This window comes from Lacerta agilis, chromosome 6 (assembly GCF_009819535.1).
Source record: "Lacerta agilis isolate rLacAgi1 chromosome 6, rLacAgi1.pri, whole genome shotgun sequence".
NCBI classification, from domain to species: Eukaryota; Metazoa; Chordata; class Lepidosauria; order Squamata; family Lacertidae; genus Lacerta; species Lacerta agilis.
The window spans coordinates 75,681,091-75,941,080 of NC_046317.1; the positions used below are offsets into that span (position 1 = coordinate 75,681,091).

Consider the following 259,990-nt stretch of genomic DNA (forward strand, 5'->3'; position numbering starts at 1 on the left):
AAAGAAAGTTCTATCGGGAAATGATCACTCTCTACCCTCGTTGCCACCTTGAAGCTGGATATCTTTGGAATCAGCTCTGGGGAGATCCAAATAAAGTCAATAGTGGAGGCCCGTAGCCCAGTCCAGTAAGTAAATTCAGCTGGGTAGTCAGACTTAACTGCCCCATTTAGAAGGAATAGGTGAAGAGCCGACAAGGTTTGCCTGCATTTAAAACCAGCGTATGTAGCAACGCTATCTTTAAAATTTCTAGGTAGAAGCTCAGTAGTTATCAGAGATGTTGAGGGGTAATTGTTGAATTTATTAAAAAGGATTTGATCAGTATGTGCAAGGCGACCATTAAAGTCTCCCGCCATCACAAAGGTGGCTTCAGAGTATTGTTCAATAAGCATTTCAAGTGTCCTTTGAATTTCATTCCATCTCTGGTCGATTAGGTTTTTCTGATAAATTGGGCGTAAATATACGTTAATCACCACTATTGTTTCCTCTGTTGTATGTAACTTTATAGCTAGCATGAGTGCAGACTGAATATCTATTTTTTCGGCCTGTAGGTTAAAGGCCAGAGAAACAAAGGTGGCCAAGCCACCTTGCGGTCTACCAGGTGATAAGGGATTCCGTATTGCACTCAGGTAGAAGCCTTTGTATCCTGATAGGTAGATGTCCTCATCGGCCCATGACTCTTGGAATAGCAAAATCTGGCTGCCTTTTACGTAGTCAACGAAAGACGGGTCCATAAGCTTAGATTTAATACCGGCTACATTCCATGATACAAAGGAGAGTGTCCTCTTTTGCAAGCTAGTTGACTGTCATTTAGGGGGAAAGGTAGTGTCCTTAGGGGGCTGAGAGGACCCCGCGAAGAAATCAGTTATTTTACTTTGTAGGAGTGGCTCAAGTGGGGGCCGCACTGGCATAGAGTTCAAGGAGGGATGGACAGGCTGACGCAGCTGGACATTCCCTCTATTGGGTGGAGTTTCTAATACAGACAGGTCACACGCCTCCATGGTGTTAGGGGACGATGTGTGGAGGGCCTCCAAGTAGAGCCGTCGGTCTTTAAGGGATTGTGTAGCAGTTCTCACAGGGACGGCAGAGACGGGCCCCCTAGTAGGCCAACCAGATGAGGTTGAGATGATCTGGTTTATATGTCCTGCAGGATCTTCAATCAGCACGGTGTTAACTCTCAGCTCTGGGACCGCATCCTCCTGTGTTTGTCTCGGTATCAGAGGAGACTGTAGATCTGGAACTGCCTCTGGGGCTAAGCAGGGAGAATTCACTAATGCATCCGCTCTTTGTATGTCGGTAGAGTAGGAGGACTCCAGTTCCGGCATAGAGGAGTAGGATGGCAATGATTTATTAGGAGAGGTAGGATTTTGAGCATCCTTCTTCGGCTCGTTATCCAAGAGGGGTGAATGTAGATCTATTAATGGTGGAGATAGATGTCCAACTTGAGGTATGGAGTAAGGATCTGTTTCCTGGAGAGAGGCCCTGGCACCCAGCAAGGGTGTCGCACACTTTGGCATAGGGCTTTGAGGGATTAACTCCTCCATTTCCATAGAGCACGGTTCTGCTGAATTGGGGTGATTGATGTTCATGAACGATTTAGTATGGAGGATGTGCAAGAGCTGTTGTTTAAGTGAGTCCAGCCTACAGATTATTCCCTGTTGTTCAGTTGTTGGTAGCTCACCAAAAGAGGCGATAAGACATCTTTCCTCCGGGGGTGTCCAGTGGTTGTCCTCACAGCTATGATCCTTTGCTACTACGGTGGAAGCATGGGACATGGATTGTTGCGGGACATACGTGTCTAAGGTAGGTGGCTCAGGGTCCCGGATTGTATCTGGGATAATAGGTGAGGGTGTCTTATCGGGTGATCTATCAATTAGGAGTGGTTTTGTCTTGGAATCGGTGAAAACTCTTGTTGGTATAATGCCGCAACTTGCCAGGAATGCTTTCCGCCTGATGGAGATAGAGGGAATCCTTGAGGAATAAAAAGCGAGCATTACTTTCTGGTGCCTGCGCTGATAATTCAGTGGTAGCACTGCAATAAGGTCGACTTGTGATGACACAATGTTTAGAAGTTTGCTTAGATGCTCTTTAACACCACGCAAGGTACCCCACCGCGGAGACCCATCCCAGATAGTGAGGCATAATTTCCTTGGTTGCAGAATCAGCGATTGGTGGGACAATAGAGGATTAAGTTGAAACTTAAAGTTACCCAGTTCTTTGTTACTCGAAGGGAGGTAATGCTGTCTGCCTGGATCACCTATTGCCACAGGTTGAGCTGCCTTCGGCGGAGGGAGAACAATTTTTTGTTGAAGTTTGCAGAATTGTGAGGATAGTCCATCGAGTCTTTCAAAAATACAGTGAAGAGTTCTGATTATTAGATGGAGCTGTTCCCAACTAGTACAATCCCCCCGTTCAATTTCTGGACCTGACGCCAGGGGGGGTCCATCCCCTGTAGCTTTTCCATTTACATTTATAGTCTGTGGAGTATTCAAATCCTCCTCTGGAGTAACCACCTTGTTATCGCAGACATCTTTAAGGGGAGAAAATCTGTTTTTTATTGGCACCATGAAGGTCAGTTTACTAAAAGAGTCCTCCAATTTAGCTTGTTTAGGAGCTGGTGCTGAGACTGCTTCCTCTGGGTCTCTGCTGCGTTTACTAGTAGGCGTCATAATGAAGTGGGAGGAAAGCCAGAAGGACAAGAAAGACGAGAAAAGAGATAAAAGCCCAACTTCATAATACCGAAAACAGGGTGTGGAGATGCTGCAGAGGGGTTTTCATCAAGGCAATTTCCCTTACCCCCGATTAGCCTTTTCAGCTGGGAGTCTCAGTCGCAGTAAAACTTTGTCCAACGCCAGCAGACAAAGTGTAGCTCTTAGTAATTCACTTCTTGCCCTCTGCCACGACCATCACCAGCCTCAAGCTTGGCAGGCTGAATACAGTCAAGGCTTAAAATCAGCGTTGCAACTCCCAACATAAATTGTCTCGTCACTCCTCAGCTAAGGCAGTGGTGTTCTCCCCCTCTCTAGCAATCTTGACCGGCCGGTTGATAAGAATGACTGGGATCCAAGTCTTCCATTATTTCTGTCCTTCTTGAGGGGCCAAAGTAAGGTTGGGAGTCACGAGTTGGCATAGTTGGGACTCTGCCAAGACCAGTAAGGGACTCAGTGCCAATCCCTGGAGCTTCCTGACCCTTTCTGCTCTTCCTTCTCATTGGAATAACAGGCTTCATCCATGTCATTTCCAGGTAGGGCTGGAAGAGACCCCTGACTGAAATTCTGGAGAGTCACTGCTAGTTAGTGCAGACATTGCTAAGCTAGGTGGACCAATAGCATGATTCCTCTGTGCTTCACTTTTGCTGCCTGTTCACCTGCGCCCTGAGTAAACAAGCACTGAAAGGAACAAGGATACATACCTTGTCCTCACTCTCCAAGATGTGGTGCTTATTAGCAAACAGACAGGCAGCAACACTGGCGGTGAGAATGGGGTCCCACAGATGTTTTGACCAAGAGGACTCCCCACACACACAAAAAAAAGAAAAACACGCCTTGAACCAGTGGTGACAATAAAATATTGCGGGAGCCCAGGTAAGCCCTGCCCCGCATAATCGATCACATGATGCAGTGCGCACACCCCAACTGAATGGGAATGCCCATCAACTTTGTGGGGGCCCAGCCCCCACAAATATTGTATTGTGGGGGCCAAAGCCTGCACAGCCCCTAGGAGTTGGCTCCTATGCCTGGCATTGGATCAAAGAATGTTTGCATAGGGTTAAGGAGAGGCAGAGCTTGTTTTCTTGGGAGATGCAACAGGAGTGCTGCATGTAGGACCCCATCTTGGAGTATTTGCTGTTAACCGTAACAAAGAGCAACAGAAATGGGTCTAGCCACTGAGAAACACGACAAACTATGCTTGACGTGACAAACCATCACCACGGATTGAAAACAAGATCCTGAACTTAAGTATATGACTCAAGTCTTCACAGAGGTCTAAATGAAATGGAAAGAGCTGGGGTCAATTAATGGTTGCTAAGCAGTATCGAAGATGGGTGCAAGTCTCTGATTGAGATCATGCTTTTCCCATCCCAGCATTCACAGACAGCCTCCATCTCCGCTTTGCACCCAAATACACGCTCCCTGTGAAATCTTCTCTATTACTGTACATTTGTTCTCCTGCTGCTGAAGCTATTTTAAACCACCAATTTTAAGCTGTAGCACCCAATATGTGACAAGCAGGGCGGGTACATTTGCTGGGGAAATGCAGCATATAATTCTACTAGTTTTAGCTGGGCCTCACACAGTAGTTTGCTAAATATATTTGTTAATTCAGCCTTGCTAGGAATGTTGTGCAGAAATTTCCACTGGCAAGCCCAAGGCTGCCACCTGGTGGTTGCTAACTCCACTCCAGTCCCTTTTATTTTATTTTTAATGTACTGTACTATTCGGAATCAATGAGATTGCTGGAATAAGCCAAGGTCTCGGGCTCATTTATTGTTGAATGTTCATTTTTTTCCAGTAACCATTCTCCACTATTTAAAAGTCAAGGCTGCTCCCTCTGTTGTTGTGTTAAATGCCTTCCTTAACCAGAGTAGGAACATAACAGTTTTCGATGTAACACAATAAATGAAGGATTGGACTGTTAGGAAACATTGGAGTTTATTAAATGCCCTATTTTAAGCCAAAAACAAAATATCCCTCTTCTGTGTGCTAGATACAGAAGCCACTCTAAGGAACTTCTATGCATGCCCAAAGAAAAGCATTTCAGATGCTATGGCTTTTTAGTCTATTATGATATAGAAGAATGTTAGTTTTGTCTTTATGCCCCTTAATTTTTTTTGTGTCTGGGTCAACATGGATGATTCATTTAAGGCACTCACTCCAAAATAATGTTACTTCTGGCCTGAGATTGCTGATATTTTTCATTACATTGTAGCAAGTAATTTGGAAACAAATTACTCTGCTAATGATAATACTGATCAAACAGAAAACATTTCTAAAACAGGGAAAAATAAAAGTACATTATATACACAACCATGAATTCATTTTAACTTACAACCCACTGTAATCTATTTTCTTTTCTTTTCTTTTAAAAAAAATGTATTAAAGACTACTTAAATACTGCAAGGTTTTAAATAATGTAACAATATTTTCAGTGAACTGAGATCTACTACGTATCTGCCAGCATTATTGGCCCCATTTGAAACAAATACTTCTTAAATTTAAACCTTCTATATAAGGGAAATGTTCCGAAACAGATACTCCATTCCACATAAATAAGTATAGTTTTGTCCTTGCTTCAAAAATGCTCAGCTGTTCAAATTCTTGGAAAACAGAGCTGTGGTTGCTTCTCCTTTCATCATGTCTTTCCATTTCAGAAAGAATCCTTCATTGCTAAATCTCCCCTGTAAAATATTGTTGTATTTCCAGAATACATAATGGACCATTAGTAAAAAGTGTTAATTGCAAACCCTGAACTTTACAGTAAATTTTAAAAGGAAATTCTCGTAGAAAGTCCTATGGAATGTGCACTCTGCGGAGTAAAGTCTGGTTCATACTGGGCTGAAGTGGAAAATGGCTCCAGGAGAAATCCTTTGAACAAACCAGAGATGTGTGCTATTCACAATTTCAAAGTGCAAGTTGGTGTGTTTGTGAGGCTCTTGTTCCGAGGCCACTAGCCAACACTGTGCAGGAAACTGAATGAGAGTCCAAAACAGCATGACAGGTAGATGATGTGCTTCACTTAGATTTGCTAAGTCCACAATGTCCAGTCAGCACCACAATCAATTCCTTATCACAGGGCTTTGTCCTCCTGTGATATCCTTCCTAGTACTGGGCAGAAGTCATTCCTCAGTTTCAGAACTCCTGCAGCAACCAACCGCAAAACAGGGTAACCAGGCATGCCTATATTAAAAGGCAGGAGATGCGTGGAAAGGCAGTTTTAGTGAACCAGACTGCCTAGAAGCACAGAACCCACAACCCTCCTCTCTCTTCTGGACTCAGCACCATGGGCAAAAGGTAGGATCAGTGCTCAGGAAGCATCGCTCTCTGCTGAACGCTTCTGTGATTCCGGGACACGGGAGTTTCCTTCACTTCTATAAATCTCCATCTGCAGGGGGTTGACACAACTTGTAGATTCTGTAAAGGCATGACATAAAAAAAAGATGATGTTACAAAAGGGACGCTAATGGCCAATGGAATACAGTCGTATTTTGGAAGTTGAATGGAATCCGTTCCGGAAGTCCGTTTGACTTCCAAAACATTTGGAAACCAAAGTGCAGCTTCTGATTGGCTGCAGGAAGCTCCTGCAGCCAATCGGAAGCCACGGAACCCATGTCAGACATTTGGCTTCCATAGAACGTTTGCTAACTTCCGGGTTTGTGGCGTTCGGGAGCCAAATGTGGGATGTAAACACAGAGCAGCCAAACACAACATTGCTAGAGTGGACATGAAGGTAACTCAGTCCTCCAGGCATAACTTGCTGCTTCCTGGACTGAGTTAACTTCCTCTGACCAGAAGTAGGTGTGGTCTTACCTGGGAACAAGATCCTAGGGATCAGTCACCATTTTGTCTCCGCCTGTTCAAGATGCAACAAGGGTGTTCTCCTTGGCTCCCAGCCAGGAGAACAAAGGAAGCTACTTTTCCCTATGGAAGTAGCAACCACATGTAAATACTTTTTACTAAGCAAGCCTGCCATTCTGAGAAACGCTGTGTAACTCAGGAAGTAATGTAAGTAAACTCTTTTTATTCATTTAAGATACATTGTGTCGTGTGTAGTCTTTTAAGAGGGATAAAGGGGAAATATATACCAGGAACACATATATTATAGAGGCTTTAGCAAGCCTGTGCAAGCGCATCTGCTGTGTGTGTTTTAAAAGGGAATGAAACTCTGCTAAGTTTGGAGCTTGTTAATTCAAGCTGGGATGTGATATATAAAATGATATATCATCATCCACACTCCTAAACATTCCCACACCAAAATGTCTGAGTACCAAGGCGTTCAGGATCCAAGGTACGACTGTTTAGCAAAAGTAGTTAAAATAATTTCAAGTGATTTCCATCTAAGGGCAACAGTGACACTGCCAACACAAAGAGGAGGATGGGACTGGTGACAGGAAGAGTATGACAGGCAATCCTCTCCACTCCAGATCCCCTGGGTTTGTAAGCCATGAGTGGTGACTTTGGATAAACCATTCTTCAGCCCTCTGATGTTGTTTTGGGTAACCTTCCTTCAGCGCTTAAACATCTGTAAGTCCTAAATCTGTGTGCTTCTAACTTCTTAAAAAGCATTTTGACATAAATCATTTTAATGATCAGACTGCTTTTTAAAACACTTGCTGTGTAGCCCATAGCCAAAGCATTAGCTTATGAATTATCTTTGCTTATCAGTTGTCAGTTCCGCTATTGTAGCATCTCGCCATTCCTCAGGCAGCTGACAATGCCCTGACAGCCACAAGATAACCATCACAAATTTATTTTATACAAAATGGAGCTACCCGTTGCTATTTTTCTAGAAACAGAGGAGCCAGAACTGAAAACAAGCCCTGGAATTACCCAAAAGTACTAGGAGGAGTGTGACATGACTTGAAGAACAGCTATAAAAACCTTGCTGCAATCTGTAAAGCACAGTATACACTAGATTGGATCAGGTTTAATTGTCTATGTAATATTAAAAACAAAATAAAATAAAAAATTCCTTCCAGTAGCACCTTAGAGACCAACTAAGTTTGTTCTTGGTATGAGCTTTCGTGTGCATGCACACTTCTTCAGATACATGCACACGAAAGCTCATACCAAGAACAAACTAAGTTGGTCTCTAAGGTGCTACTGGAAGGAATTTTTTATTTTATTTTGTTTTGACTATGGCAGACAAACACGGCTACCTACCTGTAACTGGAACTATGTAATATTAGGGATGGACTAAGTTGCCACAATCCATTCCTTCCTGGTTTCTGCCATTTTCTTTTTCTTTTTTTTAAAGTATAAAGCCCTTCATTTAAGCTGCATGCATTTTGTACATATCTCTATGTAAGAAGCACATTTTTCAATGCATTCATTTGTAAAGCACACATTTTGTGTTCTTCTTAATGAAAAATACTTATTTTTTCTTTGCACTGAATCTACACAGCAAACTATGGAAGTGGAATCCAACTGGGATTTGTATTTTGATCTGCAAGCAAGTCTGGGAGTATTTGTTGGGGTTCGCCTGCTGTAAAAAGGGAAATGAATGAACGTTTCCCCTTTCCCTAATATCATAGAATCATATGTGTATATATACAAAAATTTGAAGATGCATTTCTTCAGGTAAAATCCTTGCTGTCTAGAGTCACCTACCGGGGTGCAGACTGTGGCATCTGATCCATCACCTTCAGATTTTTTGCAGAGATTTCAACTCTTGGTCCCTAAAGAAACAAAAAACATTAGGTGGTGTGTTGGCAGAACGAGCAAGAGAGAGCAACCCTGGAGAAAAACCCTGAAAGACAAATATATTACTTTTCTTTGAAAGCACTTTAGCTTCAGCTACCAGCTTTGGAAAGCACCAAGGTAGTCCATTAGTCATCTGTGTTTACTTAAGATGAAAGGATTCCCAAAGCACTCTGCAACTGCTCCAGCCCAACGCTGTAAGATTATCACAATATATATGCCGTGAGCCGCCCAGAGTGGCGGGGTATTGATTATTATTATTAGTATTGTTATTATTAAACAGAATGAAAACAAGAATATGGACACCATGCACAAGACTTTTGAGTACAAATGTGGTATGGTCTACTGCCCGTTTAAGCATAAATATTTGCAATGGGCTTATTTTTCTACTATGTCTATTTTTGGATACCATTAATATAATGTATATTATATTAATGTTGAGGCTCCAGTACTTTGGCCACCTCATGAGAAGAGAAGACTCCCTAGAAAAGACCCTGATGTTGGGCAAGATGGAGGGCACAAGGAGGTATATGTCTTTTCCAGGGAATCTTCTCTTCTCATGAGGTGGCCAAAGTATTGGAGCCTCAGCTTCAGGATCTGTCCTTCCAATGAGCATTCAGGGCTGAGGGCACAAGGAGAGGGGGACGACAGAGGATGAGATGGTTGGACAGTGTTCTCGAAGCGACTGGCATGAGTTTGGCCAAACTGCGGGAGGCAGTGGAGGATAGGCGTGCCTGGAGTGCTCTGGTCCATGGGGTCACGAAGAGTCGGACACAACTGAACAACTGACATTCTGCATGTGAAAATCTAAGGGTTTAGGACTTAAGAACAATCTACGCCCTTTGGATATACACAAAAATGCCCCGTGTGAAATATTTGCAGCTCCTGTCCCCCCCCCTTGCATTCAACCCTTCATAAAGGCTTACTTGTTTTCTCATGATGTCTGTTGCCTGCATGATGCACTTAGGCAGGAGTCCGTGACTTCGAGCCAATATAGCTGCTTGTTCCAAGGACACGCTCAGCGTACTCCTAAAAACAGAACATAAAGAATGTCACTTCTAGGAGTCGAATGCTTATTTGTATAAAGTGGCACAGGGTGCGATCCTATGGTCCCTGGGCCACAGGACTTTTGGATCTCCCTATCTGAGGGTGGATGGAAAGGTCCACTCTCAGATAGGGAGATTTGCTCCTACCTACAAACCCTCTTCTACATCCAGGACATCTCCGCTCTCCACTCTGATGTCAGATAGAACAAAAAGGAGGCATGTCACAATGGGCTGTGGATCTGCAGGTTTCAACAGCTCCCTGTTCTTCCCAAGTGTGGGATAAAAGCTATGCAAGCCCTGTAGCTGCTGCAGTTTGTTTTCAAAGGACAACCGGCTGCAAAATGCCACATATAAAAAAGCTGCACCTCATTCCCCACTGTCCCTTTGGATTGTTCCACCTGAGGTTGTTTGTTCCACCCCCCACCCACCCACCAGCAAAACCACTTTTCAAAACCGTTCTTTCATTTCGAAGGTCCTGCTTTCTCTGAGTTCCAGTTGAAAACTGCATTGGTTTATTTCTGTTTTAAATGACAAAACTTTACAGTTTATCATTACTGTTTTTAATCCTGCTTTATATTGTTTTCATGATAGTTTTTATGGTGAGCGTTTTAACGTTGCTTGCAAAACAGAAACAAAAAATGCGGAACTCCGGACAAGTGAAGCGAAAGGTAAAGTAGTGCAAACAAATAATCATGTAAGAATGCTAAAGGTACTCCATGCATTCAAGGTTCAAGCAAGCCAAAGGTGAAGGTATAAACTAATTTATTCCAGAGTCACCTCCTCTGAGAAGCAGAAAATGAACCTAAGTAACTTAGGTCCAGTGCTGAAACATGTGTCTGTAGATTGTGACTCACATGATTTCTCCATGCAAAAGCAACAAACCAGCAAACAACACAGAAAACGGGATGCTATATTCTCCCTGACTAGAGATGTAAAATTTCCATAAATTTTGAAGCTCGGAAAAAAACCTGTTTTTTTCGGGGGGGAAACGGAAATTTTCGAGAGAGAAAATGAAAAAAATGCCACATTAGCACTTCGTTTTTTCTTTTCCAGATTGAAAGTCATTCTGTTACTTTAGAAACATAAAATATAACTATGGACAATTTTAATGGGCATAAAATTATCACAACTAGCATATTAAAAATATAGTGTATCCAAACAATTATTACAAACAGAATTTACTTTTAAAATATTATTTATTTGTAACAAATGGAGCAACAATCTCCTGAGCTGTTTACTAGTTTATGTGGAACAAAAAAAACTCCACAAAACAATTTTTAAAAATCTAGAAGTAACAATTATTCATATTTCCTCTCCACAGTATTTAAAAAAACATTCTCATAAAAACAACTGAAGAAGGAAGTGGGACTAAGTTTCAATGAATGGGCATGAAATTTAATCAGAATCATTTTCTGAGCTGTAATTAAGTATATACTTTCAGGCCCTTTTTGTTGCTCTATGTTTTCTTCCAGTGCTTTGAGGCCTAACGAAGAGGAACAGAACCAATGCATACCACACGCATGCAAAAACAAAACTGAAACCTTTTTCTTTTCTGGTGACAACAGCACCTCCTTAAGGAAGAAATGTATCTTGTTCTTGCATTGGAGAGTTCAGTTTGTAACCTAGGACTTGCTTGTCCTCACAGAAATTAGAATAATCTGATACCATACATATTTTTAAGAAATAATTTATAAAATATTTGAACCCCTTATCTTAAAATATTTTATTCATCATGTTAAAATAAAACAATCCATAATCTATTTTTTATTTTTCCAATTTTTCGGGGGAAAAACAAAAAAGGCTTCAGGGAAAAAATGGGGAAAACCATGTTTTTTCCAATTATTTCTGGGCCTTCACATCTCTATCCCTGACACCCAAGTTTTATATGCAGAGGGTTTGTTTCTATTTTTGAATGAAGAAGCATTCAGTCAGGTAAATCCCCACTTGCAATGGCAGGGCCCAGGGATCTACCAGTAGGTCACTTTTAAAAAAAATGTTCATTCCAGAAAAACACAACATTTGTTCTGATTTGAAAGCTCTCACCTTTGCATTCCAGTGCCGCACATTACAATCTGGCAGGCTCCGAGGCGATAACAGAGTTCAGAGGATATAGGCAGCAGTCCAGCCCCTGCTACGTAACTACTGGAATATCCCGACTGGCTGCTTTTTGTGCTGACAAAAGATTTCATTAGTCTGCAAAGCTCATCCATTGCATTGATGGGACGGATAAGCTACAAAAGAATACAAAGGAAGAATGCATCAGAGAAGCATCTGTACCTACAGGCTCCCCTGCCCTCAGTTATACCCAATCTAAATGCTTATGCCAACAACCATTCATCAGAGCAACTTCCAAAATGAAAAGTCAAAATTGTTGTTTGCCACGGGGGATTTAAGGCCAAACTTTGCATTACACTGGCACCCCCAGAATAGTTTTCTTTTTTGTAAAAGCAACTATATCAGGGCCAGAGCATGGGGGTGAGTTGAGGGTGGTGTGTAAATCTTTCCTTGTACGACATTAGACGCTATATGTACTTTCCCTTGTTTTTTTTTTTTAAAAAAAACATTACACCCCCGGTTACATTATTAGAGACATAAGGGAGAATTTACAAGCTTAAAATGTTAAGCCTGTAAGGTGTATTTGGCATAGCTATTAGTAGCTTCAGGGGAAAATCCAGATTGGGGCTGCAGCAAAGGGTTAAGCCTCTGCCCCCAGTCCAAATCAGGCCGCCTTGTAGGTTCTTTCACAAAAAAGAAAGTTATGTGGGGAGGTCCAAACATGGCAGTCTTAATATAATTTAGTCCTTATAAATGGGTTAATGAGGACTCGGGGCAGTGTTTTACACAGGCACTGCAACAAACCTAGACTGGCAATTGAGTCTACACTCAATAGGGATCTGTGGCTACTGTTCGTTTGCCAAATTTACCTTTTACATTTTTAATGCACACTTGAAAAACTTGAATGTGTGAGGAGGTCCAGAGGACATTTGAGAAACTGCAGACTGAACTGATGGGATTCATATTAGATTTAGGGCTGCCTAAGGCAGATGACTAGCATGAGTTGGGCCAAACTGCGGGAGGCAGTGAAAGATAGGCGTGCCTGGAGTGCTCTGGTCCATGGGGTCACGAAGAGTCGGACACGATTGAACGACAACAAAGGCAGATGGACCTCCTCCAGGTGTGGCTTTTGCCGTGTGAAGTCTGCTTTCCTCTGTCAGTTCTCCTCTACTATCATATATATTTCAGGCTCTGACTCCAATGTGGATTCCTATGACCCTTCTCCATGCTCCAGGCAAGCATAATGGATCTCACGGTCCTAGTAAAAAACCAAGCAGATCCCATACTCCTGCAGCCTGCTCACCCCAACTCTACACAGAAGGATAGGGAGCCAAGAGAGACGTGGCTTTGTGACTGCCACATGGGCCAGCCAACCAGCACTGTGCACAGCCAGCTTCTCCTAGAAATAAGGAGAACTGGTTGCTCCTGACCTCAGCTCGGTTTGGAAGTTTGCACTTATTGCAGATATGCCAAGAAGTGTGGTTTCTGTACCTGATCAATCTTCACAGCTGTGGTATTGGAATCTGTAGGCAAGTTGGATCTCTCAAGGTAAAAAGTCCTGAAAATAATAAATAAGCTGTATTAGCTTGTGGTCATCTAGTTTCAAGCATTCCTATAAGACCTTTCTTCCTAAGGGGCATGGCTGAGGAACAAGTCAACGGAAGGCTAGATGTGGCCTATCAAATATGTTTCTGTGGCCTAAGGAATGGTGCCAGAATTATAAGACTCTTTACTTCCATTAAACATAGCCAGGCTCATAGTTAGAAGCTGTTACTGGCTTCTCCTACTATTTTAAAAGGGTTCATGGTGTAGGGTTTCCCCACACAAAATGTCAGGTAAACAACTATGACCCCATTCACACATTACAATCTTGGGACTAATAAATCATGTTTTATTGGCCTGAGAATGAGCTTTGCCCTCACTTTTCATTCTCCCTTCCGGCATCTGGCTTTGGATGCTGATATCCTGGCCATACAGTACTATGGCATGCCATCCAAATTCAGAAATGATGGTTTAAAGTGCTGTTTACAAACCAGCATGTGAAACCAGAATCAGTTACTAGAACATTTGCGTCCAGTCTCCAATTGCTTTCTCTCTTTCTTTTTGTACTATGTACATTGAAAGGGTTCTCTTTCTTTTATTTAATACCCAAACAAAACTTGAACTGAGAAAATCTCAATTGAAATGTATGGATTTTCTCTCAAATGAACAGTCTCAGATGGCAAGCACCCTGGGCATAGCTGTCAACTTTTTCCTTTTTTTAAGGGAAATTCCCTTATTCCAAATAGGATTCCTCGCAAGAAAAGGGAAAAGTTGACAGCTATGACCCTGGGGCAGGGACCAGGGCAGGGACCACCCACACTGATAAAATCTTAACAACAATAATAATAATGTTGAGGACGAACGCTGCCAACAAACAACATTCTTTTTATGTCACAATACCTGAGTTTGCGATAATACTGCTGCACCTTCTCAAGAGAGGTGGAATTAATTTGCTGCTGGAGCTCTTCTAGAGAGGAACCATTTGGCTGGGACTGGCCTTCCAGATTTTCAAGGGCTGTAATGATTTTCATGAAAAATATCATGTATTCATTATAAATCTCACCCGTTTCTTTATTTCTTCCGTCACCATCACTATTATACAATGTAAAAGTGCACGGCACTTCTTAGAATGCTAAGTGGTTTACAATCCTGATCTTTATTCTCCCTCACCATGGCCCCATGAGGCATGTTGTCATTACACCCATTTCACAGATGGTGTGCCAAGACTGAGAGTCCAATAACATGGAAGGCCCATGCATATGTGCAGGTTACAAAATAAGCTCAATGTGCCTGACCTTATGCTTACCCTCATCCTGTCAGCATTGTGAAACGGTTTTCTAATTTACCTGCTTCGATTAGGTTTAAGCTTCCTTAAATTTAATTACCACTGTCTCGGACTTTGCCATGCAGATTTAATAGGCTGCGAAAGAGCCAAGAGCTGGGGGCAACATTCATCTTTATCACATAAGGCTCAATTACAAGCATCATCTACCCCAATTACATTATAGTCAGTGGCTTAAAGGGAAAAAACCGAACAAACAGAATTTCACCTGCACCTTTTGTGAAGAGCACAGCATGCAGCTTGAGGCTCCCCCCGTTCTGAAACCGGGAAGGCAGTTTGGAGAAGTAGTAGCTGTCTAAGTAGAAGAAAACCTTCAAAACCTGCCTGTTGCCTTCAACATGGTAGAAGACATGGGTGTCTGGGGAAACAAAAAGACAAGTGTTGGGAGACTGAATGAGCTTTTAGAGAGAACTGTTTTTAAAAACGACCAGTCGTCACTGTGCAACAAGAGGTACTGTGGCTTAAGCTCTCCAGAAAGTTCCATCCTCTGTCTTATAACTCTTGCCTCAGCCCAGACAGGAGTTCATTCTAGAATGGGATAATTTCAAAAATTATTTGAAAAGCAGCTGTAATCTAAACACGGTAGTTGCCTTTGAGTGATTTCTGCAAATAATACATATGATATCAAAATACGATATCAAAATAGAAAGGAGAATTTTTACAAAACAGTAACGATAAATTAAAGCAAGATGTTTAATATAAATATGGAGAGGATGGGAAGTCATAGGTTTGTGTAGAAAGCACATAGTTGAAATTGTATGTATCTTTGTGATATCTTTATTGGACTGTCTGAAATGAAGATGACTACATGTTGTATATATATGGAAAATGAATAATAAAGCATTTAAAAAAAAAATCTATTGCCCCCTAATCCAACTCACATGAGAGGGGTGGAAAAAATGCCCTGTTCACGCTCTACTTCATTACTATAGCAGCAACATTATAAAACAACCAGCAACAAAACAAAGCAAAGAGTTGAATTAAATTACATTGAAAGATTAGCAACGCTCTTGCTGGGTTTCAGCCAAAATCTCAACTTTTGTAGTTTTTAGTGCAAGTCCAAGTCTTTGTGGACTAAGTCAATGGGACACACAGGGGATATGTCAGTGCACTGCAGGAAGAAGTACAAAGATATGGGGGAAATAAGGGACAAAGAGAAGGCATGAACTCACTTGCAACAAAACACTCATCCAGTTGCCTGAAATAAAAAGCAACTTTGTCCAGCTCTGACAAAGTGGCTTGAATATCTTCCAGCATGGTTCGTTCCTCTTTCTGTTTGAAAAAACAAACAAACAAACAAACAAACAAACAGGGAAAGTTAGATGGGCTGCAAATAAGAACACACAGGCCCCTTTCCCCAAGGAATCGTGAGAAGATAGATCCCCCCCCAAAAAAAACCTAAGCAACGCAAGGATCAGCTGAAGGGTGTTTTCTGCCACATGATTTTGATTAAGGCTGCATCTCACCCCATCTTTTACATTGCATAATTAATTTCCCTACATTACTGTTCTTTTAAAATGAAAAATATTCCAGCAAACAAGGAAGTACCAATCTCTATGCAAAAAAACATGATGAGTATCCTTCCAGCCATAAATTTAGCATTATTTTTCAAGATATTCCATATCTATACAGCCTAACCCTGCTTCCCTCTTCCCTCTTCCTGCTTTTGATGTGTATGTACTTCTCCCTTGCACACACATTTGATGCAAAGCAAGATACAGCTTCTCGCCAGCAGAGGACAGAAGACGCCACACAATTTGCCACCCGTCATTGCCTTTCCTGCAGTGCTCTCTATGCAGCACCAGTATTCAACCTTTTCAGCCGCAGGGCCCACCTTTTAGTACTACCTGCAACACTGGGTCCACTTTTAGTCTAACCACACATGTGCATCTATCTTACTTTTGTCCCAGAGGTGACCCAAAGCCAGATGAGACAAGTCTCCTGTACTTTTAATAGTTTCATGGAATAGGGAATTATGGAAGTATGTGATGCAGGGATTATTTTTTTTTTAAGGTTTGGAATGTAAGAACTAACCTATTCTTAATCAGACCATTCACCATCTGACTGGTGGCTCTTGTGGATTTCAAACAGAGGTCTTCCAGACTTGCCTTGAAATGTCAGGTATATTGAATCTGGGACATTCTGTATGCAAAGCACACACTCTTCCACTGATCTGCATTTGCTAAAATTCCCTCTTAACTATTAAAAGTTAACTCTGTTCTGCTTTGCAGCTGGTCATCTCTCAGACAAACCCTGGACAAATATTCTATGGAACAACCACGTGAATGAGCAACATGCAACCCGTCGACAAATTCACAGGACCCATTATATTCACATGCCCATTATATTTCTCACATCTTAGGAGCACATAAGCGAGTCGACAAAGATTTTGAACCGAAAGTTGGCCCAGGCCTCCTTCACAGTAGCGTAAGAGAACATTCCCAGGGCAGTGGGCCCATTTATGTTTAAAGGAAACGATAATATACAGCAAATAAAGGCAGTTCAAATTTCTCACAGCCTTAAAATTTATCCAGGGCAGGCAGAACAACTTGGTCAGGAGATGAGTAAGAAGAAGACTGTAAAGTTCGTTATTTTTTATTTTTTTAGCAAACTGTAGTCCTCCCTTACCACAGAGGGGGAGAGCAAAGACTGGTAGTTGAGCAACACCCCCGTGGCAGCTATCTGCTCCAACCACTTCTTGCTGGCTTCCCTGCTGCTCTCTTCATACTCCCCGTTGTTATTGTATCTGTAGTTGAGAGCACCCAGTAACTGCTCGGAGAACGTGCAAATGGCAGCCACCAGAGCCTGGCAGAAAATCGCATCTCGTCTCAGCTGCAGCTCAGTGTCTGGGAGAGAGAGGAAGAAGAAGAAGAGTTTGGATTTGATATCCCACTTTCTCACTACCCTAAGGAGTCTCAAAGCGGCTAACATTCTCCTTTCCCTTCCTCGCCCACAACAAACACTCTGTGAGTTGAGTGGGGCTGAGAGACTTCAGAGAAGTGTGACTAGCCCAAGGTCACCCAGCAGCTGCATGTGGAGGAGCGGAGACGCGAACCCGGTTCCCCAGATTACGAGACTACCGCTCTTAACCACTACACCACACTGGCTCTCAGGAGAACACACAGGAATCAGGAGTTATCATTTGCTTCATGGCATGAGCCCAATGCTCAACAGTGGTCCCATATTTCCTATTTTCTTCATGTGCACTGTGTAAGGTGCACCAATCTACATCCATGTTTCCCACAGAGGAATGCTCAGTTTCCCACAACAACAGAGAGCACATGGGAACGGAAGGACTGTTAGCCTATAAAAGGGATGTCCAGTTATCACTGACGTGATATGCAAGGATAATAACTGTTGTTCTGCCAACACCACAGCATTATCAAATTTACAGTGTTTAACATTTGTTTAACGACTTTTCCCCCTATAGCACCTAAGGGGTCATTTGCAAACAGCAGCAAATCAAGGAGCTGCTTTACCTGTACATTTCAGCAACGCCAAAAGCAGCTGGTTCTTGCCATCTAGAAAGGAAAGGAAAACATAAAACATATTTTTTTTAAGTGAGCATAATCACATTCCACTTAGCTAAGTGTTGAATCCCAGTAAGAGATGTTGGAATACAAGCAGACTCGGGAATGGCACCCCTTAGCCTAGAACAGGAGTTCCCAAACTGAGGTCCACAAGCTTCATTTAGTTGGTCTGCAGCTCGTCAGTGAAGAGCACTTATAAACTGAATTCTGTTGAATTCCATATATTCCAATTGTAATACAATAAAATGCAACGTACTAAATTAAAGAAGCAATGAAAATGCAATTAAAAATCATGCAGCATCTAGAACAGCACATTGCAATTCCTACAGCAGGCAGGAAAAAACTTTTATGTGGTCCATCAAAACTCCCAGCAATTTTCAAGTGGACTGTGAGGGTGAAAGTTTGGGGACCACTGATCTAGAAGGCCTTGCCCCTTTTTCTCAGCTATGCATGGGCTGGATATGGTTACTTAATGGGAAGAAGAATTGCTCTGCACATACTCTTTGAAATTACTTCATAAGTTTCCAGCATTCAGCAACTGCACCAAAAACAAGTTCCAGATTGGAGCCCTAACAAATCCTGGCCCCAAGAAAACAATTGTTCACATGCACAAACTAGGAAGGAGGCAAAAGTCAGACATCATGGGCAGCTCCAAGTGTGCTTAATTAAATCTAAAATACTGTAGCAAACTGTACCTACAAGCCCCACCCTCAATGTCCCTATGCATGCTGGTGGCACTTTAGATCTTTGTGCATTACAAGTTCCTGATCGTGGGGATGCTTCTAAGCATGTCCAGCTCAATGTGTGAAGTGGAGTCAGTGTGCCAGGACACTGGGCCCAGGGCATGTGTACACCCCAGACCCCTCCCCTGTTTAAGCCCTCATGTAGTTACTCTAATGTTTGAGGAGGACTTAAGAAAATTGGAGAAGTGGTGGTCTAAGTCAGCGGAGCCTATCCTTTGTCCTCCAGACATTGAACTACAACGCCCGATACCCCTGACCATTGGCCATGCAAGTTGGGTCTGATGAGACCCGGACTCCAACAACATTTGGTGGTCCAAAGGTTAAACATCCCATCATAAGTACAGTTTGCACTAATATTTTGTAATCAAACACACCTGAAGCTGCTCGGTATTCGGATTTATGCCTCTTACCTAGTTCTTGCCCACAAAGTGTTGAAGACAGGATGCTGGGGGCAAGACATGTCTGCATACCCAGCCCCCAATGACAGTTCACACCATCACACGTTCATTTGGGTGCCTCAAGGGGGTTCTAGACTCAGCAAACTCTTCAGCTTGAAGAAATCTTTGCGTTTCTTAATGAAAGCAGAGCACAACTACTCTCCTTATTCAAACTAAAGCACAGACCATTTCCATGTCAGTGAAATGGCTCAACATGGGAACTCCCCAAGTTTACTTCGCAATGCACAAAAAACAAATGTAGTCAAGGGATTATGACATTATCTGGCAGCCAGGGTGCTTGTCCAGAAATGCCCTTGCACTTCCTCTTCTGATGGAGGATTTTGCTGGGGAAATTCACATAGTCAAGTTTGAGCAGCATATTCCAATGAAAAATTAGATGGAATCTAACAAAGGAATTATTGTGAGCCTGACTTATGAGGTTTGTCAGTTTCAGATATAGAATCACAGAATTGCAGAAGTTGGAAGGGATCCCAAGGGTCATCTAGTCCAACCCCTTGCAATGCAGGAATCTCAGCTAAAGCATCCATGACAGATGGCCATCCAACCTCTGCTTAAAAACCTCCAAGGAAGGAGAGTTCACAACCTCCTGAGGGACGTCAAAAGATCTCTACTTGGATTGCTTATGGGGAACAAATCTCATCTGTTAGAAATCTCCATCTGCTAAACACAGGCCAATTATGTCTCATCAGAAACGTTTTCAGCTCATGTCAGTGCAAAGGGTGAACCCACCCAAAACTGATCCAGTCCAATGGGTAGAAACCCAGATATGCAATAAAAGTAGCCCAGATCAATCCCCGGTCCCTCTACTACCCTTTTCATAATACTAAAATAAACCAAAGAGCTTTCCCCCAGCATCCCTTTTCACAGACCTTCCACATATTTCTGTATGGTCTCCACAAGGTTCTTGATGCGGAGTGGAAGGTTCCAGGGATCTTCTTGGATGCTGATTTGAATCTTGTTCCTGCTCCGAATTGTGGTTTCTTCTTTCTGCTTAAATTCTGCAGAAGAAGAGGGACTTTAGGCCGGACAATTGAGTAATGCCAGAGTAGTTCAAAACAGCACCTGACTGCATACTGTGCTAATCCCAACCAAGACCCCTGAAAAACTGGTGAAAAATTAAACCTGCCCAAAGTGGCTGGGGAAAACCCAGTTAGATGGGTGGAGTACAAATAATAAAATTATTTTTTATTTTATTAAAATACAATATAACTGGGAGTCTGTACAGAGCAGCAAAACTAACCTGCAGTGAAGCAATGCAAACATATAGTTATATTAAAGAAGTCAAACATACAATAGGGCTGGAAACGGGATCTTATGAGGAATTAATGGCTACCACTGAGAGCAGCAGCACAGTGTCTTTTCCTTCTATCTCCCCTGTAACATGATGTGATGTCAATCACATTCCAGGTTTTCCTATCCCCACTCTCAAGAAAGGAAGAGCGAATTCACACATCAGAAAGAGGGAAGGAGGAAGAAGGGGAACAGCTGGAGATTGAGCAAGTTGCGTCTGGACCTAGCTGTAAAGTTCTGAGAAAAGCAAGATTATCCTGGGCACATGATGTTCTGGCAAGTTTACCTTGTAAACTGTGGTCCATTGGAAAATGTTTTGTTTCTTCAAAAGCCTTGCTTATTACTGGTCCTTTGAGAAGGGCATTAATAGCATCCACCTGCAAAGAAGCACATTTAGTGAGTCTTGAAAATTCTCCAAATGTTTCCAGAGGTGTTTTTGTGTTTTTTCTAGGGGACACCATGGGTGGTAACACATCCCATCAGTGCAATAATTTCTGCTTACACAGCAACGTCCCCCATGTGTGCCCCATGCCCTCCCCAAATCACAATAGCTAAATGAAGCCTCCAAGACAGAGGGAACATATTTTTGAACACCAAGTGCTGGGGGTGAACAACCAAAGACAACCGTCATGCTCTGAGGCACCCCAGATGAAGTGAAGTAGATGAGCCATGGCCTGAATGAGCAACAGAATATTTGTTGAACCCCATCACAGAGAATGTCAAGAAAAGAGCATCCAATTGCTAATCAACATTACTGGTTCCTAAGCATCTGGAAGAGCACGCACTCTGAGAGTGAAGTTCCCTGTTCTACATCATAATCGTTTGTGTCACTCACCTGGTTAAATAGATGCTCAAGGCAGCCGTGCAGTTTGTCTTGTTTGTCTGAAGGTATCCTCATGTCATTGGGGAGTTCATCACCTAATGGTGGGAACAGTAAAACTTTGGGCTTGTTTTCATGCAAATATATCCCAATGGAAAGAATGTCAGGAGCAAATGCTTATCTAGAAATTTAATATATAATGACAACAACAATATCAATTACAACTACTTTAGGCTGTAATCAACCACCTCCTTATATCTGTCTGAAGGAGTGAAAAAGAAAGGAGAACTGAAAGTGCTCTAAGAACCAAGATGAACAAGATTTTTTGAAGTTTCCCTTTCCACTTGGACATAGTGTATGACATGGGCTTTATTCATTCCATAAGTCTACAAGGAGGGTGGTTGCTATGGGAACACGAAGAAAACACAAGTAAGCAGCTAAATAATAGACTGGCATCTACTGGAGAACTGGCTTATGGTCCATACATTGTTGAACCCTTCTTTATTAATGGTCTCGTTATAAAAGCACACCATTCACTCACCTGATCCCATCTCATCACTGCCCAAATAAGAGCTGTTACTCCGTACGCTGGTGTAGGAAAGCACAGAGTCCCGGTTACTGTTGCACTCACTGGAAGAAAAATGTGTAAAAACTAAGAAATTCTTCATATGCAGAATTTCAGCTATGCATAGTTAGCACCTTTTGGGGGGTGGTACCCAAGGGCGTTCTTTCATTTCTATCCTGCCTGTCTCCAAGGGTTTAATGTGGTGTACAATAGACAATGGCCCTCCTAACTCAACACAGGATACTATCCTTTAGTGACAGCAAACTTTTGAACTCTGTCCTAGAATATTTCATCTTTCACTGATGAAGACAGATTGCAGAACTGTAGCATTACTCTTTGCTACCAGAGCTCATGTCAGTGACTAAAGATGAGGGTTAGAAGTTCAAATTCTAACCCAAATTTAGTTGATTCTTTGAGCACAGGGACTTCGTCATTGAGCTTCAACGTTCTGCTGCTTGACTCTAAAGTTCAGATTTAACTTAAAACCACACTGTTTTTTATTAGAATGCACAATGATGGAACACTGTTTTCGGTACCTGTTTTGTGACATTTCCAGGTGTATCCCTGGATGGTCACAATGACAGTCACTCAGCTATTCTGCTGAGTCCAGACTTCCCTTAAAACTACGTGCCACTGCCACTGCCACCTTCTGACTTACAGAAAGGAGTAGGATTCTGGTTTTATCATCATACTCAAGTACATCCACACAAAGCATGCCGGGTGAGATATACTTGCCATAGAATCCATCCAGACCAGAACACAGATTTAAACATAAACATACATTTTAATTAGAGAGCATAATATGCAGAACCAGCAGCAGAATTCTTAAGAGTTCTAATTTCCTGACCTAACGTAACTATCCTAAATTTTCTAACTTTTGTTAGCCATTCTTACTCTTCTTTTACATAGGAGTCAAAATGGGTCACATGCTAATGGTTGGTATGCATCAGTCAATCAATCTAAATATGACATCTGCGCAGTAAGTTCGTTTCAAAACACACCCCTCTATATTGTCCACCAAGGTGAGCAAGAAGGCATTATGAGAGTTCAAGGTCACATTCCGGCCAGGTAAAAACACTTATGGAGACCAAGACACAGAGCCACTGAGGAGTGTGGCCTGGAGAAAATCCCAAGGACCAGACAGGGAGGTCTGGAGGACCACATTTGGCCTCTGGTCCTAATGTGCCACAACGTTAACCAATCAGATGCTACTGGAGGCACCTTCTCTGAATGGGATATAATTTATGCAACACTATTTAAATGAACATTGCAATCTTTTAAATACACTCAAAACTACCCCATAAGGGAAGTCTTTTCTGCTCCCATGTTGAAAATGGGAAATGAAGGTCCAAGGAACCGCAAGCCCATGAGTTTGGTGATATCTGAATTCACATATGTGGGATTCAAGTCTTAAACTCCATACCCTGGGCTACCACAGGGGCCTTCTCTATGGAATAGACCCTTATGAGAACTTGTTAGCTCCTTGGATACAGAGACATACCCACCCAGTGTTGGACTAGGACCTGGGAAACCAGGGTTCAAATCCCCACTTGGCCATGAAGCTCAGTGGGTCCACCTTGGGCCAGTCACTGCATCTCAGCCTTTCCTAGGGTTCCTCTTAGGGTTGTCGTGGGGATTAAAAAATGATGAGCAGGAGAATAATATGACATGATATTTTTGTCTGTGTAGATCTGCAAGTTGCTGCATCTTAACAGCATAACAACACAAACAATAAATGCAATAAAGCACAGGATATCCAAGAGCTGTTTCATCTCAATCAAAATGACAAGTAGGTTGGGGGGAGGGTGAAGGAGAATGCTCCACTAGATTTCTGCTATCAATATACACGAAAGCTCATACCAAAAACAAACTTAGTTGGTCTCTAAGGTGCTACTGGAAGGAATTTTTTGTTGTTGTTGTTTTGAACATATAAGTTGTTCTCAAAGGTATCTATTTCTCTTAATTTCTGAAAGGGATATACTACACTATGTTTAGGAATGCTGGGAAGAGACAAATGGCCATGAAAGGTAAACTGATTGTCCGAATCAGATCTCGTGCAACAAACCATGACTAATGCCAGCTAAGTATCTTCTTAGCTGTGCTTTACTCATTCTTGTAAACTCCATGATATCCATTTTCTGACCAAAACCAATCAAAACACATTTGATTCCTTCTTGAATTGCTATTATGTAGGTTATGTATGCTTAATCGTCTGAGTCTAAAAGAGGTAAGACAGAACAATCTCTCTCATCTTTCATTTAAATTCTGAAACAAGTGACAGCTCCACTGGGAATCTGCCTTTGATCTCACTGTGTCATCTAGGACAGATTAGGCTCAATTATAGAACCCATTAAACAAAACCCAGCAGAGGAATAGGAGTCATATGAAAAGCTGAATAAAATTATTTCTATTGCATTAAAACAAATTCCACTGTGAGTAGGTAGGTTTTAAAAAAACAACAACCCTGCCAGCAAATGATTAGCCTACCACCCACCAACAGCTTTTCTATGGAACCAAAACTAAGGATTTAAACCATGCAAAATGTGCTTTTTACATGTTCAATGCTCGGCTCTTAGAGGAAATAAATGATGCTAATTCCTGTGACTAGGAATCTTGAAGTGCTAGAAATAGCACTTCTAATTGAATTACCATGGTCTATTTTCTTTAATGCACAGGTTGCAAAACACGCTGGGGATTTTCTACAAACATTTGACAGTTTTTGGCTACCGCTCAGTAGCTTTCTTTGTTTGGTTGTCATGTTGAGAGCTCTGCTTCACACAAAATTTCACCTCCTTTGCCAACAACACAGGAGAAATACTCAATGTACCTGGATCACTATGCTCACAACAATCCCAAGGCATGACATGTATGTGGAAATGAACACATCTAAATTACATGTTTAAGAGGAAGGGGTCCCCTGTTACTCCACCCAGATTAGGAAGTCCAGTATGGGAGGAAGAGCTACCATCCAACTAGCGCTTGAATCATTGCAGCAGGAAATACAGTTCAAATGTAGATCGTCCTGTTGGGCTTTATGCTTCCCTTTGGTACATAAACATTTTAAATATCACACAGTTTAATTTTAAAGCTTGAACGGTGTGATATTTCACTAGATGACATATATGCCATGAGAAGCAGCAGGTCACTTATGCCTTAAGACAAGATTTTCAGACACAAATATTTTGGATCCCTGTTTTCTGGAACCAACTGAAAAACAATAAAGCAGAGTGAAAGAGGAGAGCGCAAAATATGGTCTGAAGCTCAACATCAAAAAAACTAAGATCATGGCCACTGGTCCCACACCTCCTGGCAAATAGAAGGGGAAGAAATGGAGGCAGTGAGAGATTTTACTTTCTTGGGCTCCATGATCACTGCAGATGGTGACAGCAGTCATGAAATTAAAAGACGCCTGCTTCTTGGGAGGAAAGCAATGACAAACCTAGTCAGCATCTTAAAAAGCAGAGACATCACCTTGCCGACAAAGGTCCGTATAGTTAAAGCTATGGTTTTCCCAGTAGTAATGTATGGAAGTGAGAGCTGGACCATAAAGAATAATTGATGCTTTTGAATTATGGTGCTGGAGGAGACTCTTGAGAGTCCCATGGACTGCAAGAAGATCAAACCTATCCATCCTTAAAGAAATCAGCCCTGAGTGCTCACTGGAAGGGCAGATCCTGAAGTTGAGGCTCCAATACTTTGGCCACCTCATGAGAAGAGAAGACTCCCTGGAAAAGACCTTGATGTTGGGAAAGATGGGAGGGCACAAGAAGAAGGGGACGACAGAGGATGAGATGGTTGGACAGTGTTCTCGAAGCGACTGGCATGAGTTTGGCCAAACTGCGGGAGGCAGTGGAGGATAGGGGTGCCTGGCGTGCTCTGGTCCATGGGGTCACGAAGAGTCGGACACAACTGAATGACTGAACAACAACAACAAAGTGGGTGGGGAACCTGAAATTTTATTCTTTTACTGTTTTCCCCTTCTGAGTCTTCTGGGAACACAATGTTCACAGACTTGAATAGGAAAGACTTCTCTGTAACTGCAGCTACTAGAAGTGCTTCCAAGCTACCTGAAAACCTCTGTGGTTTTACAGTGCTATATTACCAAGGCAGACGGTGGGGATGGGGAGTGAGGGAACCACGTTTGAGGAACTGAAATGCACAAAGCTGTTTTTCAAACGGTCTTGACTTTCCACAGCAGTCTAATAGTAAAGTTGTTGAGTATTTGCTAGACTCATTTCCATAGTGACAGGACTAGTCATGAGATATTTGAACAATGTATAAATATGCTTCTATATTAGACTAAAAGGGTCTCTTCAAAACAGCATTGCCTACAGAATGGTTGGATGGAATTTCTGTTTTGCAGTACAGGTGCCTTAGTTCCTTATAGTTATGATCCACAAAGCACTAAATAAAGAGTATTTGAATTTTAGCTCTGGTATTGGATTGAAATCAATTGAGATGAAGAGCCAGTTCAAACTGGGTTTTTTTTACTACGATGAAATGACTCCCCCCCCCCAAAGGCATTAATTACCTCATGTTGTTGATGTGCCTGGTGAGGGAGGGAACTATTGGAGGAAAGCCTTGTGTATCTTGGCCTAAATCCATTTTGTATCCTCTGTATTGCTGGAGCCTAATTTAGCTCATTTGCTCCTTCAATCAGCAATACAGAGGAGTGGGCAACTTCCTTGCATCTTTAGATTCCTGGGTTAGAACAAGTGGACAGGGACCAAGCTATCCTTGTCAGTTTTCACCTTGGGGCAGGGGGAGGGTATATGAGTCTCATAATGCCCTCATCGAAGGGCTATGATTTAGGCAGCGAAAAAACCTCTACCTGGTTGACAGCCCCTTCGAAAACAGCATATTCTGTTCTCTCCTATCTTTCTCATGTATGATCCAGAAATTGTTTCACTTAGGACACAAAACCACAAAGTCCAAAAAAAAGCGCATTGCTTGAAATCTCTTGTGAGATCTTCCAAACAGCAGGGCTGTGGTTAATTCAGTCTACTTCCATGTGCCTCAGACTGGTGCCTGCTGATCTGAGTAATGCAAAAAAATCCTGCTGTAGATGTAATCGTTATAAAGTCCAATTAGTCTGTGTTTTCTGTGGATCGTGTGTTTGTACACATAAGACAACAAATTAACAGTTCTGCAAACAACAGCTGCAGAACCAGTCTGAAGCTAACAGGCGTCTACTCCTGAAAAACCCACAAAAGATTCCCTCTTCCCAGCTGCGATGCTTCACTGGATAAAGAGGAAAATTCTTCCCTCTGACCTCACCTGACCTGCCTGATCACTGAGGCCCTGCTGTAAGTTGATCCTGTGACTGGCATGTGCGCCATGTCAAATTGTTGTGAACTCTGGACTAGATGCACTTAAATTCATAGCGTGCAAGTAATGATTAGGGCCTGGTCCACGTCATAAGTGCTCTACTGTACATTTGGGAACAGAATCAAGTCCTAAGTATATAAGGAGCGATGATCCATTTGTTAGCAGATTTTAAGCACAGAGTGCTTTTTAAAGAGAGAAGGAATTTGTAAGATTTTAAAACATTTGGATTTTAGTTTGTTAGGGCAGAATGAGATTAGAAAGACCGTGAAGAAAAGCAACTGAATTTGTCTGGAGTGATGGAATGTCCTTCCTATGAAAAGGGACAAATTCCTCCTACCCTGCAATGCAGATGTACTAAACGGTAAGAAGGTATTGCTAGCTAGTGGGTAGCTGTTGCTCTGAACCTTCTGTATCACTGAGATCAGCATTAGTCAAAATGCAACTATTTGGGGTCACTTCAATTCCCCATTGCTTTTCCCTTCATCCTGCATCATTGCACAAAACATTTAACTTTTGTTCAAAAATCTTACAAATGGCCTCCCGTATGGTAAGTCATACTAGAATAAAATGTGGTAATGTACAAACAACCAGCAAACCAGAAGGGCAATATATGGGTTACGATTCTGCTCTATTATCAAAGTGCAAGAACCCTTTGAATAAGAATGTAAGATTGGTAGGTGTCGATATCTATAAGACAAAGGACACAATTTAAAGAAACAAAGAACACAATTTAATAAAAGTTAGCTGTGACTAATCTCCTAATTTAGCCATCATTAACATTTGCTGGAATGGATTCACAGATTGTGGCGCAACAAACATTTTTCTTGCGATGGCATAAAAGATGTGTGCCAGCCAAAAACGCATCGTCTTGCATGTGATAAGCAGAATTACAAGCATCACAAAATGTGCACAGGGGATATGATATGCCAGAGATCCTTTTGGATATGTCATGTTCTAGCAGTGGTGGACTTGGGGTTCTCAAATTTCAGTGGTGCCCTGTGCGATGCCAGAGGTGGAGCAAGGAGGGGGCGGTCCGCCCCGGGTAGTGCACTGGGGGGGTGACACTCGGGGTGCCCCCCGCGATCGGCAGCTCCAGCCAGCGGTGAAAAAAGCCGCTGAAAGGGGTGTCACCCCCCTCGCTGGCCCACCCCTCTCCATCCCCCGGTTCCACAAGCCAGCCAGCGGCAAAAAAAAAGCCGCTGAAAGGGGTGTCACCCCCCTCGCTGGCCCACCCCTCTCCATCCCCCGGTTCCACAAGCCAGCCAGCGGCAAAAAAAAGCCGCTGAAAGGGGGCTTTCCTCCTTTCAGTGGCTTTTTTGCCGCTGAGCTCCCTGAGTGGACGTCATGAGCATGGAGCGACGCCCCACCCCCGGGGGTGCCGCTTGGCTTGCCTCCCCCGGCAGCCAACCGGCTCGCTACGCCCCTGTGCGGTGCTAAAATTGGGCGCGCGCCCCTCGCCTCTCGTGCTCTGTTCTACATCATTGTTGCGGCGCCCCCTGCAGTACCAGCACCCAGTGTGGGTGAACCGGTGGGACTACCCTAAAACCGCCTCTGCTTCTAGCTTAGTGCATGTTCTCAAATGCATTCATTAACAACTAGGACCTGGAATACAATTCTGTGGCATAGTCAGAGAGAACTGCTGCTCAGATCTCTTTGGAAAGGGAAATTTCAGGAGTCGGAAAGAGGAAGAAAGGTGAATTCCCCCCTGCTCCCCAGGGATTTCCCCCAGCTGTGCCATATAGTCTGCTGGCCCCAAATTTGAGCATTTCATAGCTATATGGGGCGGGTGCAGTTCTGGAGGATGAAAAAAGGGAAATGAATCCCTTTGCTTTGCTGTAGTTCTGAAACATCCATGTATAGAGTGGGTGGTTGTGGGGAGTTTTTAGATCTCATGGCCCACATTCCTTCCACCCAACTCACAATCTCTCTTCTCAAGGATAGTTAAGACAAGCTGTCAGGGGTCCCTGGGTCACACACCTGCAACCCTAATCACCCCTCTTTCTATGACCCTTTTCATAACTTGTCAGGGGCTCAGGTAGTACAATTCTTTAGACATTTCTCTTTCTCTCAACTACCATCATCACCATGTATGCTCTTAGGATCTTGTTGCCAAGGGGCTTTCTTCTCTGTCTCTGCTCTCTCACTCTCTATAATTTTTATTTTATTTTACAAAGATACTTCTGGGAGTTCTCCAAGGATGCAAAAAACTTTATTTTGGGGTGGTTCTTTTTTCACTTCCTGACAGGTACCCAAGTCTGCTACTAGATGAAACCATCAAGCAGAAGAACATGAGCATTCTTGATATCACAAGTTTTAACAGCAGTATATGATTCATTTGATTATACATGGATGTATAATCTTCTCAGTATCCAAGTGAAATGGCTTCCGATCAGTGTGCCTCACTGAACCCACCTGTATGAGTCTCGGTAACTCATTGTATCGTGTCCTGAATCTTCCTGGTCCTCCTCAGACACTTTGAAACAAACCTTCTTCATCCCATGCTCTACTTTGTCAATATCACTCTCTTCCGAGACCAAGGATGTGGTGGGCATCTCCTCCATGGAGGGAGGCTCACATAATCCTGCTGCCGTGGGTTCAGTAATGGTGGACAAAAGCCTGCAGATGTAGAATGTATCACGGTAAGAAGAAAAACAAGCCAAGGGCTCCAGGAGTCAGAAGTGTAATCTCTGCTATAGATACATGGGGACACCTGTGGGCTGAAGCTGTGTGAACCTCCTCATGCTTTTAAAACCTTCATCGGAGACTCTGCATCACCCCTGCTCTAAGGCATGCTAAAGCTAAGCCATGTAGGGCGTTGAGAGTTATAATTCGATTCTTTCTCCCCCTGCCCCTGACTGAGCACAAAGATTTCTAAAGGCAAGACGTTAACCAACTCACTTATTTATCTGAAAGACGTATTGTTTCATTTCTTTAACTGCTACATCTAGTTTGTTGAAGAGCTGAAGGTAGGAGTCCTGTATCTCCCGATCTTCTTGCTTCAACAGAAAGGTGAGACCTCTCTCCTCCTGAGTAGTTCCTCCATTCTCTTGGCCACAGCAACCATCATATTGTCCATGTGGGTTGAGCTCCCCATTTTCTGGCGCCAAGCATCTCCATGATGGTGCAGCCATGCTGGCTATGCAGTGCTGAGTATATGAGACTGGATTTAAGCTTCCTGTTAAAACATTAAAAAATGCTCGTTACAAAAAGCACTTGTCTTTAAAGCTTCTTTTAAGAAGCAATGTCAAATTCTTTTATATGTTATTTATTGAACTGTTTTCCAAAAGGGGGAAGATATAAGTGACAGATGGGAAGAAATAAGGAATTACAAAGAATTTCCCCGCCCCAGAAAATCCTTTGTAGTCATCGTAGAGAAATCCTTTAAAAATTTACCTGAAGGTTAGAACTATGCTTAGGAAATTTATTTACTTATCTGGAATTATCAGCAGGCCAATAGTTGTACTCAAGCTTGTCAGATTCTGTAAGTACTGGGGCAAGAACAGCAACCATGACCTAGTCCTAGACCTTTGGCCTTCCTTTCCCTGTTGCCAGTATCTCAGTTGCTTCTTGTATTATCATAAATTGCCTCAAAACAACATAATGTTTTAGCACAGACACCAGTGGAAGACCACTCTTGTTCAATTGCCTACTTACAGCTGCCAAGCCTTACAGCCATAACATATTTGCATGGGGATGGATCTCTTGTTAAGTCTTTCAGGTTTCTTTCCCAGTCAATAAACCATCCCTTCTATACAGAAAAGGGGGGGGGGGAGAGAGAATTTGCTTAAGGCTGCTTGGCTGTCATTTGCAGGATGATAGCTATGCTTCTCCCCACCCACCCTATTCCCACTATTACGCCGTGCCCTGTGACAGAGTCAGATGTTCTCATAAAAACCTCAAAGGGGACCAGGCATCTTAGTAGAAGCATTCTTCTTGAATTTGGTCTTGAACAACAACTGGGCGTTGTGCTCCAATGGGTACGCAAAGCTCTTAAGAGATAGTGAGCACCTTGTTCTGGATCTAGGCCGATAATAGATGGCTTCCGTCCGATGCGAATGCTGAAAGACCTAGCCACCAAGGTAGTGTTTTTGGGATACGACACTTCCATGAGGTTGATGTGGCAGTTGGTGGGGCAGAAATCCATGCTGCTCAGAGGGTGAAGTTCCGTTGTGGCTCGTTTGAAGGGTGGGCTCACCTTGGTTTTCAACTCATCTGCAAACTAGGGAAAGAAAGAAAAATGTTTCAATTGTACTAGCACACTAACCCACAAAACTACTTGCCCCGGGGTCTATGCACTTATAAATAAATCGAACTACCTACCACAGCTGCTCTTTTTTTTTTCTTCCCTTATTTCCATCAGCACCTCCACCCACAAAAGGGGAAAAAAATTATCTCGGTGGCCCTCTTTCCAATAATTCACAGAAAATGTATTTCCTTAATAACTACATAAATCTATGTATAGTATGCTTCAAGATGTTCACAGAATCCAGGAGAGACCAGAAATGATGTAGAAAATAGCCCATGATAGCAGGTGAATACTTACATCCCATAATGTAAACTGGGGCTCTGATCCAAAAGACTGTGCATGGAGCTGTGGGTTCTGGATATGTGCTACTCATTTTTTATTTTTTAAAAAACCAGAATCCCACTAATCAGCTATTTGATGAGGATGGTAGATAGGAGCCCCTTACTCCTGCTTCCTGTCTGATCTGCAGGCATCGTATCTTGGCTTTGTAAAATGAGCTGTGTGTATCCAGTCCGAACTGTCAGATTGGAAAGCCTGCTTCTCTATGAGGAAGGCTCTTAACTAGATATGGTGCAAGTATTTCACAATCAGACAGTGACATTAGTCTGCAATCTCAATAAAACCAGAAAGCCATCTAAAAGTTTAAAACACATAATATAATGCACACCTACACCTGGCCAACCTCCTTAAAAGGGGATTTGAAATCTAAAGGCATCACTATGCTCCAGTGTCATGATGTGGTTGTGCACAATGATCTCACCTCTTGATAGCTGGAAACCCTTCTGCTGATGCTCTCCAACTTTGTGTCACAAATCTGCCGGCACTCATATTGCGGCATGGTGACCACAGCATTGCTGAGGGACATAAGCCTTCTGCAGTTCCTCACAAAGAAGCTGTCATCTGTAGCAAAGGCCTCCAAAATCTGAAGCATTAGAAAACAATTACCTTGCTTGGTTGGAACACCAGGCCACAAACCTCTAAGCAGATGAAACATTGGAAATACAACGTCAGCCAGGACAGCACAATTCCAAAGGCAAAAATGACAACTGGGCAGGCAGACATGCTTCCTGGCGTATTTCAAGGGAACACTTTGGAAAGGCAAATTGTAACGCAAGTGGTGACTCAAATTTTGTTCTTTGTTTTTGTGGAACCCTCATTCCACAAAAAGTGAGAGGGAAATTCTGCTCTTTCTGTGGCAAGTAGACAGGTTTCTAAGAATGTTTTGGAAGAGGTGGGGGTTGACCAACCATAATGTAGTAATGAGGTGTTGGAGGACAGGTTTTTCTCTGGTGTGCCCCCCCCCCACTGTTAAAAAAAAAACTTTGCCAGCTGCAATCTGCAGCAAGTGAGTCTCAACATCTCTGCAGCCAGCTGACTTTTTTTTAAGTTTCTTTAGTTTTACAGTTACATCTTCTTTCCCAGAGCCGTCTCATCCATAGAAGCCGGTGGCACGGTGCGCCAGGGCGCTGGGCGCCCCAGGGGCGCCCCCGCGAGCCCGCCGGCATACCGGGCTCCTCCTCCCCAACCCGCCCCCGCCCCCACGGGCAGGCGGGCACTCGCGTGCCGGCGGGCGGGCTGTAAGCCGCCCGCCCTCGCCTCCCAGAGCCCCAGCTGGAGCGCTGGAGCGGCGCAGGGCTTTGCGCGACCTTCCAGCACTCCAGCTGGGGCTCTGGGAGGCGAGGGCGGCCGGCTCGCGCTCCCGCGCGCAGCCGGCCGCCCGCCCAATGCAGCGCGAGCTGCCCAGCAGCGCCGCGCCGTCCAGCTGCGCGCGGAGCGCGAGCTGCGCGGGAGCGCGAGCCGGCCGCCCTCGCCTCCCATCCCGGAAGCGCTGGAAGGGCGCGCAGAGCCCCGCGCCGCTCCAGCGCCACGCCCCTCACCCCCCGCTCGCCCACCCCCCTCCCAAGGGGCGGCAAGCGCGGGAGGGAGGCGGCGGAGAGGCGGCATGGCGGGGGCGCCGGAGGGATAGCCGCGCCAGGGCGGCAGATCCCCTTAAGACGGCTCTGTTGTTTCCCATACTATACACAATACAGTGGTACCTCTGGTTGCGAACAGGATCCGTTCCAGAGCCCCGTTTGCAACATGAGCAATACATAACATGAAGCGCCGAGTCTGTGCATGTGCACGGTGCGATTTGGCGCTTCTGCGCATGCACGACGCGCCGAACCCGGAAGTAACCCGTTCCAGTACTTCCGGATTTGGCGCATCGGTAACCCGTGCCAAACACAACCCACAGCTATCGTAACCCAAGGTATGACTGTAAATCTATTTGACTTCCCACCCAGCGTTTCATGACAGTTCTTTATACATATTATTTGGCTGCATATACACTAGTTCTTCACCCAATTTTCCACACTCTCTTACCTTTTATAATGTCAACTATTGGTCACAAAGCACCCTCTAACCTGGAAGTCATATTTAAGGTCCAATAAATATCCCCCTAGGTCCTCCCACTCACTCATTGTCCATTTGTCATCTCAGTTTCTTATTTCAGATGTCATACCGGCAACCTCGGCATATTCAATTAGTTTGCATATCCATTGTTCTTTCCCTGGGATTTCACTTAATTTCCAACATCTTGCATATACAGTCATACCTCAGGTTGCAAACGCTGCGGGTTACGTTTTTCGGGTTGTGCTCGTGCTGAACCTGGAAGTACCGGAACGGGTTACTTCTGGGTTTCAGCGCTCGCGCATGCGCAGACACACTAAATTGTGCTTTGCACATGTGCAGAAGCACTGAATTGCAACCCGCGGGTACGCAGAAGTGGCGCTGCGGGTTGCGAACGCTGCGGGTTGCAAACATGCCTCCCGCACGGATTACATTTGCAACCCGAGCATCCACTGTACTATCCTTGCTGCTGGTTGTTGTGTATAAGGATAGGTTGTGGGCTTTCTTAGGCAATTCATTCCCAATTACACCTAGAAGAAATGCTTTCGTTTTCTTAGGAAAGGTACGTTTAAAGATTTTCTTTAACTCATTGTACACCATCTCCCATTAGGTTGTCTGGCATCAACAGGGGGTCCTTTTTCATTGCAACTGGATTTTAATATACTTCAATATATTTTAACACATTTCTACATACATTTGTTACTCTACTGAGATTCAGGGACAGGGAAAAGTGGATGTCTGGTTGATGCATTAAAGAATAACACTGAATGGTATAAACCTTTGCTGTGAGGTTGAAGGACCCCTTGGGCTCAATGATCTTCTCCAGAACAAAACTCCTGATCCCAGCAGTGCTGACGTATTCATACACGACACCATGTTCCAGGTGAACATTGTCCACCGTTAGGCTAATAAAAGGAGTGTCTTCTCTGATGATTAACGGGGAGTCAAAAGTCTGAAGGGCCAATTCTGCAAACCAAAGTCCAGTCATTAGAAGAGCACAGAGATAGAGACAAGAGCACGAGCTGTAGCAATGAATTCTCAGGATCCCTGAAGCAGCACAAAAGCCGTATGCATAGGAGGAGTGAGAACATGCCAGAATTAAAATGTCTTCTTGGCATTTATGAACACTGCGATCTTACTGAGTTCATTAAAAACAAAAACAAAAACCGCTCTCCATCTCATGGGTGTATCCACATGGCACAAAGGAGGACTTGACCCTCAGGGTCCCTTCCAACTCTACAACAAATTACAGTCACAGGAAGAGGGTGGGTCATGAAACTACACATCTCAGGTGTCAAAGGCCACAGTAAAGGCGTGTGTATGTATATGAAGTACAACTCCCATAATCTATGACCTCATGAAACCTGGGATTGTTGGGAGGTAGATGTTTAAAACATTTGGCAGGGACTACAATGCTATCCCTGTTATATGAACACTTATTTGAGAGTGAGTACCACTTAACTCCATGGGGCTCATTTCTGAACAGGCACGATTAGGATTACTCCACTGTCAGTCATTCAGCCAAAGCACATGCCATCACACTGCGAGTCAGCCAAGAGCACACAATGCAAATATGAATATTCAAAAGCTTTTAAAAATGTGATTATCACTGATGAACTTTAAAAGCCCCCCTCGCTTCTGCTCAGTCAACAAAATCACCGTATTTTTCGGTCCATAAGACGCTCCGGACCATAAGACGCACCAATTTTTAAAGGGGGAAAACCAGGGAAAAATATTTTTTCCTGGTTTTCCTCCTCTAAAAGGCTGGGAGGGGGAGCGAAGGAGGCAGCAGCGGTGGAGGGACTGGGAGAGGAACATGCTACGGGCCTCCCCTGCCTCTCCCACCCTGCCGACACCAGCGAAAGTGGGGCAGAGAAAGGGGAAGCCCAGTAGCGATGCTGTAGGGCTTCCTGTCCTCCCACCCCACTTTCGCTGGTGTTGGGGAGGTTTAAAGATTTAAAGACAGCTGGGGAGAAGGGGTGAACGCTCAGCCCTTCTCCCCCGCTGCCTTTAAAAAAGCGGGGATGAGCCTCTGAAGGGGCACCATGCACCCCTTCAAAAAGGCTCATCCCCGTTTTTTTTAAGGGGAGAAGGGGTGAGCGTTCACCCCTCGTCCCCAGCTCCCTTCAAAGCAAGTGGGATGAGCACAGGGTGTGGGGTGGTGGAGAAAGCAGCTGCTTCCTCCACCACCCAGCACCCAGCGCTGCTCCAAAAAGCCTGCTTTCTGCATCCTGGGTGGTGGAGGAAGCAGCTGGGATCCCGGCTGCTTTCCCCACCACCCAGCGCCCCGCGTCGATCCAAACATCCTGCTTTTTGGATCGGCGTGGGGTGCTGGGTGGTGGAGGAAGCAGCTGGGATCCCGGCTGCTTTCTCCACCACCCAGCGCCCCGCGTCGATCCAAACATCCTGCTTTTTGGATCGGCGTGGGGTGTTGGGTGGTGGAGGAAGCAGCTGGGATCCCGGCTGCTTTCTCCACTACCCAGCGCCCCGCGTCGATCCAAAAAGCCTGATTTCGGGCGCTGGGTGGTGGAGGAAGCAGCTGGGATCCCGGCTGCTTTCCCCACCGCCCACCTCCCCGCGCCGATGCAGAAAGCCTGCTTTTTGGATCGGCGCGGGGTGCTGGGTGGTGGAGGAAGCAGCTGGGATCCCGGCTGCTTTCTCCACCACCCAGCGCCCTGCGTCGATCCAAAAAGCCTGATTTCGGGCGCTGGGTGGTGGAGGAAGCAGCTGGGATCCCGGCTGCTTTCCCCACCGCCCACCTCCCCGCGCCGATGCAGAAAGCCTGCTTTTTGGATCGGCGCGGGGTGCTGGGTGGTGGAGGAAGCAGCTGGGATCCCGGCTGCTTTCCCCACCGCCCAGCTCCCCGCGCCGATGCAGAAAGCCTGATTTCGGGCACTGGGTGGTGGAGGAAGCAGCTGGGATCCCGGCTGCTTTCCCCACCGCCCAGCTCCCCGCGCCGATGCAGCTCTCAGTGCCTGAAATCAGGGTGGGGGGAGGCCGCAGGGAGCGAAGCCTTCGCTCCATAAGACGCAGCAACATTTCCCCTTCCTTTTCAGGAGGGAAAAAGTGCGTCTTATGGAGCGAAAAATACGGTACTTGAAATTCTGGCAGTGATGCTTCTGCCAATTACAAGCCAATCAAACGCAATTTTAAAAGTCTTGAAATGTCTTGGGAGAAGGGGCGACACTGACAGGTAGTACCAGACAGAACTTGTGGGGCTGATTCTCAGACCTCTTAGGATCCTATTCAGCAAACACTCAGTCTCAATTTTAAAGCACGTTTTAATTTCATTCATTATTTTGCTGAAATATGGTGCTATGCAACATCCTATTAAGATATTAATTTTATTTATATTTGCATCCCACGCTTGCTTGAAGAAACTCAAGGTCTCAACGCTATACCCAATTTTATCTTCACAATAACCCAGTGGGGAAAGATAGGCTAAGTAAAGCATACTTCCTTTCAAAGAGAAGCTACATAGGCAAAATATCAAATGGGACTCAGATGTCTTAATACTCTCATCTCTTGCCATCTTGGTCAGTCCCCATGTTACAGCTTCAGCCAAATATAGCATTGTCAGTAAATAGAATCCCACAATCCCCTTTTCTCAATAACATTCTCATTAAGAATCCCACAGTTTAGCTAGAAGTCAGTCACATCCAATTTGGGGTAACAAGTTGAGAGAAAGACTGAGCTGGCATCCTACGTGGCACAAGGGATACAAGCAATTCAGTAAAATATAAAATAAAAGCATTGCCCAGTGTGATATATGTCAACCACAAGCCAAGGCACTATGTAATTATGTTGGGTTTGTGGCTTGACATTTCAGCTGCCAAGTCAATTTCCCTATAACACTGCATCCAGGGGCTCAGTGATTTTCTCTAGCGCACAGCTAAAGAGGTCAATAAAAACAGATGTACTGTTTTGGAGACAAAGTTTGTATACTGTATATGAAACCAGTGTGAGAGACCACAAAGCAGGAGGTGCAGGAATGAAGTTCTGCACACAGGCTTCTCCTTGCGGCATCCTGAGTGATCTACCAGATTCCTCCCCCACTGACTCACACTTGTATAGCACAAAGCAGGAAACTGACACGGTCCAGGGAAATGCCCAGTCTCCAATCCCTGTAATAGGCAAGGGTTGAATGGCAACCCTTGAAGACTGTCTGTTGAAGACAAGAAAAGAACCCCTGTTCCAAATTAAACATCCATAGTGATTCAGGTATAAATTATTGTCTCTGTCATCCTGCCTCAGCAGAAAGGCACATCCACCTCCCATTCTACTGATGTATCATACAAAAATATAAAACTGCATTATAATGAACCAGATCGTTAGTCTAACTAGCCCAGTACTTTAGATGGCAGGGGCTTTTCATGGTCTCATGAAAGTCTTTTATAGAACTACTATTTGAGATCATTTCTAAGAAGGGGGGGGGGCAGGAGGCCTTTTGCATCACCAAGGTATCCCTCCCCACCTCAACCCCATCAGAAGACAGCTACGAATCACTGCTTAGATCAGTGTTTTTCAACCTTTTTTGGGCAAAGGCACACTTGTTTCATGAAAAAAATCACGAGGCACACCACCATTAGAAAATGTTAAAAAATTTAACTCTGTGCCTATAATGACTATATATAAAGTAATTCTCTTGAATAGGAATCAAATAAACAAATTTTTCCCACGGCACACCAGGCAACATCTCGCGGCACACTAGTGTGCCACGGAACAGTGGTTGAAAAACACTGGCCTAGATCATTTCCCTCATTCGCAAGGAATGTCTTACCTTCGTCTTGCTGGCTGTCATTAAGGGGATCATTTTCCTCAATTGAGAGATCTCCTTTGCAAGATTCAGAATGACTTCCATTCAGGTATGAGCTGGAAGCTGACTGCCGAGCTCTGTCCTCTTCAGCGTCTTCATGCGTTCGGTACACCCATTGATAAAAACCCTTCCAAAGAAAGCAGGGATGTTAGAGAGACATTCTCCCAAGTTTTACTGCACATTGGCTTTTGGATGGATTTACCTGGTCTGCTCCAGATGTTCTGGACAAGCATAGCCAATAATGAGATGAGTATGGCCAATGACAGATGACCAATGGGGATGATGATGAGGCAGATGATCAGGCAGAGGAGGAGAATGATAAACAGGACCAGAAAATGTGAGAAAATCTCATTTAAAATATCTGAAATCCATATATTGCTCAATCTCGGGTGACTGAACGCCACTTGTCCCTCTAAGAAGTTGGACGCCGACCGCTCGGGGGTCGCATAACTAATTAGCATGCCAGAGTCTCGTTCATTATCGGAATTAACCAGACAAATCGCTCCACCAACTAAGAACGGCCATGCATATGAAATCCATATAGTTAGAGAGAACTATATTTCATATATGAAATCCATATAGTTAGAGAGAACATCTAAACAGAGCAACCACAACCACATCCAAAATAGAGCCAGAATTACTCAAGTTCAAACGCCCGGTGGAACAGGAACAGTCTTCACAGCTCTGTGAAAGGCTTGCAATATGGGGACCACATGAACCTCAAAGGGGAGGGAGTTCCACAACCTGGGTGGTACTGCTGATAAGGCCTGGTCCCACATGACTACTGACCATGCCTCATACTGAGGCAGGATGTGAAGCAAAGCCTCAGATGATGATCTTAATAACTGAGCAGATTCATATGGGAGAAGGCAGCCCTTAAGATACTCTGGGCCAAAACTGTGTAGGGATTCTAACATGGCCTCTCTGTTAGCTTAACAGGCAGACGTAGTAGTCACAGTTTATTAGCTCCAACAGTTTGCAGCAAAAAAGGAGGCCTGGACTAACAGGAAGGGTTAAATCCCCACTCCCAACATTCCACAGTCCAGATCCACCTCACCTTCCCTCTGCAGCTATTTAAATGCCCCTCCCTCCACCCATGGCTGCTATTCAAATAACAAGTCTGGCTCATTAAGTGCATAGAGGGGCTAAATGCATTGTCTAGTTTGATCCTGACGGTACCATGATATCCCTTTTTAATATAGCGGATAGAGAGAGAGAGAGCCTTGTGATGGAGGAGAATAGTTCTTTTCCTGACTCCTCCCTCTTCTGTGAGCTCCTTTTACTGTTATAAAGCAAAAGCCCCCACTCTATTTGTGTAAACATATTTGGGGTGGGGGGGATTTTTAAGTGGTTGTTAAAATACATTTTGGCAACCTGAAAATTATCTCTCTGTTCTTCAGTCCTTCTTCCAGCCACTTCTTGCACTGTGCAATCACAATGTGCAATACTCACCGCCGTGCTTCAAATGTAACAGATTAAGCATGTACTACTTTATATTTAAAACAGCTGCACACGTCCATTTCATTTCACTGTGGATGCAAGGTGGAACAGATGTGTGTAGATGCTTCCAGCATGATGCTGCACACTAATTTCGTTTAAAACAGCAGCAGCATTGAGAAGGTACTACTGAAGGCCGGGGTACATTTTCTTTCTTTCTAATGTAGTGTTTTAACCTGGTCGTCTTTACAGTAATTCTGTGGAACTTTGACTTTACAGATGAGGAACTGAAGCAGAGAACTAGAGTGGCCCTGCAAAGATGTGCCTGAGTAGGGATTGGGACCCGTCTTCCAGATCAGAGTCCACCAGAGTCCTTTATGGGGCAGTGCGACAAGTAAAGAGGCATTGCATTACCCCCCATCACTCTGAAGAATTTCCCCTCTACTCATCAGTTCCAGTCTTCTGTCCTCAGACTACTTTTTCTTCATTTTGTGGTCCTGATGAAAACTGCCTCCCTCCAATGCTGCTGTTTGCCCCTGAGGGAAACCTGATATGGGCCATAGCAGCTGTGGGGGGATGTATTTTCATTCTGACTGTAGCATGGAAAAATAGGGGTTAAACCCCCACCACACACAAGACAAATGCCCCACCCCATGCCACAGTCCCAATCTTGAACACTTCCCCCCATGGCTTCTCTTTAAATAACAAAAGTCAGCGGCATTAAGTACATACAGGTATTTCAGATCATCTATTTTGGTCCTCAATGAATAGCGATAGGCTTGAGAGGATTGTGCAGAAAAGCCCAAATATGACATATTGTTTTTGTTGGGGTTCCCCAATGTTTGGGAAACACTGGCCTATTGGATAAATTTAGTCTACCCATATTTAGAGCCACAGCGCAGTTTTGGTTTAAGAGGGATGGGAGTGGAGTCAATTACTAAGAAATATGAAGTGCACTGGATTTCGTGAGAAGAATGTTAGCATTCAAAACCAGCTCTGCTTTTAAAACTAGGATACAACAAAAGTCAAGAGAATTTATAAGGGGGAGTGTTCAGGTCTCAGAACCAAATCTAATTTAGTACTCAGGGTTGTCCCTGCTAATTAGACAGAAGCAGCTTTTTGCCATCTGAACAGGAATATTTGAGGCTAAGATAAATCTGCAAAGTTCTGCTTTGGTGTGAATTCTAAGCACCCTCCCTGGTTGACGAGGGGATGTACTGTAAGTTCAAAGCAGATTTATTAAGCAGAACAGTGGCACAGCAGCATGATACAGTGTTTTCTTACCCTCTAAAAACATTATAAGAAAATGACTGCCTCCCCAACCAGTGTTTCTCACACCCATGCACTCACCAGATATTCCTGCTGCCTGTTCCTGTATGCCGCAAAGTGCTCCAGAACCTCAGTGTAATTTTCATTCATCATGTTATTCCCACTCACTTTCAAGACACACTGCCCTGGGTGAAGCCCCACAGCACTTGCTTCTGATCCTTAAGAGAGGTGGAAAGGAGAGGAGTTTAGAAAGCACGGCTACACAGTAAGCAATAAAATAAACAAGATATTTCTGGCCAAGTGAGTGGTGGATATGACAGATTTTCTGAAGCAACCCTAGATGGGCCATTGGCTCTCCTTATGTTCTGCTAGTGTAAGCTGTATTATACTGAGTCAGACCTCTCCAGAGTTTCAGGCAAGGAACATTTCCACCCCTAACAAAATATGTCAGGGACTGGACCTGGGACTTCTCTTTTCTACCCCTGAGCTACAGGCCTTTCCCCCCAAAGGGAGGGAGAAAGGTTAGTTCTTTTACTAATGATCCTACAATCTGTTTAGAAGGCCAATCCTATACCCATTTATCTGAAACTCAACGGGACTTTATTCTGAGTGACCATGCATCAGATTGCACACTGAACTACTTTTTGTTTTATTTACACATCATAAGACCGGTGGGAGTGGCAAGCTAGAACCAAATCTAGACCTTCCAATGTCAGTGGCTTTTTTCTGGAATAAGAAGCCTGAAGTGGAGCAACGAAAAGGCCCTGTTCTCTTATCCAGACATAGCAAACCAGGCTTCCAGTATCTATACCAGGCATACTAATAAAGAGGCTGCATATTGCCTGCTAATAGTAGGGATCGATGCTGCAGAGATTGCAGCATAGTAGGGATTTACCTCTAGGTGCCTCTGTGCCTGACAAGGCCAGCTCCAGATCTGAAGAAGCCATCAGCTAGGTTGACATCAGTGACCTTCCACCCAGCCATGAGCTTACCCAGCAAATGGGGCTTGCATTCTGTGCCTTTTAAATATGGTTGCGTATACAAGCCCTGGTAGGATTTTGTTCCACCCAGGAGCTCCCAAGTAGAGCTGATCCCTGCCCCAAATGTGACTTGCAGTTGGTGCTGGATTTGGTGTTGAATGCAAGGTTCATTTTTCGGCAAGAATCTTTGAATTCAAGCCACAGCTGCACAGCTGACTCTTTCTTTGCAGAGCTGAACTAAATTAAACTAAAGCCAATGCCACAAATAAAGGAAAAAGTATCGGAAGCAAACCCACAGTTCACTCCCAGTTCTTCCTTTGAAGTGACTGACAGGTGGACAGCCCCACCTACCTGTCACATGGCCCATGGAGGGTGGGCCAGATGAAGCTCCAGCCCACCAATCAGGTCCAGTTCCCCACATCTGATGTGAACTGTTGAATTTAGCAAAATCCACTACATAGCATCTTGTTTTAATGTACCTTGTTGACATTTGTTAAAGGCAATTAGTGTTTTATAATTAAGACACAGTTCATCGTATATGTTACTCCTGTTATCCAGGATACAGCTCATCTACCTGTATACAGCTCTCCTATTCTGTGTCCAGAGCTCACTTCACACACCCCTTTCTCACCTCTCCCCACAGCATGAACATACGGTGGTGCTGCTCCCCGAATCTGGAAGCACAGCTTTTCACTGCAATCTGGGATTTTGATAATCCTGTTAAAAATAAAAGGGATGTGGATGACAACAGTCCTGCTTGCTTACATCACTGGTATTTTGTGCACATGTGGTCATACTTCATCACTTATTAAGTAATGTCTTGGGCTTGGATTCTAAGGGGAATTCTGTGACTATAGGCAAACAAACACAACTCAGCAGTCACGCGATAGGAAAAATAAAATAAAATCTCATAAGATCACATGAGAATGAAACGGCATCCAGGAGCTCTAAAAGCTCTTTCTCCCAGAAGCAGGGATGTCACGCTGGGGAGTTTTTCATGACTAGTAAATCCATGCTACCCTTAATTCAGTATCATTTGTATGCTAAAGTTATTAACTCTGACGCATGAGGCATACAATGAACATTAACTATAAAAAGAAAGGCATGATTTATGATTTTATAATACATGGTTTAATGTGTTCGTTTGCTCTCAAGACTGCACTAGAGTGTAGAATTGTAAAATGTTTACGTTGCCTTCATTATGATAGGCATATATACATATACAGAATATTAACTGCTCAGAATCAGCTTCCAAGAGCAACCAAGGCCACGCCTGGATTTTTCTGGCGACTTACTCTTTTGCCTTGATTGCCACAAGAAGCCGAAGAGGTCTCCGAGAGCAGAAAGACTGGTTCAATAAGGTCTCCACCTCTTGAAATGGGCGCAGGAACACCAGATCCTCATTCATGGAATAAATCTTCCGCCCAACCTGCAATCCAGCCATCTGAAATGACACGCATAAGTTATAAACCACTCCACGCTTATCATTCCATGCTTTATCATTTGAGTAGCATGTGGCAGGCGGTATGTGAGATAATGGATTTACAGCTGCGTTCTGGGCAGCCCAGGAGTTCCTTGGAAGCTTATCACGTTTTCCTACAGAATGTCAGGTGTTTCATTCTGGGTGTGTTCTAGATCACACAAGGTCAACTGCAGAAGAGTACTGTGTGTGTTTTAGGCCACACAAGGTTGGCTTTTTATTTACCTCTGGTCCCCCAGATGTTGCTGAGCCACAGTTCCCATCAACCCATAAAAATATGATTTTATTAAGCCAGGCGCTGCCTATAAATGTACACCAGAACCTTTTTTTTATGAATCAGGATTCCTGAATGTTCTTTCAAAGGGTGAGAGAAAACCTAAACAAATGTGAGTAATGATCTACAGTGGTTTCTGTATTTCCTCTGCTTTTGCTACTCTTTATAAGCGAGCACAGTTATCTGGATAATGAGATGCCGGCTTTGTGCAAGAGCTATCTATCGATTGGACAAGGGCCAAAATGCTTTTGGATACAGCTCAGCGAATTATCAGACATCTGCTTGTCAATTGTTCCTTCAAAGCATAGCAGTAAACATGCCTCCCAATGGAAGAATGCTTTTGTTGTCGCTCTATCTTGATATGTTGTGGTTGTATCAATCACAAATTAGTTCCAGAATTAAAACATGCAGAGATGAAGTATTGCAACAAATACCTTCAACACAGAATTATTCTACCATATGGAGTGAGAGTGGGGGAACCTTGTTCAGTCCACATGGCAAAGGGGTGTGGAGCCAGGGGCAGAAGTGGGTGGAGTAACAGGTGCAACTCTTGCCAAAGTTAGAGGTTTCTACCCACATGCACTTATATATTGATCTGGTCAATCAAGAGACAAGAGCACTTGAGGACTGAGGATTAGGATTAGGGAGGGTGGCCAAGACAGATGTGAGGGCCAGACAGATATGCCTGGCTCCCAGGTCTGAGGTTCCCCACCCTGGATGTAGATAGATTTCAAATAGAATTAAAGCAATCTATAGCAGAGGTCACCAACATGGTGCCCATGGACACACATTTGCCCACAGTGGCCATATCTGATGCCCACAGGGCCCCCTCCCCCATTTCCCATACTGAAATTAGACATTAAGCAAGCATTCTGTTGTGACCAATAGAATAAGTTGTGCTGCATGGATGTGGTGCCTACAACAATTTCTCGTTTTTGTGCGTGTGATCATGGTCCCAAAAATGGTTGGCAGCCCTTGATCCATGGACAAATGCAAAATAAGCATTTTGCAATTCAGAAATGCGCAGAATTAGATTGTATCATTTTCTTCCCATTGAAACCGGGACTATTTCAAGTCTTGAAATTTTGTGGGGGTAATGTCTCTTGAAATGAGAGAAACAGAATTAGACTAACAAGTTGACAGTCAGGACTTCAATGTCCTATATACTGTAGCTCCACAACTAGCAGACTGCTTCAGGCAAAATTTACAAAACAGGAAAAATTTCCCGATTTGCATCATATATCTGAATTTAGGTTTTCTTAATTGAGAGCTTTGATTTTAAAAAACTTGTTTTGGTATAGAATAACATCACAGCCAAGCTTGCGGAAGTGACGGATTAGTTTGGGTTAAAGGGATATATTAGCAGCAAGAGGCCAGTTCTTACATATCCCCTATTTTCCAAAGAAAGAATCGGGACACAACATTCCTGCATTGCAGGGGGGTGGATTAGATTACCCTTGGGGGTCCCTTCCAACTTTACGATTTCATGATTCTATGACATGAGCTGCAGGGTCCAGTTGTGAGTGAGAGATGCAGGAAATAAGGGAACATTGAGCCCTATGACTCTATGCCCATCACTATGTGTGGTGCATATGAACACAGATTTGCAAACATTTGCAAGTAGGCTACTGTTTTTAACAGCAAGCATCAGATATATACAACATGGCCTATGGAACGAGTAGAATAAAAGGCTCAGCTGTGAATTGCAGTCACTCACAGTCTTGAATTTCTATCTGGACCTCAGACAACCAGGGATAATAATACCTATGTTACTGGTTTGCTGTAAAAACTACTAAGTGCTACATAAATGCTGTTATCATATTCTCTGGCACCTGAAGAACTGCAAAACATGGCCCAGAACAGTTCCAATTCAGATCCATGTAAGAGAACTTCATTTACCCATCGTGTCTGCCTGTCCAGCACAATAAGCTAGCACATTAAGAAAAAGGATTGCTTCGGTTAAGCTCTTTGTGGGTTTCCAGATAACCATGAGGCCTGCCAAAGTCCCAGTTTTTAGATTAATCACTTGCATCTGCAGAACCTGCCTGTTGTTGCCTTTGGTTATGCAGATGGGAGCAGGCTAATGTTGCTAAGCAACGGCAGCACAGGGAGACAATACTGCACCTCTGGGCCTTCTCTCTCAAAACCTTTGGAATGCAGAATGGAGGCAGATGGGATGCTTAATGCACCCCCATAAAGGAGCTGCACACACAGGTGGATACCCAGACTTCATATGCTGCTGCAGTAGAAAGAAGAGGGTCCCCAGCAGATGAACCTGTCACCATGATGTCACTCAGCAATGGACCAGCACATATGGAATCATCCGTCTGCAGGTAGGTAATTAGCTGGGGGAATGTCTTGTGCAGGGTTAATTAAGGGGCGCAAAGGGGCCCGCTAACAGGACAGGGCTGATAAAAGGGTAGTGATACACTGATACATGCCAGGAACTGGTGGCAAAATCCACCTGCAGGGAGGTAAGACCTGCTCAATTCATTATGTGTCATAGCCAATGTGGACCTGCCACTGGTGCTGCAGATAATCCAACCCAACCAGCACCTCATTACTACTCCTTTCCAAAATTGCACACACCAGGAGTAAGGAAGAGTGCCCAGCACTCCCTCAGACAAACTGATATAGTGCACAGTGTGCTAGGCTACCTCACCTCAGGACAATTGCATTAAGGGGTTGTAGACACACAGTGGCTTTCACCAGTCAATGGCCAAATGTGGTGGTCTTATAGAGCTCAGCTGCACTGAGGGACCATCCTCACGGCCTTCCAGACATTATTTAGCTCTACCTTAGGTGGAGCAGCAAGTGCTGCCCACCACCGCCGCAAACTCAGACAATATTCCTAGTACTACTGATTAAGAATTAAGATTAAGATTGGTTTCAGATCGGTAGGTAGACCAAACATAATCTACACTACTGCTCACCTGTCTCTTCTTTCCAAAGGACTCAACTCAACATATGAGTTCCTCAAACCCAAAGAACTGAGGCAGGACCCTAACTGAATATTTGCTAGAAGGTACGGTATATCCCAGGCATAGGCAAACTCGGTCCTCCAAATGTTTTGGGATACAGAGCCAGTGTGGTGTAGTGGTTAAGAGCGGTGGACTCGTAATCTGGTGAACCGGGTTCGCTTCCCTGCTCCTCCACATGCAGCTGCTGGGTGACCTTGGGCTAGTCACACTTCTTTGATGTCTCTCAGCCCCACTCACCTCACAGAGTGTTTGTTGTGGGGGAGGAAGGGAAAGGAGAATGTTAGCCCCATTGAGACTCCTTAGGGTAGTGATAAAGTGGGATATCAAATCCAAACTCCTTCTTCTTCTACAACTCCCATCATCCCTAGCTAACAGGACCAGTGGTCAAGGAAGATGGGAGTTGTAGTCCCAAAACATCTGGAGTTTGCCTATGCCTGGTATATCCTATGGATTTATACATGCTTCCTCTCCTCCTCCTCTTTTTTGGCTGCATTTACCCATTAAGATTTACTTGTGTAGCCTGATCAATTCATATCCCTCACCATCTGCTGCCCTAGACAGCTGCCTCTCTTTGCCTAATGTTAGAGCCGGCCCTGAAGTAGGTGGTTGGCCAGACGAAACACCTCAACTTAAAGGAGTTTAGAAAAGCACAGAAACAGGAAGTTTGTGACAGAGGAGAAGTCATTCCATCAGATTAGAAGCTTTTAGTTGCCAATGGATCAAGAGGTCAAGGAATTTGGGGAAATGGGGTGCATACGGTACAAATATGTGAATTCTTCCAGATTCAGAAGGGAAAAGGGTACATGTTACCCAGAACTAACTTAATGAAGCTGAACATATAGTAAATCACAGTAGACTGTTAACAGTGGCCAGATGTTTTTTCAGGAAAATAATATTTGTATAAAAGCCGATTTGTTCCTAACAAATTCAGAACTGAAGATGAGAACAAAGAGTTGGCTGATATCAATCTGAGGGCCACTTCCAATGTCACATTTTTGCTCCATGAAGAAGTACATTTGGAATAACAACACAAAACAGAACGTCACGAGTGTAAAATCTGCATGGATTTCATTCAAAAAGTCTGTAAACGCTTTTTGCAGTCAACTTCTGAGATGTTTCCTGAAAAGCCCTTGTCATTGTGAAATAAGGTTTTACATATTCACTCTTCCATAGCTTAAAAATATTATGGAATAATCTTCCTTGCATGATTAGGAAGAATCAGAGTGACACAGCAAGCAGTAAAGAGATGCTTTGAATGTGTGTTTAATTTGTGTGCCAAGGGATTGCAGAAAAACTGCAGAATGTGGTACTAGGTAAAGAATGCCAGCTTTCGTTTAAAAACAATAAAATAATTTCTAGTTCTTGAGGCTGTAAAGACATGCTTGAAAATGTGCAGCAATGCCTGATGAACTTTCAAAAGCCAGAATAATACTGAATAAAATATCCACAGTCAAAACTGGGGTTCCAGTGCCTGCCATCCCCTTCGCCAACAAAACTAGAATTATGCAGAATAATGGGGAGGGGGAACCATTTCAGAGTAAGATAAGTGATAAGTGTTTCGGATTTGCACAGTTGGGATAATTTGCACAGGTCACAGAATTTCTTATGGCACAGCATACAGATTGCCTGGGTGCTGAGTTTTAGTTTAGGGCGCTGTGGGCCTAGGACTTGCTGATCAGAAGGTCGGCGGTTCGAATCCCTGCGATGGGGTGAGCTCCTGTTGCTCAGTCCCAGCTCCTGCCAACCTAGCAGTTTGAAAGCACATCAAAAGTGCAAGTAGTTAAATAGGTACCGCTCCGGCGGGAAGGTAAACGGAGTTTCTGTGCGCTGCTCGGGTTCGCCAGAAGCGGCTTTGTCATGCTGGCCACATGACCTGGAAGCTGTACGCTGGCTCCCTCGGCCAGTAAAGCGAGATGAGCGCTGCAACCCCAGAGTCGGACACGACTGGACCTAATGGTCAGGGGTCCCTTTACCTTTTACCCTATCTATAATTAGTCCACACACATGAAACCTTATCTCTGTTCCATCACGTTTATCATGATTAAAGTGAGAGTGGCTGACTCCCAATTTGGAGACCCCAGCTGGCCTGCCAAGCAAATTTTCCTGGCCCCTCAAGACTTTGGCCGCAGCGGCAAAAAACCCACAAAAATTGAAGCAGGCGTAGCACTTGAATTATTTGATGAGTGGAGAGGGGACCATAACCACCCTCCTCAGCTGATCTGGATGGTGCCTGCACATGCGCACCCTGTGCGTATTCCATGCATTTTGGTGTGAGAGAGCGTGGGATGCCTTTGGCCACACCCACTGCTGGCAGGTGACCCCTGGAGGGTTGGCCAGTGGTGAATGTGGCCCATGGACCAACGAAGGCTAGCCATTCCAGCATTAAAGGCGAATTACTCAATTGGCTCATAATGCTTTACTATTATATTCTAATGGATTACTGAATATTGCTGTATTTTGTTTATGTTGTTTATTTTAAAGTTATGCTTTTACCTTGACTTTTTTGGTATTGGATCAGATTGTTATCAGGTGTGTGATCTTTGCTGTCTGTTTTGTTGTGTCTTCAGCCCGTAAACCAGGCATAGGCAAACTCGGCCCTACGGATGTTTTGGGACTACAACTCCCATGATCCCTAGCTAACAGGACCAGTGGTCAGGGATGATGGGAATTGTAGTCCCAAAACATCTGGAGGGCCGAGTTTGCCTATGCCTGCTGTAAACCTTCATCGTGTATAGTAATATAGGAAGGTGGTATACAAATTGAAAGTGAAATGAAATGAAATCTAAAAGCTCAGCAATAGGAATGTGGGCACTACCACATTCAGACTATTGGTTCATCTAGCTCAGTACTGACTATAAAGACTGGGGGGGGGGAGCGAGCCAAAAATGTATTTCTATTGGGCACCCTGTTCTCCTCACCCCTCCCCTCCCTGGAGAGCATCAGGCCACCAGAGGGTTTTCCAAATGGTCTGCAGCTGCTGCGCTGGCCTGGAACCATATGCCGGATAGCTTTGTAGTATCAAAAAGCAATTAAAGAGCCCAAGAATGCAATAAAAGGCATTATTGCTAGGTTTCAAATCTTCGTGAATTGAGCCGACGGCTCTCCTGTTCACCAGGATTTGGATTGGGTTCATATTTAAAGCGGTATCTTAAGGCCAAATGGGAAAGAAGGGCAAATGGACAAAGCAAGTTTTTTCTTCGAAGGTCAAGACAAAGATTCCTTTGCAAATTGTGTGCTTCTGTAGTCTCGAAACACAGAGAGATTTCCCTCCCCACCCCAACACTGAAATGTTCTATGGGCAGCTTTCCAAGGAAATGACGGGGGGATTGCGGTATCTGCTAGGCAGTGGCTTAACAAGAAGCTTGTATTCTGCTAAATCCTGGCCTAGTGTAACATTTAAATGTAGTCAGGACTGGTAATTACAAAAATAAAAATAAAATAAAATAAATTCTGCAGTGTACATTTGAAACTGTAGAGCTAGTATTTGCAAATGGCTCCAGTGTTCCAAGGATGTAACACTTCTCCCCTCTCTTGTGATCTCTAGCACACCTGTGATTCTGCACCTGTATATACTGTAAAGGTAAAGGTAAAGAGACCCCTGACCATTAGGCCCAGTCGCGGACGACTCTGGGGTTGTGGCGTTCACCTCGCTCTATAGGCTGAGGGAAACGGCATTTGTCCGCAGACAGCTTCCAGGTCATGTGGCCAGCATGACTAAGCCGCTTCTGGCGAACCAGAGCAGCGCACGGAAACGCCGTTTACCTTCCCGCAGGAGTGGTACCTATTTATCTACTTGCACTTTGACGTGCTTTTGAACTGCTAGCTTGGCAGGAGCTGGGACTGAGCAACGGGAGCTCACCCCGTCGCGGGGATTCGAACCACCGACCTTCTGATCGGCAAGCCCTAGGCTCTGTGGTTTAGACCACAGCGCCGCCCGCGTCCCGCGTATATACTGTACCTAGTATCATTTACATACTTTATGTCCCAAAATATTCAGAATCTGCCAAGCCTCAGATACTGAGTTTCAAACAAGGAATGTAAATTTAGTAACTTTCTGCAAAACAGGAACATTTGCCAAAAAGAGAGAGACAGAGCTGCATGCATGCAGAATTAGAAATATCTTTGAGTTGTTCCTGCGCATATATGCAACCATCACAATTTACACTGTGCGACTACCTCCAATATATAATGCACTATATAGACTTGTATAATAGACTATATATAATGCACTATATAGACCTGATGTTGGGAAAGATGGAGGGCACAAGGAGAAGGGGATGACAGAGGATGAGATGGTTGGACAGTGTTCTCAAAGCTACTAACATGAGTTTGGCCAAACTGCGGGAGGCAGTGGAAGACAGGAGTGGCTGGCCCATGGGGTCACAAAGAGTCCGACATGACTAAACGACTAAACAACAACAACAACAACATATAGACTTGTATATCTGCCCAATGAATGGTGACTTTTGCAAACAGTGAACATCTACCGGTACCAGCAAAATTACAAGAGTGGATTTATGAAATTACAAATGGTGGCTTATGTACATTTCCCCCTGAATACATCAGACCAATGCACTATGTGGGTGGCAAAGGCAGACAATGCTGGTCTTGAGTTAATGCTCATAAACAGGAGCCATATATTTTCTTGATCAATCTGCCCAACTTTTATGAATCCACTCTTGTCAGTAAGTAAATATCCTCTATTGTGAACATCCTGGGAAACTATAGATTGATAGCATGGCTGGCTTTGAAGGTTTCAGCTCTCCTCTTCCCATTCATTTCCATAATCCAGACCACCATGCTTTGGCAATGTGCACATAGTCCTCCTGCTTGGTGACTGTGGTGGCAGTGTTTAAAAGGCCACATTATCTGCACATGTTTGTTATAAATGTGCATCCTAGCAAAAAAAAAAAAAATAAATCACTATCACACAGATGCTCACACACATGGCTCTATCTTAGAGGTTTCATTTAAACCACCAATCTATTTCCGCAGCCACTGCTGGTGAGATTTTGAAAGTGGGGAAATTACAAGCTTTATTGACCAAAATGTACTAGCCCCTAAGTTGTGTTGCACTTTTGCTCTCTCACTTTCTCAACATGGCCCACTGTGTTGGGCTTCCCTTAATTTATTGTCCAGATCACTGTTGTGTGTTCTTGTGTTAAAGGCAGATAAAACTAGTGCTATTACACAGATGACACTAATTTCCAGTTTACATAAATGCTTTTGTCTTGAGGAATCAACTAGATGTGCCATGGGATCAGAATCTCCTGTTGTTGTTGTTGTTGTTGTTGTTGTTGTTGTTGTTGTTTTAACTTCAAAGCAGCCATGAAGGGCTGTTAATTTGGTCCTGGATAGGGGATGTTTAACCATTTCATCCTACACTGTTCTCTGGACCTAAATTCCAGCCCAAGTTATTAGCTCTGCAGGAGGAAAAAAACCATGTGCAGATGCTTGTTGTTTGATGCTGATCTGAAAACAGCTTCCCTGTGGTTAGCTTCATGTCTTGCAACACAGTATGCCGCTCTGGGCCAGAGGGGAGCCTGCTGTCTTATCACTTAATTAAATTACTCTGAAAGAATGCCATATAAAGGAACTAAACACCTAACAATGCACAAAAGCAGTTTCCTGCAACAGGAATCACAGAAGATCCTCAGTGGCCTTCTAGATGCTACTAAAATGAAATAACCTCCTGTATGTTATTTTTGGGGCATTTCTAAGCACCTTCTAATGCAGAAAAGGCGAATGTTTACAAATGTCAGGAGGTTTCACCTCTGCGTGTGACCCTCGACGAACAGACTTCACCACAATGGCTTTGTTCTTGTCTTCTATGTCGAAGCCATAGTCATCCTCTTCTGGCAAAACCTTGGAAAGGAGGAGAGAGAGGAAAAATAACTTGTGAGCTGTTTCACCAACCAATTAGTTTGGTCCTCAGCTGTGTAACTGTTGGTTGCTGTTTCAATGGCATGGTTTGCATGTCACATTAAACCATTGTTTAAAACAAACTATGGTTCAATGTGAACACACCGCTTGCTGCTGCATGCTACTGAAAAGTTCTCATTGCACTCCACTTCTGCTGGCTTTTCGTGATATCTAAACTGGATCTCATGGTTTGTTTCCTCAAAACAAACCATAAGCAGTAAGCCAAGAACAGACCTTGGACCACTTGTGGTTTGTTTGGAGAAAGCAAACAAACCATGAATCTATGTTTGGATGTCACGACAAACTAAACTCTGGTCTGTTTCCCAGTGATGCAGTACCGGGGTAGGAACAGAGCAAAGAACACTTCAACAGCACCAACACACTGAATTCTTGCATTCAACCATTGTTAGTTTTTAACAATGGTTTAATGTGGCATGTGAACTGAGCCAGTGTCTTCTTTCTTCCTGATCCTTAACATGTATTGAAAACAAAATATTGTTTGTTTGTTTCCAATTATTATCATAGTATATGTGTGTGTGTGTGTGTGTGTGTGTGTGTGTGTGTGTGTGTATGTATATCGTGGAGACCTAACACAGAAAGAAATGCCAACAGTTGTCCCTGCAACACAACATGCACTAAAATGCAGGATTGATCTATGGGCACCCAAGATTACGGACCAAACCAGATACAACAGTGGCAGATAGGTCATAGGTGCGTCACTGAAATATGGAGGTGATTAGGTCTTATTACAATAGCAAAAGCAGCACAAAGGAGAAAGATGTGAAACTTTTTGCCCTCCCGCCACTTGTCTCCCCTGAGTCCATTGCCTCAAGCACGTTGCTCCAATCCTGGCTCATTTCCAGCATTAGATTGCAGAATGGAGAATTGCATCTGGAGCAATTAACCGCAGAGAGCCTAAGGCCCAAGAGGGAGAATGGTTAGCACAGCACTCCCCCACAATCTTTTTACAGTTAACACACACACACAGAGAGAGAGAGAGATGTGCACAGACTTCACATGTGAGCAGGGTCCTGCCCCATTTAGCTTTGGCCTTCAGTCTTTTGACTTGTAAGCCAACGTGACTGCTAAGCCCAATGCAGCCCACTAGCCATGTATTGTGTCTCACCTACCTGAGCCTGGAAAAACAGGCAGGGTGCTCAAACAACCAGCAGGTTACATTTGGTTTGCCAGATCACACACAAAAAAGGTAAACGGTCAGGAAAACTTCTCATAAACATGTTGTCCCACTCTGCCCCTCTTCACTGTCCCAGTGGGGGGCAATAGTGAAGGTTCGTGGATGCAATAGCAGGGAGAGGCATTCTCTCTCTCTCTCTCTCTCTCTCTCTCTCGTCCACCAATCACTGTTGCGTGTCGAGACCCCAAAGCCGCCCTCCCAGGAATGAAATAAAAACACCAGGACACAGAATATAAGGTTAATGTGATTGGGTAAAAATTTGGCCACAACTTTATTGGTTACAGCATGTGAGCGGTATTGGCTTAGGCATTGAGTGGACCTGACTATATCTGACTCCTGCCCGCAGAGCAGGAAGTCCAGTAAGGGTAAACCACTGATAAGGGGAGCCCCGTCGATTCAGACCAACTCGAGTTCCCCTTGGGTTCCAATGGGATCGTGGCATGGCCCTAGCCCCGCCCCCATGGACCCCATGGACCAGAGCACGCCAGGCACTCCTGTCTTCTGTCCTTTAGACCCTTGAACCTCACCAGGGTATTGGGAAGTATGATGAGGTAACAGGGAGAGAAGAGGAAGACAAAGGAGTGGGATAATGTTCTCTGTTCTTTTTTGCATCTGAGTGACAGGAAAGGTAATTTTGTGTTTGGGCTGGAAGGAAATGTGGACTTTGAGAGATGCAGGAGGGTGGTGGAGATGGCAGTGGGATTCTCCACAAGCTCAAGGAAATTTTTGGCGCCTTTAAAGCTCTTTTTGATTTTGCAGTATGCTTCAGTCTCCAAATTCCACTTCCAACCTTGGCTAGGAAGAAATTCACTAACATCTCTAGTCTCAACATCTCTCATTTACATAGCTGTCAACTTTTCCCTTTTCTTGCGAGGAATCCTATTTGGAATAAGGGAATTTCCTTTAAAAAAGGGAAAAGTTGACAGCTATGCTCATTTATGTATCAACTTCCAACCAAATCCCCCTTCCCTGCCCACTCACCCCCATGCGAGGCTGCTCTTGAAAACTACCTGGAAACTTCCATTTTTTTTCAAAACGAGGCAAACTGCATGTTTTCATACGGAAAAGGCTCCCAATGTATTTCTGTATATTTTTCAAGGTGTCGCTCTTAACCTTTAAGACTGCAAGTGAAATTGAGGGTGAGGATAAGCAGGGCATTTCCAGCAGTGGCCCCCACATTATGAAACTCTCTCCATGGAGAATACTAGCAGTCCAGCTCCATAAAAATGTCAGCATGAGTGTTTCTACCCAGCAGTATCTGGGGGGTTGGACTGAATCTTAACCTGGGGTGGCTTAATTTATGGTGATTACTCTGCTTCATTTTTTTTGTAAGTTGCTTAGATTTTTTAAATTTTGTGTTAAGCTACTAAGAAGTTACATAAACAGACAAATAAACAATAAAATAGTATGTTCTTTGTTGTGTGTTTTTGTCTTATAAATTGCCTAGCAGGATTGGTTGAACCATGTTTCAGATAATAAAATTCCAATAAGAAATAAAATTTAAATTTGCAAAATTGCATCCAACCTTTACATGATCTGCTAGGTAATAAACATCACAAGAATGTTGGGTTGGGGGGGGGGGCTTGCTACAATTCCTTTTTGCAGTGCTTAGAAGATACAAAGGTCATTATGTACTTGTGGGTCAGTGCTATTAGCTCACCAGTTTCCTTTTGTTGCAGCAGTTCATTATGGCAGAAGATTAAGAAAACTAATCCTCTTTCTTGGCAAGAGTTGAAATATACAAGACAACACTCTCAGCTACCTCTGGCTCCAAACAAGCAAAACAATGCCGATTCAGGAGACGGTGAAGTTAAGGGGAGACAGCGCAGAAGAAGAAAAAAACCCTGCTTACAAAACAACACTGAGCAAGTCTGTTCTGTACAAAGAGCTCACCACTCACTGGCCTTACAAGTGGCCCAGGTTTCATCTTCCAATACAATCCACCCTTTGTGCCCATAAGTTCTGGAGCAAATTGAAACTGGATGGAGGACTCATCTGCTCCAGCTTGCCATTTTTCATTTGGAGAGGCTACAGGGGGATTGCCTGCCTGGAAAAAAGCACACTCACAACAGTGTTTTTTTCAAAGCAATGGGATGGAGAGCTGTAATTAGCTCTACAATTTGACTGGATTCATGTGGGGAAAGCCCCAGGAAACCTTGACCCTTGGGCAAGTTAAACAAAGCAAACCACTTTTAAAACTATGTCTTGGTCATTTACTGTGGCTTAAAATAGTTTCAATGAAAATAACAGTTTAACCTCTCTTCACATTTAAAAAGGAAGTTAAAAGGGAAAAGCAATTCACCACAAGGCCGAGTAACGTTGCTGTTTTTTTTATCTGGTCCTCCCCCAAGGCGTAGGGGTGTTGGGAGATGCTTATGCCCTTAAAAATAAGTTTTGTTGATTAACCATCAATCTGCTTTTCAGTGAGGATCTACCTACACATCTGTTAAGAGTCTTCTCCTTATGCACAAACTCTGTGTTAAATTGCTGTCAGGTTGTCGGGATACTTTCTAAGGCAGCTTTCCCCAGCCTGCCATGCTGGCTGGGGCTGATGGGAGTTGCAATTCAAAACATTCAGAAGGCACCAGGTAGGGAAAGATTAAGGTAAAGCACAGAAGGACTGGGGCAAGATGATGAACTCGGCTATGGAGGAAGGGCCCAGAACACTGCCATCCTGCATATTAGTTTGAAGCAGGCCAAAACACCTGGCTTGATCTCCATTGCAATGTAGTGCCGCTGCTGCAGGAGCTGTTCACTAGCCACCTCCCTTGTGAGATTGACAGTGCAACCTATTCATGTCTGCTGGAAAGTCAGCCCCACTGACTTAAATGGGACTTGCGCCCAGACGCGATGATGGCCACCACACAGATGGCTTTAAAAGCGAATTGGGCAGATTCGTGAAAGATAAAGCTCTCCGTGACTACTAGTCATGGTGGCTATATATTGCCTCCGGTACCAGATGCTGTATGCCTCTTCCTGCAAGCTACCAGAGAGCATGAAACTAAGAGCACTGATGGTGTTATGCAAGTGGGCTGCATTAGATGGTCCTTTAGTCTGATGCAGCAGGGCTCCTTCTAAGGTAAAGTCTATAGATTGCAGCTTCGGGCACCAGGCGAATGTTGCTGTTGTTGTTGTTACAGTGGAACCTTGGTTCCCGAACAGCTGAGATGCCAAACAAATCGGCTCCCAAACACAGCAAACCCAGAAGTAATTGTTCCAGTTTGCGAACATTTTTTGAAGCCGAACGTCCGCCGCGGCTTCTGATTGGCTGCAGGAAGCTGAATCAGAAGCCAAGCCTTGGTTCTCAAACCATTTCAGGAGTCGAACAGACTTTCAGAATGGATAAAGTTCGGGAACCAAGGTTCCACTGTATTTGCACATGCTTTCAAAAAAATCATTAAGAGTGAGACTCTTTAATACACTCTGTTTCTGAATTATTGTTTTTCTATTGCAGTTTTACCTTGCTGTTTTACTTCATGTTTTATGGTGGCTTATTTTTACGGTATTTTAATTTAAATGGTAGATCGTAAGTGCTTTCAATAAACACACGCATAAAAATAAACAGGGCTACTGGATACTTCATAAGTTGCCGTCTCTGTAGAAGGTCTGACTATTTGTTTCATCATGAAACTTCCCAGACCAACCCTGGAGTCTTTACATTCCAGTTTTGAAGCCATCATTTATGAACAACAAAAGAGATATCCTAACACTGGTACATTTTTAGTATCTGGAATTAGGCCTAAGATTTAATTTTCCTGAACTATGTAGAGAATTTTGTATGTTTTTCCAGCATTTCATGTTTCATGCCAATGAACAGAAACAATTGCACAAGCAAACGAAATCAAGTATTTGTTTGAAGAGTGTTTGCTTCACACTGGAACAATTTGCCTTTTGGCATCTGCACATGTCACTTGGCAGAAAACATCAGCTGTTCTTTCCAGTGTTAGGTCAGAACAGGGGATAAAAGACAAGGGGGAATAGAGAGGCAGCCGATTTCTCCTTATGCAATTTGGCATCTGTTGCAAAAAAAACCATAGTGCATTTCAAAAGCCACTTGACTAAGACAATCTATCTTGTTTAAAATTCAGAAGGAACGTAGTGATGGATAAAGGTGCAGATGATGTAATTCAGCCTTTCCCGACCTGGTACCCTCTAGATGTTTTGGACTGCAATTGCCATCAGTCCCAGCCAGCACAGCTGTGGAAAGCACCATGTTGGTGAAGGCAATGTAAGGCAGCATCCCAGCCTAGAAACCAAAGAATTCCAACTGTTCCTTCCTGTTCAGGGCCCACTGGAGAGGACACACCAGAGTGCACTTTGCCAAGAGCCTCTTCAGACGCATAGATGACCTTCAAACCAGATCTGCCACAGAGTATGCAACTCAACAGGGAGTGATGAAATTAGCACCTGATGAAATTAGCACTCTGGTGAAGCACACGTATGACGAGCACATTTTCAAATATGTTTGCCTACAAATACTTGTTTGTCACAGTCTACGTTCTAGGACACATGCTTAGCACATCCTAGATGCACACCTGAAAAGGTAATGTGTGGGGAGGCACAAAATGGAATTTGTGACCCATTTACAAAAAGCCTGGCTAAAAATAATTGGTCAGTAATTTTTCTGAATTGCTTATTTGAACAGGACTTTTTGTTCATTATTTAATTATTTTAATCTGCCCTGAGCTGCAGCTAGAAAGGCACAGTTAAAGTATTTCAAACTTCTTGCTGTTGTTGTTGTTGTTGTTGTTGTTATTATTATTATTACTGCCCTGTACTTCAGTTTGCTGGAAAGGCAGAAGACAACTCTTCTAATGGGAACAAGAGTTTTTAGTAGGAGTATTAAATAAAAAAATACAACATAGCTGACGGGTACATGACACATTACATACAGTAATCACAAAATAACTGAATATGGTATTCAGGGAAAGAATCACATTTTCCAGTGGCATTGTAGTTCTGTCTGAATACTGAAGAAAACGTGGTGTGGCATAGTGGTTAGAGCCTTGGTCAAGGACCTAGCAGAGCAGAAGAGTGGGGATTCAAATCCCCACTCAGCCATGAAGCCCACTCACTGGGTGACCTTGGGCTAGGCACCAACTCTCGATCTAACCAATCTCACACACAGCGTTGCAGAGAAGAGAATATGCACATGCAAAGAACCATGTATATAACCTTGAGTCCCTTGGAGGAAATGTAGGATATAAATGCAATAAATAATATCCTTGCAAGAAAAGAGCATGTAGTGGGAAATGAGGAAGAAAAACTGAGGAGGTGTAGGTTTGGCTTACACAGCCAACCCTTCCTGTGAGTCCTTGCGGGACCACTCATACCCTTGAGGGTGGCCCAGCTGGGGCTTGATTGCCCAGATTAGGAGCCCTAATTGGCACAGGTGGCGGCTGTAGAGACATCCAGCCCCACCTATGGTAGTTGAGGCAGGCACAATTGGTGGAGGCCAAGGTACAGTAGAGAGAGAATGATGGACCAAACACTGCTGAGGTTTCCCACGGTTGATCTGGTATGTATGTGGGTGAAAGTCTGGTCCCTTAGGGATATTTCTTGTTGTAAGAAGCTTTACTGTTGGGGGGGGGGGAGGTTGTTGCTGTTTGAGAAGGTTTTCCTATTCTGTCCAAATAAAAAAAATATTTTCCCTCATATCTTGACTACCAAAGATCATTTAAAGAACCTGCAGAGTTAATTGGCAAAACAGAGCATCAGCTGAAAAGGTTGATGCTTGTGAAACTCTTGTTCCATTTGAAGTCCCCAATGGGTCCCTGCTTCACTGCAGACCTTGAAGTACACCCTAAAGATCCATTTGTTTACAAAAGCTTTCTCTTAAATGATGATTATATTCTGTCGCAGTATATGTATTTTAATTGCATTCTTGGTGTTTTATGGTTTTAATTACATAAACCATGCATGGGTTGGGCTTTAAAAAGCAGCCAATGAATATATTTTTTTAACATATATAAATAAATCAGATCTGTAGACAATGCATAGCAAATGAGAAATATGTCTGCTGTTTCTTCAAATTGGGAGGGAAGGGTGGATGGCCATTGTGGAACTGTTCTTTTAACAACCTCCTGGTATTAAGGGACTCGGCAGTAAGTAGAAAGATACAGTACACAGACTGCAAGTTTGAAAACTCTTTCTCCCCCCTTTGCTAGCTGCAATCAGCAGTGTGGCTGGAGGGGAGAAGGCAAGGAAGCAGTGGGGAAACAAACAACACTGCAGATATGCATGTCTGCTGCAATAAGAAAAATAGAGAGCAGCAGCATACGGGCAGCTGAAGCCATCCACTGGGATACACTTATTCTCCTTAATGGACCTCTGGATCCTTTCCCATGCTTTTTCCAAGCACTCTTTACTGCTCTTCCATTTTGCTATTATCCGCAAAGAGAGTGGCACAGGCTCTGGCCCACTGTCAGGAAATAAGCTTGTTTAGACAGAAAAAGAAAAAGGTAATCAAGACTTATAAAATGATCCCGCTCAAAAGTGCAACAGAATGGAGCAAGAGCTTACAGAATCAGAATGACAGACCTGAGATACCTAGAAATACAGATGTGAATAGAAAACAAGTGGAAAGGAAGTCACTGCTTTGTGCACACATGGTTAAGAAGCACTAACACACAATCGACATCAGTTCTGTAAGTGAAAATGCCCTCACATTGTGTTCCAAAATACAGTGGTACCTCTACTTAAGTTCACCTCCGGTTACGTATCCTTCAGGAAGTGGCACCTCAGTTTGTGAATTCCTTGGGATCCGACCGGAGCTCCGGAATGGATTCTGTTCGCAACCAGAGGTACCACTGTAATCCCTTCTTAATCGTTTTCACTTAAAACTGGTTTAAGAGACATTAACGACCCAATCCCACGGAGCTGCTCATGGATCTACTTATCCATGACACACTCTAGAATGACCACTGTATGAAGTTAAGGAGTCTAACCACTCCAGATATGTTCCTGAGCACAGCCCTGTGCACCCACTATCCATGCATAAGGCCACTCCCTTGAAAGAGGAGAGAGCCTTCTCCGAAAGTAACTTGCACTGGCGGTACTGCTCCATTCAGTGTGATGTCTGCAAAGGGATACCCATGAATGAGTCATTAAACATGTGGAAAGGGAGCTTGTTCATGGGGAAAGCCCAAATGGATTGAGTGGATCACATGCAGACACCCCTTGCAGAAAGCATGGATATCAAGGGCCAGAGGCAGATGCGCATACAGTGTTGGGACAAGACTAGCAGCACTCTTCCTTGTTCATGTGACAGCCAATTCACAGATAACATATGAATCAGACAAACATGTTAACACTGAAGGGAGAGGAAACTGCAATATGTCTCTTGGCAAAGACAATGCTTCTTCCCCCAAGAGCTTCAACCTAGTCATTCACACATACACACACAGACATAATGATGGGCTTTTAAAGAAGTAGTAAGTGTATCAGAAGCCCTTCCTTACCAACAAGCTTTTAGCTAAGATGTTTTCAATCAGCTTGAAGTCATTTCGCAATGGCTTGCTCTTGGAACTTGTACCTTCCATCTCCTCATCGGCATGAAAGCGGAAATACTGAGACTCGTCTTTGAATTCGCTCTTCTCCAGAACTTGAAACCAAAAAGTGGGAAGCGGATAGATATGTCAGTACACGCAGAGAACAACAGGAATATAAAAGCAACATTGTCATTTAAAAACAATAACAAACAGGTCACCAACATCAACAGACAATCATATGTTCTTTGTTCTTACAGCTGTTGAGCCCACTAGTCTGATACTCCCAAGTTACATGGTAGGTTTTGATATATCCACTTTTCTCTTGCAACATAGATGGAATTGTTTTTGGTTTAAAGGTGACATGTTGAACTCATTTTGAAGCACATAGCTTTTTTTTGTCTCATCAATGGGAACTTTCTGAAAGGGCAACAAATGGTTGTTGTTGTTTTTAAATCACTTTGCTTTGCATATGAAAAAGGCAAACATGATTACCAGATGGATGCTAAAGAGCCATGACCCCTTCCCTCTGAATCCCATTTCTCCACTCTTAACACCTCCACAGAGTTCTCTGATAGTGCTTTCCCTATCCTGCTAGTCCCAGTAGGACAAACATGCTCTCCTCTGCAGTAGGTCTGACACACTGTCCCTGTAGATGGGCATGAGTCTAGGCCGTGTGTAGCTGACACAGAATCTGAAATATCCAAGGGAGAACACAAAACAACCACTGCTTTTCATCCATCTCTTGGAAGAACTCCAGTTAGTAAACATAGGTCCATTGTGAGGTTTCCAAAGGCCAGCCAACTCCATAGAAAGATAAGAGAATGGCCATAGAACTACATTAACTTCTCAGCTGTGTCTCTTCTCCTTCAGCAGTGTTTTGTTTTTGGTTTAACTATTTTCTTGGCTGGAATACAACTGAACCAGAGAGGTCATGTCCTAATATACTCCTTCATCTTCTGGGGCCATGCCACAGGTTGAAGCTATAACAGCTGGTGTGTGGAAGAAGTATAATAGAAATCTGTAGACAACATGCTAGACTTGTGGAAGTCAGTTGACCCATAACCTGCTAGACTTTGGCCACCATGTGTTGTTGATAATACACCACACTTGGACCAGTGTGATCAGCAGAGTATGCACAGGTCCAGCTGAACATCAGAGTTTTCTTGCTTTCCAATAGTCAGTTCCCAATCCATTCTCAGTTGATAAAACTCCTTTCCCACTCAGTTCAGACCCTTCAAGTGTCCTTATTTCTGTTTCTGATTTGATCCTGGAATGTCCCTATTTTCGTTGTAGGATATGGAACTATGCGACTTCCGAGACAAGGTAAGTAACTATACAACCTTTAGAAGACATCTGAAGGCAGCCCTGTACAGTGGTACCTCTGGTTACAAACTTAATTCGTTCTGGAGGTCCGTTCTTAACCTGAAACCGTTCTTAACCTGAGGTACCACTTTAGTTAATGGGGCCTCCCGCTGCCGGCGCGTGATTTCTGTTCTCATCCTGAGGTAAAATTCTTAACTCAAGGTACTACTACCAGGTTAGCGGTGTCTGTAACTCAAAGTGTTTGTAACCCGAGGTGTTTGTAACCTGAGGTACCACTGTATAGGGAAGTTTTGAAATGTTCAATGCTTTATTGTGTGTGTGTGTGTGTGTGTGTTTTATATATGTTGTAAGCTGCCCAGAGTGGCTGGAGCAACCCAGTGAGATGGGCAGGGTATGGATAATAATGATGTTGTTAAAATAAAATAAAAAATAAAAAAATTCATTCCAGTAGCACCTTAGAGACCAACTAAGTTTAGTATGAGCTTTCATGTGCATGCACACTTCTTCAAATACACTGAAACAGAAGTCACCAGACCTTATATATAGTGAGAGAGTGGGGAGGGGTATTACTCAGAAGGGTGGTGGGAATGGGTGATTGGCTGATAGGTGTGGAAAACCTGCTGACGATTGTTAACGACTGCAATTGGTCTTACAGGAAAAAGCAAGGGGTGAGATGGCTAAAGATAGCTTTGTCATGTATAATGAGATAAGAATCCAATGTCTTTGTTCAAACCAGGTCTCTGCATGGTTTTAAATTTGGTAATTAAGCAACTTCTCTTTCCAGTCTATTTCTGAAATTCCTTTGTAGTAAGACTGCTACTTTGAGATCTTGTATAGAATGTCCTGGGAGACTGAAGTGTTCTCCTACTGGTTTCTCTGTCTTGCCTGACTCCTGTCTTCCACTGCTTCCTGTAGTTTGGTCAGACTCATTTGGTAGCTTCAAGAACACTGTCCAACCATCTCGTCCTCTGTCTTCCCCTTCTCCTTGTGCCCTTCATCTTTCCCAACACCAGGGCATCTTCTCTTCTCATGAGGTGGCCAAAGTATTGGAGCCTCAGCTTCAGGATCTGTCCTTCCAGTGAACACTCAGGGCGGATGTCCTTAAGGTGGATAGGTTTGATCTTCTTGCAGTCCATGGGACTCTGAAGAGTCTCCTCCAGCACTATAATTCAAAAGCATCAATTATTCGGCAGTCAGCCTTCTTTATGGTCCAGCCAGTGGCCATGACCTTAGTTTTTTTTATGTTGAGCTTCAGACCATATTTTTCGCTCTCCTCTTTCACCTTCATTAAAAGGTTCTTTAATTCTGCCTCACTTTCTGCCATCAAGGTTGTGTCATCAGCATATCTGAGGTTGTTGATATTTCTTCCGGCAATCTTAATTCCAGCTTGGGATTCATCCAGTCCAGCCTTTCGCATGATGAATTCTGCATATAAGTTAAATAAGCAGGGAGACAATATACAGCCTTGTCGTACTCCTTTCCCAATTTTGAACCAAACAGTTGTTCCATATTCAGTTCTAACTGTAGCTTCTTGTCCCACATAGAGATTTCTCAGGAGACAGATGAGATGATCAGGCACTCCCATTTCTTTAAGAACTTGCCATAGTTTGCTGTGGTCAACACAGTCAAAAGCTTTTGCATAGTCAATGAAGCAGAAGTAGATGTTTTTCTGGAACTCTCTAGCTTTCTCCATAATCCAGCGCATGTTTGCAATTTGGTCTTAGGTTCTCTGCCCCTTCGAAATCCGGCTTGCATTTCTGGGAGTTCTCAGTCCACATACTGCTTAAGCCTGCCTTGTAGTTCTATTTTATTTTTGGATTTGACTGCTTCTGTGCCCCCCCCTGCTGTGATGTCACAATCCCCAATGCACCCAAAATGTGTCCTTAAGTTTTTTTTAATTGAATGTAGCCATATTTACACTTTAGCCACACCCACTTTCACACTTTGGCCACTCCCTCTTTGCTATGCAGCCCCTCTGAGGGTTTCACTTTGGCCTACAAGAAGAGCCCTGGCCCAACTCCTGGCAGGTCTATAGCCTTTATCATTCATCTATATTTATTTGCAGGCTATTTTCAGGGCACACTTTCCTGCGGCATAACTGCCCTTTGCTTATGCACAGTGATGGACAGGGAGCCAGTGAGTAGAGGCCCTCCCCTTGGTTTCTTCCAGCTGTACAATATTCTGCATGAAGCAGAAGATACCCTACCGGTTTGTGTACACCTTGCAATTTTAATATAGATGGCAAAATGGTTTGACTGTTAAAGGCTTTTGGCTCTCCTTCCATCTTACAGGCCCGGTTCGGTGGCTGTTTCATACTCTGCACTGGTGGCAACATTATGCAGTAGAAGGTTCTGCCACATTTCCTGGTTAATGAGATGATGTGAAGTCCCTGTTAATTGGCTAGGAGAAGGGGATATTGATGAATTACCATGGTGCATGAAGCCATTGTTGCAGAATCCAACGCCCAGCGCGACAGCTTCCTCCCTCGTCTGACAATCTCCCTGGTAACAAGAGAGGACAAATGTTACACCTCAGACCACTTCCTAATTCACAGAACTTCCCCCCCCCCCAGTCTGTGACCGGGTCCCAGCTCTCAAATTAGTGCAGCACTCTTTGCAAAGAAACAAAAGTAAGCAATTAAAACGGGACTCCCTTTGCCTGAATCCCATTCATTCCTATATATAGTGCCTCTTGCCTCCCACAGGAATTGGAAGCACAAAGACCAGAGCTCCGGAAAGCAGCTGATTTAACAGTATAAACACAGCACATTACCTCAATGCAGAGACCTTCTTTAACTGGCAATTGCAATAGTCTGAATTTACTGCCCATTGGCTACAGACAGTAAAACACCTCTTTAGAGTAAGAGGCAGCCAAACCCACGATGGAATGAGGGTGAAGACTCCTTATTCAGACTTCCCAAAGGTCAGTTTTAATACAATTTCTATATGACATTGTTGCCCCCCACAGAGAAAGCCACGTCTGCTTTAAAAAAGAAATAACCCATACCCCTGCCAGTCACATTATTTGAATGAATGTTAGTGTACAATATTTCCAGGAATGATGCAATGGGTGTTTCTGGCTGACCTGGAAAAGCGGACAAAAATGTTTGTTTTGGTGCCTGATTTGTGTGGGTACTCAACTGAAATAGAACCACACCGGCACAGCTCCATGTGGGAAGCAGTTGATATGAGCCTTTTCCCATTAAGTGAACTCCCCTTCCCCACTGAAAGAGATACTTCTTTGTGCTCCATTCCCTGGATATTCTTTCCCCTTCCACGGTGACAGCAAAAGCTATGTCACACAGCTAAGGAAACTTGACTCCTATCCTAACAGATATACACATATTTTGTATTGGAACAGTCAATAGCATAGCTACAACCTATCCATGAATATTTCTTGCTTAGGTCTTAAGATCTGACTGATCGCTTTATTTCAGGGGGTCACCATCATGGTGCCCACAGGCCCCAATGCCCTGCTTGCAGGCTTCCTATAGGCTACTGTGAATGTTCACTTTGTCAATAAAGAATTAAACTACCAGCTTGGGCTGGGTGTGATCAGGACAGCAACTAGTTCACACAAGAGAACCTCAATCTGACCAGTCTGAGGATCTAATGATGTCTCTTGTTGAGATAACTGTGCACCAAACCTGCCTGTTTTAGTTATTGGTAGAAACTGCTGCTGCTATAGAAACTTCTCACCTCATGAGAGGAGAGAAACATAAATTAAGTTTTGGGGCTGCTTTGCTTCCCCTTTTGTTCCGTTGAAGCACTTCCTTTTCCCTGCAACTGAGAGAAGGGGAAAGCGGCTGGGCCACAATGCAAAAAGAAACAAAACAACTTAGTAGCATCAATTCCCTTTTTTGTTTCTAGCTGCTGAAATGAAAGTACTATTTGAAAGATGAATGGACAACAGCAACTCTCTCCTTGCTGGGGAGAGGTTTGCAATGTGTGCCTGTAGCAGCTGTTATGTGTGCCTGTAGTAATGTGTGCCTGTAGTAGCTGTTAGAACCAATAGCTGCAACAAGTGCATGGAAACGTAGATATATGTAGCAGCTGCCATGCATGTAATATGTAAAAACTGACTCTAGGCTGTATTTGTCTTTATGCAATAAGACTAGTCCAGTACTGCTTTCAGCTTCAACAAACTCAGAAGCTACTGCTGACTCCTAGAGGACAAACATCACAAAATGCTGCAAGTGTCGACCAGATCTATTTCTCAATTTCCCTGTAGTACAGGCAAACCAGAGGGTATTGTCAAACATTACATGAAACTTTTTGGCATTAATATAATTTCTAGGCTTAACTTACACCCCCCCCCCAATACAAATTCCTGCCCCAGGGCTCGCTGTGAGTTAAATGGGGAAATTGTGAGTTCATAATCCACAAGGGGCCACAATGTCATTCTATCTACCCCCAAACTGTGTTTAAATCGAAAAGGAAATGGTTTTTGACACCATTCTTAAGCAAGCCTTTGGGAATCCAATCTGCTTACAAGCAACTGCACGTAAAGCCTTAGAGCAGATGACTTATCCAGCAAACTTGGCTTGCAGTCCTCATAATGCAGCTTGGACTTGGACATTATTTCTTGCAAAACAGCAACTTTCAGGTCAAAGAGGTGACTAAAAATAAAACATTGCAAATCCTCTCTGCATACTCCAGATACCATACAAAGCCTTCCCAAATGGAAAAAGAAGAGCAAAAACAAAGTTTAAGAATGGTTCAGATAACAGAATTTGAACGGCTTATGTGATGGCCTGGGAGTCAGACTCTGATGCTGAACCTGAGGGATCCCAGCCTGCACAGGATTCCCCGCCTCCAGAACCAGCTGAGCCGGGGCCAGGGCTTGAGCCTGAAGGATCCCCACCTGTGCTGGATCCCCAGGTGCAGGCATCAGCAGAGTCTGCTCTGGCTCCTGATGGGAGGGAGGACCCATTGCCTGCAGGTGCTCCACTCCCAGCCTCTTCAGAGGAAGCTGAGGCATCCCCTGGGTCCAGTAACCCACCAGCCTCTCCTGAGCTACAGAGGCTCAGGGCAGAGAGGCGAAGGGAGTTAAGTGTCTGCAGGAGGAGTGCTCGCCTCCAGGCCCGGAGGAGAGGCGAGTCTCCGGAGGATCGGGACCGCCCTAAGCATAGGGCCAGATAAAAGCCAGCCAGACCCAGCCCAAGTTGCGTGAGCAACTTAGTTGCAAGCGTGTGCTCAACCTGCAACCTTGTGCCTGAACCTGCCTTGGACCTTGACCTGCTCCCTGCCTTGCTCCCCGCCGGATTGACCTCCTTTGGACCCCTAGACCCAGGACTGGACTTGGACCTCGCTTCATGGACAAACCCTTGGGGCCAGCACAGTTTGCTCACGCCACACCCGCACTCCCCCTTCGCTGGGGTGCGTTCGGGAGGAACTAGTAGCCATGGCTGACCAGGCGGCTGCGCTAGTGGCATTGGCCCAGGAGAACCAGGCCTTGACCCACACCGTGCAGCAGCTAAGCAATGCGGTTACGGCGCTTCAGCAGCGTTTGGATGCCCTACCGGCTCCTGGGGCCGCCGCCCCAGCTCCTGGCAAGTACCCAGTGGCCCTGCCAGAGAAATTTGATGGGTCCCCAGCCAGCTTTCCCATGTTTCTCGCCCAGGCCAAGCTGTATATTCAGGGGCGAGCTCGGGATTTCCCTGACGACCGCACCAAGGTGCACTTCCTGATCAGCTTGCTGAAGGACCAGGCGGCCAAGTGGGCGTTGCCGCTGCTCCGGCAAGACTCCCCCTTGCTGACAGACTATACGGGGTTTTGCAATCATCTGGAAACCACGTTCGCCAACCCTCAGAAGGGGAGTCAAGCCAATCGGGCAATTCGGCGGTTGAAACAGGGCAAGTCCACAGTGGCCACCTACGCCACGGAATTTCGGCTGCTGGCGCAGGACTTGACCTGGAACGACTCTGCCCTGCGGGACCAGTATCTCGAGGGACTTTCAGACGAGATACTGGATCAGCTGGCCACGTTGGATCGCCCTGCCACACTGGATGCCCTCATCCAACGGAGTCTGCAGATAGACGATCGGTTGGAGGACCGTCGCCAGGCCCGGGGCCGCCGGCACTCCGGGCTCCCGGCGCCGGTGCTTCCCTGCAGTTCCGTGGCCAGAGCTGAGTCATTGGAGGAGCCGATGCAGCTCGGGGCAGCGCGGCCTCGCCTCTCCCCCTCGGAAAAGACTCGGCGTCGGGAGGGGAACCTGTGTCTCTACTGCGGTGGGAGTGGACACTACGCCCGAACCTGCCCTGAGAAACGCCAGCCACAGGGAAAACTGCCAACCCCAGTAGCCGATGGCCCAGGCTACCTGGGGACCCAAGCATCGCATGATGGGCCCTCACCAGTGGAATTGCAACACCTCATGATACCGGTGCGTCTATACCCCCCCGGTGGGCCCTGGATTCTCACCCACGCTCTGGTGGATTCGGGGGCAACCCGCTCCTATATGGACTCTGCCTTCGCCACTCAGCATCAGGTGCCGCTTCAGAACAAGCCGGAACCAGTACAGGTGGAGGCAATTGACGGACGGCTCCTACGCTCGGGCGCTGTTACTCGGGAGACCCAGCCCTTGGTCCTGTGCTACCAGCAGCACCGGGAGGTGCGAACCCTGGACATTGCCACCATGCCCCGGTTTCCCCTGGTGCTTGGGATGGACTGGCTGGAGTCACACAATGTTCAGATCGACTGGGTCAATCGGACCGTACGCTTCCCAGACCCGGGTTCCCGTGCTCAGTCCGAGTTAGTAGCAGCTGCCCCCATGGGGCAGGCTGTGTCAACGCTCCCTGCCGTGTACCAGGACTATTTAGACGTGTTCGAGGAACAGGGAGCAGACAAGCTGCCGCCTCATCGGTCGTTCGACTGCGGCATAGACCTACAGCCTGGGGCGCCCCTGCCTGTGAGCCGCCTATATTCTCTTTCGGAGCCAGAGCGTGAAGCCTTGCAGGACTTCCTTCGCAAGAACCTGGAACGTGGGTTCATTAGACCCTCTACCTCACCCACTGCCGCTCCTGTACTCTTCGTTAAGAAGAAGTGTGGGGAGCTTCGCCTCTGCCATGACTACCGGGCCCTGAATAAGATCACCATCCCAGACCGGTACCCCTTGCCCCTTATTGCAGAATTGCTGGAGCGGGTGCAGGGGGCGCAGATGTTCACCAAACTGGACCTCCGAGGGGCCTACAACTTGATTCGGATCCGTGCTGGGGACGAGTGGAAGACTGCATTCGGGACCCGGTATGGGCAGTTTGAATACCTGGTTATGCCGTTCGGATTATGCAACGCGCCCGCCGTGTTTCAACGGTACATCAACCACGTGTTCCAGGACTTGCTAGACAAATACGTGGTGGTGTACCTAGATGATATTCTGATTTATTCCCGTGACCCAGCCCGTCACGAGAGTCATGTTCGGTCCGTGTTGCAGCGCTTGCGGGAGCACCGCCTGTACGCCAAGCTCAGCAAGTGCGAGTTCCACCAGCGGTCAGTGGACTTCCTTGGACACCGACTCTCCCCTGACGGGGTGCAGATGGACCCTGGGAAGGTGGCTGCGGTTCGAGAGTGGGCAGCGCCCCGGAACCGCAAGGACTTACAGCGGTTCCTAGGGTTCGCCAACTATTACCGGACCTTCATTGCAGATTATGCTCATCGCACCACCCCATTAACCCGACTGCTGCGCCCCAAGACGCCCTTCTCCTGGGATGAGGAGGCTGAAGTGGCATTTCAGGGGTTGAAAGCCTGTTTCCAGAGGGCGCCGATTTTACAGCACCCTGATCCCTCTCGTCCCTTCGTGGTGGAGACTGATGCCTCCAGTACGGCTCTCGGTGCCATCCTGTCTCAGCAACACGGACCCGATGCGCCACTGTTACCCTGCGCTTACTACTCCCGGCAGCTCCTTCCGGCGGAGCGTAACTATACCGTGTGGGAGCGGGAACTACTGGCCATCAAGGTGGCCTTTGAGGTCTGGCGCCATCATCTGGAGGGGGCACGACACCCGGTGGAAGTGAGAACGGACCACCGGAATCTGGAGTACCTCCAGACCACCCGCAAGTTGAACCAAAGGCAGATCCGGTGGGCGCTGTTTTTCTCCCGGTTCCAGTTCCGGATCCGCTACATCCCAAGCTCCCAAAACCGGAAAGCGGATGCCCTGTCCCGGAAACCTGAGGACGTCGCAGACACTGTACAGCAGGCAGTACCGACGACTATCTTACCACCCGCCGCATTCCTGGCCACTCAGGAGGCCAAGCCGCTGCAGGCTCGGGTGCGAGAACAGCAACGGGTCGATGCTTGGGCACAGGAACGGCTCCGGGAACTGTCTGACGGGTCATGCTCTCGATATCCGGGGCTGGCCCTGCACCAGGGCCTACTGCTGCACCAGGGTCGTCTATACATCCCACCAGGACCATTGCGGGCTGAGGTTCTCCAGATGTCCCACGATGCCCCAGCAGCAGGGCACTTTGGGCGGTACCGGACCACCCATCTGGTAAGCCGGGAGTTCTGGTGGCCCCGCCTGAAGGCTGATGTGGCACGCTATGTTGCTGGTTGCGACGTCTGCCGGCGGGCCAAGGGTCCTACCGGGCGACCCCCCGGTCTGCTCCAGCCATTACCAGTCCCACCGCGTCCCTGGCACACGGTCTCGCTGGACTTTGTGGTGGACTTGCCCCCATCTCGTCACTGTACCTGCCTCCTGGTTTTCACGGACCATTTCACTAAGATGGTGCACTGTGCCCCCTGCCCGTCCATACCCACAGCTAAGGAAACGGCTCAGCTGTACTTGCAGCACATCTTCCGCCTGCATGGCCTGCCCGAGCGTGTGGTTTCTGACCGCGGCGTCCAGTTCACATCCCACTTCTGGCGAGCCCTGCACCAGACCCTTGGGACGGAGGTCTGTCTATCTTCGGCCCACCACCCGCAGACCGATGGCCAGACGGAAAGGGCAAATGCGGTGCTGGAGCAGTACCTCCGGTGTTACTGCAGCTTTCAGCAGGATGACTGGGTCGATCACTTGCCATTGGCGGAGTTCGCCTACAACAATGCAGTGAACGCCTCCACCCAGCAGACCCCGTTCCAGGCCTCCTACGGCTACCATCCACGTTTGTTCCCGGACGTGCTGCCAGCTTCCGCGGTCCCCGCAGTGACAGACTGGCTTCAGGAGCTTCAGTCCCAGCAACAATTATTGATGGAGCAACTGCGCCAGGCCAAGGACGCATACAAGGCCCAGGCTGACCGACATCGTCAGGAGGGGCCAGAACTCCATGTTGGCGATCGGGTGTGGCTCTCTACCCGTCACCTGCATCCTTCTCGGCCCTCACGAAAGCTGGATGCACGGTTTGCCGGCCCATTCACCATCACTGCGCAGGTGTCGCCGGTGGCGTTTCGCCTCCAGTTACCTCCATCGCTCAAGGTTCACCCAGTATTCCACCGGTCCCTACTTAGTCCAGTCGCCCCGCCCGACGAGTTCCACCCGGACAATCCACGACCGCAGCCAGTTTTGGTTGAGGGGGAGCCTGAGTACGAGGTGGAGCGCATTCTCGACTCACGATACCGCAGGGGGAAGCTCCAATACCTCATCGACTGGAAGGGGTATGGGCCTGAGGATCGTTCATGGGAACCAGCGGGAAACGTCCACGCACCTGCCTGCCTCCGTGATTTCCATGCAGCTTACCCCAGCAAGCCTGGTCCGGCCCCTCGGTTGAGGGGGAGGCCTGGGAGGGGGGATGGTGTGATGGCCTGGGAGTCAGACTCTGATGCTGAACCTGAGGGATCCCAGCCTGCACAGGATTCCCCGCCTCCAGAACCAGCTGAGCCGGGGCCAGGGCTTGAGCCTGAAGGATCCCCACCTGTGCTGGATCCCCAGGTGCAGGCATCAGCAGAGTCTGCTCTGGCTCCTGATGGGAGGGAGGACCCATTGCCTGCAGGTGCTCCACTCCCAGCCTCTTCAGAGGAAGCTGAGGCATCCCCTGGGTCCAGTAACCCACCAGCCTCTCCTGAGCTACAGAGGCTCAGGGCAGAGAGGCGAAGGGAGTTAAGTGTCTGCAGGAGGAGTGCTCGCCTCCAGGCCCGGAGGAGAGGCGAGTCTCCGGAGGATCGGGACCGCCCTAAGCATAGGGCCAGATAAAAGCCAGCCAGACCCAGCCCAAGTTGCGTGAGCAACTTAGTTGCAAGCGTGTGCTCAACCTGCAACCTTGTGCCTGAACCTGCCTTGGACCTTGACCTGCTCCCTGCCTTGCTCCCCGCCGGATTGACCTCCTTTGGACCCCTAGACCCAGGACTGGACTTGGACCTCGCTTCATGGACAAACCCTTGGGGCCAGCACAGCTTACATCTGAGCACAGCTGGAAGCCAGTCTGGGCCTATGGCTGGACCATTGGCAAAGGAGTTGCAGACTACATGGCAAGAGAGCATGTAACTTAGAAATCCACTTAGAAATTCTGAATATTAAGTGGCATATTAATACTTGGAATAATGTTGAATAATAAGGCCTGTATCCAATGTAGTACCTACGCCTCTTGTTCCGTTGGTGTGAGGATTTCTCCTTGTATAACAGAACTCACCACAACCACCATACAACCCCTAAATCTCTTCTGGGAGTTCTCCAAAGTAAATCTCGGAAGGGCACAGGGAGGGAAAGTTCTGTTGTGCAAGGGTAAATCCTTGCAGTAATGGAACAAGTGCAGTAGATACCATCCTAATACTTGTCTCTAAATGTTTAGCCTCAACAACAACAACAAACATTTTTTAAATTGTGTTTTTCTGATTAAAAATGTGCTGTTGTATTATTTGCAGAGTCCGTATGTCACTGATTGCTAGCTACTGGGAATGTCAACAGGACAGGGCTACTGCCTGCGTATTGTGCTGGTAGGCATGTAAGAAGCATCTTCTTCTATTGAATTATGGCAAAATGTTGCTTTCTCTCCAATGCTTGGCATACAGGACTGACACCACAATCCAAATGAGCTTGATTAGCTTGATCTGCCTGCTAAGTCAAAGGCAGGACCATATAACACAGTTGTAATATAAAGGTACTGTATGTGATCTTGTTCTGGAATAGCAATACATGACCTGCCAGGTTACTCACTTTTTATTATTAAAGATTAAGCACATTTTAGAACTTATCCGTGAGAAAATGAAAAGGGGAAGCCAGGAACATACATACATATCTTGTTTCCAATAGGAGTGGGAGGCATATATTTAAGGGGAAAGCTGACTCTACAGGCCATGTGGGAACACCAAAGTATCCAGAAGGCACAACAGCAGGAAACCCCAGGAAAGTTATGTTTCCTGCTTCTAAAAGTTACAGGACTTATTGCTACATATGCAGCATGTCCATATACATTTCTAGCCACAGCATAGGGGTCAGACACTTCTCTTTTGACTACTGAACTGTTTTTTTTTCTCCAGTATCTATGTGATGAAGTGGTTAAGAGCAGTGGACTCATAATCTGGTGAACCGGGTTTGATTCCCTGCTCCTCCACATGCAGCTGCTGGGTGACCTTGGGCAAGTCACACTTCTCTGAAGTCTCTAACCTCACTCATCTCACAGAGTGTTTGTTGTGGGGGAGGAAGGGAAAGGAGATTGTTAGCCACTTTGAGACTCCTTAGGGTAGTGATAAAGTGGGATATCAAATCCAAACTCTTCTAATTTGGGGCACACCAAATTCTTTTCAGTACCTGCTTTGAGCCAGGCCAATGGCTATACACTGTCCACCATCTACACAGTATTGAATAGCTCAGTGAGGAGAACATGAGACTCTTCTTATCAGGGTTGTGGGTTAAAGTACCACCCTGGACGAAAAGATTCCTGCATTGCAGGGGGTTGGACTAGATGACCCTTGTGGTCCCTTCCAGCTCTATGATTCCCTGAAATCCTGGAGAACTATTGTCACTAAGTGTCAACACTACTGACCAAGACTGGCCAACAGTCTGTATTGGTCCAAAAAATAGCATAACAACTAGTTATTTCTACTCTGGGACACTCACCCAATTTTACAGCCTCGAGAAATTGGAACTTGGCTGAGCCAAGAATGAGTTCTGGCCATTAATGGTCCAACTGTTAAAATTCCAAATCTTGCAGCTCAGATAGTCTATACCTGGTCAGATGTTGGCATGTTGCTACAATCCTATGCCAAATTTCTCTTTTTCTCCTCCCATATCAACAGTATGCAGTGGCTGAACGTGCTCTCTTGTGTTAGGCTGACAACATGAACTGTAATGAGGCCACTCCAATGGGTCAGCTAAGCCTCTGAATAAGAGGACATTACATAATAGTAAGTTTATGTAATATATTACAACTTCAGTTGCCAAAACGTTTAATGATATTTGATGCCCATTCTGTGCTCTTATAGAAGTTAAGCACAGAGAAGGTGCCCCTGTCATCTCACGTTACATAGCTGCTTTCAAAAGTTCTCTCAACTCTGGCTATATCTTGTACACAAAAATCAACAAGTTCATTGAGGGGGTGAATATGGACGAAAAATTATATACTCAATAAGGCAGAAAGTGTCTCTTACATGATTGCTTCTCTGGATCTTTAGATATTGATGTGGAAATGAAAACCAGACTCTTCCATTAGTAAGTGATCTCCCTGGCTGTTCGAGCCCAAATTACAAACAGAAGGAACAGTTCTTCAAAACTCTGCCAGGCAATTAAATCTAAACGAGTATAGGGCTAGCTTATTTGAAAAATGAAAACTTAAGATATTTATTTGTGCTGGATTCATACGAAGGCTTACTCAGAAGTAAGACCTACTGTGTTCACTGGTACTTACTCTAAGGTAAGTTTGCACAAGACTGCAGTTTGGGTCAAAAAGAATAGTATTTTCCATAGTTTTCAGTATCAAAAATGGCTCTATTGGAAGCAGATTTTTAATAGTTAGCTATGGCATTAGCCCACTACAGATGTGTATGGTTTATGGGGTGTTAGGGGAGGTGGGATACTTCTAGTGGGGGAGGACACCGTGCTCCTTCTAGGGTAGTTTGTCCACCTTTGGTCCCCACCCTACACTCAGCTCTCACCTGTGGCTCCTATAAGCTGTCAGAATGCGAAAGTGGCCACACCCTGAGAATGGCTTCGACTGGCCGGCTAAAACAGGTGAGGGACTTCCCCTGCATGCAAAGACAGGCTCTGGTGCATTGAATGGATGAGACCAATAATGGGTCCAACGGTCAAGAAGACTGTTTGTGCATGTGCAGCAGAGGGAAGTGAGGGGCAGATGAGGCTCGTCAACCTGGGAAGGTAGCCCACCTAGGAGAAGGAAAACTCTGATCCTAAACCTCTACTGCCTTGTGGGATATCTTCAGGAGAAAAGAAGGCTATAGAGTAAACCCTACGTAAATCCGGAGTGGAGCCCTTAAGACAGTTGGATGGCGCTTTGTAATGCCTCCTTTTGGCAACTCCTGCAGCCAAGCTGGTGCCAAGCATCTTTCTCTCCTTTCCTTTGGACCACATTAGTGAGGCTGATGCTTCGATGTAATAAAACTGTGAAAGGTGCAACAGCAGAAGCAAAACAAGCAGGAAAACACCAGCATGCAAATGCTGTCGTTACCTGAGCAATCAGCCAATCCACCAGCTTACTTGCCGGGATCACTGACTTGTAGGTCTTCAAGTGGTAGTCTCGGTCTCTACAGAAAGAAAAATGGAAAGCTCATTAACAACATGGTTGTTAGTAACATGAACAATGCCGTAACTTAGGCAGAAAGAGTAATTATAGAAAGGAAATTTCTCTATGTAATTTATAGCTCCACTAATGTGATCACCACACTGAAATTCTTGGCAGCTCCCATGGACATTCCATGCAGGGCAGGGAATCCCAGGCATTACTGGGATCCTCCCAGTGAACTCTGGCAATTCATACCAGTCTGAAATGTGTTGGTATGTATAGCATTTGTTGGTATGTATGTACATTTATTACTGTTGTTATTTATTAGCTAATAAAGAGTTTGGTTTACAGTCCTCCCTGGATACTAATTTCTACCCACCTTCCTAGTACTGAAAGCAATACTTGTTCTTGCATGTTGTTCTCTTAATGCTGTTGGAGCTGATGCATTCAAAAGAAGCCCCTAATGGTATGCCCCAAGGTCAGTAACATTTTCTCAGCTGAAGCGATTATCATTTTTTGAAGTGTGTATGAATCACTTGCCTAATGGGTGCAGTACACATGTGTGGAAGCATGAGTGTGCACACACAAACACACTCCAGCATTACTTTCCCCTGGGGTTACAGTGTCTTCAGTTAAACAGAATTCCAATTCATGAAATGCCTTTGTGCTCCAGGTGCTATTTGCATGACAATGATTTGTCACTCACAACACCACATCTGCTCCATAACTGGGGAATAAGAGGTCAACTGCAAAAAAGGGGGGAGGGTTGCAGCCTCTTCCTTTTAGTGAGCATTGCAACAAGGCTTGTTTTCCTCATCATAAGTTTGTTTTATGTGATCAGCACCATTTGGTTTAAGAAACAAACATGTAGCCCTTTTTCAAGCATGGCTAGCTATAGTGCCCATCTGAAAGCTAAAACAGGGAACCGTTATGTTTCAATACTTCAAATAAGCAGAGAACGTTTTACAAATAATGTTACACGTATGAGGAAAGAATGTTTAAACCATGTGCCAAAGTAAGAATTATTATCTAAGATTACCTCCTATGAATGTTTCACTTTGACCCAGTAGATCGTATCTCAATTCCTGGAGTTCTACCAAATGAAATGATCTGGCACTTATTCCATAAATATTATATATCAGTTGCTTTAGTTTCTGACTGAATTGGAGTACGGTTATGATAAAAGGAGGAAAACATGTCTTACCAAACATGTTTGGTGGAAGTAAGCTGAATTTCAGCAATACAAGCTGGTAACGTGTCTGAGATCTGAGTGCTTAAAAAGACTAGCAATTGGTATATGGCAGTCAGGATGCTCAATGGGAAATAAGATAGAGGCCAGTCAAGCTGTGGAGTTGCTTGGAGATTCATGGAAATAATTGGGTATGTCATAAACAGGAATCAGTTTGTTGTACAAGTATCTCACTCTGTGCTCAGAGGGTAGAAAGAAAAGAATGACTGACATAATGGCTGTGGTGTCCTAGGACAGGGATGGGGAATTCATGGTCCTCAGATGTTGTTGGACTGCAACTCCCAGCATCCCTGGCCATTAGCTGTGCTGATGAGTGTCTAACAACATCTGGAGGGCCACGGAACCAAAAGAAGTTTATTAAAACAAAACAAAAGACAAAACCTATTGGCACAGCTACTCTTGCTAAATGGAACCTAAAGCTTAAACCTGTTCCTATTAATGCAGAGGACACAGGACTAAGAGAGATGGCCTTTGCCACTAAGTGCTCATAACTTATCTTTGAAGGAGAATCCTTCAAAGCTCCACACTGCCCAGAATGGTCCAGTCCTCATGGGAAACCCCCAGGGCCGTGGGCACCTAGCTATCACTGGCAACCAGGGGTCTTGTAGACTTACAATCTACCACAACCGCCAGCTGTGGGGAGTCCAGAAGGCTCCTTGGTTTTCTGAGGCATTCCAGGCTGAGCTAGAGCAGAGGTTTGATCAAACACAGGTATGAGCCTACCATTAGATAGCTCAATTGGTAGAACATGAGACTCTTTCATCTCAGGGTCATGGGTTTGAGCCCCACGTTGGGCAAAAGATTCCTGCAATGCAGGGGGTTGGACTAGATGACCCTCATGGTCTCTTCTGACTCTACGATTCTATGTTGCAGTGGTGGTGAAAAAGGCAACATATTCCTCAGTGAACTGCACAGCTAAGGTGTAATAGACTGGTAAATCAGCTGGATTCAGACAGGTGTGGTATAATTGAGAGATTTATCATCCATGATGAATGTGATGTCACAATTAGTGCATGTCCACTGGAAGTCCCCGGAGCATCATCTAGCTACAGCCTGTGGAATCAGTTCCAGGTGTTGCAGTTTGAGGACCTGGAACTACATCCTTGCTCATTATCACTAGTGAAATCTAGGATGAAGAGATTTGCTTGATGGGTCTAGGAAGTGGCTAATTCTCAGGAATCTCGGTTTTGTCTCTCCCCCCCCCCCCGCCCCCAAGCAATTCTGATGCCCTTATGAATGTGTATATGCAACTGTGGTGGCAAAAGCCAAGGGTTTTTTGTTTTTTTGAATAAGATTCCCAGGGGTCAGAATATGACTTTGGTGTCCCATGTGGCAACTTGCCTCCAAGGATGTGAGCTACCCTGATCCGGACCTCTCAGAGTAACATGCAGAACAGCCTGGATCTCCCAAGCAGACAAGGGCTTTACTACATTTACGTAAGGGAAAGGAAGAGATTTCAACTGATGTGATGTAGGCAGCAGGCAAAATACGAAAGCATTGTGATAGTATACTTACTTTATCACCGGAGTGTAAAGACTGTGCAGGCGGCAGTAGAGCCTCACACCCTGCAGAGAGAAACGAACACAGGCTTGAAATTTCAAAACAGATATAATATTATCTAAAACACATGCGGAGGACCTTACTGCAGTGGGTCTGGGTTATTTTTCTCTCCAGGCATTTAGCGGCACCTTATTGCTGTTTATTTGCTGCACTTGTACTGATTCTTACCCGGTGACTGATGAAGCCTGTGGATTTTTGCGGTGTTTTATTAAATTACTGTTTTGACTTGTATACTTAGCGTTGAGGATCTTACGGTCAAAAGGGCAGGATAAAAATATCGTACGCAAACAAACAAACAATTAAAATGCAGCAACAGTTTGCTGACCTTTGCATACCAATCCTAAATGTAAAAATATGTACGGTTAAGTTTTGCTGACTCTATATATAAAGACACACAAACATACATACATGCAAGCACACACTTTAAAGTACCGGTAAGCTACTTTCACTCAGCTATTGACCATGAGGTTTTATATTTCTAATCTTCCACTCTAAAACATCTGATCTTATTTTAGCATACACTGTACAGAACATCTCCGTGTACAGCTACATAAAACTTGCTGCAGGTTCTTCCTGCTGACTGAGATAGTCAAATATTCATGGAGAAAGAGGGGAAAAGGAATGAATCTCTTTGGTCTCTTAAAGAGCAATCCAACCCAGAGCAATGGATTGGGCGGAAGGCTCTTTCACCCCAGTTTATCTGGTTCAGCCAGCCTTCTGCTAGATGCAAGGGCATGAGGCCTGTTGGAAGCATCCCTGCCTGTGAGGACCATCTGAAAGTCCTGAAAAGGGCATTCCAAGGGCAGGATTGAGCTGACTCAGGATCCACTAGATCCCCTGATCTCTTGTCCAGTTGCACTGGGCCCAGAATAGCGATTTGACCAATGCTTCGAAGCAGATTACGATTAAGCTCATTGTTATAACAAACTCTGGCTATGCCACAACGTCACCCCAGAAACATACCTTGGACATGATGTCTTCCAATTCGCTCCTTGGCTTGTAAGTCCCATCATCATAGCGAAACCTGTACATCACCTGCTCATTCTTGAACTGGTGCTTATCTGAAACTGAAGCAGCAGAACAATAATCCAGCAACCTCTGGAGGGCCACAAATCCCCCCAACTATGAAGTAATGTATTCTGTTCTTGGGGCAATGACTTGGAAGCAGATGAAGGCAGCAACTACTTTTCTCTTGCTTTTTCACACAGTTAAGGGGAAAACCCTGACACTGTAATACAAAAAAGATTGTCGTAGACATCAGACAAGCTTAATCCCAGTTAAGAATTGGGTTGAGATCATTTGCTCTGAAATTGAGGCAGCTGAAGGTTTGGGAACTGAGGTAGAAAAAGTATCGGTGCTTTGAAGTGCATTTTCTAACCATGTGCACACCTGAGGGATGGAAGAGGAATCCCTGCTGCATAAATGACAAGAGGATGTATGGCTTTTGCAATAGTAATAAAAAGCAAAAGAAGAAAACTACTCCGTCCTTAAAGTGGAAAACCCTGCAATCTGGTCATCCTGCAAATAAACAAGCAGGGTACCATTTCACACATTACTCTGAAGCAAGCCCTGATCTTGCCACAAAATATATACGCAGAATCCAATTATATTACAATAAGAAATGTACCTATATGGCACACAGGCTCGCTGCAGTAACTCTTTCTTTTCATATGTACTCTGAGTGGAAACAATGCAACCAACTCTAATAATAGAATTCAACAATGGCAATTCACTGTAGTCACAGTTTCAAATGCACCCTCTCAGTTAACAATGTACAGGCAATCTAAGTGCGCCCTGCCCCCATTTCGCCCTCTTCAGGGCCCAAGACCCACACGTCGGCGTTCACACATCAATTGGGTGTGCCTAAAATGGTCAACACCTGTACTGATAACTTGGGGGCCCTTCAGCTGCAGAGGGCCCTAATTCTGTGCACACAACACATACCTATGAGTCTGTTCCTGCATTGAAGTATTTAGAGTGAATACCGATTTGTAATGTGTTAATCTCACTGATGTCTAGAAAACCCCTCCCATTAGATAAAGAAAAAAAATCCCAAAGTTGAGACATTGATTGAAATATTGGTTGCTGAGGCCTGAACAACATGTGGTTGGTGCTCTTAAAATAAAAATCCATCACTACTTCTCAGTACACTACTACACCCGATACGATCTTTTGCTGCCGTGCAAAGCACTCACCATGATGAATGATGCCGTTCTCCAGCAGAGCTTGTCCCAGGTTGACCCCTTCTTCCGGTTTGCTTATCTCCCCAATTTCTATGAGCCAAGATACAAACTCGCTGTAGAGAGAAGAGGAGCAACAAATGCAATTAACTCCCTGTTCCCTTTGGCCAAGAAGATAAACGCACAAGATGTGAACTGACTAAGTGAAGCAACGCATGTCGTCAACACAAGGGTTAGTGTAGGTGTAAGTGGCTGGAGTATAGGACTAGGACCTAGGAGACCACATTCACTCACGAGTAAATAAAGCACAACCAACTGTACAATAAACTGCAACAATAATTAAGGCATTTAACACAAGATTTCCATGAGGTAAGTTGTTTTAATTTACACATTACAGGGGGAAGATGGAAACTCAACATGGGATTGCCATATTGGGTGGCATCCCCGTGTTTCTTATAAGGTGTAATTCTACCCTAATTCTGAACGAATGGCTGCAGTGCAGTGTTGTAATATGCAAACCAGGACTCAAATCTGGACAGAATACAAATGAATGCAACAGTGAATGAATGAAGGGGAGAGAGAGAGAGAGAGAGAGAGAGAGAGAGAGAGAGAGAGAGAGAATATTATTACAGAAAGAAATAAACTTGATGAATGGGACACTGTCAGTGCTCTGATGGGATGTGGCCGTTTGCCAACTTGAGCAGCAGTTATTCTACAACTGTGCAAAAATCCAGACCAAACATGAAAAGGATTTTTGAAAGGCAGAGCAATGCAGAGGAAATCTGTGTTCAATAAAAAAGCTGTAACTCTTCCCGTTTGTGTAGGTTTGTTGCTTATCAAAACCAACATCCATGCATCCAATTACACGGCCTCGGGTGCCCTATTTCAGCTTGTATTTAGGAAGAGTTGACTCATCTAAGCTGCAGGTAGTTCATTAAAAGAAGAAAAGGGAAAGTTTCAGTTGCTTCAGCTTGGGTTAGGGGAATGTAAATGAAGGGTTTTCAAAGTAGTTTCTGCACCCTTGTATGACTTAACAAAACTACATCAGACTTTATAAATTTGGCGTAACTGCACTGGAATGTGTACGTAGATGATAACCACCGCTCACCAGATTTTGAGAGCTGTTGCTCTGGAAGCTGTGAAATACTTTTAAATGCCTTTTAAAATGGTGCTGACCCCTGCTTTGCTGTTTTATTGCTTTATGCTGTTGCAAATGGGCTTGCATATAACCAGTGTTCCATTGCTAATGGCTCCCACAATCAATTTCAATACTCCATGGCAGGGAAGCACAAAACAGGAAATAAAAGTGACTTACAAGGCTAGTGTTCTAAAAGTAGAAGAGTAAACTAACAAAGGGGCTGGTTGTGAAATCAAAACATTCAAAAGCACATGATGGGAGTGACCAGCTTGCTTCAAGCCAAGCTGACTTTATGAGCAATCAAGTCTAGCTAGACTGGGGCTTTGCCTCTGAATGCTCCTCCATACAGATAAAACCCCCACACACAGAAAAGTAGCATGTCAAGATGGTAAAGCCGGAACACCTTTTTCTTACATACTAGTTCTCTATATGAAAGGTTTTGGTTTGTAAATAAAGGAGGTTCAATTAACACTCGGTGCTCCAGCAAGATTCAATGGAACAGCTCTCTGAAGCAACCCACTCCATTAAAATTAAACTTTGCTGGAGTGATGTTAAAAGGATCGGGCCAGCAGTAAGCAGGATTGCCTCCTCTCCCAATGGGAGACGAGACGATTTTGCTTAGGGCTGAGTTCAGAAGTGCAAAAAAGTTCTGAATTCAGCAGGATCACTCTCCCTTCACATTGGCTGATACGAAGAAGGAGTGATCCTGCTTAACGCTGGGTCCCCACTTTGTGCAGCACTACAAAGGCTCCCAATAACCAGCTGCTTGTATATGGAAAAGTGGTTTGGCTTATTACTGTAACTGTTCGGGGGGGGGGGGGTTATTTCAGTGTTCTATGGAAGACTTTGCAATTGTTTAAAGGATTGCCCCTAGAAATGCTCCACTGATAATCCATCCCAAGTCTGGTTACAAGCTGCCTGTCCGATGTTATTTGTGTTAGAAAAGCAAAACAAAAAAGTAAAGCTTAGCAAATGGTCCATACTGTTGTTACTACTCAAGTCTAGTAGCACTCAATTTAGGAACTTAACCTGACAGCACAACAAGGGAGGAATAGAGAGCTGATTGACACACAGCAGAGGATGCAAAATATGACACGAGAACGAACGTTTGAGTTGATCCATGAGGAAAGGTTAGTAAGGTCAAGGAAGAAAGGAGTGAGGCTGACAGTTCTGCATACACACAGAACTGTAAAACAAACTATAAAAGCACAGTTTGACATGTTTGACAAGAAACTTCTTTTATATTTTGAGTTCCAAATAGCAAAAAAAATGTGCAGCTCAAGTCTGAAGTGGAGGGAATGTCTAAGAATAGGTCAGATATGAAATGACAGGTTTGCAATAGTGCATTTTGAAGTTCATTGGCTTAGCCCTGCTGGGTGGTCAGGACCAGAATAGCAGCAGAGCTGCTATAGTTAGAAATCCACAAAGATTTTTCTTCTTTCTTTTTCATGCTTAGAAGGATTAAGAAGCTATGGCTGAAATAGCAAGTTTGCTTCAGGGGAAGCTTAAAGAACACTGATAGCTCACGATGCACATCTGCAACAAGAGTGTGGAAAGGAGCAAGCTTTGGGTCAGGGCTGTGGCAAAAATGAGCACCATACACTATGAAAGATATAAAATATCCAAAGCAATGTGATTAAAAAGCAGGGTGGACAAGCAATTCTGCCACTATGATTTGCAAAACCGATAGCAGAAACCCTGTTCCTCCCACAGTTATGAGGATACAACACTACGGAGACTTCTCTTCACATTGGTCATGTGCACACATAATGCTAAGCCAAGCCGCTGCTTAGTGCAAATGTGTGGCCTACTGGGTAGGAGACGGCAACCACTTTGTTCTTCACCAGTCCTTTTAGCTCAGTTCTGCATGTGTTATCTCAGTGGAGTCACTAGGGTGAATGAGGCAGAGGCCACCAACCTCAGTCTGCCCTCGGCCAGTGCCTGCCTGTCACCTCACTTACAACCAATCGGGGGGTGGCTCTGCCTGTCATTGGCTCTGGCTCTACCTACTGCTGAAGCTCTTTGCTTTCTGCCCTGCCCAACCAAATGGCTACCAACCACCACTGTGTAGGTTTCATGGCTAAGCTCTCACCTTCCTAACCACAAGCTGCAACCATGGTTTGTTGTTGGCTACAGCTCATGGCTAAATAGGAGAGGGCTTAGCCACAAGCCTTAAGGTTCAGCAACATGCTAAGCCAAACCATGGTTTAGCTGCTATGCTAAACTAAAAGAACCAGGGAGGAGCTGGCATGTTCATGAAGACCCAGGATGCTAACCCTGTCAATGCAGGGTTGAAAATAATCTCTCCTTCTAAGCCACAGGCCAATGTTTGAGCTGTTTCTCTGACATGTCCTTCCTTCAAGTCTGCCCATCAATCAAGCACAAGGACACAGCAACAGTATGGCCATGAAACTGTTCAGAGGAACCTAACACAGATGGGACAAATGCCCCTGAAAACAAACTTCCTGGCTGATCATTTCCGTATTAACTGGCCAAGTTGGAAATGTCCTCTGAGATTACTTCCTGTGACTCTCCGGTTCATGTGGGGCATTGAAGCATACTGGTGGTGTGAATATCTTATCCAATCTCTTCTTGTCAAACGCCTCCTTTCTGCATTCTTTTCCCCTTCCACCTCGAAAGTCTTTCCAAGGCTGAAATCTGCACTATTCAAAATTGCTTCTGAATGTCCAGGAAAAATCCTTTGTCCTACCCCATTGTTAAATTTATGCATCTGGGTTTGATATGGAGGCTACAACAATTCTAAGTGATTCCTGTAAGAGTATCTTTTAAAGCATTTTCTTCCGTGCAAAACAAAGGAAGACATTGGATTGTCAGAAACATTTCCAACCCATAATTCAAGCGTGTGTCATGCACGTAATTTCTCAATCTCCCTGCAGATTTGGATTGATGTTTGCAAGTCTTCTTCCCTTACCACCACCCCCCCCTGGAATTTGCTGCTATTGCGTAGTCCAAGGACATTAAGCAGGAATGAATGATTAATTTTAATAAACTAATTGTAATGGAGGTTAAAGACCTTTCCAATTAAATCCCATCAAAGCACATCTGATTTGGCTTCACAATACTGTCCACAGAAAACCCATGGTCCTTTCCGTTAATTGGAATGAAAGGCCCTTTTCAACCCAAAACCCACTTACTTGCCAAGAAAGCACTTGGGAACAGTGCTTAATTTTCTTCTCCTGTCTTTGATAAGGCTCACTTTCTTGTTCATCATCATGTGATACAGCTTCTCCCCTTTCTCGGCGATCATGACGTACGCATCCCTCTCCATGCCCAACTTCAGACCTGGAATACAGAAGCAGGGTCTCCCTCAAAAGCTTCTCAGATGAAAGAAAGGATTTGCTCAAAGACCAACAAGTCGTGTTCCCACCCCACCCACGCTTGCTGGAAATTAATTTAATAAATGCGGTAGGGAAAACTTGGGGAATTGCCTAATTTATTACTTCAGCTCAGAAATTGGAGGCCTCTGGATGAAATCCAAACTTATGAGGTATATGGTTTTTTCTCCCAATTGCCAACCCATGGGATGGTGGGAGAAGAAAACGGATACTGGAGAAATGGCACTTAGTGGCAGGGAGCCACTATTCCTACCCAAGGTGACCCTTCAGTGACCTTGTTGCTGACATGGGCTTCATAGGACTGGGGAGTATTGGCAGGGATGCAGGACCTCTGAGCCACGGACCTAATTAGGTCTACCAGGCCTCCCCATTTGGCCCAAGAGGCCATTTTGGCCAAGCCATGCAAACCTTGAGTACCCCTGTCATATACATTGTCAGGTGTGGGGCAAGTAAAGACTTGTCACAGCTGAAATGGGCAGATTTGACAAAACGATGACTCTAGTTTCTGGCTAAATTTATTTTGGGGCCCAATTGCCACTATCAGTTCCCTCTGCCATAATGATTACTGCTCATGGGGTTCCCCTGGACTCAGGTGTGTGGAAATGTTGTGTTGCAATGAGTCTACAGGCAGGATTCTAGATACTCAATGGGTCCTGTTTGTGGATCAGCCACAAACTGCTCAAAAGCCATTTGGGAGACCAGTTGTGACATAAGACTTTAATGAACATAAGAACTACTATTTTAATAATAATAATAATAATAATAATAATAATAATAATAATAATAATAATAATAATTTATTTGTACCCCGCCCATCTGGCTGAGTCTCCCCAGCCACTCTGGGCGGCTTCCATCAAATATTAAAATACATTTAAAACATCACAGTTTAAAAACTTCCCCAAGCTTCCCTATTTTAAAACTGCATTCGTATAAAGCTACATTACCCGTTATCTGAGGCATATTCCACATTTATAAAATGAGCAAGATGCAGCAAAATACACACACGTGTGTTATTTCTGATTAACACCCACTGCATTTTCTCTTTTACACACACAGACACATTCACAACACACCGCATGCCCCACTGCTCTGCTGCTTATCTATGTTGTAGTCACAAAGAGAACAGATTAAAAAAAATTCAGTGGTTCACCCCCAAAAAATATGCTAATCCCCTTGGAAATATATTTAGGTCAACCCTGACTGTGTCACTCAGGATGAGCATACCAAAAGCATGTTGAAGTAATTCAGAAGGTTACAGAGGTTGGATGGAATAAAGGGGAAGAGAAAAATAATCAATAGGCCAAAACCCTCTCGTTTTTAGGTTTGAAGCAAAAAAGAAAAGAGTCACCCAATGAACACCCAGGCATACTATTTTGCCTGCTTCACAAGATCTTTGACAAATGAAAACTAGAACCTAATAATTTTCACCACAGTCTATGGCACAGATTTCAAATGTTTGATGCTCTGCCTGGAGAAATAAGAATATGCAATGTTTTGCCTTGCAGAACCCTCATTTGTTTTCAAGATCCGATGCCTGGTGAAAAGATTTTGGCAGGGCAAACATCCTGGCTGATTGCCATCTTCCTCCATACCACGATGTTAGTCAAATATACTTGCTGACAAGTTCTGCCAAAGGTAATTTGCAAAGTCAGGTTGGGAGAGAAAGCAGCCTGTGTAATAGGACACATTTGTGGCTACATCATCACATTCCCCAAGTTCTGAAGTAAGCAAAAGATTACAATGCATCCCCTACTCAGCTGGTTTTAGGACAAAGCCAATCTTTCTTGCCTCAGCACTGATAACGGCTTGGTGCTGGAAGTGCATGAATCCAGATGGAGGAGCTTTTCAACAAAGGCCTGAAATATCTGCCTCTAAAATCTAACTGATTGATTGCTCTTCTCTGGCGAGTAAAAATTGCCTCCAGGAGACTACGTGAATCCCCATTGCTCTGTGGTACGCTAAACGCTTTGCATGGAGAAGGTCCAAAGTTCACTCCCTGACATCTCCAGCTAAGCGATATTAGATAAATGATATTGTTTAACTGGATTAGTGATCCAGTTAACTTATCTTGGATAGCAAGGATCAGAGAGATTTCTGTTGCCAGTCAGAGGAGACAATAAGACTAGATAGTTTGACTAACAGTGAAAAGCCTACACATGTCCACTCAGAACCAACAGAGGGTCTTATTCCAGGGAAGATGGCATAGGATTGTAGTCTAAGTGCAAGAAATCTTCATTTTCATCTACTGCCCACCCTACCGAAGGGGCTTTTCTCCTCCCTTTTTACTTTAGAAACTTACTGACCTTGAACTCTGAAAATGCCTCTTGCTTGTCTGGATGAAGAATAGAATGGGCAATATGTAGTAGGACCTACCCTACTGCACAAAGGTAAAATTTACATTCATTGTTCTGCTCACTTTTACCTCTGACATTGGTCACGGCTGGCATGTGACCCTTGCGAGGGTGCCAAGAAGAGAATGCAGTCTTGGGCTGGAGAAGATTCTTCAGCCCTGCTTCTAGAGACTGAGGACCCTTGATCTGCCTGCCTTGCAGGACTTTCTTTCTCTTAAATGCATCAAGCCAGAAATTATGAAGCATCCTTCATCCATGCTAGGGCTGCTTCCCGTACTGAAGCTGCTTTCATTGTTGTCATTGGCTAGCAACCAACTCCTCACACATGACAAGGCATATTAAAAAAGGACGTTCTTGGATTTCATGTTAACTTGCTACTCTTTAATATACGCTCCCTTGTACTGTATGTCGAACAACTATTATTATAGGTTATTCATAAAATCAAAGATTTGTAGAGATGGAAGGGGCTCTGAGGGTCATATAGTCCAACACCAGAAAACAGATTCCCCTTAGGAGTGAAACTGTCAGAAAACTTTCTTACCACACTTTGATTTATAATTTTTTAGTCTTGCCCAGAATCAGAAAGAATTCATTTGTGCCCTTTATCCAGTCCACCAGTTTCCCCTTCTGGCTCCACACATATAGTGGTCCCCACATAGCCCCAGATGCAGACATAAGGGCTAAGTTATGCCGACATTACAATTTTCATCACAACAGTGATTATTGGAAGTGGTGGGGAGCACTTCTGCCATGGCAGGGTTTTTCCACTGACACCTTAAGAATGAAAAGGGAAGGAAAAGATCCAGCAGGATGTTTATAAGATGTTTCATTTGCCAATTTTATTCAAGAACGATACAGGTTCTCTCTTCAGAAGAAAGAGAAATGACATCAATGCTTGAGAAAAGGTCTTTATTTTCCTTATGGGTTCTATTTATAAACTGGAGCCTTGCAAATCGATTTAGTAAATACAGAGCTTTAAAATACTTCGGTGCACAAAAGAAGCTGGCAATGTGACTCCTGCAACTATGCTGATGCGTGAGCAACTACAGTGCCCAAGGACTGAACTGAGAAGTCGCTCCTTCACAACTGTAAAAACTCTCTCTCTCCCTTTGCCGTTATGCATTAAGAACCTGACCCCAGACACTTGAAGAAACCATAATTGTTCCTCTCTCAGATGGATAACCCCGCAATCGCAGACACATACACAGTCGGTCTCATTATTCACACAGCACATAAAATAAACCAGTCAATAACTTACTCTCTCTCTGTTCCCTTTCCTTGATGATAGCATCCAGCCATTTCTGTTTGTCCTCTGCTGTCTTGGCCATACAGACGAACCATTTGTTTTTGGCAGTGTTGTGTATCTTCCAGCCGTTTGTCACCGTGTAACCATTGCTGTGGTAATCGGCTGCAAATACATAACAGTACAGCCAAGACTGTGAGTGGAAAGTCCTGAGCCTTCATGGAAAAGAAACTCACCTGGCATGCACACCTGGCACACAACACTGGACATTTTTCTTTATGTCACAGCCAGCAAATTGTATCTGCTGTGAAAGCTCCATCAGCATTTCTAAGCCGCTGTCTCCTGCTGGGACACTCTCGGGTGATATTAACAACAACTGAGTCAGGGACTGAAGACCACAATTGCAATGAACACTGGATTTTATCATGCTTCCAAAATGGAAACATGGCAGTGCAGGCTCTGACCTGTCACCCTCCACATGACAAGACATATCCTCAAAGTGACTCTTCAGTAAAACTACCTGCTGATCAGGAACGTTGGACTGATCCTTCTTGGGAGTTTCCATATACTCTAGCAAGCGTCCCCTCCCATCTACTGCTACAGCTAGTAAGCATTTTTAATGATGATTAAGGGCATCCAGATAGACGTGGTACCCTTCCCTCCCTCTCGATGATGAGTGAGACTTGAAGTGCAGTGCATGCTGAGGCTAAGTAGTGTTGAAACAAGATGCATGCCATGCTGTGGGGAAGGAAAGGGAGGTGTTGCTTTCTATTCACACAGCAAAAATGGTTTGCTCTAGTTTGTTTGTTTGTTTTTCAAATCCAGTGATTAACAAAGTCTTACAAAATGTTTCAAATCAGTCAACAGACTTTGCAATAGGACACACAAATGCCCTTTCCTGCACAGAGGCATCCAAAGTTATGAGCCTTGGCTAGCAAGATGAGGACATAAGGTCCATTGCCTCTTATTCCAGGAAGGGACAGAAGGTAGACTGGGATCTACTGTTGCATCTCTATGCAACTTGCAGATCACCGAAGACTTCTAATGAAAGCAACAACTACCGGTACTCCATCCCTCAAATTAGGCTGCTGAAACAAAAAACAACAACATAAATTGATTTTTGTGTGAAAGGACTTTAAGCTCCATTTTGGTATTGAATATAAATCTGAGCTGAGAGGCACCCTGTTCTTTAATTATGTCTATGTCTGCACCACGGGGGGTTGGGGACTAACAGAGATATCACAAAGCTTGAAGTCTGCCTACTCTTGTTTTATCCAATAAAGAAGGCAACTGTGCTCTCTTCTCTCTGAGAAAAGGTTCTTTGGTTCCTTACCTGTCCCATCTTCCACGTTCTCAACCTCCATGACTTCCGTGTTTATTCGGCCCCTGAAGATGTAGAGGGAGCCATTGATGGACTTGGTGCGTTTGGATGTCTTTTTCCCAGCAACTCTGCAGTAAGGAAAAGTGTTGTTAAGAAAAATGTCTGTTCACTATATAAATAGAAATGTGCTTTTTTACTATCTTTAATAGTGCCTTCTCCCGCAAATACGCATTCATTCTACTTCTTTACCATCCCTAGGGAATGTCCCATTTATCCCCAAGTTTTCAGAATCAAAAAGTGGAATAAAGATTCATTGCACATTTTAAAGATGCTTGTATGCATTTTTACTGATGTTTTAGCCTATAAACATGCCAAGCAACCTTGTTTTGCAGGTTAATTTAGTGTGGCACAAGTGAACTGATTGATTCATAATGTTGCCAGTACAACTTCAAAATAAAGGGAAGTAGCTGATACCGTATATATCTTGCTTTCAATCTAGCTGACATGTGGGACAATAGGTCTGCCCCACTAAACAAAAAAATCTGCATGCCAATTAAGTTATATTTAGCTCTTTGTGAGTATGCAACAACTCAATTAACAAATGCATCAATTCCTGCAATGAGGCATGCAGCCTCTGTTGGGCTACATGTCAATAAAAGCTGCACTCTGTTGTCAGTTTAAGCAACATGAAACTGCTTCACTTCCTAAGCTTTAGTGCTCTGAATGGAGGAACCATAGCACAGCATTAGACCGCATGTTTTGGGGCACAAAGGGGATTTGGGTTCGATCCCTGGCATCTCTGTCCAAGAACTTGGAAAGCCAATGCCAACCAGACGGCATTAGGCTACATGGACAAAGAGTCTGGTTTGGGATAAGGCAATTTCCTAAGTTTCTCCTTGCTTTGCTTGAGGGGGAAATCATTCAAGACTGACAGAGCTACTCTCTCGAAGGCAGAGGAGGTTCACCTGGTGGGGCAGAGCTGCTATGCTAGCTTCCCAGCAGGTGAGTCACTGCTGCTTAGCAAGAGGGAGAGGTGAGGGGTGTAGCAGCAGGGAGATTGATGTGGTGCAAACACAGCAGCTGAGCCAATTCAGTGGTCCTGCTGGTGTGTTTGCACTGCTCCAACTTCCCCATCACCTCACCCTGCTCCCTTCCAGTAAGCAACAGTGACTCTGCCCGTCCCCAACGAGCTGCCATATTATCACTTTTGTAATAAATTTTTGACCTTCCGGTGGTTTTGATGCAAAGACATTGCTTGGTGGCATTTAGTGTAGAGCTCATATGAGTTTTCTTCATCAAACTGCTTGTCACATTCCCCATGACTCTCAGGCCATGTAAACTGTTCTCACTTTCATCTGGCTGACAATAATTCTAACATCCCCATCTTTTGTACCAGGCAAATAGGCAAATACTTTTTTTACGTGTCTAGGCATCCCAGCATATAATGTAACTGATTTTTATTGGCGCTGCATGGTTTCTTTGGGTTTTATTGATCTGCTGCGGCTCATGCTTCAATGATTTCTCTGCCAATTTTACACTGTGCTTTATTGCATTTGTACTATTTTAGAATATACACCCCCCAGAAGATCTGAACTGAGTAGCTTGTAAGTTTAATACATTGTACCTACATTTATACAGTTTCCTAAACCTGCTCAAGTTAAGCTATTCAATGTTGTGACATTTTCTGGTGAGGCAGAAAGTATGAATAACAGGGGGAAGAATGGCGGATGTCACATGAATAGTTGCAACACAAATGTACAGCCCATCAACAGGAGAAGGCCTGATGTCATAGGGACATGCTGGTTGGGGCTGATGGGAGTTGGAAGTCCAAAACATCTGGAGGACATTGAGGAATGCTGATTTAGGCAGTAGTCCTAGATGCTACAGGGACCCAGGTGGCGCTGTGGGTTAAACCACAGAGCCTAGGCTTGCTGATCAGAAGGTCGGCAGTTCGAATCCCTGCCACGGGGTGAGCTCCCGTTGCTCGGTCCCAGCTCCTGCCCACCTAGCAGTTCGAAAGCACATCAAAGTGCAAGTAGATAAATAGGGACCGCTCCAGCGGGAAGGTAAATGGCGTTTCCGTGCGCTGCTCTGGTTCGCCAGAAGCGGCTTTGTCATGCTGGCCACATGACCCGGAAGCTGTCTGCAGACAAACGCCAGCTCCCTCGGCCTATAGAGCGAGATGAGCGCCGCAACCCCAGAGTCGGACACGACTGGACTTGATGGTCAGGGGTCCTTTACCTAGATGCTACGGGTGCTAAAAGCCTGAACTAATCACATAAGAAGAAGAGGACTCTGAGATTGAAGTGTATCTAGCCCAGAATCCTGTTTACTGTTTATGACTAAGACCATGGTTTGTTTGAAGCCGCATGGGGACCTTCCTTGTGCAACATGGGAAGGTTGAGGAGTGGTCAGGTAGAAATGGGTGCATATGGGAATGTATCTGCCCCCTGAACACTTTGAGCATGTGAATGACTGAATATGCCTACTGCTGTGGATATATGTGAAAGAGGCCTCAGAGTGGCATGTCTGAAGGATGACAGGCTGCAAGATAACTAAAAAATCAGCCTAAGTGAAAGCATAAGCTCACAGCTGCAACAGGGGAAAGCTGCATCCTATTAACATCATGTTAAAGCTTTATCTCTCAGTGCTGCATCCTATTAGGGTGTCACTTGTTCAGGCTTGCAGCTGGACAGCTACTACAAGTGGGCAGCCATTTATTTCCATTCTGGATCAGAATTTAAATAGCAGCCAGACAGATGAACCATCAAAAAATTAAAGTAGCTTTGCCATGTCTAAATATATCCTTCACTATTAGGCAACATGCTGCAGACTCTCCTAGCTTTTAATGAAAATCAGATTCCGGAGAACTGGGTAGTGCTTGCTATGGTTATTAGGGAAATATAAACACAGATTCTTCGGGGAGCTGAAAGTGTCAGAGCCGTCTTATCCGACTCCAAGCCAAACTATAGAAAAGTTGCTCACTGATGCCTGCTCTGTACAAACAAGAGCACTCTCTCAAAAGGCAACAGAACATTTTGTTTCTTAAAACTTAGTGTTCCGGGAAAACTGCCTGCAAAAAGGGAGGGGGTTTCATGAACTCAAACTACAAACAGAACCAGGAAGACTCAAAGAATAAGGGAAATAGTATAGGCAGGATCAGAAAGAAGGGTGTTAGGAGTTGAAGAATTTATTGTAAGGTGCTCATGGTTAGCAAACAGAGGGAAGGGGAAAATAAGTTCAAGATAAAGGAGGACATGAGTAGTTGAATCTGAAAACAAAGGACACACCATGGTAAAACAGAAAAGGTAGGAATACAAAAACTAATCTGGGAATTTGTCAGTATCAATCTTTGCTAACTGTGGCAAAGCTTTTGTTGGTGAAGTGGCTGTTGAAATCTCAGCTCCAAACACTTTCAAAAGATAGCAAAAGCTTATATTTATTGGAGATTTTTTTTAAGGGAAAGCAAAAAATGCATTACTTTCACAAATGATAGAGCTGTACCTCTTCATTGTTTTATGCACACTGCACCTGTTTGTGTCCCCCCCCCCCCCGCATCTGCTTTCTTTGCCTAAGGTATTCACCGGAATCCCTCTGCGTTCTTTCACGCCATGCTTGGAAAAACCTCAAAATTGTCATTGGCAATGTGCCCGGCTTCCCGGTGCTCCTGCAAAGCCACCTGCTCTGAGAAGGCCTGCAGCAGTAAACCTCACCTCCAGCACAGCGCTGACTCCGCACTGCATCGTCATTCTTATGACAAATGCCAGGGCAGCAGGCTCTGTGGTTCTGATCAGAATGTATGTCTACAGCCCTAGTTCTCAAAGTATGAGGTGGGTCTTCCTTAAGGAAGCACAACTGTTAGCTGCCCTCTCCTTTTTCATCCAGAAATAGCATAGCACAATTATGTCCTCTCTCTCTCTCTCTCTTTGTATTTCAGAAGAATCATGGAACTTAAGAAGCCGCACAGACAGGTGTGCTCACCTGGATTTCCGCTTGCAGTAAACGAGGAGGTTATCAAAGAGAAAGAAGGTTCTCTCCTGAATGTTTCCCGCTGAGATTTTTAACAAGGTGCCTTGGAGCAAGAGCTGGGTACAGATGTCTGTCAAGTTGGATCCCTTAAGCAGAAAAAAACACAGTGTCATCAATTCACCCTCTAATTGAAGTGGTAATCAACATTTCTACTTAGCACTCTTATATATGCTTATCACATTCATCTCTTGAGGGCTGCAAGGTGACATTACTGCAGTAAACCAGATGCTACATGTCCCTGTTTTATGTGGTTTCTCAGCGATCGTCAGAGCTAAGCATTCTCCCGTTTTTTAAGAAGCCAGATCAGGGTTGCCAACGCAACAGCGATGGGTGGCAGTGCACCCACCAATAAGAATATTCCTACGGGATCAGAACAGTGGTCCATTCAGTCCAGCATCCTGTTTCCACAGCACCCAACCAGATGCCTATGGGAAGCCCGTAGGTAGGACTTGCACACAAGAGCACTTCCCCCCTCCTGTGATTTCCAGCAACTGTGATTCAGAAGCATACTTCCCATTAGAATGAATCCAGAGCACGGCCACTGATTGCTATTTTGGTACCCGTGCCGAGGTCTTCAATAATTGCCCAATAAATCAGAGCTGTCAACCTTCCTTTTTTAGCATTGGGAAACGGCCATAGCTGTCAACTTTCCCTTTTTTTGCAATGGGAAACGGTGCTGGAATAAGGGAATTTCCCACAAAAAAGAAAATGGAGCTATTTTTATTATGATGATATATTTTTCTTTTTGTGTTTATTTTCTGATGTTTTTCTTGTTTTTTACTGTGTTAAGTTGTTTGTTGTTGTAAGTGTGTATTTGTAGATGTCTATTTTTCTTTTTTCTTTTTTGAAAATACAATAAATATTATTGGAAAAAAAAAGGGGGGGGGAAGTTGACAGCTATGCAATAAATGCGTTTCAGAAATTGAATGTATCTCCATTCCCCATTGAATTTTGACTGGATCCCAGACTCCCCTCACCTCCATTCTGGGCACAACAACAGTAAAGGAGAACAGTTTAGAAGCTGAGGGATGGTGCTGGCAAGCATGGGATCTGTGAATTCTGCGGTGAAGTCCATGTATACCAATGAAAGCTTTAACTTGATAGCAGTTTTAAAAAAAATCCTGCAAATTCAACAAGACCCTACTGCATCCAACTTTTGGCATGGCCCTATGGGAAAGCTGTGTGTGTGTGTGTGTGTGTGTGTGTGTGTGTGTGTTCTCTCTCTCTCTCTCCAAGGGAGGGAGTAACCTGTGAGGGTGGATATGAGCCACTATTTGCTGCACACTTAAATAGCCAGGTGTTGTACAGTATGCACACCAAATAAATTCAGACACTGCAGTACAACTGTAAACCATGCCATTTTGTATTTTGAGTTTTGTATCCCCCCCTTTCCACTTCAGAACACAGCATTCGAGGTGACTAGCCTACAAGATGAAAACAAATCATAGCAGTAAAATAATTATAAAGTTCCAACAAAAACAACAGAAGCAAAATTATGCTGCTGTTGTTGCTGTTGCTTTAAACGACAAAAGACGTTTTTGGAGGGAGCAAATAAAAAAAAATCACACTGTTGTCAGGTCAAAGGCTTGCTGAAACAAAATCAAATATTCAAAAGGTAACAGAAAACCAACAAAAAAGGAGGCAAGCTGGAGCAGAGAGTTCCACAAATGTGAAGGTCCTGATTATTATCTTTATATGTGGGCAAACTATGGCTTTTGTAAACCATAGTTTTTCAAATTTAGCTGCAGAAGCAAACTATGGTTTAACACTAACCAGGAAAGGAAAGGAAGCTTCGAATCTCCCTGCATGCGCGAGAGAAGAAGGGAGGCAGGAGCCCAGGAGCCCAAGGTTGCTCATGCATGCAACAGCAAACCATGGTTTGCTTTTTCATGCAAATGCAGTCAATAGGCATAAGTGAAAAACGGATGCAACATTTCCATGATTACTCCAAACTATTGAAATGAAAATTTTACCAGATCCAATGAAACAGTTTTATTTTTGTACATTTGCTATGCTTTCCCAAGGGCAGAAACACACAGGTAATCCTCCAAGCTGCAATGACTAACACCCAGCAAATCACCTGGCGAATACATTTCACAAGAGAGAAATGTGTTGTTTGTGTGCTTGTATGTAGGTATATTTCTTGCTCTGTGGTGTGACTGAGAGGGAGGGAGATGCTAACAGTGACTTCCTTATCTGCTGTTCAAACCAGACTAAGGAAGTGAATGAGATAATTTGACCTACTGATGTATTTCTGGGAAGAATAAAAAAGAGAACAATTTGGGGATTGTGAAACACATATTGTCAGCAGAATAGCTTCCTTTCCATTTTCACTGTACCCACATTTGCATCAGTTTCACACTTTCAGCAGCAGAATGGTAATGGGAAGACAAAGTATAGACAATTCAACAAATCTAATAAGAGTAGTAATAATAACCATCATTTATATAGAACTTTAGAGTGCTATGTGCTACATATACATCGTCTCAAAAACCCTTAGCTAAGCAATAGTAGCTCGTCTAAAACTACTTCATGACAGAAAGGAAATTTAAACTGGAAGCTTCCTAGTTCACAATTCAGCCTCAAAGCCACTGTACCACAAATACTTCCCTCTAACTCTAAATGAATGCTCTTGCTGATTTTTAAAAAAATATTTATTGCATTTATATCCCATATTCTTCTCCAAGGAGCTCAAGGTGACATACATTATTATTACCCTCCCCCCCCCTTTGATCCCCACAACAACCCTGTGAAGTAGGTTAGGCTGAGAGTCAGTGACTGGCTCAAGGTCACCCAGTGTTAGGCTTCAGAGAATCGGCTTCCTCCCCCCTTTGGCAGTAGATAAGCAGAACAAAGGAAAAGGGGTCTTCTTACCAGTTAGAAACTTTAATGATCACAGCGAGAGAACAAAGAATCCATTTCCTAGAAATGGCGGTGCTCCCAATTAAGGGTTCCACCCACTTCCTCCCACGTCACTACCACATCTTGTAACCTGAGCACGTAACCACTGTGCTCTCTGTGGCAACCTTATCAGCTCTTTTTGACCTTGGGCTGAGCAGATGAATGCTTTCCAGAGACAGTGAATCTGTTAACTCTCTTTCCCCCAGTGCTTCTTCTCCTAGCTGTACCCCATCCAGTATTTCCCAGCTTCTGCCTTCTGAACTATGTCCCTCTGCAAGCCACTGTTCCAAATCTATACTGTCCTCCTGTTCCTGGGAAGATTCAGGATCCTGATCATGAGCAGGGGGAGAGGGAGGGGAGGCTCCCACCATTCCACCTCGGTGCAGCCCTCCTTAGCACGGCCCCTGACACCCAGTGAGCTTCACAGCAGAGTGGGGATTTGGACCCTGAACTCCCAGGTCCTAGTCTGACACTCTAACCACTATACCACACTGGGTCCCAATATGTTTGCTTGTAGCAAACTGCCTATTTCCCATCCTTGTAGATCACCATTTTAATATTGACGATCAAGGGTTGTATCCAATGTTAGTTCTGCTCAGAACAGACTTGTTTAAATTAATGGACATCACTAATTGTCCATTACATTTATTTCAGTGGGCTTACTCTGAAGAGGATAAAAGCCTAAATATTAATGATTAAGGTAATGTTCAAGAGTGGCACTCTCCCAGAGAGGTTGGCTGCTGCTATCTCTGTGGTCTTTTCCACATCAATAAAAAAATTTCTGTTTTGGATTACAGCTCCTACTGGAACTGACAAGAGCTGTAGTCCAAAACATCTGGAGGGCACCAGCTTGGGGAAGGCTGTGCTAGCACCTGATCATGTTCGAAGTGAGGCAAAAGGACGAGATGATTAGAGAGAAAGCAAAGAAGTAGGAACAATTTAATTACTATGTAACTCCCAGGGCCAACACACATATCTACACATCTTTGCAACTTGTTTTGCGGACCTTTTAAAGTATTTTTAAAAGCAATCAGACTATTATGCAAACACAACATTTGGAAGGCCTTTGCCTATATATTCCTAGGTCACCTGCAGGTTACAACAATTTCAAAACTACATCGACCCAAGATAAACTCGCAAACTTAGATGTACATTTTGATGATTTTGTTTAATGGTGACAAATGCTGATTTTACCTTTTGAACTCTCCAAGTAATAGGATGAATTAGGGTGGACAGCCTTTTTTTGTAAAATAACACGAATAAACATATCAGAAACAGTTTTCGTTCCCAGAATGCGCACTGTGGGACATTTCAACCCTACAAAAATCAAGCCTGATCATGGTTTTGTTTAATAAAACACCACCTCCCATGGATGTCCTGGCAAAATGGCAACTGAGGTTTGAGACTTCCAGCCCAACTTGCCACCCACCCCCCTCAAAAGCCCCAAGTCATATCAAGTCCAGAATGGTATTACAACCGAGCCTGGAGACTTGCTGCGCTAAACATGGCCTCCGAGCTTTGTTTGCCGAGCTGGCTATCCAAAAACACACGCACAGCTGGATATCTTGGGCTGTTCAAGTGGCTCAAGTTGGATGCCAAGAACATCTTTGAAGGGGAAAATGAGCAGGCCTTAAAACAAAACAACAACGGCAATTGTGGAGTACGCCCAACAGTCTGAATATGAGGAAGTTTACATGACCTCTTGAAAGATGGCTTCAGAGGAGGAATCCTCAGCTGGCAAACATCAGGCTGGATAATTTAACTGTCAGGCCCACTGTTCTCCCGGCACCAATACATCCATGAAGTCATTTAGCAATCACAGCACCACATAGTAGAATAAAAGATGTACTCTTCTCTCCCTAAAGTCTCTACTTCCACTAACAGCCTCTGCTACAGATGTTCAACTTCCATATCCGCCAAGCGGTTGCAGAATCCCTTACTAGCTGGACTGATCAAAGAAATACTGTACTACTGATCAAATACATTTTTATTAATCATATTGTTGTTGTTGTTCAGTCGTGTCCGACTCTTCGTGACCCCATGGACCAGAGCACGCCAGGCACGCCTATCCTTCACTGCCTCCCGCAGTTTGGCCAAACTCATGTTAGTAGCTTCGAGAACACTGTCCAACCATCTCATCCTCTGTCGTCCCCTTCTCCTTGTACCCTCCATCTTCCCCAACATCAGGGTCTTTTCCAGGGAGTCTTCTTTTCTCATGAGGTGGCCAAAGTACTGGAGCCTCAACTTCAGGATCTGCCCTTCCAGTGAGCACTCAGGGCTGATTTCTTTAAGAATGGATAGGTTTGATCTTCTTGCAGTCCATGGGACTCTCAAGAGTCTCCTCCAGTACCATAATTCAAAAGCATCAATTCTTTGGCGATCAGCCTTCTTAATGGTCCAGCTCTCACTTCCATACATTACTACTGGGAAAACCATAGCTTTAACTATACGGACCTTTGTCAGCAAGGTGATGTCTTTGCTTTTTTAAATCATATTAAATATGCATAAATTTGTATATGGTTAAAGCAATCACTTTGAAGGGGGGGATATTTGTTTTTAGATGTTACATGCATAGATTATTGTAGGCTCTGTCTTAGAACGAGAGCAGAGAAGAAAAATCTGTGACCCTCGAGGTGTTGTTGGACTCTCAACAGCCCCAGACAACATGATCAAGTACCCGGTAGTTAGGAATGATGGGAGTCATTATCCAACAACACCTCGTTGTCCATCCTTGAACTAGAGAAATTTCCCCCTCGAAAGAAGAGGAGAATGCCACTTCTACGCTGGCATTTACCAATGCTTCTAAAAACCATGCAACACTTTTAAAAATCATGTCTGTTTAATTAGGGATGCATTTTCGAGCTTATAAAGAAGGCTTTTAATTGAATTTCAATTAAAGGATGCACCCCTGATTACTAGCTTCTATCTATCTATCACAAGAGGCATCTCTGCTAAATTTCCCTCTTTGTCAAGCTTATAAATAGCCAATCATTTGGTCTCCTGTGGTGAAGCATCTCTAGGCAATCAGGCAGGGAACATTCTTTTGCAAATTGCACTTGCTTATACCAGCTTTCACCATGTGCTAGCTGGGGCTGATGGGTTGTCCAAAATACCCCGAAGGCACCAGGTTGGCTGAGGTTGCCTTATGCAAACAGAACCCCAGGCCAATAGCATGCACCCCAATTTCATCCTCTTTCTGTACAAAGAATCATCTAAGTGCCTGTTCTTTACCTCTTTTAATGCTGAACCCTAGGTGATTCTGTTGACCACATAAAAAAGCTCCCCTGCATTTGAATGCAGTTGATTTTAGCAAAACACACACAACACAACACATATATATTCCAAAAATAAATGAATGTTTATGTAAAATAAAGATCATTTTAAGATTATTAAATTTAACTTTAGAATTCATTTTAGAGATAGTGTACATCGTTTTCTACAGGGATTTGGTTTGTTTGCTCTGTTTGGTGCTTGATATAAAGGTTCTGATATAATGGTTATATCATTTATATAATGGTTATACCATTATATTATATAATGGTTGATATAATGGTTTTACCTTTTTTTTTTACCTAGAATGGTTCTAAAATACATACTCAAATAGAATTAATATTTTCCATTTGATGAATAATCTTCATTTTCTACTTTTATTAGTATGTTATGAGTAGTACATTTTAGTGCAATGGTAATTGTTACCTGTCATAATTTGTATGGAATGCTGTGCTTTTAGAATTTTTATTTTTTAAAGAAAACAGCTCTCCTTAAAAACTTTCTAGTGTAATTTTTACAGCCATTTAATCTTACCATACATCACTTAAGACCAATGAGGGGGGAAATCCATACATGACATTTCAAAAAACAGAATGCACTATTTGCAAAAACCTGCCACCATGTCACGCAGTCAGAACTATGCATGTGCACTTGGGTGCAAGTCCCATAGTGTTCAATGGGATTTACTCATGCACACAAGCATGTAAAGCAGTGATGGCCAAACTTGGCCCTCCAGCTGTTTTGGGACTACAATTCCCATCATCCCTGACCACTGGTCCTGTTAGCTAGGGATGATGAGAGTTGTAGTCCCAAAACAGCTGGAGGGCCAAGTTTGGCCATCACTGATGTAAAAGATTGCAGGCTCATTGTTCCTCCAGCCATCATACCTCCCATCCTTCAATGTGAGACTGCAGCTGCTCAAGGGCTTCCAGCTTCTCCATCTGCCTCTTGGTCTCATTGATATTGGTGCACACTGCTTTCATTGCCTGTAATGCGTTCTGCACTGCCTGATAATCTGCATGTTTACTGGGTGTCCTCTTGGCGAGCTCCTAGAAGGAAAGAAGAGAGGGGAGAAAGAAATCAACTTCCAACGACACAAGATAGCCTCAGGTAATATTATGGAGATGAGAAATATAACTGTGGTGGTAAAACAACATCAAGGAATGTGCTGAAGCAAAGTTGTGTACACATTCAGGATGGGGAATCTGTAGCCCTGCATTTGCTGTTGGACTCCATCTCCCATCAGCCCCAGACAGCCCTTAGTCAGGGATGATGGGAGCTGCAATCCAACAATTCCCAGAGGACCACAGATCCCCCACTCCTGATGCTTTCAAAGGAAAATATTAGAATTGTGGAATCATAGAACTGTAGAGTTGGAAGGGACTACGAGGGTCATCTAGTCCAACCCACTGCAATGCAGGAATCTTTTGCTCAAAGTGGGGCTCAAACCCACAAACCTTAAATTAATGTCTCTTCTTGGGAGTACTGAAATGCTTACCGGTATAACCCTGGAAGTGATACCTTTAGGGCAGGGATGGGGAACCTGTAGCCTCTCAGATGTTGGACTCTCCCTTCAGCCCCAGGCAGCATGACCACCAGCAATAACTGGAGGGCCAGCACTGTGTCATGTCTTAGCCAGGGGAGTCCTCAACAGTAGAGGACCAGGAGGCCTTACATCAAGCCCTAGGTCAGGCTCCATCTGGGGGAAAGGAGCCAGGATCCTGTGACTAGGGTCCCAGAGTGAGCTCAGCCTCTGACATTAAGGCTGAATGGGTCCCAAGCCTGAGGGAAAGATGGCACCTTAAAACGCCAGGTGGAAACCCAACCAATCGGGAGAAGAAGTGTCCTACTATATGAAAGGTCTCCTTAGGAGTAAGACCTTCTTTTCAATGAGACATCTGTAGAAAAGGGAGCTGATAGGAGTCTGCGGAGGTTTGGGCACGATTCCAGCAGCTCTAGATCAAAAAGCCCAGGACTGGGCTGGAAGAGCTGCAGGAACAATGTCTATGTACCAGCTCTCTGCCCTGCTTGGTGGAAGTCCTGCCTGTGCCAAACTTGACCAAGGGTGATCATGGGCTGCTCCGATTGTGCCTCTTACATGACTCTTTGTTGTGACTCTGCTGGCTTAGACTCTGCCCTTGGATCAGCCTTGGGTACTGCTTTTGTTGCTGCACCATTTGAGTTGTTGCTGGTGGGTCCACTGTTTTCTCAGAAGCCCAGGGAGAACAGGACACTCTGCTTTAGGGCCTGCCAGTGAACACATCAGGTTCCTGCACCCTAGTCTTATTTCCCACCATTCATCCAAACTCAACTCTCAAAAACAATAGTCTTGCATCAGCTTGAAGACCGATACATTCACTATGTGTTAGTTCTCATAGACTAGAGCTCAGTTTATCAGGTGTATGAAGTGTTATCCTAAGCTGCAAGTATATATGGCCTGAGAGGTGACGTCAAACTATTGACATCAATCATGTACTGGCTGGACCACAAGTCTGGCACATGTGGCAGTGTTGGTGGCTAGTCCTGCATGTTCCCAATGGTTCTAAACACCAGAATAAGACTACAGTTTGTGTGGTTCAGACCAGAGCAGAGAAACTAGGTTAGGTTTGCTATGAAAAGCAACTCTGGAAAGACTCTGGAAACAGATGGTAATCAACAATGACCTGGGTTTGGCAAAGAGCGTAGCCCATGTCTACTTAAAATTAATCATCTTTTTCAGACCAATAACATTTTACAGCCAACCCCATTTGGATAAAAGATCCTTTCAATAAAGCCTTACTAAACTTGTTCGTTTCCTCCTGGTACATAATAGGGTGTTTAAAATGTGACATTTTTAGCCTGTCTGGAATGTTTCACATTCTTCCAATACTCCCATTTGCTTCTTATATTTAACTCTGATAGCTTTTAGCTCTGTGACCTAATGGCAAAACCGCTGCACAGCTGCCTCCTTCCACATTTCCAGAAAGGGGGCTTAAATGAAGTGAGTTTCAATGCAACTGGAAATGCAGCACCAGTTCTGTAACCAGGCTGGTGTATTTTCCGAGCATAAGTAAATAAAAGGAGAGAGAAAAGGAATCTACATTCTTTCTGAGTCAAGGTTATCAACCCCTGTCCCAAGAAACAGCTAATTCTGTCAACAAAACGCATTTTGATAACTGCATGTACAGGTTTTGCTTGTTTCGCTACTCTGATTATCACCCAGGTTAAATAAAAGCTTCTATAACAGACCTTTGTCAAGCAGATCATTAGTGTTGCTAGCAAAATGCATGTCTTTGTGATGGGCGTGAAGGTTTATTTCAGAGGTGGGGAACCTGTAACCCTCCAGGTGTTGCTGGCCAAAATTCGCATAATCAGTGACCACTAACCACAAGGGACACGGGTGGCACTGTGGTCTAAACCACTGAGCCTAAGGCTTGCCGATCAGAAGGTTGGTGGTTCGAATCCCCGGGACAGGGTGAGCACCAGTGCAAGTAGATAAATAGGTATCGCTGTGGTGGGAAGGGAAACGGCGCTTCCGTGCGCTGCTCTGGTTTCGCCAGAAGCAGCTTAGTCATGCTGGCCACATGACCCGGAAAAACTGTCTGCGGACAAACGCCGGCTCCCTCAGCCAGTAAAGCGAGATGAGCGCCACAACCCCAGAGTTGTTCGCGGCTGGACTTAACTGTCAGGGGTCCCTTTACCCTTACCTAACCACATGCTGGCTGGGGCTGACGGGAGCTGGAATCCAAAAATATCTGGAGAGCCACAGGCTCCCCCACCCTCATGTACTGTAGGTACCTTTAGGGGTGTGGACTCTGCAGAAAAGAAACATACACACACAACTGTGGTATTTCAGTAAGTGGGGACTGGACCACCCAATATTGGTGCTTAAGGCACTGAAGGCTTCAGTTGGCTCCCAGATACCATCAAAGCAAGTGGCTTACAATGAGCTCTCCTTGTCCGGATCAGGAGAAACTCTTCTTGAACATATATCACATGATTATTATTAAACCTTTGCAGGCTCAAAAACAACGACCTGGAATAGGCATGTGAAACTGCCTGAACCAATTTTTTAGGTTCTGGGAAAAAGCTGACAAAATCTTCCCGGAGTGAGATAAAGCTCCCCACCCCCAGCTTTTAAAATGCAGCTAAATTTTGCTAGCACTTAAAAAAAAGAAAACGAGCAACAGATTGCGAGGCCATGCAGGGTGAAGGCAAGCTACGACTGCCAGGGCATGGAAAAGGTATCACAATCCATCAACAGTACAGATGTGTCACACTTGGCATGTGACTATCCTGCTGCCTTAACAGCATAGATGACATATTTTGTTTGGCCTGAGTCAACATGCATCCTTCACTGGGTCCTTCTACTTCACTTGAGAAACCCGATGTTCATGCCAGTAATCCAGAAGAGCTCACGTAACCAGGTGAGCAAAGTGCTGAAAAACAATAACCCACCAACCACTGTCTATTGAGCCTCTAATTATATTCTTCCTCTTAATGCTTAAAACAGGAAAATTAAAAACCTAACGCCCTTCCCCCCCTATAAGCACATTATATTTCTGATAATGGAAATAAATAAACAACAACTACAAAATACAAACCAATTACTGCATTAGTTTTGATTAAATGTTAGGAATGCTCTCTGCTTCCTCAGTGAAAACAAAAGCACCCTCTTTTAGCATGTCTGGTCAGAATCCACTGATTCTGCAGCAATGTAATTTTTACAAAGTGAAACCTGCAGGCTCCTGGAAGCTGCAACTCCATCAGCTAGTTTCTATGATAACCATTCCAGGGGGAAATTTCACCCAGCAGCTAAAAAAATTTCAAAGTTTGCCTTACTGCTCAACCATACATTTCAAGCTGTGGTTATCAAAAGGTGTGGCGCACCACACAGGTATGGTAGGAGAGGACAATTGAAACATTTAAGCATTTCAGGATAGGATAGGATAGGATAGGATAGGATAGGATAGGATAGGATAGGATCATTCATTCATTCATTCATTCATTCATTCATTGCAGCATATGGCTAGATGTCTTTTCAAAATGAGAGCCAGAGTATTAAATGAGAGCAAGACCATCAAGACAATCCTAGTTGTGATCCAGAATTGCCATTTGAAGAGCGCAGATGGACATTTCTTGCTGCCAGCATGAATGGTTCAGCAACTCTGATTTGCAGTTTGAGTCAGGGGGTGTAGTGGACTAGCCCAGAACTCAGTTCCAGGGCAGGAACACAGAGCGACACAATGACCGGAAGCTTTGCTCAATCTCTTTGGATAGGCACACTGAAGTTTTCTGTGCGGTCACAGGGATTGCTGCAGAACTGAAGTCTGAACTTGGAGGCCCTGATCCACAACCTAAGAAAAGACCAAAAAGAAAAACACCCAAGTACATTACAAAGGCTTAATCTCTGGATCTGGTTCGAGATTAATATATTGCTTGCTGTATCACTGTTTTTGGTTTTATTATTTGTTTTCTTTGCCCGCCACGGATGATAAGACTAAGAAATGTTTATTGGCTTCCAGGAATTATTTAGATAGTTTTTCTACGTTGCTTTTTTAATTGCTTTTGTTTTTTCTGTATTGCTAAAGGCGAGTCTGTTTTGCTATTTTTTTAAGAGGTGCCCTGATAGCTTTCTGAAGTAGGATTAGGAATGTTTTAAGATTCACTGCAACACAAATGTTTAGGTTTTCCGAGGGTGAAGGTTGGAATGGCTTTGGGTTGAGAATTTTAAGGTGTCTGTGAGAACCAGGAAAGAAGAAGCCTAAGGGATGCTACTGAACTTTAGTTTTGACTCAAGGTGGTTTGAACAGGGATGCGGATTTCTGTTGGGGCTCTTAAACACGATTGTGCTGTGAGTGTGTACTTTTAATCATGGGCAATTCAATCTTGGACAGTGGTACCTTGGTTCTCAAACACCTTGGTTCCCAAACACCGAAAACCCTGAAGTAAGTGTTCTGGTTTTCAAACTTTTTTTTTGCAAGTCGAACATCCGATGCGGCTGTCAGCTTGTTTCCAGGGCGCCTGCACCAATCAGAAGATGCCCTATGGTTTTCGAACATTTCGGAAGTCAAACGGACTTCTGCAACAGATTAAGTTTGGTGCTTTTGTTTTTGCTATTTATTTTGTGTTTTTGTTTTTGAGGCATTTTTGGTTAATTTGTTTTTGCGACTGTGTGGAACCCAGTTCAGCTACTGATAGATCAATTGTGTGACTGCAGAAATGGATAAAAGCCCCCTATCCAAACAATGACTATCATCAGTGCAGGTAAGGAAAATAAATTAATCCATTTTGCATTGCTTTCTATGGGAAAGCACACCTTGGTTTTGGAATGGACTTCCAGAATGGATTGTTTGAGAACCAAGGTACCACTGTAATATGTTCAACTGTGTCTTACAAGAGCTGTTTTTAAAAAACAACAGCACTGGAAGGTGAACAGGAACTCTTTGGAAGGAAAACAGTGAGCTTGGGGTAGATTTAAGGGGCTTTGATATCCTGTGATTTTATACCTGCATCATTTGATGCAGACAATCTAAGAAATTATAGGTATGCATGCATATTTCAGATGGATTCTACCCAAATCAATTTCAGTCCTGCAAACATCCAATTTTATAGTCATGCCAAGGTCAGTATTATATAAAATGAGCAAGGAAAATGGTATGCTAGCAAAACTGGTGTGTGGTTATGAGATAGGAAGGAAAGGCAAGATGAGAAAGCAGGCAAGTGGACAGGAGTGGGTGTGTAAACATTAAGCCCAGTATGAAGAATTAAGCCCAGAGCAACAAGGTGCTAGCCCGAGGGTTTAAGATGCAACTGAAGTATGCACACACGCACATGGGTTGAAATGTACCAAGGTCCAAACTTGACCTGCACCATCCCAAGAACAGAGCAATGCTCAGGTGACATTCTTGACAGAGCAGATTCAAAGTGCAAAGAGGCCTTTTCTTGGTCATGCCAGGAGAACAGAAATGAGCACACAGCAGAATACAGAGGATGGAAAGAACAGAGCATCTTTACAAAACAACATTTTGAAACCAAACCCAGCTCTAGTATTTCCTCGAAGAAAGGATGTTGTTGTACAGAAACTGGTCTTGTTTTCGTCTCACCGCCCTGCCATCGCCCACTTCATTATCCTCCACACCAGATTAAACATCTTCGTTTGTATACTTAAAACAGGGAGCACAGCACATACTTTTGCTGATGAAAATTACCGGTACAACAATCCACATAAAAGTATTCCCTTGCTCCACCTCTTGAGTTTTCAGAACACTCCCTTCGAAGAAAGCCTGTGAGATATTTTATACAACAGAATGTTAACTCTTGACTTTTTTACTCTGCATGATGAAACACGGTTTGTTCTTGCAGAACAGATTTATGGAAAACCTAGGACTAATAGCAGGCGAGAGATTGCACCAATCAATCCCGTTTCCTGTTGTCCTCATGAGTGCAGTGGGATTTTTTAACAGCAAATTTAATGAGTCCAGCAGCAGAATGCAGATTCTGGAAATAAATCCAAGCAGGGCATAGCCAAACAAATCCTAGATAAGAGCCTGTAATTCAGTGATAAAACACTTGCTTTGCATACATAAAGTCTGAGGTTCAGTCCATGGCCTCTGCAGTTAAAGGGATATCAGGTAGCACAGGTGAGAGATGCTATTAGAGAGCCCCTGTCAAGCAAAGACAGGACTGGGCTAGATGAACAAATGGTCAAGACTCCAGATAAGGCAGCTTCAGATGTTCATAAACAAAGAGCAATGATAGCCAATGAATATGATTTGTGTTTCTTCCCATGCTTTGGATAACTTTTTTATATTTTTCTTTTGCATTGCTTCATTTACGATTTCAACAATACTGGTACGTACGTGGTGTTGTGAGCTCCTAATTATTAATGTTTCCTTGTGATATACCAGATGATGGCTTCAGCTGGAATCATGTGAAAACTATTTCTCCCCATTTTCAGACTGAATCACCAGACCCTGCCTCATAGAGACTGCTTAAATTAGCCACCCCTGCCCTAAAGATTCGCCATAGGAACAGCTATGTCCCGGGGAGCTTTGCAAGTTGGGCAGGTTCATCCAGCTTTGCCCTGACTTCTCAAAAGCCAACTGGGAAATGGTGCTGACTGGCCCAAAACCAGCTCCTGCACCCAAAGGAGCCCAGAATGCCAGCATGTCTCTAGCCTGAAGAGGTCACATTATGCTCCTCAGATGTGATGACACAGTATGATGACCCTGCTTCCCCTACACCACCACAGTCCATGTCTCCTAAAATGGGAGGCAACAAGTTTCAAATTAGGGTCCCATAATTGCTTCAAAGTAAATGCAGCCAATTTAAGCACACTAGGAAGGAAGGAAGGAAGGAAGGAAGGAAGGAAGGAAGGAAGGAAGGAAGGAAGGAAGGAAGGAGAATATATTCTGTAGACTGGCCTGCAAGCAGAGGTCTTTCCCATCATCAGCTTTCATCCATGAAGAAGGCAAGAATGAAACCTGTCAGTTTCTCCATGCAAAAAAATATTGCTCTCCCAGTTAAGCTACTTTCAACAATAAGCCAGTATTATTTTAGGCTGAAAACTGATTTTTAAGAATGAAAAAGAGGCAGGTTTTAATTTTCCTATAAGGCCGTGAGCTCACACACAGACTTCACCATAAATCTTGAGTTGGGAAATATTTTAGCACTTTAACCTCCAGCTAATTAGCACTATCCTCTTTTAACAATCCCGAAGGGGGAATAAAGGGCACCTTGTCAGATTTCCATCACACTTCTTATAGGCACTGCTTTCCATTTCAAATTTCTGACACCTACCATCATTAAGGCTTGCAAGCACCATGCTGTTTTGCATTACCTTTCAAGTGAATTTGGAGTCTGGCAGCTCAGCTCCTGCCTCCAGGTTATCCTTTCTCAGTAGCACAGGAATCTCCCAACCAAGGATGCAGCCTATAATTATCAAATGTGGTTTTCAAGTGGCTCATATTGCTGCAAGGCATGGAAACCAAAATAATACCAGCTTGAACTGTAGCCAGATACCTGCAAAATCCTGGATGCAAGGGGGGTGGGTGGGAATCACAGCAGGCATCCATAATCCCCACACCACAAAGTCATCAATCAGGTGACTCTGAGGGTGTGCTGCTGTGACCTACATATGCTGATAATGTTAGGGGGCAAGAGAACAGAGGTAAGCGCATTTAATTCCCACCCTAAGGATATGATTAACACATGATCACTGCACCACTACAACCACCAGACATCTGAGCTCATCGAAGTTGCCCTTTCTAAAGGGAAACAGTTCTTTTGGTGCTTGGGCTTCCATTTCCACTATGCATTAGCACAGTGTAGAAGAGACCAGGGTTGGATAAACAATTATGCCAGTAAACTACTGAAATCTTGGCTACATAGCAAGATGCCTTATATAGAGTTAGACTATTGCTCCATCTAGCTTAGTATCATCTACACTGACTGGCAAGGGATTTTCAGTGTTTGGGACAGAGGGCAGTCCCTCCCAACCCTACTTGGAGATGCCAGGGACTGGGACTGGGATGCAGGCAATGTAGATGCTCTACCATTGAGCTATGGCCCTTCCCCACAGTTTGTGGTTTATCTGGAGCAAAGCAGCTGTGACTTTCATTCTCTGATGCACTCTCATGCTCGTCCATATTTTGCCATGGTATGGCTTAGCACTGAACGCAAACCAGGCCTTTGTAAATTTAGGTCATCTGACCCTGAAACCCTTTAGAAAGCTGGATATGATAACTCATCAATAAGTAATGGTACTCTGCTTGTGCTCAGGAGCACTCCTTTTTATTCTCAAACAAAAACCCTGAATCCTAAACATGGAAAATAAGTTCTAAGGCTGAGACTTTGCTCAGATTAAGTCCTGAAGGGTATCTAGCCTAAAGCTGAATCCAGGTTTGGAAAATTATGGTTCTCTTGGAGGGGAGAGTTTACCTGTGATAGAACTGGTGGTGATGACCTTGGCTGAACAAACAAGGAAAATGTTGCCTGCGTATATAAAACCCTGAAAATAATCTTCTTTATTTCCTTTGCAAGATGGAGAAATCAAATCCTTTGGGATTTAATATCCCGACTCTTAGCTCTGGCCTAGTCTACACATACAGCAGAAAGTGGTAGCAGAATAGATTACGGGAGATCACATCTTTTCAGTGCTTTCCTCCACACCAAATAATTCTCTGTGAATGGAAAAGTAACATAGCTGAAACAAAACAAAATAGAAAATTCTTTTCAGTAGCACCTTAGAGACCAGCTGAGTTTGTTCTTGGTATGAGCTTTCGTGTGCATGCACACTTCTTCAGATACCTGAAGAAGATTATCTGAAGAAGTGTGCATGCACACGAAAGCTCATACCAAGAACAAACTCAGCTGGTCTCTAAGGTGCTACTGGAAAGAATTTTCGACTATGGCAGACCAGCACGGCTACCCACCTATAGCTGAAACAGTGCTGGCCTAGAATCTCTCCCCATGAGGTGGTAGATTTGGGGTCCCCACACCTGCAATCATATATATATATATATATATATATATATATATATATATATATATATATATATATATATATAATTTTAATTGAATTTTATATACATTCTTTTAAACATCCATTTATATTCATATCTTATACATATTTTTGACTTCCATCAACCACTTCTCAGGATTTTCACATTTTCTAATTTCTTATTGTATTTCCAACTTACTTTTTATCTCAACAATTAATTACTACCATCCAAAATTATTTCCATAATATTTCCTAAAGTTAACTTTACAAAACTTCTTGTAAACCTACTAGCATGATTTGTTGGTCACAATTGTCTTTCAAATATTTCTGAAACTTAGTCCAATCCTTCATGAACTCCTGGTCCCGCCGCTTTCGAATTCTTCCTGCCATCTTGTCTAATTCTGCATAGTCCATTAATTTTGTCTGCCATTCTTCCCCCACACCTGCAATCTCAAGTAACACAGGTCGCTTCCCTACCTCAGAATTCTGCAACCTAATCAGGCTCCCATCTCTGGTCAGCACTAAGAAACTCATTTTTCCCCCGTTTGCTCAACTTTGAGTTTCGACACTCCCATAAACGCAACAGAAAGCCAACTATGCAACCCAACCCAACGTGGATATATAAGGAAGCATAAACATTATAGAGGCCCTTGGAGAGGAATGTATACAAACCACATTTATCAAATCCCTATTTCCTCTGGCCTGTTGGCCCATCCTAGAGGTTTAAGAAGTCCTCCAAGTGTCACACATAATCCCAATGCAAACCCACGGGACTGACAGGCTTCAGCTTCCTTACCAACGTTCAGCCAATGTAAATACACAGAGCGGGGTTATTTCGTACTTGTTGTGAAAGCTGACACGGCATTTTAAGAAAAGCTAAATTTGTCACAGCCTGACTCCTAGACTTAGCTACGTCAGAAGAGATAGGGCAAAATCCCGACTCTAGTATTGCTACTCATTAACGTTAAGAAACATAGATTCATAGAAGTCCAGGTCTACATCCAAAAAGGCAATTTTGCACACATCTCTTGTGTGTCTTATCCCCACCTAGCAGTGACGGACCTTGGAGTCTCAAATTTCAGTGGCACCCTGTGCAATGCCAAAATTTTGTTCGCACCCCACCCCCCAAGGCTCCACTCCACTCCCATAAATCTGCCTCTGCATGCAGGACCAGTCTACTTGAGATAATACAAACTGATGCAGTATTGCTAGCTCATAAGCTTTTCACTGGTTATGCATCTGACAGCCGATACTGCTCTAACTGGTGTCAAAGGGAGCTCATTTCTTCTTAAGGTGGGTTCTTGTGCATTTATTTTTTAAAGAAAGTGCATGTAAGTTATATACGTACTCATATTTAGAAATAACAGCTTCAATTTAAATAAAAATCACATTTCACCATAGTAGAAAAGGCTGTGACCGGGTGCCCTATGTGTCTGCAGCATCTGCTATCTAGGTACTAACTTGTCAACAGAATTTTACTGCAGATTTCTCCTGATAAACACATTTTTGTATGCAGTTTTGACCCATGGACACATTTTTGCAAACAAATATTCCTTATACAAGGCAATTTTTATGTTATTTGGCCTGGAATATGGCACACTGTCCCCTCCAACATTATTTGGTTGGAGAACCGCATCACAAAGTTTGAATAAGTGCAAGATTTGAAGGACAGGTGTGTTTCTGTACACCTATTCTGTACACCTTTGGAAACCGTGAACTTGACATACTCACTTTAAAAAGAAACATTGCCCCCCCACCCCACCCTCCCCCCCATCCCACCCACCTCCTCCCCCCCTTTCTGCCTAATGTCTCAACAACCAAAATTGATCTGTAAAAATGTTACATGGAAAAATGCGAGAGACATTGTACACTTGTAAACCAAGAAAATCTCTAATAAAAAAGAAAAAAGAAAAATTTGAAATGAACTGAATTTTCCCCGCATTCCTACCACCTATACTAATTGTCCTCTTAATTTTAATAATCTGTATTGGATTTCAATGATACACATATGGTATGAGGTCACACAGAAACTGAACATAACAAGAAATACAAACACAAACAATAGCAACCTCTCCCTTCTATGTCAGAAGCCAGGTAAGCAATCATATTCATTCTTATGTGTAGTCACTGTTGCCTATTTATTACATTTCTGTGTTGTTCTTGCAGGGACCTTACAGACCTCATAAAAAAAATTAACCATACATGGAGAAACTATACTTTGAATGTCTGTCCCTAAAATAAAAATATATATCATTTTTTTATTGAAACGTTTTAAAGTACAAACCTTCGTCTCTCCTCTAAGTGGTGCAATTTAGGCTACAAAAATTATTTCTGCTGAGGGCTATGCCAACTGAGAGGGGTTTCCAGAATGGCCACTTACAGTATAACTTCCCAATCAAATCCAATTCAGAAGTAAACACCAATGAACCAAGTGAGTCCTGGTTCGAGCACAAGAAGTTACATGAAAAAACTGTCCTGTTGTGTCAGCTGACCGACTCAAATTACCCTTAAGGGCACTTTCATTTGCAATCAGATCAGAAGCTGAGTGCAAGTGCTCTGCTGCTTTGCACAAATGATGATTCCGTGCTTGGCCAATTATCCAACTACAGCTCATACACTCAGCTGCAGGCAGTGCTTCAGAAGCAGGGAAGAGGAGCAGCAGGGCCCTCCCTCCATGATGCAGATAACCTTCAGTGTGATTTGGCCCCGGGCATGGATACAGGAAAAAGGGAAGAATCACAGAAATAAGGCTCCTGTGTGATCATGCTGAGAGGAACCGCACCTCACCACTGATCATCTCTGTCCCAGAGTATAACGCATGTGAAATTTAATAAAGTAAGTTAAGATCACTCAGTAAGATCCATTGTCTGTTCCAGTGATAATGAACCTGTGGCTCTCCAGATGTTGATGAACTCCAACTCCCATCAGCCCCTGTCCTCATCACCAATGGTCAAGAATGATAGGAATTGTATTCCAGCAGCTTCTGGAAGACCTTTGGTCTTCTTGGTAACTCCAAGCAAGCATTATACAAGCACATCACAACGGACTAGTCTTCTTCCACCCAAACTTGCAAGTGTGCTAACTTTCCACAAACACAGGTCAGAACCATGTATTCAACTTACAAATCAGGACAAATGCTTTGTTTTGTGTTACCGTACCTTCAGGAGCAGTGGGTATTTGCAAATCCTCTGGATTGGAGTTAGGAGATAACCCTCAAGTGGAATGTCTGTGGTCTTTCTGCCTCCCAAAAGCATGCAGCTCTGTAACCAGAAAATAAAAAGAATGTTATCCTCAACTCAAAGTTCCTAGGGACTTCCGGTGAGTTGAGAAAATGAAGATCAGTTCAATGTACGGAAGAAAATGAAGGAACATTTTATTCATTCTTTTCCTTTCCTTAATAGACTTCAAGGAAGTCTCCCAACCAGGCACTGACCAAGCCTAAACCAGCTTGGCTTCATGGCATCATATAGCTTCACCCCAAGATCCAGGAAATAAATTCTGCATTAAGAATTTCAAATTCTACACTGTAATCCTATGCATAACTAAAATTAGATGTGACTGGGCACACACATTAAACTACACGATACCACGCTAAACCATTGTTTAGAAAGCTGGACAAGCCTCAAGTTCACATATCATGAAACTGCAAGGAGAAGTTTGGCAGCTTTTGCTTCCATTTTGGCTTACTGCCTACACTGACACTGAGGTTAATGTTACTATGGGTTTGTTTAAAACAAGCAAACTCCAAACCATGAATTCACTAATAGTGACTATGTGAGTTGCCTTTGGCATGGTTTACTATGCAAAGGTGGCATACAAATAAATGATGACGATGGCCTGTTTAAACAAACCATAGTTAGCATCTACCATAGTTTAGTGTTCAGACAAAGCACTAAACTGTAGTTAATGGAAAAGAGAAGTGAAATCTTCTGAGCTCTTCCTCAGTCAGGGCAAGGAATATGGATGCAAGCCTGAGGATTGCCTAGGACTTTTCACCTAATGCTAAATGTAAGGTTCTCAATTAGTTGCTCATGAGTAAGCAGCCAGGACTCCGCTGTTTCCTTTAAAGATTTTATTGTGCAAACTATGTACAGTGCAGAGCTAAAAAGTTCATGTCTGTATCAAGCGGTGTCAGAATCCGGGAATGGCCCCTTCTGGTTCTGACCCCAACAAAAGAGTTTCGGTATACGGAAACCCCGCCTTCCATCCTTTCTTTTCACCCCACGGCGTCTTTGGGGCGGCGGAAATTGCATTCCCCCTGTATCGCCCTCGGGACTGTGGGAGTGCTGGGTCTCTCTTACATCCCCAGAGCCTCTACTCCCTTTCCCCTGTGAAATCTCCCCTTCCTCGCTGGATGTCTCGCCACTCCTTTCGCTGCCAGAGGAGGAGCTGCTGGCAAGGTGGGACTGGGGCTCTCTGTAGCATCCGGAGAGCCCTTCCACCACCTTGCGCTGCATTGGGGACAGTTCCCTGACACTAAACTATGGTTTAAACTTTAGCATGATGCCTGCAACCCTTCTCCTCCCCTGCCTCACTCAACTTCACTCCACTCCATTGCTTTAAATACTCTTCTTCTCACCCAGTTCATTTCCAATATCAAAGGTGATGCAAAGGTGGGGTTTCCCTGGTTTCCATCACATGCTCCTTCGTATATGTGAACAGCAGAACCCACCCACTCATCCTTATAATGTGTCCCTGGAGTGGATGGGAAGGCAAAGATATCCCATCACATCCAATTAATCCCTTAATCTAAATAAATAAATAAATGGCCCTTTTAGATTCAGTGACACTCTGTTATGAACATGCATGAATAGGATCAGACTACAAGAAAGCCAAGATTCTGCGCAAACTGGTTGGATTTTTGCTAACTAGTTCAATTTGTCCTGTTGGAAGCAAACAGCAATTTAAAAACTCTCGTGCTTAATATGCAGAAGTATTGACAGCGAGTAGCATCCAATGCTAGTCATGTGCAGAGTAGACCCATTGAAATAATTCATTGCAATGGGTCTACTCTTGAGTATGAGTAACAGTGGCTATCACCCAAGATTCCTGCAAGTACGAGGCCCCTGGAATGGAGCGTAACAGCAATCACATTTTTTTCCCGCTGTTTGCACTCTATTCCATCTGGGTCAAGTTCTCCAGCTCTACTTGCCAAACCAGAGTCTCCAGAGAGACACTAAAAGCCTTGGTGAGGAAGATGAGGTTCCTGCACTGCTGTCTACTTTAGAGAGCTTGCGGTCTAAGTGGAAGGTGGAGCACCTGTTGAGTAATAGATTTCTTCTAACTCCTAATTCCCTCTATCACTCAGATCCTCCTCCTCCTCCTCTATGTGATCATCCTAGCCTTCCCCCGAAGCTCCACAGAACTTCAGAGTGATGCCAGAAGGCATGCAGGGAGTCGCTTCATAAAATTGCACTTTTTGGCAAGTACCAGAGTTTTTCAATCATGTGTCCATTTGGAATACAAAACAGGTCGCCAAACCCTCTTTTCCTGCTAGGAGTAGTGTCCGGGAGGGAATCAGTAGCACAAACTGAAATGCACCCAGACCAGATGCACATTTCAGAGCAGCCTAAACGTCCTCATGGGCACATGGCAAAGCTTCAGTTCCCAGAGTGGTTTTAACCACTCTTGAGAGCACCTAGTCCCCCATCTCTGCCACAGACTTATTCTTACTTAGTAAGTACCTGTCAAGTAAAAAATGGTGTCTCTCAAGTCCTGAGCCAGCCAGCTTTTGCCCATCTGGGGTTCTCATGAGATCTCCAGAGCATCATCTGACACAGCTGGCCAGAACTGCTTAGGAGTTTTGCACAATGAATATTTTCACTTTTCAAAGATGTTTTCACCAGACACCAATAATTAGATTTCCTCTATAGACACAGAGTCTGGCTTCGACACACACATTTTTCAGACTCTTTCAGGCTGGCAGTGCTGGCCACTACCTTCCAAAACTCTCGTTCCCATTTTCCAGGGTTCTTGTGTGAATCATAAACCATTCTTGTCCCCCTTGTTGTTTTCTCCAGTCTTGGCCTCTGAATTCAGCACAGAGTTTTCCCACATTTTCCAAGGCAGGTCTCTATTTCAGCCACTGTGAGAGCACCAGGGCCAATTCCACTCACACAAGAAACTCTTTTATTTTCTCATTTGACCTCATTAGATGGGGACATTATTATGCTGGGCAGGACTGGGGAAGGGGGGCAGGGTGAAAAATGGGGGAAGGTTGACATCACGAAATACCAGCCTTCTACATGTTCCCTACATACAAATGTCTTACAAAATCTCATTTTGGGGGCAAACAAAACAACACCACTGTCTATAAACCTTCCTGCCTAGTCTAAAGATGAGGTGACTTTGCTGAAGAGTTTTGTTTTCTGCCAGTCCAATTAGTAGATGCAGAGAACATTCTAGAATTCTGTAATGTCTGCACTCAAAATTTTCTCTCTCTCTCTCTAAAATTGAACAGAGATGCTTATGTTTGCAAATGGAACAAGAGGAACTTCTCTAGCTATGTTTTGCCAGCAGAACTTGACACGTGATAGCATCCAAGGAAGGTTCTCTGAGGCACATTAGCAGCAATCTACTACCTTCTTCTTAGGTATGCTAACTGTCTAGATATTCCAGCAATCTGGAGATAATTGTTGGGGGAAATAGACATGGGGGAAGGGGCTAATTTCTTTCATGGGCACAAATCACCCCATGTATGAGATAAAGCCAACAGGTGCAAGGTCAGCTAAACCAGTTTTACTATGGCAACGGCCCAGTGCCATCTATATAAGTGATTAAGGCATGTCAGCACATTAGCTAGACGGTGAGTCTGTCGATAAGACAGAGTGCGTGTTACAGGTAAGTCTTGGAATTGCTGGAGCAACAGAAATACTTCCAACTTGTATATACCCGGTATCTGTATCTGTATCTGCAAAGCCTACAAGCTGTATGTATCAACATCTGGAACTGTATTACTGAAGCCTGATCTTCTGCAGCAGTAAACTATTTTGGACTTAAGCTGTCTCTGTGTCGTGACTGGAACTGGGGCCAACTTCAGCTATGTGGGTATCTCACCTAAGATTCCCAACAATAATGTCATAGCAATTTACTGAAGGGAATTTTCCATCTATGCACAATACTGTCACAGACTGCACACAAGGGCCATGTAGTAGAGACCAGAAGAAGTGACACGTTTTGGCGGATCAAATTGATCAGAAATGGGAAGTAAGGTTTTTTCAGAAATAGGAACTGAAAAGAGGGTGGAGAGAAGGGATCAGTCTGTGAAACAAACAGAAGAGGATACCACAAAAGTTCTACACCAAACTTAGTAATAAATTACTAAGGCCTCAAACAGTTTAAAGACAACTGAACCAGTTAGTTTGTTTTCATTATTTATCTTCTAACTCTTAAGTAGCATACAAAGGATGCCCAGACCTAGCAAGACTCAAACATGCTTACCTTCAACAAAGCTGCTATATCAATATTTCTTTGGACCAACAGGAGCTAACCTAATGTCCTCCAGATGCTGTGGTCCACAATTCCCATCATCCTCAGCCACCATTGGTAAGGGATGATGGGAGCTGTAGCACAACAGCATCTGGAGGGCAGTACATTTGCAACCCATTTTAGATCATAGCCCTTGAACAAGTTTCAACCAATGTATGTTTTCCTCTTGGCTTGAAAGCAGATTGGGAATGGTTTTAAGTAGAACAACCACTAAAAGGGGAAAGAATGAAGAAGCCCCTTTTCTGCTGGTGGTCTACAGCAGAGTGTAGTATTGCTACAGACTGTAGTATTTATGACTGTATTTTGCTTTGTGTGTTTTTTGTGTGGACCACATAGGAGCATAAAGGTAAAAGTAAAGGGTCCAGTCACGGATGACTCTGGGGTTGCGGTGCTCATCTCACTTTATTGGCCGAGGGAGCTGGTGTACAGCTTCCGGGTCATGTGGACAGCATGACTAAACCACTTCTGGCGAACCAGAGCAGCGCACGGAAACGCCGTTTACCTTCCCTCACAGAGCGGTACCTATATATCTACTTGCACTTTGACATGCTTTCAAACTGCTAGGTTGGCAGGTGCAGGGACCGAGCAACAGGAGCTCACCCCGTCGCGGAGATTCGAACCGCCGACCTTCTGATCGGCAGGCCCTAGGCTCAGTGGTTTAGACCACAGTGCCACCCGCGTCCCTCTACATAGGAGCATAGGAACTGCTTTATACAGTCAGATCACTGATCCATCTAGATAAAAAAGTAAAGGTAAAGGACCCTTGGATGATTGAGTCCAGTCAAAGGTGACTATGAGGTTGTGGCGCTCATCTCACTTCAGGCCCAGGGAGCTGCCGTTTGTCCACAGACAGCTTTCCGGGTCATGTGGCAAGCATGACTAAACCACTTCTGGCGCAACGGAACACTGTGACAGAAACTAGAGTGCACAGAAATGCCGTTTACCTTCCCGCCACAGCGGTACCTATTTATCTACTTGCACTGGCGTGCTTTTGAACTGCTAGGTTGGCAGGAGCTGGACAGAGCAATGGGAGCTCAACCCATCACAGGGATTCGAATTGCCAACCTTCTGATCGGCAAACACAAGAGGCTCAGTGGTTTAGAGTACAGCACCATCCATCTAGCTCAGTATTAACTACACTGACTGGCAGCAGCTCTCCAGGGTTTCAGGCAGGGATCTATCTCAGCCCTACCTGGGTATGCTGGGGAATAAACCTGGGACCTTCTGCACGAAAAGCACAGGTTCTTATCAGTAAGCATACAGCATTTTTAAACTTTCTATAACTGAGCATCATGTGCCGTTTGGGTACCACCAGTGCTTACCAATAGGAATGCTCTCACAGGTGGGATCTTGTTCAGCTCCATCAAGAGTCTGAGTGCTTTTTCATGGTTGCTGCAATATTCCTCGTATACAAAGAACTTGTCTTTCTGCAAGGTGAGGAAGAAAAAAAGCATACGTTAATGAAAGGCATCCCATTTTTGTTTTGCATTTTACTTCAAATTAGTACAAATCAAATTTCCTTTCAAAGGTGTACAGATGATGTACACTGGAAATTATGAGATATGAGCAAACTGTTGGAGGTGTCATCTATTGCGTTTTGAAGTTCATGTTGTCCTTCAGCAAGGTTTCTGGATTGACTTCTTAAATATTACACCTTTCAGTGAAAAACTTCTCAATGAAGATAGGTTTGTTTTAAGACGCTGCAATATCAGGGCCATGTGTTACAATAAACCCATTTTGCACATTGTTCCAGGTTGGCATGTTTCATACAAACCATAGTTAATGTTCGCAACAGTTTGTTGGTATGAATGATACAACAAGCTATGGCTAAATAAAAACAGAAGAAGAAGAGGAAGAAGAGTTTGGCTTTGATATCCCGCTTTATCACAACCCGAAGGAGTCTCAAAGCGGCTAACATTCTCCTTTCCCTTCCTCCCCCACAACAAACACTCTGTGAGGTGAGTGGGGCTGAGAGACTTCAAGAAGTGTGACTAGCCCAAGGTCACCCAGCAGCTGCATGTGGAGGAGCGGAGACGCGAACCCGGTTCCCCAGATTACGAGTCTACCGCTCTTAACCACTACACCACACTGGCTTCCGAACACCTCCAACCAGCTGCATGGGAAGAAAGGAGAAGACATGCATGAGTCTAAGCTGACTCACATTACACCAAACAAAAGTTCAGCATGGTGTATGGAAATGGACAAAGGACAATCACTGGATGTAAATGAAAAAGGCAGAAAAAGGATATGTAAGGGGTGGGAAACAAATTCTTTTTATGCAGGCACAACACACACATACACACCAAGTGAGACCCTCATAAATATATGCAAACTCTGTGAGAGATCCAGAGAAACGTAAGTGCATCTCAGTACATCATACAGCCAAGATCCAGAGATGTTATGTGTACATTGGGGGATGGGGGGGGATGACATGATCAGCTGCAGACACAGCTTTTTTGTTTTTGATGTAGCAGTTTCCAGTGCCAAAGAGACATGCCACAACTCAGTATAAAATACGCCTTTCCTCTTTGTAGGTAGGAACAAATGAAGAAAAAAATGAAGCTGCCTTCTGGGTTCGTTCATTCCCTCTCTCTCTCTCTCTCTCTCTCTCTCTCTCTCTCTCTCTCTCTGCTACCACTCACTCACTCACACACACACACAATATTTGGTCCCTACAAATGTCTGAGACATAAACAGCTTACAAGCACACACTCCAATTTTCTAGCTGAAATAAATTCTCTCTACATATTAACATCAAAAAGCAACTGCCATCGCTGTTACATGATGTACTTTCTGTGTCACAGTTCAAGTTGGCTCCCCCACCCCACTGAATGAAGATCAGACATGCTAAGCCCGTTACAAAACACTATCATCTGCAGATTGGCACAGAAAGTTTTTCCAGACAAGCAGTAAAACCGTCTCCATGCCAGAATCAATCAGACATGGAATAACAAACCCTTCCATGGCTGACTGAGATGAGCAAGATAGCTAGCAATCACGCCAGGAGAGTTTCAGTAGAAAAATCAAGGGGTTGTCCCAAGTACTGAATATCCATCTAGTTCCTTGTCACCTGGCATTTACCTTTTATTTATTTGTTTGTTTTATTTTATTGAATTTATATTCCGCCTTTCTTCCATAATGGACCCTAAGGCAGCAGTGTACACATGGTTCCCAGGCAGCCACCGTACCAGGCACTATGCAGACCCAGACCTGCAAGGTGGTAGTTTCATGTGACTTCAAGCCATACACATCCTAGGACCTAAGTGTGCACGTTCTTCAAACGCTGCTGAGTGTAGCTCTATACCACTTTAGTACCATATACTACTTGGTTGGAGTTGTATCCCTCTCCCATCAATGGGCCTTAGCTGGAGGTAAAAAGCAATAGTGCCCCTAACAGTGGCTGGGTCAGGTTTCCATTTCAATTTCCCACAGTGCTCCAGAATTAAAATGCCATGAGGGAGAGAATAGTGCTGGTGTCAACAATGGGCCCTGATAGCATACTGGGGCTTTAGCAGTTGCCCAAGAATGCTGGTGGCTCAACACTGAACCTGAGTTCAGTTATATTAATAGTACAGTTGTACCTTGTGTTGCGTTCGCTGTGGGTTGCGAACGGTGCGGGTTGCGAACTTCCGGGTTTCGCTGCGTGCGCATGCGCAGAAATGCTCCGCACACAAGCGCGATACCGCGCATGCGCGATATCGTCGTTCGGGTTGCGGACTTTTCGGGGTGCAAATGGCACCCCAGAACGGATCATGTCCGCAACCTGAAGTACCACTGTAGTAGTAGTAATAAATAAATAATAATAATAATAATAATAATAATAATAATAATAATAATAATACCACCCTTCATCCAAAGATCTCAGGGCAGTTCACAATATAAAAATAAAAGATAGAAGCACAAATAAATAGCTAAACCAGAAGCAACAAGACAATACTGCCCCCTCCCACAAGCACATTTAAAAGGCAATCGGCCAAAGGCCTGGTTGAAGAGGAAAATTTCCGCCTGGTACCTAAAGATATATAATGAAGGCGGCCAGGTGAGCCTCCCTGGGGAGAGTTTACATGGGGAGAGGCGGCCCTTGAGGTATTGCAGTCCTGAGCTGTTAATCCAGGGGTGGGTAATTTGCGGCCTTCCGGATGCGGTCCTACAGCTCCCATCATTAACAGTCATGCTGGCTGGGGCAGATGGGTGTTGGAATCCAACATACAAAGGTCCACACAGCTTTCCTGTCCCTGGACTAGTGCAACATGGTGTTTCAAGGCAGCCAGATGCCTCCCAGGAACCCAAAAAAGGAGTCAACTTCCGCTGCAGTCAGTCCCCATCAGAAGTATGCCGTCTCTGAATCTGGACGTTTCATTTAGCCACGGACAAACTGATCTTTCATGAATTTGTCAAATCCCTTTTAAAGGCAGCAGACAGCACTGCGCCTTGAGGCAGCAAATTCTGAAAGTAAACTACGTGGCTGCCTGACGTAGTACTTTCTTTTGTCTGTCCCAAAACGACTGCCAATCAATTTCATTAGAAGATCATACATTCCATGAACCATGAATTCCTTTCCTGTTACCAAATGGAAGGGATCCGCTGTCTACAAAGAACAAGGCAGGATCCAGATAACCAGCACTGGAGGCCACTTAAAAAGGGATGCTTTTGTTGTCCCTAAAGATTCTGTTTAGTATAATCTAGTTACACATTTGTTTTTGCCTTTTCGTTTATCATTATTTAACATTGTTTCTCCATCCAATCACAACCACCATGGGAAATAAAAGTATCAGCCACAAAAGGATTAAGGAAAGAAGCTGGAAAGCGGCAGGCTCTCGGGTCTTATCCTTTGCTACACTACACATCTGGAATTGCAGCTGCTTATTCACTTTCAAGCAAATTTGAGCAGAAGGTTGCAGCAGTATAAAGGCAAAGGATCCTGGTGACCAGATGCAGGAAACTGTATGGCTTTGGGGCAGTGGGCGGGGGGTGACGCAACAGAACAGGACAGTTTTTGTTCTTAAAATACCACTTCGTGAAGTATAGGGAGAGACAACAGTTCAGCGGCACAGTGGCGGAGGAAGGCTCCGTGCTACCCGGGGCGGCAAAAGGAAATGCCCCGCGGGCAGGGCATCGTGACATCACATTGTGACGTCACGATGGAGTGCCGCCGCCGCTTCCGCATCCCCCTTTTAAGCCGCAGAGTGAAAAGGCGGCTCGTGGGGCTGCCGAGCGCGATCAGCGGCTCCCCACCGATCGCGCACGGCAGCCCCATGAGCTGCCTTTTCACTCTGCAGCTCAAAAGGAGGCCGCGGAAGCGGCGGTGCGACGACGGAGTGCGCCTGCGCGAAATGTCCCGGGAGCAGCAGCACCACACACACCGTGCCCTGCTGCTACCGGGGCAACAGAGCGAGCAGCGGCGCATGGGGGTGACAAGCGGCGGCCCCTCCCGCCACTCCCCACACACCGCCGGTCACCCCGGGAGCAGCAGCGCTGCACAGACGGGGTGCTCGCTCGGCCGTGCGCTGTTGCTCCCGGGGTGACGGAGGGAGCAGCGGCACGTGGGAGTGGCGTGAGGGGCCGCTGCTTGTCGCCCCCACCCTCCCCTGTCACCCGGGGCGTACCGCCCCCCCTAGCGACGCCCCTGCAGCAGCAAGAGGGCTGCTTTTGTAAGTATAGAGGCTGAAGGTTTCATTTCTGAGTATAGTAAAAAAGGGGGGGAGGGTTAGCTTAACCAAAGCTATTAACAGAATTGGCAGTTTATTAAGAAGTATATGTCAGCAGCTTTACTGATGAGTAAGACTGCAATCCCAGCCACACTTACCTGGGCATAAGCCCCAATGGATTCAATTGGACTTACTTGCAAGCCTAAAATATTGCTGAATAATATTCAACTACAGGTGGAGAGGGAGATCAGGGACATTCTTGGTAGTGGCACCCACTCTGTGGAATGCCCTCCCATCAGATGGAGGTAGTATAATTCTGGATACTAGTGTCTGGAAACCACAGGAGGGAACCGTGCTCTCGCGCTTGGGTCCTGCTTCCAGGTTTCCCCCAGGAATCTGGGTGGCCACTGTGAGAACAAGATGCTGGACTAGATGGGCCAGTGGCCTGACCCAGCAGGACTCTCCTTATGAGCATTATCAAATGCAGGTTCGATCTCAGCCTAGCTAAGGACCCATCCTCAAGGGCAACATTTAGCTCTTCTTATGACTATGAGAACAAGAAGAAGAAGAACCATGACTAGAAAGCTTTGGCCTGAACCAACGGGACTCATCTTACGTTAACCCCAAATAACTCTTTAGACCAGGGGTGGGCAATACACAGCCTGCAGACGCTGTTAAGACTACAGCTTAATCCCTGATCATTGGCCATGTTAGGTGGGGCTGGACCTGCTAAGTCCTGGTCTCAGCACAGTCAAGTCCCAGAAACCCAGCCACTTGCCCTATGCACATCTTCCAGGTATATTTATGAGCAGGGCACCGGGAAACTGGCTTTTTAAATATCACCCTTCAGCATCACTGAACGCTTTCCATTTGAGAAGAGCTGACACTGGGGCGACAGGACCCAATGTCGATTTGTCGATTGTGATTGCAGCTCTGTGACTTTGGCAGCATTGTTAGAGGTTAAATTTAGACCATGACATCTCCGGGCAAAACTCAGCTCAATGTATTCAATAATTATATACACGCCAGAGGGTTTTCATCAAGACTTTCCCAGCTGCCCTTCATGCAGAAGAGCCACAAGTATGAAAGCTATGCTTTCAAATTACCCGGTGTCTGAAGTGTTTAATTTCCTCCCTGGATGACACTGAGGTTCCTTCTCTGGGTGAGGAAATTATCAGTTACATAATTGCAGGTGCTACCCCTGGAAATCTGAACCTGCACTTACCAAGTGTATCATGGTCACTAACCGTAGCTATCTAAAAACAGAACCTTTCTTATTCGGGAAATTCTCCCCCATTGATTTAGGGCCACTTCACATGTTGCTGTATTTCCAAACAGGCTGGAGGATTTACAGGATCGCTGGTGAGCAGATGAACACATACAGCAATCCTACTTACATGTGGTCAGCTAAATGCAGTGGGAATCTATGGTGGCCACACAAGCCTGGTGCCTTAAAATGGCCTGCACAATTTACACATCTGTTGCATTATACATGCCCATCAAGGGCATGCAATATTTAATGCAATCTCAATCTTATCAACCAGGTTGTGTTTTATAATTGCTCAGAGAGAGCATCCTGCAGAATGTCTTGAACAATGGGAAATATGCTTGCCAATTTATTTTTGTTTCTGTCTGGCAGGGCTGCTTCTTAATGTGTGATTTTACCAAAAGGTTTGTTTCAATTTATTGGGGTTAAGACGCATCTCTGGGCTGAAAGACAGTCTGGGGGAAAATAGACTGAATCCCCTAGGCCCAGAGTGATCCAATTTTAGAAGAAACTAGAGTTTTCCCTCTTTGGTCATTTGCTTTGAACACCTGTGAGTGTGGTGGTGTGGGTGGGTGAGTGGGTGTGAGAGAGAGAGAGAGAAAGAAGAAGAAGAAGAAGAAGAAGAAGAAGAAGAAGAAGAAGAAGGGGACATGAGAAAGTACATTATCAAAATGATATATTTGCAAATAAGCATTTTAGCTCATACTCACAAATTTTAAGAAAACTTCTCCCAGTTCATGCTGAGACTGAGGTTCTGGGTGCAAACAATATTCCAGAGCTGTCAGGAAGTCCTTGTGAACATCAAGTATATCTTCTATGTTGGAAAATAAAATCTGTAACATAAAGAAGTATCCATTAATAATAGCTAATTGAAATATACTCGGAGTCAAGTGTGAATTTCATGCTCTTTATTCAGCTCATAGTAGCGATGAATGAATGTTTCCCCACAACGTCTGCTTTATATACACATTATTTACACAATGGGCCCCATGTGATTGGCTAATTCCGGGCTACTCCTGTAGGCCAATCAGGTTGCGGATTCACTTCCACCTGGAGCTGGATTGGATGTCTCCTGCGGACCAATGAGACTGCTGCATTCTGGATCCTATTGTTCTAGGACCAATCAGACTGCTGCATTCTAGATCCCATTGTTCTAGGATTCAGCTCAGTACATAACACTAATCAAAGACATGATAGGCTCTTAAAATATTGTTCTGATCCATCCATCCCAAACTATCCTTATTATCCTTACTATTTGATGATGATGATATACAAGCTCAGTTGAGGCATCACACTAAACTGTACCTATTTAACTATGAGTTAGCACAAATGCTGAATTGACAAATTATGGATTGTGCTTGCTCAGCAAACCACAAACAGAAACCATAGTTTGCAGCGGGTCTAAAAACCATGGTTTGTGATAGCTATGGTTCATTGTTCAGTGTGGCATCTGAGCGGAGTCACAGACCTTAAAACTCTTAATGTCTGGACTAGGGTACTTGAAAAATCACTTGTCCCCATATACACCTGCCCAGCAGCTGAGATCATACTCAGAAGCCCTTTGTCAGGTGCCCTTGAAAAGCATAGCCTGATATTTCATCTGTTCTCTTATGCTTTATTATGGTTGTTCGCGTGTTTTGTTGTTTCTAAGTTGCTGTTTATCTTCCTTGAATGCCATTCGCAGCACAAAAGCAGCACACAAATCTTTTAAATAAATGCATAGGAATGTAATTCAATGTCACACTATGACAAACATGTCATTCTGAGCAAGTATTGCAGCTTGCCAGACAGAACTATACCACTCTCCTCCTCCTGTCCACTATTCTGGAGTTTATCCAGACCTCCTGACCTGACCCCAACCCCCCCCCAAAAAAGCCTCTAAGACAGGCATGCCCAACCTGCGGCCCTCCAGATGTTTTGGACTACAATTCCCATCATCCCTTACCACTGGTCATGTTAGCTAGGGATCATGGGAGTTGTAGGCCAAAACATCTGGAGGGCCGCAGGTTGGGCATGCCTGCTCTAAGACATGGGAGGAAACAATACATCAATTTTCAAACTTAAAAGGCAAACAGAGCCAAGAGCTAACTTCTTGGTAAAACAAACCATGGTTTTGAGTTTCCATATGTAAAGCTGGCAAACCATGGCTTGGAGCGTTTTTTCTGCTTTTGTTATTTATCCTCACAGCATTCATAAATGCACCCCCTTCTTCATGCTACAGCAGCTCTGGAGGTGAAATGGTGGTTATTAGTCACTGCCTCACAATGCGGACATCCCAACAAACTAAAGTCAGCAATAAACCACGGTTTGCAAATCCATTTCATCCCATGATCTGAATCAGGGTTTGCCACCTGATCGCAATCAACCTTTTGTCAATTCAGCTTCCTTAAGCATGGTTTAGCAGGATGTGTGATTTGAGACTGTCCTCTCTAATGCTACTGTTTATAATATCTGCAATCCCCTTCTCAGCATGTACTGGACCACAGAGCAGAGGGTCAGCTATGTTAATGGGTTCTGATGGGCCTTAATTATCTGTCTGGCACGCACTGCCTTCTGTCTTATCCTCAGCTGCTTGCTTCCTGCTGAAGGTGATCCTCAATCCAGCCAGCTGTCTCAAAGCCAGAGATGGCTTTGTGTTTACCAGGGTGGTTTTAATGAGGAGTTAAAACCAGTTCTGATTGCCCTAGGGAAATCTAATTTGTCATCCTTTATGTCATTAGTATTGTAACTGCTGGGCAGCAGAGATCTGCACTAAGCATTTTGTTTGCTTATTTCATTTTCAGATTATGAAATAACCAAGGCAGAAGACAGAATAAAGTGTTTGGTAGCCTATTTCAAAAGGTTATGTTCTATCTGGCAAGGGACCACATTTATAGACCTCTGGGAGCAGGAAAAGATCCAACACGTTGAGATGTTCCTCCATCATCAAACCCATTCAGCACTCTCAGTTCTGTCAATGTTAATCATAAGAGCATTAGGACGCAAGAAAAGTCCTACTGGCCAACGATCTACCTAATCAAACATCCTGTGCTAGAGTGAGCAGTCATATGTAGGTCACAAGCAGGGCACAAGAGTAACAGCCCCACACTATTTCTGCTATTAAGAGATACACTGCCTCTGAACACTGAGGTTCCATTTAGTGATCATGGGTAACACTCACTGATGGACGTATCCCCCAAGAATGTGAGAACTTGTGTGGTTTAGAAATTGAACGAGGAGCAGGGTGATGCACTTTCAAATCTCTACTCAGCTGTGAAGTTCACTGGGTGACCTTGACCCAATAGCCATCTTACAGCCTTAAAGCTACCATAGAGGACTCTTCTGACAACAAAATGGGGATCTATGTGTAGGGTGGAATTCAATGTAGTGCCAAGTGCAGGAATGCACTCATGAAAGTTTCTCTCCCTGGTCACCCACTACACTGCTTTTTGTAAACCACTTTGACGGGCAAGCACTATAGAAATTTTATGAAATAAAGAAATAAACCTGTCCTGGTTGTTCCCCAAACCCTCCAGAGCAAATTTAGGGGGCACAAGGGGAGGAGAGGGGTGGACAGTCCTGCTGCCTGAGTGGACCTCGTTCTGTGCACGCAACAGCTTACTTGAATCTCACCCATAATAAATAAATGGAGAGGGAAAGTATAGTCTCCTTGTATAACTATCTAAACTTGATGTTTCAAAAGGATAAACTAAATACAGAATGGCAGATTCAATAATAAATACACAGTCATTAACAAAGAACTGGAACAAAGAATTCTGACTTCGACAGTTTTGAAATTGGTTATGAAAACCGGGGAAGCAAATCTTTTGGTCGCAAAGCAGAGCTTACTGAAAATGTCAGTAATGAAAAAAGAAATAGCAATATTTTTCATCGGCCAAAGAGCAAGGGGATGGAGCCAAATATAGTGTGAGATATGATGAAGAAAGGGAAATGAAAGTAAAACAGCAAATTTCATAAATCCATTTGATGCGTCTATGATGCGGGGATACTTAAGGAGTACAGTGGACTTTGATCCACTTCAAAGAAGATATTGCAGACCTGGAAGAAAGATGTAGAAAAGGGCAACTGGGAGAAGAGACGTTGCATTTGCCGAAAGGGCCAGCCCAAGACATTTTGCCACCTGAGACGAAAGTCAAGACAACAACACCATCCCATTTGACATAAAGAAGTCAACTGGACTGGTAGTTGATTATTACTTCAACACTGGCAAAGGGACAGCATCTTCTACTTCACTTGAGGTCAAGAGGCTAACTAGGAGTAAGAAGAAGAAGAAGAAGAAGAAGAAGAAGAAGAAGAAGAAGAAGAAGAAGAGGAGGAGGAGTTTGGATTTGATACCCCGCTTTTCACTACCCGAAGGAGTCTCAAAGGTATCTAAGAGCCCCCAGCAGGTATCACCTGAGGAGGGTGCCTCACTCTGCCTAACAGTAGAACTGCCCCCTCCTTGCATAACCTTTTGCAATTCAAGCACTGGCCAAAGAAGTGGGGAGAGGGCCTTGATAACCTTGTATGGAATTGCCAAGGTTAGCCTCTTGCTTCAATTTCCTAGTAGTGATAAAGACGTGTTTTTTTAATGAGCTCAGCTTCTTAAATCCTCCCTGTGCTTTGGCAAAGGGATAAACCAAAAGCATCACTCTGCACCCACAAAGAGGCTTCAGGCAAAAAATGCATTCAATCAGTAGCGAACAGAAAATGAACTGATGTAATATGTGATTGCGGTGACAGATATATTTAGCCCCTTTGGAGGTGATAAATCATTTGGAATAAAAGCAATGGAAATAATATCCATCAGCATTTTATCATCTGCTGCATCTGCAGGCCAGAAAAAAAGCTTCACCTGCTGAACCTTTGCTTGTTCTCCAGGCAGCTGAATGAGGCCTGCAAGAAAAATGTTGCCCACCCGACCCAGATCTGACCCTAGAGAAGAGCCATCAATGGCATGCACAGCTCCTCTCTCCAGGAGAGGAAGCAAGCATGAACATCACTTGCTGCTGAGCAAAACAGCAACATAAGCAAATAGCAACATCCAGGGTTGAAATCCCAAAAGAGTCTGTGTGTACCTTTAAATTATGCACACTGAATTTTGCTGCAGTTCTCCCCTCCATTTCCCCCTGGATCCTTTCTTCCCCTCCCTAGTGAGTAAGACTCCAGGGGAGGGCATAGAGAAAGAGCATAGTTTTCCTTCCTCTCTTGAAGCACTAGAACTCATGAACCTGAATGCTAGAAGGTTCAAGATAAACAAAACAAAGCACTATAGAACTTACTCCAACAGGAAGCAATGACGCCCACCAACTTGGGTGGCTTTTAAAGAGGACAAATACATGGAGAATAATGCTAGCAATGGCTACCAGCTAGCCATGATGGCTGTGTTCCACCTCCACAATCAGAAGCCTTAATGTGTCTGAATGCAAGTTGCTGGAAAGAGCAGGAGGGGAGAGTGCTGGTACACTCATGTCTGACTTGCAGGCTTCCCACAGGCATCTGGTTGGCCACTGTGAGAACAGGATGCTAAACTAAATGGGCTCTTGGCCTGCACCTGCCGGATTGTGCTTAAGTATGCTTCAAAGCATATGATTAGAAGGGGTATATGACAGGGCTGATGATCAAAAGAAGGAAACAAACCACTAGATATGTAGCCATGGTTCCCATCTCCCAGCTTGGAAATGCAGACTTCTATTTTTTTTTTTGGTCAAAGAGGAGAGTGAATGTTATGACCTCTCAAATTCTTCTCCAGCTTCTTTTTAATCCAAGCAGAGATGAATTCAAGCCCCTGCACATTAGCATTTCTTCAAAGTCCATTCTACCTGCTCATTTACTGTATTTCCCAGGCATGTGGAGCTGCACACCAAGAAACGGAGGGCTGAGAGACCTCCCTTCCAAGTTGCCTTATTGCAACTTCTTAATGCCAGACTAGTAGGTGGGGGTGAGGGTTGGAGTCTCATAGTGGTAGGATAACTGGACCCTGTTGCATCCTTGACGTGGAGCACAATAGCATCAACCTCAACTTGAATTATCATCATCATCATCCAGCCAGTTTTCAACAACTACGTAACAGGCAGCAAATAAGGTAAAGATTTCCCCACTGTTGCATCTCCATGCTAGGGGAAAAAATACCTGTTTCTTTCTACCTGCATCTTTCAAAGGTGAAAAATGCCTGTGCATTTAACATAACATGGAAGTCCTTCATCAGCAGTGGCTAACAACTCACTGACCAGATGTATGCAAACCCAACCTGATGTCATACTCTAATAATTCACAAAGAGATTGGTACTCTGAGAGACTTACTTTGATGTTGTCCTCTGTTATGTATTTTTCAGCTTTGTCCACAGCGCTCTGTCTAATTCGGTGGAGAAACGCCTATGGGGAACAAAAAGGGGGAAAGTGGATTAGTGTCAAACAGATACTGTCCCACCAATCTCAGTCTGCCCTCAGCCAGCTTCCACCAACCAACCAGCCTGCCTGCCTGCCTGCCTGCCTGCCTGCCTGCCTGCCTGCCTGCCTGCCTATCATACCCAGTGCTATTTTTCTAGAAAAAGAGGTGCCAGAATTCACCATGAACTCACCCTTGTTCTCTTAGAATGGCAATGGCACCCACCTGAAAGGTGCCAGAACGGAGTTCTGGCAAGTTCTGACCAAAAATAGCCCTGCTTACACCCAGTCCAGGGGGTAGAACTGGTGGTCATTTCCTGCCCCTTAGTCTCAGCGCTGCCCTTGTAGAAGTTGGCAGGGAGGAGAATGGGGACAAAACTCAAATTGGTTAGCTTTACCTGCCACTGGCTTTGAATCCACTTACTGTTTGAGCTCCCTGACTCCTGCGGTACCTGTCATAATGAGCACCAGCAACCATGGGCAGATATGGCTTCTATCTTTGGGTTTTTTTTATTAGCATCCAACCATCAAGATACAAATATGAGGCTTCTTGGCACAAAGGACAGATCACTTTGCATGCTCAGAACTATCAAAACATGCATTGCTTCACTAATGGGACGCTTTTCTTTAAGGTTGTTTGGGTTCTGACTGGCAAGAAGCAGAACCCTTGTTACTTTTTACTTAGATACCTAGTACTACCAGCACACCAAAGGACACCATTGTTTGTTTATTCTCTCCAAGGTTTCCCATTTCTTCCTCTAGAAATGGAACTGCTCTGACTTGATTAGGCAAGCAAGAGGCCTGGCATTCATCATGTAAAGAGATGTGTGTCAAGGAAGAAGGGCGAAAGGGCTCAACAAAGCAAGAGTGGGAAAGAGGAGGCACATCCCTGAAATAGAGGCATACTGAAGCTAAGAAGCAGTTGCCCGGTTTTACCCTGATGTTAGAGAGGTGACACCCGTGACCCATAAACAGCCACTTGATTGTAGTCTCTCCTCCGCGAACACTTCACTTTCAATGGTGCCTTTGTTTAATACGAGTTCATCCACACACACTGAACATATGACTGCAATAAGTGCTGGGTTAGACCAAGGTCCAACCCAGTCCTGCATCCTGTTTTTCAAAAGCAGCAGCCAGCCAGATGCTCCTGTGAATCTCACAAGCGGAGGAGCATGAAGGAAACGGGCTTCCCTTGTCATTCATTCACATTATGGGGGACGGGGGGGGGAGACTCTCCTTGCTTGTTTTGTAGTTCCTCCGAGGCCTGGGTCAAGTTCTTTTTGTGGGCGTCAATTATAGAAAATTGCTAACGATGACAACAACAAAAACCTGCCTCTCCTCCATCCTTCCTTTCACACCTGGCCTGTTCTAATTGATCCCAGCAGATTTTCTCCCTGATGGCTGTCTGAGTCAGGCTCTTAACTTCTTTCCCCATAGAGAAGTGGGGATGGCATTGTTTGGAGCAGAAAAAGAACCCTTTTTCTTGACCTCCCTCCTTAAATATCAGTGTATATATAGGAATACCAGGTACTGTGTTATGTCGAGTCAGACCATTCGTCCATCTAACTCAGCACACTGACTGAAAGCAGCTCTGAGTTTTAGGATGGGTTCTCTCCCAGCCATACCTGGAGATGCCCAGGATAAAACTTTGGTCCTTCTACCACTGAGCTACATCCCTTCTAAAAGCAAAGAAGGGCTGCTGTTGCTGCTGCTGCTAACCTATTTATCCACAAAAGATGCTTATTACAAGTTTTTGAGGGACTGCGTCAATTCCCTCTCTCCCCCTACCCTTAATTTCCCTTTCACACCGACTTACACGCTTGTTCATACTCAGTGAAACCCCCCCCCTTTGAATACTCAGAAACTACAACATTAGTACCGGTAAGTTAGTAATACTGCCAGCTGGCTGAACATTAAGTGACAGACTATTTCAGTGAGAATTAGTTTTAGATACTTTTACTTAAATCTAGTGTTGGTTATTGGTTTCTTCTACTCGTGTTTTCTTGTTACACAGTAAAAGGCGGGTCATGCTTAGGTCTCCCTTCAGATTTCTAGGCTCTGGATAGTTAATAATGAACAAACAAACAATAGCCAAAAGCACTGGACCAGCTGTGACATCTGAGAAGCTGGTTTGCAATGTCAAGATTAAACCCTAAATAGCATGTAGCGATTATGGGACTAAAACCAAGAAGATGAAATGTTACATCCCTCCTCTTCTCTCTGTAGGGAAGGGAGATAAGAGATAGCAAGTGAAAATGAAATCAGATAAACCCATCAAGGAGAAAATCCGCTAGGATCAATTAAAATAATCCAGGCATAACAGGAGCAGTGTCAGGTTTTTCTGTCTGTCATCATTAACCGCTTTGTATAATTGACTCCTACACAAAGAACTTGTACCAGGCCCTGGAGGAATTGTGTATGGGCAAAAGAGATTATTTACTCCCATGTGGGAAAGGTTTTGGGTGTAGTTGTTTTTTGGTGCAACCAACAATTGCAAAAGTGATTTTATTTGCAGTAAGTACATCAAAATTAAGCCTTTTGCGTTTTGGCATGGAAACTTGTTTATGGATTGGAAACAGCTCACACTACCTGTCCTGTGGGTGTATTGCATCCTCTTGCATCCTGTTGTCCTTTTTATATATACCCTTGACATTTTGCTACCTTTACATTCAAGTTATGTACCGGTAAGCATTTCTCCTCTGCAGCTGTCCCCTATACACAAGCACCAAACCATTGTTTCTTACCGCTGTTCCTAGACAAACTCGCCTTTGCTCTGGCAATCACAAGCAGCACTCATTGGCAGGGGACAGTTCCATGCAATGGCATTTGATATGTTTCTAATGAAAACCACCTTGGGGATCCTTCTGAATTGCAAGGTGGGGGAGATGTCAAATAAATAATTATAAATTCTGGTCCTGCAAATCATTGTGATGTGGATATTTGTGTGTTCCACTGCCTTCTTTTTGCACCACCGCATCCACTGTGGGGAGAGCATTACAGTACAGTGGTACCTTGGTTTACAACCATAATTCGTTCTGGAGGTCCGTTTGTAAACCAAAACAGGTTGTAACCCAAGGCACGCTTTCACCAATGGACCTCCAAAAAAATTGTTCGTAATTTTTTTTTAAAGGTTTGTAATCCAAATAAAAGTTTGCAAACCAGGACACGCACTTCCGGGTTCGACATGTTTGTAATCCAAAACGTATGCAAACCAGACTGTTTGCAAACCAAGGTACCCTGCATTATGGCTGATGCATCTCAATTCTCTGTGTTAGGTGAGACATGTCTTGAAGTCAAGTCTTACTTAATAAAAGTGGTGGTGTGGGTGGCTAATTCTAAACTTAAGACAGTAGATCTTCCTCTTACGTTAACTATGAAAGTATACATAAGACTCACTCGATCTGGAGAAATCCCATCAGTCTCAGCCAGCATACAGAAGGGCATGACCACATTGGCTACACCTCCACTTTTGTGTGTATGCCCCAGTTGCAAGGCAAACAAGGAGGTTTGTTTTTCTTAAAAACCTCACTGACTCCTGTAATAATATATTTACTCGTGCATTACAACTTGCTCCGAAGTACAGCCAGTCTCCCAACTGACACAGACAGAGCTAACTCTCTCCCATGTCATGCATGTTTACACAAGGTGTAAATGCCTGAGAAGTCTCAGACAAGTCTTCAAAAAATGTGGGGACAAAGGGCAGCCTGCATGGCTGTCAAGGACGTGATGTTTTGTAAACATAATAATCATTTTTTCTGCAATTAAAAAAAATGAATGGAGTGGGATATATCTACAGGAGCACCATTATTGCACTTCAAGTAGTTGAAACACAGAAAATAAAGGCAGCATCTTGTCAAAATAAATAAAATAAAACAGTGCTCCTCAAAAGCAAAAGTAAATATCACACACTAGAGTGAAAATGAGAGAAATGAGAGAAAGTACTGGAATCAGTATAAGACACAGTGATGCGTTTTTAAAATACGTTGCCAAATATGTAACAGTGCACAAGAAAAATACTACTGCAAATCTTGAGTAATGGCCTTTTGGGGCAGGGAGAGAGAAAATAAGAAATAACTGATTGAGAAATGAAACAGTGAAAGAGTTTTCCAATGCTTGGCAAAGTGTCATCAATTTAAGTACCATAGCAAAAAAAACAAGAATACTTAGTAGGAATCTAATGTTTTTCCTAAGCATTTAAGACTTTCCACAAACACCACAGCAGTCATTATGATTTTGAAGTTGTTCAAAAGCTTTTTAGCTGTGCTAAGATGAAGGTATTTACCTGCCCTTGATTTCCAAAGCAACCCTATCAATGGTGGTGGAGAGGGGGAATTCGGTGGCAGAGCTATCTCCACTGCCTAAGCACAGCTGGCTTGCTGCACTCAGGGCAGGAGGGGAGCAGCTTTTCATTTTCATTTTCCATCCTTCCTCCTTTTTTTTTCCTTCCCATTTTCCCTTCCGTTGCAGACAATGGGAAGGAACTAACTACACCAACCTCATTGGCAGAACAATTTTTTTAAAAAAAATCCTTCCAGTAGCACCTTAGAGACCAACTATGTTTGTTCTTGGTATGAGCTTTCGTGTGCATGCACACTTCTTCAGACTTCTTCATTGGCAGAGTCCATTTTAGGGCCCGTTTTGGGGCATGTCATGGGGCTTAGGATCTTGTGGATATGAGGCCACGCCCCAACATCCCTCTGAAACATGTTGTATTTCAGGCATGTCTAAAGTCCAGCCCAGGGGCCTAAACCGGCCCGCTGCTTGTTTCAATCTGGCCCCTGTGGCAGTTTATTTCCAGGGGTAAAATCCTAAAAGAAGGTCAACAACTTTGGTCAGCCCTCACACATGTGGCCCTCTTTGAAAAAAAGTTTGGACACCCCTGTAATGTATTTCCACACCGTCAGTGGAGCGACTACAATGCTTTCCACCAGGCATACCAGTGTCTCCAGCAGCTTAAGTAGCATCCTACTGGTAATTTGGGGGAGATTTGTGTGCTTTGATCATTTTATGGCTTCCATGTTTGATTTTTATGTTGCATTTTACTATAATTCTTGCAGAGAATTTTGGTTGAAGGGCAGTCTAAAAGTAATAGGATCACAGAACTATAGAGTTGGAAGGGACCCAAGAGTCACCTAGTCCAACCCCCTGCAATGCAGGAATCTCAACTAAAGCATCCATGACAGATGGCCATCCAACCTCTGCTTAAAGACCTCCAGTGAAGGAGAATCCACCACTTTTCGTGGGAGTCTGTTCCACTGTCAAACAGCTCTTACTTACTGTCCGAAAGTTCTTCCTGATTTGATAACGATATTATAATAGTTTTAATATACAATTAATATATTTTTATAATATGAGAATATAATAACAAAAACAAAAATAATACTATTAATACTTATAATAATAAACATGCTGATAATAATGGTATTAATACTACTGGTAAGTTGAAGCAAATTCAAAACACTTGAGAAGTACTTCTCCACTCCCCTGTGTATTGCATTAGAACTGAAATTTAGCCTGCTTACAGCAAATCTTTGATTCAATCCTCCAGGGCAAAGTTTCCTTCCTGCTTTAAGTAGCTGAGCTACAATATAATTTCAAATTTGTACATATTACAATGTATTAGCAGCTTCGAATAAGGTGAGCTCCTGCCACCCGCAACCACAGGCACACATATCTAAAAAAGATGCAATCCCGTTTGCATAGGATTACCTTGGTAGAGTAGCATATTATTTACGTATTAAACCTGTTTTCCCCTCTACATATTAACTGTGCTTTCATCGCCATACAATAAACAGACATCATAGCACCACAACAGTGTTTTGTGCTCATCGACAAGCTTTGAGACTTTGCTTTGAAACTTTTCCGGAAGGGTGCCAATTCACACAGGAACTACAAAGGACCTCCCCCCCCCGCCCCCATTCTGGTCCTTCTCTCCTCTCCTGAAAGGCTAGAATCCTGCGCCTAGAAACTCTTAATGCACAAGCGGCACTGAAGCCAGCGGGATTTGCCAACACATAACTGATGGCAGGCTTCCACCCATACCAGCAGCCCTGTTTTACTCTCCACAGAAGAAATCTAAAGCAGCCGCCAAGATCAAACAATGGGTTTAAAATAAAATAAAAAACTGTGAATTTACAGACTAAGGAGACTGCCAGACACAGATGGTTCCTGCTGTTTTCAAATGTCAATCTTCTTCAGCGTTTGCCAGCTATTGGGCCATCACTCCCTTTCATAACATCAGTTACATCACAATGAAAGCCCCACATGGCAGCGAAACTGACAGTTCTCTTACTAGCACAGAGGGAAGAACCCCAGCGGATCCAAACAGCATCTACCCCTCCTTTCCATTGGGTGGTCTCAACAGCAACTGAAAGTATTCAGTAGATAGCTAAACCCTTCTGAATCCAGCTGCCACGTCCCATCATCCAGGCAGGATATGCTAAACATAGGGACCTTCTAACTGGTGGACCTAAGAAGGACCTGCAACAAAAATCTTGCAATGTGGAATGGTTTTGTTCAGTGTTGTCGGCTGCCATGCCTTCTTTCTGAACATCCCAGTCCCCCAACCTCTCAATTTCCCATCCCCTTTCCCAACAAACATTCTGTGGTTACCGAGCACGATCAGTCCTCATTCAGCTATTTGGGCGCACTTGAGTTCACTATTCGTATACATGACTTTCCCTAGCCCCAAGTTGTTGTTACCATTATTATAATATAATAATAATAATTTATTATTTGTACCCCGCCCATCTGGCTGAGCTTCCCCAGCCACTCTGGGCGGCTCCCAAACGAATGTTAAAGCAATACAGCATTAGATATTAAAAACGTCCCTAAACAGGGCTGCCTTCAGATGTCTCTTAAAAATAGGATAGCTGCTTATTTCCTTGACATTTGACGGAAGGGTGTTCCACAGGGAGGGCGCCACTACCGAAAAGGCCCTCTGTCTGGTTCCCTGTAACCTCACCTCTCACAATGAGGGAACCGCCAGAAGGCCCTTGGCGCTGGATCTCAATGTCCGGGCTGAACGATGGGGGTGGAGACGCTCCTTCAGGTATACAGGACATTATTATTATTATGCTCTGCCCGTCTGGCTGGGTTTCCCCAGCCACTCTAGGCAGCTTCCAGCAAAATATAAAATATAAAACAATAAAATGTCAAACATTAAAAACTTCCCAAAATAATAATAATAATGCATATATATATATCCTCAATGTGATCAGGATATCACATAGAGGAAGGACAAGGCTCATACTGGAGTCTGTGTTGTGGACAGGAAGGACTTATGTCATTCCTCCACTATTTATTATTATTATTATTATTATTATTATTATTATTATTATTAGCTTTTTCACAAATAGGGACCTAAAGCAACTTACGAAAATGAAACTGTAGTATTTCATCACTGCCCGCAGCTGAACATATGAACTGGGGCCTACAGTCCTTCGTACATCATCAGAGAATTCAACATTGCTCTTAACAGAGTTAATTAGGAAAGATTAATCTGAAGCAACCTCTTCACCCTGACTTTGTTTATTCACAGCCAATGCTAAGTGCATTGCTTTCGGGTCTTCAGCAAAGTCATCCTTTGTTGTCTAGGTCCTGTCATCAAGGTCAACGCAGAGCATGAGAGGGAGGGGGGAAGGGGAGCACTTAAATGGTCCACTGACCTGGACACAACCTACAATCAGCTAACTTGCTGCTGCAGGGAGCAGCCATGTATCTGTGAATCATGCATACAAAATGTATTTTTGAAATCTAGGTGAACCAAACCAAGGTTTTGGGGGCATTTTCATCAGGTAGCCAAACACCCCTGTCACTGTATGTTTGCTGTTAACTGCAAATTTCTGTCCAACTCCCACCCAAAGCACTGGCATATGATATTTTTATACAGTAAGATAGGATTGAGGTACAGATAAATCCTATTTGTTCCAAGGCTCATTCTGCCGCTGTTTCAACTGGGAAAAGGTTAATGAACATCCTCCCAGGTCTCAGAGGAAGAAGATGTTCATGGATACAAGTAATTAATTAGCAATCCAGCACAAATTTGCATCTGAGGAAGACAGTGCTTGGGGTGGGGGGTGGGGTGATTTCCAGTGCACTTCAATGGAGAAGTGTTAAGGCACTAGACTAGTCCAAAATTACTTCCCTTGCATAACTGCAGACTAGCAATATCTGCCCTGATTTGTTTTTTAGTGTCCTGTGTTGGTATGATATTATTAGTAGTATATATATATACCACATAAACGTTAGGCAGGCACCCTTGTTCTACTGTTTTAGACACCTGCTAAAAAGCATTTCTATCTAAACCAGCCTATCTGCAAGGTTCCTGTGAAAAAAACAGGCTTGCTTCCAAGTAAATTATGTTTAGGATTGTAAATATGTTCAGCATGGACTCAATTACCCTGCTTCTTGCAACTTGGTACCCTCCAGATATTGTTAGACTACAACTCCCATCACCCTTCACTACTGGCCATGCTGACTGGGGCTTATGGGAGTTGGAGTCCAACAACATCTGGAGGGCACCAGGTTGCAAAAGGCTTGGTAATTTATGACAGGAAACAGAATGAGAAACCTTTCCTCTCCTTGCTTCCTGTACATTATATTACTTTCAAAGATCAGTTATAGTGGCTTATCTTTTTAAAGAGCTGGTCCACCCTCTGAAAAGGAAATGAAATGCTAGATTACTAAGAATTTGATGGCAGAAGCAGAGGACAGACGGACACACACCCCACATTATGTGGAAAGCATTATATTCCACCAAGATTTATTGGTCAACATTCAGATAGGGGCTTGCCCACCATCTTTAGTTCAGCAAAATGTTGACTCAGAGCACAATCCCACAAGTTTAGTTCTCTTGGGCAAGCTCCACTGAAATGAATGGGACCTGCTCTAATCCACATCCCATACATTTTGGCATCAATGCTTCGCATACGGTGATTTCGTTTGTTCTTGACTTAGTGACTGTGGTTTGTTGGAACAAAAAAAAAAAACGCACCATAATCCCTGGTACATATGTAGCATTAAGGCAGGGCACCATGGATTGTTGCCTCTGTGCACTAGTAGGGAGTAAACAAACAGTCCATAAAGCTGCATTCACAGTAATTCATTCACTGTGGTATGTGACCTGGAACACTGGAGTGGTAACTCAATGTCTGGGTGGCACATCTTCAGAATGGATGCAAGGTAGAGCTCCCTTAGCTGAAAAGTCCTTCAACTCCCGTAAATTCCCCGCATATGAAAAATTTGCATGCTAGAAAGGATAGCTAGAATCCTCCTTTATGAACCTCACATCCACGAATGTCTCCAAAGCCAGCCTTGCTCCAAATACCAGCATCTGATTTTAACCAAGCTGGCAAAAGGGTATTCTCGATGGTGCCATCCTTTTTATGGAGCTTGGAGGCAAGAGTTGCCGGTAGGCAGTGTACAAGGCACCACCCAAACATCTTAGGGATTCCACTCAAGATCTGTGTAGGGTTTACTCCTTAGCCATTTCTTCTCCCAAAGATATGCCACAAAGCAGCAGAGAACTTTATTAATGTGGAAATAAAGATTTCTTTTCTCAATGCTAGGATTATGGAGCATCCTCTATCTGGTTGAAGGGAGAAAATCTAGAACCTGATACATTCTCCTTTCCCCCTCTCTCTATTAGATAATGTATCCTTAATATGGTTCATTTGGCTGCAATCCAAATGCATACTGAGATCGCCCTGCTGTGGATTCTTCCACCTCAGAAAACTGGCAGACAACAGCAATCAGTTTATGTATGAGTGTCTGAAAGCTAAAAGATCGACCCATTAAGTGTAAATGGGAAAGCAATCAAAATCCAGGCTACTGTGCAAAAGAAGCTATTATATTAACCTCTTCATTCACTAGTTTTTATATATATATATAGTTTTATATATATATATAATCTCCTTGTGTTGGGAAAGGAGCTTTTCTTGTTGTACAGTGTATATATAAACACTAAAAAGAAACATTCACCACCCGGTACAGCCTTGGTGCAGAAAAACTAACACTCAAGGATTTTCAACACAACGATATAGACAGACAGAAATACATAATTTTATTTGTATGTTGCTTTTCCATAGTTCAAGCAAAGCTTAAGGCAGTTTACAACACGAGGGGGGGTATATAACTACAATATGACAAAAGTAGTCACAAACAATAAATAAAACATTTTATAAAAAATACACAAGCAAGCTGAACCATTTCCATGTAAATCACAAGATCTAAAATGACAAAAAACCAACAACAGCAACAACCTCCCCCCTAAAAAAAAAACCAAGCACCCCCCCAACCCAAGAGTCTGTTCAGCAGCCTCAAGCTTTTGAAGCTTGAATAAGTCCTAGGCCTAGTCAGGTTCCTACAGCCTACGTCTTTGCTCTTAACCAAGGTGATGTAATGACTCCAATGCCAGTCCAGAACTGAGGAGATTCCTCTTCCAATTTCTGTTCATCCTTCATGCTTACTGGCTGATCCTGGGCCCATCTCTCCACTCACTTCGCCCTAACCTATGTCTCAGGAGCTCCCTTGAGCTCCTGGGAGGTAAGGAAGGGTAATGTGAATGAATGAATGAATGAATGAATGAATAAAAATATAAATAAATAAGAACAAGGTGCCTGGACAGTTAATCTTCAGGGTCTGTGGGGCTCAATTCAGTCTGACTGTGCTGTTGTGCTTCATAGCTCAGGTCCTTAGAGTCAAGACAACTGTACCTGCTCCTCCTTGGTATAAACTCCGAGATCTGCAGTCCCTCAACTGAGCAAGGCCATCAGGGGCTCACCAGGACTTCAGACAACAGTTTCCTGGGATGCTCTACCACTGAGCTACAGCCCTTTTTCTTTTACCAGATACTTTCTTTGTCTATTATATTTATATCCCACACTTCCTCCCAAAGGAGACCAAGGCAGCAAATTTGTTGTTGTTCAGTCGTTCAGTCGTGTCCGACTCTTCGTGACCCCATGGACCAGAGCATGCCAGGCACCCCTATCCTCCACTGCCTCCCGCAGTTTGGCCAAACTCAAGCTAGTCGCTTCGAGAACACTGTCCAACCATCTCATCCTCTGTCGTCTCCTTCTCCTTGTGCCCTCCAGGCAGCAAATAGCAAGTGATAAAACATCTTCAAAAAATCTTACTAACAGCCTGTTGTGCTTGACAAGAATACACTATGCTACTGAAATTTCAAAAACAAGCACCTTGAGTTTCAAATTGATGCCTGGTTCAATGGCCAGACAATTCTGGATGACAGGAATTTGCAATGCACATGAATAGCAGGCTTCAGGTCCCTTGGCTCTGGTATCTTTTGCTGGTGACAATGGTAGCTATGTGCTAAGTACCATTCAGAAACCCTACTACAACCAGAAGGTGAGAAGAGGATCAAAGTCAACTGCCATAGACCCTCTGAGTCTAAATGGGCTGTAGGGTCACTAAGTAAATGCACAGCTTAGCTCTTGCTTCCACATTGCTCCTCCTTGTTTAACTCATTTAAATCATTTCCCGGTACCCTCCACTGCTTTTGTTTCAAGGGATTAAAGCAAAGCTATCCTCCCTCTCTTCATTTCTTCCCTGAGTGCCTGCTCTTGCAAAAACACAATCGTATCACATGCTGCCTGAAATGCCAGTTTCCTCTGGGTCAAGGAAAAGAATCAGGCCATTCTTTTTTAAAACATGAAGAGGAAGTTGAAGAGGAAAGAAGCCCGCTAGTGTACATTACAATGAAATGCTAATCAAGAATCTACCCTCTCCAGCATTCCCATAGATTTGGCCTCATTCTGGGAACTCCTGTTGGTAGCTTACTCTGATGTCTTGGCAGGGAGCCCAATGTTCCTTTTGTGACTTCACAGCCTTTGTGATTCACTGGAGCCAGTCTGGAATCCAAGTCTCATACACCCTATGGGATGCATGCGCAAATACTGATTCAGAATACACCAGCGCTTCTTTGGTGCTTCATTTGAATCAGCACACGCTTCACACCACTGCAGTAAATGCAACCACAATTGTACTCATAGGAACACAGGAAGCTGCCTTATGCCTGAGTCAGATCATTGGTCCATCAACTATCTACATGGACAGGCAGTGGCTCTCCAGGTCTCTTCCAGCCCCACCTGGAGATGGTGGGGATTGAACCTGAGACTTTCTGCGTGCAAAGCAGGTGCTATATCACTGAGCTATGGTTATCTGATGCCAGGCACTTCACCCATGCAATTGCAATATATGCATGAATGTGAAAAAAGACATTGCTCTGCATCACAAAATAAACATAAGGCGAAATGCTGGGGTGAGATTCTACTTCGTAATGTTAAACCTGAGTTGAGGCTGTAGAGTTTCAGACTGCAAGTTGGGACTCACATGATTGAATAATCCTCCATGCCCCCCAAAAAAGAAGAAGATTTCCACAATGAAAACTAGAAGGGGGGAAAGGTTCTTATCTAGCCTTTTCCCTGAAATGCCAATTTTTTATATCGAGAGAATCTTCTCTGCGTCTGGGAACATGCAATCATGGAAGTCCTGCCCGCATTCTAATAGAATGATGATATTAGAAGCCTTGAAGATAAGAGAGACTCAAAGGCACACTGTTTTGTCACATTTTGGTTGGCCAAATAAACATATTGCTCTAATGTGGATTTTGGAATTATTATTCTGAGTCAATATAGCTATGTTTACAAAAAAGTTATTAGGCCTTGACTGGAATGCACAGCAAGTCCTCCTTCCCCTTCCCACTGTCCAAACGTAGGACAACTTTTCTGCTCTTCCAAACCTATGGCACTCTTTTCTGTTGTAAACATAGCAGCCGTTCAGGGGCTCTCTGTTTTTAGGTCTCTAGAAACTGAAATCTTTTGCCATGAAAACAGGCTACTTGACAGCCACATATTTTAAAAGGGTAGGGCTATTATCCAACTTCTCCAACTTCAGCATACAGAACAGCCCCTTCTGCAAAAAGCACATTAACTGTGCAGTCTAATAATGTGCCACTGAGCTGACTTGCTGTGTTAAGCTGCCTATTCATTTAGCTTTCTATTCTGTGTTCTTTCTGGCTGTCCTTCCATTAGCTCCTGACAAGTAGCACCTACTTTCTGGCCAAGAAATGAACACAAGGAGTCCCCTTTGATGCTGACGCTCCTAGAATTCAGACTACCTCTCCAACTATCAGCTTCCCCCCATCTTCTCCCAAATGCCACCCACAGTACATTCCCCGTGAGCTACCCTTTCTTCACCTGGCCTCCCAGCCTCAAAGAAACTCCAGATAGTCTTGCCAGCCCCAGTTCTCCCACCAGAGCTTCCCAGGCCAAGGCAAATAGCTGATTTAACACTTCACTCCCCAATTTGCACACTGAATTGAATGTAGCCTTTGCAAGCCTCCTAATCGCAGCTGTGAGCTCAGCCGAGTGCCAGCCACAGCAAATTCACACACAGCGGTGCTTTTATTTGTAATGAAATATTTAGAGTGGAAAAATGCCCCTGAATTTAATAAAAGCAACAGTCTGGGATTGCCAGGGATGTGTGGTATATCCACCAAACCTCTCAGAATTCCCTACATCAAACTAAGCTTTCAGCCACAGCCAGCTAAATAAATGGTTTCGTAATGAAAATGATGATGATGCATTCAGGGCATCAGCAAGTTTCAGGGCTACACAGTCAGATTACGTTATATGAAACCAAGTAAAAAATATTTTGATCTAATCATACATTGCATTTGATTGATTAACTGGCAGATTTGGAGGTAGGGATTTTAATTGTTTCTGGTATAAGAATGCAAAAGTATGACATGTTTGTGATGCAAACTTCAAAGAGACATTAGTCCTTTTCTCACACTCATGGGGACATGCCAAACTATACATGACTACCCAAAGTGGTCCAACATGCAGCCCAAGGGCCACATGAACATTTGAAATCCCTGCCAGCCCCTTGCACTGCCTTCCCAAAGCAGGGTGAGCGAGGGGCTGGGCTTTGGGAAGAAGGTGAGAGGGCTCTAGGACCCTGCCAAAGCCTCACGCCTCCTTCCCAAACCCCGAAGCCTCACTTACCCAGGGCAGGGTTACCCGCCCCATGTGACAAGGCAGTGCACAGCCTGCAGGTTCTGTGTTGAAGAACTCACACTTAGAATGAAAAGTTGTGCCGCCCTGCTGTAGAAACTGGCAGAATAGAATTGTAGAGTTGGAAGGGACCATGATGGCCGTCTGGTCCAACCAATACAGGAATCTTTTGCCCTATGTGCTCCATACATATAACTTGTAGGGCTGCGTGCACCCTTATGGAACTGTCCAAGCTCTAAGGACATCATCTTATGCCTGCTCTCTAGTGCACAGCTGTCAGGTGAGCACCATAAACAGGGCCTTTTGTGTGGTGGCTCCACATCTCTGGAACACACTTCCCAGGAAATACATATGGCCCATTCTTTCTTGGCTGTTAGGAGAGCTTTAAAGCTGCTGCTGCTGTTCCAGCCTGTATTTGGTTGATACTATTGTGCCATTTTTTACCAATCGTTCTATCTCCTGCTGCTATCTTTTAAAGTCCTTTTTTAACCATTATTTTATAGTTATTTAATGACTTGGAATTTTAGTGTGCTGCTATTTGCTATATTTGAAGCTGTAAACCCTAATGGTCTTGTTGAGGTTCGTGACTGTTTTCAAAATGGGAAGTAGCAGGCATGGGAGGAAATGAGGATCGAAACTACAGTGTACTGGGAGAGTGGAGTTAACCTCTTCCTTTCCCACCACCCTCCCAATGAAAACAACCCCCCAGGAGGGATGTTCCCACTGATGTAAGTAAGAGGTTTTATCTACCCTGGGACTCACAGCAGCTTCAGGGGGGGCAATTTTTGTCAGGACTACAGTGGGGCAGGAAAGGGTAAAAAAAAAAAAACTTCCTCGCCTGCTGTTGTCCCAACCCTGATCCCCACCCCACCCCAATGCCTACTACTGCTATTTTAAAAACATTTGCAAAACAGCAAATGACACAATTAATGTCACATATACTTTGGCCCCAAGATGCTGCTTACTGAAAGTCAGTCTGTGTTGGCAGCTAGAGTGCTGGACTAGGACCTGGGAGGTTCTCATCCACGAAGTTTACTAGGTGGCCTTGAGACAGTCACCCTTAACTTACCTCACCAGATTGTTGTGATAATAAAATAAAGTGGGGGAGGGGAGGAGCTTAAACTCCTTGGAATAACTATGGGATATAAATGTACTAATAAAACATAATAGTGTTTCCATCATCAAAAAACAAAAACATTCATTGTCTCTTAGGATTATTTGTATTTCTTTAACTAATCAGCTCATTAATAAATATTCACATAATTAATAATAATAATAATAATAATAATAATAATAATAATAATAATAATAATTTATTTATACCCCGCCCATCTGGCCGGGTCTCCCCAGCCACTCTGGGCGGCCTCCAACAAATATCAAAATACAATACAGAGTCACAAATTAAAAACTTCCCTAAACAGGGCTGCCTTTAGGTGTTTTCTGAATGTCAGGTAGTTGTTTATTCCCTTGAATCAAATGAGATTCCTCTAAAAGAAAACTAACAACTTGGTCTGAGCTAATTTGTAATTCACAAGCAGCAGTAATCCAAGTTGGAGCAATTTCACAGGTCCCCAGTCTGGACCGAGTATATTAATGATTCTGTAGCAAGCAGAATTTTGGAGTGATGAATGATGCTATAAAGCTTGTTTGCCCCTGAGCCGTCAGCACTGTGGAACCTTTCCCAGTGGACAGCTCCAATTAAGTCCCGGCATTTTCAATGTAATGCCTGAATTAATTTGTTCAACTGACTGAAACACATTTGAAGGTGTAGGAATATGCAGAGATTAGACCTGACACTGGACTACGAGGGAAACCTGTTCCATGACACCAGTGTTGTGGAAGGCTGCCAGGAATTGGGAGGGCAGTATACAGTTGCTTCTCTGATAGACTCTGAACAAGAATTTCACACAGGCGCCTGGGAAGCTCCTTTGTACAGACTCAGGCCACTGCTCCATCTAGCTCATTACTGTCCACACTGACTGGCAGTGGCTCTCTCTACCAGCCATACCTGGAGATGCCAGGAATTGAACCTGGAAACTTTTGCATGCAAAGCAGATGCTCTATACCACTGAGCCACTGCTCTTCCCCAACTCAGAATGGAGCAATTAGGAAAACCCAGCCAGATGGGCGGGGTATAAATATTATGATTATGATTATTTATTTCATAAAATCACAAAAAATTGAGTTGTAAAAGGACCACGAGGGTCATCTAGTCTAATCGCCTGCAATGCAGGACCATTTTGCCCAATGGGGGGCTCGAATCCAAAACCCTGAGATTTAAGAGTCTCATGCCCTACTACTGAGCTATCCCAGCTGTCTGCTAGATAACTCACACATGCAGCAAGCCTACACACAGAACCTACACAGGTCACAATTCCAGAATAGGGTATCTCTATTTTGAGAAGATGCAAGAGGAATGGGTAGCTGCCTTTGCAACCACTTCAGCCACTTCCAGGTTGACAAAGGGTATTCACAGTTAGTTGTTAGGGAGCTTACCAATCGCTTCCTTCCTTTTGTTTTTTAATTGAAAACAGGGCCAAAGCACAGCAGAAGCAGAGGGAAGGCAGAACTAGAGCCCAAAGCAAGGTCCTTAAAACTGCATTTGTGCAGGATGAAGGGGAGTGGGCACATGTCTAGGGATCAAGGAACTCTTTGAAAAGTTATCTCTCTTTTGCTCTTCCTTTTGATTAAAGGTCCCAACTGTTTATAGATTTTTAATCTCTTTCAGAGAATGCTGCTTACTGATTCTTAATTTCAGAGAATGCCATTACTGTACTACCTGATTGCCGATAAGACAGAAGTTATATTTTTGCAATGGAAACTTCAGCTAGTTTAGAAAAATGGCAAAAATGGCATGTGGGCATGTTAACGGAGCCAGCTAGAACTGATCCTATTTTGCCAGTGCTCTGCTATCTGTACCATGTTTCCCCCACTCCAGGTGCAACCCAAAGTGCTATTTTTAACCTATAAAGCCATAAAAAGACATTCATCCTTATATCTGAAGGAGTACCTGTTTCCATGCAAGCCTTCCCACAGTTACGATTTTGAACTGAGCCCCTGCTCTAGGTGCTCCTTTTGAGGAAAGTTGAGTGGCAGCCAGGAGCGGGGCCTTCTCAGTGGTGGTGCCCCATCTATGGAACTGTGTGGGGTGGTGGGCAGAGTACCAGGCTAGGATGCCCCTGCACTCAGTTACAAGCTCACTGGGTGGCCTTGGGCCAGTCACTATCTCTCAGCCTAATAGGCTTGTTGTGAGGATAAACTGAAGACAGAAGTAAGAACTGCATACCGTGGGCTCCTTGAGAGAAAAGGCAGGCAACAAAGGTAGAAAATAAATTAACTCCCTTTCCGAGTCCTGACACCTAGGGGTGGAGCAGGAGAGGGAGGAAGGGAAGATTTAATAGTATTTTAAAGGCATACCTCAGAGATGTTGTGGGTTCGGTTCCAGACCACAGCAATAAATTGAATACTGCAAATAAAGTGAGTCACACAAATATTTTTGTTTCCCAGTGCATATAAATGTTATGTTTGCTGTATACTGCAGTCTATTAAGCCAGGCCCTCCTGGCTCCAGGAGGGGGGGAAACCCAGCTTTAGACCTAGCCAGCTCCTCTCCCATTGCTAGAAAAGGGGTGGCAGCTGGATTGCCTGCATCTGCACCCACATCCTCATAAGGTGCAATATCTGTGGTGTGATGAAACAGAGTATGCCTGCATTTGATTGCAGCCACTTTCTGCGCTGCCTTTTGCTACGTGAGCTCTAAAAACAGTATGTCGTTATTTTTATGATAATCCTGTTTAAACAATTATTCTAAGCTTCCTTTTGACTCATATGGTCAGAAGGAAGGATAGCTTTTTAAAAAATAAAATCACAGTGTGTTTTCAGGGGCAGAGAAATGCATTGCATACGATGTGGCTAGTGTTAAGATCTAACCAGATGTGTTTTGTTTTTTTAAAAATGGCACAGCCCTCCTACAATATTAAGAGAAATCTACCCTGCTGTCTGAATGACTCTTACATAAACACAGTATTGGTAGCCTGGAACTGCTTTTGCCTGTGCTATTGCAGGAAATCCTGGCAGGTCAGTTTAGATAAGACCTGGAGCCAGGAATGGTCTAGATGCTTTTCTTCAAAAGGACACGGTCTTATTTTCCATTCTGCAGGTACAGCTGCCCAAGAGGAGTCCTTTTATCATGATCAACCCTTTTTCCTATTTCCTGTGTGCCTGAGCAGCCTTGATTTGCTGAAGTCGTTCCTTGCTATGCCTTACTGCAAGGCAAGTTGGAAGAGGAGGGGGAGATGTTGTAGAAAAGGAGTGCATCCTATCACAGGGCCTCTATTAAAAGGTTTTGCAATGTTCATATTTTAAACCCAAACAAGGTCTCCCTTCACACACATCAGCTTTTTTTCTTTTTCCTCTGGCTTGGTTCACACATCACAGTTCTGCTAAGATTCCAGAATAGATGGAAGCAATGAACTGCTTCTAATTGCAATAGAGGCCAGCTATCAATTGAGTGTAATAGTGTTTTCAAAGAGGTTGGTGTGTGTGTGTTTGCATGGGGGATTTAACAATTTTAAAGCTGGGCTGAACTTACTGCCAACTGCAAGCCCCGCTTTCTGCAGGAATCAGCTCCACTCAAGGGCTCTGATCTGGAGCTTCCAAGTGGAACCAATTCTAGCAGGGCTTGCATTCCCTTAACTGTAAAGGAGGAGGACATATGGTCAGTGGGGTTCTGCTCCATTTGCAGAACAGAGGGTTCTAATTTAAGCGCAGGGCATTCATTCCTGGAGGTGCAGCTGCAGCTAGAACCAGACTTCTAGTTAATTTACAGCAGCTATCTAAGTTATTCTAAGAACACATTTTCAGTACTATTTTCTAGGAAAGCCATCTGACTGTAATACATTTCCTGCAAGGCACAGTTGCTAGTCTACAGGCCAAAAAAAGTGCTAATTGAAAGGGAAGACCACAAATTCAAGGAGTAAGTGGCTGGGGATTGATGCCATAATTAGAAAAATGTTTAGCAAGTGTGGAATTCTTTAGGGAATTTTATATTCCCTATCCACCAATACTTGAGGTCAAATGCACATGGCTTTCTGTTGATTGAAAGCTTTTGTGTTTCTGTTCTTTAAGTTTCTTCTATTCCAGTCTGTGGAAGACAATTTATCTTTAAAAAAAAATCAGTGTAATTACTGGGAAATCCTAATGTTTGAATTCTAACTGTGGTGTAGGAGTCCTAATTATTTCTGATATAATACACTTTGCATACTAAATATTCCTTTTTATCCAGTTTTATGGTATAAAAAGGAAGAGGGTATTTTAAACCCCTGCTAATAGAGTGGAGGGACCTGTGATCTTAAAAAAAAGATCCCAGCATCCCTGCCCATTGGCTAAGCTGGTCAGTGCTAATGTGAGCTAGAGTCCAACTTTATCCGGAGAGTCACATATTACTCATCCCTGGTCTATGAGGTTCAGAGAACAGTGTGTAGATTGGTTTAATATCATTTCCAACAATTAAACTGGAAACGTACTGGCTATCCTATGGTTTTTTGAAATCTGCCACAACTACTGCAAGCCAATGAGCAATCTACCAATTATTTGCACTCTCAGATCAAAACCAGAACTTTATCTGCATTGCAAAGGACCAGCCAAGGACAGGAACTGTGGAGAAATGTCTACATCCACTTTTCCATTGTCATCTCCTGAGTGACTAAGGTGGACACAGAAGAACTGTTTGCCTCTAAAAGCTACCTGAGTCATGACTGATCATTTTAGCTGAGAAACTGGAAGTTCTCTTCTCAATATCTTTCCTTTACTCCAATACCCATTCATTCATTCATTCATTTTTACTACTACTACTACTAGTACTACTACTAATAATAATAATAATTCAAATTATATACCACCCTTCCTCCTGAAAGAGCCTAGGGTAGCAAGCACATCAACACTACAACATTTTAAAAATCTAATTAAGGATAGAAACAATGATTTGATGGTCGGCAAGAACTGCATCTTTCTGCCATCAAAAGACTGGATTTACAGGAATGTTTTAAAATTCCTCCTCAAAGTCAACAACAAGAGGAGAAAGACATAGCCCATAAGGGAGGGCATTCCACCAGTGGGGAACTGCCACTTAAAAGGCATTGTCACAAAGCAATGCCAATCAGGCAGTCTCCCGCGGCAGCACCAACAAGGCCTCACCTGCTGATCACAGGGTCAGAGATGGTTAATATTGGGGAAGGTGCTCTTTTAGATATTTAAATGCTTTTAGGGCTTTATATGCTAGTACATCACCTTGCCGACAAAGGTCCGTATAGTTAAAGCTATGGTTTTCCCAGTAGTAATGTATGGAAGTGAGAGCTGGACCATATAGAAGACTGATCGCCGAAGAATTTATGCTTTTGAATTATGGTGCTGGAGGAGACTCTTGAGAGTCCCATGGACTGCAAGAAGATCAAACTTATCCATCCTTAAAGAAATCAGCCCTGAGTGCTCACTGGAAGGACAGATCCTGAAGTTGAGGCTCCAGTACTTTGGCCACCACATGAGAAGAGAAGGCTCCCTAGAAAAGACCCTGATGTTGGGGAAGATGGAGGGCACAAGGAGAAGGGGATGACAGAGGATGAGATGGTTGGACAGTGTTCTCGAAGTGACTGGCATGAGTTTGGCCAAACTGCGGGAGGCAGTGGAGAATAGGGGTGCCTGGCGTGCTCTGGTCCATGGGGTCACAAAGAGTCGGACACAACTGAACGACTGAACAACAACAAGCTAGTACTAACACCTTGAACTCAAGCCCAGTAGCTCACTGGCAGCCTGTATAGCACTTTCAGGACACCTGGTCCCATCAGGCTCCCCTACCCTCATGCCAGCTTGCAACTGGTTGCCACAGCATCCAGGTGTGACACAGGAAAGTCAACAGTCATGCAGGCAAGAGGTTTGGTCACAAACAGGCTAGTGGTCAGATGCCAGATTGGACAGATAAACCAAGGGAAGGCTAGACACTGAGACAGCCACACCAGCCTAGAAGAAAGGATGTTATAGGGTATAGCATCTCTGTTGTTTTGGGAGGTCAGCTGACCACTTTCCACTAGGTCATCGGACACTATTCAGGGCTCCAGGGCACCTGGAAGGGTCAAATGTTGAACTGACCTCAGGCTTTGTTGAAACTGGAAGGTGCAAGTCCCTAAAGAATTCCACACTTGATGAGTATTTTTCCAAGTATAGCATTAATCCCTAGCCACTTACTCCTTGTTTGTGTGACCTTCTCTTTCAATTAGCACCTTCTTTTGTCATATAGATTAGCAATGGTGCCTTACCAGAGAAGGTATTACAACAAAGATTAAACATGTGTTCTTAGAACAGCTTAGCTACTGTAAATTAACTACAAGTCTAGATCTACAGATCACCTTCACACTTGGTGACCATGCAGTTAAGTCAGCACCCTCTATTTGTCAAATAGGGCAGGACCTTACTGACCTATAGAACCTAGCCTGGTCGAAGACTCAGAGCTCAGTCTAGTGCAAGAGACAACACACTGAAGGCTGGTTGCTGGAGACCCTCATTCAGGAAGACACATACACTCAAACCCTAGTTGGTCTGGTTTGCTTTATTTAAAGAATGTATAAGCCATCTACCATTCAGAAACATCATGGCAGTGTACAAAAAATATATATAGAATACAAGGTTAAGACGGTGAAACTGCATTAAATCCATCAGTAAAAGCAGCATAAACAATAACAAAAAAAAATGCTAAGCTTAAAAAGCCTGGCTGAATAATAGTTTTAAAAAGACTTAAGGAGATGCTTAAAATAACAAATTGCTAGCACCATTCTAATTTCAGGGGGGGTATATTTCAACTCCCTGCTTATTCATCCTGCCTGTGACGAGCTGAACAGTTATCTAGGACAGGGGTCAGCAAGGTTTATCTTGCCTGGGCTGGATCGGTCCCGCGGAGATCCCTCTGTGGGTCGGATTGTGCAAGTGCATGAGCGCATGCGCCTGCGATTTCCAGCATCTGCGCATGAGCGATTTCCGGTGCCGCAGAAGCAAGTCCTCGCGCTGCACTGCATCGGATTAGCACAGTGCACAAGCAGATGGCTCGGTTCAGGGGTGGCTCGTGGGACAGTCAAACGACTTCCGCGGGCCACTTCCGGCCCATGGGCCTTAGGTTGCTGACCCCTGATCTAGGATAAGCTACAGTGATACAAATGATATAGGCTCAGTTGAATAGGTGCACTGCATTGAAGGAAACCCTGCCCAAAGTCTTCACAAAAGAGTTCAAACAGAAGCAGGCAGAAGATTGGGGAAAGGGTGGGGGATCTTGGAAAGCAAGACTTGCTCAGGCCTTTGCTCCGAAGAGCAGATACCACGCCACATATATGCAAACAAAAGCTTGCCGTTATCTACCACTGAGTGACCACAAACCAGACACTGGAAACTGGCATCCCAAAGCAGAGAGGAAACAGGGTAGAAATGATGCTTTGAAGCTGCAACAAATGGGCAAAAAGATGCTATCCCCAACCCCTGCTTGCTGCATGCACATCTGGCATCACATTGCAGCACTCGAGGGACCCTTCTCCACCAGCTGGTTCCCCTCCCACCTCCCAAAGTGAGCATGAAGCAGGACCAAGGCTGGACAATTAGAGCAGAGCTCGTTTTATAGCTCACGTATTTCATTCTATGCCTCGCGACAGGCAAGACGGGAAGGAATAAAACCTAAAGCGACATTACCTGCTCTGTTTTGTTATGGCTTCCTGACCTCCTTTGGAAAGTTTCCTTACGACTATGTTCCTCTCTAGAGGACTCTCAATGAACCTATTGGTTGAAGTATTAGAGGTATTACTTAGAGGTTTTATTACAATCAAGTGATGTATAATTTTTTTGGGATAAGTAAGTTCCAGCAGATTTCAGGCACAGCAGCTAGCCAGGTATCTGTTCACGTATATCAAAGGTGGAGGACCTTCTTTGTGGGCAATCTCTGAACCTATGTGCCAGAGACTGGGACGACCAGAGGCATAAAATGGATGGCAACATTCTAGCCATGCAAAAGCTGGATGCCTCTTCTCACTCGCCTCTCTCTGTCTCCCCATACTTCATTCAGGGGGATGTGGGTGGCGCTGTGGTCTAAACCACTGAGCCTTTTGGGCTTGCCAATCAGAAGGCTGGAGGTTCAAATCCCCACCATGGGGTGAGCTCCCGTTGCTCTGTCCCAGCTCCTGCCAACCTAGCAGCTTGAAAGCATGCCAGTGCAAGTAGATAAATAGGTACCGCTGTAGCGGGAAGGTAAACGGCATTTCTGTGCACCCTGGTTTCCGTCACTGTGTTCCGTTGCAGCAGAAGCGGTTTAGTTATGCTGACCACATGACCCAGAAAGCTATCTGTGGACAAACGCTGGCTCCCTCAGCCTGAAAGCGAGATGAGCACCGCAACCCCATAGTCACCTTTGATTGGACTTAACCATCCATGGGTCCTTTACTTTTACCCCATTCAGGCAGGTAAAGAGGCTGAGCTGGACACATTTCAGCAAGACAAAAGTACTTGAGGAGGGTGCAGATCAGGGCCAGTGAAGGATGTGGCTGAGGGCAAGTCCTAAGATTGTAAAGAGAGGCCAGGAGGAGCACTTCAGCTGCTGGAACTACACTTCCCCACACAGACCCCACACAAGGCCTCTTCAGTGGCAGTTTCCCAGTTGTGGAATGTCTTCCCTAGTGAGTTGCGCCTGTCTCCATCATTTTCAACTTTCAGGAGGAATTTGAAAATATTTCTGTTTACCCAGGGGTTTAGTGGCTGACGAATACCATTCCTGGCAACCTCAAGATCATTGGATGGAAATGTGTTTTTAACTGTAATTAGCTCTTACGTTTTTAACTGTAACTGCTTTTTGCTTGTTTGTTTAATTGTAATTGTTTTTAGAACATTTTAAATGTGTTTTTTGCATTGTTTTTGTTTCATATTGTATATCTGATCCTTGGGGAGTAAGGGAAGGATATAAATTAATTAATAAAATGAATCCCTTTACAGGCATATATTACAGAATCATAGAATGGTAGAGTTGGAGAGGACCCCCAAGGGTCATCTAGTCCAACCCCATGCAATGTAGGAATATCAACCAAAGCATCCAAGAGACAGATGGTCACCCAATCTCTGCTTAAAAACCTCCAAGGAAGGAAAGTCCACAACCTCCCAAAGGAGTCCATTCCACAGTCGGACAGCTCTTACTGTCAGAAAGTTCTTCCTGATGTTTAGTCAGAATCTCCATTCTTGTAACTTGAAGCCATTGGTTCGAGTACTACCCTCCAGAGCAGGAGAAAACAAGTTTGTGTCCTCTTGAGATATTTGAAGATGGTGATTGTGGCGTTTGCCCTTCCTAGGGTATACATATAGGAGAAGGAGTAAGTAAGGGGTTAAGTGGCTGGCCCTAGGCTAACCAATAAACAGAGGGGGGAGGAGCTAGGGGCAGCTGAAGGAGTCAGTTAGAGTTAGAGAGCGGGGAGTTAAGGCAGTTGTTGATGAAGAGAGTTGATCGAGGGAGTTGGTTGGTGGGTGGTTGTTGATTGAGAGGGTTGGTGGTGAGGTATAGTGGTGAGCGTAGGCAGGGTTGTAACCATTATCTTAAGTTGTTGGAGTTTTTAAATAAACACTTATTATTTTGTTTAAAATTGCACCCTGACTGTGAAAGTTATTACCAGGGAGGGGATCCTGGTTGGTGGCAGCGAAGCGCGTGGTGGCACAGGGATCAATAGTCCGTCAAACGACCGGGGACCCTGTGTGATCGCCACAAAACTGGCGGCAGCGACGGGATAGGATCAATACGCCGGCAGGAGACATCAATAAGCCCGTGGAGGGATATTGAAATCGTTGTGCCTGTTCACCACAAAATTGGCAGAAGCAGCTGGGGTTAAACAATACACCTGGAAGGGGAAGGGTAAATCTGTGAAGTGATAACCTAGCCCGGGGGTGTAGTTGTGGTTACCCAAGGACACTGCAAGGCTAAGATAACAAAAGGAGAAAAGAGAGCTCACAAATCTGTTCTGGCAGAGGGTTTTGACTTGGGGTCGGAGGAAGTAAGCTTAACGGGTAGAGAGAAGACCCATAGCAGAACTTTGAGACCCGAGTCTGGAGAAACCTAGCCAGGGGGAACAGTGCTGAGAGGAGATTTCTCTTATTTTGTTAATTTAACTGTCAATCCTCAATCACACAATATGCCACCTAAAAAGACAAAGAACCCTGTGAGGGAACCAGCTCAAGATAGCTCTGAAGGGGAGGAAAATGGGAATCCTCTGAGGGAAGAGCAGAGCTTAGAAGATGAAACTAATATTGTACCTGAGGCGAGAGAGCCACAAGTTTCTATAGAATTAGAAAAGTGGAAACTAGAACAACAATATAAATTAGAATTAGAAAAAGAAAGAATTCGAGCTGAGAGGGAAAGTGAGAGCGAAAGAATTCGAGCTGAGAGGGAAAGTGAGAGCGAAAGAATGCAATTTCAGTTGGAAATGAAGAAACTAGAATTAGCAGCAATGGAGAATCAAAACAACAGTAATAACACCAGTAGTCAAACAACAGGGAAGGTAGATTTAAAGCGTTTCCCTGAGTTCAAGGAGAAAGATAGCCCAGAGGCTTTTCTGATATCATTTGAGAGAGCCTGTAAAGATTTCCAAGTGAAGGATGAGGAGAAAATGGTGATCTTAAGGGCTAGAATTAGTGGGGTATTGGCAGAAATATACGCCCAAATGACAGAAGAACAGTCCACAGACTTTGAGATGTTTAAACAATTAATTTATACGAGGTTTGGAATTACCTCAGAACAACTAAGAAAAAAATTCAGGAGTGTGACAAAGTTGAGAGAAGAAACGTATGCTCAGTTGGGGGCAAAAATTACAAATTACCTCAAAAAATGGTTAGAGCAGGAGGGTGCGGATTCAATTCAAAAAATCAGAGAGGTTATTGCGTTGGAGCAATTTTATGCCACCATAACTGGGGAGCTGAAATATCTTGTAAAGGAAAGAAGTCCTAAAACCATCCAGGAGGCAGCAAACATAGCTGACCAAATTAATGAAATTAGGGACCATGGATTTGATAGTCCAAAATTTGGCGGGAAATTGTGGGGGAACCCCAGAAACCAATTTCAATATGCTAAAGGAAGCTCTTCTCCGGCAATGAAAAAGGGAAACATACCACAGTCAAAAAGCCCAAGTGACGTGGGCCAAACTAACACCCATACCTCTGAGGTAAAAGAAAATAAATCTAATTATACTGGGGGAAGAGATATGAGGTGCTGGTCGTGCAATAAACTGGGCCACAGAAGCTTTGAATGTAAGACTGGTGAACAAGTTAAATCTGGGAGCACAAACACTCAAAAACACTCTTATTGTATCCACTCAGTAGGGCAGGGTGAGGCTAAGCAGGTTGCCACGGAAACCGAAGCTTTAGCTAGGCCTGAGACAGAGGAGATTCCTGAGGCCTCGGTAATACACTGTTACTTGATTAAACAGAATGATTTGCTCTTGAGAAAGTCAGGAGAAAATATTTGGATTGAAAACAAAAAATATCTAGGGTTAAAAGATACCGGATCCCAAATCACAATTGTTCATCCTGAGGTAATCAGTCCCGATAAAGTAATGCCAGGAAAAACTATAGAAATAAAAGGAATCGCCAAAGAGCCAGTTAGACTCCAAATGGCTGAGGTAAACATTAAGTTACATGACTGGAAGGGGAAGTGGCAAGTGGCCATTTCAGAGGAAATCCCTACTGCGGTCCTTATCGGTTGGGATCTCCTGGAGCATGTACAGAGTGTGTTTGTTATTACCCGCTCCAAGGGGGGCCCACTGTCAACTGATACTGAGGGAAGCGAAACAGTTGCCAATGAGGGCAGGACTCAAAGTCCTCAAGTTGAAACTTTGAGTGAGCCAGGCTTCCTAATACCTTTTAAAAATACTCAAAAGACTAGTTTCTCTCAGGAACAAAAGAATGACATGGGACTAAATGGCTGTTTTGAGGCAGCAAAATCTACTGTTCCATTAACCCCTGATTGCCCAGAGAGGTTCTGCTTAGAGGAGGGGCTGTTATATCGTGAAGCCCTTAGCACACCTTATAAAGGGGGAGGAGGAAACCGCAGACAACTAGTGGTTCCTCACATGTATAGAGAAAAAATCATAAAGCAAGCCCATAATAGTATTTTTGGGGCACATATGGGGATAACTCGGACCAAACGAAGAGTGGCACAAAATTTCTATTGGCCAGGAATGGGAAAGCAAATTAGAATGTATTGCCAAGCCTGTGACATTTGCCAGAGGCAGGGATCAGGTCAGGACAAAACCAAGGCAAAACTGTGTCCTTTACCTGTAATCGCCACACCAGCCCAGAGTTTAGAACACGACGTGGCACAACCCGTGCCTAGAGCAACCAAAAAGGGGAATGAAATGCAACTAGCCTGGGAGGAACCATCCCAAATCGTGTCCAAAATAAATAATGTAAACTACCTTATCCAGCAGGGGGATGAGGGGCGCAAGGTAGTTCACATAAACATGATTAAGCCTTACCAGAGAACCGAAAGCTGGGCTCTCTATGCTATCCGGGATGACCCAGAAGAAGCAGAAATACCATGCTGGGAAGGGAGAGGGGAGCAAGAATGTAATATAAAAGAAGTTAAGCTAGCCCCTACATTAACCCATTCACAGCAGGAAGAAATAGGAAACATCCTACAAAAATTTAAAACGAGTTTCAGTAATACTCCAGGACTAGCAAAAGGGGTAGTCCATCACATTGACACCGGGATTGCAGAGTCTTGCGATTTCATATTTGTTATGCCGTACGATGAACAGAGTCAGGTGTGGTCGCAATGCAAAGCCAGAGCCAATGCTCCATATAACCACACCATAATGGAATATGAAAAATACATTCACATGGGCATTAATCCAAAGAAGATTGTGATGGGTGTTCCATGGTATGGCTATGATTATACCTGTCTAGGCTCAATTAAGGCCCATGTTGGTTCAATTGCAAAAGTTCCTTTCCAAGGGGCTCCATGCAGTGATGTGGCAGGACGTCAGCGCCCATATAAAGTAAACATTGATCTAGTAAACAGTTTTATTTCCGGGATCCTGTGGGATGAGGAACAGAAAGCCCCATATTTAGAATGCAAGGTCTTTATATTTGATATTGGGGGGCAGGCCTGGAGAGCTGATGACTGGTCACATATTACCATAGTGACGATTGTTGGAAAATACAACCCAGAGCTTATGGGTTATGTCCCTTCAAGAGGAGTCAGAGTTGTTTTAAAAAGTGACCTATCTGTGAGATCAGTTAGAACAACTATTCAAAGTTATGATAAAACATTCATCAGTTGGAAATATAGAAAGAAAAATATACTGAAAGTTATAGTTGCCAGGGTGTCCCATCAACTTTCTATGAAAGTGAAAGTGTTTCCTAGACTAGAGATTGTGTGGTGGGAAGTTGGGTACCCTGCTGCTCATGCAACACAAATAAATGCCCAAGATGAACGTGGTTACACAGCATTAACGTGGCCACCACATCAAAGACATAAAAAAGTCGTCTTCAAATTGCTTGAAGTGGGAACTGATAATTCAATACAGATCAAAGATGGACTGACAGCCAGGGAGATTGCTAACAGCAATAGGCAATCAGAGCTTTTTAGTCTACTTTCATTGAGTAAACACGTTTGTCCAAAAAGCTTCAGCAAGCTGACTAAAAAAACAGCTATCCACGAACTTCTGAAAGCAGTTCCCAATGAATTAAAAAGCCAGACAACTAGTTCTAATGCAGTTTTTGATGACTTGGAGACGTTTGTACAAGGCATCGAGCTTCAACACTTAACAGAGATCCTGAAGGAGAGAGAGGGTGATCCAAGAGAGCTTTTGACCCTGAGAAACAAAGACTCTACACAGATTGGAATCCACAATCGTTACAGACGCATCGACTGCAGGGATCGGAGTGGGACTGTGTCATTGGCGGAGGAAGACAACTCGCATCCCATCACGTGTGGCAGAGAAAAGACTGGTGCCCAGAGAAAGACACTTCTTGTGGCGGTTAAGGACAATAAGGAGCGTGAAAGGATCCTGGACATCGTTGCAGATGCCTTATCACGAAGACCCGAAGGCAAAGATTAAAATGGACAGTTACAAATTTTCTTGCAGTTAACTAAAGGTTTAATATTGCATGATCTATTGTATATAATGTGGGGAAAAAACAATTATTAAGCCAGTATAAGATGAGGAGTTAAGGTTAGTAAACATAGAAAATGCTTGTTTGAATTAAGGTGTCACGCAGTTTGATCAGGAGTATAACTCTGTGCAGTTATCCCTCCTGAATCAAACTTATTTAAGGGGGGAGGTATGTGGCGTTTGCCCTTCCTAGGGTATACATATAGGAGAAGGAGTAAGTAAGGGGTTAAGTGGCTGGCCCTAGGCTAACCAATAAACAGAGGGGGGAGGAGCTAGGGGCAGCTGAAGGAGTCAGTTAGAGTTAGAGAGCGGGGAGTTAAGGCAGTTGTTGATGAAGAGAGTTGATCGAGGGAGTTGGTTGGTGGGTGGTTGTTGATTGAGAGGGTTGGTGGTGAGGTATAGTGGTGAGCGTAGGCAGGGTTGTAACCATTATCTTAAGTTGTTGGAGTTTTTAAATAAACACTTATTATTTTGTTTAAAATTGCACCCTGACTGTGAAAGTTATTACCAGGGAGGGGATCCTGGTTGGTGGCAGCGAAGCGCGTGGTGGCACAGGGATCAATAGTCCGTCAAACGACCGGGGACCCTGTGTGATCGCCACAGTGATCATATCTCAATCTCCTCTTTTCCAGGCTAAACATACCCAGCTCCTTCAACAGTTTCTTACAAGGCTTGGTTTCCAGATCTTTGATAATCTTGGTTGCCCTCCTCTGCACACATTCCAGCTTCATCAATATCCTTCCTCTGTGTGCATGTGTGTTTCAACACACTGGTTTTTATCAGAAAGGCATTTTATTTTGTAGAACCCACCTATTTTGCTGAATTTAATTTGTCTCAATCCATTCTCAAGGGTTTTACTTGTTTTCTAACTGTAATGCTTTTAACTGTATTTGTCACTGTATATTCTATTGTTGTAGGGACACGGGCGGCGCTGTGGTCTAAACCACAGAGCCTAGGGCTTGCCGATCAGAAGGTCGGCGGTTTGCACCCCCATGACGAGGTGAGCTCCCGTTGCTCGGTCACTGCTCCTGCCAACCTAGAAGTTTGAAAGCACGTCAAAGTGCAAGTAGATAAATAGGTACAGCTCCAGCGGGAAGGTAAACGGCGTTTCCGTGCGCTGCTCTGGTTCGCCAGAAGCGGCTTAGTCATGCTGGCCACATGACCCAGAAGCCGTATGCCAGCTCCCTCAACCAGTAAAGCAAGATGAGCGCTGCAACCCCAGAATCGTCCACGGCGGGACCTAACGGTCAGGGGTCCCTTTACTTTTATTCTATTGTTGTAACCCACTGTGATAATAAACAAATAACTTACACTTTGGATGCAAGGTCTCAAATATGTATATATAATCATTTTCTAGAAAACATTTCCCATTTACTTCCACTGAGGAGCATAGTGCCATTTTCTTGGTCAGATATAAAGCTTCTGAAATCAAACCATGGCAAGAGCAATGATCACTTTCAGAAGATGACCACATGCACCCTCATGAATTTCAGCAACTGGAGCAGAAAGAGTACTTTAATCTGTAGACCCTTTTGTCCCTCTTTGCGAGATGCACAAATAGCCCTATAGTGCTTCTTTATTTATTAAAGAGAGTGGCGTTTGCAAGGCGATGCAATGCCACACAATCTTAAAGGTCAGTGCAGGCTTGACTGGTTCTCGTTACAGACCTGTAACGAACGTCCTGGAGGAGATAACTTGTTCCACCCTGCCAACATCTGAAAGCTATAAATAGGGATCCGAGGGAGAAAATCAAAAATAAAAAAGATCACACTTACTGACCCTGTTATGAAGTTTCAAACTTGGAGAACATTTCAAAGCGAACCCCCCCTCCCCCCCCAAAAGGCCACCCTATTCTCTCCCCCTTTAAATATATATATTCCCTTTGAAAATTCCTCCACCCTCCATCCGACTTTCTCTAATTATGTTGAGGAATAAAATTAATCTTCCCCTAGTTGTGTACGCACGTGTATCAAAGCAGAAACAGAATGAAAACAAATATATATATATATTACGAGCAAACAAAACAATAGCCAGACCCATTTTTCTCTGGAGGCTATCGGAAGCCTTAACTGAATATGTAAAACGACAATGACACAATGCTACTTGTTCTAGATGAAGTGTTTCACTTATGAACTCTGCAAAAGCTGTTTCATAACAGCATCCTGCACACTGTCTCTGCTACTTTGAAACCTTCCTGTCTCCGATTGCTTTATCTCTCCAGGTAATTCTAGAGCGCAATGGTTAAGCTGGAAAATGCAGGTATGCTATAACCAGTGCTTTAAAAAAAATGTTTAGGGGTACTCTCATTTTGACTCAATAAAATCACAATTTTATAGTTCAAATTTGGGGGGGGATACATACAGTAAAAGGACAAAAGGATTCACAAAATGTTTAGGGGTATGTGTACCCCTGCATCTCCCCAGAAAAAAGCACTGACTAGAACTCTTGTTGGGAGGAACATTAGCTCAGTGGAAGGTCACCTGTTTCTCATGCGGCCAGTGCCAGGCTCTATCCCTTGCATCATCGGTTTAAAGGATCTGGTTGCAGATTATGGGGAAGACCTTTACTTGAGACCCTGGGGAGTCATATAGTAGTAAACACTGGGATAGGAGGGTGAACAGCCTGCATGCTATATGCTCAGCTCCATATTTCTGGCCTTACGTTCAGGGCTGAGCTAGATGGGATGGTGGTAAATATGTGCTTATTTTCACATGCCTGCTCTGTTCAGATATAAAGCAGGATTGAGTGTGTCTTACTTTGAACAGTTAAAGAAGTATGCAGAGGACACTTCCCCAGTTATTATCGCATACACAACATGGCAAGCGATGAGAGATGCAACAACTCCCATCCCTTATTGCCTTTGTCAGTTCATGACTTGTTCTTCCCCTCCCCTCTCTTTTAAGAAATTGCAGGTTATTAAAAAGTTTCAGAGTGAAAAGAGCTTCTCCATATTTTCCCCGAACACCTTTTTTCATGGCAGCCAATTCTGCAGTAGAAACTGAAACCATCCACGTTACTTAAATCCTCTTAGGTAGGAAGGCAAAATTGGGGCGGTGGAAGGTGAAAGACATATTCTTGGGTTCTCTTGTGCAAAACCCAAACCCCATTTAAGAGGCTTCTCCGGATTTTTTTTTTCACTGTACAGATGTATGCAAAGAGCCTTGTCACTCTACTTCCCTACTTTTGATAGCAGAAGTGAAATTGAACAAGGCCCCTATAAGACAGGAAATGAAAGTCATGCTCCCCCTCTCTGTGTCTGGTGTGTGTATATATAGTCCTTCAAAGGAAAGGAAAAAAGGGGGGCAACACACTTTTGCTTTTCTCTCCCAGCCCTCCTCCATCTATATAGCCTGTGTGGATTGGCTATGCGGAACTTGTAGGATCACAACAGAAATAAAATGACTATGCCACACTCTGCAGAATTATGCATCAGGCTTCCTGTTGCAGGGGATTGGAATAGATGACCCGCAGAATTCCCTTCCAACTCTGCTATTTCATGATTCTATGAAAAGAAACCCAAACACCACTGCATTCCTCAGAATTACAGAATCTGGCGTGGAAACTTATTAGAAACGAGGTACAGTATTTCTAAGCAGTCAGTTAAGTCTTGTTAAAATTCTGAAAGCCCTATTTTTGTTTTATGTTTCTGGCCCTCAAGAGTAGCAGAAATAAGCTTGAGAATGTGAGAGCAACAAATGCTGTAGGATCGAAAACAGGGATTTTTGTAGCAAACATTTCAAAGTGTGTGCTTTTCACATATAATCTCTATAGGCACATTTCAGCATTTTTAAAGAGTGTTTTAAAGAACTCACTTAATTTTTCGCCTTGGAGGATAATTCAGTAGAAGAATTCACCATCCGTTTGTTTACATGCTCACCCAATTATATAATTACACACAGCTGTAATTATACAAAGTAATTACTGGGCTCTTCTTAACAAAAAGGAGTTTTGTTTTGTTTTTGTAATGCTGAAGTTACTCTCAATGGGATTCATTTTTGCCTTCCCCAATGGTTACCTATGCAAATGTTTATCCAACACAGAATTCCTCCTATCAATATTGGTCACTAGCTTGGATGTTCTCTCTTTCTACCAATAATTAAATGCTGAATCAATATTTAAAACCTGCAGAGTGAACTAGGCCAGTGCTGAAGATCTGAGACAGCTTTGACCTCAAACCGCAGAGGTAACTGTTCCTTTCCCTTTGACAGTGCCAGATGCTTATTATCATAGTGTTAATTTACACAGCGTTCATCGTGTCGCTTCCGCTACTTAGTCAATTATTGAACATTTCAGGTAGGCTGGGAGCTGCTCTTTGCTATTCGATCCCTTACAACCCAGGCTGCTGAAAGGCCTTGTAAGTTAACGTGATAGCAAAACTCCAAATTTTAGGATTTTAAAATCAAGAACAAAAGAGGGACAAATTTCAATAATGCTATTTTGCCACACCTCTTAACCCAATAGAGCTTCCCTGCAGCTAGGTACACCTCTAAGCAAGAAAGGAGTAAATCGGCAGCCTTCAGGGAGCTTCACATTTACAGCCAATCTTTTGTTTTTAATTGTATACAATGACTTTAATTTGGGACTAAAACGTACAGAGAATGCCAGAGATTTGGTGTTTCCTCACGCATCCCCCCCCACCAATATTCTCTAATCAAGATTGCTTACTTATAGACCCCATTTCTTTATTTTGTATTGCTTCCTGAAACCATCTCTCCCAAGTACATAAATCAGCATGCCAAAACCACTTGAAACGAATTACTCATCAGTTATTGGAATACCCCCAGGCTGTTCAGACAGAGTATTTTTGACTACATTAGAATTTTATTGTATTTTGGCGCTACGGTGTGGTTTTTTTTAGTTTTCTCCCAGTCAACTCTAGTTATCGTTGCCTTTCTCATTTGTATGACTGCTGGGAACCAAGCATCACCCAAATTCCCGTCAACCCCATTATGATTTGGCAGTGGCATACCCTGGGTAGGCCTATTTGCTGAAATGATCCTATCATAACTGTCACCAGGAGGTGGCTGCCAAGTTAAAAGCAGGCAAGAGGGTCATCCCTACATCCTGTCCCATTTCAAAATGTCAGCCCTAAAAAGTCTCCAGATGATGAGATCACAGGTCCCCCTTTTCAGAAAGGCAAAGCACCGCAATGATGAAGAATATATTCGATCATTCTCCAAGACGCGGGTGGCGCTGTGGGTTAAACCACAGAGCCTAGGGCTTGCTGATCAGAAGGTCGGCGGTTCGAATCCCCGCGACGGGGTGAGCTCCTGTTGCTCGGTCCCAGCTCCTGCCCACCTAGCAGTTTGAAAGCATGTCAAAATGCAAGTAGATAAATAGGTACCGCTCCGGTGGGAAGGTAAACGGCATTTCCGTGTGCTGCTCTGGTTCGCCAGAAGCGGCTTTGTCATGCTGGCCACATGACCCGGAAGCTGTACGCCGGCTCCCTCAGCCAATAAAGCGAGATGAGCGCCGCAACCCCAGAGTCATCCGTGACTGGACCTAATAGTTAGGGGTCCCTTTACCTTTAAGATATGTCTGCCTCCCCTTCAGGTTAGTATGTAAGGCCTTCCTCATTTACTGATGTGATAATTGCAATGGTCAGCATCTTTTCATTTGGGGCAACAGCCATTTTAGTTATTAAAATAGTGCCATCATTTAAAGCATTTCAGTACCAACTAAACACACTTTTTTGAGGGAGAGGCTTTTCAAAATACAGAACAGAGGAAGTCATACTGTTAGGCGGGGTGAAAAAACCAGTAGGCCTATCAATCCACCAACCTGGGACTCCATCGGAGAAAATAAATAGTCAACTACTGTAATCTATTGATTCTATATTTACAGAACCTGGAGGGTGGCCATTTTGATTTCCTGCATCAGGTCTTGGGCCCTCTCCAGGGCTGGTGTCTTTCTTTTTTATTGTGGTATTTCGGTTCTTGGTTTGTGATTTTTTTTTTTAGTTGACTATTTGAGTCCTGTATGTATTTATTTTATCTTTGGTACATAGATTCAGATATTTCTCAAATAGAAGCATCTTGTACATTTTAAAGATAAATAAGTAATTTCCCATATTCTAAAATTCTGAAGAAAAAAGAGCTGATGCTTGGCTCCTGTGCTGGCTCCACCACTGACAAAGATTTGGCAGGCTTTGGTGCATTCCTGGATGAAACACAATTCAACTCCCCCCCCCCCAAAAAAACCCTACCCTAGACAATGTCATCACAACCAACCAAGATTTATGGGCCCAGAGAACACAAAAGATACTAAAGCCACTAATTCATATTCATTACTCAAGTCTATAATTCTTAACTCACTGGATTTCCAAAAGCATCTGGGTCTGTTTGTGTGACAAACTTTTCAATGGTACAGTAGAAGTTTTTCTAAAGCTGTACAATATTAGGTTCATGGTAGTAGTGCACTGAATTAATTAATTAATTAATTAATTAACTGGTTCAGTTAATTAATTGGCTGAAATATGACTTTGAAAAAGAATTTAGAAGGGGAAAATTATTTGTTTTTTAGCAATGCTTGCATATATCACTGTGGGTGCCATCTTGGAGTAGACATCCCCCTATTCTGTGAGAGAGAGTATGCAGAATTCCTCTTCTAAAACATCACTGCTTCAATTAATCTAGCTCATATAATTGTAAGAAGTTGGTAGTGAAGCCAAACAGGCCTCACAGAGTTCATCCCCTCGCTAACAAAAAAGAAAACATTTCAAGATATACTATAAAGCTTTCATAATGTTAAAAAGGGTTGAATTTCATAACTTCTCTCCAATGTCAAGTTACAGCTTTTTAAAAAATAAATACATGAAAATGTACAATCTCTTCGATGAGCTTAGAGTGGGGAAATAACCTCTGATGTAGCTTTAATAACGCCAAAAAGAAACCAACATGTCAGGAAAGCAAACTTTGCTTACAATAGCACTTTAGCCAAGAACTGGCGAGAGCTACAAAGGGAGGTTCCTTAGCCCAGCAAAACAGAGAAATGCTTGAAACGGGATAAAATAAAAAAAAGGATGACGATCATTTAACCAAATCTCATAGCAAACCTTTCTTTTTTTAAATGTGCAAGAAGTGTGCATCGGGGTGGGGGCTGGGAGTTCTCCTTTTCCAAGGGCGAGTTCTGCAGAAAAAGAATCCCCCCCCAAAAAACACTTATGCAGTTTTGGACCAAAAGCTGCAGTTCGCGCATGGAATTGGCTGTCACCAAGAACTGGTGCATGGAATTGGCTATTCTTCTACCTTCCCCCCCCAAAAAAAAAACCCTGAAGCAGTTTTGAGCTTTAAACACAACTGTTCTTTAAAATGAAATGAAATGAGTGAAAGGGAAAATAACATGTAGTATGTTTGCAATTAAAAATATAAAAAGTAGATGACTGAGGCACAGTCTTTTTATGATTCAACAATAAAAGAAGTGGGGACTATTCATCTTGTTGAATTAATAGAGTTGTGCCAGGTTTCTGGGTTTTTTAAAGCAGATTCCACCTCCAACTGATCCTAGGGCGTCACTTGTACAAATCTCAACCACTTAAGTTCAACAGACGTTTAAAACTTTATCACTCCCTTCTGCATCATTACTGCAGTGTATGATCTGAGCCAAACTCAGTGTTTCGTTATGGTATTCTCTGACGGCAACTGAATTTTGATTTAGGGTAGATGGGAATGAGAAAGAGGTTCACCAACAGCTCTTGTATGTAAGCCACTAATTGGTAAAGAAGGGGTGTTGTTTTATTGGCTAATGTGTCCACATGAAACACCATCAAGGGTTCAGGACTTTCCTTCCTACAGAGCCCAGGAAAATGCAGACCTGCTTTCCATGTCCTCAGATGACCAGGAGATGCTTGAGATGCACTGATCTACAGTTCTTCCCCAAACATGTCTCCAAGTGGGGCAATTCCACCACTGATAAATACCTTCCAGCAGTAAAATATTATGCATCTTTACTCAGATGCAAGCCTCACTCGGTTTAACGGGGCTTACGACAAAGTAAGTGTTCAAGGAAAGGATTGCAGCCAATGAGATCCAGACAATCAGATTCCTAAAGCACTGGAGAGGACAACTATGTGTTTTTTTAAAAGATCTGCCAGGTGAAGGAATGTGATATAATTGAGCCTAACTTCTCCACTCCTGCAAAGTATCCACCAGCTTAGGGGGATGCCAGCAGCTCGTATCCTCTTGACAAAGAAAGAAATGCATTTTTTGCCAAAGGAACATTAGCTTTAAGTGACCCTGAAGCATCAATTTTTGCAATACAGTAACTATACAGCTCTAAGGAGAGTCTCCCAAAGCTGGAACATATCTGCATGTTCGCTCATCAATTTTGAGAAAGGCCACTCAGGCTGAAGACAAATGTAATATTAAAAAAAGAGCTCAAAGCCCCGAGAACAAGCTGTCAGCTTATTCTTTTCTAGAGACAACACTGAACACAAGTGGGAGCCTTGCCATCTCGACTTACATCTCCTGCTTCTTCTCCCAAGTGGGCAACCCTGCAGTCATGGCAGCAGAGACCAAATGGGCAAGCATGGAAGGTCAAGAATGATAAATCAGCTTTTGGTCTGCTGGTTCACACTACCGTCCTATCTCTTCTCATATTACATCTGTCGATGCTGATAATGACTGGGTGGGCTTTGAACCCATTCATCCAATACAGTATCCAATACACTCACTTTCTCTCAAGAGATTCCTTGTCTGGTTGTCGGCAGGCTCTTTTTACTCACTCTAGGTAAATGGACTAGAAAGCTAGGGAAAGATTTAAAAAGTAGCTTATCTTTTACTGCTTGAATTTTATTAACATTTTTGCAACTGTGCTTTTATTATAAGTTGCTTGGTTTTATAGTTAGGGGTTTAACTATAAAAGTGTTTTTTGGTTTTGTTTTGTTTTTGCTTTGTTCTAAACTGTTACTGTGATTTGGGGGGTTTTAATCCATTTTCAATCAATCAATTTTTTCCATGTTGTACATTGCTTATTGGCAGAGAATGGAGTATTATAAATCTCCAAAAAAAAGAAGAAACAAACTTGAAAGGAGAATCAATCACTCACATCAGCTCAGGCCCGATAATATCCCTCACGCATGCCAGCTGTAAATTGAATTCTGGGGGAAGGGGATTAGAAGACTCACAGCAATTAGATTACGACTAGGGATTAGCACAAACACTTTCTACCTTACTAGAGCTTTTAATGTTGGCCTCCTGTCATGCTTTGTCATATATGTCTTCCAAGATTGAGTGAACAAATCCGCTCGTACATCACCACTACAGTAACATTTGCTCAAGATAGTTATTTTATTACCGCATATACCCGAATATAAGCCGACCCGAATATAAACCGAGGCACCTAATTTTTCCACAAAAACCTGGGAAAGCTTATTGACTCGAGTATAAGCCGGTTCACCTTTGCCGTTGTGGAGGAGGAGGAGGAACGAGCAGCCTGAAAGCAGCCCTTTGGGTTGCTCCTTCCTCTTCCTCCTTTGCCAAGTTTGCATTTATGCGAGCAGTTCAGGAATGGAACAAGCTGCCTGGGGAGAGTAAAGAACCGCTGTTCTTGTACGCTTCTTAAGGAATGGTTGACTGGGGAGAGCGGGTGGCGGCACGAGCGGAGAGAAAGGGCTTCTTTCTCGTCGCCCCCACCGCCCGCCTCACTCAAGTATAAGCCGAGGGCAGCTTTTTCAGCAGAAAAAATTTGCTGAAAAACTAGGCTTATACTCAAGTATATACAGTATTATCTTACATTTTATTTTTCACTCTTATAACCCACCTTTCTTCTATCATGGAACTCAAGGCAGTATTCATACGGTCCTTTCCCAGGAAGTCTCCCATCCAGGCTCTGACCAGACCCAGACCTACTTAGCTTCAGCAAGGTGATAGCCGCATGTGTCTCCAGACCATACCCTGGTCAAGCATAGAAGCGAGGGCAAAACCAATCAACTCTGACAAATACGGTTCTGAATTCTCTGCATTTGTAAGCAAATGCTCTGCTTGCGACTCTTTTCAAGGTCATCACCAGGGCTCACCACGGTGAATCAAATCAAAACGCACGAGGCAGCACTTGAGATGACAAAATGCACTTGAGAGGCTTAATCACTGCAGCCTAGCATAATGAAAAGATCCTTGGAATTAATATGAAATGTTATAGGGAGCTGATGTAAACATTTCAGATGGCAGGTCCTCAAGGTCCAGAGGAAAGCGGTTGCCCTAAGTAGTTGCTGAAACACTTGCTTTCCCAGAAACATCAGCCCAGGATCACTCCACTTAAAAGAGAAATCACAACTGTGCGGCTGGTGAAGAGAGCCAGCGCTAACTCTCCTTTACTTGTTTTATCTGTGAGTATACATCCTGGGAAGATGGGAAGGACCAGTCAAATTTCCTTCCTAAGTAATGGCTGCTAGGAGGACAGAGCTTCTGTAGGAATGGGCAGTGCCAGGTTGCTCCCCTCCCAACCAGTGCTGGATATATGTATAGGCTAAGTAGGGCCTCTAAATCTAAGGGGCCTCGCCAGTCTGCTTGCTCCCCAGAGGGCAATCTCCCCTCTCCCAAAATTGCAAACCCAAGACTTCATGCGAGGGCAGGGCAACTCGGGCCTCTAAATCTAGGGGGCCTTGCCAGCCTGCCTGCTCCCCAGTGCCGCAGTCTCCCCTCTCCCAAAATTGTAAACCCAAGACTTCATGCAAGGGCAGGGTAACTCAGGCCCAGCAACTATGAGACTCAGGGCTAGCCAGTGGGGCCCAATTTGAAACAGTGGGGCACAACTTGATTTATTTATTTATTTTGGTAGAGCCCCAGTTCACATCCAAACTCTGCAACATCTTATAGATACAAATAAAATCCATCTAGATTGCCCTGGTGCAGGAGCTCCCTTAGGAGTGGCACGCGGGGCCCAATTTGGCCAAATTTCTCCAATTGCCTTAAGGTCAGCCCCGATGAGACTGTGCAGGGGTTGGACTGACAAGCCCTGCACCTTCTAGATCCCTGGTGTCACTATTCAGAGTACAGACTCAAGGACTTGTTATGGAAATAAAGGGGGACATTATTGGAAATCAGTTTTGTCACCTCTCCCCCCTGAAACCCCGAGACAATGAGCCCTGATTCATAGTCGCATAAGCACTACACTACAGCATGGCAACAAACTTGTACGTTCAACCGCTGAAATATACACCGAATATGTAGCAATGGAGATTTATGTTACTGCTTTATGAATGAACACCAGAAGCCCAGAACAGCAGCAAATAAAATCCGCTCATACGTCAGCGACTGATAAGACTTGTCAACCAGTTCTTCCAAAGTCTTCCTAAATTATAAAGCTCCAAAATACAGGCCAAAAGAGAGCAGGTCTTGGAAGAGCGAGGCATACAATGGGCACCACCAGTGAAAAGGCCCTGCTCCATGTAGCTCCTGCCCTGTCTTTTGATAGGGTGTCCACTTGCCCTTCTTCTTGACATGGAATGCTCTCTAATGGAGTCTCAGGTCCAGTTACAAAGACCATAAGAAGGGAGAGCAGGGACCCTGAAGTTCCCAACAGCTGTTAAGCAAGCGCACAGGTCACCTTTGTCACAGTCAGGACGCCTATGTCCTGGCCAGGCCTGCACCCAATCTTGTTTTTGTACAATTCTTGTTTGTCCTCAGTAACCAAAATTATATTATCAACATATACAAGCAGAAAAGTTGTTTTTCTTCATTTGCAAGGAATTGTACAAAACAAAGTGGCACTCATAAAGAACAATTCCATGGTGGCAACAGAAAGCAAACTAAAAATGCTTTTGCAGTTCATCAAAACTACCCAGTAATATCAAATTATAGGATAACTGGTGCTATTAACAGTAATCCTTCTAGTTGGTTAATTGGTTCGGCAACTTCCATGCACATGACGTGTGGTGCTATTATTTCCCCCAAGAGTTAAATAAGAGCTAATCAGAGGCAGCTACAGTTGCAAATAGCAACAAAATATCTGTGAAAGGAAGAGGAGCAGGTTTGCTCAAGTGTGTTGCAGGTAGAAATACTGTTTGTAATAAAGTAAGAGCAGTAGTTTACTTGCTCAAATTAACAAATAAGAAAGTTTTGAGAATTTAAATTCTAGATTAAAATTAATTACTTAATTGAAAAGGGGATTGTAATAAAAACACTGGGGTCTAATTTGAATAGTAGAGTGCCTGGTATCTGGTGGGCAGACCAAAGCACTCGTCAGGAGAGCTGTGAGATTCAGGTGAGGGTCAGATGCCTTGTCAATCCCAGCAGGTATATAATGGCCTGCCCCAGTTATATACCTGCTGGCCACAAAAGGTTTTACACTCTTCCATTTTCTTCTAGTTGTGAGGGTGGAGGATGGGGAGGGGCCTCACCAGTGGAGTAGCCTAGGGCCTCTCTTCATCTAAATCCGGCTCTACTCCCAACAACACTTACCAGGATGGTGGTATATTGTAGTGGTAAGGACAGGGCTGCACCGATGGGGGAACTGAATCGGGCTCTGCCAGTTCAACCTGTTCAGCCCCAATTCTGCTGTGTGGAGAGGTCGTGTCACCACACTCACTGTGCCAGCTGCCACCTGCATCTTTAATACTTGTGTAGAACAGGAAATTTCAGCATAGTAAGCTACCCCTGCTGAGATTTCCCCTTTTACGAATATTAAATGCATAGGAACCTTGTCCTCTTTCACATTTGGCCGCCCAAACCACCCACAACTGCTTGCTCCCAGGACAATCACTGAAAGCCGTTACGGTATTTTTCCAGGGGGTGTTTTCAGGGCACAGTATTTCTTTTCTTAAATGGCTTTTAATTGCTAACTGCTGCATTAAAGCTTATGTCATAATTGTGTTTTGATCATTTTAATTGTAAAGGCATTGCTGTTTGATTTAACGTTTTTACGGTTTGTAAGTTTCCTTAGCTGTGCTGCAAACGGAAAGTAAGGCAGAAATGCTGCAAATAATGGGTTGGATCCAGGCTTAGCCATGCTCAGAGCAGACCGTTTAAAATCAAAGGGAGAACCAATCAGTCATCAATAACTTATAACTCCATTGATCTCACTGGTTTGACTCTAAGCATGGCTTAGCATAAATTGATCAAATGCCAAGCGCCATCAAGCTTTTTGCATAACATATTGTAGCTGCCAAGCTGGAAGACATATCTTGTTGTTATAGTTTTATTTTATTAATTTGTAACTCACCTTCCAAAGTAATTTACAACGTATCCTTATAAACAGCTAAATAATTTTAAGAACAGTTCAAAAACAAGTGTAGGCTTAATAACAATGCAGAATGAACATGTAGACAGAGACTTTTTTATCCGGCTGAAAAAGCTTGTTGGAATAAATTGTTTCTGGAAAGCAACAGGAATGCTGTTCCACAGAACAGGGGCAGCTACACTGAAAGCTCTGCTCCAAGTCACTGTGGCGTGGGCTTCAGGTATTTGGGGTATATCCTCACACACACACACACACACACACACACATATATATATATGGAGCTGCCAACTATTGAGCAGGCTCTGCTCCTCTGCCTTAAACAGCAGCTCAATCGGCAGTCTTTAGCTGATTATGATGTTTGTTTATGGCCATGTCATGTGGAGAGCTGCTGATCAAGCTCCTTTAAAAAGCCCAAGGGCAGGCCAAAGTGGGGATTTATTGCTGCTCAGTTTTTCAGTTCCTAAAAATAAACAAAACCTACACTTTAAAAGAGTTAGTGCTGGTGGCTTTAATTTTGGGGTTGCTCACTGTCTGACTCAAGACGCGCAGCACATATAAAAATATACTTAACTGCAAAGATTTCTACATATAAAATTCACCAAGAATACCTCCAGACTGGTTACTGTTTTGCAGAAGAGATTAAAACTCATACCATGAATTTAGGTTTCTGCAATTAAAGTGGATTAAAGCAAGCTGTCGCTCTAGCACAAGAAATCCACTTTAGAATTAGAATTAGACTCTATACAGTTTGGAAAGTGTGGAATGGACAAGTGACTACCAGGAAGATGTATAAACACCTGCCAGAAAATCATGATGGACACAGGACAAACACTCATTGTTGTATAACCTCCCCATAAACGAATCAAACAAATGCTCAATAAAGACTGGACACAGTCTAACCACCACATAAGCTTTGTGCAAGCAAATTAGGATGACTGCTCAGTCAATAGGTTGTCTGAAGGAAATCAAATAATTCCACGGGAAGCAGCAGGGTTTAAAACATGTATTTCATAGTTTTGCTTTATTTAGCGCTGAAAACCCTTAATTGGAAAGATGTGCAATCTTGCCACAGTTTAGTCTGAAAAAACGAGTACAGTACTGTAGTGCTTTTTGAGAGCAGGGGAGGGTAGAGTGGGAGAAAAAAATGCTGTTACAAGTATATTCATTGACTGGAAGCCACAGCATCCCCTCCGGGCGAATACACCCAGGCGAGTTGTGCTGCAGTTTCACTTGAAAAGATATTTAGATTGATTTATAATTGCGAACTAGGGATTGTATTAAGAGCTTTGAATTGATGTACTAATGACTGGGGTTCTTGTAATGAGCAAGTGCAGCTGCCCTTGACAATGGCCCACAGGTCTCAGTAGGCTACAAGAGGAGCTGAACAATGAGGTTAGTCTTGAACGCTTACGTGTATTAAAAGACGAAGAAGCAGAAGCAGAGATTTGTTGCCAAGCCTGTTCCAGAACAGGAAACTGTTCCCCAAAAGATACACGAAGGGAGGAGGGGTGTTGCACAGAGGTAAAGAGAACAGAATCCTCTTTTATGCAACATGATCATGCCGGTGGAGAATCAGGGAAAGAACCAAACTAGTTGTGGCATTAAACGTGCTAATGCAATTAACAGGCGCGTGGTTTTTGTTTTGTTTTTTAATGTTAAAAAAAAAAACAACTCAGCTTTGGGGAGTCCAAGCAGTATCCAAAATGCAAGGGGCGACAAAGGAGAATTTAACCCTTTCCTCCTTACTGTAGTCCATTAAAATCCTTATTCCAACCTGCAATTACATCAGCAGAGAGCTTACATTGGTGGCGGGGAAGAGTATGTAAAGGGAACAAATAGCTGCTTTATACTGAGCATTACATTGATCTATCTAGCCACAGTATTGCCCTTAAATTGAATGGCAGAAGCTCTCTGGGATTCCAGACAAGAGTCTCTCCCAGTTTTCCTGGAGATGCCAGGGACTGAACCTAGGATTTTATGTTTGCAAACCTGGGATCTTATGTTTGCAAAGCAGATGCTCTTCCATTGAATTCCTTTGCCTGGGAATACGTTCTGGGAATGTCACTACATAGATGAAGTATTTTTTCTTCTTCCTAGGAAACTGCTGATATAAATCTGATATCAGGAATCACAAGACAGAGAAACCAGTAGGAGAACACTTCACTCTCCCAGGACATTCTATAAAAGATCTCAAAGTAGCTGTCTTAATACAAAGAAATTTCAGAAATAGACTGGAAAGAAAAGTGGCTGAATTGCAACTAATCACCAAACTTAAAACCATGGAGAAACCTGGTCTGAACAAAGACATTGGATTCTTATCTCATTATACATGACAAAGCTATCTTTAGCCATCTCACCCCTTGCCTTTCCCTGCAAGACTAATTGCAGCCGTTAAGAGTCCTCACAGGTTTTCCACACCTATCAGCTGATCACCCATTCCCACCAGCCTTCTGAGTAATACCCCTCCCCACTCCCTCACTATATTTAAGGATCTGGTGACTTCTGTTTCAGTGTATCTGAAGAAGTGTGCATGCACACGAAAGCTCATACCAAGAACAAACTCAGTTGGTCTCTAAGGTGCTACTGGAAAGAATTTTCTATTTTGTTTCGACTATGGCAGACCAACACGGCTACCCACCTGTAAATGGAACTAGGAAACTGCTGTTCAGAGAAGGGGAAGGGACCTAGGTATCTCTTGCTCTCGAGGCCTAGAAGTCTTTGGTGGAAGGCCAGGGCAATTAAACTGGTATGGTACAGATATAAATTGTTATATAGAAGTGTAGATTGGCCCACCATTTCAAATCACTGCAGACCACTTCTTCAAATGGCACCCAAGACACTTTTGGTGCTAACCTCCTGCAGCCTCGCTCCTCAATCTCTCTCTCTCTCTCTCTCTATCTCCCCACCCCCCAGTAAACAGTGGTGACTCCACTTCCAGGAGGTCACATTAGCTCCATCACCCCACCATTCAGTCTGTTACTGGTTTTATCTTTTTCATTCATTCTCAACAGTTTTCAGAAATGGCCTCCCAAACAAAAATCCAGTGCTACTAAAAAATTAAGAAACCTTGTAGAAACACTTGAGACAGTGTTGGCATTTGCCTGCATCATCTCATAATTTTGTTTTATTCATGTTTCACTTATCCATTTCATAAGTATTTCTTTTCTGGACCTTCTCTCCAGTTTAGCTAGCAGCAGCAGGCTGAGCGTGGGAATTCATTTCCAGAGGAAGCTGGGGAAACCACGAAGGGCAAGATGCCATCCCACAGAAAGGATGGAGGTGAAAACTATCATGCTTTGGATCAAAGGTGCTGAAAGTGCTGTGCACACAAATTCGCCCAGAGTGGCTTCTTGGTTCCGTCACCCTAACAACAACTGAGTGGCTGCCTTTCTGGTTAGCCAAGAGATACCACAGTGGCATGGATAGAGAAAGGGAAGCTGCCTTAAACTGGGTCAAGTCACTGGCCCATTTGGATCAATGGGAGATCTTGAGTCCGTCATTATCTCTCAGCCTAACCTAACTCACAGAGTGGCTGTGATGACAGAAAGAGAGGAAGAACCATGCATGTTGCCTTGAGTTTCTAAGGAAGAAAAATTGGATAAAGATGTAAGAAATAAATGGCAAAAGCAGGAACCACATTATGCTAGATACTACCCCCAGAGCCATTGCCGACATGTTCCCTGGGTGCCAGTTTACACATTGCCCCCTTACAGGCACTGTCTTGGCATCTTACAGAGGGCACTCACCACAATCTGTGAAATACATGGCATCTACTTAAAAAATTGCACTTCCTATATTAGAAAGCATTCGTGCACCTCCTTGTTGTCTCTGGCTTGCATATATTATACAGCCACGACTGGTGGTATCCAGTATAGTACTACTAAGACATTCCTTTCCCCTGGAAATGGTTCTGCAATGCTTTGGAAGCTGCCACACCTCTAATTTAAGGTTTGCTCCAGAGGCTCTCTTGGCACCAGAACCCCTTCTATTTACGACTGAGCTTTTGACGTGGCCTTAAATATACTCATGAGTGCCCAAAGCACAAGCACATTTGAGGACAGCACAAGCCACTACATCTGCTTCGGCAATTAGACCTGCTCTGCTTTGTGCTGCATGCTTACGTAAGGAATAGGAGGGCAAAGGTCCTGGTGGAGAGCCAGGGGCCTTGGCTCCAGTCCCACCCTTGGAGCAGCTCTGAGATCTGTGAAATTTAATGGCAATTAAATTCTACCTGTGGCAATAGCAGTATGGGTGACAGGAAGAGCTGATCTAAGAAAGCGAGCCAGACAACTCCTACATGCACACATGCACATTGGGTAAAAAAAAATGGCTTCAACATTATTAGTTCATATCTTAAAGGATAACTCTGCCCCTTGTATACCAGCTGCAGAAATGACAAACATTAGAGCATTATTATTCCTGTTCATCCCATACACCAAGAATCCCTCTGCGGCATGTTAAAACACACACAACTCTAAGAATACTTTGGGTCCAAGGCTGCCTCCTAGGCACAATTACTTGGTGGTATGCTGCATTTATTATGTTTAGACTGATTTCCAAATAAGTATTTTAATTTTGCAAGTTTTCTATTTTGCCACTTCCTGCAAGGATGCTCAAGGCAAGCAATAAAAACAGAATAAAACAAACACAATCCCTTTTTAAAAAAAAAAAAAACTTGCAATATACAGTTAAACAGGCTGAAAACGGTTAATTTATCAATTTAACAGATCCAACAGGCACAAAAGTAACAAAGGAATTAGCCAGTAATAAAAAATAAAAAATGTGATTAACCTAGGGCCTTTTTTTAAAGATTGCAGTCTTCACCAACCACCTGAAGCAGCATCGTGATGGGGCCTGACAGAACTTGCTAGGCAAGGTATTTTATAGGTTGGGTGCCACAAAAGAAAAGGTCCTGCTCCTAGTTGACACCAGCCTCACCTCCCTTGTTCAAGAGCTTTAGAAGATGATGGGAGTGTGTGGAGAGAAACATACAGAAAAAGATGATTTCCAATATACCGAGGTCCCACAGTAACTATTGAGATTTTGAAGGTTATGAGCAGGATTATGAATATGATAAGACCAAGGTGTACATAGGGTTGGACTACAATTGCATATCGTGTATTACTATTAGAAAGAATATTGAGCATTGGGCGAGAACCTCTGAAGCTGGAAATCAGTGTTGCCACCACATTTGAGAGGTCTGTGAGCAGAGTGTGCTCTGGGACCCATCACACCATGAAGCTTCCCAGGTGGCAACACACCTCTCCTCTTTCCTTCCTTCGGTTTTTCCTAGCATATGGGGAGTTATGTTCTGAGGCACCGCACATTGAAGTGAAATCACATATACTGGAAACACCCATTTCAAAAGCCTGAAACCTCGGAAACTGCTAGAAACCCCTTTTTAAAAAAACCCAGCATCGCTTACTAGATGGGCATAAATGGTAGCAATCACTCCCTCCAGGCCTCAATGGTCAGTGCAATGGCTCCTGAGATAGCATTTGCAAAGGCTTGTGGGATTGCTAGGCACTGTTTCGTGCTGCTTTTGCCCTTTCTGTACTCTTTTGGGGCCAATTTTGCCCTGTTTTCTAGTCACTTCCATGTCTGTGGCGACACGCGTATGCGCGGCTGCGCACATACTGAATACGCGTAAAATGGTTGTTGCCTTACGAAATGCCAGCTAAGGCTGCAGCTGCCCGCCATCTTCTTTTTCCCAGAATGCTTTTGGGCCATGATGTAGCAGGACCAGGAGCATTCTGGGGAAATGAAGTCCTTGGTGGGGTGGGGTGGGGTGTTGTGCTGCAGCCTCAGCACATTGCTATACACTTTACCCGCCATGCAAAAAAGCAAAGGAAAAGTTGATGTCAGGAACTGGCAATAGCCTGGATAAGCCCTAGCATTTGCCTAGCCATGCCAAGCACTGGCTCCAGGCCTGCTGAAAAAGCCCAGCCATAAGGTAAGCAGCCAGAGGAACGGGTTGTTGAGGGCAGCAAAAGGGTTCAGTCCTCCCCTGCCCTCTTCTGTTTCTCTGCGCAAAAATATCTCCCTGCTTCTGCTTCAAAGCTAAGTTGCATTCTAGTGCACAGTCTATTATAAAGTGCATTCTAATACGGATCTGCTGTAGTTATGTTCACTAGTAAACACCTTTTGTGTAACCTAGTTTAGCAATTCTGACTGGTACTGATTGGTTCCTTGAAAGAGGCAGCAGCTTCCTCCTCCTGCAAATCTGTACTGCTTTATTCATTCGCACTGGCTGAGAGTGTGGGTGTGGGAGGGGTCTACTTTCAGATGATTTGAAAGCAGATGGGCAAATATCCGACTATATTCAACAAGACTGTGCATGTCACTCTAAAATCTAGAGCATTAGAACTACACAGAGGTTTTACATGAAAGGCTTGAATAATCAAATTTTGCATTCTTACGGAAATGTGCCAACAATATCCAGTCTGCAACCCTTTTTTAAGCTGTATAATGAGAAAGGTGGAAAAAATAACAAGCCACTTAAGGCTCATTTGGTCTTCTCTGCTTCTCCCTCACACACACACACCCTCCCCCACCCAATCCTCCCACATTAGTTATTTTCTTCCATATCCATGCTTGTATATATTTAATTAGCTGCTTCGTGGGCACATTTGGGATGAATTTGCAAGGCTTGAAATCAAAGCGTGATCTTCTAACTCATTTATTCTTATGCAGCACCACTGGGTTCCTAAGTTCTTCTGCTCCGTACCTTGCAACGGAATATCTAGGAAATATCTAGGAATAACTAGGAAAGGTTAGTGCTGCTTTCTAGGCTTCCATAATCACAGCTCTGTTCCTGCAAAACCAGCTTTTTTGATTTTTTAAAAAGGGGGCAAGTGCCTTTACCGTGCAGGTAGGTCTAATAGCAACTTCAGGAGAAGGGTGGAGTTGGAGCAACAATGCAGGGCTAAAGGTTAACTTCATGCTTCACATTGCTGCTGTGATTAAAACATAAGCCTCCTCAGTTGCCTTGGGGCGGTGGAAGAATATTGGGGTATCCAATCGCTATGTCACATCGACTTGAGCCCTACATTGACAACACCCACTGAAATCAACTTAGGGGTGGTGGTCAAAGATCTAGCCCAGGGGTCAGCAAACTTTTTCAGCAACTTTCCTGTCTACTATCCCTCAGACCTTGTGGGGGGCAGACTATTTTTTTTGGGGGGGAGAACGAATTCCTATGCCCCACAAATAACCCAGAGGTGCATTTTAAATAAAAGCACACATTCTACTCATGTAAAAACACCAGGCAGGCCCCACAAATAACCCAGAGATGCATTTTAAATAAAAGGACACATTCTACTCATGTAAAAACATGCCAATTCCCGGACCATCCACGGCCGGATTTAGAAGGCGATTGGGTCGGATCCAGCCCCCCGGGTCTTAGTTTTCCTACCCATGATCTAGCCTCCAAATATTGCATTTCCTCTTGGGTGTTTCCACGGGATGTGTTCAGGTAATAGATGATGGGATAGACAACACACAGTGCACAAACAGGTGACATCCAAGCCATACATTTCAAATACTCTCATACCACATTGAATGAATGAATGAAATATTTATTGCTAAAAGCTACAAGCCGTCACAACTGGTCACAATGCGTAGCATACCACATTAACAGTCACGGTTTCCCAAAGAATCCTGGGAACTGTAGTTGATTATTGGTGCTAGGAATGGTAGCTCTGTGAGGGATCTCCTAACATCTCTCTAAAATATACCTAAACAGTTAGAGAAATCTGCACAGCTTGGATTTCGGTCACGCAGAGTGGAATGACTTTAAGTTGGGAGTGGTGGTGTGTGCCTGTCCTAATACAGAACAACAAAATTAAATGAACATGCTTCTTAACTAATGGATTTGCATATCCTGGCATACTAGCAGTCATCTCACAGCACACCATTGAGCATACAGTTTGGGAATGACTGATTCAGATCTTCAAATAACACCATTTGCATAGTTCCTAATCAGGAGAGGGCAGGAGGATAGGGCATGTGTTCCTAGAGAGCAGTTGCACCGTTGTCTGTCAAAGACAAGCCATTCGAATAATTACTACTTTGCTTCACAACAGAGGTAACGCTGGCATCGGCACAGCCTCAAGTGACAGCAGCTATGCCAAACGTAGGACTTCTTAAACAAGAAAACAAAAAACCAACACCAACCTGCAATCAAGCTTTCTCTACAGTGACAGGATTGCATAATGAGAACTCTCCTAATTGTGCAAAATCTGCCAATAAGCACAGGGGCCATTAATTCATCAGACGCACAAAGGATGTGATGTGCGGTTATCAATTTCTGTAAGCCACCGGAGGAGGTAAAACAATATAGCCTAACTTCTGCTGAGGATGCACGACCACCTGTCACTGCCCAGGCACAGTGAGGTCAAATTCGCCCCTGGAGTAGGCTAGATAAGGGACAAATAGCAGCTTGGGGGGGGGCGGGGGTTTAAAGGAAAGTACCGGTAATACAAGGGTAAACACCTCATGTGCCACCCCACTGTCTCAGTCTGGATCAAGTCCCTCTGGCAGCTGTTATTTTAAAAAAGAAAAGGGGAATCCCAAACATTGGTTTTAAAAATGCATTTAGCATCTCATATAGCTTAACCCTTAATTTTCTCCTAACATGTACAGTTGTTTATGCAAATTTTGCCTAACATGCACATTTCTGCAAAGCAACTTGCTCCAATATTTTTGCATGTGCATTTTTTTTTTTTGCATACTTTACCCTAGTATATGCACTTTTGCACATGTTACTTAGCTGGAGAACAGCACTGCAAAATCCGGAGGGTGCAAATTTTGGACGGTGGGTGTGTTTCAATTCATGTATTGTTTCAGAAAGTGCAAAATAAATAATATGCCGTTAAATGCGAATTGATTTCTCCCACCCACAGTCCCTGACCATGGTTCCTGTTTGACTGGGGCTAATGGGAGCTGGACTCCCAACATCTGGAGAGCCAGAAGTTTCCCACCACTGATCTATGCAGCTAACCAGATTATGGAGACAGCGGATTCTGTTGCAAACCCACCAAACATAAAAGCTGCTTTGAAAAATTGCCCTGGCTTGTATACATTGTTCCCATATGGATTTAGTGGCAGAGATATTGGAACTATTCAGCTATGAGGTTTCCCACCAACAAGCTTATTTTCGTTGAGAACTCTGGAAGGGATGCATAGTACTCTCCTTGCGGGGCAGATCTCCTGGATTGCAGCAAACACCAGGGACGATTGTGATGGCTTCATAACAGCTTGGCACCAGCGTCAAAACAAAAGTGGCCTTTGAAAAACAGCAGTAAAAGGCTGGGGAGGCCTTTTCCCATGCCCACCTTGATATGGTGCTTGAGTGGCCAGCAATGCAAGTTAAGAACGTTAAGAGCAGCCTTCCTTAGTGAAACAGATCAAAATTCTATGCAGACATACTGGTCAACCATTACATTTATACCACTGCCGTTGACAATTTAACAGTCATTGACAATTTAAGGAAGCTGGCCTTAGAGCTACAATTCCCAGCACCGTTAACATACTACAGTTCCCAGGATTCTCCATCACTGTTGAAGTGATATAATAGCGCTTTGGAGACCACCGTCTCCAGCAGCAGCAGCTGCCATCTAGGTACTTCTGGCAAGATCACGGAAAGGCAAAAGGCAACAGCAGCAGGTATTTATTGGTACCAAGTGGTCGGAACTCTCCACATCCACTTTTCGGAGAAAGAAGTGGATTCGCTGTCACCTTCCTTCCTTCACTATGCCTTCCTTCCTTGCTAGAGTTTCAGGCTCTGGTTTCATAACAACTTGCTCAGCTGTGACTGACCAGTGACGTGGGAGGGAGGGGTCTCAAAGGGACAACTCAAGATGCAGTTCAGTGTGTGACTCGCTGACAACATCCCGAAGCACATGATGCGTTATTTTACTAGGCTTAGAACTATTCACTGCTTTTGCCTTAGCACTATAAACACACACACACACACACACACAAACACACACACATTGTTAACTTTATCCGGCCAGCCTCTTACCCTTCATTATGATTTGCTTTAGCAATTACATTACATTTTGAAGCAGACTGTCTAATACTATACTGTCTGCTCTCGCTGGCTGTGGTTATCCGGGATCTCAGGCAGGTCTTCCCCATCACCTGCTAGCAGCTAGGTGCTTCCATCAACTAACGATGCCAAAGACTGGCAAGGTTTGGACATTCAAAGCATGTACTTCACCACTGAGTGGGTTCCCCCCCCCCCCGAAATGCATTCATTAAATTTCTGAATTGCATATAGGGCTTGGTAGGAAATTACAATGGGATATGTATATCCAGCAAAGTGTGCAGTCCTAAGTGTTAGTTTGCTTTACACTCCAGCATCATTTAGTCAACAACAAAACTCTCATTAATTAATTTTCTAACTATTAGGTATGCTTTGATGATGGAAGATAGTTTTAAAAAAAAATTAACTGCAGATTGCATGCTTTGGCTCCATCGCAAGTAAGTTAGCAACACTGACAGACAGCAGTTTACATTATGCAAATAACTCACTGACAATTGTTAACAGGCAGCTAAGAGTCTCCTTCTCAGCAATGAGTACTCTAAGCAGCAATGAGTAACCTAAATGGGACTGTCACAGCAAAAATCCTATTGATAAGGCAGCTCCTTCCTGTAACTACTCTCTGGTACAAGGACATTGACCAGCTCAAAAGCACAACCAGCAGATCACGATTTCTCCTGTTGCAGTTCGAAAGGCAAACAGGGAAAATAAGCCACCTGCTAAATTCCACCTCCGCTGCACCCCACAAAAGGAACAAGGTAGGGTTAAGAGGGGTTATTTGGCAGGAGAACTGATAAAGTGGATAATGAAAACCAGAGATAAAGCCAGAGCAGTGTTTTTCAACCTTTTTTGGGCAAAGGCACACTTGTTTCATGAAAAAAATCAAAAGGCACACCACCAATAGAAAATGTTAAAAAATTTAACTCTGTGCCTATATTGACTATATAAAGTAATTTTCCCACGGCACACCAGGCAACATCTGGTTGAACAGGAACAGTGGTTGAAAACACTGAGCCAGAGAAATGGTGCCTTTGCTCCTCTTCAACAAATCTCATGCAATTTTGGGTAGCAGTGGGACTTATTTCTGAGCAAACAGGGAAAGGATTGTGCTGTAAGGATGCTACAGAACACAAGGTGATATTGGTGAATTTTCATATTGTTAATAGTTGTTCACACAGATACTAATGTTGGGGAGACAGGGTTACCCCGAAATTGAAAAATCTATTTCTAAATTTCCTTGAAAAAAAGTACTTTAAAACTTGGCAGAGAATTGTAACCTTGAATGTTAGATTTTTAACACTTCCATTCCGATTTGAACAAATAATGTTTTGCAGGACGCAGGATAAATCTAAAATTCTTCTTTGTCCAGAGTTTTGGGAAATGAGAACTTGGTTGACAACGGCCTGAAGTGCATATAGTGCCTTTTCACCCCAATGAATTGTGAGAGGAGGAGGAGGAGGAGAAGAAGAAGAAGAAGAAGAAGAAGAAGAAGAGAAGAAGAAGAAGAATAGAGAAGAAGAAGAAGAAGAAGAAGAAGAAGAAGAAGAAGAAGAAGAAGAAGAAAGAAGAAGAAAGCTGTGCCCATTTTTGCCCAATGGAAAAACAATGAATGTATCTGTTCTGGTAGGCAGAGCCTGAAGAAAATGCTTGAGAATTTCACCCCACTCCCATCATCAGAAGTTAGTATGGACACATACAGTGTTGAGCCAATTGCGATGGAGGCAGAAACCCTGAACTTTCACCCTCTGACCTAAATCAAAATACAACAACATTGAAGGAGGCCTGTGGCAACCCTGCTAAGAAACAAGAATGATTATTTCCAAGTGTCTCCGTCACATGGGGGTGGGGGGTGGGGAGAAAATGGGGTTGGGGGATCAGTGGAGGGGGAGAGGGGGGAGAACAACCCACATCACATTGTGCACGTAATTTTCAATTTTAAAAAAATTAATAAAAAGAACCAGCTGAGCCTATCTAGGCAAGAGATCAAGAAAAATTCACGCTGCAGACAATGCACTTCCAAGCCAACAACAATCAGACTTCACAGAGGCTCTCTCTCAAGAGTTTGGCCTGGGGAAGTAACCCCTCTGGTAGAGAAAAAAGCCAGCCCACTTGGCAGCATGGAAACTGAATAAAGCTTCCCTTTGTGGCTCTGTCCAGCAGGGAAGGACAAAAGGGCCTCTGCCGCTGCTGCAAGTTTCTGAATGACGAGTCCTCCGACTGCCCCACCCCCAAATCTCACCAACAGTAAATCCCAGGGAAACTGAGTGTTTATTCATGACTCTGGCTCTGCAGATTCCTCCCCCCCCCCCCCAGTTTATGCCTGCATCCTCAGCTACAGAGCATTTGACATATTCTTTTACCTCGTCTCTTGTCTGCTACTTCCGCATTTAATTGCAAGTTCATGGGTATTAACTGCCCTGTATAGCTGAACTTAGTAATCTTCACTTGAAGGCTTCCTTTCCTTAGAAAGGCAAACAGCTCTTCCTCTGTCCACATTTCGACTCCTGTCTTTCTCTGGGCATGGAGGCAAGCGTCCCCATCCTCTCTTTCCAATCTCTTTGTCCCCCCCCTTGTCCCTCTTTCTCTCCCTGCCCCCCTCCAAATGTCCGTTATTGATTTAATTTGTCTTGTTAAGGCAAAAGCTACATTTGCTGCAACTGTCGATTATACAAGGCATATTGGGGCTTGGAAAATTAACCACTTGCCGAGAGAGAGAGAGAGAGAAGAGGAGAGAGAGAGAGAGAGAGAGAGAGAGAGAGAAGAACAAAAAGCTTTATTCCAGGCTTCTGCTGGAATGCTCTCCCTCCGCTGCCCCCCGCTGAGATTTGGAACAAAGCAAATTATCAGACATTGCTCCAGTGCATGCTTATGTGCCAAACAGTAATTCAGTGGTTTGGCAGCTCAGGCTTGAATTGGACAACAATGCATTCCGCACAAAGGAGCAGAGATCAAGGAAAGGCCTTTTGAGCCTTCGGAAAGATGGAAGACTCTCCACTGTTGCCCAAGGAATGCTACAGGTAAGTTAACAATAAGAAGCAGGGCAACTTCTAAAGGGCTGCATCTCATATTGCAATTTCAGGAGTACTGTTGCAAGATACTCCCACGCAAACAGAAAAACCAATGCAGATATACTGCCTAAAACACAGCACATGCAACTGGTTGAAGACAAGCCCCATGAATTCATTGCAAAGATCACTTTGTAGGAAAATGGAAGGCCATTATCGAGGCAGACCACTGGGCTCACCTTGCTCAGTGTTTCTGCACCAGCTTTCAGCACCCTGGTGCCTTCCAGCTGTTTTGGACTACAGCTCCCATCAGCTGCAGCCAGCATTGCGAATGGTCATGATTGAAAATTGTAGTCCAAAATATCTGGAGGTCACCACATTGTGGCAAGCTAGCCTATGCTGACTGGCTGCAGCTCAGACAAGGGTCTTTCCCAGGCCTTCCTGGAGATGCCAGGGTTTCTGAACCTGGGATGTTTTCCATACACAGCAGGTCCTATGCCACTGATTAGATTTGTCTTTGGTCTGGATGAACAGAGGATCTTTCTCCTAGACAGTGATATGGAATTCAGAGTGCTGAAATCATGATATGAAAAGTAGCTTTCAGAAATTGATGTAGGACTATCCTACAAAGAGGTGATATTTAATGGCATCGCTTACGTGTCACTAAAGAAACGAGGAATTCTGCCCCAAAAAAATCTCACTCCTGGAACATTTGCTGTTGAATGCTCTCTAGTGCACAAAAGCTCTTCTACCAGCAAAGAATCTAATAAATAACGAAAACTATACAGTATAGGGGAGCATCTCTCATAAAGCACAGCACCAGGATTCAGGCTGGAACATTCTTGAACTGGCTCCGAGCGTATTTCCAGACCCAATTCAAACTGTTGGTTTTAGCCAATCTTGAAATGGCTTAGAACTCCAGTAAACACATGTTCCTGTATGTGCCTACCCAGACCCTAAGATCATCCACAGAGGCCCTTTTAAAGATGCTTCCTTTTTCTAAAGTATGGGAGAGGCAACAAGAGAGGACCTTTTTCAGTAATGACTTCTTGCTTGATTCTACCCATCTTTCTATGATTCTATCCATCTGTCAGGAATGCTTTGATGGTGTTTCCTGCTTGGCAGGGGGTTGGACTGGATGGCCTTTGTTTGTGGTCTCTTCCAACTCTATGATTCTATGATTCTAAATGCTCCCCAAAGAGATTCATCTGGTTCCCCAGCACCACCAATATCTACAGGTATGTGTTGCTTGGTTCCCCCAGGGTCTTTAATTTAATTAATTGACATCATTTACTTGTTTGTGATTAACCTGAAGGTAATTTGTCGAGAGTTTTGTCTGCTGGAGTGAAGACTCTGTAGCTTTTTTAGTTTTGTTTGGTCATGATTGCGGGTTTGCACATATTTATTAGCTATAGTGATTACAGCAGATATTTTAATTGAATTATTCTTGTGTGTCACCTAGAGGCTTTGGCATAAGGCAACTAATAATTTTCATAATTTTCATAATTGTAGCAATAATAGTAGGAAGCAGACGTTTGGGATACATTCCACACACCATCTATCCTTTCTTCTTCTTCTCCCATTGAAATAAACCAGGCAGATTATATATATATATATATATATATTATATAATATTATATGTGTGTGTGTGTGTGTGTGTGTGTGTGTATATATATATATATATATATATATCCTTCAACCATAATGCATAGCGATATTTTAAACATACTAGTAGCATTTGTCTTTTCTCCTGCATTCTTCCTTGGCAAATCCATTATTTGCAACTGACACGTCTCAGGAGGAGTAAAGCCCAGGAAGGCACCTCAATTACTTGGTCAATCTGGAGCTCTCCACACCACCAGCATATGGCTACAGTCAAAAATGGCGCGCCCTGTTCCTATCTGGCTCATGTTCCTTGCTTCCAAATTTATATGGCTGAGATCTTGATATAGATAAATATGCTTCCAGGAGGAACTTATAGCAGAGACATATACTCCCCTAAAGAATCTACTTAACTTAAAAATATACCGTACTTTTTCGTCTATAAGACGCCCCCATGTACAGAGGTATAAGATTCCCCTCCCCCCCATTTTGGGGGACTCAATTATAAGAAAATGAGGGGAGATGGCCCATCGTTGTTGAGCCTCTCCCCTCACGCAGCTGCGGGCAGGAAACACCCCCCAGATCGCTCCCCACTCACTGTGGCATCAGGGAAGCCGCGCTCCCACCTACCAACTGGCTGGCAGCGCACTGTTTCTCCCCCCCCCCATGCCCTATCCGTGTTTTGGACGACCCCAGTTTTTTTACATGATTTTTAGTCAAAAAACCTCGTCCAATAACTGGTACCTCGAGTTACAAACGCCTCAGGTTACAAACACTCCAGGTTACAAACTCCGCTAACCTGGAAGAGTTACCTCGAGTTAAAAACATGATGAGAATGGAAATCATGTGCCAGCAGCGCAGTGGCAGCAAGAGGCCCCATTAGCGAAAGCACACCTCTAGCTAAGAACAGTTTCAGGTTAAGAACGGACCTCTGGAACGAATGAAGTTCGTAACTAGAGGTACCTCTGTACAAGAAAAATACGGTAAAGCTCCCATATATATATATATATTTACATTCAGCACAACATCTGAATATTTTTCAATGTGGCATGTAAATCTGGCATGCAAACATTAATTATTCAATGCAAAACCTATGATATGTAAAATCCTGCCCTTCGCTTCTGTCAGTTTCTTAAGCTTTCGTCCATCTCATAGCATGTTTTAAGCCTGCACAATCTCCTGGCAATAAATTGGAAGACCCCAACACCCTGTTCTAACAGTCACCAACCAGATGCCAATGGGTACCCTGCAAGCAGGACCAGAGCAATGTCCCCACTTTCCAATGCATACTGCTTCTGAAAGTGGAAGTAGAATATAGCCCTCATGGCTAAAAGCCATTGATAGCCTTATCCTCCATAAATAAAAAAGGTAAAGGTAAAGAACCCCTGGATGGTTAAGTCCAGTCAAAGGCGACTATGGGGCTGCGGCGCTCATCTCGCTTTCAGGCCAAGGGAGCCGGCGTTTGTCCACAGACAGCTGTCTAGGTCATGTGGCCAGCATGACTAAACCACTTCTGGCACAACGGAACACCGTGATGGAAGCCAGAGCACATGGAAACACGTTTACCTTCCCACCACAGCAGTATGTATTTATCTACTTGCACTGGCGTGCTTTCAAACTGTTAGGTTGGCAGGAGCTGGGACAGATCAACGGGAGCTCACCGTCAACCTTCCAATCAGCAAGCCCAAGAGGCTCAGTGGTTTAGACCACAGTGCCACCCACGTTCCACTCCTCCATAAATAATCCTCTTTTAAAGTCATCCAAGTTGGTCGTTGGCCTCTGGCACAGCCTGTGTTTCCGATTATGCTTAGACTGGGTTCAGGTTTACAGGATTGGATCAATGGTATCATAAAGGTGGTTAACTGTGCCACTAAGAAGGTCTCTCTACTCTCCTCATACGGGGCAAATGCATCATCAGCAAATGATCTAAAATACTGCCCTTGCGTTTGTTAATCCATGGTAACAAGTTGTTCATGCAAACTAGTAAGTATAATATACCCTACAGTGTTTGCTTGAGATCCTGTTTCTTCTGCATAAATCAAAAGATCTCACAAATCTATCCTTTTTCACTGCCCAGGGTTTTTACCATTTAGTTGAGCAATCCTGTAGATGTTTTCTCAAAAGTACGTCCCATCGGGATTAATGGGTCTTGCTTTCTACAAGGATTACAATTTAAAAGAGACTGGATGAAGCGAAGCAAAAGCTCAAGGAATGACCCAAGAGCAGTGAGGATTGGTATACGGTAGGATGGTGGAGGGTGCTTAAGAAAGGGGCCCATGGCTCAGAATCAGAGGCAGCATACCCTCTGAATGCTGCCCATTGGGGAGCAACAATGGAAAAGAGTCACCGCCTTGTTGGCTTCTGGTTGACCACTGTGGAAAACAGGATGCTGGTCTAGTAGATAATTCTTTAGCTTGATACAGAAGGGATTTTATGCTTATGGAGCGTACGTGCTTTGTATGCCGAAAGTCTCTGATTCGATCTCTGGCATCTCCAGAGTTAGGCAGCATCTGATGGGGAAGTCCTCTGGCTGAGACCTTGCAGAGTCACGGCCAGTCAGAGTAGATGATACCAGGCTAAAGCAATAAATAGCCAGCACTAGTATAAGACAGCTTCCTACATTTCTATCAAGGAAAGCCAAACCTGGTGGCTAGGAGCTGCCAAGTGAACTAAGCACTCTTCCAGAAAAAAGAGTGACAGCAGGAACAAAACAAGAGAGCTGGATGGGATATTGAGAATGGCAAAGAGACACCGAGTTGGCTTTGGAGAGAGGTTGGCATAGGAGACTGAAATGGATATGGTGTGACCTGATAGCAGGCACAGAGAGTCCAGGGCAAGAGATCTCAGAGTGACATAATGACATCCAGCCCCGGTGCATGCATTGTTAAAGAAATTACTTTCATTTGGAAGTGACATTCAAGACAGCTACACTGTCTGAAAATCAAGATTCTATTTGTTTCTCTATATAGCTTGCAAAAGCCTTTTGGTGCAATCGGTTTATTGACTGCACAGTGCCTTCTTAATTGTTGTGCAAAATAGGAATAGGAATAGGAATAGGAGTAATTTATTATTGGCCAAGTACATTTTCCAACATACTTGGAATTTGTTTCAGCTACATTGCAATGTAAACATACAGACACTGTTCCTCTCACAATACAAAGAAGCAAGGAAACCCCACCCATAATTTACCCCCCCTTCAGCTATACAACTATGAATTTAACAATTTAATGGCACAAGGGAAAAAAACTATTCTTGTGCCTGGCCGATTTTGTATATGAACTCCTGTAGCGACGTCCAGATGGAAGTAAATCAAGCAGATGATGACCGGGATCTAAAGATCTGCTACAATTCTCTCTGCTCTCTTCCTAACCGGGTAGCATAAATTGTCTCTATTGAAATCTGCCCATCTTCCCTCAGGGCTGTGTTCCTCCTGGGGATGTCCTGTTTTCCTAGTTCCGAAATTCTGCACCTGGGAATGTGCAATTCTTCCTCCAGCAAATGGGTTCATTGCCACTGTGTTGCACTGTGACTATATGAAAACAGAATGCTGCTTGTGATGCAACTAGTGGCATGTGACACATGGACATATATTTGAAAAATGCTGACCCCTCTCTCCTCTAAAGCACCAGCCTGCCATTTTGTGTACCTTTTGTTTTAAAACAAACACACAAACTTTGCGGGCTGTGTCCCCCCACTCCATTCTCCTGTGGTAGAATGCACATCTAGGCAAATTTAAACAGGAGAGTAACAGAAGCATATCACACGTAATATGTATGCATGGGATATCAAGATACTGTCATTGAAAAAGAGGCTAACTAAAATGCAGTTTGACCAACTGCACAGGGGAATCTCTTGGAATCATAGGATGCTGAGGTGTTTGGATAGCTACTCATTGCTATTTCCAATAATTCCAGTGATTTTGAAAACACTTGAAAATTATTGTGGGCAAATGCATCAGCAAATGAATTCTGGAAAACAAAGCAATCTAAGTAGATGTAAGGAGGATCCTACCCTAAAGAAGCGTGAATTTGACAATGTACCACTACCCACAGGTCTGAAATGTGAGATGTTCTGAAAAGCCAATGACCAGGCATCTGCTGCACCAGATCATATCATGCTAGCAGATTTCAGAAACAGACTGTAGAAAGCAGCACCATCTGGATCAGCTTTGCAACCCCATCCAGGAAGGGCTGGCTGATGCTAACGCTACAGATGTATTTATAAAGTTGGTGGGGGTATCAGACAGAGGAAAAACAGTGCGTAAGGGGGGGGATGCAATTTGTGGTTTTCCTGTTCGTGGAGCAGAAGGGGCGGTCTTGTGTGAGCTTGCTCTCCTGACAAAACATCGCTCACATGAGCAGACCACTTGCACGAACTATTATTTATTCTCATAAATAGTCAGTTGCGGTAACATCCCCACCAGCTCTGGGAAGTTTGAGAATGCAGGACTTCTAGCCAGGCTTTGGGTGGACATAAAAGTGTTGGTTCATTAATTTTATTCTACTGCAATGTAACCCTATAACCTTTCCCTCCCCTGCTCCTTCCCCCTCCCACCCATAAGACTCCCCAGTGACATTTCAGGTTAGAAGAAAAGACTGGTCTGCACACATAGAACTTTCTTTCCTAACAGTTCTGGGTGAGAAAGAAAGAAGAAAGAAAGAAATTATATTCCAGAAACGTGGGAGATTTCAACAAGGGGTCAAAAATAATGGATGTACCGTGCTATATTAGAAGCAAAAAAACGTGTTTTAGTGAATTGGAAGAGCCGCAAAAAGATTCCATTGAGCACATGGATTGATAATATGGCAGATTAGCTACATACGAACGAATTGCATGTTGACGCAAAATAAGAATGGATAAATATGAAGAAATCTGGAACGAATATTAAGCAAAAAAGGCGGGTGTAGTGATGGGAGGCAGGGGGAGGAGAGAGAGGTGGGAAATTACTGTTAAAAAAGGTGTAGTCATAGGTATATCAGTGTATTCAATCTGAATTGTCAAATTGTGTTATTGTGGTTTTTGTTGTATGTGTCTTTGTGGTTGATGTTTGTATTGAAAAAATGAAGAAAGAAAGAAAGAAAGAAAGAAAGAAAGAGAAAATGGGTGGCCTGCCAATGGACTCACTTTAGTCATGTGGCCCCTGATAATTTTTCCTGATGGAATGTGGCCCTTGACATGAAAAAGGTTCCTGCACTCCTGCCCTATGGCAAAGTAAAAGTACACACAGATTTTTTTGTTGAACAGCAGGCTCAATTAACAGGCATTATTAACCCGGTGGCATCCCTCTTTTCACTGATAATTAAGAAATAATTGCTAAAGAAAAATAATGGAGCAAAAATTACTCAAATAGCACCAGGTGGCTCCAGAAATAGATGAAAAACAATGTGAACTCTGAGTTTGCATAATTAAAATTGTAAACAAAACATAAACAAAGCAACTAAGGGGGCAATAAGTTTCCAAAACAAGACAATGAGGAGGGATAAGCCAATGAATACTGAGCATCAGTTGGGAGGGGGGGGAGACAAATGGTCAGTCATGAAGATGGAGTGAGATCCCTTACTTGAGCTCCTTACAGGTCACAGCTGGTTTAGCCAACATGGTGTCCTCCAGATGTTGCTGAACTACAACTCCCAGCACCCTGACCATTGTCTCTACTATCTTGGACTGGGTGGGTATTTCAGGCTAACATCTGGAGAGCACCGCATTGGCTACCCCTGGCTTATAGTATCCTGGAGGAAAGAGGGAAACTGCTAGCTGACTGGAGCACTCCAGCAAGGAGGCATGGGTGAACTGCATCATTTAGTTGCAGGTTCCACTTGCACTTGCTAATGCAGAAATACAGTACACATCAGCTACAGTGCATGCATAGGGGGGAAAACTGCACTTCATCATTTAGAGGATATGAGAAATTCGCATGCGCATAGAATTCATACTGTACTTCATAACAGTAGCTTTGTGGGTCCCGAGAAAGGGAGGGGAGGAAGGTGACTGCATTCTGTCGGAGCAGAGCCAAGTTTGACAGCTTTGCAAACCATGATCACAAACAGAGAAGCTGTGGAGCCAATGTAAAGTTGTAAGAAACCTATTACTCCGGGAGTATTTGGGTCACTAAAAGAGAATCAGCAACAGTTGATGGGACATGGAATTCTGTATGCCTCTAGTAAACAAAGCAAGGTATTACAGTACAGATTACTTTCCCTGCATTGTGAAAATGCGTCATGACAAAATCCTTTATATGGCAACAAGAAAAACATCTATTTTTTAATTGCTATTTAATAATGCATGGAATATAAATTATGCCTAAATACGGGAGTTTTGAATCAAAGCCTTGTGACCCTAGAGCAAATTCCCACCATAAGCTAGAAATACTTTTGTATTAGAACCAACCAAGGCAAAATAAGCCCCTAATATCACCTTGCCTGACCTAATTAAACTATCACTTCCAAGCAATTCTTCCAAGTGCTATCTAACCTCCTCTTCACTAGCTTGTAATATGTGGCTCAGCATCTGAATCCACCATCAACCCTTTACAATCTGAATATCTCCTAAACTAATGTTTAATACATCAAGAAAACAGAGTCTAAAACATTTCCTTCATCCTTCCACCAATATCTGTTGTGACATTTACCAGATTTAGCATTGGGATCCTATGCATGCTTACTCAAAAGTTAAGACTTATGAGTTAAATGGGATTTACTCCCAAGTAAATGTGTATAATACTGCAGACTTGGAAAACCTGATAGGCATTGAATCAATCCAACACTGGAACCAAACAGAGACTTAATCTTTCCAAATATTCAGTAAACCCATAGCCTGATTTGAACAACACCTGCCTAGTTTACACCTGATGTTTAGATCACACTGATTTGTCCATAAAATAATACTTCTATGGCAGGGCTGGGAAACCTATGGCCCTTCAAATGTTCTTTGACTCAACTACCATCAATCTCAGCCAGCAGGCCAATGCTCAGGGATGGTGGAAGTTAAAGTTCATCAACACATGCTCCCCATTTCTGCTTTATGGTATGCATTGATTTGCAATTTGATTTTTACCAGACTATCATCATGAGCTGAGCGGCCAGTGAAGAAGGACTGTGTAATAAAGTAAAATATAATCCATCAATCCAATAAAAAAAAAGTCATATTCTAAAGAGAACATGTTCCCCCTGCAATTGGTTAGCAACCAATTATAGGGTTGTGGTCTTTTATAGGAAATGCATGTGGCTGACATAAGTGGACTGGTGGGTATCAACACTGCAAAAGAAAAAAGAAAGAAAGAAATGTCCCTAGCAGGAAAATGAGAGTTCTCATGGAGTTAGCTAATATTCTCAAGGTGTTCAACCTCCCTCTAGTGTAGTAGTTTTCAAAATGTGGTGGGTGCAAGACACCTGGTGCAGGGGTCACAAAGATCTAGGGAAAGATATGATCTCCTCTCACCCGGTGAAGTATTTCCCCTCTTTGTCTGACAAGACTCGGATGGGTTGGTGGATGTCTCTGTCAGAAGGCCAAACTACACATTACATTAGCACGTACCTGTGCCTTTAAGAGTATGCTGATATCCTACAATATATCAGTACATGCCGCAAACTGTTTGGGCAACCCAGGGCTCATCCTAAACCCTGTCCGTCCACTCTGGAGGAGGGACGGGGGCTCCACTCTCCAAAATCAATACATGGTGTCCCCAAATCCAATACAGAATTCTGCCATTATGCTTCCATTGTAAAAGTATAATTCATTTTTGGCAAACTATCTAACAATCTGATCTAACAAGCTGTCCATATATCACCTCCTTCCCCTCCTCCCCAAATTAATCTTAGCCAAAATTCAGCTCATAATATTAAGGCAGGTAAGAACATAGGTATGGGAAGTGCATGAGAACTAGCAGCAGGACAATCAATCAAAATATGAAGAAATGCATCAGGGGCTGAAGGTAAACCCATACTCACGGTCTGCTAACTCAGCATTAGCAGAAGTACCTGTTCAGATGAGGAAAACAAGCATGTCTGTATTAGTAGTTACCCAACAGTTCCCTAAAATAAATGGCCTCTGTTACTACCAGTTGGAACAGAATAGATAATATACGCTGGCTAGCATGACCCACTTAGCTATGTGTGCAACACATCTCCCTTCAAAGGCAGTTCCAAAGAACATTAAGAGGGTCTCTCTCTTTTTCCCCGTAACAGCACTAATCAGCCTCCACACTCCCCTGCTCAATCTATCTGTAGTATCTCTCCGGTCATGTGGTCCAAAGTCAGAGGAATCTTACAAGCACACACACAAAATATAAACTGGTATAAGAGCAAAATTATGTGAATGGAATTATGGCATATTCCCTTGACAGAAGGCAGGGTTATTAATAAACGACAACCAAAAAACCTTGTGTCGTTTGGCTGAGCAATTTTTGCAAAATAATAAAAATTGATTTTTATCAGACAGATGAGCCATATTTGGGGATTCTAATTCCCCCCTGTGATTGGAACAGCATGATAAAAGAGCAAGGTAATCTAATCTTTTACGTCTCGACTACTTGGGGGTCTGCTGCACTCTTGATTAGAACCCCTTGAAGATCAGGATTCTAAAATGGCATAGACAGCCTAGCAAGTGATCTTCAGCCTTGGGTCCCCAGATGTTGATGCATTCCAACTCCCATCATCTCCAGTCTGGTCAAGGTTGATGGGAGCTGGGAGTCCGGCGGACAACTAGAAAAGGCCCCACAACTTCAGTGGTTATAACGTGAGGGATAAGAATGCTTGATGGGAGCTACAACAGCTGATCTTGCTGCTGTATAGACCAATTCATCGATAACATGCAGATCTTCTACATCTTCAACCCATTCTTAAGTTTCAAACTGAAAATGTAACTCACAGAAAGCCTATTCTGAATACTTAGCAGAAACACAGTTTTCAGTTCCCACCTTCACCAAGAACCCTCCTTTTCCCAACTTTTGATCCATCGGGCAGCCCATTCATATCCAAAAAGATCAGAGCATAGGTAGAACACTGGAAATTACTGGAATTCAAGATGAAACGGAGGCACAGGTGTATATTCTGAAGCAAACACATGGCAGGGAAGCAAGGATTTGTTCTCTGGCAATTTCTAGTACAGCTACATTGCAATGCCAAAAGTGCTGTGGGGAAATTTCCAAGTGATGGGAGGAACGGTAGTTTCACCTTGGGCCTCTCTATAAAACTGGGGGGTGGTGGGAGGGGGAGAGAGAAAATGATTGAGCCACCCCAGGTTGAACTACGAGACTCAAGACAAGCAGTCTGCCAGGCTTGTGATTTTCAGTGATTCCCTAAACTGCAGGACCAAGCAAATCAAAGGAAGATCCCTCCATGCAGGGGGTCGGGACTGGATGACCCTTTGGGGTCCCTTCCAACAATGCTATGATTCTATAAGTGAGCAGGCACAACTCCCGTGTGGTGCTCTTTATAGACCTCATGGAAGGATTAAGGGAAGTGGGGAGGGGGAGCCTGCAAAAAAAAGTGGTTTTGCCACATAATTAATATGGTGAAAGACAGGAAGAGGCAGCATATGGCAGCATTTTGTGGCAACACATGAAGCAGACACAGCCAACCCTTTATTACTAAATAACGTATTACAGGCCGCTAGATGGGGCTGATGGGAATCATAGCCCAAACATCTGGGGGGCACCAGGTTGGTGAGGGCTGGTGTTTTACATGTGCTACCAGGATTATTTGTTTTATTAATGCCACAAGTTTTTGTTCTAAAGAAAACAACACCAAGGCAGGTGTCCCATTAACTTGAGAGGGTTAGATTTAGGTTATTATTGGATTTTGTGGTTTGCTCTCTTTGTGGCTGCCCTCCTGTTTCCCCTCCTTCAGATTTAGCTGTTTGCCAACAACATCAGCACCGTTTTCCTGTTTGTTTCGGGAAATTGCTGTGTGCTCTTTGGGTCTCCTCATTTTCCTGTAGTTAAAAGAGCAGTGGGACACCTCAAACACCTGTCCAAAGAATGTCCATGGGTGACACCAGGATGCATCAGGACACCCCATCTTCAGCCACTGCTGGGAGGGGAGAAGGGGAATAAATACTCTGGGTGACAAATAAGCCATCCAAGTGGACAAATAACGGTTTGCTATTGAAGCTACAGAGTAAGCCCTACAGATTTGCCACCTCGCCTCCCCACATGGAACTGACAGCTGAGGGAAATGCAGTGAAGGTCCTACAAGATCCAGAATTCCTTATAAACACTCTGCCGCCCCACCTGGTGTGGGACAAGTCATGGTATTTTACTAACAACTGTAAATTGGGACAATGTGGTAATACCTCATCTTAAAAGGGAACTGATAGCTCAGTTGGTGCTGGTGCTGGTGCTGATAACGCCAAGGTTGCAGGTTCGATCCCCATATGGGGCAGCTGCATATTCCTGCATTGCAGAGGGTCGTAATAGAACAGGCATGTCCAACCGGTAGATCACTGGTAGATCATTGGCTCCCCCCAAAGAAGCTGAACAACTGTGGCTCCCCTAAAAAAAGCTCAACATTTTACCTCTTCCCTCAACAACTTTGACTTTGACCTGAACCCCAAAAAAGGAGGTAGATCACTGACACTTTTTTAACTCTGTGAGTAGATCACAGTCTCTTGGGAGTTGGCCACCCCTGGACTAGAAGATCCTTTGCATCCCTTCCAACTCTACACTTGTACGATTCCCTTCCAACTCTACACTTGTACGATTCTATGATCTGACATAAGGGATGCGAGTGGTGCTGTGATCTAAACCACTGAGCCTCTTGGGCTTGCTGATCAGAAGGTCAGCGGTTCGAATCCCTGCGACGAAGTCAGCTCCCGTTGCTCAGTCCCAGCTCCTGCCAACCTAGCAGTTCGAAAGCACGCCAAAAAGTGCAAGTAGATAAATAGGTACTGCTCTGGTGGGAAGGTAAACAGTGTTTCTGTGCGCTGCTCTGGTTTCAGTGTTCCGTTGTGCCAGAAGCAGCTTAGTCATGCTGGCCACATGACCCGGAAAAACTGTCTGCAGACAAACGCCAGCTCCCTCGGCCTGTAAAGCAAGATGAGTCATCTGCGACTGGACTTAACTGTCAGGAGTCCTTCACCTTCACCTTCATTATCTGACATGCATTTCGACCATTGGTGGTTGAGAGCAGGCTGGTTGAAGTGGCGTAAGTCAAGTCCCAAGTAAGACCGAGAGCTTAAAAGCTCTTTGGTGCTGGGTTGACTTGGTGTGAAAAGAGCTTTTAAAGCTCTCAGCTTTGCTTGGAATGGCTCTGGGAGGGCTAGAGATGCTCTCGTGAGAATCTGCAGGAAGTCAGATTGTTGGAAGATAGATTAGTAATGAAGACGATGGTAATGCAATAGCTGTTATATATGCTTTCCTCATCTTGGAATTATTTTTATATAGCCTGTCTCTTAAAAATGCAAGCATGGTATAGTAGTTAGCCGTGTCGGATTAGAACCTGGGAGACCAACACTCAAATCCCCTCCTCAGCTGTAAAGCTCATTCCACAACTTGGGGCCAGTCATTGTCCCTTCGCCTAGCCTAGCCTACCTCACAGGGTCGCTGTGAGGATGAAATGGGAAGGGGGAGACCCATATACATCACCTTGAGTCCCTTTGAAGGAAAGGTGGGATATCAGCTGCTTCAGCAAAACAGCACTCTACCCAATAACACCTCTCCAACTGTGTTGGCCATCCCCCACCCGAGACACTCCCTTGCCTGCGCGCACAAGACTAAGAGACATCTTAACTCTGGATGGGGCACATGATTGGATTCAAAGCTTCCCTGCACATGCAGAGCAAGATCCTTAGAAAGTAAGTAAGAAGTGGCTGAGTGGTAGCAGTGTGTATATTATTAGCTCCAGACAAAGTACGCATGGTTGCCCTTCATAATTCGTTCCAGGCCCAGGAAACTGGCCTCTGCTTTCATAGTTGGAGCTGCACATCAATGGACTATGGCGACAATGTAAACCCAGCAGAGATTAATATTAATAGTTGGCAAAAGTCCTGAGTAATTCAGTACCTTAGTAATGGATATTCCTATAAAACCTAAGCCATAAAGTTGGAGAAGAAAAAAAACAGGAATTTAAACAGAATATATGTTTACAGATTGAGAAATCTCAAATAAGAGGACAGTTCTGGGATCTACTGCAGGCTTGAGGCAGTGACTGGGGCAGCAATACATTATGGAACCGGCTGCAGGCAAATTGTAATGCATCCCAATGTACAGCTACCAAAAAATCTACAGCCACCTGAAATGACTTCACTCATTTTCCCTTGTTGTCCCTTGTGACTTGAACAGCCTCCTGGTGCAACTCCATTCAACCAGCTCCCTTGTTCTCTTATGCCACTCCTCAAAACCTACTTCACCCAGGAAGCCTTTGAATCATTTCCCTAGGCCCTACACCTTATTGCAGGGGGCCCCAACATGGAGCCCACAGGTGTTAATATTTCCATCAGTACCTCCATGAAAGGTCTCAGTAAATATCCCCTCTAGAATCCACTATCGGCTGGGAGAGACCCCGTATCTGAAATTCTGGGCAGCTGCTGCCAGTCAGATGGAACAAATGGTCTAAGTTGGTATAAGGCAGCTTCCTAGTATGTCCCTGAACAGCATCTGCTAGGGTGCAATAGTGGAAAAGGACAGTGTCCTAGTTTTCCAGTGGCATCTGGTTGGCATCTGTAGGAAACAAGATCCCTGACTGGATGAACCTTTGGTCTGATCCAGCAGGTCTCTTGTTATGACCCCATGTTCCGTTAGTTTCATCATGGTAGCAAACAACACACTATGAGCTTGTCAGCAGGATATTACTACACTTCCTTTTAACAGTTTGTCTTTCTCTCTTCTGTTAATACGGGGTGGGAGGGGGGAGAAACAGAGTTTGGTTATCCAGCTGTTGGAAAATGCAGGTATACTCCAGGCGCCTTGTAACTCAGAGCTGACCTTTGACTATTACCGCATCTGGAAACATGCGAGTTGAAAAATACATGTATGACGTTAGGTATCTTTCCAAAACCAAAAGAAATCATCCCTCCTAAAACAGCAGCTATTTCTCAGCTTTATAGTTTCCTCACTCCTGACTTGTTTTGCTTCAAACTAGTTGAGAGTGTGTTGGCTAAGTTGGGAGGTCTGGAATGCAGGAATATGCCCATCTAACGAAGATCTCATTTCAGTGCTGATTAAAGAAAGATGTGGTAAGAGAACTTGCTGTAAAGTTGTGCTTCTCATCAGAATCTGAGACAGTCTTTTTTTAAAAAAAATATGTTTGAAATAAATATCCTGGCCTCGCCCAATGAAAATTTCTCCACTGAAGAGAGTAGTGAGAATAAGCAGCATTGCTAATTTGTCACAGCAGACGAGATCCTAGCAGGAGAGAGAAAGAAGCATGTTGAGATCATCAGCGCAGGAGTGGGTCTGAGTGCTCTTGTTGATTTATTGTTTGCTGTATAGTCTTATGTACCCATCCTTCAGCCAAAATGGTTCCCCAGCTAGTTGTGCAACCCAATCCTACCTGTGGTTTCCTGGAGGTAAGTCCCACTGATCCGAGTGGGAGTTATTGCCCAGTAATTTCACACGGGGTGCAGCCAAAGTCACTTTGGTGCATCTCTGTCCTGCCAAAAATCCCAAGGGAAATTTCTTACATCTAGGCCCAAGGACCAAAAGCTAAATGACCTATCAAAACTTGTTCTTTAAAAATAACTGCTCCGGGAAGCCCTCGATCAGCAAAAGGAATGCAGCATGCAGGGAGAAAAGGGTTAACCTTTCTCCCTGCACCCACAGTCTTTTATTTGATCCCACTCTGTAGTACATCATGTTTTGGAGTGTTTTCCCAGACAGCACACACTTTTAAGGAATCGATCCTTCAGTGTAGCAGCACCTGCAGATTGGAGCTCCACTGCCATTGATATTGGGCAGAATCTTTTGCTTTTTTCAGCACCCGATGAAAACTTTTTCATCTAATCTAGGCAAGCTGACCGAGACAGGTACATTTGACATGCACATTCGAATATGTAGCTTTATTTATAATGTATCAGTACGACACCCGGTCTTCGCCAAAAGGCCGAGAAGTGATTTATTTATAATAGGGGGTTTTTTTTAATGCCAATTTTGGTGGCAAGAACAAGCTAGCATTTTATTTTATTTTTTACACCTGGTATTACTTGTAGTTACAGGATAAATATGCACTGACTGGAGATGGAGCAGTCTGACGGCTCCAAAATTCTGCAGGCACGAACAGTATTAAAAGCAGGATTGTGTGTGATTGCGCTAGTATCATCATGAGCCCAAATAACCATGAGTTTGCAATAAAACGGGTGCCTAGAAGGGACCTAAGCTATGGAAAGTCTCCTGCTCAAAGATCTTCAGTCGAGATGTGATATCTTTGGGAGGAAGAGCAGGATAAATTTAATAACTAACTAACAGTAACTCCCTTAGGTGTGCCTAGGCTCCACTTTAAGCAATTACCTTGATGCGGCTGTGCAGTTGGGCCCCTCTCTTAAAATCAGACCTATACCCCAGAGAAGCAGAGAAGATTGAAAGGATTGCATCAAGAACAGTAACAGGATTAGAAAAGAGCTGCAGACAGGTTGCAGGAATTGATTGATGTGTAAATGTGGAAGGGAAAGAAGATGTTTTCAACACCCTTTTCCAGAGGGAAGGAAAGCTTCATTAAAAAGAAAGGGTGGGTGGGAGTAGCTATAATCCATTTTCTTAAAAGTTCACTTCGGTTCTTACTAGAGGGCTACAAAGAGGCATTTGTAAGTCGTTCGTTTTCTTTTTGTTAAACTTGCAAGTTTCCTGACCCTATTAGGCTCATTTCTGAGGTCGTTGTGAAAGGGGTTCAGAGAGCACTTTGTTCCATTTTCGTGAAATTTCTCATGAAAGTTTTCATGTGATGAAATTTGGGGCGGTATATTCCAGCACACAGTTTCTTCTTGGGTGATTCATGTGCATAAAGAGGGAGGACATGTCCATGCCACACCCAACATTGTGAATGAAATTTTGCACGCATTGTAACCAGGATCATTGTGAGGATAGAACTGGCTAAGGGGAAACCACGTGCCTGAATTCCTTGGAGAAAGGGTGTGATTAAAACATAGTAAATGCATTTTTTGAATGCAACAGAGAAATCAACAGAGAAATGAACATGCTCACTTCAGCAAACTTCTGCAAAATGCGCATGCACCATTTGCAGGGCCAGGCATGGAAATGGATGCTCACACCAGCAAAAGAAAGCAAACCTCACACTCTAAGTTGGAATTGGGAAACCATAACTCTTGAGACTGGATAGGGGGCAGAAGGAAAGAAACACAACACTATTGTCCAAGCAAGCTTTAACAACTCTGAACAAGGACAAGCCATTCCAAGAAGTGTGTGTGTGTGTGTGTGTGTGTGTGTGTGTATTCCAGTCATTTATTGGGCTCTTTACTTCAAACGCAATCAAGTCTCTGTCATTTAATGCCAACAGTTATATCCACACTTAGCCCATGGGAATTTGGCAGAGACCACCAATTTGTTTCTCACAGACTGCCAAACAGCTGTCAGAATTAAGGCTGCAATCCTATACACACATATATGGAAAAAGTCCCATTGAACCCAGTGGGGCTTACCTCTGAGTAGAAATGTATAAAGCTACCCTTTATACTTCCCCTTCAGTTGAATAACACCTTGCCTGTATACAATGCCATTTCCTCAGTTTCGTTTTCCATGAATGGGAGCAGCGCCAATGGCGTTGAGCCACTGGTTCAATCTAGAGGATGAATTAGGCCCCCAGACGTCTCTCCTGCAGGCCAAGTTCCCTCACCGGCCCTGCTCTGCATCCTCCTCAGATGCCTTTGCCTTCCTGGAATGTGTCCTTCAGCTACAATAATGCCTCTTCCTTCGATGAAGAGATTTGGGGGGGGGGGGTGTACAAACCTCCGACTCTTGCATGGCTGGAATTTATTTATCTATTTTATTTCACAAAACTGATGCACCGCTGGATTGCAACAAAACCTCAAAGCGGTTTACAAAACCAACGTGGGCTGCTGTACCAAAGGAAAGGTCACACCTGTTCTTCCACCCACTTTTTGCCTTTCCAGCTTGCAGAGCTGCACATATTATTCATTCACTAGATTTATATACCAGTTTCCTGCCAAGGCACTCAAAGTGGTTTGCAAAGTGGTAATGCTCTCTGAAGTTCATGTCAAGTCCAAGAAATCCCAAGGTTTTGTTTTCCAGCAGAATTAAAACTGCTTCCAGACGCCACATGCTGTTTCACATGCTCATTCCATGGCCACATACCAGGCCAACCTGGACACTGAGACTTCCAAGTGCTGCTGCAGCAAGTAGATTTCCGCAAGATTGCTGCAAATTCCACTTCCTCTGACAGCATCCAGTAAATCTTTGATTCCTGCTTTGCTGACCAAAGGTTGGGGCTTTCATTGTGCAATGGCTTGAGAAAGATGCAAAGTTTCTTTGTTGAGCAAAAGATTAACTCCACCCAGCCTCCTTCCAGGATAGGAGCAGAGGCCAGGAGAAAAGCTCATTCAAACAGCCTTCTAAAGTCTTGCTGCAAGGTCAAGATTCACAATAAGCCATTTAAATTTAAAAATGAGAATGAAGGAACAAATGGAACAATTGGAACAGGGCAAACCTAAGTGTAAATTTCCCTGTTCTCTTCAACATCCGGTTAAGCATATACCAGTTTATATATATCCCCCCCCCCCCCCCGAATTATAAATAGAGCCATACTTCACTTCTACACTCAAAAAAAGTTTATTTATAGAGTTTAGGAAAGCAGCAACGACCAGCTTTCAGAAGAGCTTTTTTCTGCATGATCTGGGCATGCCTCCAGTTGTTTATGCAAGGATGCAATGGCATCCTCCTATCTATGCAGCATCCCTCCATTCGATGCCACATTTGATGCAGAGCAGGGCGGGGGCAGTCACTGCCTCAGTGGAGGTTCATTTGAAAAAAGCAAAACCAGAACAAATAACCATGCAGGGTTGCAGCAAACTACCTCTTCATAGATAGGTGGGTAGTGGCTCTGAATGTACGTGAGTGCATCCCGGCACTTCATGTGGGAAATGCTGGCCTAGGTAAAAATTGGGTAGCAGGTCTCAGAGATAAGCAGAGGCATGGAAAGGAGCCTCTGCGAGCCATGAGCTAGAAGACAGCTCCCCTTTTCCAGGGGGCTGTGTTGCAGGAGGAGATCTGGGACCTCCCAGTGACCTGGCAGTGGGTGGAGGCATGCTGCCCATGTCACTGGACTCCCAGCCGCATCATGCTCCCCCTGGATGACCCATCGGGTTAGCCGGGGTATGTGGCAACTTGCCGTTTAAACCGCAGCGCAGCTGAGGAGCAGCCTCCATTCGTCTCCTTCGTTGGATCTCCCAGCCTGCCCACCCTCTTTGCTTGCGTTGCTTGACTATGGCCTTGCTATGACTAATGTCGGTCGCCTAGTTGTTGGGGCCAAGTAGGAATTTTTCCACTTGGCAAATTGGCACCAGCCATTTGGTTCTCGCCTACCTAGTAGCAATCATCCCAACTTTGTAAGGTTAGGCATTGGGTAAGCCTTGTTATGGGAGGGGAGGCTGTTGCCTCCACCTGCCCCTCCACACTAAGGGTACCCCGTTAAAGGGATCCGGGGGTGTGGTTTTTGTCTGAAGCCTGGGCATGGGCTAGGGCTATGCCACGACCCCATTGGTGACCCTGGGGGAGCTCTTAATTGATGTATATCATAGGGCTCCCGCTATCGGTGGTCGACCCTTTTGAGACTTCCTGCAGACAAGCAGGAGTCGGGATATAGTCTTGCTTCACCCAGTTATCTAAGCCAAACCACTCACATCTGTAACCAATAAAGCTGTGGTCTTATTTATCCCATTAACCCAACATATTTGTGTCTATGTGTTTATTTCTGTGGGAACTGTGGGGCCTGGGGCCTCGCCACGCAAACATCAGAGTGACTTGGTAAAACAATCAGATTATGTATCCTGGATTAATCATGCTTTCCTGAGCCAGCTTAAGTCAGCTTTGTACTTAAACGCTACGCTGGTAGCCATAGCTAACAAGGTACTGCATACAGGTGTGTGAGTGGGCTGGTAAAGGAGGAATGAAGTGCTGTCTCTCTTCTCGGCACCCAGCACAGAAACCAAGTGAGCTACCAGAGGACGGCCCAGCACAGAATGATGCTGTGGGGAGAATCCTTTCTCTGCCAACCACTAGCAGGTAGTTAAAAAGAAAAAAAGAAAAAAGGCAGGCTAGTAACTTTTGTGGACTTATTTACAAGCCTGCCTTAACAGCCCCAGTTCACTCTTTGAAAACTGCAGTCATAGTTTCTAAAGGCCGAACAACCCAAATCCAGACAGTAAAACCAAGACAGGTGTTGAACCTCTTTATAGGACATATTTAGCAGGTATGGGTGTTTAGCAATAGATGCAGACAGGTAACACCCATATGCTTCTGTTTGTGTGTGGAATATACTTCAGGACTCAAATCAAATAGCTGGTTCATTACTTGACTTATCATCACCAGCTGGCTCTCAGCTGAATGTCTGAACTGTCTTCAGTGTGTTTGGGATTATACGCTTGATATGAAAGCTCTCTCTGTAGTCTTTGATCTTTCATTCACCCCTTGAAACTGCAGTCATAAAGTGATGAGCATCTATGTGTGAACTGGCCGAGAAAGAAAGCAGAGTAGGTCAGAGCAACTCTGTCCCAGAAGGCTAAAGCAAACTGTGCTCTAGCTCTTCCCTCTGTACTGCTTGCAAGCCAACCTAAACAGAAGTCATAAAAAGTACAGCGAAAGCTTTGGATGCAGGTTGAATATTCCAGCATCTCCAGGCAAGACCTCACTGCACAGGGCTGGGAAAGACTGTTCGTGGTTTGTTCTTGGTTACAGTTCATGGTTAGCAAGGAAGGAGCTTAACAACAAGCCTGAGTTTGGATGATGCCCTAGGCTAAGCCTTGACTTAGCTCAGCAGAGCATGGCAGTAAAAAGGACTGGGAGTGGCCATGAGCTCCTCTCCGGGAGTTTACATGTTCCCGGTAAGCCACAGTTTGGCTTAGTGTACCATGAGAACCAGGTCCGTGACGGAGACTTTGGAAAGTCAATGCCGATCAACAGGCAACATTCTTCTTTAATGGACTTTCCCTTCCTAACATGAGAAGATGGTGGCAGGCTTTCATACCAAGACAAACGGGTCTCTGTCATGAGCATCTATTTTGCATTGTTTGGTTTTTGAAATGTATCTGGGGAGTTTTGTGTTGGTTTCATTATGTATATGCTTGAGACACTTGTGTAGAAGGTGATTTATAAAATAATAATAATAATAAACACTGCCAGTTTTATCCATTGTTTTAACATTTAATTTTTGTAGTATTGCATTTATTCTTTGTTATTTTACTACTATTTCCACAAGCTGCCTTGAGAGTATTTAACCTGAACGGTAGCTGAGACACCAGTATAAGAACAAACTAAAAAGCAGCTTATCTTCGACAAAACATTGCTAATTCCTGCTCAGTGCCCAGGAATCTCCTATCTGATTGAGTGTCCCTATACGTCAAGGTGTATTCCTTGGTATCATTCAACTCATCCATTTGGTATGCTGCTGCTTCCTGGGTCATTTTGCTAGTCCTGATGCTATACGTGACACTAAGTGTCTCACTTTTAAGTTCCATGCATGCTTTTACAAATGTAAACAACAGCTTGGGGAGGGGGCTGATCAGGACTAAGGATGGGGCTTTATCCCTTCCACCCACACCCTGGTCCTCATGGTGGGGGTGGGGGGGAACCACACATTGCTATCTGCATCCTACTGTAAATATCAGCTTCAAATGGGAAATAGCCATCATGAATACAACACAATAGAGCATTTTGGATCAGGCCAAAACCACATCTAGTCCAGCCTTCTGTTCCCCCAGCAGCCAACCAGATAGCTTTCAGGAACCAGCTGCAATGGGGAGGAAGCAGTGAACATTCTCCGCAACACACACATCCCCAAACCACCCCAATCCTGACAGGAATTCCCCACAACTGCTATTTTCAGTTTTCAAGAATCTTCAAGGAACTTAAAGAGATGTGCTAAACATCATGTGTTGCTTGAAGCTTGAGAAAGAATCTTCATGACTATCTCATTCCCACTGACTTCACTGGAACTGAAACAGGGCAAACTTGCACTGGATTGAATGATTGGGAAATATTGTTAAGGAATTTGATAAGATATGCTGGGGAGGGAAGCATGATAGGCCTGTTAATTCTTCAGGACCCACAGCTGAGTAAGAGAAAATGTGCCGGGGGGGGGGGGGTAGGTCTTTTCTCCAACACTACTGGGAACAGATGAGATGTTGCCAAGAAATACATGGGAGGGTATAGCTGCAATGAGTTCCTCTTTATGTTTTGATAGCTACTCGGGTGCAAGGACTTTGCAAGGGGGAGTCTGGGGAAATCCAGGCATCAGATGCACCGAAAAGGAAAAGGACCCAAAGATTTAAAGAGGCAGTTCTTCTTTTTTTTCAGTTTCCTGATTGGGATCCTCCTGGATGTGGAGCTACCATTATAAGGGGGAAAAAATTCCTTCTAGTAGCACCTTAGAGACCAGATATCTGAAGAAGTGTGCATGCACACGAAAGCTCATACCAATAACAAACTTAGTTGGTCTCTAAGGTGCTACTAGAAGGATTTTTTTAAAATTTTGTTTCGACTATGGCAGAACAACACGGCTACCTACCTGTAACTACCATTATAAGGTTCAACATTCCCCAGTGATACTTACACGTTGAATCAAGCCTGTAGCTTGGTCCTTACTCAGAATCAAGTTCCTTCAATTTCAATAGAGCACAGATGGCTAACCTCACACCAAGGGGGCTGAATGTGGCCCTCCAGCCCTTTCTATCTGGACCTCAGGACACTCCCTGAGCCACACACCCTTCAGGAGCCACACTCCTCAACAGACCTGCTTTGCTTCGGTGTTTTTGCATGGCTAGAAAATCTCATTGAACTCTAGTAATGCTTCTTGCTTGTCTGGGTAAAGGATAGAAAGGGGTGTATATGTGTGGGAAAATGCTGTGCACTGCACAACAGTAAATTTAACATTCACTGCACTGCCCATATTTGCTTCTGGCCTGACCACCATGGTCATTTATTTATTGTAAACACTACTTTTTCTCCAAGGAGCTCAAGACAGCATGTAGGGTTGTCCTCTTCCTCATTTAATCCCCACAAGAACCGTTTGCAGCAGGTTAGGCTGACAAGGAGTGAATGGCCCAAGGTCATCCCATGAGCTTCATGGCCAAATGAGGATTTGAATCCTGTTCTCCCAGGTCCTAGTCCAACACTCTAACCACTACACTGGCTCTCCTGTGGCCCCCCAGCAAGTTGTTTAGAAAAGAATGAAGCCCTTGAGCTGAGGAAAGACCAACTGCAGAGCTAGAGAGCCTACGTACTTGTAAAAAGATATAATTAGTACATTTCTACCCAATTCTTTGGCAATGCAATCAGGGCATGTAGGGTAGAATGTCTAGTGCTGCAATACATACTTAGCTGATATTAGACATTACATAGGATGTGTGGCTTCTACTCAAAACAGCAAGGTCCTACCTCCTGCTCAGCTCCCCATATAACAAAGATACTTGGTATGTTGTGACCTCCATGCACCAAGAGTTTCCCCGCCCACTTCACTTTGTCTGCTGCTTCTTATCAAGAAGTGGAAAGTCACAACATGGTGTCATCATCACCTTCACATATATTTGCAGGAGGAAGAGGAGACTGGGAGGTGTTAGCTTTGGAGACAACCATACACCTTCTGTGCTGGCCTAGGTCTTCCTGGAGTCAACGAGGCTCACTTCTCTGCAAGCGTGGCAACAAGCACCAAAGAGATACCATGAACGGTTCAAGGTTTCATAATAGCAGCTTCAGACAGAATTATTCATTTAGGACATCCCTCCCCCCATTGAAACACATATGACAGCTACAATTTTCCAGTGTGCAGCAACTAACCATCAGTGGTGGGTTCTCGTCTTCTTTACTCTTTAAGCAATAAAGATTCTGTGCCGTACAGTAAGATACAAATAAGCTGCGGTTAGGACTGAAACTGCCTCTTGTATACTGTGTTGCTTATAATATTTGCGGTTTACATAAACAAACGTAGTGGGCATAGGTGCTAGATCAAACTTTGCACAAGCCCTAAAACAAAAACAAAACAAAAAAATGCCAGTTAATGCAAGCTTCAGGAAAGCTGCAAACAGTTCCGAGCTTCAGTAACAAATAAGAGAACATTCTGATAATATTTTTAAAGTGCTTCATTTCATTGCACAAATATCCGTGCATTACAGGAGAGATACGTACCCAAATGGTGTCTGGAAATGTGCAAAATGTCAATTAAGTGCAGGGGTGGATAAGAGGCCAGTTAAGGCTGCCTGGTTCTGCATATTGCAGTGGTGTGTGCCACAAAAGACAAAGTGTCTTAGAATCATAGAATCTTAAGAGTTGGAAGGGACCCAGGGGTCATCTAGTCCAACCGCCTGCAACGCAGGAACCTTGGCTAAAACATCTGTGACAACCTCTGCTTAAAAACCTCCAAGGGAGGAGAGTCCGCGATCTCCGGAGGGAGACTGTTCCACTATACAGTATTGTCATATAGTGAGTGCCATTTATCATGCTCTTTGGTGCTGTGATAGTCCAGAGCAAGGGATTATCCACTGTGGATAAGGGTTATCAATTGAACCAACTGGCATTTTGGAACATGCATCTCTCCAGCCTGGCAAAGATACTCCAATCATGACAGCTGAAGTGGACCCAAGTATTCAATTAAAGCGGAAATGGAAATATAAATAGCTACTTTCGTTCATGTAGGCGGGGGCAAGCTCCAAGAGAAATTTGCAGGCAGAGTGTGTTTCTTTGACAGTACAATCCTACACACGTCCACTCAGAAGTAAGATCAGGTAATTGCCCTTACATATGACTGCCACCTTAGGCTTCAATCCTTTACTACCTACCTGCCAAGCTGCTCAAGGGTTATGCTACCTGTTTGTGTCTTAGGGGAAAGATGGGGACAGCAGGCTGCCCCCAGCCTTTAGAGACAAGAAGATGCTAACTTCTTGCCCAGGCTCTGGATTCCCTTCCTGGCCAGAGTTAGAGAGGAAAGGTGGTTGCACAAATAATAATGACAGGCCTCCTTCGCAAGGTACTTGTGTACAGGCAATCATTATCCTATAGTTTGGCCATGGCAGCTCAACTAAGCCAAAGAGCCTGGGGGAAAGTTTCACTAAAGCAATTTGCCTACCCACTACTATTATCGATTTCGTTTATGGATTTATCTCTCCACCGTCCTCCGAATTCTTTCTAAAAGACATTTTTCATAAAGAGAAGAACGTAAGAAGAGCTTTTAGAAATCAATTGTGGCACAAGCTTTAGGGCAAAGAGCAGCATTTTAACAAACCTGACAATTTTCAAAGGAAAAGAGATGGAACCTCAAAGTAAAAAAAAGCACATCTTAAATGAATGCCTCCAAAGAGGCGGCGAGGAAAAAAGCTCCATGCATTCACAACCTCTTAGTTTTTCAGATGAGAGGGAAACTGCAAGAGTAGCTTCCACAGAAAATGCCAGTGGCTGGAACCATGGCTGGATGTGGTTTTAAAGCAGAGGTGGGGGACCTCCACGTGTCACTGGACTGCAACTCCCATCATCCCTGACCACTAGCCATGCTGGCTGGAGCTGATGAAGCCCAACAACATCTGAAAGGCCAGAGGCTCCCCATCCCTGTTTTAGGGGGTGGAAGAAGATTGGGTGCAAAGGAGGTGCTGTTTATTGTGTGAACTAGTCGGCTGAGAGGTGACATGAGGCCACAGCAACTCCAGTCTGCAGCATGGCAGCTCCAAAGCCTAACTACTCAGTCATGCTACTAATTCTGCTCCAGCTGCCTGGTAAAACAGCTGTTGAACTCATTGAGCACAGCACAAAACGCCGTCTCTAGCAGGTGGAGCAGACAGATGCCAAACAGAGCTCAAGCGCTGGCATGCCAAAGCAGAGAATTGTGACAAAGGTTCAAGGGAAAGGTTATTGGGCCGGATGCTAAGGACCAGGGGTTTCCTTTTTGTTTAAAACCCATGCACAATCCTCATCTCAGCTTTAATATTAAGTGCTATTGACAATACTTAAATTTGCATGTTTTTTTTTTAGGGGTGTTCTGAATGCTTCATATACGTTATCTCGGTAATGCTTACAGCAAACCTGTAAAGGGTATTTCCCCTATTGCAAAGATGGGGCAGCTGAAGCTAAGAGAAAGGTTTGTCAAAGATCAGTGAAAAAATTCATGGCTGAATCAGTGTTTGGACCCAGGACTTGCTGGCTCACAGCTCACACTCGTGCAAACAAAAATCCTAAGCTCAGAAGGAAGTACATGAACCTTGAAGGGTTGTAGCTCAGTGGTAGCACATCTGCTCAGTATGCAGAAGGTCCCAGGTTCAAATCCTGGCATCTCCAGGTAGGGCTGGGAGAAACTTCCTGCCTGAAACTCTGGAGAGCCACTTCTAGTCAGTGTAGCCAATACTGAGCTAGATAGACCAGTAGGTCTGATTCAGTATAAGGCAGCTTCCTATACTCCTATGTTCCTATAAGCTCTACTCAAGTAAGTATGGTAAGGGTTCCAGCCTTAGACATTGCTCTATACCAGGTCTCATTAAGTTTGCCTACAGAAGGATATATGTTGACATACAATTCAGGCATCTGTGTTTGAACTTCTCTAGCTGGAGATTCTAAGCTTCACTTCGGTTGCACATGCACGTGTGCGCATGCACACACAGCCTCTGTAAGACTGTGAAATGCATTGCCACTCCAGGCCCTGCAGCATCCTTGCACCACAGTGCTGCTCCTGCATTGCTCCCCAAACCTGGAACATAGAAACATAGGAAACTGCCTTATTCCAGGTCACGCCTTTGGCCCATCTAGCCCAATATGATCCGCTTTGACTGGCAGCAGCTCTCCTCAATCTCAGGCAGGGATGTTACCCATCATCTGCTACCTGACCCTTTTAACTAGAAATGTCCATGCTGGACTGTTCCTAGCAGCTCCTGTGCCAAAGCATGACATCAGCTGGCATCTGCATTGGCCATGAAATCAGCACAATTGACTTCACTGTCATACAAGAAAGGGGGGAGTGCCTCGTTTAACAGAAGCCTCTTCCTGTGCACCTTCCTGTTCTTAATAAACACTAGAACAAACAGCTGCCTGAAACATAATGAAAGCTCTGCATCCCCAAAAGACCCAGGTTCTATTCTTGGCATCTCTGAATAAATGATCCCATGTACCACAGGTAGAAAGGCCTCCAGCAGAGACCCTGTGAAGAACCACTGCAGCAAGATGGGCCACTGGCCAGACTCAATACAAGACAACTTCGTATGCATGCCAAGTGACTAATCCCCCTCCCCAACCTAACCATACTTCTGGCTGTCGGTCAGGATTGCCAAACCTCCCACAGCTTAGCCCGTCCCACACTCATCTACAAGCCAGGACTCTGCTTGTGCTGCTGTGAACACAAGTTGTTCCACAGAACTGCTATTCCCAATGTCACCTTGGGAACACCTAGCCACCCAAACACCTAGGCTTTTGCTTTTCTCTGGAGCTCAAGGGATACAGAAACTAAAAGCCGAGCCCAGCACTACCTCCCAATGGATCAAGCTTCCAGATGGCTTGTAAACGCTGCAGTGGTGCGTGCAATTTTTCACACATGGACAAGTGCAAAGGCCATATTGGTCCACCCCCTATTTCTTTGCCATCCCAAAAGCTGCCAATCAGCTGCTATCAGCATCTTGACATCTGGCCATCAGCTGTGTGGTGGGAGGGATTGGTTCCTACTTAGAAAAGCTACTCATTTCCCAAAGGAGGGAGCCCTGGGACTGTTCCCCCGCCCCTCACTTTTGCATCAGTCACTCCACTGCAGCTTCTAGCTCAGTATCAGCTTGTATCTCATATCTTCAGCCCTAGAACGAGAGAGAGAGACTGTACATACAGCCTACGTTAAGAGCTGTCCGCTTTTGCCTCTAGTCCTGCCCATCCCTAGAACGTAGCACCCATGGTTGCCCCAGAAAGAGTATGTCCCTCAGGTGGAAAAGGGTTCCCCACCCTTGTGATCAAGTCTCTTAGCAACGAGGCATGCAACAGCCACAGCTTGCACAGCCACAGCTTGCCCAAGCCAGAGTTTCTCCTTGTTTACATTCAACGAGCAGAAGCCAGGTTTTGGAGATGCACACATGTCTCTGCAAGTGATGGGGAGGAGATGTGAATCACAAAAGTTGCAAAGGGGAGAGAAGGGGGAAGGAACCGTGGCCGCCATAGGGGAGGAAACAGTGTAAAGCTTGAGGTGGCATTTCAGCATTTTAAACCTCTCGTGTGCCCTGAAAGTGTACCAACCAGAAGACTACATCCGTCAAGAGATCCTCAGCCAATTCAGGGCTCAGAACAGAAAAGACTGCTGCGCAAACACGGATTAAGTGTCCAACCCCAATACAAAAGTGGTTGGAAGTAAATGACCAGCACTAATGAACTGCACATTCTTTCCTGTCATCCAAAGCCCTAAACAAAAGGCTCTGGATTTTGCACTGCTAAAAAGGCAGCAGTGGAGGAACCTGACAGGCCTCCAATAGGAGGTCAGAAAACGGTCTCAGCCAAAATTTTAGCATCATGACAGTGAATGGCTTCGTAGCAAGAAATAATGACACTTTGCAAATATGCTCAGGGAATAAAAGGGAATCGACAAGGAGGGGAGCTGTATATTTGGTGATATATTTTGAAAGCTTCTTAAGAAGGGGACTAAACAAAGTATATGGATAGCTGAACTGAAGACCCTACTTAATAAAGGACCCAGAATATGCCTTAGACCAGGTCAGATTATCTGTTCCTGTAGGCCAGTGTTGTCTCATATTACTGGCAATGGGTTGCCAGTCTAAGGTCACCTGATCCCTGACTCCTTTAACAGGAGATCCCAGGGACTGAACCTGGGAACCTTGTGGATGCAATACAGGTGTCCTACCAGTGAGTTGTGGTCCCTTCTCCAAAGCACACAGGTGTCATATGGCTTCCAAAACCTTTTATTTGTCTTTAATATTGTAAAATAATAGATGGCACCTATCGTTTAACATACCTGCTGTGAATGTGTGGGTAAGAACAACTACCCAAGTTTTAGGACATTCATGAAATGGAAGCATAAACTCTGTATTTGTGCATAAGGGGGGGGGGGGCGTTAGAGAAAGAGACTGTATAGAACAGGTAAATGATTTTAGGTTTACAACAGTCCTATCTGTAAGTACCGTACTTTTAGAATGTGCACTGAAGGGTTTAAAGATTTTGTTATTCTATATAAAACCAGATGGGTCTAGATAAGACAGAGGAAGTCTTAGGATAGCTCTCTTGATACAAAAAGTTGCATCATTAATTTCCATGGGTCTACTCTAAGTAGGGCTGACATTGGCTACCACCCAAATTATTTAGTTTTTCTACATGCTGTGGGCCCTTATTTTAGTGTTAGAAAGTTTGTGTATTAGTGTATTTTCCTGCCAATGTTGAGATTGGCTGGAAGTTTCTTTTATGTTCGTAGTAATTTGATTCCAGAATGCAAATCAAAACAATGCAGGGGGAAAGCATGGAAAAAGAGAATGCTGACACCTGCTGATGGAGGGAAGGGCTCAAAGAACACACAGACCATATATGCAGCACAGTTTCTTACTTTTTAAAGCCAAAGCCCTGGCATTCTCTCTGTTCAGATGAACACACGCAGTACCAAATTCTACCCTTTGGATCTCTTTGTTTTGGAATCCCACAGAAATTCATGCACTTAAAACTAAATGTTATTGGTCTGCCAAGCTGTAATACTGTTGAAATAGCCAATACTTTATTGCAAAAAGAAAGGCCACAGTTCCACACTGTTCTTTTAGCCTGAAGATTAAAATCTGGCTTCCCCTCCACATTTTACCACACCCAGCAATGCTAACCAATTTAACACACCGAGTTATGCACTCTGCAAAGTGCACTCAGTGACAACAGTAGGGAGGGTTTTATCGTTGCTTACGACAGATTAAAAATGCTACTTAAATTCAGGGCTGTGTGTGAGTACTGCATTTCAGTGAACTGTCAGGAACTGTCAAGCCACTGCGCAAAAGCTACAGAGGAGTCTTTCAAATCATTTCCCTAGGAAAGGAGCCAGCAGCACCCTTGCTTCAGTGTTTCTGCCTGTTTTTGTTCTCTTAACTCAGTAAAGGTTCTTTAATGTGGGTCTTTGCACTTCCTTTGCACTCCCTCCAGCTGCTGCAAGGCTTCTGCATAGGAGATCAGCTGCAAAGGCACCAGAGAGCCTGCAAAAGAACCACACACAAACTCACACCCTGCTCCACCAATCCCTTGCCAGAGTCAAAGCTGATGATGACACACGGTCAGACAACTGGCACTCCTGAGGTGGCCGGGCTGCTGCAGCAGCAGGAACAAATGGCAAAAGGCAGACTGCTATTGAAAATGAGTTGCTTCAGCAGCTCAAGACTTCATAATGGGCATTGGAGGAGCTCCTGATCAGATATAGAGGAGGAAATGGTGTGGAGGGCTTACAAATAGTCTTCATTCTTATATATTACCTGTAAAGGTAAAAAAGGTAATGGATCACTGGACGGTCAAGTTCAGTTAAAGGCTTTTCAGGCCAAGGGAGTTGGTGTTTGTCCACAGACAGCTTTCCGGACCACGTGGCCAGCATGACTAAACAGCTACTCGTGCAACAGAACACCGTGATGGAAACCAGAGCGCCGTGGTTTAGACCACAACGCCACCTGTGTCCCCTGTCACCTGTACCAGGTCTGAGCCATGATATCCCAGGCAAATTTTGGAGTAGCTTTCCCCAACCTGGCAACTCCCAGATGTTTTGGACTTAGGCTGATGGGAGGTGTGGTCCAAAACATTGGGAGGGTGCCAGATTGAGAAAGGCTTTTCTACCATTAAGTCTTTGGGGAGCTCTGTTTCAAACTGACCCTGAGCCAGTGAAAAGGCCAAGCAAACAGCCATGCTGCAAAACAAGCAAGAAGCAAACAGATGTTGCAGTCTAGCAACTTGACCAAGGAAAATTAACAAGTGAGACAACACTATACTGGTGCAAGTGCTCATGATCAACATCCAACTTCACTATGAATTGTACTCTTGTTGGTTTATTTATTGGAGAAGTGAAGGTAAGGAGGGGCTTTGTATCAACTACTGGCACCTTTGAGATTCCATTTCTAAGTTTGTAAAGTGATTTAACTCCATCAAACATGACCCTGAATGTCTAATTCAAGCAACCAGCTCAAGCCTTGCAATGTGAGGTAGGAGAATTCAAAATACAGAATACAAGGTGCTATGCCCCCTTTAAGTCAAGTCCTCTCAAGGGAAGTTCACAAAAAACCTAAACGAAAGATTGAAGGATGAACCTCAGGTTGCCCTTGTCCGTACCCAATTTCACTGGATCCATAAATAATGAAAAACACAATGCAATGTATTTGGTTGTATCTAACTAAGCTGCATTCAACTGAAAGAAGACTTGAGCACTGAAATTAATGAACGTAAGTTAGTTGCGTCCATTAATTTCAACATTGGATCCAACCCACTATCTCCAATCATAGCTGTCCACTTTAATATTGGCATCACATCTCATTTCTCTTTGGTCATGATGCTAGGTCTCAACATCGGTTTCCTCCTTGGTTCTACTGTAGCATGGTTCTTTCTTCACATGAAGACTGAGATAGTGGAAAGAATGCTTAAATGCACACTCCGGACAAAATTATACTTTCCCCCCTGTTCTTCTCAAGAAAACTAGGACAAGGAAAGGAATTTCAAATTCAGTGCTTTAGTCATATTTATCTATTTTTTGTGGCTCCATGTAGATCTGAAGGAACCTTACAAGAACTCAAATTTAAAACAAAAACATAACCCTTGTAAAACAACTGACCAAACTGATTTGTAGTACTAGGATGAGGGAGTCGGGGGAGTGAGCATTTTTGCCAAAATAAAATGTCTGAACTGGACCAGCCCCGCCAAGAGAAAATTGTAGAATTTCTCAACATGGCTCCCGTTGTTGCCATTGTTAAACACAAAAATAATTAAGCTGAAGCTCAGCATCCCTCATTCCAATCTTAACTGGGGGGGCACTCTATGTGGTTTGGGGAGGGTACACACAAGAGGTCTCCTGAGGCACGAGCTGAACAGCCCAATATCAGCTCTGAGCAGGCGACCGTAAAAGCCACAGGACGCATCACACGGCAACACTGATCATTATCTCCACTTCGAAAGCGGGCCTTTGCTTTTATAGCTATCGAGACAAGGCCGTTAGAGCCGACTTTATTACAGAGCAGTCATTACTCAGCTCCCCTTTAATCTGAGAAACCTGCAGCACTTTTTTTTTTTTTTACAAAAACTTAATTAACAAAAGCTCGTAACACGGCATGAGGTAGGGATTATTATCTGCCCCATTTGGCAGGTGGGGAGGGGGAAATCTAGCCTAGACCCTTGGCAACACCACCCAGGAGTCCCAAGTTGCACATCCTTCCATGATCAAAGCACGCCTGTGCCCTTTGGGGCCAATGTGGTGAATGGAAGAGCATGGAAAGCATCATAAACTAGGCCTGTGGTGGTTATTATAAAGCTAAGGAAGCCTTATCAGTCCCCAAAACACAGAGCTCTGCAAGCTCTATGGGGCTTGAGAGGTCAGGGCTATTAACATCCACAGACACTATTTGCTGCATAAAGGAAAATTAAAGCCATAGTGCTCGGAACTGCAAAGGATGATTTCCCTAGCAGGGAGAATCCAAAAAATAAAAGGCATGAAAATATCAAGGGGAAGGAATCATCTGGGAACTAGAGGTGGTCTGCAGCTGGTAGGCCTTGGGTAGGGGAAAATGCTAGATTTTATAAAGTTCTCACACTTGCTTTGTGTTTGACTTCCTCATTCACACCCTCCTTTAAAAATAAAATATCTGGTTGTTTTTGCACAATTCCCTAACCTTCGCCATTCAGCTCAATCCAAATAGCATAAGAGTCCAGCTGGATCAGGCCCATTTAGTCCAGCATCCTGTTCTCACTGTGGCCATAGGACCCAGGCACAACAACATCCTCCCAAGCTATAATTTGACAGCAACTGGTATTCAGAGTCATGCTGCCTCTGACAGTAGAGGTATAGCCACTGTGGCTAGCAGCAATTGTAGATAGTAACCTTATCCTCCAGGAATTTCTCCAATCTTCTTTTAAAGCCATCCAAGCTGGTGGCCATCGCATCGCTGTTTCTGGTGGAATCGAATTCCGTTGTTTAGTTATGAGCGCTTGCTTGGAACTCACATTTACTTGGACGTTGGTTAACCCCATCATGTTCATGGAGACCTGCTTCCCGATAAGTGTGTGGCGTCCCTAGTCTTTTGTGGATTTCTGCTCAAAGCACCCAAATAGGACCCAAATGCTCAGCAAGCACAGAGTTACGCAGCCACGGCCATCATCTGCATGTGCAGGAATGAATTAGCTTTGGGGCTGATTGAAGAATAGCAATCAGATGTTTCAAAGGAGTAAATTGCCTGCTTTCCCCCCCCCCCTTCATTTCCTACATCCAGGTTGCTTTCCGCAAGGGAAATGTATGACTGGCCTCCCATGGCTAAACTGCTTCCTAGAGACATTCCCTCCCTTTTAGCAGTGTCTCCTTCCCCGTGCCACTAGACACAAGGGAGCGCTGGAAAGGAGGAGGATGCTGTTGCAGAAGGAAACATCTTGAACTAAGAAAAAAAAAAAAAAAAAGCACCGGCTTTCAGAATGAGAATACACCAGCCCAGCTGCCTTTCAGACAGACACCTTGTGGCAATTGCCAAGCAAATGCATCTCACCGACAACAGCAACGAAAACAGGAAGGCGCGTTTAGGTCTGCCCTTCTCTTTCTTTCACCACCTCCCTCCCTTCCTCCGCCTTGCAGGAAAAGAAACAACTTGTTTTTACACAAAACAGATGGTTCAACCTTCCCCGGCAAGCCGAAGCTTTATTATCAGCACCTCCGGAACCTAAAAAGAGGCACAGGGCAGAGCAAGGCCCAAGAAACCACCGCCCAGAAGCAGCCGGGCCAAAGATTTCTTTTAGCAGCCACAGGAACCAATCACAGACCCGGGTGAAGCTTCTGAAAAGAGATGCAAACATGCAGATGTTGTCGCAGATACCAAGAAGCTAAATATTTAGCAGGGTGCCTGGAAATTTATTTGTGTGTGTGTGTGTGTGTGTGTGTGTGTATGCCAAAAGGATGTGGGTATATTTTATCTGATGGCAGCATGTGTGCGACACAATAGGTAGTGAAAGAACTGCAGATACCACCACAAAACGACTCCCCACCATAATAATTAGACTAGGATGCAGCTACAACTAAAACACTATTCCTGTGGATACTAGCCTAAGCATTGTTCGACTCAACTTTTAAGGAAATGATGCTATTATTTATTTGTTTGTTTGTTTGTTTGTTTGTTGTTGTTTATATGCATTAGTCGCCTCACAATATGGATTCTCTAGTCAACATACAGCAAGTCGCCAGGGAGGTGAGGAACAAGCGACAAGCCTGAGTTTGGACATTTTGCTAAGCCAAACCATAGCTTAGCTCCCAGTGGTGCAACAGGTGAGGGGCTAAGCAAACCAACTGCAGTTTTCTCCCTGTGCACCAGCACACTTGCTCTTTCATGACAAGTTACAGTTTGGCAGCATTACGCGCAAACAAGGCCCCTGACAACACAATCCTATACATGTCTAACTCAAAAGTAGTTACAGTGGTATCTTGGTTTGCAAACAGTCTGGTTTGCATACGTTTTGGATTACAAACACGTCAAACCCGGAAATGCGTGTCCCGGTTTGCAAACATTTTTTGGATTACAACCCTTTTGCTTTTGTTTGTTTTTTATTACGAACAAAAAAAAAATTGGAGGCCCCATTGGCGAAAGCGCACCTTGGGTTACAACCCGTTTTGGTTTACAAACGGACCTCCGGAACGGATTATGGTTGTAAACCAAGGTACCACTGTACTGCCGAGTTCAATGGGACTCCCTCCTAGGTAAACAGTGCTGCAAAGATCACAGTAAAATGTAAGAGACATCCAGAAACCTTAGTTTAAAACAATGTGGTAAACTCAATCCTGGTTAATTGTCAGAAAGGGAAAAAAAAGGTAAGAGGATCGTAACATCCTCTAGGCTTTGTGATTTAGGATATCACCAGATGTTTCCACTGCAATAATTACTATCCCACATCTAACTGAAAAGCATCTTATTCCACCGCTAACGTTGACATGAAGACGTTTGCCTTGTTTTCTTTTTTATCTCTTCCTTGTTTCACAGATTCCTTTATCTGTGTCAGCATCTTGGGCTGCTGCTTCTCCTTCAGTATTTTAAACCGACTATATAAAAGATTTTGGTGTGTTAAATGGAACCTTTTCAACCAGAAGCATCACCTATAGGGCTATGCTCAGGCTTAATAATAAAGTTCTTCCCACACATGTTTTATATTATAGAGGAAAAGGGGGCCTTAGCTGAAATCCTTGTGAATGTAATATCTCCTTCTCTTCTTGTGGAAATGGGACTGACAAAGAGGTCTGCCTGTACCATTCAGGGCAAAAATGCTTAGCCGGCTTGACTGGTGGCAGAAAAATCCTTTTCTGCTTTTCCAAATGTGCTATTAAAACAAAACTTGTCTTTCTAGCCCACTGTACTTTCTATCTGGCATACCTCAAATGCAATCCATGCTGAGCCCCAGGATAGATAAAACACACTTGGGATGCGATCCTAAACATGCCTACTTGGAAAGAGATCCCACTGTAATAATAAAAAAATCTCCTCCCAAGTAAACAGGGCTAAATTGGGGCTGTTAAACTGCAATCCTAGCCATGCACATCATTTTTAACAATGCTGGGGGGGGGGGTTTAAAAAAATATGGTGTGCGCTTATTTTTATGCACCATGTATCCTTACACAGCCTAAACTGAACCATCCAAGAACAAGAGAGAGGTAACAGCAGGGGGTTGGGAAACCCCAAAATAGCAGAAGATAGAAGAAGAAGAAGAAGAAGAAGAAGAAGAAGAAGAAGAAGAAGAAAAGGGGGTACCAAAAAATAGATTCATGAGCATGTTCTGGGCACCACAGTTCAAGAAGGATACTGACAAGCTGGAACGTGTCCAGAAGAGGGCAACCAAAATGGTCAAAGGCCTGGAAACGATGCCTTATGAGGAACGGCTTAGGGAGCTGGGTATGTTTAGCCTGGAGAAGAGAAGGTTAAGGGGTGATATGATAGTCATGTTCAAATATATAAAAGGATGTCATATAGAGGAAGGTGAAAGGTTGTTTTCTGCTGCTCCAGAGAAGCGGACACGGGGCAATGGATTCAAACTACAAGAAAGAAGATTCCACCTAAACATTAGGAAGAACTTCCTGACAGTGAGAGCTGTTTGGCAGTGGAATTTGCTACCAAGGAGTGTGGTGGAGTCTCCTTCTTTGGAGGTCTTTAAGCAGAGGCTTGACAGCCATCTGTCAGGAATGCTTTGATGGTGTTTCCTGCTTGGCAGGGGGTTGGACTGGATGACCCTTGTGGTCTCTTCCAACTCTATGATTCTATATATGGAATGGAAGAAGAGAGAGAGAGAGAGAGAGAAATGGAGTATCCAGGAAGAGAGCATGGATGGCTAACACCAAGAACAGGAGCACCTCCACACTGCAGCATTTTTGTTGCAGGTTCTGCTTGCACTGAGTAATATGCAATATTTTTTGTTAGAACAAAACTTTCCCTTTCTGACATACAGGCTAGGATTCAAAGAGTCCTTCCATCTCTACAGAGAACTCTCTTCACCCTTCCTTCCACTGCAGCCTTGAACCTGCTGAAAAGTTCCTCCCAAGGGTCAGGAGACCCTCTGAAGCAACAGACAGTGCAGCCTGAGAAGAGTGTAGCAGGGATGGGGTGGGGACCCCCTGCCTTCCCAAGAGCACCCAGAACTGCTTCTCACCCATGCATCCTTCTGTATGGATGCCGTCCACAGAGTTGCTGAGAATTCAGCAACAGGCATTCAGTGAAGCATGTCAAGGATAAAAAACCCACATTACAGCCTTTCAAAACTCAAAATTTTACAGTCCAAAACGATCCAGCACGGACCTGCTTCTCAGCACTGTAAACTGTTGATCGTTGTGCAAATAAGCCTATCAAATATTTTATTGTAAATAAAACAAAAGAGACTTTAATAGCATTTCACTGCACTGCTCAGGAAAGCATTGTGACAAATACTACGGCTTTTTTAGAGGGTGGGGAATAAAAAAAATGTCCTATTCTGTAATTTCCAAGATGCTCTCTCTCCTCCAGCCCCTCCTCTCTCACTCCCCCTTTTGACCCACAGAAGTAAAATAAAGGCTGTGGAATCCTTTATACAAAGCAAATAAAAAAAACGGGGCCTCTGTGTGTGAGGGGGAACCCCCCACCAAGCACAGGGGGAAAGGTCTCTAGGCACACACAAAAGAAAACCTTTCCCTTAACTGCTCCATAACCACATGCTAGTCTTCCAAGGAAAGTTCTCTCCTTAAAAAAAGAAAAAAAGAAAAGAAAAACGCTCCGAGTAACCCAGTCTGATTTATAAGCAAGCCTACAGCATCAAACACAGAAGAGGATTCTTTTACATTACCACGGAAGCTCGGAAGCCCCTGCAAAGCTCTTGCCTCACTACGCATTGAATTTGGCTGTTTGCTTCTTTTAGCATTATTTATGGAGAGCACTAAGTGAAGTCTGGAGCTTGAATGGTAAATATTTAACAAGGGGGCACCAGCCCAAACCACAAAATCCAGACACACATCACCAGCACTTGCACGGAAAGCCTGCACTTCACACGAGGATGGCAATCGTGCACGAGTAAAGAAGAGCTTCCTGGCACTGTGTTCATATATGAGCTTTTACGTTAAGCAGTGCTTTTTAAAAATATATAAAAATAAAAAAATGTTTAGAGGTACTCTCATTTTGAATCAAGAAAATCACCATTTTATAGTTCAAATTGGGAAAAATAAATACAGTAAATGGACAAAAGTACAAAGATTCACAAAATGTTTAAGGGTATGCGTACCCCTGCGTACCCCCCAGAAAAAAGCACTGACGTTAAGAGATTTAAACTGAGTACAAGAGGACTGAAAGGAAGAATCCAGCCATGCACAAGGTTTATGTCCGACCGAGCTGTAATGTAGGATGGAGCATCGTTCTCCAACCAGCTGTCTTCCAGCCACTGAACCACGGCTCCAGCCAGCACAGGGACGGTGGGAGATGTGGCCCAACAGCATTTGAAGGGGACCTTAGTGAAGGCTTCGGCAGAGTTATTTATTACCTTTGTCTCCTAGCCTTCTTCAAAAAATGGCACACATGCAGTTATCACATTTTATCAACACAACCCTGTAATGTAGGGGTTGTGCTGAGAGACAGCAACTAGCCTAAGGGCACCCAACAGACTTATGGCTCAGTGGAGTCTGAATCCAGGGAGCTCTAGTCAAAGTATGGAATTCTATATAGCTATTTGGACCTCATTGATGCTCTTGCACAGCTGCATGCAGGTATCCGGAAGCTGCTTTGAATTACAAGTGGTCCTTTTCCAATGGTCCACTCTATGTGTTACGCCGCATTTCTTCTATCAGATGCTTACTAAAAGACATGGCCTATGTAAATAAAACACTCAGATGTTGACTGGAGTGTCACACACATCCCGGTCCTGTTCCTGTACTAGTACACTCCAGGGAGCTAGCCAAGTTGGTTAGAGCATGTTGCTGATAACGCCAAGGTTGCAGGTTCGATCCCCATATGGGCCAGCTGCATATTCCTGCATTGCAAGGAGTTGATCTCTTCAGGGTCCCTCCCAACTCTACAATTCCCAAAAGATGATAAAATATTGTGGGCTGTTCACAACTAGCATACTTCTCCCACTTAAGGCAATATGGTAGCCCTCCTAAGCCAAGTTGCCTAAGAGCAGTTTGAAATCCCCCAGGTGCAGGGCATGTTTACTACTGGCATGGTTTCAATTGCGACCACATGGAAATTTCTGGGTGCCAGGCTGGTAGCCACAGTTTAAAAACCTCTGCCTTAGTCCATTGTTAATTCCATTTCCACGGTTTCTCCTTCTTGCATACTGGGACTAGTGAATCGTAATACCACCAAGCTACAGTCAAGCAATGTACAGGTAGTTGAGACCAAAGAATCATAGCACCCGAAGGGGTGTCCCAAGGGTCATTTACTCCAACCCTCGGTGAATAGACGTTCCATTGTGGAGACCGTAACCTAGGTTTAAGATGAACCATTCGGGCTGCAGGTGGAGCCTCACAGGAACGAATGCTAAGGTGAGATGTTGAGAGCAGAAACCAGCACAACAGTACTTGTCTGTGAAACTGTTCTGCGTGCACATCATTATGCATAAACCCACTTGCCACAGGAGCTGGTCCTCTGCATGTAGAGTTAGCAAGTTATCAGTACAACAACCAAGACACTGATTTCCGACATGGTCGTTCTACATGTGAATCAGCCGGCTCATGTAGTAAGTGTGGCATTTTTATATATCCTATATCCATAAGAATACCTACATATGAACTTTCTTTATACCATATCAGACCATTGCTCCATCTAGTTCAGTACTGTTGACCCAATAAACATTCAGGTTATTTAACAACTCTCTCCCGAGACGTCCTAGCATGCCAATAACCAGTAGCCTAGCCTGCGGATGACAAAAACCACTCAATACTTGGGACAGAAAAACTTGGGTTTGGTTTGTCTGGGGTGGGACAGCAGTCTTGATGGTTGAGCGACATGCGCTTTTTATAGCAGCACATTCCACAAAAACAGAACTTCATGAACACAAAGCCAGCAGCCTCTGTAATTGGGAGGTTTGGAAGATTACATACTCTTTGTGTACAACCAGAGAGAGAGAGGGGAAAAAAACAGGACTGAAGTTGGTGTCAGTCCTTAAAGCAACTATAACTTTTCCAATCAACTGTTATGTCAGTGAGTTCGTGGTACTAGACGGTGGGGGCAGAGAGGAAGAAAATCCTTTTCTGCACTGTAACCCTCAGCAGACGTGGTCTTACAAACAATCTGAGGAAAACAGAAGGGGCTACCCGAGGGGCAACTTCATCCAATATCAAATGTATTACTCTTTCCCTGTTAGTGCGCATGTGTGAATGGCATTAATGCAATTTTAAATGCACTGGCCCCATTTCTAAATTGACTGAGGCCATAAAGCAGAAGTAGGAGAACTTGTGGCCCTCCAGATGTTGGTAGGAATACAACTCCCAACATTCCTGACCATTTCCCATGCTGGCTGGGTCTGATGGGAGTTGGGATCCCAACAACCCCACCCCTACCAAGCAGGAAGGTGGACTTACAACTGCTTTTCAGCCTTCATGCAATTTTGTTTTCTATTTCTTCTTTCATAGTGTGCCACGACCTTATTTCTCTTCAGTGACCACGGCCATCTAGCAAGGCTATTTTCTCCACCACCCTACCAAGAACAGCTCAAGACATTTTGCAGCCTGAAGCAAAGGGCATATCATGTCCACCATTCCCTGTATAAAAGCTGACTGGTCTGGCAGTAGAATGTTAGCTGAACACTGGGGATGGGTTAGCATCCTCTGCTACATCCAAGGGTGAGGGTTAGCTCAGAGAGTGCAGACCAGGCTGTGGCTGTCACACATGGTCCTGTGTTCCAGATGCCAAAGAAATAAACAACTATCCGACTTTTAGAAGACATCTGAAGGCAGCCCTGTTTAGGGAAGCTTTTAATAGTTGCTGAATCTTTCTATTTTATTATTCTGCTATAAGCCACCCCAGAGTGGCTGGGGAACCCAATCAGATGGGTGGGTTATAAATATATTATTATTATTATTATTATTATTATTATTATTATTATTATTATTATTATTATTATTATTATTATTATTATCCACCCTGAGTCAGCTACCTCACTCTGGCTAACGAAAGTGAAAGCCCTGTATTGCTTGTATATTGCATGTTCAATGGATGTGTATAACAAAGGACGGTACTATGACCAGGTACACATATTAATAGCTTAATATGTACACATATTAATTTTTAAACTAATACCCTGGTGCACTTATAAAATTGGCATGCCTTTCCCTACCACCAGGCTGTCAGTTTCACTGAGACATGAGAAAGTTGTTGGGAAAGTAAATGGATTGTGGCAGGCAGGTAATGCTGAAAATACATTGCCAGGGTGGCACCACGTGTATCATGATATGGTAGTATCTACGTCTTGTCACAGGGCAGGATCCATGGTAGACAAGTGAGGAAGTAGTGTCTTCAGACTACTAGCTAGTAAAGGTGTGTAGTGACATTTTAGGGCACCGATGGGGGGAGGGATCTATGGCCTTTCAGATGTTGCTGGACTACAACACCCATCATCCCTGACCACTGGCTATGCTGGCTGGGTCTAATGGGAGTTGGAGTCCAATGACAGCTAGAGGATCCCCACCTCTGCTTTAAGGAGTGAAAAGCAGAACTTGTGAACAATGGTTGCACGCATTACCTGAAGCTAAAACAGTCTGCAGTGATCACTAAAGAACTCTGTAAAGAAGTACCAGTGGCTGAATTTACTTTTCTCCTCCTCTTTCCTACTCCCTTTTCCTTTCGTGTCATGCTTTTTAGACTGTCAGCCTAAGGGCAGAGACTGTCTTATTGCTTTGCATGCCCCTCTGGTAAATTTTATTATCATTATTATTGCTGAAAATCAGAGTAAAAATGCTTCCAATAAACAATAACCCTCTAAAAGATGCACATATCCTGATTTTACTTAAGTCCATTGATTTCAGTGGGTGTACCTTGAGTATGTTGCATATAACCCAGAATATTTTATTTCTACCCACAGCATTGCAGTGAAAATATTGAAAACAAAACAATGGGATACAAAACACCTAGTTAAAAAATTAAACATATAGCAATAGAATTGACAAAAGCCTTGGCAGAATAAACAAATCTTTACCATCTGGTTGCAAGAAACAGTGCCAACCAAAATTCACAGTAGAGGGAATTGTAGTGCCACTACTGAACAGACCCCGTTCCCTGGCACCAATCAGCTTCAGTGGTACTTAGACCCCAAGCAAATTCATATGGAAATATGTGGTTCTTCAAATACACTGGGTTCTAAGGCACCCAAGGATAGGGAATCTCAAGGCATCCAGATGTTCTTGAAGTGCCACTCCCATCAAGCCCAGGATGCCCAAAGATCAGGGATTATGTGAGTTGTGATATCTGGAAGGTCACAGGGTCTGGAAGGTCACAGGGTCTCCATCCCTAGACCAAAAATTAGCACTTAAAATGAAACAAATGGGTAACAAATGCAACTGATCCAAATCAGTACAATCTGGTCAAACTGCCAAGCCTCGTTGAGGTTGAATTCTGGCAGCCGAATCTTGCACTGCTTTAAAGTTTCCCAACTGTGTTTAAAGGCAACCCTACGTAGAAAACAATACAATTGTCTTATCTAGATGTAGCCATTGTGCATAAACACATCAGTGTACTGACTCTTCAAGCCTGAACAGCATATGATGTCAGTGCAGAATGGGCACGATGCACTCATGGAAAAGCTATCCCAGTGCATGCTCGCTGCGCTACTAACAAAGAAGCTAGAAAGCTAGCATAACTGCGGATGTTTGCAGGCAATGCTCACAACCAACTGTTCCTTCTCAGAGCTTTGGAACAGTGGGAGGATAGTGTTAGCCACAAAGGGGTTGTGTTTTGTGCAAAGGGAGAAGTGTGGTGTAATGCTAATGAGTTCCAAGTGCCATGGCAGCAAAATAAATGAGAACTACCCAGATGGGAAAGTCATTTCCTGAAACTTTTTCAATTTGCATGGGGAAACTGATTACCCCCACATGGGCGGACAGCCTCCCATGGCAATCAAATATCTTTATTTACTATTATAAAGAGGGAGAAGCCACACTCAAGCAAGGAAGGCTCCTGGAAGCCAGGCTGCAAGAGTGAGAAGAAAATTAACTTTCAAATTAAAAGCAAATGGGTCTCTGAGGGAGCCAATTATTGTTTGGGGGGGGGAATACAGAAAATGCAAAGTATAAAGCACACACAACATCCTATTCAACATCTTTCAAGTGAATTATGTCAACACAGAAGCTTCAAAAAACAACAGCCACCCTTAGGCTTAAACTTAAGACAGGAAGTAATTTTATCACTTTGTTCTTTAAAAAAAACAATCGAACTAGTACTAGGTCACTGTTGTTTGCAAAGGGCTCCCTCTTTTGCCAGCTCAGGCACCTTATGAACTATCTCAGGGGCGATCATCTGTGTAAACATCTTGAAAGCCTTTGGATCTTGAAAGGGAGGATTTAAAAACCACACCAAGCGTCTGCCAACAAGGCTCATTTTTCCCCAGCATGGGCTGTGCTGCCACTAGCCAACCACCGGGAAGCCCACGGCTAGCAAGCAACCACCTCAATTCCAAAGAGCGTCTACTAACTACTGCACGTTCTGGAAACCCGCGGGACGGAAGCGCTCTCCTGTCTTTGACAAGCTCAGCTTGCAAAAACATCCACTCGTTTTCCACTAGCGCAGGAAGGTTCCGCTGCGTCCTCTAGTTGCATGCCGGTATCCGCCACAGTTCCCAACACTCAGCTCCTTCTCAAAACAGAACATGCAACCCCATCTCAGTGCGCAAGAGTGGTGGAGCATTGCCTTCGGGCAATGCGACTGTCCAAGGCACGGCACCCCCCCCCCCAACCAACACACAAATCCAGAGCTGGGTTCCCCCCTCCGCGCGCGCCTGAACCCACTACCCCCACCTCCAAGCCGCCGGTGTGCAGGATGAGGCCAACTCAATACTCCCAACTCCTTTGGGGGCCACCAATCCCTTCTGCCCACCCAGAAGGAGTCGATCGTCCAACTCGCGAGGCAGCAACGCCGAGCGACTACCCAACCCTGCGAAGTTCCAATCCTCACCGGAGACTCCTCTCAAGTCTGTCCGCGCCACGCCGGCTAGGCAGCCCAGCTTCACGCAGGGTGGAAACGACCCTTTGCACGACCTAACCGTCCGGTTTGGCTGGAGCGCGTCCACGGCGCGCCGCAGTCGCTCAGCTGACCCTCGTCCTCACGCCCCTCGGCGCGACCTTTCCTCTGCCCCTGATGCCTCCATCCCGCCCTTGCCCGCGCTCGTGCCACTCACCGACTGCAAGAAACGCAGGGTGCACACGTAGTCCCTCTCCGTGCCCAGGATCTCGTTGAGGACGCAGAGCCGAAGGCGCAGCTGCCGGTCCGTATCCTTGGCAGGCTCCGAGGGCGCCGCGCCGGGGCCGGGGGCCGCCGCTACCGGGGCCGCTGCCGCGGGGGCCGCTACCGGCTGCGCTTCCATGGCGGGGTGGCTGCCTCCTCGCCTGCCTGCCCGACTGACTTGACTGACTTTCCGAGCCGGCTGCTGCTCCCCGCACACCACGCTCTCCTCACGCTGGGCGCCCGGCTCAGGCACCCTCCATCCCAGAGGCACGCGAAACGCAAGGCGAGGGCTTCCCCAGCCCGCCGCCTACGAGCTCCCACTGGCAGCCGGAGCGCCGCTCAGGGACATGCCGAGGACAGCGGCGGCGGCGACAAGCGCAGCAGCGAAGCGCCAGGGGCACTGAATGGAGCGAGAGTGGGGAAGGGAAGTCCCGGCGCCCGAGAGGGAGGTGGAGAGCGCGAGGGCTGGGGGCGTGGCGAGGGCAGCCAGCGGGAGGGGGGGCGGGGGTCGCGCGGCCAGGCGACGCCGGTCCCCGAGGCGAGGGCGGCGCTCGGAGGCAGGAGGCGGGGCGGGGCGCCTTGGCGGGACAAGCCCAAGTGCAAAAACAGGAGTTCGGAGACTGCGGCAGGCGGCGAGGGAGACACAAAGGCAGCGAGGAAGACTCCCGAGCGTGGCCTGCGCGCGTCACCCGGAGCTGCTTTGCAAGCACGCAGCCCGTTTCCAAATCCTGGCTGCAGCAAGAGCGAGCGGCGCGCAAACTTGGGCTTTGATCAAGCGCCCTGTTGCTGCTCCGGCCTCGCGCCTCTCGCCACCTCGGGGAAACGGCTGCTGGATGCAACCTGCCGGGGAGAGAGATTCCCACATCCACCCCGCCCCCGATTGAGCTCGTGCGCGCTTGTTTGGTTGGGTTTTGTTTGTTTCTGCCAGCGCTTGCTGCTCCTGCGCAGCGAAAAGCACAGCCTGGCCTGCTGCACGCGGTTTGGGGAGCCCTTCCCGACAGGGGTGTTCCCACGGGTGGGTGTGCGCAAGCCGCGGAATTGTAGGCTACGCCAGCCAGCGATGCTGTGTGCCAAGAACTCGCTACGCAGAAATAATATTCCTGGAGGTGCTCCCCAGGTGGAGTTTGTTGTTGCTTTCCAAAGTCAGGCGTAGCGATTCCGCACACCTGCGACCCTCAGAGATCTTTTATTATGGCTGGCAGAAGGGGTTGCAGATGGGGGTCTCCAGCACCATTGACATAAGACGGTACTGCACTACAACTCCCATCACCTCCTGGCTCTTGGCATTGCTTGTTAGGGCTGATGGGAGTTGAAGTCCAACAACAAGTACTTCACGCATAGTTGAACTGTGGAACTAGCTTTTACTGGGGGCAGTGATGTCCACCAACTTGGATGGGTTTAAAAGAGGACTGAGCAAACGCATGAAGGATAAGGCTGTCAATGGCTACTGGGCGGCTCTGCCTCACTTCTGAATACCAGCTGCTGGGAGCCACAGGAGGGCAGTGTGCTCAGGTCCTATGCAGGTGGGGCATCTGGGTGGCCACTGTGAGAACAGGATGCTGGACTAGGTGGGCCATTGCCCTGATCCAGCAGGCTCTTCCTAGGTTCTTAACAACTGGAAGGCCACAGGTTCCCCATTAAGGGCCCCACCAAGCATGAGCCAGCGCCGCTATCAAGCTTCTTGCTTTGTACCTGGGCCAGACAGTTAGAGGCAGCACACACTTATTACAGTATTATCAAGCTACCCAGTCCCTCCACCAACAGACAGAGCTCCAGAGCCCCCTTGGATAGTGATGCCTCTGTTCCCCAACCCATATCCTGTTCCCTTCTCAGAGCTACAATTTCCAGAGTGGTATAAACAAGTCAATCCCTCTTTCCATTGGGAATAGTAGCTTTCCAGGGCAATAGCTGTTTCCTAACAACACTCAGTAGTAATGTACTACTGTTGTTGTTGTTCAGTCGTTCAGTCGTGTCCGACTCTTCGTGACCCCATGGACCAGAGCACGCCTATCCTTCACTGCCTCTCGCAGTTTGGCCAAACTCATGTTAGTAGCTTCGAGAACACTGTTCAACCATCTCATCCTCTGTCGTCCCCTTCTCCTTGTGCCCTCCATATTTCCCAACATCAGGGTCTTTTCAAGGGAGTCTTCTCTTCTCATGAGGTGGCCACTTCATGGATCACTGCCTTGTCGTGGCGAAGGGGCTTGAATTACTCAGGGAAGCTATGGACAGGTCAAGATGGGCAGGTCATAGTGGAGAGTTTGGACCAAACGTGATCCACCTGGAGTAGGAACTGGCAAGCCACTTCAGTATCCCTGCCAAGAAAACTCCATGGACAAAGACAACAGGCATATAAATGTACTACTACCCAGTAGTAATGTATGGAAGTGAGAGCTGGACCATAAAGAAGGCTGACCATAAAGAAGGCTGATCACCGAAGAATTGATGCTTTTGAATTATGGTGCTGGAGGAGACTCTTGAGAGTCCCATGGACTGCAAAAAGATCAAACTTATCCATCCTTAAAGAAATCAGCCCTGGGTGCTCACTGGAAGGGCAGATCCTGAAGTTGAGGCTCCAGTACTTTGGCCACCTCATGAGAAGAGAAGACTCCCTGGAAAAGACCCTGATGCTGGGAAAAATGGAGGGCACAAGGAGAAGGGGACAACAGAAGATGAGATGGTTGGACAGTGTTCTCGAAGCGACTGGCATGAGTTTGGCCAAACTGCGGGAGGCAGTGGAGGATAGGGGTGCCTGGCATGCTCTGGTCCATGGGGTCACGAAGAGTAGGACACGACTGAATGACTGAACAACAACACTCAACTCCTACAGTTCCCAGGATGCTTTGTGTGATACCATGGCTGTTCAAAGTGGTATGATACTGCTTTAAATGTACGTATAGCAAAGATGGGGCCTGTTTTTTGTTTTTCCGTTCTCCACACTTAATTTTGCCTTTACTACTGCTCTGTAAACATCTGTCAGGTACTTGGGAGAGCATTTTGGCGGCAGGCCCAAGCAAGTAGGAGAAGGCTATGAGTAAACCCTGAAGAACAGGTCTAATTGGGCTCTTGATGTAATTGTTTATTTCCTTTGCGTTTGATTTCATTTAACTTTTTGTTGCATTCTCAGTGACGCTGCAGCATTCAAAATTAATTCATTTCATCTTTGCCTCGGGTTAAAAAACAAAACAGGTACCCATATTTGTTTTTCTCCCCTATTTGGGCCAAGTGCCAGGTATCAGCTGCTGTGAGATTCTGGCATAATTTCAGACAAGAGTCTTTGCAGATTTGGCTTCTGTTTCTAAGATCCATCCACCCCAGAGTATACCTCCACCCTGTTACTGAACCAGAAACCTGTGTCTTCTAAAGCAGATGTAGCTTACTTTATCAGCTTTGCCTGGATGAAAGTAGGGTAGGGGGAGAGATGCAACTTGTAATTTAGGAAATGACGATGCAGGAATAAAGCCACTCAATCAATGCTTCTTGAGCAACCCTTTTCATGTGGATATCATTTCTGTTAACTATGCTGCTGAGTAGCTCCCCAAAAAAAGGCCTTTTATGATTTTCAGTTCCAAAATTAGGAGCGGTGTCCTGGCACTATGGTGGTTTCGTCTTGGGAATCCATTAATGTTGCTGAAGTGCTGTCATCTGTGTCTGGAAGTGTCAAGTGTCAGCAAAAGTATGCTTTCATTCTGGAATTTATATTAACTTACCAAAAAAAAAAGTCCTTAAGTGTAAGTTTCCGTGGAAAAGTACTTGCACTGTACTCTTTCTATCTAACTCTTTCTCCAAGGACCTGAGGGTGACATACAGTAGTACCTCGTTTTGTGACCAGGATCCGTTCCAGAGCCCCGGTCGCTGGCTGAAAAGGACGCTGGACAAAGCGGCGCGTCTGCGCATGCGTGAGCGGTAAACCCGGAAGTAACCCGTTCCGGTACTTCCGGGTTCGGTGCGGATGTTCAGCGGAACAGGCGCTCGACAAGGCGGACGCTAGATGAGGTACCACTGTACATTGTGTCCCCCATTTTATTATTATAATAATAATAATAATACAATGGTACCTCGGGTTAAGAACCTAATTCGTTCTGGAAGTCCATTCTTAACCTGAAACTGTTCTTAACCTGAAGCACCACTTTAGCTAATGGGGCCTCCCTCTGCCGCCGTGCCGCCGAAGCACAATTTCTGTTCTTATCCTGAAACAAAGTTCTTAACCTGAAGCGTTATTTCTGGGTTAGCGAAGTATGTAACCTGAAGCGTATGTAACCTGAGGTACCACTGTAATAATAATAATAATAATAATAATAATAATAATAATAATAATAATAATAATACAGTAATAATAATTTATTTCTACCCCATCCATCTGGCTGGGTTTCCCCAGCCACTCTAGGCGGCTTTCAACAGAACATTAAAAACTTCAGACATTAAAAACTTCCCTAAACAGGGCTGTCTTCTAAAAGTTGGATAATTACCTTGACATCTGATGGAAAGGCGTTCCACAGGGTGGGCGCCACTACCAAGAAGGCCCTATGAGTTAGGTTAAACTGAGAGATATTGAACGGACCAAGGTGAGTGAGCTTCATGCTCACTGCAGGGATGCAAAATCAGGTCTCCTTGGGTTGCTCACCTTACATAAGAGCATGGAACTAGGAGGGGTATAAATGCAGCACCCCCTCCCGCAACCCCTCCACACACTGTTTATGCTGAGAAGCTGGGAACTGAGCAACTGAAAGCAATTGAAAGAGGACAGTAATTACAGCCGAGATGGGGCAGATCCCAAGAAGTTTGGGGACCTTTTCTTAGTGCCTGCTTTACACTTGCAGGGTGACCAGATGCAAAGCAGAACAAGGCTCTCTTGCACCTTTTGAGAGCTGTGTAGAAGAGTACGTGTTGGCTACTGCTGCTTCACATGCAGGGATAACAAGCTGGACACTTGACGAAATTGCTGCTTCAATGTGACTACTAAGTGGCAAGTGCCTTCCTCCCGCATCCTGTTATGTCTTTGATCTACATTAAATGTGGGAGCAAAGAACTTGCATATCGTACTTGTTTATGAGGAAGGGTTCTGAGAGTAGCAACAGCACAGGAACTACCTGAATTTGAACCTAAGGAAGAAGCACAGACAGAGGCAGGTTTCTGTCTGTACATTTATTTATGGTCTGCATAAAAAATAATAATAATTGTAAAGCATCATCAATGTTTTCAAATGGCCATTATTAACCTGGTGAATGTTCCCCATAGTTCCCCTAGTTAATCTACATTCCTCAAAGCTGTTAGAATGATTCCCCCCTCCACTTAAATACAATAAATTTAACTTAAGGACCCACTTAATCCTTTCTTTAGTCTGGAAATTTTATAGCCTGCGCAAAAGGTATTTCGCTTTAAAAGGGAAAATGTTTAATTTGCCAACATGAGGTTTTCAGCTGTGAAAGTGTCTGCGGCCAGCATCATGCTCTGCTGTTGAAGTGCACAGTTCATTGCAACTGGCAAGTCAGCTTGTTTTCACTTCTGTTTGCTGGGTTAAAACCGACGTTTTGTACATTTTTAGGTATTGCTTGCTGTTGCCGCAGTGCTGCCAGAAAGTGAGAGTGATAAAGCAAAGCCTTTTTATAGGACCAATGTCTTTTGACGAGACTATGAAGAATTTCAAGAAAACGTATCCAATGAAAATATTGTCATCTTGCCGTGCGGCTCTCGTTTCAGTTTTCCAGAATTGCTCTTCGTTCTTATGGGGGGGGGGGAAGTGGCTGCCAAATAACTTATTCCACTGAAAATACTGCTTTTGAAAGAGCAGTTGTTTAAGAGCCATTCTACAAAGTGGCCGTCCTGCCTGTTACAAATCTGAATCAGGAAAACCATAAATTTCATTGGACCAAGTTATCAGATCGGAAGTGTACATTTTTGAACATAACGAACCAGCACACTGTGTTTTATAAAGACACTAGAAAAATGACCCCCAAATATATGGAATTTGAATTGCTGCTCTTCTCTGTATGCCATTAGCTCTTGGCCCTTTGCCTCCTGGTGTCATAGCCCCTTTCCTTAGTGTAAGGTTTTTGTAAGCATTGGAAACCTTTGATCCTCCAGATTTTGTTGGACTCCAACACCCATAAGCCCTAGCCACAATGGTCAGGGGTAATGGGAGCTGTAGCCTAGCAACATCTGGAGTGCCGCAGGGTCCTCACCCCTAGTTTACTTCTTGCTAGATATGCAAATAGAACTGGGGGAGGTGGGGATTTGCTGGTGGCTAATGTCACAGAGGCTGCAATACCTCAACAGTGATGGCCAAACTTGGCCCTCCAGCTGTTTTGGGACTACAGTTCCCATCATCCCTGACCACTGGTCCTGTTAGCTAGGGATGATGGGAGTTGTAGTCCCAAAACAGCTGGAGGGCCAAGTTTGGCCATCACTGCTCCTAGAAGCAAGAAACAGCAGTGGTGTGTATTCTTACATGCAGCTCTCAAGTAAAAAGGTCATAGGCAATGGGACATGTTGTTTTTTTCCAGGTGAAAGGCTGCAGGTTCCCCCAAGCAGCCTTTTAGCTTCACTTCCTTCTCAGCTTTCAGATAGCTCTTTTCCACCCATGCCAGCAAAGCAGTTCTGGAGGAGAGGGTGAACTGAGGGCACTTCCACAATGACCAGCTTATTGAGCATTCATCCTGACTTGTTTGCAGGGAGATTAGACAACTGGCTTTATAATGAGCATTCACCCCTATCTCTTTTCGAAGAGGTTAGACAAAATTGCATCAAAGCAAATGTTGACCCATCACTTTCCTTATCACAAAGAAGCCCCTTTTGGGGGAAGCAGGTCTGTTGTGCAAGAGCTCCCAGTCAACCATAATTGCACAACATGAATTTTTCAGCATGTGATTGAATCCAACCCAAAAATAGTGACAGTCTGGAAGTGCCTGGGCAGTCTAGTAGAAGACACCGAGTATGAACTTGAGTGAAACTCTCAATTATTTGAGGGCAGCAGCCTTCTTTGAACTATGCTGGGGAAGCATCTAGCACAAATTAATATAGGGCCTTTAAGCAGTAAAACCAAATAAGGAACAATTAAAATACCAACAATAACCTAATTAATTGCATGTTTATATGAGTGACTCACATTGTGCCCCTTGGGGAAAGTATCACTCTTATAGAGTGTTATTCAATAAACATTAATGAATAAACATTAAGTAGAGGCCTTGTGAATTTATTGTGCAAAGTGAAGACAAGCTGAGTTACAGGACCAGTTAGAAGCCGGTCCATTTCAGCTTGACCTACGGTTGCATAATAGGGCAGGACTGCAGAGATATATATATATATATAACCTTATGAAAGAGGCAGGTATGTAGCCAGTTCACATGACCAAACTGGCATGTCACACTGGCAAGAGAGATTTACAGAGATACTGCTGTATGTATACACTGTCTTAGATTTATGTCATGATTTTAAGCTTTCGTCCACTGAATGTAAATATTTCTATGAACTGGCTTCCTCTAGAGTTCCTGGATCTTGAATTTAGAGTGCAGTAAGCACACAAAGTTCAAAAGCACGTCAAAGTGCAAATAGATAAATAGGTACCCCTCCAGTGGGAAGGTAAACGGTGTTTCCATGTGCTGCTCTGGTTTGCCAGAAGCGGCTTAGCCATGCTGGCCACATGACCCGGGAGCTGTACGCCGGCTCCCTCAGCCAGTAAAGCGAGATGAGCGCCGCAACCCCAGAGTCGGACATGACTAGACCTAATGGTCAGGGGTCCCTTTACCTTTTAAGCACACAACTTACATGGGTTTATGTTTTGGGGATCATCATTGTGCCTAAAGGCAAAACTGTGTACAGTGGTACCTTGGTTTACAAACTTAATCCATTCTGGAAGTCCATTCTTAAACCAAAGCGTTCTTAAACCAAGGTGTGCTTTCCCATAGCAGCAGGGGACTCAATTTATAATTGGAACACACTCAACAGGAAGCGAAACACGTTTTGCTTCCAAGGCAAAGTTCACAAACCAAAACACCTGCTTCCGGCTTTGCAGCGTTCTTAATCCAAGTTCTTCATAAACTAAGCTGTTCTTAGTTTTTAACCAAGTTTTTAACTGCCCTTTTAAACCAAGGTACTACTGTATAGTCAAAACCCACTGGATTCAGTCGTGGGTGGGATTGCCAAAGTCATTTTTCCCGGAACCCTGCCTCCTTTCCGCCCTTTTAAACATATTTTTTGCAACACTCTTAAAGCTGAATGTGGACAAGTTAAATGTGTGTAAGTTGCAGGGTTACTGTACATAAACTGAGCTCAAGCAGTGCAGTTATTCTTGTTCCCTTCCATTTTGAAATGTAGAACTGAACTTTGGGTGGGAATCAGACTAATGCCTCACTCCTAACAATACTTAGCTGAAAGTATGGGAATAGGTAATCCTATTAAATTCATTAGGACCTACTTTTCAGTAGTTGTGGTTAATATTGCAGCCAAAGCTGCACTTAATTTCCATTTAAATCAATGAGTTGTGTTCAACTAATAACTTCTACTTGGGGTAAACCCATTGAAATTAATGGGTTTAAGTTAGCCACGTCCATTAATTTCAATAGGTCTACTCCCGTGTGTATGACTTAACTTACAACTCACTGAGAGTTAAGTCACAAATAAATTGTCCCATTGATTTTCACTAACCATTATTCAAGGCGAAATGCTGTATGTGTAAGTTTGTATGTATGAGCAGCATCCGGCTAATGCATGCCTTCATTGCAAGGATTTCTGCTTACACAGTGGGACTCCCATCTCCTCCTATGCATCCCCTAAATCTGTTCTAGGGGTTCTGCCAACCCTCCGGATCAGATTTGGGGAGGGTTCAAGGCACGCACAGGGAGGAGAAGCAGGAATTTTCCACTGTGCAACGCAACTGTAAATCCACTGAGCGGATGTATTACATGGCTGCTGCCTCAAGTGGTTTCTTTTTGACTATAAGTTTTTTTTTTCTTGGGTCCCTCATGGTATTCTTGAGAATGCTGGTGATCTGCAGATCGGTGCAGAGTCTGGCGTATAATGAAGTGGAAAGAGCATAATTGCAAGTGTGCTCATTAATTTGAATGTTTATTTAAGACCTCTTTTCTCTTTCGCTCTCTCTGGAGCAAATCTGAAGGAAAGGGAGGAGCTGGTTGATAAAACTGAAAGAACGGGTTTCATAAATGGAAGTCCTGCTAGATCAGTAACATGTAGCGAAACCAAAGCAGTTCCTCACAGGAAGGATGCCTCTTTGGCTGAAGCAGAAGTTAGGCAGCATATGCATCCTGTCTGAAGTCACGTGGGATGCCCAAACCCAGATAAACTTGAAAAGAAGTAATAATAATAATAACAATAAAAGGACCCGTGGAACATTAAAATATTCTAAATCTTACTCCTGGCTTTTATCTTTCATTTTCACTTAGCTTTAAACTGAGGAGGGCTGAGCAAGAAAAATGTTAATTCTGCCTTGGTAGCATGGGGGTCTGCAGGGGGGCTTGCCCCCCACCCTCAGAATCCTAAATGTATTTGTTTATTTTAATGTATACAGGCACACACAAACGCAGCTAGCCAGCAAGAGGTTTAGAAAGATCTCTGAGACCGCTCCTACTGGATGCAGCTGCCAGACTTCCGACTCTCTGCTCTGCAGAGTCTTCTGGAGGGGAGACTTCCTGGACCAGCAGGCAGCTCAGACAAACGCTGCTTGCTCTGACCTAATGATCCCACTTCTGCAAATGTTACGAGATCTGGAAACTGTAGGAATACAGTGACAATATATGCACAATGGAGCTTGGGTGCCCTCTGTGATGAGGTGAGGGTGTTGGGGGGTGCTGCTGGCCTGGCATTGGCCGTGTTGTTTCAAGAGCAAACGTAACCTGGCAGAATAGAAACCAAAAGGATTTGAGTGACAACAATGCTTTTATTGGGAAACAGAAAGTTGGACACCACCTTTTCCTGCCATGGTTGAACAACCGTCATAGCCTTGCCCAGATAACTTATTGTTGGGAGTAATGGAATAACAAAAGGAAGCTAGTGAAGAGACCTTTATAGCATACTAGTAGAGAAGTATGAGAAACTGGCAGATGAAGTGGTCGTAGAACTTAAAGCAGCTCAACCAACCATACTACAGAAAAGCCATGCCAGTCAGGGCCTTCTTAAGCATATCCGGCGCTGTGGTGCAAAGCTCCCTCCAGCGGCACGCCCCCCCCCCCGCCGTTTCCCATAGTTTTTTAGGGAGGATGGTGCTGCCGGCGGGGCTGGAGGAGGCGGGAAGTGGCTGGAGGGCGGCTCCGGTGGGGAAGAGGTGGAGGCTGGACGCAGCGCCTCACGGCTCAGCTGGCCGCTTCGTGGCGTGGTGGCCATGGCAGACGGAGGCTCCAGGAGCAGAGCGGCGCTGCTTTGGCGCAGCATGGTGGAGGCGAGCGAGGACAGCGAGTTGATGGTGGGAGGCGCCACGTCCAGCCTCCGCCTCTTCCCTGGCGCCCTCCAGAACTTGGCGCCCTGGCGCCTCGCGCCACTTGCCTCTATGAGTAAGATGCCCCTGATGCCAGTCATTCCAACCAATCCACAGAAGAGTTGTGCTGGAGGCCCAACTACGTTCAATGATGAAAACCAATCAGTTTACAGAAACTACATCCACATTGAAGAAACATCCTTCCAAGGCCATGCAGATTCCATTCAATAACTCAACACATCTGAAAAATTAGAGGATAAATCTGTTACTTGGTATGAGTATTGGACAAAAAGATATTCATTTCAGATGTTCTGCTCTAAGTATGGCTAACTCCAGATACAACCCAGTGTGAGAACTTTTTACTGTACAGAGATTTATGTTCAAGCATACTATGTGAACTTGCTATAGGTTGCTTGCTGTGGACAGCCATTATATCAGAACTACATATACCAGACATATGCCATTTACACTGTCTTTCTGCTGCACCAGCCAAGGCAAGCTAGTTTCAATGCATGAAAGGAGCATAATATTTTTCTTGGGCTCCTCCACATACAGCTTCATTGTCCTCTTCCGTAGCCACACCCTTTTAAGGGAGACCTTAATATTGGAAAGGAAATCCATACATTTTAATCTAGCTGCGTGAATGTATTCGATTCAATCCTGAAATCTGTTGCTTTGAACTCGGCACATTTTCACTATGATGAAAAACATTTACTTGAACCATTTGCCAGCCTCACAAGAGGCAGTCTAATAAGGCATTCTGCCTTATTAACTGATTTCCAACTTTCCTTCTGCAGGTATTGCCCCTCGGAAAAATGAAAGCAATGCTGTTAAATTTACGATATTACTCAGAACACGACATAGCTTTATCAAAGCAGTCGTGCTCTTAAATGTCACACAAGCCTTAACAAGATAAGTCACAGATAATAAATTAAATCGTGTACAGGAGACTTGGAAAATCTGCCGCAGAAGGAAGCATATAAACACATACTGAGCAAAACAGGATATTAGATATTGTTAAACAGTATAAGGAATAAAGCATAGCAGATCTGTCATTCTTAAAGCTTTTTGCAAGACCCCCTCAGGACTAGGGACCCCTGCATAATGCATGTCTATAATGCAGGGGTGCCTAGTCCTCAGAGGGGCCAATTCATTCCCCACCTAGCAAATTTTTCTGCCTTCCCCCAACTCCCCACTGATTTTAGCAGCAGCAAAAATAATCCAGATTGATCATTTGCTAAGAAAGTTGAAATAATTTAAATCTGTTTTAGCATTTTAACTTTTCTATGTTTCAAAGTACAGTATGGTTGAGATGACACTTTCTTGATTTTACTGTTTTAAAATTTGTTAACGAAATAAGTATAAAATAAATATAATAGGTCTTCCTTTTATAAATGAAAGCATTCGTTTTCATGAGGTTTTCTTAGGGCGAAAGTTTCTGCTCCAGCTTTCTGGCAAATTCAAGAGATACTCAAACCAAAAATAAAATATTTTTGTATGGTTTTCTGAAGGTGAAAATATAGCAGGATGTTTTCACTGGTGGCATTCAGGATGCAAGCATTTCCTCTTATCGGCTGAAATCAGTGTGAGCTATCACCTCATTCACTCTAATCAGGAAGCAGCAGGACTCTTGGAGTTACCAAAGAATCTGACACCAAACCCACTTTGTTGTGTCAAAACTGGACCACCTGTCTGTCTCTTTCTGTTGTCCCTAATCTTAAAACTTAAATCTGTCCCATCTTGATCAGGCAGAATCTCACTCCAATAGCCGAACGTGGTGCTAGGTGAACATGATCACATAACAAGCTGAAGATGAGTTGACGCCATTTCCAGGATGTTTATTTTTGTCGGATTGCACAACCACTGCTCACATGCATGATAGTGACACTTGCATAAGAGGTTTGCGCAACCCTTGCCCTACTATAGAAATCAGCGCAAGGTGTCATAGCTGCATTCAAGCTCAGCTGTAGATACTGCTCTGTACTACTGATAAGCAGATACATCAGATAAGCAGACCCGCCCTCTGAGAATAGGGTTTTGATCCCAGCAGCACAGAAGAGATCTTCTGTAAATCTCTTAAAGTTCATTCAGATTTCTTAAGCAAATAAGGAAAGCAGAACTCCACACATTGGCTACCTCCCAGTCAGTCTTCACATTCTTTGGGCATTTCTGGTGCCCACCGGCATGCGATAGCAGTGGCGAATAGTGCCATATATATTATAGCCACGGACTTCAGCACTCCCAGAAAAATGCTGTTTACAGCAGCCTTCCCACAGCAAGCGTAACACGTGTGCCGACATTTTGCAGCTCTTTGTTCAGGTGTAAACCCTAATTTAAAAAAAATTATCCCAAAGCCTATATTATCCCAAAGCCTATGCGAACTGAGTGTCTCGTGCTGCTACCTATAAGGCTGGAAATGGACCAAGTGATGCAAGTGATAAGTGATCAAGTTTAGGGGCTGGAATTCAACTAAGATCCGCTTGTGCAATGGGACTTTCCTCCCTCCTTCTCCCAGTTGCCCCCTAAATCTGTTCCGGAGAGTTGGAGGAAGGAGCGGGGAGAGGGAGGAAAAGTCCTGCTGCGCGGACAGACCTCATTCTGCTTCCAGAAACCCCACTTAGCACTACACTGAATTCCAGTCTAATATATGATCATGACAACCCAAATTGCCATTTCCCCAAAGAGAGTCAGTTGTGGTGATCTACAATTGTTACACACACCAAAGACCAGAGCAATGCATAGTGTAAATACCTATGGTAGTTTATTAGGATGCATAGTTTCTTAGGAGTAAGCACAATTCAGTACTGTACTTCTTACTTCTGAAGGCACTAGTTTGACTTGTAAAACACATTGAGCTTTAACAAAAGGAGCCAGCTGAAATGCAACCTTTAGTTACTTTCCTCCTCCTCCTCCTCCTCCTCCTCCTCTTCTTCTTCTTCTTCGTTGTTATACATATATTCTCCTTCCTCCCAAAGGAGCCCAGGGCAGCAAATAATAAGCAGTAAAAACATCCTAAAAACATCCTATCAATCTCTTGAGGAAGAGGCAGCATATAAATTTAATAAATAAATAAATAAATGATAACAATGCAAACAATATTGCAAAGAAGTGTTGCCATTTAAGCTGCTAGCATGAAGTAGGAACCCCATCAAAGGAAAGATGTATCCAGACCCTGGTTTATTGTTTTCTCATTCTCTGAATTCTTCTACCCCAATACAGGTGAAACTCGAAAAAATAGTATATTGTGGAAAGCTTCATTTCTTTCAGTAATTCAACTTAAAAGGTGAAACTAATATATGAGATAGACTCATGACACGCAAAGCGAGATATGTCAAGCCTTTATTTGTTGTAATTGTGATGATTATGGCATACAGCTGATGAGAACCCCAAATTTTCAACTTTGGGGTTTTCATCAGCTGTACGCCATAATCGTCACAATTATAACAAATAAAGGCTTGACATATCTCACTTTGCATGTCATGAGTCTATCTCATATATTAAACTCCAGTAGCTAATGAAAACAATTGCTTACATAAATGGACTTTTCCACAATATTCTAATTTTTTGAAACAAAATAAAAAATAAAAAAAATTCATTCCAGTAACACCTTAGAGACGAACTAAGTTTGTTCTTGGTATGAGCTTTCTTGTGCATGCACACTTCTTCAGATACACTGAAACAGAAGTACCCAGACCCTTAGCTATATATAATTTTTCGAGTTTCACCTGTATGCCACAAACTTGAAAGCCTCGTTATCGCCTTGTTCACTTGCCCCAGCAAAGGAACATCCACAAATTGCCTTGGCTCTCTGGCAAATGATGTCATCATTCATGCTCTGAAAAAAAAAGTCCCAGCACTGTGCTCCACTTCACTCTGCTCTCTGTTACGTCACTGAATTAAACCCCTTGCAATTGAGCCACCGCAGAAAGTCAAGGAGACTCTTGAACCGACCACATCCCTTCCTTCCTTGCCCTCATGTGGCAACAGCATCCTGAGGCTGTGCCTGTCTTTCAGCCAACCTGTGTTAGTGCGCTGAAACATTAAATCAACTTCCTGGGGCTCTTTAGATTTCAGAGCTGATTCACACTTCCTGGCAGTGGTATGGCAGCCGCTTCCCTATGGCTACGCACATTGGCACCATACAGTCAAAGCTCAATTTCCCCTCCCAAGAATCCTGGGAAATGTAGTTTGCAGAGCTGCATTTCCCAGCACCCTTAGCAAACTACAGTTTTCAAGAATCTTAGTGGGGGGGGGGGAGAGAGAAATGTGCTTCAGATTTCAAACATAGGGTGTGAACACACAGCCATTATACCTCTGGTAAGATGTGCTTGAAGGATCTAAATGAGCAGGGCAAGGGACATAATTGTTTCCAATGAAACTTTCCCCTCCCTCCCAACCTCATGATTGTTTTGTGGGAAATTTTCGGAAAAATTGAAAAAAAATTGCTACATTAGCACTTCTTTTTTCTTTTCCAGATTGAAAGTCATTCCGTTACTTTAGAAACATAAAATATAACTATGGACAATTTAAATGGGCATAAAATTATCACAACTAGCATATTAAAAATATAGTGTATCCAAACAATTATTGCAAACAGAATTTACTTTTAAAATAATATTTATTTGTATTTGTAACAAATGGAGCAACAATGTCCTGAACTGTTTAATAGTTTATGTGGAACAAAAAAAAAAAAACCTCCACGAAACAATTTTTAAAAATCCAGAAGTAACAATTATTCATATTTCCTCTCCACAGTATTTTTTTTTTAAAAAAACATTCTCATAAAAAGAACTGAAGAAGGCAGTGGGACTAAATTTCAATGGATGGGCATGAAATTTAATCAGAATCATTTTCTGAGCTGTAATGATCAGTATCAGTTTCAGTCTCTGCTTCTGCATCTACTCTGTTGTGTCTGTCATTATCACAGTTATTATTAAAAACTGAATGTTTGCTCAGATTGAAACAATTTTTTCAATTTTTCGGAAAAAAACAAAAAAGGCTTCAGGAAAAAAACGGGGGGAAACGGTTTCTCCCCGAATTTTTCCGGTTTTTTTTCCAGGCCTTCACATCTCGGGGGGCGGGGGGCAGGATGGACATGTCACTGGCCTTGCTTCTTCTGCGTATTTATCTGAGTAGGGAGAAGCTGTGTCGGAAGCAGTTCTCACACCAATAGATGTGAACTGGCTGTTGCCATGCTTTCTTTACCTAAAGACTATTATAAAAATTAGGTTCAACCCCAGAAGGGAGTCCACGAACCCGGGGGAGAGCCTTAGTAGGGCTCCCCTCCTCTCAGGAGCACTTATGAATAAATAGAGACAATACAAAATCTCCCAAAGCAAGGCGGTAGCCCTTTATTAGAACTGCTGCAGTCGGTGTCTTGCAAGCAAAAGACCCCGAACAAAGGTGTGCAAGCTCCTATATAGACTTTTGAAATTGCCCCCCTCCAGCTCAAGACCACCCCTCCATACATTAGAATTACATCACAAATTGGGAGGGTCTGGTAGCAATGATCTGAGCATCTTGGACCCTGCCCCATGTCTCCTCTTGCCCTCCACCAAAAACCCATCAAGTGAAACAAAAGATATTTACATTTCCCTATATCCCAGCCAAGTTATCACACCTTTTTGTCTGACACTCAGATATCAGGATGCCAGAGATTATCACTCAGGCAGAGGGCTGCTGAGTAGCTGGAGGGGCAACCCCCCCCCTTTTGTTCCTGAGACAAAGAAATACTTGGTCAGTTGGGAGTCAAAATGGAGTGAGGCCTGTCTGTGCTGTTTTTCAGACATGTGGCCTTATTCGTTTTGGTACATTAATAACAATTATTATATATAAAAATAAAATACCTTAAAATTCTTACAACAAGACTCCCTTCCATATGCTGACCGTCGTCTGGCTTTGCTTGCTTCTGACTTTGCCGCTCGCCTAACTTGCAGAGCTGCGTGTCATCTTCTCATCCAGAAAATCTCCAGCACCTTTGTACCTTTAAAGCCCCCTTCACAACCGACCCTCCCCCAACACCTAGAAAGTAACTGGCCATAGCTTTTCAAGTTGAGACTGTCCACATTCAATTGTCACACTTACTCAGAAGTGCTTTTTGCTGTGGAGCATAACATAAGAAACAAGCCCTGGGATACCTGAATATTAATGGCTGCACCGGTCCCGCTGTCTGCAAATGAAAAGAGAATTCACATCCGTTAGGAATTTACAGTTTCCTGCCATTCTGGCCCTCTGGATGGGGGGCTGAATTAATTAAGCAAACATCAGCGACATCATTATCACCATTTTGAGTTATGAAAATTTGATTTAAAAAATTAAGGTTAACATAACTAAATGCTGTATATAAATATTCTGACATGTAAAATATGTGTATGAGAGGAGAAAAGATGAAACGAAACCAATCTTTTCTAAAATGCTCATGTTAAGACAAGTGGGTGGTTAATAATCAAAGGCATGAGGGTCTATCAAGTATTTGCCAGAAAATCCCATTATCACCCTCTTCGGAAGCAGGAAGGAATGCAAAGTGAGTTGATGCCCCTCTTGTTGGTCTCTCACATCTGGAGCTGCTTGTTTTCCTTCCTCTCCTGTGTTCTACATTTTGCGCCTCTCTCCCATAAGGCTACCTTTAGAAACCGGTATTTATTATTCCAGAACAACATATTATTAGTACACTGATTTAACTGCCAACTTGGAAGTTCCATCAGTCCCATTTTAAGCTACAACTCAGCATTTTAGGATGGTGCCACACATACACACACACCGAAAATGACAAAAAAAAAAATGCTTAGTGGATGCAGGTAACAATCCAGCTACAGCTCATATGTTGAGCAAGGGCTCTGCCTTCCAATTGAGCAAGTTTCACTCCAGGTACTGAATATGTAGGAAACAGCTTGCTTTTGTGCGCATAGTGAGCTTTTCCATTAAAAAAAAAAAGTATCTTGTGCAAATATTTATTTATTTGCAGCACACTTTATATTACCATGAAGGCAGGGTTGCAATCTTCTGTACTGGGAATTTAGGCAGGTGCAGTCTGTCAGGCTGGAGTGGAAGATTGTGCCTCCAACTCATAAGACTTGGAAGGGGACTTCTAGGTCACCTTGGTTTCATTCTTTGTGGAAGGATGGTGGACTCAGTTCACTCCTGGTGCTCAAAACAAGTTCCTCGGCTCAGAATTCTTTTATTCAAATTATTTCCCTTTCACACTAGGCTCTGGTTGGTGGATCTTGGTGTTTGAATAAAAAGCAAACTCCTTCCTGCAAGCCTCTGCCTCTGGGTGGTTGGCTTTATTGTCAAATCAATCTTACCACCAATAATTTCTCTGTTCTTTACAACTATTACTAGGTAAAGGAAGGTAAAGGACCCCTGGATCCCAGTCCAGTCAAAGGTGACTATGGGGTTGCGGCACTCATCTTGCTTTTCAGGCCAAGGGAGCTGGTGTTTTCCGGGTCATGTGGCCAGCATGACTAAACCTCTTCTGGCGCAACGGAACACTGTGATGGTGGAAACCAGAGCGCACAGAAACGACGTTTACCTTCCCACCACAGTGATACCTATTTATCTACTTGCACCTGAAATGAGTTCTGCCCTCCTCTGCATTTTATTGCTCTCTCTTTTTCTTTCTCTCTGTCTTACAATATTATTTCTCAAATGCTGGTAGCACCACTCATGTATGCCAACCCAGATCAGTGGCAGAGCATCTGTTTTTCATGCAGGAGGTCTCTGGTTCAAGGCCAATGTCTCAAGGCAGAGCTGGTAGAGATCCCATTAGAAACTTCACGCCAGTAAGTGTGGATGATACTAAGCTAGATGGACACCTTCTTCTGTTCCTCTTCCTAGGATCCCAACAACTAGCTGAAGGCCAGTGTCTTAATACAATTACCTCTGATCACATGATGCTGACGTTTCCCCTTCCAAGTACTCATGCAGAAGAAAGGGTTTCTCCATCCTTCCTGTAAAAGCTCTTGCAGGGAGGGGGAGTTTTTGATGACAGGATGCTTCCTCTGCATTTCTTTTTTATTAATTGTTGCTGCTGTTTACTTAATTAGTTTTCCTTTGGAAAACAATAGCTACAAAAAGAAGAAGATTTTGCACCAGGTGGTTGCCTATGGCTAAAATAGAATACATTTCCTTTTTGATAGGATGATAAAAAAAACCTTTTGCTAAGTATGCCATACATGGGGAATCATAATAGGGATGCTGTCCTCTCGTTGGGCAGCCCTGACATCATACTGACTTCCCGAACACTTCCGATTAAAGGTGTTTCCTGTTTTCTTATCTAAGAGCAAAGGTATTAAATGAATGAAGGTAGGGATCCACACTGTGCTTTCACCTGGCTTCTCTACATGAGCTCATGAAGAAAAATTACTTTTTAAAAATATGTATTTTGTTGCAAATGTAACAGAAAGGAAAAAGGAATAAACACTGCCAACTCACATCAACAATACAAATACTCTCCCAATAGTAATTTACACATATCTTCCTATATACATAAGAATGTAATGCTGTTGACATCCTGCAGTTGGTGTGGCCACCAACAGGGACATCCAATAAAGCTGGAGAATTTTGGACAGGCAAGTACTTCAACACATAGAACATAGTAAACTATGGAATTCACTTCCACAACAGGGAAGTTGTTGTTGTTTAAAAGAAGATAGAATGGAGGATAAGGCTAACCATGTCTACTAGTCACAATGGCTCTGTTCTACCTCCACTGTAGGATCCATTATGCCTCTGAATAAAGCTCCTTAATCTGAGTAGGCTGAAAGTAAAGAATAAGGTTACTATAACTTCCGTCATAGAGCTTCAATATGCTGATGACAACATAGTGTGTGCACACTCAGAGGATGATCTCCAAACCATCCTAAATATATTTGCAGAAGCTTACAACATTGCTTAACATCCAAAAAAAACCAAAGTGCCGCACCAACAAGCACAAAACAACCCCTCTGCAGTGCCACAAATCCAACTCAATGGTGTAACGTTGGAAAGTGTTGGTCGCTTCTCCTACCTGGGTGGTTATCTTTCCACAAGGGCCAACATTGATGCCGAAATCATCATTTCCCAAAGCAACTACTCTATTCCAAACTTAAAAATGGAAAGCATAATGCTGGCGGTCAACAAAAGAGGTTTAAAGACCCTCTCAAGGCAAGTCTTAAAAAATGTAGTGTAAACACCAGTAACTGGGAAACACTGGCCTGTGAGTGCTCTAATTGGAGAACAGCCTTTACCAATGGTGTCATGGGCTTTGAAGACGCTCGAACTCAGGACGAAAGGAAGATGCTAAGAGGAAGGCACGCTTAGCAAACCCTCACCATGATCATCTCCCTCCCAGAAACCAATGTCCCCACTGTGGAAGGACGTGTGGATCCAGAACTGGCCTTCATAGTCACTTATGGACTCATTGTTAGAACTGTGTTCATGGAAGGCAATCTTACTCGGCTACGAGTGATTGCAGAAGGAGAAGGAGAAGGAGAAGCAGCAGCAGCCTCTGAATACCAGTTGCTGGCATTACAAGTGGGGAGACTGTTGGTGATTGTGAGAATGAGATGTTGGACTATGATGGGCCTTTAGCCTGATCCAACTCCTTACATTCTTATCTACCCAGTATGTTTTGGGCCCTAATAGTTCTGTCTGTTTTCAAATAGCAGAAAAAGCACAATATGATGGTTCTTCCAGATTAAACAGAAAAGAGAGGAGGGGAGAGACAACCCAAGCACACTTGACAAAGGTGAGGAGCGTCATATGCCAGAATCCCTCCTGTTCAATGCCTTACATTTCAGCTTACAGCTGATTTCTTCACAGGAAGCGCGTAAGCAGGGAGCTTTACTTGAGCTGAAGCAAAACATGGAGAACGCAAATTACAAGGCCTTCTTGGGTCAGCAAGAGGCTGCATGTTACAGCTGATGGAGGAAAAGTAGCATGCTGTGCTGCAAAAGTCGTGGGGCAAGAGAACACTTCCCTGTGTGGTGTAGGAGGGTTCTACTTTTTTGTGAAACCACCCAGTACATTTTGCCTGGCAATACTGGAAGTAATATTGGGCAGCTTTAGCAATCAGCATGGGGTGTGATGCCACAAACTCAACTACAGAAAAACAAATCAAACCCCTTATGTTAAACCCCCTTTCCTGGCTAGGATAGGACCAAGATGAAGGATAGGATAGGACCAAGATGAAGCACTGCTGTTTCAGCACTATGTTAAAAAAAAAAAACCTTATCATGTCTGAAAACATTTTTTTAATTCAACAGTAGCTTCCCATACATCAAAAAAAAAAAAGATTTGAAACTTCCCCAAATTTCATAACCAGCTTTCCATGCAGCATCAAGTGTGCTGCTGTCTGAAGGAAAAATACAAGTTTAAAAGCACCACTGAGCATGCAGAGCTGGTTATGCAACTGGGGCCAATGTAAAGATTCTGGCATGATAGGCAGGAATGCCCCCCAGATGTGGGCCAAGAGGTGGTAGTTGAGTAAAATCTGGAGGATATAGCTTGCTATCAAATTGCAAGTTTGGGGTTAATGATCTATTTGTTTAGGGATGGGAATAGAGTGGCCCTTTAGATGTTCTTGGACTCCAACCCCCATCAGTCTCAGCCATCATGGACAATGGTCAGGAATAATGGGACTTGTAGTCTGAAACATCTGGAGGGCCACAGATTTCTCATCCTTGATTTTGGGTAAGTAGGCTCAATGTCCAAATAAACGGTTGGAGAGAATGGGCAACAGAAATAGTATCAAGGAGCTTAGAATATCCAGAAAAGCAGGGTGCTACCACAACAACAAATATTTACTGCAATTCTTCAGGTCAGTCTATCCCAGCCTAGCCAAATCTCTCCATGGTGAAGCTCAGTTGTTAAATACAGTTTAAAATAAAATTTACTGGTAGAGAACACCCATCTTAGCACTGTATAGGTAAGTTCCTTCATCGCTTTGGCTCCTCTGTTGAAGGGGATCACCTGCAGAGAGGAAAATGACTTGAGAGAGAGAGAAATGTATGTGAAAGAGAATTCACCATTCAAGTAATGTCTTGGATTAAGACATAAGCACCCGGAGGAAGTAAAAAAGCAGAAATGGGCTCATCTCTGCAAACTCGAAATAAAAAGATCACTTCCTCACAACCCAGGCCATACTGACGAAGCAGTGATAGGCTTCTGGCAACTAATGTCAACTTTGCAGAATAAAACTGAGAGTCTTTTGGGGAGAAGGAAAGGCAAAGTCTGCTAACCTGCATGAATTAGCTACAAAAAGTTATCAGAGAGAAAAGAATGTCCAGAAGCATTAAAGGTCATGAAGGTGGTGAATTATAGCTTCGGCCCCTACTAAGTTGACAGAAAATGCAGCATGGCTATCAGTGGTTTCAGGCACACCAGGACAAGAAGGAAGATCCCTGGACCTGATTTAGGCACAATGTCAGGCTCTGTGGTGCTCAACTGATGCTTGATGTCCATCTTATAGCCCATGGCAGTACATCGGGGGGGGGGGAGGGAAGCTGTATATGGAGCAGAGTGACACTGTATTCTACTTATGGACTTCGCTTTGGCACAAAAAAGGCTGGACTCCCCCCCCCCCAATTATCAGCTTTGATATGATTTTCTTGTTCATAAATATCTGGTTGCATGGTTATTTAAGTGGCTTTGTTCTGCAAGATTTAAGAGAAGAAGAACAACGGCTTTGAGTTTCTTATTTTTTTTTAACAATCAAGTGGAATATAATTTTTATGAAATAAACAAGGAATTGGGAATTGTTTGTTAATGTATTTTTCAAATATAATGTAGGTGTGCCAGACTATCGGGTCCAGTAAAAAGGGCAATAGATAAGAATGGGCAAATCTGTCTTGTCAATTTCAGTCTCCCTTGGTTTCTCATTTTTCAAATATTAAATTTAATTCTCCATATTTCTGTAGCAAATTGTGATTTATTTATTTTTTAAAAACCCTCCTGAAAATTCACCAGCATTTTGCGCTAATTTCCTCATACGTCCTAATAAACATATTTTTGCAAGGAATTTTCTCAAATGTAGTGCATTCTTGTATGTTATTTCCACCAATATATGCATTTTTACATTTCCCTATTATAATGCATTTTTGTACACACTGGTTGAAGAACTGCATTGCAAAATTCAGAGAAGTATGAATTTCAAAAGATTGCTGTTTCAGTTCACTTAGTTCAATAAGTGAAAATTGGGTAGCTTCTCATTTAAATGCAGACAAAATTGAATTTCCTCACCATCCCTAGTGACAGGACATCAGCTTTGCATGCAGAACGTCCCATGCCCAAATGCCAGCATCTTCTGGTAGGGTCGGTAAAAGACTCTCTGCCTGAAACCCTGGAAAACCACTGCCAGTTATTGTGTAGACCAGTGGTGTCCAAACTCTTTTCAATGAGGGCCAGATCTGATGAAGTGAAGGGCCGTGAGGGCCGACCAAAGGGCCAACCAAAATTGTGGTTGAGGTTTTTTTTTAGGATTGAAGTTGTTGAGGTTTTTTTTTGAATTTGACTCGCTATAAAGCAGCATGGCAAAACAGATTAAGATTTGTGGAAAATTCCCTTGTATATGACATCAAATGAACACTCAGTTGCCTGTCGTGTCCGTGAATTGGATTTAGTGAGAGCTATGTGTCTTCCATGCAGATGCAGCTGTGAAGAGAGATGAAGGAAGTGGTTGTCCAATACTTACAAAAGGCTGCTAAATCATGCCTCTGTTCAAAGACCTTTGTGGAAATACCTGCGGAAACGAAGGCTAAAGACAAATTCCAGACAAGCCATTTTAATTTGCAGCTGCAAAAACAAAACCCTGTTGCGCCATCAAGTCTTAGGGTGCATTTGCAGACTGAAATTTTGAAGGGTAAATCTGATGTACATCCTGTTAACCTCCCCCCCCAACACACACACCCTATGCATCTACAACTTCATCCAGTGCTGGTCCTTGACTTCCTGCTGTTCACACATGATAGATGGCACAGGGTGCATATAGCATTATGGAAGAATTTGCAGTACATATTGTACCTGTATAACTTCTAAAGCAGAGTGTGCTCCTTTGTTTTCTAAGAAGATACACAATTTCACAGGAGATACTTACTTCTTGTTATCTGTAATTGCAAATTATTGTTATTTGTTTATTGCGCAGATCAAAGTAGGCTCGGTATTTGTGCAGACACAAGAATGCATGTTGAAATCTTAAGCGCATTTAACTTAAGAATGTAATCCTGCTGCTGTTTGTTGTTGTTGTTCAGTCGTTCAGTCATGTCCGACTCTTCGTGACCCCATGGACCACAGCACGCCAGGCACGCCTATCCTTCACTGTCTCCCGCAGTTTGGCCAAACTCATGCTAGTCGCTTCGAGAACACTGTCCAACCATCTCATCCTCTGTCGTCCCCTTCTCCTTGTGCCCTCCATCTTTCCCAAAATCAGGGTCTTTTCTAGGGAGTCTTCTCTGCTGCTGTTAGTGGGTCTTTATTGTACTACTTATTCTTGAATGGGTGATCACTCTTTACAAACTTCTGAGGTCGGTGGAAATTAATGGGTCAAAGCACTTAAAGCTCAGTTGCATAAAGTACAACAGAGGACATGCCTCACTTTAACATATTTAACTAGATCAATGGTGCCCTCAAGTGGAGAAAAGCCATTTCAAGCACAGCTAGAATCTCTCAAAAAATTCAGACACCACATCCACATCATACATTTTTAAGCACTGTTATACCACTTTAACAGTCATGGCTTCCCACAAAGAATATTACAAACTTTAATAGTGTTGAGAGTTGTTAAAAAGGTAAATGTAAAGGACCCCTGACAGTTAAGTCCAGTCACAAACGACTCGGATTGCGGCGAATTTATGAATTTTGTGAATTTATGATTATGGCAAAATTAACAGTGTCAGTGAGAGGAGGGTCCACTCAGAAAATCAATAAAGAATGGGAATGTGTGGAAGTATATATGGAGAAATTTGGAAAGGTAAATTAGCTAATAGCACATATTACAGGTTATATATTGCAAGGTGACTGAATATCATTATGAAAAGTATGGATATATTCAGGAAAATTTAATAACACAGTAATAAGTTAACATAAGACCAATAAGATCGCATATAAGTGAGGGAAGTAGGGAGGATGGGAGGGGGGACGAAGGGGGGAGATTCAAATAATATAGGAAGAAATATCAGAGATTAATGTAATACAGGATATTTGATTTGTTTATGTGTATATTTTTTGTTTGTACATTTTGATGTGGTTTTCAATAAAGACATTTTTATAATAATAATAATAATAATAATAATAATAATAATAATCTTACAAACTTTAATAGTGTTGAGAGTTGTTAAAAAGGTAAAGGTAAAGGACCCCTGACAGTTAAGTCCAGTCATAAACGACTCGGGTTGCGGCGCTCATCTCGCTTTCAGGCCGAGGGAGCTGGCGTTTGTCCACAGACAGTTTTTCTGGGTCATGTGGCCAGCATGACTAAGCCGCTTCTGGCGAAACCAGAGCAGTGCACGGAAATGCCGTTTACCTTCCCGCCGGAGCGGTACCTATTTATCTACTGTACTTGCACTTTGAGGTGCTTTCGAACTGCTAGGTTGGCAGGAGCTGGGACCAAGCAACGGGAGCTCACCCCGTCGCGGGGATTCAAACCGCCGACCTTCCGATCAGCAAGCCCTAGGCTCTGTGGTTTAGACCACAGCGCCACCCGCATCCATGTGCCACCCACGTCCATGAGAGTTGTTAGGGGACCCTTATTCTCTGCACAGAGCTACAATTCTTAGAGTGGTTTGACAATCAATCTGTAAGGGGTGTCAGGTAGGTAGCCGTGTTGGTCTGATGCAGTCAAAATAAATTAATTTTTTTAAAAAAATGTCCAGTAGCACCTTAGAGACCAACTAGGTTTGTTCTGGGTATAAGCTATCTGAAGAAGTGTGCATGCACACGAAAGCTAATACCAAGAACAAACTTAGTTGGTCTCTAATGTGCTACTGGACAATTTTTTAATTTTTCAATCTGTGAGGGGGAAAAGGGTCTCCTAACAACTCTAAGGACTCTTAACAAACTATAGATCCCAGCCCCCCTCTTTCCCTTCATCTCTTCCTCTCCTTGTGACATCTCGGCCAATGGCAATAGCTGGGGATACATCATGGTTATCTATAATGGTAATCTACCACTCATAATGGTAGGTGGACCTCAGCAGTTATTTTAAATGAGTGTTGTTGTTGTTGTTGTTGTTGTTTGAAAAATAGCCCTCTATACAATGGGTGGGGAAGCATCACAAACAGTTTAGGGGGTGTTCTCCAGTACAAGATCTGCATTCTCTTGTAGGGAACCTTCCAGGAGTTGCATGCTAATGTACAGCAGAGTCAGAAGCATAGAGAAGTGGAACAGCAAGTGTGACTCTTATTATCTTTGTACCGTGGGCTCCATTTCAGCTGTGCAGAAACCATAGGTTTCTATGCTCCCACCCAGCTCTCTAAATCCAGTTATGCAAGAAGCATCATCGCAGTTCAGGGAAAACGGACAAAAGTACCTCAGAAGTGTGTGGAACAAGTCTGTTTAGGAACATGGTATGAGGACCTGGAGAGCTGCATTTGGCCCACATTGTAGAGGTTTCCTACTCCTGTCACACTGGGGGTTGAGTCTTTGCTTCCCTTTGGGCTCCCATTCTGCCTCTCATGGGGCTCCATATGAAAACATCTACTGGTAGGTCCCCTCTTTGAGGCATGTCTAGTCACTGCTTGAAGCAGAGCTGCAACAAAAGGTTTGCACAGATTTGGGTTTTGTGTGTCACCAAGAGGGAAAGTTGGGTGTCTTCCAGTACATCAGATTTCACAGCAAGATTACAGGTCAGGGATGTTGGTCGTTGGAATATGATTGGCATTAAACTGACAAGCATGATTCTGGCAAGCCAATAAAGGTTAATTATGCGAAGCTGTGACAGTCAGGACAATTTATGTCCAAGTTGGTGACATTTCATTGGGTTTTGGCATCACAAGAGCATCCCATAAATGCTGCTGCCCCCAAAATCTCTATTCTAATCTCTTTCCACTACTTGTAAAGAAATATCAAATCCTGCTCTACAAGTTCAAGAACAGTTTCAGTGAACTTGCAACCTATAGTAGACATTTTGTACATTATAACATGCTAATCTATCAGGCAAAAAAAGAAAGAAAGGGTTTGCTTAATTTGGTCACATACACACCTGACCCTAGTCTTATTAAGAAGTTGTTGTTGTCAAAACATGTTTAGCATACAGCATGCATTACATTCCTTGCTCTATTCTTTAGACCAACACTTGGGATGATCACCAGTATTCCCTTTTCACAACACAGAAACTCACATTACAAAAGTTTGTTCCATATAGTAATTAACATGTGACCAGCATATAATTTCCATGCATGATGGTAATCTCTTCAGATGTGTTGGGTTGCAAGTGTACATCAGGCATGAAAAAAATATTGAAGTGTGGGAAAGTCCTCTTATTATTTTGGGACTGAAGAATCTTCTCATCAGCTCTGCTGAGAGACCAGCAGGAACATTTGGCCCTTCATCTCCAAATCTCTCCATCCTAGCCAGTCCCTAATATCTGAGCTTCCTTTTTTTCCTTCTCCCTCCCGTCTCTCTCTCTTTTGTATTGTGCCTCTCAGACTGTGAGCCAGAGGGCAGGGTTTGTGTTAACCATTACTATTTGTAAGCTGTTTTGGGTTTAAAATGCTTTAAATCATCATCTTTAATTGAAGGATATCATCAGGTACTAGGGTTGGGAAAAAGAACATAAGGAGAGCCCTGCTGGATCAGAGCAAAAGTCCCCTTATAGGCCTACTGCAGTTATAAACACAGTTACTTGGGAGTCATTCTTGTGGAATTACTTCTGAGTAGATCACACTGCTAGTCAAGCATCCTATTTTCCACATTAGACAGATTCTAGGGAGTCCTCAAATAGGGGTTGAACAGCAATAATTGCCCTACAGCAACAGGTACTCAGCAGCCTACTGACTATAATGGTTCTGACCATAAACTTTCAATTTAGCCACATGACCCATTGGTCTACATTCTACTTTTAAAGCCACCTAAACCAGCGGATATCATTCACATCCTGTGGCAGTGAATTGAAATCCATAAATAAATTGTGTGAAGAAGTGCTTTGCTGTAATTCTTCCCACGCCAGTTTCACTGGAAGATTCTTTAATTCTAACATTATGTGAGCAGCGGAAGAAGAGCTCTTTCTATTTTGATTGCTCCAGGCCAGCCTTACTATGTATTAGGCAGAGTGAAGCAGCTGCTTGAGATGCCAGATGAGAAAAGGGGGGGGGGAGAGAAGTTGGTGTGGTGTTGGAAGATAGAGCAATGTAGGCCATGCAGGCCTTGCACCCCCTAAGCTAGAGTGCTGCCCTCAGGAACATATGGCCCCATCATTGATGTTGAAATAAGATTAATCATCATCATCATCATCAAAATTTTATTCGACCGTCAGTCAGAAAACAAGGATTTATCCATACAAAAATTAAAACAACTAAGCATCTAAAGGAACATGACACTTAAGCCAGCAATAAAAGTAGATTATACATTTAGACCCATGTCAATGCTGTCAATTTTAACCTTACGGCACTTAAGGGCCAAAAAAAATGGAATTTGGCCACCAAGGATGCTGTTGGTCCAGTAAAGTTATTCAGCAAAAACAAAATCTGTTTTGAAATAAGATTCAATTGCCAGGATGATGAGCGTCTGTATTTTCCGGTGGTGGGAGGCAGGGGCTGCACGGTATTGTCTTCCTCAGGCAGCAAAATGCTTTGGTGGTGTCTTACATTTCAACGCTGTACATAATTTTATAAACCTCTTATCACAACAGTAGCAAAACTGGTGACCTCCAGATGTTTTTAGGACAACAACTCCTGCGGAATGGCCAATGGTTATGCATGATGGGAGTTGTAGTCCACAATGATTATGTCTAACCCCTGCTCTCGTCTTCTCCCG

At 44.0% G+C, this 259,990-nt stretch overlaps 1 protein-coding gene across 1 annotated transcript; it reads right to left on the reverse strand.

The window, feature by feature from the left end:
* Positions 1-4,630: 4,630 nt before the first annotated feature.
* On the reverse strand, positions 4,631-231,772 carry PREX1 (phosphatidylinositol-3,4,5-trisphosphate dependent Rac exchange factor 1). Its single transcript, XM_033153506.1, has 40 exons — positions 231,572-231,772; positions 132,301-132,372; positions 126,729-126,851; positions 120,426-120,530; positions 114,774-114,875; positions 102,020-102,181; positions 94,914-95,047; positions 90,945-91,060; positions 89,627-89,776; positions 85,817-85,964; positions 81,539-81,639; positions 80,307-80,410; positions 79,299-79,348; positions 76,481-76,556; positions 65,363-65,435; positions 61,582-61,724; positions 52,777-52,869; positions 43,565-43,713; positions 42,901-42,986; positions 41,371-41,507; positions 38,548-38,710; positions 34,546-34,733; positions 32,140-32,301; positions 31,142-31,352; positions 30,032-30,308; positions 29,546-29,749; positions 21,782-21,870; positions 21,256-21,338; positions 20,707-20,797; positions 20,000-20,128; positions 17,879-17,920; positions 17,028-17,245; positions 15,572-15,671; positions 14,614-14,757; positions 13,958-14,072; positions 13,007-13,073; positions 11,504-11,691; positions 9,341-9,443; positions 8,325-8,392; positions 4,631-6,128 (listed from the first exon to the last, which is right to left on the reverse strand). The coding sequence occupies exons 1-40, from the start codon at positions 231,755-231,757 to the stop codon at positions 6,086-6,088; spliced, it is 4,995 nt and encodes a 1,664-aa protein (XP_033009397.1). The 5' UTR covers positions 231,758-231,772; the 3' UTR covers positions 4,631-6,085.
* Positions 231,773-259,990: the final 28,218 nt, after the last annotated feature.

What these genes read in the sequence shown, in the direction of transcription:
- PREX1 (XM_033153506.1), bottom strand. Translation starts at nt 231,757, where the DNA reads ATGGAAGCGCAGCCGGTAGCGGCCCCCGCGGCAGCGGCCCCGGTAGCG. An exon ending in AGTTACCGAGACTCATACAG is followed by an intron (nt 21,871 to 29,545) that starts GTGGGTTCAGTG and finishes TTTTTCTTCCAG; the next exon opens with TGAGTGCAACAGTAACCGGG. An exon ending in CTTTGCTCTCCCCCTCTGTG is followed by an intron (nt 15,672 to 17,027) that starts GTAAGGGAGGAC and finishes TTTTTCAAACAG; the next exon opens with AAAGAGGAACGAACCATGCT.